Source organism: Myotis myotis, unplaced genomic scaffold, assembly GCF_014108235.1.
Source record: "Myotis myotis isolate mMyoMyo1 unplaced genomic scaffold, mMyoMyo1.p scaffold_m19_p_8, whole genome shotgun sequence".
Lineage (NCBI taxonomy): Eukaryota > Metazoa > Chordata > Mammalia > Chiroptera > Vespertilionidae > Myotis > Myotis myotis.
Genome location: NW_023416390.1, coordinates 8,017,576 through 8,305,933, shown reverse-complemented (window position 1 = coordinate 8,305,933; position 288,358 = coordinate 8,017,576). Strand labels below are relative to the sequence as shown.

General features: G+C 45.1%; 1 protein-coding gene across 1 annotated transcript; it reads left to right on the top strand.

Annotated features, from left to right (window-relative positions):
* Nucleotides 1–90,110: 90,110 nt before the first annotated feature.
* On the top strand, nt 90,111–262,612 carry SATB2 (SATB homeobox 2). The gene is made up of 11 exons (XM_036320855.1): nt 90,111–90,859; nt 92,111–92,338; nt 113,750–113,926; nt 164,895–165,021; nt 166,626–166,749; nt 178,603–178,705; nt 195,548–196,020; nt 214,834–215,046; nt 219,342–219,497; nt 231,937–232,134; nt 262,102–262,612. Exons 2-11 carry the CDS (start codon nt 92,170–92,172, stop codon nt 262,561–262,563), a joined length of 2,202 nt encoding a protein of 733 aa, XP_036176748.1. The 5' UTR covers nt 90,111–90,859; nt 92,111–92,169; the 3' UTR covers nt 262,564–262,612.
* The last annotated feature ends 25,746 nt before the right edge of the window (nt 262,613–288,358 follow it).

Below are 288,358 nucleotides of genomic sequence, written 5' to 3'. Positions count from 1 at the left end.
CAACAACCCTGAGAAGTCACTACTCTTATCATCCCCATTTTACAGATAAGAAATCAAGGCCCCATGATCACACGGGTAGGAGTACAGAGCTAGGAGTCTGGCAGGAGAGCCTTCACTTTTAATTGCTTTATGAGGCTAGAGATGAACAACTGTTGGCACTAAGAAAGAAGTTTGGTCTTCAGGCTAAGACAAGGGAAGCCATCAAAGCAAGTAGGAAATGAATGCTCCCTTTTCCTATTTATTTTTTTTAATATATTTTTTATTGATTTCAGAGAGGAAGGGAGAGGGAGAAAGAGAGAGAAACATCAATGATGAGAGAGAATCATTGATTGGCTGCCTCCTGCACACCCCCTACTGGGGATTGAGCTCGAAACCCAGGCATGTGCCCTGACTGGGAATCGAATCTGGGATCCTTCAGTCCACAGGCTGACGCTCTATCCACTGAGCCAAACCAGCCAGGGCAATCCCTTTTCCCTTTTAGATGGATCATTCTGACAGCAATGTGAAGAATGGACTGAAAAGGAACAAAGTAAAGGATTGGTTAGAGGCCTTGCAGTGGTCCAATGGAGAGATTCTAGAGGCCATGGAGGGATGGAGAGACATGAGCATTTCAAAAGATGTTTAGAAGATAGAACCAAGTGGCCTCTGTAATTAACCAGTGGGGACAAGGTGGGTAGAGTCTCAAGAAGAGCTCCTGTGTTTCTGGCCTGGACAAGTGGATGGATTTTGGTGTCCTAGACGAAGCAACACGGAAGGTGGAACAAGTTTGGGGGACATGTGCTTAGTACAGGGTGGAAGATTTTCAGTTTGAGTTTGCTTTGAGACATCTGAGTGGAAATGTTTAACATGTAGCTGAATCTCAGGAGAGCAGACTGGGATGGCGGTATAGTGTAACTATCTTTAGCACATAGAAATTGAAGGAGCCCAGCCTGTGTGGCTCAACAGTTGAGCATCAACCCAGGAACCAAGAGGTCACAGGTTTGAAGTCCAGTTCAGGGCACATGTCCTGGTGGCAGACTTGATTCCCCAGGAGGGGGTGTGCAGGAGGCAGCCGATGGATGATGTTTCCCTCCCATTGATGTTTCTATCTCGCTATCCCTCTCACTTCCTCTCTCTCTCAAAAAAGAAAAAAATCAATAAAAAAATGTTTTGAACAAAGAAACAGAAGACATTCACATGCAATGCCAGGAGGTTACACGCCTCGCCTTCTCTCTGCATTCCCTCACTGAGAGTTCTTGAGTTTGCTGTTGTCTACTTGTTTTCTTCTCACACAACCCACCCCCATTTGCCTTTTCTCACAAAGCAATAGAAGATGAGAGAAGGAGAATCAGTCCTTATCTGCTCCTTCAGATGTCCTGCTCCTGCCCTTCTTCCTTCCTTCCTCCTCCTCCTCCTCTTCCTCCTCAACTATTCCTGCACATTGACATTGAAGGGTACTTGGAGTTAGAATTCTTGGACTCCAGGGGTTCCATGCCTGGACATAGTAGCACAAGAAGGGTGGCCTCGGTCCCCAGCCCCATCTCCATTCCAGCCCTTGCCCCAGCTTTGGCCTGGCCTCTGGCCTGCCATTCACTTTTGTGACCTTCCAACCTACATGTAGACACTCATGTCCCTATGTCCAAGCTCCATCTCCTTTATCCCAAAGAGTTGCCCTGGGCCACCCCTGGGCCCTTGGCTTCCTAGAGGTCACACTGGAGGTGTGGCCCTGCGGGTGGGGGCTAAAGGCCTGCACAGTCCCTGGGAGTGGGCTCAGGCCTTGGTGACCAAGGGTCCCAACGTGGCCCAGAACAGGTGTATAGACCTTGAGGCCATAGGTACCTCCCTGTAACCCCAAACATTCCTCACTCCATGGCCAGGGAAGGGAGCTCACAACTGGAGGAGGCTACAGGGGGCTGCAAATTGCTCAAGTGCAGACCCAGGTGACGGCCCTTCTAGCTCTGGTCTAGAGGCCACGCTGTCTGCTCCCTTTCTGTCTCCGGTGACATCTCAGCCAGCGACTGTGTCCTGCCTGGCTGGCTCTAGCTTCACCCCCTCCTCTGTCCCTTCAACCTTGGAGAGGCCATGGCGTCTGGCTGCTGTTCATCTCTGGGCTTCCTAGCCATTCCTCGCTGGCTCAGTGCCCTCTTGCATCACCAGAGTAGCCAACGCCCTGTATTAAACTCCTTGCTTTCAATGCTCAGGCAGGTTTCGGCTTTACTGATTGAGCCTAACTGTTACAGCAGCAAGGAGTCGCCTGGCGCCATTTGGGAAGGAGGTCGAATTTTAGTGCAATTCCCCTCCCATGAATGGGCTTGAAAGGTTCCTTGACACTGAAGGGAAGCATCTCCCATGAGGCAAGGCACAATGTTACACCAGCAGTGCCAGCTCCCAAAGCTATTTCTCAGCAAAAGGGAGCACCCTGCCCTGCAGAAGCAGCCCCCCTAGCGCGCCCCCCCCCCCCCGAGTTCTCAGAGAGAGAACCATCCCTTTACGAGCCATGCCATTCCTCCCAGAGTGGCCTTGACCGCTATTTGCAGTGGAATGGGGTCCCTTCTATACGCACACTGCCCTTCTGCAAAACTTTATAAAAACCAGACTTCGTACCGTGTTCTAAGTTTTGCTGCATCAGAAAGAAGTTTAAATGTTTTCATTTAATGTGGAAATATTTTTAGATGATGAAGATGATTAAGTGTTGAAAATGTAGCGATCTGTTTGGCACCGAGAGAAAAGAAATATGAAGAATTTTTAATAAAAACCTGACCACAGTGGTGTTGGAACACAATCTGTCTGAAATACAAGACAGATACTTTATCCCACAGGCGAAGCTGACTTCACTAATAGTTTTGGACAGTTACAGGTGTAATTTTAGCTACCAAAGGGAACACAAATTGTGTTATAAGAATGCAATAGAAACAATGGGAAATGCAATTAAATTTTTAAAAGAAACACTGAATATGAAGTTAGCAGAGCTAATACAAAGCATATTTTCAGAGGCTTTCACCGATGATGTATGAGAATCTACGCTATTATGAAAATCAGCTTTACTTGCTGGCTTTCTTATGCAAAGAGCGGGAAGGTTGCTTTTGCTATGAGCCCCAGCTATAAACATTGCATGAACCTTGCACCTAATACAATTATTTGTTTGATGTGTTTGTTTTATAAAATTAAATCTATAAAGAAATTAAAAAATAATGGATACTTATCTGGAATGAGGCCTGTGCCCATCACCCTTGTCTCTGTATAGAAAGTGAGGATCTCTCTTATTTTTTATTTTTTATTTTTTTTGCCTATGTGGCTTCAATTTACCATTGTGAGATGCAGCGTGTGTGGGGAAAATATGTGAGGAGAAAGCTTTTATGTGTTTTTTCGATTAAAAAAAAAAATCAGTGCCACCAGTCCATGAGTGATCCTAAAATAACAAAGCAGTTATACGTGTGTGCGCACACACAGAAAGGAAAACCGTGGGGAAGGAAACAGAGTTAAGTTTCAAGTTTCCAAGGATCTATTTTAAATGACAGCAAGGAAAAAAATTCTGTAAAAGTGATGAAAAATATCCCAGCAGTATCCTTTCAGAAAGCCATTTAACTTCTGGTGGTTTCGGTTGTGCAATATAATTTCTACAGCCTTTGAAATATGTGGGCGCCCTCACTGCTATTTATGTTCCCAATACTCAGCATCCAATGCCCCATTAGGGCTCCGAGAAGAAAGGAGTTTCCAGAAGAGGTTGGTAATTGCCCATCTATGACTCAAAAACAGCAACGGATCCTCTTCTCTTTCCCGGAGTAGTGCCGGCATGTGGTCGGAGCCAGGCACAGGGAGAGGCAGGGTGGTGTCCGCTCAGAAGCGGCCCCTGGCCCGGTCCTCCTGGCACCTGAGCCCATGGAGGGAAGGCAGAGGTAGACCGTACAACTCGTCCGCCTGCCCGGTGGAGCCGGGAGCCAGCAGGCTGGGAGATAAAGCAAGCAGCCCCTGGCTTCTCCCTCCCCGGGGCCCCCAGACTAAGGCAGAAGCGATGGCAGCCCCCCACTGCTCAACTCTGTGCTGTTTGCCCCTCTTTTATCTGTTGCTGTTTCTGTGCTGTCTCCCCCATCTCTACATTTTTGTCAAATAGTCTACTCCCTCTCATTCCACTGCCTTCGGGGAGAAGGTGGAGGTGACAGAGATGTGGTGGCCAAAAAAAAGGGAGGCTTTGCAGCCCAGGGGTGAGATTGTAGGAGGACCGAGTCTTCCCCGAGGGTAGGGCCGTGCTCCCGTATGCACAGAGGGAAAAATTTCTCTCCAGTGGGACTGTGCTATGCACGCAGGCTCAGGCCGGCCCCGAGGATAAGAAGCTGCCCCTAACGGAGCAAGGAAAGAGGCAAGGACACACCTGTCCATCTCCCGCTGAGGTTGCCACAGGGAGCATCTTCGGCCCTTTGTCCGTCGGACAGTGTTATGGCCGGTCGGTGAGGACGCGCCCTCCCCCGGGTTGCCGGGTTGTTATCATTGCTCTGAGGTTGCCACGGGATCTGTGGACCCTGCTTCACGGGAACCCCCTTGCTGTCGCTTCCACTTTACGTCCCAGCTGTGTGCTGGGCCCCGTGGTGGGCAGTAGGTTAAGAGACTCTAACATTTTTAAGCACTTTTAGAGAAGCTCCTTAATGTTTGCATCTCTGTGAAGGACAGTGGTACCAGAACCCATTTCACAGATGGTGTGATTGCGGTCTTCCTTGGGAAACGAGCCAGGAGAGAGCCTCGATTTCTCAGCTCCCAGGTGACGGCACTGCTGTTTTTACGGGTTTGGCCTCTTGCCCCGTCTACCTCCTTGATTCGGACTCTGCATTACAGTAAAGCCACATCCCTGGTATCATGTAGGTTACTTTTTTCGTATTGCCTCTGATTTTGAAAAATGGAATTAAGGATTCACAATACAGAACCCTGTTTCTCCGCCACACTGCGGCCTGCTGCTTTCCTCCTGGCTTTACGCCTCAAACTAGGCAGACCTACGAAGTGACGGCAGCTGAAGGTGTTTTGTGGGAGTTGCACCTCTCCACCGACTTCTAGGTTGGACTGACTTCCTTTGAAGTAGAATAAGAGAAACGTATTTAAACACTATAATTAGTTTTGAAATATAAAAGGAACCAAAGGAATCATTGCTCTGAGGTTCTTTGAAAAGATTCCGAATCCTCCGTTCTTTGAAAAGATTCCCAATGAACGGCTTCTCCCACCTGGAGTTTAGGGTCAATGGGGGGACTGCCCCTCCCACAGCGGACCCTGGTGTGTGGGTGCGGAGGGAGCTGGGCCTCGCGGACTCGGGAGGCAGGCGGGGGCTCTCTGATGTCACTGTGCTGGGCACGAGTCCCTCCTGACATGTCACCAGAGCTCCAGCGCAGCTCGACATGAGGGTCAGTGGAGGCGGTTGTCCAGGTGACCCAGGCATCAGACACTCTTAGAGTTCAAAGCGTGAACAATGGCACCTCAAACACGCGGTAGCGTTTTCCGTGAATTGTGCTACCTTATACTCTCATCCTCCCAAAGGCAATGTCTCTTGAATAGATTTTAAAGACCAGACCCAGGATAATGTCTACAGATGATGCCAGAAGGCGGTGTCATGGAATAGCCTCATTTCTGAGTGCGCCTCGGTGCCCAGATGCGCACTGATGGCGGGTCAGATGGAGGCCTACCATCCCGAATCCTCCGGCTGGGGAACAGAGCGAGCCTCTGCGGGGAGTGAGTCAGGCTTGAAAACTTTCCCTTCTGCTTCCACATCCTTAATCGTGTGCTGCTGTGCAGCTTCGAATGTGGCTAAGTGCTCAACAAGAAAGGACACACGCCTGTGATTGGTTTGTCGTGGATGGTTCAGTGTCAGGGTTAAATGGTGACCGCTTCCTCGCGGGCCTTTGGTGGCTGTCCCCTCACGTTGACCTTGGAGCTGCATGGGCCCCCAGGGAACCGCTAGCTTCCCGCGGCCCCTGCGTTCATGTTTCTCGCCGGGAAGCCCCACTGCTCCCTGCCAACGGCTTTGTTACCTAGGCTTAATTTCTGTTTGGAATGAAAAGTATAGCTAACTTGTTTCTGTGGGTTTTCTCAGAGCGATATGCAAAACCAGAGTTAGAGCAACGGAAAACAAACATTTAAGAAGGCACATAATTAGGGGGATGCAGACTCTAACTGGGGGGCTGGCTTCATCCAGGGGAGAGGACTGTGTGTGGTCAGAGCTGAGGCAAGCGTGTGCGCTGGCTTCGTCGGCCCTGGGAGAGCTGCCTGCCTCCCTGAGAACCGGAGTCCCGGGAGCTGGAGAATTGAACAAAAACCTACAGACTGATAAATGTCACCAACCCAAACGGATCTGATCAATAATCAAAAGTGTGGCCTGGCAGGCATGGCTCAGTGGTTGAGTGTTGACCTATGAACCACGAGGTCACGGTTCGATTTCCCATCAGGGCACAGGCCTGGGTTGCGGGCTCCATCCCCAGTGCAGGAGGCAGCTGATCCATGATTCTCTCTCATCATTGATGTTTCTTCTATCTCTCTCCTTTTCCTTTCTGAAATCAATACAAATACACACACACACACACACTCTGAGTGGCCAGATTATTATGACCACCCTATCAGTACTTTGTTGGGCCACCTTTTGCCTTCACTACTGCGGCGATTCTTCCTGGCATTGACTCCACGAGATGTAGAAAGGTGATGCGAGGAATCTGACCCCATGCCTGATGAATAGCACTGTCCAGTTCTGTGAGATTTGATGGTTGTGGAACCAGCTGCCCGATGGCTCTTTTAACTTTGTCCCACAAATGCTCAATTGGATTGAGATCTGGTGATTGTGGGGGCCACCTAAGCAAGGTAAAGTCTCCCTCATGTTCTTGAAACCACTCCTGCACAATACGAGCACCGTGGCATGGCGCATTGTCTTGTTGGAAGAAGCCACCTCCATTGGGATACGCCATCAACATGATAGGATGAACCAGATCAGCAACGATACTTAGGTCTGTTGTGCTGTTCAGATGTTTATAATGATCTGGCCCTCTAGCAATTTCAGCGCGAAATTATAGCTAATTTGCCTACAAATGTCAGGTGGTCATAATAATCTGGCCACTCAGTGTGTGTGTGTGTGTGTGTGTGTGTGTGTATTTAAAAGTGTGATTATTTCTCAGTTGCAAAGTCCCTAGTTACCCGCAGGCCTCATGAGAGTGACCAAATGCGGAGCTGCCCAGCCATTCCCTCAGGAGTTCCCACCGCGGGTTTTGGGCCGTGTTCTTCCGTCAGGAGAGCCTTGTTACAGAACCGCAGGAGGGAGGGAGGGAATGGACATCAGCATCGTCCCTCGGATGAGATAACAAAATCTAATCAAACAAACTCCCCGCCCCCCAACACCCTGTTCTCCGGAGGAAAGGGAGAAGAAGTAGGATTCCTATAAAAACCAAGGCGGTGCTGAACTTGAGGGCACAGTGAGGACGGTTGCAGCTGCCATGTGGGGCGTCCTCTCTCTCCTTCCAGGAGGCAAGGGCAGCCGTCAGCGGCATGCCCTCCAACAGCTCTCCAGCGGACACAAAGGAGCAGACGGCTCCACTTATTGCTGAAATTAGCTGCAATCATATCCGTGAATCAGGCAGCAGCGAACCACCGCAATCTGCATCACAATGCAGCATCCCCGCTCCCTAACTGCGGGCCCGCAGCAACGGGGACACTTTGGGGTGACCTGCCCCGAGCCACGCGAAGGCGGGACAGCGACAAAGAGGAGCTGCTTTCTGCCGTGAGAAAAGAGCAAATTAGAGCCGAAGTCAAGCCTCAGCTAATGTGAGACTAGCATGCTCATGTTCTCCGTTTGCATAATTAGATCCCGTGAATAGGGTTTCTTATTGTTCTAAAAAGACTCCCGCTTTGTTTAAATCAGCGATTTCCTTAACAGCATGACTTTGCTACCAAAATTAGCCAGGCAGTTAGGGCAGCGGCAGAGATGAGGTACTTTTAGTTAACATTTAGGAAAAATAATCTCTTTATGGACTACCCCCAAGGCCCCCCAAATTGTCAAAAGAGCCTGGGTTTCCACAGCATAACCAAGAGGCAGCCACTGGAATGACCCTGTGAACTGGCCAAGGGTCGGAAGGACCGCAGTGTCCTTGTCCCGGTGAAACTGAGTTTTATAACAACTTTCCTAAACTGAGACAGTCAGAGCCCCTACCCGTAACTTCACAAATGAAACATCTTAATTCAGCAGTGCCCAGGGTAGGGGTGCCTGCGTCCCAAATGACAGCATCAGGAACCTCCGATCCAAGGCGAAAAGTGAAATTCCTCTTTGGTGAAGTGACACTCCCGGGCCCCCATGGGTGGTGGGGAAAGAAGACGCCTCACTCTACTTCCCCGCCTCCCACCGCTTTTCTGCGTCCTTCTCAGACTCAGGGTCTTCACGGCACAAAGGGCATCTCTCCCATGGGGAGAAGAGGCATCGGGCTCTTTTAGGAACTCCCCAAGTCATTTGAAAGTTCTCTCTTCCCCGTGTTTTACCTCCGCCTGTGAGCCTATTGAGCAGCTGCCGCTGCACAGCTACAGTGACAATGACCAGTGCTGGGCTCTATCTTGGTGTCACACGCCAACGGGACCTCAAGAAAGGGAGGTCACAGTCAAACCGGGACTGGCTGGGGGGCCCGGGGGCAGGTGAACCCCAGCAACACCGTCAGCCTCCCCCAGGGCAGTGCAGCAGCTGGGCACGCAGCCCTTTCCGAGACACTCACAGTCACTGTCTCCATCCTCTCTGGACAGGCCCAGAGGCCCCCTGACACCCTACCCTGAAGGGAATGCCAAGGGCAAGGCATATGTTATTCTTGGACGCACCTTACATTGCATTTTTAACCTTTGTTGGTTTTAATTCACACTGACCATCCATAGGTTTCCAGCGTCTAAGGCAAAGGAAATGGCACCAAAGCTTTTATTTTAGTTGGGTTTTATTTCTGCGTTAGAAAAATGCAATTTGTTACAATTCTTGCATTGATATAGAAGTTACTGCTAGCGAGATTTTTCTGACCTGGCCATCATTCCTTTCTGCAAGGGAAATAAGAGTAGCCATTGTAACAATACTTGATGCATGGCATATGGTGATCATTTCTATTTCTGCTAGAAAGGGTGAGCCCCTAACGCCTCCTGGCTGTGGTTTCTCTACTCCGTGAATATGAAGCTCGGTAGCCTGGAAGCTCAGTGGAATTCCACGGCTCCTCTTTCCTCCTCAGTCACAGGAATGAAGAGACAACCGCCCTGGGTCAGACCTTCCACACACATCTCCAGTAGACAGGTGTCAGGGGCTACTGTCATCTCATGAGGTCATATAAGAAAATTAAAGAGACATTCCCCAGGTAGCCCCATCTTCCCTTACAACCAATTTGAAATTGACATCTGTGATCCTATGAGAACTCTAAATAAATTGGTTTCTGAAATATTTGAGGTAATAAGGTTTTTAAGAATACTGTGAAAGTTGAACTTTTTGCTTGATCTAAAACTATTCTTTCCCAGATCTGGTTATTTGAGCTTAGATAAGTGGGTCTTGACACCTCTCTGATTTAACTTTGATCAGCTTTCATCTTGCCAGAGAGAAATGTGCTACTTTTACAGTCTAATCTCAGCAAAGAAACCTCTTAAAACCCAGGATCATTTTCCATATCCCTCCATGGATAAGCTTACCGTCTGCTTTGTATTTCTCGAGATGTCGTGACCAGAACTGCGTGTAGCGCCCCAGGTGGGAATGAGCCCTGTTGTTGTACATGAGTAACCTAACCCCTGCTGACAGCTCCCAGCTTCCGCCAGCGCTTGCTCTCTCAGAATCCAAGGAAGGTTGTCCTTCATGTTTCCAATAAAACACATTAAAAAAACACCCCCCCACAACCTCAGCTCTCTGCAGATAATAATCGGAGTGCTTGTGTCTCACCTGAATGTATACTCCATTGAAACAAGCAGCAATTAACCAGTAATATGAGCGTTAATCAGCAGTACAAGATACCGAGTAGGTCTGGCTATTGGGAGTTGTCACAAGGGATATTTTTTGAAATTTTAGTTATTAAAATCAAGAGACGGAATTTTCCAACGTGTTGGATTCTGTTGAAGCATGACTCCCGACTTGGCTTCATTTAATCCTCTGCGAGCTCCAGGATACGTTTCGAACATATTACAAAGTGCCCGATGAGCTCTGCGTTGTTACTCAAGGCCTGGCACATCTGGTGCTGATTCCCTGTGCCAGGAAAGGTGACAGCAATCCAAGTTGGAGGGGGGCAGGGGGCGCCTTGAGTGGGATAATTCTGTATTGATATGCTCAAGGGGGGAAATGAAAAGTTCCATCCGACAGGCACTGATGTGGCACAAGCTCCCCCTCCCTCCCTTCTCTAAAGCCACTGCCAACTAACTCACCCTTCATTTCTCATGTTGATTATAAGTGTAGCTTCGACAAGGGGGCATTCTGGGTATCAGACAACCGCATTATAATTCTACTGAAAAGTGTTCTTATTGTTCCTAAATTACTGGTTATAGCAAGCAGCCCTGGTGACTTCAGGGGAGGCGGCGTTTGGAACAAACACATTAAGCCTTCAAGCTGGTCCCTGTGGAGGGGAAGGGTGGCAGATGGAGATCACCTGTGCACCTCGATGTGCAAAGTGGCTTCTGCTCTGGTGGAAGTGGGACCCAGGAAGTGACTTACATGCAAACATTAAAGAACGTCTAGGGTACTTGTTGAGAATAACTGAGACCCCCAAACCGAGCTTTCACCTCCCAGAAACGCATTGCATAGTTTTACCATGGCCGGCAGAAGCCACCCTTTCCTTATTTTCCTATTGCATTTTCCTGACCTTAAGGTCGGGGTATAAACTACATGGTCCCATTTGCCAGGGCCTCCATTATGGTGAATTTCCTGAGAGTGGCCTACATTTTAAAGTGAAGGCCGGAAAAGAATTCTGGCCTTTCTAATATTCACCCTCTTCATGTTGTTTTCCCAGGGAGTGCTTGGTAACTGGAGGATGAGAGGATACTGATGCCTCCGTCCAGGGGATATTCCGAATGTTTTATGCATGCTGCCTAGCAGCCCCGGGTTCGGGATGTCTGTGTAATCAACACTTCACTTATTTCCTTCAATTTGCTTGCCTGGCCCCAAGACCTTCTTTGAGTCCTCAGAATCTCTGAATTCTGTTTATTGAAGTGTAGACGAAATCACAAAGGCCAGAGACACCTCTCAGAAACCAGATGTGTTATCTGGATGGCAGCAGGTTCTGAATAATAATGGGCGTCGGGAGCAAAACCAGAATGTTGTCGGTTCCCAGCAGGTCTGGCCCTGTCCCCCCGTAGAAGACCAAAATGTCAGTTTCACTGCACCAGTGTGGTTGCTGCTGTAACAAGAGAGGATAATAGCTAGGTTTTTTTGGTTTCAAGCAACTGATTTATGATGCAAAACTGCTGAATATTTCTGGTAAGGGAATGCATTGTTCTCTCTTTTTCCCTCTAAAGTCAAGGTCTGGCATATCTGAATAGAAATATTGAGGTCCGTCTTGCATTATTCTAGGTAGTATTGCTGCTTCCTTTACTCCAAAAAGAGGGCTCTTCGGCCTCCATTCCCCCTGCTCTATCCCCGTCTCTGTCCCACTGTAATCTGAGCCAGTCATGCAACTCATCTTTTTGTCAGTTTGGGCATCACAGATGAAAACAAAGAGCTATTTTTGTTTGTTCTGAACACGAAGAACCCTTAATCAGCTGGTTTGAATTAAAGGTTAAATTTCTTTCATGCGTTAGAGATCAGAGCATTGAGATTATATGTATATAAGCTTAAAGAACTAAGTACGATTTGCAAATGTTGCTGAGTGGTCATTATGTCACATACGCGGATACGCTGGGAGTGGGGCGGAAGGAAACGGGAAAGTGTAGAACTTGGGGATGGAGGGGATGATGCTAAGGAAAATAGAGGGGTGCTTGTGAGGGATGAATGAATAGAGTGTGAGCAGAGACTGTGTCATAAGCCACAGCCACACCTGCCTGTCCTGGGTGCCCAGCAAGGCCTTAAGTAAGCAGTTTGATCTACCCGTTTAAACAGGCCTCCACGGCTCTCTCTGCAGAGGGCTGATTGGACCGTTCAGTGAGGATGATTAGACCACCGTGGAGTCATGGGAATGGCACTGGGTCCCAAACAGGTTCCAGTCCCAGCTCTTCCACCAATCAGCTGGGCGAATTCTCAGGACTTTGGGGCTTTTGTTTCTCCTTCTGGAAAAAGGAGAGTCTGGGCCCAGATAATGTCAAAAACTCACCCAGCATTAAGAGTCCAAGAGCTTCTGGATGTCCGGGCTGCTTTGCAGAGGCCCCCAGCCGGACGTGAATGTGAACATCTCAGCACTGACTGGGGCTGAGGCACAGGGATGTGCCGCCGCCTCTCTCGGGACTGTCGTAGCCACGGGACAAGAATAAATGCACCTGTTCACACGCGAACGCCCACACAGAGACGCGCCCTCTCATGCCTGTCCATCTTTATAAATAACTTCCTCTTAAAGGAGCATCTCTCACGGAAATTAAAGTTAGGGAGCAGAGACAAACGTTGCCGAAAGAGGACCCAACTCCGTTGCAGAATGCCCCGGCACTCACCACTTCGGCCAAGTAACTGCATCTGGAGGATCTGTTTTCTTGTCTGTACAATGGAGACAATACCTATAGTCCAGATACTTTGTGAGAATTGAACAAGATTATCTATTCATAACTGCTTCATAAAATAGGCATTGTCATTTTCCAATCATTATAGCCATACATGTTGCAGAGACCCAAAGCATTCCCTATAGAGCTGAGGGGGTGGGGGGCCTGTGAAAGAAAGCCCCTCCCCAAACCATGGAAGTCATGGCTGTGTCAATTCCACAGGAAGTGTTTGCCAAATGTTACGAGGGAACTCTGAAACTCCGTCCCCTTTCCACCTAAAATGCAACGTCGTGCTGAGAGGAACCAAAACCTACCCTGTCAGCACTCACACTGTACAGCTGAGGCCACTGCCGTCTCCAGAGCTTGAATGACACGGCTAAGGTGACACAGGCGGTTGGCAGCAGGGCCCTGGTTCGGCCCAATCTTCGTTGTTTTTAAAACTTTCAGCTCTCACATTATTTTAATTAAATCTAGTAAACTTACGGAATTTGCTCTTGGGCTGAGTGACAAAGACCTAGGTCCTTGGTATTAATTACTTAAAATGTCTGGGGAGCCTGGCCAGTGTGGCTCAGTGGTTGAGCATCCATCTTGGAACCAGGAGGTCACAGTTCGATTCCCGGTCAGGGCACATGCCCGGGTTGTGGGCTCGAACCCCAGTGTGGGGCCTGCAGGAGGCAGCCGATCCATGATTCTCTCTCATCATGGATGTTTCTCTTTCTCCCTCTCCCTTCCTCTCTGAAATCAATAAGAATATATTTTTTAAAGTAATAATAATAACGTTAAAAAATAAAAAGTTTGGGGAAATAATAGGCAATGGAAAGCAAGGTCAGGTTAGAGTGGAGGGAAAATAAAGCACCTTTCCTCCACAGCCCATGTGTGTTAGTCTGTGTGTCTCTGAGTCGCTAACACCACCTAAGACTCCCCTGAGTGTGGGGAGCGGGAGGAGGGCAGTCATGTTGATTCAGCAGTTGCCAGTGGATAAGTGAGTTCTTTCTCAAATTTTACTTTGGGGCCAAGATTTATCTAAATATGTCACTGTTTAGACCACTAAAAAATGGTATAAAACTTCTGATTCTCATTTCATAATATGTTAATCTTTCTTTATTTATTCCTCCTGATGTTTTGCAAAACAATCTTTCCCTGGGACAATTGGATCTTGTTTATCCTGTCAGATTTTAGTAGAAAGCAAATTTTTATAAGCAAATTAGGAAGCTTTCAACACTGAGGCTTATTTATGATGGAAACACTGACAGAATGCTAACTGTCGTGGTTTCTGCGAGACATGCGCCCGCGAGGTAGGGTTTCCAACTTGAGCAAACGCTGACATTATTTCGTATCTATTTTAATGCCCTTCCCCGCACCGTGCCCCTCACCCTACCCCGAGCCCTTCAGGGGTGTCTCGTCTATTGCAGAATGAATTTTTAGGTTTAACATCAACTTCATACACCCCCTGAAAGTGAGGCTGTAACTTTGCAGAAATTTTTAAACTGTAAGATTTGTTCTTGTCTCCTCAGTAAATGGATTTTTAAAAGCAAGACAGAGCAGAGCGGTATCCTACCACCACTGGATGCTTGCTCTTAAGTTTAACTCTCACTCACTAGAATGAAGTCTCCCAGAAGGAAGTGACATTTTGCTCTGACCTCTGAACCACAGTTGGGAGGAGAAAGGAAATCTCGAATCCAACCTCCCTTTACAAGCCCCTATCTGAGTTCCCGTGAGTGTGAGTGGCACGGGAAGAGGCAGACCTGAGTGGCTATGAATAAAATCTCTCCAGGAGGCCAGACAAGTCTCCACCTATTTGAGTAAGAACAGAAATTCCTACCATCTCTCTTTCCAAGGTGTTCGGAACGGGCTTCCCAGGCCTAAAGGACGCTTCCTAATGACATCTTTAAAAGCGAACAGGTGCTTGAGAAACTGAGGCTCTGATGGAAACAGCGAACCCTCTGGGAAGGTGTTTGCAGCCCTGGCCCTGGGGGCGGGAATGGGGCCGAGTCCCCTCCCCATGGAAGCAGCTAATCCGCGAGGATTCCATGGGGTCTGGGGTTGTTCACACGCTTGTGGCAGCCACAAGCCCCCGATCTCGTGTGGAAGGAAGGAGAGTGACTATGACAGGGAAGAAGGAGCAACTCCAAAGAAGCAGAAAGCTCGTCCCACTGCGCACTCCATGCCTACGGGACCCAGGGAGGCCCGGGAGGAAGGTCCTGTCCTGTGTATGCAAGGGGTTCTGAGAGCGTTTTCTCTCAGGCTTTGAAAAGGATGTTGATACCAAAGGTAGAGGGAAAGGAGGGGAGAGAGAGACATTAAACACCCGCCTGTCAGGGGAAGGAGCGGCAACAGTAGCAGCCTTGCCTGCAAACAGCCTGGAAGGAGGGGAGAAAGTGAAACTGCCCAGTCCAGAGCCCCCTCCCAAGCTGACAGTCACCGAGGGCGGCCCCGGGGGGACATGGACAGAACTAGTGTGGACCCAGGAATTCCAGGGGATTTAGTGAGCCCAGAGGTGTGTTCCGATCCGTGGAGTAATAGTTTCTTTTTGCAAAGATAAGCCGTTGGCTAAGGCATGCTTTTTAAGACGTCGATTTCAGCTTCTTGTCTGTTACGTAAAACTACCCAACTGTCTCATTTATCAAATAATTTGCGAAACTGAAACAGATGAGAGCGGAGGGGGGAGGGGAACACACCTCTTTGATGTGCTCCTTTATCAGACATGGGTGGCAAAGGTCAAAAGAGCAGTGTTCCGGCGTCTCTTAAACATGTCATTGTCATAATAGAAAAACCGACTTACTAACTTAGATTATTTGGAGAGTTAAGTGCTCGTGTTATTGCAAATTAAACTAATTAGTATCATTTCCTGACAGCTGCAGCGAGTGTTAGCAATTCCACGATCTTCCTCCAGCCGTTCACGGGGGATGCACGGGAGGAGGCAGATTTGTGATTTAATGGGATGGGATCGGCTTATCATGCGAAGGGCACATCCTTGCCCCGCCAGCAGAGAACAGCTCCCCTCCCACCCCCGCCCCCGCCGCCCCCATCCTCCCGGCTCCTCCGTGATGGAGCTACTGTTAGCGGATGACCTAGGGAGAAGCATGCAGATGTGAGGTGTCGGTGGTTTCTCGAATAGTTATGAGATGGAAATGCATCGGAATTTGCCCGTGATATTTCCTTTTGGAATTGCCGAGATGATGCACTCCCTCCTTTGAACCAAAATTGTAGCTGCCCATAAAACATGCTGGAACTAATTTCCCCCCGCAGCCAGCCGAATTGCTACAAAGCAGCCTTCTAGGGACGCCCCGCCCCACCCAGAGCTCCCAGCATCTGTAAACCAGCAGCTACAGGAAGAGGTCACGGATTTCAGCGCTTTCCTCTGGAGCTGATGGGCTGCTAAGCATGAGTGGTTATCAAAGAACGGCCATAGGCTGCTCGCAACCTTAAGCACAGGAAAACGCACACAATGGCTCCACCCGATTGGACACAAAATTTCAGGCATTCTTTAGACTGGACACTGTCAGCCATCATCTGACCCTTACAGCGAGGAGCTACCATAGAGGTTAAAGAAATGACATGCAGAAGCGTGAAACAGAGAAGGGGGAGAGAGGGAGGGCAAGAAACAATGAAGGAAAAAAATACGCAGAAAGGGAGACATAACCAAAGATCTCTAACAACTTAGGTAGTCAGGAGTTCAGCTCAGAATGGACTCTTCTACCTCGTTCCTGAGTTGCTCCTGACTTCTGCTAGTCCTGGGTTTTCAGCCCGCATTTAATAAAGCAGCAAAGGACTCAGTCACGCCGCAGACGCTGAAGGTAAACTAGTTAAGAAGTGAGAGAGGGAGCTGGGAGAAGGAGCAAGATAGAGGAGCCTCTCTTCTGCCCCTGAAGGCATATACATGATTTATATGTTTATCTTATAAATAATTGACCCTCTTACAAATGATTCATCAGCTCTTCATTCAGATTTCAAGAACCATTTCTTGTGCTCTCCTCACTGTTTGGGCTACTGTGTGCCCAGGACAGACTGAAGGAGGCCCCAAGGAGGAGCAGTGGGCTGGGGAGCAGACCTGACCAGCCGCGCACTTGAAACAGTGACTCAGATAGAATCCGAGTTTGCATGGGTATTTTAAAAGCCCCGTGGTGATGGTGACTGGCAGCAGGGTGAAGAATTACTGGGATAAAGGAACTAGAATCAGCAAGCCTGGAGAGGAGCCAAATGAAACAGTGATAAATTCGATGGATCTTTTAAAATCGCTGAGTTGTCATTGAAAGGCAGGGAGAGCTCCAGAAATGGACACACCCTTGAGCTCAGCGTCTGTGCGTCCAGGAAGATACCCCCCAGGGGTATATGTGTACGGGGACTAGGTTACTGTCGCAGTGCTGTGTGCAATAGCAAGACAGGGGTACACGTATAGGGGTACCAGGATGCTGGTTGCAGTGCTGTGTGCAATAGCAAAGGGCTATAGAAAACCTTAAAAGGCAATTGGTTAACTAAATCATTTATAACCACACAATGAAATACTAAACAAGTGTTGAGAATGAGGCAAATCTGTAGGTGCTAATACAAACAATCCCTAAGATAAAATTATCAACTTACAAAAGCAAGGTAGAAAGCAGCATCTATGGTGCACTATTGGTTTTGTAAAAAGAAAAATAATGAGAATATATGTATTTGCATAATCATAGGGAAGATACACACAAATCCGGTAACCACTGTTGCCATAGTTATCTCTGGGGAGAGGGCCTGAGAAGCTGGGATTCAGAAGAAGGAGAGAGACTCTTCCCCATATGCTCTCTCGTCCTGCCTGCATCCTTTTCCATGTGTGGAGTACAGATATTGCCTTTCACATTCATAGACTTTGAAAAGTGAATCTCTTTAGTAAGACATGTGCTATTATTTTAATTCTCCTAGAATGCTACACTGCTATCACACATGTACAGTAGCATTTCTATAACTTGGACTTTATAAAAATCCTCTGTCATTTTTTTCACATTAGACAAGCTGATAATGCTATGGGCTTAATTTCCTCTTCGTGAAATCTTTGTTAAAATTATACCTTTCCTTGTGCTATCTATCTGGTTGTTTTCCGTGCAGTAGAACTATTGTTTATTGGACCCCAGTCCATGAGGAGCAGGTTGCTTCAATGGAGCTGTGCAGACACAGAGGGTGAATGTTGCGAGCAGGGCACCCGGTACATAGGCAGGGCCCCCTGGCTTTGCAGGATGATGGAGTGAGCATGCGCGAAGGACAAGGAGAAGGCACAGACGCTTCAAGGACTGAATAGTGGGCACTGCAAGTTCCTACCCAAATGTTCACTACTCAACAGCACCCTGAGATTAGCAAGGGCGTGCAGTGGGGTTTTGGGAAGCTAAGCCACTCATTTTAAAGGTCTGTCTTCGGAGATGAAGACCTCCCCTGTTTTGAATGTTACAAAGCCCTCCCTTTTAAGAAATAATGTGATAATAAATACTGTTGCTGGTTTTTCTTCTTATGCCCTTACTTGCTAAAAATAAAAGTGGCGAAACCTTTGCTGAGCCCCCAACTTCTGCTTCGCTTGGTAACAGCAAAAGCCAGAGGCTGCGGAGCTGCCAGAATCAAACGGACAGTGGGCTGCTGTCGCCGGCTCCTTTCTATCAGACTGCATTTTCCAACAATTGTTCTATGGAAGACATTGTTTCTGAAGGAATAGCTTAACCAAGCATTGATAGGAGTATAATCTTAACGTGTTTTGCACTTTAAAAGAATTATGTAAAACGTCCACCTTGTTAAAAAAAAAAAAAAAAAAAAGAATTTCACTTGGAAGTATTAATTCTTTTCTAAAACAATAATTTTAAGAAGATTGAAGCTAAACCCTACGATAGTAAACTAAAGCATGTGGAGAGAGTTCTTACATTTTATTAAAACCATAACTGGGCAATACCAGCTCTCTTAATTCCCAATGACCCGTTTTTACCCTCACTACCATGAAAGTCACTCATTATTAGCCCAAAGGGAAGCAATATTAGAGCTATGACATCAATTGCAATGTGTTGACACACTGTTGACCACAGTAATTTTTTTCCCTGAAGGATTCAATTTTTTTTTTTTTTTTTTGTCTCCCAGGCTTACTGGCCCATTGTAAATGTATATGGCTGCTGTGGAGGGAACCTGTAATCAAAGGGATGGTAGTAAAGGACTCATTGAAATTCAGTGCAATGTAGGCAGCACCTATTGAGCATCTAGGCCATGCCCAATGGTAGGCATCTGGAATACGGTTAAGTGATACCTGGCCCCTGTCCGATCTCAGATTGCTCACAGTCTACCCAGAATTCCTGTCTGTATATAGTTGTTCGTTATCCATGATGCTAGAAGGTCAGGTACTGTGGAGAGAAAAAGGGTGTGGGGATGAGTAATCTCACTTGTGTCAGGGAACTGTTTGAAGGGGTCTAAATGGCTGAAAAAGACAGTAAGCTCTGACGGCAGTGACCACTGGGTTAGACTTACCTATCAATGCAGCTGTTTTCCCATTAAAATGTGAGCACGTCAGCCAGGGTTCCGCCTGGTTCCTCCGAATCTCCCTGGCTGACACCAGGCCAGGGGTGGGCAAACTTTGTGACTCGAGGGCCACAATGGGTTCTTAAACTGGACCGAGGGCCGGAACAAAAGCATGGATGGAGTGTTTGTGTGAACTAATATAAATTCAAAGTAAACATCATTACATAAAAGGGTACGGTCTTTTTTTTTTTTAGTTTTATTCATTTCAAACGGGCCGGATCCGGCCCGCGGGCCGTAGTTTGCCCACGGCTGCACAAGGCTGTCACTCAGCACAGGCTCCGTCCAGGAATGAAAGAATTGGCCGAGCAGAAAAGTACATTTTAAAAGGCATCATTTAAAGTGACAGGCCCCCAGTCTCTAGCATCCAAGACCTAGAGGGACAGCTCTGAGAATCTCTAGTGCATAGCACATATGCGTGATTCCTCAGCTTCCGGAAACAGCTCTGGGTAAACAGTCTTAAAACATGTTTTCTACTCTGATTTTTGTCCAGAACTTTATTTGTCATCTTGTCCTTGGTGATGAGATGTCAAACTTTCCTGACATCCGGATTCTGGGGCCCGACAGAGTGTTTGGTCTTACCTGGGGCTGAGGACTTCGTGCAATGGATGTTTAGGAAACGTGGTTGACTGATGGCCGTGTTTCTGGCTTAGAGACTTTAAAGCACATTCTGTTTAAAAGAAAAAATTACATTAATTTAATTTATTTTAATCTTTATTGTTGAAATTATTATGTAGGCCCTCCTTTTCCCCCCATTAACCTCTTCGAGCCCGCTCCCGTCCTCCCCCCACCCCCCACCTGCCCCAGGCCCACACCACCCCATTGTCTGTGTCCATGAGTTCTGCAAAAAAGAAAAATGTTGTTTTACCTTTCCACTGGGAAAGAGAAAAAGATCTCCTTTTCTTCTCCGTCATCGTCATCCCCTTCCCCTCCCCATTCTCCTCCTCACCTTCATTTTCCATTGCATTCCGCCCACATATCCACCTTCCGTCCCCACCCAGCTGGGGTTTCCTTTCCCCATCATTTGCTTCCTTGGGCAGCACCCATGATCCCTAAGGGTTCAGGGTTGCTTGTTGCCTACCCTTAACTGAGCGACTAAACCAGGAAACAGGCCATCTCCTCAAGGCCCCGCGCCCACATCATGTGGGAGGGTCTCGGCAGGAGAATGCGCCGTCCAGGCTGGGAGGGAGCTCCCTGATCTGAGAGTGGGTAGCGCTTCAGAAGAGAGCCCCTCACCCAGAGACTATTTCATGTTGCTGATGAGGGTGACGACACTCTGATGTTGGACCAAAAGAAACGTCAAGGCTTCCAATGAGGTCAGGTTCGGTTATAGTTTTTGCGGCCACGGAGAGCCATCGCCTGGACGCGGTTTCCTGTCCTCCAGGCTCTGAATCCCACGTGGCCTGAGGCTTGGCTGCCCTATTGCGGTGCCACTGTCCATCGCTACACAATAGAACAGAAGAAGCATTGCTCTCTTTCAGACACCGGTCCATTTTTTAAACAGCCTGGGTAGAAATTTAAATGACACTCTGTAACAATTAAAATCTCACCGTGGGCCCAGCCAGTGTGGCTCACAGGTTGAGCACATACCTATGAGCCAGGAGGTCACGGTTCCATTCCCAGCCAGGGCACATGCCCCGGGGTTGTGGGCTCGATCCCCAGTGGGGGGCGTGCAGGAGGCAGGCGATCAATGATTCTCTCTCAACATTGATGTTTCTACCTCTCTCTCCCTCTCCCTTCTTCTCTGAAATCAATAAAAATATATTAAAAAATAGATAAATAAAAACTCACCGTGTTCTGTAAGAAACCACACAGGCTGGTGCAGCCTTCTGCCGAGCCACGGTGGCCTGGGTGGCCTGGGAGGAGCCCGCTGGGCCATTGGAGAAAGCAGGCACTTGTACTAGCTGCCTAGACAGGGCAGTGTCGCTTTCACTGCAGGCTTTGTCCTTCTTTCAGGCCCCAGACCGGCAGCCAATTCTTAATTCTTTCACAGAGTCATTTACCCAGGAAGGAACATGTTAAAAAACCATTCTTAGGCCAGCATTTCAGTCTTTTCTGAAGATGTTTCCCATTTAGACGAGTGGAAATTTGGCCTGAGTTATAGGAAGGCCCTGGACAGCAGCAGTATATAATCAGAAGGGTTGTCATTTATTAATTCTACAATTGTTATTCATGTAAAAGAGAAACGAGGTAAAACTTTGTACTTATAGAAATTTACTTCCCCGTTCTCGGCAGCAGTGCGATAGGTTAGCTAATAATACCACGCCGGGTCCCAGTAAGAGGCACGCAGAGAGGAGGCGGGTGCGGGGAAGCCTGAGTTCATGTCACTTCTCAGGGTCTTGCTTAAACAAACGAACAAAAACAGTTAATGAAGAGCTATTATATGCCATCATCTTGACAGATGCCTTCATTTGGTTAAAATATTCATTTTTTAAATTTAAGAAGTGTGTCTGTTTTTTATTATCACAAGGAAATATAGATTTCAAACCAATTAAAAAAAAAGAAAAGAAGCAAATAGGAGAAAACGTCTATAATCTCCCTCCTCAATGACAGCCACAGCAGCAAACCCTTCACTACATATCTTCTGGCCTCTTTTTTCTTCTCTCTCTTTTCCTCTCTCTCTTTGTAGTATGCCCTTCCATAATTTTACCTGAATGGGGTCACAATACACATACTATTCTGTAAACTGTTTCTTTTTTTCCATAATCTTATAATGTTAACTGTTTTTTCACTTAAAAACTCACGGACATAGTTCCATGTGAGTACATGTAGATTTTATTTTGTTGTTAAATGATTCTTACACATTACTGTCTTAATCTATTAATTGAATTATGGAAAAGGAGAAAGTTTTAAAAAATTGTACCACATAGAAATAACAAATGTTAATATTAAGCAAACAGAATTCTAAATAGTTCACATATATTCCCTATGTCGCCCTTAAATGATTGTGCTGTATAGTTTAGGTAACCAAAGCTATTTATGGGTAATTACTTTTGCCCCAGTCTTTTCTAGGAGTAAAATTCTGGATCAAATTTTAACACATACTGTCTGATTGACTTTAAGAAAGATAATTTTTTTTAACTCATGGTTGCCAGTCTACATTTTTCTAATTATCGACAAATATAAGCATCTTTTCATATATTTATAGATTATTTGTATTTTTTCTTTTGTGACTTGCCTGTTCATGTTCTTGTCTGTGTGTGTGTGTGTTCATCATTTTTTCTTTTTTTTTTGTTCGTTTGTTTTGGTTGATCTATAAGAGATCTTCATATATTTAGGTAAATATCTCTTTGTCAAATGTTGTTTGTTGGCCCTTTAGACTTGTTTATGGCACGTTTACCATAAAACAGTTTTAGAAATTTTATGTTCTCAAATGTTTTTCATCATTCCCTCCATGGCTTTTTGGCATTGGTCACACCATTCAATTCTTTTTTTAAAAATATATCTTACATACTCTCATTTTTTTACACTTAAAATAAATAAATATAATTATTTTTCATGATTTATTTTTATATATGGTTTGAGAAATATTTGGTTCCTATATTTTCATATATGGTCAAACATTTTTTCACCAAATTCTACCATTTGTCTCCAAACAATTTACTGATCTGATACACCATTTTTTCACAAACCCCTGCATATTTAGGGTGTGTTTCTAGATTGTCCTGTTTCAGCGAGCTCTCTCTCTATTCCTGTATTGGTGCCTCACGGAATTAACTGCTACAGCTTTACCATTTATTTTACTGAGTGAAAGGAGATTGTTTTACATCATTATTTTTCTTTTTCAGAAAACTTCTTGTTTACCATGTATTTGTTTTCTATATGAATTTTTGAATCAATTTATTAAGGAACCAAAAACATCTGTTGGCATTGTACAGTCATCTTAAGAAGCTCAAGGATTTGGCAATTTAGGCATTATTCTTATGGGTCAAATTCATATGAAATCTGGATACCATGTTTCAATGAAAGCCCAAGAATTCTGTAAGATTCTTGAGATGAAACTTATTCAACAAATATTTATATGTCTGGCATAGTATCTTCCTTAATTGTGAGTTTTCTACCATATATGAGTGTAAATAAGATTTGTGACATCAGCACGGACAAGTTTGTGTTGGGGCTTATAATGTTGCCTCTGAAATTAGAGTACAATAATTCATAAAGTTTCTGTCATTCTGTGACTTATCATCTAACCATATTGGTTTTCATGCTTTGGGGGATTGTCTGACTCAGAGAACACCCACTAAATGAGCATAGTGAATAGCTGTGAGAAGAATGCAGATAGGGTTCTGTTCTGTGTGCCTTTATATCATAACCAATGGCGGGGGAGGGGGATGGAAGCTCAGAATGTTTGCTCCACATCCCAGCAGCAGTGGGGGCTCTGGGGGCTCCTGGGTCTCCAAACAAGCTCCAGGATTCCGTTTATCAACTGTCAATAGACAGATGCCTGTTGTGCTTTTCCCAGGAGCTGATTAAAGTTGTGGTCTCTTGTAATTCGTGGCATTCCATTATATTTGTTTCTGCTGGAATTTCCAGGCTGAATTACTGTAACTAATATACCACTAAGTCTGTGCTGCAGAATCCCTGACCTTTTGAATCTTCCTTTTGAGCAGAAAATTGGCATAAGACATTTCAGCACCATAAACGCTTTAATTTGTGTCTTAATCTTGATCCAGAATCCAGATGGTTCGATTTAATTATGTCAGAAGCTCCTTGCCACCAGTATAGGTTTGGATTAAGGGGTTTTGGAGATTGTGGTGATAGAAGAAAATGAGAGATTAGATCCTTCTATTTGCAGTGGATTATTGGGGGCAGGAGGCAAAAATACGAAATGTGATATCCTTTGGCCTTTTCTAAAATAATTTATGCCCACAACTCAATTGTAGTACATAGGTTCGCTGGCCTCTCAAACCATGTAATTTGAGAATTTTTTTAAAAAAAAATCTTTTAGATGCAATTGAAGACCTTGATTTCTACTAAATAGACTGTTTGCATCCATGGCCCTTCAGTGTAGATTTGGGGGAGATTTTGAAGTAAAGCTTGAAATGAACCTGGCCAGTGTGGCTCAGTGGTTGAGCTTTGACCTATGAACCAGGAGGTCACGGTTTGATTCCTGGTCAGGGCTCATGCCCAGGTTGCGGGCTCGATCCCCAGTAGGGGGCGTGCAGGAGGCAGCCGATCAATGATTCTGTCTTATAGATGTTTTTACCTCTCTCGCCTTCCTTCTTCTCTCTCTAAAAATCAATAAAAACATTTTTTTTAAAGGATGAAATGAGGCAGCAGCAGAGGGTGGTAAGCTCACCATTTGGCGAGGACATTGTGGGTATAAACTGCAATTTCTACTATCTTTGCAAACTTTCGGTAAAGGGCCAGATAGTAAATTATTTCAGGTTTTGTGGATGACATATGGTCTCTATCGCAGCGGGTGCTTCTTTTGCTTGTTTGTCTTGTTTTTACAACTCTTTAAAGATGTAAAAACCATCCTCAGCTCACAGACTGTTCAAAAACAGGCCATGGGTTGGGGTTCACCCACTGGGCTTACTTTGCCAACCCCTCGATGGCATCCTGGGCAGATAACATCGCAGGTAAATCATTAGACTGTGAGCTGCTGCTGCTGATCATGGCGATCATACCCCACGGTCTTATTCCACTTTGTCGTTTATCCAGCGTATCCTTGAACATTGTCCCACTTGATCCTCAAAATAGCACTGATGGCAGATTTCATTATTCCCGTATTAGAGAAGGGAAAACAAGCTCAGAGTAGAGACTTGCCCAACACGACGCAGATGACAAGGGGGGAAAGCCAGGAACGGATGCATCTTGTGATTCAAGTTTGTTGCTCTTTCTGTTAAACTCAGATTGAATCAGAGAAAGCATCGGTAGGAAAAAAAATTCAGATTGAGAAAGCTGCTGGCTCACGAGCCACATGTCTGTCCTCAGGGACTCCCAGCTTTAACGCCAATAAAAACCCAAGCACATACATCCCCCACTTCTTCCACAGCGCAGTGGTCATAGGGCTTAGCCGAAGTGCCACAGCAACTCGCAGCCAGCTCAGGATGGGGGAGATCTCTAGTTCACTCGTAAATCCCACCTCCACTGATAAAAACGATGCGATCTGTGCTTTATTAATCCTTTAAAAGGCTGAGCAAGGACGCGACAGTTTAGTTCTCAGCGACACGCTCCAAGATCCTGGAGTGGATTCCTTGGATGGAGGACGTCGGGAGAACAGCAACTGTTCATTTCATCAGCCTGCCAACAGGAGCATGAGCAATGAAATATAACAGAATTGTTTGGAAAGACACGTGAACTCAACTTGTGTGGCCCGGAGGCTAATCAGAGTCTGCATCATAAAGAGTAGGCAAAGGTACATATGGGACTCATTCCTGCATTTTTATGGGTTAGAGACATGACTGCGTATCCCGTTACACAGCAGAATAACACTGGCCTGGGAGAGATAAGGTCCAAGAAACACAGGAACTTTATGGATTGTCTTGAGATATCTTTTTCACCAAACATCACAGGCCGCAATTGACCAGTGGTATTTCTTTCTCGATTTGGATTTTTATTCACTGTTTCCTGTGTTTAAAAGCGCATATCTTGAAGAAGCCTGCCACTCTGTTACACTTACTAGCTGAGTACTACCAGAACCCTGTGGCCACTTGTGGGTTCTGCAACTTGAAAATGTGGAAACGTTGGAGAAGTTTCAGAAAAGACTAGGAAAAACAAAAGTACTGGAAAAACAAAGCCTGAGAGGCGAGATTAAAGGGATTTATTTTTGCTAAGGTTTAAAAATACTTAGGAGTGACTGGTTCTGTGATTAGCGATCACATTACAGATTTTCATATAGAGCAGTGGTTCTCAACCTTCCTAACGCCGCGACCCTTTAATACAGTTCCTCATGTTGTGGCGACCCCCAATTTCATTGTTACAAATTGAACATAATTAAAGCATAGTGATTAATCACAAAAACAGCATGTAATTATATATGTGTTTTCCGATGGTCTTAGGTGACCCCTGTGAAAGGGTCGTTCGACCCCCAAAGGGGTCGCGACCCACAGGTTGAGAACCGCTGATATAGAGGATACAGGGCAATTATTTTCTCTTTCTCTTCAGGGCCAGGATGCAAGGACAGAATCTAGAACTTTGATCGCCAATTTGTGGATTCCAGACCTGGTGGGAAGGACAGGTAGGGATGTTGCCACTAAATTATTTAAAGGGATCCTCAAATTTATTTTATCAAGTACTAAATACAAAAAGGGTAATTTTCTTTTTCTGGTGTGAAATGTTTACCATTAAAAGTGAGCCTTTGTCTTTGAAAAGGTTAAGAATCGCTGATTTTGGCCCATGCACCAAGAGGTCACCAGTTCGATTCCTGGTCAGGGCACATGTACGGGTTGTGGTCTCATCAACGTTTCTATCTCTATCTCCTTCTCACTTCCTCTCTCAATAAAAATAGTTTTTAAAATTATTTTTTAAAGAGAACCATGGATTTTGAATATAAAATTGGGATGTGAGTGTGGTATAAACATGGATTTCCTAGCAATAAGAATTATCAACTGACAAGCATTAAAATGTATTTTGCTAGACCAGTTGAATAATTGAGACCATTACTGTTTCAAGGTGACACAGGATTTGTTTGTTTATTCCATGTTATTCCCTGAGCATCATCCATATATCAATGCATTAAGCACTCTGTACGCCGGGAGCTCCACTAGGGGCAATCTCTGGAATGATGTCACTCAGTCTCTCAGTGGCTGGTAGAACAATATGCTAACTCAGGCCCAGCCTGTGAGATCACTTCTATTCCTATAATTCTATTACCTTTATCTTAAAAACAAGGATAACATTGTGAAAAGGAAAGGTGAATATTTGCTTGTGAGGTTTATTTCTGTATTTCACATAAAATGACAACCAATAATAAATAAAGGAGCCTCCTTTAGAAACCCCAACTCTATTTCCCATCCGTGAACAGTAGGGAATATTCATTTTCCCTGCACAAATGTCACATGATGTTTCCTGTTGTCAGAAGTTGCCTCCTCCCGTCCCCTCTGGCTCTTCTCCAAGGTAAGGGTGAAGGCGGTTGTAGATTTTTAGTAGTAAATTGGCTTCATTCCATGAGATGATGATTTAATCTCCAATTACTCACTGAGCTTTCAATTCACTTAGAGGTTTTCATGATGATAAATTTTCTTTAAAGAACATCATAAATTTATGTCCTAATGGACTAACTATATAAAGTCTGCAATTACAATATAGATAAGAGATATTCATCTCCGCTATTTAAGGGCTGGACCCCAGTAATATAATCTATTTTGAAACTTACCCCTTTTCCGTTTTCTTTTTGGTCCATTTAGCACTATCTTTAATGCCTCAAGTGGTATAAGGAAGAAAGATTTGTCATCTCTTCTCCAGAAGTATTAGGGACAATGCTTTTCTCAGTAGCTCATTAACTGAAAATTCTTAGGACACCTTCTCATATACACTTAAATGTGCAGAAACATCTAGACTTCATTCCAAGCCTCTGTCTCGCAGTGGATAATGTTCAGGGAGCACTAGCATATGAGCCAGGCACTGTCTCAAACACTTTTTGTGTATTCGCTCATTTAATCATTTAACAACTGTGAGATAGGTACTATTGCTACCTCCATGATACAGGTGGAAAGACTGAGGTTCAGGTGGGTTACGTAACCAGTCCAAAGTGACGCCGGTAAAGCCAGGGTTTAAGCCACATTCTCTTCAGTTTCTCAAGAATGAAATGATTGTGGTTTTTCGAGGCATTCTAACTTGGACACAACACAAAAATATGAATCAATTTTAAAAAATTGTCTTTATTTCTAGAATAACTGGTGTGGTATATTCAAAAATGAAGTAGTCTACAGCAGTGGAAAAAAAAATGAATGAACTACGGCTAACTCTATCAGTGTAGGCAAATGTTACAAACTTAAAACAAATGCATAATGATTCAATTTATAGAAAGTCCAAAAACATGCGAACCAAGCAGTAGAATGTCCAGGGACATGCCCACATGATAAAACTTGAGGGAGCCCTATACACAATGTTCAGAATATCATGAGGATAGAGAAAGGGGAAATAATTTGGGAAAGCTACTAGTATACAGGACACTCAAATATTGATATTGGGTACACAGATGTTTTTGTTTATCGATATTTTAGCCATTCATCGATGTTATATATTTATATGTTTCATAATTATATATTTTAAGTAAATTGCATTGTACAAATGCAAGGAAATACTTTAATACAAAGTGGGTGGCAGCAAGCTTTCTATCTAGTATCCCGTAACTAGCAATATCTTTGAGTTTCTGTACACTCCAATGACGTTTAGCCATTGTTAAGACTTGGAAAATCTTTTAAATTGTAAAAGGATAAATTATGCTTACTATATCATAATGGGGTTACACTTTCTGGAATTCACATTCTTTGAAAGTTGTTTACAAGTAGAAGAAAAATCGGGTGACTATTAACAGATCTATGTGAATCGCCACCTCTCATCATTCCTCAGGGTGACGGGACACAGCGTTTACTGGGTGACATTAGACTGTCTGCCATCTTTCCCAAGAGGAGCAATGCTGTGTGATTCTTTGTGACACTTATTCTGAATCATGGCAGAGCTCATTCTTTTTCTTTTTCTTTTTTTAAAAATATATTTTATTGATTTTTTTACAGAGAGGAAGGGAGAGAGATAGAGAGTTAGAAACATCGATGAGAGAGAAGCATCGATCAGCCGCCTCCTGCACACCTCCCACTGGGGATGTGCCCGCAACCCAGGTACATGCCCTTGACCGGAACTGAACCTGGGACCCTTCAGTTCGCAGGCCGACGCTCTATCACTGAGCCAAACCGGTTATGCCTATTTTTCATTTAAATATTTTTCATTTATTGATTCAGAGGGAGAAGGGAGAGGAAGAGATAGAAACATCAATGTTGATGTTGAGAGAAAATCATTGATTGGCTGCCTCTTGCACGCCCCCCTACTAGGGATCAAGCCCACAACCCGGCATGTGCCCTGACCAGGAATCAAACCATGACTTCCTGGTTCATAGGTTGATGCTCAACCACTGAGCCACACCAGCCCAGCTAGCACTATTTTAACTGATAGGTTAGGGAGCATAGTAACTGACTGTGATGGTATTTTCTTTTGGAAAAATAATTGGAATATATATATACTATTCCTACTTTTTTGTCTACTATCTGTGAAAGGGGCAGTCCCTAAAGAGTTTCCAGGGCTCTGATACACACCATTGTCAAACAGAATCCCATCATTTGAGATGTCCGGCCTCATAAAATAATAACCAAGTAGCACTTCACCCAAATTAAGAACTTCTGTTTCAAAGATACTGTTAAAAGAATGAAAAGAAAAACCCTAGACTGAGAGAAAATACTTGCAAAGTATACATTTGCTAAAGGGCTTGTATCTAGAATATGTAATAAGGAACTATCTCAAAACTCAATAATAAGAACACAAACAACCCTTTTTTTAAAAAATGGTAAAAGTATTCAACAGCCACTTCACCAAAGAAAATATATGGATGTCAAATAATCACATGAAAAGCTGCTCAACATCTTAGCCATTAGGGAAATGCACATTAAAATCGGAATAAGGTATTGCTATACACAATTTAGACATATAGATGTTGCTATACATCTAAAATGTAAAAGACTGACCATACCAAGGGCTGGTGAGGATGAGGAGCAACGTGAACTCTCATAGACTGAGGTGGGAATGTAAGATGGTATCGCCACATTGAAAAGCAGTTTGCCTGTTTCTTAAAAATTTAAACACCCTCCTACCATATAAATCAACTATGACATTTCTAAGTATTTTCCCCTAAAAGAAAGAAAGGATATATCCGTACAATGATTTGCACATGAATGTCTGTAGCAGTTTTAGTTGTAATAGCCCCAAACTGGAAACAATCCAAATGTCCATCAATAGGTGAATGAACACACAAATTATAATATATTCATACAATGAAGCAGCTAAAAAGGAATAAGCTATTGACACATGACATGCAACAACACGAATGCATCTCAGAATAACTATGCTGAATGAATGAAGCCAGAAAGAGTATATACCGCATGGTTCCACTTAAGTAAAGCTGTAGAAAATGCAAGCTAATCCGTAATGACAGCTGATAAATTGTTACCTGGGGCAGAGAGCAGGAAAGGGTGTGAGGGAGGGATTATAAAGGCATAAGAAGAGTGTAGGGGGCATGACTATGTCCACTATCTTGTGACTATGGTAATGATTTCGCTAGTATTTATATATCACATCTATTCAAATATATCTCAAAACTTATAGAAGTGTGCAATGAAATATATGCAGTTGATGGGATGTCGATTATATAGCAATAAAACTGCTGAAAAAAATTTGTAGTTTCTATGACTCTGTGCCCTTAATCATGCGAGTTAACCAAAGTCTGCAACTATGTTTTTTAAAAATATATATATATATTTTTTTTCATTGATTTCAGAGAGGAAGGGAGAGAGAGAAAGATAGAAACATCAGTGATGAGAGAGAATCATTGATCAGCTGCCTCCCACACACCCCACACTGGGGATTGAGTCCGCAATCTGGCATGTGCCCTGACCAGGAATCAAACCGTGACTTCCTGGTTCATAGGTTGATGCTCAACCACTGAGCCACACCGGTTGGGCTGCAACTATGTTTATCCTGTTCACATTTTCATCCCAATGACACTAACCATAATTGGGAAATTGAAAATTAATTAACTGCATTATGAATTAAGTACAGAATGCAAAAGCAATTACTTACTTAAATTATGCCCTTTAAAAACAACTATGAGATGACATACAGTAGCAGCAGACTGTAAAAATCAAATGGGAATAGCATTCTGTGGAACGCAAACTGGAATACAAAATGAAAATGGTGTATCTGGCCACACACAAATGGACTTTGCAGCCCTGTATGAAATTCCAAAGAGGCTTTTCTCTTGTGCAGTTCTAACCCTATGATAAAAAATATCTTTTCCTAAAGTGTATAATTACCCTCTGTCACTCTTAAATCTCCTCTGATGTCTGAGCTCGCTTAATAATGGTGAACAGATGAGCAGAAATTAAAAATAAAGGCCCTCTACCAATTTAGCGCCCCGCACATAATGTACCTATAATGATGGTTTGATTGCCAGTGCCCATTATTTTGTTGCTGCTTCTTTTTTCTATTACTGCGCCCGAGCCCTGGGTTTCAAAAAGAATGCAGCCTCCTGTTCCATAAAACCAGAGCAATTTGTGTGAATACCCGCGTTAGCCTGTATTAGAGAGATGCTCGGAACAAAACAGACACCATAATGGAACGCCACGCGGACCATTTAACATCCGTGGCGCTCTGCACTTCCGTATCATATTACATTTTGGTTAATTTCTTTTCAAAAAAGAAAAAGTGAGAAGCATGGATTTTTTTTCCAGGAGAATAGGGAAGAAAATTGGAGTATTTATGGATATTAAAACGAATAAGAAAATATATTGAAATGAGGCTAGCAAGTCCCCTACCACAGGTTATATGGAGCAATGAACAAAAACAAAAAAAGATACTAGAGGTAAAAACCAAAAGAGATATAATGCAGCTCTGGCATAGAGGAAACACTGTTAAATGTTTTATTCTTCTTCTTTTTTTTTTAATCTGAGAAACCCTTGCTTTAAAACTGTTGCCTTTAATTACACGTCTCCAATCACATGTGATGCCTTATTCATACTTACCTTTCTCCCAGGTCCCTACACAGTCGTAATAGCAGCTGATAATCACTTAGGAGAGAAGCCTCCACAGATAACTAATTAGTGTAGCAAAAATTATAAGCTGGGTTTTTTATAAACAGTTGAGACGGCCTCCCTCACTTTTGAAAAGCTGACATCCTTAAATAGCAGCGCCTGGTCCCGTGGGAGGGCGTCCCCCTCGAGAGGCTGTGCGGCCAGCTGACGTGCGGGAAGAAGGCTGTCGGAGTAGCTTGCCTGGGGGTGTGGACAAGGGCGTGAGGGGCCAGGGACACACATAACTAACACTCAGCACATTCGAGTCCTGGGAGAAGGTCTGTTGTGTAAACCCCACTCTCCCCAGCACACAGTGTCTCAGTGCAGAGCCGGGGGCTCAGCTGGCACGGCTCTCGGGCCTGCCAGGTCCCGGTGGTAAACAGCTCCGGGGAACACCAGGCCCCGATCTAGTGCCTGCAAAAGATCTCCACTTCCCCGGTCCTATGAAGCTGCCCCGGAGAATTGTGGACGGTGTCCAGTTACCTTAAAAACATCCCGTCCAGGCCCTCCTTGTCCATGGACAAGCAGACTGTATGGATCATTTGTCTTTCCGTGTGAGCTTGTCCCCGCCCCGCACCACCTGTACAAGCAACCCCAGCCCTCAGTGCGAATATCTTCCATCGTCAGGACCTTCTCCTCAATCACTTCCTTCATTTTATAGTGAGTTTTGCTCCATTTTCCCCTTTAGATGTTCTGGGGCTCGGGTAGGAATTGGAATCAATTTTTTTTGGCTATTTGTGGAGACCAGTTCTGTGTGGGGCCCTTGAGCTTGTCGGGGTGTGAGGCGATTTGGCGGAAATGGAAGCCCTTTAGCCCTCCCGGCCCCTGGTCACATGGGACGGGGAGGCAGCCAGACAGCACTATTTTACCCAGATCAGCGCCTCTGTGCCCTGCGTCCTGCAGAAAGCCGGCCCCAGACTTCCGCACGAAACAAGGGCGCATAGACTGGCGCTGGTGGGGGGCTGAGGAGGGCGTTTATCTGGGGGGCCTAGCACAGGGGCAACCCTGTCTCGATGGCTCTGGAGAGACCACCTTTGGACGGCTACGTGCTGCTGCGGTCTCCCTAGGACAGGTTCCGTGTTAGCGAGCTGGAGGCCATGCAGAGGAAACCACAGAAAGGAAGGCGCTCAGGGGGAGGGCCTGGGCTCCCCAGCCCAGAGGGGACCGCCCTCCTCCTCGGCTGAGAAACCACCAGTGGGGCATGCAGGCCCCTGGCAAGGATCCGCTGAGCATCACTTCTGAGGGGCCCGTTCTTGCCCAAGGAAAAGCGATGAGGGCCGGATGCAACCCATCAGCGCCACCTTCCCAACCTTCACCATGGGCTTGCGCATCTGTCACAAGCAAACAGTCACGGAGCCTTCCAGGGGGGCTGGACGTCAACCTCTTGAGGCCAAACTGGACACGGTCCCATAGGAATAGCTGCTCGGTGGCCGGGAGGCAGGGTTGTGTTGCTGGATCACATCTTTTTTCCCCCTCTTTGGTCTTCATTGACCCAGCAAAGATCAAGGAGGGAGCAGTAACCTGTTTTTCAGGTGCTGGGAGACAGGGACATGGCAGGCTGTTGTCACGGCTCTGTCTCTCCAGCCCAGCAGGGAGCCGGCCTACATAGAAGGAAGGATGGTCGAGCTGACCTAATAAATATTTTCCATCCCTAACCTCAGTAATTATTTTCATGTGTCACAGCTCAGCAAGGAATGATGAAAAATAACATTTCCCTGATTAGACGAGACCCGCGGATCACAGGGAAGAGCATCTGAAACTGTCCTCTGGGTTGCTCCAGGGGTCCCCGCCCACACTCTCCAGCCAGTCAGGTCCCCACCGCACCTCCACCTGAGTCCAGACCGTAAGTGAATGTGTTTCTCCCCTGATGACACTGCCTCTGTCCTTTCCTGCCCACCCCACCCCCTCTCACATGTCTGTTCTGGAGTTTCTCTCTGTTCCTTTCTCCCTCCAAGATTTGAAAACATACCTATTTCAATGTGAGAATCTCAGATATATAATGCCGCTTGCAGCCACAAGACTTCTCTGTGGGGTGGGAAATGTGGTTAAATGAGTGGTAGGAAAATGCCATTGGAAAACTGTGATTTGCTATACACTCTATTGAGTCCTAGTGGGAAGTCAACCCCTCTTACTATTTTGGAAAATTCTCGGAAATGATAGGAAAAAAAAAAAAAATTCAGCAACATATTTTCCATCCGAATAACTTTTCTAGATTGTTCCAAGGTAAGAAGAGAGGGTCAGGGGCAAGGGGTCTAATGAGAAGGGGCTTGCCCTCTCCCCATGCAGGGGCAGGGGAAATGCCATCTCTAAACAACTATATCAATTTAGAGAAGCTTTTGGCCCAGTGAAGGGCATGGCTATGGCTAGCTTACTGAAGAAAGCCTCACATAAACGGACTGCATTTAATTTCAGTTCAGACCTCCACATTAGAATTCTGTTAGCAAGCCCGGCTGGTGTGGCTCAGTGGTTGGGCGTTGACCTGTGAACCAGGAGGTCACAGTTCAATTCCCCGTCAGGGCACAAGCCCAACTTGCAGGCTCAATCCCCGTGTGGGGTGTGTAGGAGGCAGCCGATAAATGATTCTCCCTCATCATTGATGTTTTTATCTCTCCCTTCCTCTCTGAAATCAATAAAAATAGTTTTTTAAAGAAGAATTCAGTTAGCAAAGGCTCACTGATAACCCCAGTTTATTAGGAGTTGGATGCGGTAGGCAATCAAAAAGCCAAATGCTGGCTGTGGCCACTCAAGAACATAACCCTCCTCAAAACAGCTGACTTAGGGTCTTTAGGTTGATGGCCTCAACCTCAGTTGTTGCTTTAACCCTTCCCACTTCTATTAGGATAAAAAATAAACTCTCTTGAGGGGGTTATTGCTTAATGAGACCCAGGATATAGTCTAACAGAAAAGAAAACTTTTTTCTAAAAGTTTGTTCTGGTGTAGTTTTCCACTAGACTGTCCAAGAGTCTGTCTGAGGAAGAAGCAGGCTTCACCTCTGGAAACTTCAGAGGCTGTGAACTGCCCGTGGTCCAGTCCGGGCAGACGACACGTTTGGTGGTTGCGTGTGTTGGTTCTGAGATGAATATGCTTATGTAAAAGCCAAAAGAACTCTTCGGGACCCTCGAGTGCAGCAGTTCTCAACCTGTGGGTCTCAACCCCTGAAAATACATCCTGCATATCAGATATTTACATTACGATTCATAACAGTAGCAACATTACAGTGATGTTAGTAGCAACAAAAATAATTAGCAACAAAAATAATTTTATGGTTGGGGGGTCACCACAACATGAGGAACTTTATTAAAGGGTCACGGTATTAGGAAGGTTAGAGTCTAGTGACTCCCCGTCTTTCAGAGGAAGAAAATGAGGCCAAGAGAGGAGCATCGATTTGTCCAAATGCTCCGAGAGGAACTCGGGTCTTCTGCCCTTGCTTTTGACCTTCTTCCTCAGACAAGTGGCAGAACCAGCACAGCCTCTGTCCAAACTGTAGTCTACTTTTGCCATCTTGGTACCAGAGGCTGTTTTGTCTCCTTGGGTAGATTTCATTGAAATATAGCATAGATGCACCTAAAAGTGCACAAATCGTAAGCATACACTCCATGCCTCTTCACAGAGGGGTTACAGCCATACAACCAGACACCCAGGTCAAGAAACAAAATGTTACCAAGCCCTCTTCCACTCTGTGCCTTTTCCCAATCACTCTCCCACTATGCGTAGCTGCTGTTCTGACTTCCAACACCGTAAGTCAGTTCGTCTGGCTTTGATCTTTAGATAAGATGGATCACATCGTGGATGCTCTTCGGTGTCTGACTCCTTTCACACAAAGTTATATTTATGGCATTCACCTACTGTGTTATGTGTAGCAGTACATTTTTTGGCAGCTGGTATTTCACTGTGTGAATACTGCCATTTTTCCATCCCACTGTTGATGGACATCTGAGACACTTGCAGTTTTTATCTATTACGCATAAAGGGAAAAGCATTTTTGTCCATGGTTTTGGTGGGCCTATGTGCGCCTTGCTGTTGCAGCGGAATTGCTGAGTCACAGGGTGTGTGCCGTTTAGCTTTAGTGGAAACCACCCCATGATTTTCTGAAGTGTTTGTACCAATTTTCATCTCCACCACCAGCATCTGAGTGCTCCAATGGCTCCGCCTCCCTGACAACCCTTGCCACTAATAATGCCTTTCTTCTTAAGAAATGAATGTAGTTGCTTTTCTTCCATGTGTAGAAGAGTTGGGGGAGAGGAAAGAAGAGGGGTTTTGTCCCAATTTCTTTTATATTTATAGCTGGTTGCGAGACTCCGTAGGCCCCACTCCCTATGGATTCCCCATTTGCCCCGTGACGCCAGCCTTCGGTAGATGACTATAGTAGTAGAATTATGGTCCGAAGAAGGCAGCCTCTGGAAGGCTCCCTAGCACATACTTAGCTAAAATGTTGCCGTTGGAGATGACTTTTATTGCCTCCCAAGCTCTTGGGCTCTTCAGGTGTGCTCTGTGGAGAAACAAAGAGTGACTGTCAGCTAACCCCATCATCGACAGTTCCGGGATGCCTTGACAGGTGAGCGCTTGGCCTGGATTCCAAAGAGAGATGCAGGAGGGATACGAGGAGCGGGGATGAGGAAGAACACATCCTCTCACTCTTGGGCCGAGTGCCACGCTGGAGCTTCAACGTTTACAGCTTATTTTTTTCCTAGAATGTTTACTTGGCCTGTAGAGGTATGATAAAACCGGAAAGAAGATAAACTGCGAGGGAACTTAACCTTGATATTGATATTTAACACCCAGAGTAGATTTCCTTGAAAACAAAATCTTTACAAGCTACTAGATTGTACCCCAAACAGAAACCAATCAACCCAGTGTTTTTATGCTATGCTGGTGAACTACATCCCTGAGCCCAAGAAAACCAGTAATATTTTGGGCCAGCACTCTATACAAATTTAACTTATATCTCCAATATCGAGGATAGATATAAACTCAACTAGCTTATGTTTAATAATATAAAATTATTTATTGGGACCTCCTGCTGTGTCAGCGTTCGTTGTAAAATAATCTCCTTACATGTATTACTTCATGGGTCCTGTAATCTCCCCCTGGGAGAGTGTGCTGTCCCCATTTTATGCGGGAAACTGCTGTGCATAGAAGTTCAAGGCCTTGCCCATCTATACGTAGCAGAACAGGGATTCAAGATACAATCTGTCAGGCTTCAGCTCTCTGATATCAACCACTACCCTTTACTGGCTTCTGCAGAGAACTAGGGCAGGACTTGGAGCGGGGAAGACCTTGACGTTGTAATACGAACCCTTTTTACCCTACCTCTCTCTGTCTCTACCCCTAGATCGATCTCTCTCTCTCTCTCTCTCTCTCCCCACGTACCTAGTTACTTGCCATGGGAGGTATGCCGAGTGCATTTGCTTCTTTTGATAAATGATAAATCTCTGATGGGGGAGGCCTCACAAATCCCCTCGGTGTGAGCAGACTCTGCCGCAGCACCATCTGCCAGCCGCTACAGGCAGCCCTTCTTAATTAGGAATGTGGAAACGTCGGAAATGCAGGCCAACTTGTAGCCTTACAGAGAAAACTAGCGTATGGAACCCTTCGAGGAGGAAACCAAGAGCTGGGCCCAGATTTTTAGGGAAAATACACTACTCGCTGAGTTCAGGAGAAAGGGGGCCTGTGCCCTGTCCTAGGGAGGCCTCCCCGCTCCCTCCCGGGTGCCTCCGTGGGCACAGCGCCAGGGGCCAGGGGCACTGGGGAAAGATTTCCGTTGTGTCCATGTGTTTCTAGCACGTTTCTTTCCTTACATATGTGTGGAGGTGGTTTTCTTAAGAGTTTAGTCAAGCCCTAACCAGTTTGGCTCAGTGGCTAGAGCGTCGGCCTGCGGACTAAAGGGTCCTGGGTTCGATTCCGGTCAAGGGCATGTACCTTGGTTGCAGGCACATCCCCAGTAGGAGGTGTGTAGGAGGCAGCTGATCGATGTTTCTCTCTCATCGATGTTTCTAACTCTCTATCCCTCTCCCTTCCTCTCTGTAAAAAATCCATAAAATATATTTTTTTAAAAAGAGTTAAGTCAAAATTAAGATCCTTCTTGTTGCGGTGCTAGTACTGGCAGATACTGGACGTTTCTCCAGCTCTCCCACCAAACCTGTCTGTTCCAGAATGCACCTCACCCCCAAGAAAGTTTTACTTTAGGCTTGAGACGGATTCTTCTTAAAATGGTAGAAATCAATATTGCTTATGCCTACAGTGTGTATTTATGATGTTTTAGTTTGGCAGCCATGCTGGAGAGAAGACATCATTTTCAATCATTACAAGAGAATGTTTCTTGAATGTAGTGTATTCTCTATAGCCAAATGGAGAATTTTTCCATTGTGTTCAAAAGGCGTCAATATATTCAGGCCTTCTTGAAGAGAAAATATGATTTGTTACAATGATAGATGTACTATTTCAGCTTTTAATACTTCTCAATGGTTAACTCTTTTGTTGTTGTTCCTAAAATTTAGGCATCTTTGATTAATTTAGGGAGTAATGTTATCTTTTATCATAACTATCTTATAGCTGAAGTGTCTACTTTTTTAAGTTTTTATAACATGATTTGATAGTAAATGTTACTCAGTCTAAAACAATGTCTTGGATTTTAAAGGTAGGTCCCTGCACAGCAGGATAATAACTAGAGGAGGAAATGCATGGTCAGTTTTACCTTCGTGAAATTATGTAAAATCTCAACCCCAGACAAAATTCTGTGAAAGAAAATCTGACAAGACCTAAACATCTCAGCACTGCCACATGCATCATTGCTTAATGCAAGCTATAGTCATCCGTGTCTCTTTAGCTAAAATCACCGAGGAGCTAGAAGAAATAAGTTGAACAAACATAATTCCACTTTGTCATGAATAGTGCCATGAACACACTCACACACTCCCTCCTAAACAGGCACAGGACCAGGAGGAATGAGGACATGTTCTCAGCAGATGGAGTACAGGCAGCAGGCAGTTTAACCAGCCAGAATGTTCAGGTAGAATTGCGTTGGTTTTTTTTATTTCCGCATGCCACAGACACCAGAACCAGTGCCACATCCCAATCTTAAAGGATTCAATCTCACGCTAGAAATGAACCACAGTAAAAGAAAGTTCCTACAATGGCATATCTCCTTAAATTTGAGTCAGGGCTGACACTTTTGTTTTTACAAAAAGTGCTACATTCTACATACGGATCAACCTTTGGCCCTAACTGCTTCTGATAGCAGTGTTATAGATCACTGATTTGTCAGGCTTTCCTGGGAAACACGTTAAGTCCCAAGGACAGCGTGGTCACCGGCATTGTACCTGCACGTGCCAATTCAATTTCCTTGTTATCAAAATCTGGCTTTTTAACAAATTACTTCATAGCTTCACGCGATAGCAACATAAAAAATTTGGCACGCAAATAAATCATAAACCCTAATTCACATGTCCTTCACAGCAGAGATGCTGGGGAAAACATCACACAGTTCACACCATAAATGCCAAGTTTTTCACATGTGTTTCTGGGTTGCCAGCCCAAATTATAAATTGTTTATAAGAATAGCATCGAATTTTTGCATACCTTGTCAAAAATCGGTCTTATTATAACTCCTACCTTTCCCTGCTTCGTCCTTTTTATCTCAGTCATCACTAACCCCTGTCATTTCTACCACCTACATGTCCGTTCTGAAATTGTTCCCTTCCATCTCCATTGCCTCTGCTTTATCACCAGCCTTTGTAACACTATCCAAGCCTGTCTTCTATACCCCTTCCTTATATGCCTCCTCTAAGCTACCACTCACTATTCCACACCCCAAGACTGGGTGTGTTAAACTCCTCTAACTACCCTTGGTCAAGCAGTAATGCTCACACGCTCCCCTTCAATTTTCTAAACACAAACTCTTAGTACCCGGTAGAAGAGTCAAGAGGGAGAGACATTACAACTTAAATACTGAAATACTGCAGGACTTCACTAAATGAGAGAACGTCCTGGAATCAAGAGGGAGATGGGAGATGTGTGTCTGTTTCCCCTTCAACAGGGAGTTTCTCCGTGCCTTTCATGGGGCGGAAATCTCACCACACTGAACAGGGTGTTTCAGCATCCGTACACATGAATTCAAGATGGAAGGCACATTTTTAATCTGGTACTCTACAGGAGAAGCACCCGCTCCATGAAGCTGGGGAGAAAGCCTGTCTAGAATGAAGTTATTGCCCAGTCTGCGTGGCTCAGTGGTTGAGCATCGACCTACGGACCTATGAACCAGAAGGTCACGGTTCGATTCCCGGTCAGGGCACGTGCTTGGGTTTCGGGCTCAATCCCAGTGTGGGGTGTGTAGGAGGCAGCCCATCAATGATTCTCTCTCATCTTGATGTTTCTATCTCTCTCTCCCTCTCCCTTCCTCTCTGAAATCAATAAAAATATTTTTAAAAGATAGAATGAAGTTATTGAGGGGTGACATGTGACACCTTCATAAAGACATCCAGGGTGACATTTTTGAGATTTTTGCCACGTCTCTGCCTCCCAGCCTCACCCACTGTGACTTGCGGGGAGATGGAGACACGAGTGCACGCCTCCGCTCCCTCCGCGTGTTAGCCCCTCCCCTCTAGCACCCACTGTCTGGCCTCTGGGAACTATTGTAGTGGCCCAGGTGCGTGAGCTTCCTACGTTTCTGTTTGAATCAATGCAAGTCCTGCCATGAAGTAGATGTTTAATGAACATGGCAAAGTGTAGAGAAGACCAACTTTAGCTCTATTGCTATGTCTATAATTTTTATTTAGCATTATGATCATTATATGCATGTGCAATTGGTTCTAAAAAAAAAATCACTCATTTGGCACCAAAGCATGACTAATATAATTTGGGGAAAACGCCCCTAATTCCGCCAAGTACCATGTGGAAGCCTCCTGGGCCCAGCATTCCTGACTAGTGGGACAGACAGTTGTTGGCCCAATCAAAGAGGTACCCATTCTGGAGGCCTGTGGGGTCCCTTTCCCAGGTACTGACGGGAATTCCTGGACTCTGCTTTGCAGTGAAGATTGCTGCTGCGACACTTACACGAGTAGAATCATCTCCATTTCAGAGACCTAAGTGCAAACAAACAATCAGTCTGTCTACATCACATTCCTTCAAAGTCAGACGCGTTTATTTAAAGCCTGGTCGCCCTGGGAGGGGTATGAGGGTTGGCCAACCACAGAGCCTGCAGGAGCCCAGCGGCCTGGCTAACTTCCCCGCAAGTCCGTGTCAAGGTTTGTTGGGGCGGGGTCATGTTTCCTACAAAATAACCCAGACAGAGGATTAAACACATTTCCATGCAACTGTGGCAGATTTGGGCTTTCTTTTTACCCTGCCGTCCTTAAATTACAAGACCCCTTTTGATGTGGCGTATGCCCATTGTGTATTCTTAACTGCTCATTTAGATACATTTGGGACTCGCAGAGCCTTTTTTTTTTTTTTCACTGTAGATGCCAATAAATATGTCTTTGGGGAGCATTGGATAAACTGTACTTTTATATTCCTGGTTTGGGGAGCCTAATAAGGTTTTTAAAATGTATAACCTAATAACAGGCCATGTCTACCACTGCATCCTAGCAAAGGATTTTTGTTCTCCCTAAGAGGAAAGATGCAAGGTTTTTTAGTCTAAAAATGACCTGCTATCATTTTCCATCTGGGAATTCTTACTACCTTTGTTGTCTGGTATCTCCCTATTGTCTCTGAAAATTAAATGTATGGACAGGCCTAATTGAATGGGAGCATGAGGTTCCTGGTGAACATTCTTTCCTTTTTCACTAAATGCTTAATCCTAACACTCCACACCCTTGTCCCTTCTGTCTCTGACTTACAGGTACAGTATTGTATTTTCTCTTTTTTAAAAAAGTATTTTTTTTTATTGAGTTCAGAGAGGAAGGAGAGGGAAAGAAAGCTAGAAACATCAATGATGAGAGAAAATCACTGATTGGCTGCCTCCTGAATGCCCCACCCTGGGGATTGAGCCCACAACCTGGGCATGTGCCCTTGACCAGGAATCGAACCATGACCTCCTGGTTCATAGGGCGATGTCCAACCACTGAGCCACTCCAGCCAAGCCAGTAGTGTATTTTCCAGTTGACGTCTAAGGCATTTGTAATACTCCTGCCGTCATAGTGATCCTGTAAATGTCTTATCATGAGGGGATGGGAAGCAAGAAGAGCTGGAAAGGATAAGGAAGCTGCCAAGGCAATACATGGGGCACAGCGCCTTAGGACAGGGGACTGGCCTGGCCTGGAGGTTAGGGAAGGACTGAGCTCACAGGAGACAGGAACCCAATAAACCCAAGCCAGGGGGCCGGACCTCCCTGGCTTTAGATTAGGATCCTCGTGCCCTGAGACCCTACATCTTAGTCGTGTTTGCATCCATAGAGACTATGAGAGAACACACACAAATGGGCAGGGGTGGTTGATGCTTCATGCTGGCCAGCGACCAAGGTCTCACCAGCTTTGGAGTTCAAAATCCTGACCTTGGAGTTCATTGCCTAGCGCTTCCCGTTCCTCATTCACTTGGGTTCCTACTGCTGCGGAGGCCATTGGCTCAGCGGTGACACTGATGACTTGGCCTATTTTAGCCTCTGGAGCCGTGTGTGAGGGCAGAGGGGGCATTGGGATTGTGGTTGGGCTTCCCTGCCAAGCATAGCATTGTGTGTTGCCCTGACCCTTTTCTGGAGTTCATGAGGGCCTAACTGAGTAATCCTATTAGTGGTGTATTTTAGGAGAAAATATAGTACAGGGAAGAACAAAGACTGCGCCGTAGTCATGTAGAGTGAACTTCATACTATAATAATGTATCATCAGTCATCATGCAAAAATGGTATATTTTATTGTCTTGGACAACAAATTACTTGGAAGCTTTATTCTTTTCAATTTTTGCTATATGGAATTTTCTACTTCATGCATTTTAGTCATCCTTTGGATCTGGTTAAATTTGAGCTGTCTTATTAAAGAAAGACTATTGTCTTTTTTTAAAAAACTGATTTTTGCTGTCTTTGACATTTCATAGGAATGATAGTAATAGGTGGGAAGATCTTCTTTCAGATCCTGCTCCATGCAGCTCCTCAGTAAGAGTAAATTTCTGTTGATAACTTTAGGAAAACATGTTGTTCTTTGTTCAAAACCCTCCCGCATTTTCAGACAAGTTACATATAAATATTAGAATAGGTAGAAATTTTCAGAAAAATAAAACAGGGGAATGTATGGGTTTATGGAGGCAGGAGAAATATAGTTTCTTAACATTCGAGTGCATCAAATTCCAGAGGGGAAGTCTCCTTTGAATATTATATGTGTAAACAGAATGATTATATGCAAATTGCTTAGTATATTTCTCTGTTTATAAGCATGTGTGTGTATGGAATCTGTGGGCTTTTTGTGTGTGGGTGGATATGTGGTCAAATTATGTGGATGGGTTTGTTTGTTGCGAAGTATAGGGTGTATACAGGAAATTAGGAATTAGAAGCACTTATGGTTTTACTTCAACAGAGGTAAGGATAGATTGGAGTGGCTTTCATTTTTCTCATATGAAATCATTTAAGCTGGCATTATTCTCATAATATACATCAAAACAGTTTTAAGAAATGATATTCTCACAAAGAAGTCAAGCTTACAAAATTAGTGGCATATTTTTTAATTGGAATTACCTGACCCAGCATGTAATAATTTTATTTCCATAAAACTGACTCCCAGGTCACTAAGAAGCAACTCCTCTACACCTTAGGTCCTTGAACATCCGTCTGAATAATTCCGCCTGTTTAATACCAGTAGTTGCCTAGCCATCTGCCTAGATACGCTCTAACCCTAAGCCAATGAGTGGGTAATGGGGCGCTCCCAGAAGAGTGCAGCCTTCACGTGGTGTAGAACTGAAAAAGGACACAGCATCCACAGATGGGTTTGCCGACGTGGCAAAGATGAGAGGAAATGAAAAGTGTTTATTTCCCCGGGAAATCTCATATATTCATGCTGATGGGAACACATCCATTCAACAAACATTTTGAGAGCCTACCTACTATGTGCCAGATCCTGTTCCGGGTGCCAGAGCAGATTCATAAGAGCCCCTCCTGGTCTGGAAGTGTCGTTGTACACATGGGGCGTGTCATAGCAGAGGCTGGGCATAGCCCGGGGACACCTCCTCAGCGAAGGTGAGCCCCACCACTCAGGTGAGATCTGGGCTGGGTCCTGAAGGATGCATAGGAGACTCCAAGTGGAGAAGGAGGGCATTTCTGGCAGCGAGATCGATGCTGGAGAGGGCTACACAATCCCCGGCATGTGCCTGAGGGGTGGCACCAAGCTAGGTAGATAGCAGACACTTTCTGGCTCTTACCAAAGAGGTCACAGTCTTAGCTGACAGACTTTTTTTTTTTTTTTTTTTTTTGGCCCATAGAGTGTTTTAAAAATATTTTGAATTAGTTGCCAAGATTTAAAAATTGGAAGATTTCTTATAAAATTCCAGATTTCTGGCTTCTCTTGAAAAAAAAAAAAAAAAAAAAAGGAAGATCTGGCAACACAGGGCCCACATTCTCACATGGTAACAGATATGGCTGAGTGCAGCTCCTATGCCTGCTCCTCTGAAAAGGCAAGTGCTTGCCCGTTCACCCCATACCCCCTGCCACCCGCCCCCCAACCCGCCCAATCTCCTTCATTCCTGAGGCCTGGTCACCTCGGAACATGCTGCTCACTAGCGGAGAATGGTGAGCAAAACAGCCATGATTCTGGTTTGCCTGGAGCACAGAGTAGAGGCAGGAATGGGAGGAGGGCCTTGTATATCTTCCTAAGGAATTAAGGCTCCGTCCTGTAGGCCCATTGGGGGGCAATAAATATTCTTAAGACAGCGGTGTGATCAAATCTGTCCTTCAGAACTCAGACAACAGATGGGAAATGACACAGAATGGGGGGCAAGGCAGCAAGAAGAACGCCATCACAGCGGCCAAGAGGAACTCGAACTAGGCAGTGCTCCCCTACCCACGACGCTGTCAACGCCACGACCAAACTTTGAACCATTAAAGCATTTTCCAGAGAGATCTCAGAAGACTTCAAATGCAGTCAAATGTCAGTGTATAGATTTTAAATGCTGGGATGCAGAAAGAAAGGAGAAACTCTGCAGGGTCACACGGTGAAGAAACGCCAGCCTAGGAAGTTTGGTAAACATGAAGCCTCGGGCCTTCAGCCTGGCCTCACTGCACAGCCGCGAGGCACCGCTGCCCCCACCCCCCCCACCCCCCCACCCCCGCCGGGTCTGTTCCTATCAGCTCTAATTCCCAACATGCCACAGCCCAGCCCTGCAAGGAGGAATTTACATGTTAGACCAAGTTGACCCAGTTGCCAACGGAAGTTTCAAAGCGATAGACACATTCCTTGTCCTTGCTCTAGATTTCCCTCAACGAGAGAATATATACTCATTAAATTAACTAGTTGCTTAGAGGCCAGAATAATTCTGTTCACCTCAGAAACTCTTTAGGACACAAGTAATGAAGTTTACATCCCAGCAAAATGTGATTAGTGACATTGAGCATCTCTTCGTATGTCTATTGGCCATCTGTATGTCCTCTTTAGGGAAGTGTCTGTTCAGGTCTTTAGTTCATTTTTAATTGGATTGCTTGGGGTTTTTCAGTGTTGAGTTGTGAGTTTTTTATAACTTTTGGATATTAAGTCCTTATCGGACGTATCATTGGCAAATAACTTTTCCCATTCAGCAAGTTGTTTTTTCCTTTTGTTGATGGTTCCCTTGCTGTGCAAAATGCTTTTAGTTTGATGTGGTCCCATTTGTTTATTTTTTCTTTTGTTTCTGTTCCCGAGGAGATATAGGAAAAAAATTTTGCTACGAGAAATGTCCAAGATTTTTCTGCCTGTGTTTTTTTTCTAGGTCTTTATGGTTTTAAGTCCTACATTTAAGTCTTTAAACCATTTTGAGTTTATTCTAGTATATGGTGAAAGAAGATGGTCTAGTTTAATTTTTTGCATGTATCTGTCCAGTGTTTCCAAAATCATTTTATTGACTAGATAAATGCCTTTACCCCATTTTATGTTCTTGATTCCTTTGTCAAATATTAATTGATCATATAGGTGTGGGTTTATTTCTCAGATCTCTATTTTGTTTTATTGGTCTACACATCTGTTTTTAATGCCCATATCTCACTGTTTTGATTAATAGAGCCTTATAATATAGTTTGATATCAGGTAGCATGACACCTCCAACTTTGTTACTCTTTCTCAAGCTTGCTGTGGCTATTCAGGGTCTTTTGTGATTCCGTATAAATTTTTGGATTATTTGTTATAGTTCTGTGATAAGAATTGTGTTGAATCTATAAATTGTTTTGGGCAGTATGGACTTTTTTTTTCTTACTGAGATTCAGGTGGTTATTTATTTATTTGTTTGTTTTTCACTATGTACTTGAGGCCCGGTGCACGAATTCGTGCATGGGTGAGGTCCCTCAGCCTGGCCGGTGATCAGGGCCGATGGGGGCCAGCTGGCTGCGGGGAGGGACCGTGGGAGGTTGGCCGGCCACAGGAGGTTGGCTGTGGGAGCACACTGTCCACCAGGGGGCAGCTCCTGCATCAAGCGTCTTTCCCCTGGTGGTCAGTGCACGTCATAGCGACTGGTCAACCAGTTGTTCGGTCAACCATCATAACGGTCACTTAGGCTTTTTTATATATATATATATATATATATATATATATATATATATATATACACACATATACATATACATACACACACAATATATATATATGTGTTTTATATATATATATATATATATATATATATATATACACACACACACATATAGAGAGAGAGAGAGATTGGTTTAAGGTGTTCAGCTTAGTGGTTAGACAATTATATACTTTACATAGGGTCCCCCTTAATATTTCCAGCACCCCCACTGGCACCATACATAGTTATCACAATATTACTGACTATATTTCCTATCGTTTACTTCCCTGTGACTATGTTGTAACTACCATTTGTGCTTCTTAGTTCCTTCACCTCTTTCACCCAGTGCCCAAGCCCTTACTCCCCTCTGGCACCCACCAGTTCTCTCTCTGTTTCTGTGAGTCTGTTTCAATGTTGTTTGTTTATTTTGTGCTTTAGATTCACATATAAGTGAAATCATATGGTACTTGTCCTTTTCTGATTGACATATTTCACTGAGCACAATATCCTCTAGGTCCATCTATGCTGTCAAAAATGGTAAGATTCCATTTTTGTTATGACCAAGTAATATTCCATTGTATGTATTACCACCACATTTTTATCTACTTGTCTGTTGTTAGGCACGTGGGTTGCTTCCATAGCTTGGCTATTGTAAATAATGCTGTGAGGAACGTAGGGGTGCATATATTCTTTTCAATTAGTGTTTGGGGGGTTTTCAGGTAAATCTTTAGAAATGGAATCACTGGGCTATAAGACAGTTCCATTTTTAATCTTTTGAGAAAAACTTCATAGTGTTTTTCATAGTGGCTGCACCAATCTGCATTCCCACCAACAATGCACCAGGGTTCCCTTTTCTCCGCATGCTTGCCAATACTTGTCATTTGTGGATTAATTGATGATAGCCATTCTGACAGGTGTGAGGTGATATCTCATTGTGGTTTTAATTGCATTTCTCTGACAAGTAGTAATGTTTAACTACTTTTCATATGTCCTTTGGCCTTCTGCATGTCCTCTTTGGAGCAGTGTCAATTTATGAATTGGATTGTTATCTTTGGTATTGAGTAGTATCAGTTCTTTATAAATTTTGGATATTAACTCCTTATGTTCTCCCTTTTATTAGGTTGTCTATTTTTTTTTATGGTTTCCTTTGCTGTGCAAAAACATTTTAGTTTGGTGTAATCTCATTTGTTTGTTTCCCTTGCCCAAGGAGGTATATCAGAGAAAATATTGCTACAAGAAATGTGTCTGGGATTTTTATAGTTTTGAGTCTTACATTTAAGTCTTTATTCCATTTTGAGTTTATTATTGTATAAGGTGTAAGGAGGTGATCTACTTTTATTTATTTATTTTTTGCACATATTTGTCCAATTTTCCCAGCACCATTTATGGAATAGACTGTCTTTACCACATTGTTTTTTCTTACTGCCTTTGTCAAATATCAATTGATTATATAGACGTGGGTTTATTTCTGGGCTCTCTATTCTGTGCCATTGATCTATATGTCTATTTTTATGCCAGTACCATGCCATTTTGATTAGTATGGCCTTGTAGTATAGTTTTATATTGGATTCTATCATACCCCCAACTTTATTCTTCTTCCTCAATATTGTTGAGGCTACTTGGGGTTTTATGTGGCTCCATATAAATTTTTAGGTTATTTGTACTAGTTCTGTGAAATATGCCATTGTTATTTTGATAGGGATTACACTGAATCTATAGATTTCTTTGGGTAGAATGGACATTTTTTTTTAAATCCTCACCTAGAGGATGTGTTTTTCACCAATTTCAGAGAGAGAGGAAAGAAGGAGGAGGGAGGCCCTGGCCGGTATGGCTCAGTGGTTGAGCATCATCACATGCACCAAAAAGTTGCCGGTTTAATTCCAAGTCAGGGCATATGCCCAGATAACAGACTCAGTCCCTGGTAGGGGACATGCAGGAGGCAGCCCATCTATATTCTGCTCTTGCACCAATGTTTCTCTCTCCGTCGCCCTTCCACTCTCTCTAAAAATCAATAATATATTTTTTTAAAGGGGAGGGAGGAAGGAGAGAAACATTGATCAGCTGCCTCACACGTGTGCCCTGACTAGGAATCAAACCCACAACCCTTCAGTGCAAGGGATGATGCTCTAACCAAATGAGCCACACCGGCCAGGGTGGTAGTATGGATATTGTAATGATGTGAATTCGTCCTATCCATGAGCACAGTATATGCTTCCATTTTTTTGTGTCTTCTTCAGTGTTTTTCTTCAGTGTCTTATAATTTTCTGATTAAACGTCTTTTATCTCTTGGTTAAATTCATTCTTAGGTATTTTATTTTTTTAAATGTAATTGTAAGTGAAATTGATTTCTTTTCCATTTCTGATCATTTATTATTGGTGTATAAAATACTACTTTTCTGAATTTATTTATCAGTTCTAATAGTTTTTTGGTGGGATATTTAGGGTTCTCTCTATATAACATCATGTCATCTGTACATAATGACAGTTTTACTTCTCCCTTCCCAATTTGAATGCCCTTTACTTCTTCTTGTCTGACTGCTGTGGCTAGGAATTTCAGTACTATGTTGAATAGGAGTGGTGAAGGTGAACATCCCTATCTTGTTGTCTTTTTCTCGATCTTAAGGGAAACAATTTTAGTTTTGCCCATTGAGTATGAGGTTGGGTATGGGTTTGTTATGGATGGTCTTTATTAAGTTGAAGTATGTTCTCTTTATTTCCTCTTTGCTGGAAGTTTTTATCATGAATGGGTGCTAAATCTTATCCAGTGCTTTTTCTGCAGCTATTGATATGATCATGTGATTTTTATCCTTCACTTTGTCTATGTGCTATATCACATTTATTGATTTGTGGGTATTGTACCAACCTTCCATCCCTGGAGAAGTCCCACTTGACCATCGTGTAGAATCTTTGTACAGTATTGCTGAATTTGGTTTGCTAGTATTTTGTTGAGAATTTTGACATCTGTGTTTATTAGGGATATTGGCATTTTTTTTTCTTTGTAGTATTTTTATCTTGTTATGGAATCGGGATAAGGCTGGCCTTGTAAAATGAGGTTGGGAGTATTCCCTCCTCTTGGATTTTTTGAAATAGTTTGAGAAGGATAGGTGTTAATTCTTCTTTGAATGTTCGGTAAAATTCACCTGTGAAGCCACCTGGTCCAGGACTTTTGTTTGTTGGAAGTTCTTTGATCACTGCTTTGATTTGTTAGTTGTAATCAGTCTATTTAGATTTTCTGTTTCTTTTTTTCTTTTTTAACTCTCACCCAAGGATATGCCATTATTGATTTTGAGAGAGAGAGAGAGAGAGAGAGAGAGAGAGAGAGAGAGAGAGAGAAAGACAGAGAGAGAGAGAGCAGCATTGCTGTGAGAGAGAAACGTCAATCAATTGCCACCTGCACTCACGGTTACTGGGAACTGAACCTGCAACCTTTGGTGTACGGAACAATGCTCCAACCAGCTGAGCCACCTGACCAGGGCTCTGTTTATTCTTGATTCATCTTTGAAAGATTATATCTTCCTAGGAATTTATCCATTTCTTCCAGATTGCCCAATTTTTTGTTCATAATATTTTATTATAATCCTTTGTATTTCTGTGGTGTCAGTTGTTACTTCAACTCTTTCATTTCAGATTTTATGTTGGCTGTCTCTCTATTTTTCTTGATTAGTCTGGTTAAAGGTTTATCCATCTTGTTTATCTTGTAAAAGAACCAACTCTTGGTTTCATGTATAGTTGCTGTGTCTCTTTGTGTGCTTCCTATCTTTTTGTGTAAGTTACCCTTGAGTTCATCCACTCTTCTCCTAAGTTACTTGGGCATCCATCCTTTCTTATAACCATTGTTTTGAACTCTGTCTGGAAGATTTCTTGCCTCCATTTCATTTAGTTCTTTTTCTGTGGATTTCTCCTGTTCTTTCATTTGGGGCACATTTGTCTCCCGTTTATGGCTGCCTCTCTGTATTTATTTCTGTGTATTAGGTATGTCTCCCAGCCTGGGTATGGTGACCTATGGAGTAGGTGTCTTGTGGGACTAAGTGGCACCGTTTCCCTGATCACCTGAGTCAGGGGCTCCAGAAATTTCTCTTGTGTGAATTACGTGAGCCCTCCTGTCGTAGTTGAGTCTTGATTGCTGTTGGCCCATCCGTGGGTGGGGTTGACCTTTAGGCTGGCTGACTGCAGTGTACGAATTGTTGAGTGGAGGCTGCCTTCATGAAGCAGAGTTTGCCCCGGCAGGGCCTGGTGCCTGCTGAGATTTCCCTTCGGGTGAGATTTCCCTTGTGGAGCTGCATGTGCTGTGCTCTGATGTGGTCTGAAGGCTGCCACCGGTGTGTTGGTTCTCGGCCTCTTGGGAGGGACTGTGGTGCAGGTGAGTATCAGGTGCTGCTTATGACTGGCCCTGGGCTACTTGTTTGGAGCTACTTAGCAATGCACAGTGCGTAGCTACCTCTGCTGGACCTGGGTGTACATGGCAGGGCCAAGCCGCATACCAAGGCTGGTTTCCACCAGCACTGAGCCTGGGAACAGGTCTTCAAAAGGCCCACGGCTCCTTGAGACCTGCCATTACCTGCCGCTGCCCTTTAGGCTCAGTCACTGAAAGAGCCTCTGGCTGTAGCGAGTTGCATGAGGTGGGCCTCTGAGTGGGTCGCCAGGTAGGGATGAACAGTGAGTGTCCCTGGGTTGATATGGATTTAAAGTTGGTACCTGTGCTGGGCCAGAGGCTGCTTAGCAAAAGTCTCAGGGTACACCAAGGCAGCCACACTTGCTGGGGGCCTGCAGAGCTTTGTGGTGGGGCCGGGTCTCAGGAGCTGTCAGGGTGAGACCAGCAGAGCTCATCAGGCAAGAACAGACCAAGATTTGGCTGCGTGGAGGGAGGGCTCCGCACAGGAACAATGGCGTTATCAGGCATGCCTGGGGAAGACGGCCCCCAACTTAGAGCCACACAGCTCAGTCTCGCCCTGTTCGCCTCTGCCTCCCAAATCTGCCTGGACATCTTGGAGAGCCTTCCAAAAAAGTGCACCACAGGCCCAGGCTGGCCGCAGCCAGCGGACTCCTCAGAGGGTGTGAGCCTGGCGGGGCGGGGCCATCCGGAGCCAGGAGGGTGGGGCTAGTGCATTCCCTCGGGCTAATGCCATATGGAAAAAAATGCTTGACCCAGGAAAGATATCATCTGTGGGTAGAGTGTGAGATGCACTCAGCGCAGGAACATTGGCAGCTGTTCCTCCAGCCCTCTCTCCAGAACCACGCCACCCGGTCTCCCCCTGTAGGACTCCAGTCTGCTCTGAGCCACCTTCCCTTCGCCAGCGACCAGGGTGAGTGACCAGGAATGAGATTTTGTGCGCTGGCCCTTTAAGAGGGCACCTAGGTTTCTAGCAGGTCCCTCATCTCTCCCTGGCAGAAAATCCCTGCTGGTTTTCAGTCGGATGTTACCTGGGCGCCTCTTCCTGGCTCTAGTGATCGGGCTGGAGAGCTTGGCTTGGGCTTGAGACCACTCACTCCCCAGGGGGGACTTTGCAGCTGAGATAATTCCTTTAGATTCTCAAAAGCTGCATGGGGCCGAGGAGCCGGCCCTTCTTGCACGTCTGCCCTTCTACTAGCCCCAGCGTGGCGTCTTCTGTAAATCCTTTATCACAGGACTTTGTTCTACTCGTCTTCAGTGGGTTATGCAGGTTGATTGTTCTATCACTTAATTGCAATTCCAATCTGGTAGTTTCACGTCTACCTACTCTGCTGCCAGCTTGGACCCTCTCACTGTGGTTTTTACTTGCATTTCCCTGGTGATTAGTCATGGGGAACATCCTTCGATATGTCCGTTGGCCATCTGTACGTCCTCTTTGGAGAAATGTCTATTCAGGTGTTCCGACCATTTTTTAATCAGATTGGGGTATGTTTTGTTTTGTTTTGTTTTTTTGGTGCAAAGTTGTATGAGTTTCTTATGTATTTTGAATATTGACCCCATAACACAGGGGTGGGGAATGTCCAGCCTGTGAGCCATGTGAGGCCCATGAAACCTTTTGGTCTGGCCCTGCCAAGGCACTAGGGTGAGTTAATTAAATGTTTGACTGAACATAGCAGGCTGATTTTTAAGCTGATAATTTTGCATGGCCCACAGATGATGTTGGGTAAATATCCAAATGGCCCTTGGCAGGAAAAGCGTTTCCCACCCCTGCTTTACAGATACATTGTTTGCAGATATCTTCTTTCATTCAGTAGGTTGTCTTTTGCTGTGTTTCCTTTGCTGCGCAAAAACTCTTTAGTTTGATGTAGGATCTAAAAACCCATCGACAGATAAATGGATAAAGAAGATGTGTATGTATATATACATTTAGTGTATGTATATATCTTGTGTGTGTGTGTGTGTGTGTGTGTATGTGTGTGTATATATAATATGCAATACTATGCGGTCAGGAGAAAGAAGGAAATGCTGCCACTTGTGATGACATGGATGGACCTTGAGGGCGTTGTGCCAAATGAAATAAGTTGGACCCAGAAAGACAACTACTGTATTATCTCACTTATATGTAGAATCTAAAAAAGCCAAACTCATAGAAACAAAATAGAGTGGTGGTTGCCAGGGGCTCATGGGTAGAGGAAATGGGAGATGTTGGTCAAAAAGTACAAACTTTCAGTTTCAAGATGAACTAAGTTCTGGAGAGCTAATGTAGTAACTATGGTTAACGACACTGTATTATAGACCCAAAAGTTGTTAAAAGAGTAAATTTTAAATGTTCCCACTACAAAGAAATGATAATAATTATGTGAGCTGATGGAGCTATTAACTAGCCCTATTGTGGTCATCATTTCTCTCTCTCTCTCTCTCTCTCTCTCTCTCTCTCTCTCTCTATATATATATATATATATATATATATATATATATATGAAATGTTCATGTTGTACATCTTAAATTTATATAATGCTACATGTCAATTATATCTCAATAAAGCTAGAAAAAAGAATAACTCCATAATAGACATGTTCGTATATCATCAGGCATTGAAACAAATATTTTAGTGACACTAGGACTTCCGGTTTAACATAATAATATCAACATAAGTAGCCTATGGTTCACAGTCTGTCCATTCCCATTTAAAATACCCATTGGGACATAGAAAATTATGAAAACTCACATTGCAAAGGGATATAATGGAAAAGGTGTGTCCCAGGCCAGAATCCTCATGAAATTTCCACAGGTAAGAGTGCAGTGGGGCTGAGTGGGCAGACACGGTGGCATTTACACTCCGTCCCACTTGAATCAGAATAGCACCTTTGGCTGATGAGCAGACAGAAGAATGCTCTTGCTCATCTTGCGTCAGTTGTGCAGAAGCGAGTCCAATTAGAAAGCGAGGCAGAAACTATTTCCCTTCAACCAAACTGGTTTCTTGAAAGGGCAGAGCTAAATTTACCTTCTTTTCCACATCAGCAACTCTCATTCCACTTCCGCTTAGAGACCATGAAGTGGCTTCACAAAGAAGAGCAGTGATTGAGTGCCTTGGTCTCTGAGAGGAATGTCCCTTTAGAGAATGTGTACATAGGACAGGGTCCGGGAGAGTTCCAGGTGCAAGATTCGTCCTCTCCCAGGGGAGTTGTACAACCATGTCTGTTTCTTCTAGTGACTACATGCGGCAGTGCACAGTGTTGTCACCCAGGGGAACGCGCCTGAGCTCTGCTGTCCAGAGGTTCTATTGGGCCTCAGTCACAGAGACATGATCGACTGGCTGCATCGCGGAGCTCAGCCTCCAGCCCCTCCAGAAGCCAGGCCGGTACTTCTGGCTACGGGCACTCACCATGAATTACACTGTTAGCTTGGATGTACGGTGTGGCCCACGGCACTGAGTAAACAAAACCACTCTTCAAGCAGGAAGTTCCAAGGGCTTACAGGTTGCCTCTCAGGAGCAGGAAACAAAGGCCAAACCTCTCTTAGGGCAAAGTTAGTTTTTTACTGCAAACTATTGATAATTGGACCTCTTTTGCACTATCCATAAATCACTAAAATAAGATTGCTAATCGGTTCATTGATTCTTCTGTCAAAATCATGTTTTGAGCACTTACTGAGACCCAGGCACCCCGACAGGCCATGGAGATGAAGAGCTCAATGAGCCAGTGCCTCCCTTAGTGAACTAATTATTAAACGTATAATTCCAGTACTATCCACCAAAATATTCTAGGGCCCCTATGAAGAAAATATGTAATTTTGCTTGGAATAGTGGGGGGAAATTATTTTTCTTTGGGAGAATTTTATTTTTCTCTTATTATCCTGAAAATTAGATCTTTTTCTCTTGAAAAATGGCATGACTCTGAATTACATTCTTAGCCTATAAATGAGGACGATAACAGCACTACTCCTGCCAGTGAGTGATATGGGTAGCCACAACTTTTCAAAGCTTTTCACTTTGTTGCTCCACCCATGTGAGGCTCTCTAACTAACTAACCCCTGAGCTTCCCTTCCCATGATTTTTATCAATTCCTTCAATGATTTCTGCAGCGGAGTTCTTTGCTTCTGCTGCTGGGCAGTGGCTCCGGGATAAAACAAGGGAAAAAAGTATTTCCCATGTGTTTAGAAAAGATTGATCCTCACACAATGCAAATAGTTGCTCATTTTTTGTATATTGACTCTGGATCAAGGATCAGCAAACTTTCTGTGAAGGCCACGGAGAAAATGTTTTAGGCTCTGCAGGCCCGGTGGTGTCTGTTGCACCAACTCCACAGTGCTCTGCTGATGTGAGAGCAGTCAGTGCCGCTCACAGAGAGAAACAGGTGCAGCCATGTTCTAAGAAAACTTTATTTTCAAAATGCAACCATCCCCAGCTGGCATGGCTCAGTGGTTGAGCACTGACCTGTAAACCAGGAGGTTACAGTTTGATTCCCGGTCAGGGCACATGCCTGGGTTGTGGGCTCGATCCCCAGTGTAAGGTGTGTAGGAGGCAGCAGATGAATAATTCTCCCTCATCATTGATCTTTCTAGCTCTCTCTCCCACTCCCTCCTCTCTGAAATCAGTAAAAGTATATTTTAAAAATAAACAAATAAAAAAGCAGCCAGCCAGATTTGACTGTGAGCTTCAGTTGGCAGACTCCTAATTTAGGTCAGTCATTATCACATGAGTATTGTGGACTTGCCTAATGTAGAAATATTGAGAAATGAAGAATTTTCTAATTTAATGCAGAAATGTAAGTAGGCCCGAAATTAGGAGTGTGTGGTCATCAGCTATAATTCCTTGTGCCTAAATGAAATAGGATTAGGTTTATATGAGTGAAAAGGACGATGAAGATAAATATGGCCAAACCATCCTTTGACCCCCTCTGCCATGCTCTGTCCTTACTGCTAACTCCTTGTGAAACACCTGGGAAGTCCCTGAGGGCCTTGCTAGGCCTGTGGGAGAGAACCGGGGATTTCAGAGGATTTGTGGTTGTGATATAAAATCTTTTTGGATCTTCTGATTACAAGAGGGCATATTTGAGGCTGTATCGCTACAACATAAAGTGGAAAATGGATCATTAATTTGGTCACCATAAGCCACATCAGGTGTTACAACCACTCCTACTTGTCTATCTACCCAATATCCGTTTTCCTTCTTTCTTCCTTTCCAATGGAGAGTTCGTTTTGCTGAGGGAAGCAAAGTACTCAGACAAAAAGGAATTTGATTTCCCAAGCTACCCTTTCAACTGGAAGTGACTCATGCGAGACGGTTTGGCCATGGGGATATAGCAGACTTCTACTGGCAGAGTATCTAGGAATGCGATTTTCCTTGTTGAAAAGAGACAGACTCAGGTTGCAGGCAGACTGGCCCTGTGCACTCCCCTCCTCCTGCTCAGAGCACAGATAGGATGGCTACCGAGGGAACCATGAAAATCAGACGCCACGGAAGATGGAGCGGTAAACTTTAGAAGGAACCTGAATCTTGGATGATTTCCTTCATGCTTGTGATGCCTTTTCCTGGACATCAAATTTATTTGAGAAACAAAATGTTATTGCTGATCCCCTGTTGGTGGGTTTTTGTTGAATTTAGCCAAACGTACCTTCATTGGATTAATTGGCTTCAAAAGTTTTGAGGCTGTGAAAATCAGCTCATTGTCAGTGTGGAGACGCTAACAAGAACCAAGTATAAAATCTTGACGTGGCTTTGTGTAGCGTGGACAGTGGAGATAAAAGCAAGGCTGCACTGGATTCATCAGCGCTCTGGTTCAGGTCCTGTGAGTGGCTACCGAGAGAGGCCTTTATGACGGTGGAGTGTGGGCCCATTAAGGAGTCTACACACATAATCAAGGCTCTACATGTTTAGTACAAGCAGTTTCACAAAAACGCAACAAAAGTGAAAGAAAACCTCAGCATTAATTAATACATGGCCCCCAAGAATGTTCCCACATTTTTTGTTATCTATCAAGTTTCTCAAGTGAACCATTTTATATAAAAGGAAAATTTTTTTTTTAAAGTTTAAATTATCCATCTCCGGTTCTCTATCCAGCTTTATAAATAAATTCTATTGAAACCACATTTATGATGAGCAATTCTTTAAAAATTTGCTCTTAAAAGACTTTTGCCATTAATATTTCAGTTAATTAAAAATGCATTATGCCTTAATCCTTTGTTAAATGCACAACAGAATAAAACAGCATATAATATTGAAGTTGGGAGTTTCTTTGGAATTGGATGGTTGGGCTTACAATTGATGGTTTATTAATGTAAACCTAGTGGGGGGTAAGCCCAAGAACACTTCATGTTCTGATGTTTGTAAAAGAGATCGAATTTACAAGGGCCTTATTTTTTTCCTACTGAATTCTTAAACGTTACTATTAAAAGACATAGAATATGTGTAATACAAACATGTGTACCCCAAGGGACAGTTCAAAACGATTGCTAAACATGGAAAGTTTATGGAGGAATCCAAAGTCAAATTAATATCCCAGTGTCTGGATACTTACTTGGATTTTGGAAATGTTTTTCTCAGATTTGAAAGGAGTTTTGGTGTGGGGCCGCATATGGAAAACATGCATAATTTATTTAAAAGACCAAAGCAAAAGGGAATTCACAGTTTGAAATAGGGATAATTATGCTATAATTAAAGGACTAGTTTGTTTTTGTTTTAAAATGATTGTCTTCAGAGTTTCCACTCCCACCCCCTAGTGCTATTCAGGGATTCAAAAGTTTAGGAAGTATTTTCTTTAGAATCCTGAAAGTTTTGATTATTTTTTTATATGCGACACAATTCAACGAAATATGTTATACCATCTTTTTAATACCATACAACGAAAAGCTTTCTATTCCTCCCCTCATTATGACTCTCTACGTTATAGATTATCCTATATAATAAAAGCCTAATACGCTAAGTGTCCGACCATTCAACCAATCACTATGACATGCACTGACCACCAGGGGGCAGATGCTCCGACTGGGAGGTTAGCTTGCTGCTGGGGTCCGGCCGATTGGGACTGGGCGAGATGGGCTAGACACGCCCTGGAGCCCTCCCGAGGTCCCTCCCTGGCCCCAGTCGTGCACCGGTGGGGTCCCTAGGTCTGGCCGGCACCCTCTAGCAATCTGGGACTCCTTGGGGGATATTGGAGAGCCGGTTTCTGCCCAATCCCTCAGACCAGGCTGAAGGACGCCACCAGTGCACGAATTCACATATTAGGTTTTTATTATATAGGATAAACAGTGAACTATATCAACCCTCTACATAGGCAGCTAAAGGAAGAACTTGATATTTTTATACTAAAAGGACTGAGAATGTCTCCCCTTTCCATTAGCAAATTCTATTAGATAAGGGAAGACAGATGTTATGAATGTTCATAATATGTGGTTCAAAATCCATGGGGCAATTTTGGGTTGCTTTAAGTTCCGTAGTCAAATGTTCGATGTTGCAGGGAAGGTTTGGGTAAGAATTTTGTAGTAAAAGAGCATTTTCCCATTGAACTCTAATTCCTTGCTGGCTTTTTATTTCTACCGGACACAAGCTATCCTTTTTCTAACTCTGCGGGGCACTCAATGGGCAGTATTTTATTGTCATAATGATCTGAACTACACAGTTGACTTGCTACTGGCCTGGCTACTTTTCCTTCTATCAAGACTGGCTTTGTGTTTGTTGTCAAAATGAGTCGCTAGAGCAAAAAGGGTGATGAGGAGGGTGGCTCGGAGGCAGAGTTAACAGGAGAGAAAGGGAGGAGGCGGCACATTCCACTGTCTCTCGTGCGCCTTCTGGTGCCCTCGTAGCCACAGAATGGAGCAAACGCACTGCTCATGGGCACAGCCAGCCTGGGCAAAGGCTGTCCTGTACTTGGACTTGGTTTTGGAAGCAGGACAGAGGTGTGTTTCTCATTATGCCACATCGGAGTTTTGCACTGGGGAGTATAATTACCCAGCCCGGCCCTCAGACCACTGCAAAAACATCACATGCCTCTTACACACTTTCTTTTCCTTCCAACTAGCACTCCAGTGCCCACCAAGGGCCCTGCCCACAGTAGGGTTAGCTTAAAATTCTTTTCAAACACAGTTGTAACTTGGCCCTCATCCACAAAACATGTATCATCAGCAGTTCAATCACAGGATTATTCTTACATGACAGATAAGTAGGCCCGTTTAATGTGCGGTAGTTATTATCTTAAGCCCCTGGGTCCGACTCTCCCTGTTCATAAGCTGCTCTCCGGAAGCCGGGCTGTCAGGAATGTGCCAGCATCTTTTTCAAGCTTGGAATGAGCCCGTGCTACCAACGCAAAGTGTAGAAGGTCGGTTCAGCGTGGAGCGTAACTTCTGTTTCGTTTCAAGTCTAGAATCAGTGCTGAGGAGAAATGAGTGGCAGACACTGTCTGCTGCTTCTCTGGCTGAGAGCCAGAGAACATTCTCTCCCAGCCCTCCTCCCTGCACGTGGCGAGCCCTCAGTTCCCCCTCCCAGCCCTGCAGCCGGGGGTGGCAGTTAGTATGGTTTTCTGAGTACTAGCAGCTTCTTATTGAATGAAGGGTTAGGGTTAGGGTTAGGGTTAGGGTTAGGGTTAGGGTTAGGCTTAGGCTTAGGCTTAGGCTTAGGGTTATGGTTAGGGTTAGGGTTAGGGTTAGGCTTAGGGTTAGGGTTAGGCTTAGGGTTAGGCTTAGGGTTAGGGTTACGGTTAGGGTTACGGTTAGGGTTAGGGTTAGGGTTAGGGTTAGGGTTAGGGTTAGCAGCATGTTGAAGAACCTCCATCAAGAGGACTAGCAGTAGGGGGAAGGGAGTCACTAATCCAGGTGGGTTAGTGAGCATATATTCCACTAAAATAATTTAAGGCGATTTTAGGTAGCACATTACCAAACATGTATCATTTTATTTTTATTTTTAAATATATTTTTATTTATTTCAGAGAGGAAGGGAAAGGGGGAGAGAGAGATAGAAACATCCAAGATGAGAGACTCATTGATCAGCTGCCTCCTGCACTGGGGATTGAGCCTGCAACCCAGGCATGTGCCCTTGACCAGAATCGAACCAAGGATCCTTCAGTCCACAGGCCGATGTCCTATCCACTGAGCAAAACCAGTCAGGGCCAAACATGTGTCATTTTAATAGTTAACGTGTTTACAGAAATAACACATTTAGATAACATTTACTATGTGCTGACCTTGTGCCTTATATATATTAACTCATTTCATCCTCCTAACTCAAAGAAGAGGGTAGGTAATATTCCTGTCCCCTTTTACGAATGAGGAAACTAAGGCACAGAGAGATCAGGTGGTTTGTCCCTGGTTGTTTGGGAAGTCACCGGAGGGGCCTGGATCTGAACCTCTCACAGTCGTCCCCTCTCACGCTTGGGAGACACGCTCCTAGACCCCAGCGGATGCCTGAAACCACTGATAGTACCAACCCCACATATGCCACAGTTTTTTTTCTATACACCCAACCTACGATAAAGTTTGATTGATCAATTAGGCACAGTAAATATTAACGACAACAATAATGGAACAGTTATAGCAACATGCTGTGATAAAAGTTACGTGAATATGGCTCTCTCTTGACCTCCACCTATTGTGTTGAACTGCACTCACCCTCTTGGATGAAGTGAGATGATATTGCCTCTGTGAGGAGAAGTGAGATGAATGGCAAGGCACTGGTGCCAGAGCATTAAGCTGCTACTGACTTTCTGATGGTACTGAAGTGACAAGCATTCGGATTGCCAGCGCCGCTACCCTTGGTAAGAAAAAGAGGGTGATGTGAACACAAGCACTGCGATACCACAACAGCTGACGTGGTCACCTGGATGGCTACCGAGTGACTAACGTGTTGGGTGCATAGACAGTTGGACACATTGGACAAACGGTCAGACGGGCCAGAGGCCTTGAGATTTCATCCTGCTCCTCAGAACGGTGTACAATTCAAAATTATGAGTTGTTTATTGTTGCATCTTTTCACTTGCTATTTTCAGACCATGGTGGACCACCGGTAACTGAAAGTACAAAAGCGAAACCTCGGATAAGCGGGGACTACTGCACAGTCTAGGTCTGGTGTCTATGAAGTTGACCCCCTCGAGTTCCAAGAGCATCAAACCCTGGTGTTCTAGAACATTCATTATGTGTAACGAATTCCCTTGTCACTTATGCAGTATAGTTGGATCTATGTACCATCTTGGGTACATGGTGTACATCCTAGTGACATCAGAAAAATTGTCAAATCATGTTTGGCTTAATTCTTACATAGAACCCCTGTTGATAAAAGCCATTTGGTTGTGCTATATAATGTCTAGTAGAGAAATATTTAACTTCATTGTTATGGACTGAATGTTCGTGCCCATCCCCATTCATCTGTTGGTATTTGGAGATGGGGCTTTGGGAGGCACTTAGGCTGAGGTCATAGGGGCGGAGCCCCCATGATGGTGTTGGTGCCTTTATGAGGGGAGGACGAGCCCAGCATGTGTGTGCAGACTCTTGCTCTCACTCTCTGTCATGTGAGTAGGAAGGTCAGCAGCTGACTTCTCCCAGAGTTTGTGGTGGAAACTCACAATGTCCCTATGATCTGACCTCAGACGTCTACAGACCCACTTCTGCTGTATTCTATTGGCCAAGCAAGTCACTAAGACAGCTCCGATTCGAGGAGAGGGAACTAGACTCTACTTTTCAATGGGAGGAAGAGCGAAAAATTTGTAACCATCTTTTATCTAACAAAAGTCCCTTTCATCCAAATAATTTGACTTTTTTAAGCTTACATTTCATATTTATTTAATTTTTATTAGGATTGTATCATGCTTTTTTAAAACACGCGAGTATATTCATTATATACTGTGCAAGGTGTTATTTATTTAGGTCGTATCCTAATTGTCAAGTTTCATAGATTTTGAGTGGTTTGCACCAACTATATTTTCTTCACAAACTTCGTTGGTTTGAGTGCAAGATTTATAGAACTCACAAACTTGGTTGGTTTGAGTGCCTGCCCAGATGTATGGAACTCCGTGTTTTCAGGAATCTATCACACACAGTTCCAGCAGAAACACTTGTGAATGTGTTTACTTCTCTAAGGATGCTCACTGAGGGGTCTTCACCAAGTGTTCCAGGACTCGGCTGACACCCAGGCTTTCTTAAGAACCCCAGCCTCTTATTTTACCCCTTGATCCCAATGCAGAAGTACGTTCTTACATCCACAACACTCATTCTTCAAGCAGAAGCTGCCACAAAGAGGCAGCAGTACAACGGGTCTTCTATGATGAAGATGGAGGTTGACTTCAAGGTGAAATTGGGGAAGTGTTTTCTCCAGATTATTGTTGTTTCTGTCTTAGTAATTTAGCACATTGTCACATATGTGGCATGACAGAGAATTGCATGTAAGGTGAGCTGAAGACATGTAAGGCATTTCAGCTGGCATAATGCCCAGAGGAATGTGTGTGTGTGTGTGTGTGTGGCCGGGGGGGGGGGGGGGGGGGGAACAGGCTGATCTGTCATTTAGAGGCTCTGCTAAATTTTTTCCATTCCTATTTGCACCCTCATCACCCCTTCCTTAAGTCCTTTTCAAAACACAGGATTACTGCAAAGAAACCAAATACTATTTATAACTGAGGCTAAAATATTGACTTTCCTTTTGGCCACATTTTCTGTGGAAATAAACACATAGACACAAAGCTTAATACTCAGGACTTGAGCACCACCCTGAAGGGTGGGTCGTAGAAACAGATTTCTGACTTCAAGTTCCATATCAAGATGAAAGCTTTCATAAAATTACTGTATAAGACTGACTCAACTAAGAAACTATTGACTCAATTAATACAACTATTGAGATGGAAGTAATGACACCTTAGCGTTATAGACCGGATTTAAACAGAAATGTCTTGACAACCTGCTGTATATTAAGCACCATAAGAAGGATGTATGGAATGGAATAGCAGCTCTGCCTTTTGGCTTGGTTGGAGCGTTGTCCTGTGCACAGAGGTTGCAGATTCGAGCCCTGGTGAGAATGTGTACAGGAGGCCACTGATGGATGTTTCTCTCACACATCGCTGTCTCTCTCTCTCTCTCTCTCTCTCTCTCTCTCTCTCTCTCTCTCTCTCAAATCAGTAAAACAAATCCTCAGGTGAGGATTGAAAAAAAAGAAATTAATTTCCTATCACTCAGTTGCTTGGGCCTAAACCTAAACTTCCCTTTGCCTTCTCTCTTTTCCAAGACCTCAGTCACTGCCGTAGAATCTACCATCCCCAGTGTGTCTACTCCAGACCCTCCTCCCCTCCTCCGGCCCAAGTCACCACCATCTCCCCCGTGGAATACAGCAGGAGCCTCCTGATTATTCTCCCTTGCTTCCAGGTTTCCAAGGCTGTGAGCAGTGCCACAGGGATATCAGTGGATACTTTCTTTTATAGACGTTTGGAAACCTGTCCCTAGGTGGGTTCCTGCAGGTAGAATTGGTGGACAGTCCTAAAGGAATTCGTTGTCATGTTGCTACAGGCTGCTGGGTTTCCTATTCTGTCTTATTAGCTGTTTCCAGCTGTTGGTACTGAAACAAGAAATTTATCCTGAGATTGTAACGTCAGTTATATCTTGATGGTCCGTACTACGGCTCACACCCATCCAGGGACACCCGGTCACTCGGATGGCTGTGCTGTGTCCCGGAGGCCAGGAGCGCTTGGCCACACACATGGTTCTCAGGGCTCATTGGCGTTTCTGGGGCCTACCGACAGGCTTGAGATCAGAAAAGAAATGTTTCCTTCGATATAGAAAAAGCAAACTAGAACACTGAAGTTGACACAAATTTATAAAATAATTTGAAATGTGGCACATGCTGGCTTCATTGGTTTTCGATTAGTATTTTCTAAGTATCTTGTTATTGAACAACCCCAAATTCTGGATTCTTTCCCTGACCTGCTCTACTCTTAGGCCGAGGGGCCAGCAGCAGCCTGTGGACTGGTCCCCACCACGTTCCGGGAAGAGATTCCTCAGGGCTTCGGGCTTCCTGTCCTGGGTGCTCCTTCTCAGAAGGGAGGCCAGCCTCCCTGGACAGCAGTCTGGCAGAAAGCGCCTTCTCCAGCAGGGGGCATGTTGGGGAGGAATGGCATTTGTCACAGGCAAACCCTGGGGAAGCTTTCCTTCCGCCATGGGGGAGGAGGGGTGAGAAAGGCAGTGGGAGCTTGGAGGGGACAGTCCAAGCCTCAGTGGTTTGGGGGGCAGGGTCTCTGGTCATCAGACCCTGTTATGAGGGTGGCAAGTGATAGATGGCATCTCCCTGTGACCTCGGCTTTTATTGTAACTCTCTAGCTCTTTCTCGATGCATTTATTTTCCTCTCGTGCTCACTCCTAATGTGGCGATGACATAGCACCTGCTATTCCTCAGGGTAAAAGTCTGCTATTTCACAGCGCTGGCGGGGGGCAGTCCTTGAGGGTAGGCAGGTCCTGATCAGCATGGCTGTTTCCGTGGGAAAATGCGTGTGGGCTTCCACGCGGAATCACAGAGGAACCTGTGGAGCACAATCTGTTCCTGACTGAGGCCCGTTCGCACGGACCGTGGCTGCGATGACCAGACGGTTCTGTTTCCCAGAGTTCCCGCGTGTGCTTCCCTGAGACACAGGAATCGGAGGCCGAGGAGGGTTTTGTCCCAGGTTCCTCTGTAATGAGCTACCAGCACTGTGAGGGGCATTTTACGGTGGGCCTGGCTATGTCCTATTGTTTCCTTCAGCCGGTGACTTTGTGGGATGCAGAATGACCCATGGGATTGGGCGGCTTGTGAGGACTGGAGCGTGAGGTGCATGACTAGGAATACAAGCATCTGCTTGGCCACTTGGGCTGCAAACCCAGTGGGTTCTCCTGTGGGCATTGCTGGGTCTGCCTTTGTCCTACTGTCGCTTCCCTGCAGCCCAGCCTGGGCCTTCAGAGATGGCATGGACTGTTAAAATTCCAGAAGCTTCCCTCCATGAAAATTGCCCCACTGTAAAAATCTCTGTGGTTGTATTGAAGATCTGGGGCCTCAATTCACACCTTATGAGACAATGAGGCTGAATTGTGGCCTTGGCAGTGGCGTTACCTCCCACACACACCCTCCTCCACACACCAGGAAAGCCCCAGGTGGATTCCATCTGAAATAAAGCTGCACAGGAAAATGAAAACATCACGCATCTTTTGCGTTGGACTGAAGTTGTAGGAACGGCCCAGGTGGGACGTCGGCCATGCAGAGATGAGGAAGCGGTAGTCCTATTTTCAGGGTTCTCTCTGTCTGGCAGGGTCCGTGGCAAGCACTCACCGTGCCTGTTGAAGGACACGGAGAGCCAGGGAACCCTGGAGGTGATTCCTTCACAAGCTCGCTGTCCTCGACTCACCAGGACCTTCTGTGTCCTTTCTTGGCCACCACACTGAATAGGTCTGTCCCTACCCAAAAGGAGGGAGGTACCATCCATACCTTTTGCTTGGAGGAGCCCTGCAAGGGTGTCCCCCACCCCTAGCACATCTGCTACCCTCTCCCCACAACTTGACCTGAAATCTCACCTTAATGACATTCCAGGGGTGGGGGTAGCTACTGTTCCCATTCAAATACCTAGGTTACTAGAAAGAGAGGGAGGGAGCTGCACGGTTCAAGTGTGCATGAATAGGTGTGCATGCACAGATGTGCGTTGCAGGTGTACATGTATAGGTGTGCATGTATAGGTGTGCATGCATAGTGTGCATGCACAGGTGTGCCTTTTCGTGACCTGGGGGATCATTAAGGGAGCAGGAAGAATGGAGCCTTGACGCCTCTAATTCCCTCCCAATCCCATTGAGCCCCAGACACTTCCCATCAGGCTCTCTCACTATTAGTTGGAAGCCCTGAAACCTGGCTTTGGGGCTAGAAAACCAAATGGCACTGGATGACGTGCTTCAGTGCCACACACTGTCCAATCCGGGAGCCACCAGCCACATGTGGCTCTTGAGCCTTTGGAATCCGGCTAGTCCCAATGGAAATGTAATGTGTAAAACACACACCAGTTTTCAAAGCCTCAGCATTCGGAGAAACCCATAAAATATCTTATTAGTAATTTTTAAATATTAATTACATGTGGAAATAAAAATGTGTTAAAATATTGGGCCAAATAAAGTCTATTATTAAAATTCATTCTACCTGTTTCTTTTAGTTTTTAAAAAGATAACTACTACAAAATTCTAAATGACATGTTTGGCATTATAGTTGCTACTGGATAGCACCTGCTAGTGGCTGAAACAGACCCTCCCGCCCCCCCCCCCCCCCCCCCCCCCCCATGAAGGGGGCTGAAACCCAGTGCATGGGCAGAGGTGCCACAGGAATGAGACTGCAAAGGCAGAGATGTCTGGAGGAGGGAAGGATGTAGTAACTGAAACTCCCCCGGGTGTCTGGTCGGCAGCCTGGCGAAGCACATAGGGACTCCCATCTTCCCTGCCCAATGCATGAATCTGTCCGCTGATTTCCTTCCTGCTGCCTGGAGAAGGGGGCAGGAGTATGGAGTCTGATGAGATGCAGATCCATCGGACTCGAAATAGATTTGGCTTGGGATTCGCTTCTGAGGTCATCCTTGCGCCTTTGGATCCCAGGTTCTACATGTGGAATCTGCATGGCAGGTCACTGCGGTGTTTGCTGTGAGCCCCATATCCCAGTCAGGCTCAGAAGGCTAATGATTCCATGGATTTTGTGGCCTTGCAGATCTCGGGTATTACCCATCATTTGTAAGAACTTGCTTTATTGTTTTCCTAAAGTGGCTTCGTGGATCGGTGCGTAGACATTGCTCTCAGACCAGGAAGAAGTGGGTTTTGCGTAGCAGTCCACAGTTTTCAATGTCCTTTTCAGCAAATTATCACTTTTTATTGTCACAACATCTTGTGAGGCAGGCAAGGCATGTATAGATTTTTATCCATATGTCATAGCTAAGAAACAACAACAAAAAAAGGTTGTCCTGACCAACATTTGAAAGCTGTGAAGTGACGGAATTAGGGGTGGATCGTGGACAGTCTCATTGGAAACCTTGGCTTCTGGTCTTCGGTGGCGGCTTCTGCTGGTGTAGGGAGGGTCACTGAGATGGGCCCCGGGAGGAGTGGCCCACAGCTTCCCAATCCAAGGCATTCTGCCCCCTCAAAACTAGGGAAAGTAACTCACCAGGCCTGGATGTCAGGACTTGGACAACTGCCATTTGGGGGTCCAGGGAAAGAGCCTAATTGGAGCACAGCCTTCCACTTGGCAGGAATGCCTTTGAAGTCGGGCCTGGTGCATTCCCCCAGGCGACCGCCCTGAGAGCTCTGGGGAAGCCCCACCACTTCCTCCTGGAGAGAGGCTCTGAGCTGCAGGCAGAGCCCAGCAGAGGGTGCTGAGAGCCCACGGCTGCCGGGTGGGCTGCCAGAGCTGTCAGCGCTGCAGAGCTGGACTATGGGAGAGGAGGAACCTAAGAGCTTTCCTCACAGTAGAGTGATGATGATGAAGAAGAAGATGATGATGATGACACTGCTGACTATTGTCGGAGCCAGGATTCACCTGGGGGGTATGGGGTGGTTTGGGAATGTTAGAGGGTCTGGAATAGGTCCTCAGTTTCCACCATGTGTTTGGGTTCAGGCAGTGAGTAGTGAGGTGGCAGCCAACCACTGAAGGAAATGTGAGGCAGGGAAGTTAGGGAACCCGGGGCCTGGGGACACAGTAGCCACCATCTCTGGTCAATGCCACGGGCTGTTTTGTTAGGCTTGACTGCACGACTGTGATTTATTTACACATCACTACGATCACTGGCATGATACATGCTGGAAAAATAGGTCCAACTCCTCGTCTGGATGCCAGCAAATCATTGCGCAGCCAAACTTAGAACTAGTCATTCAACAGAGTGATGGGATTAAAGGGAACCCCAGCAATAGTCCTGTCCAAAGCCTTCGTGTTACAGTTAAGGAAAACGCAACCCAGAGAGGGAAAACCTTGCCAAATGTCACCGAGCTAATGGTGACCTAGATAGGAACGAGAGCCGGTGGAGTCTCACGGGCACAGACACAGGCTACGGAGTCAGATCTGGCTTCGAACCTGGGCTCTCACAATCGTTTGTTTTGTGACTCTGGGCAGGTTATTTAACGTTTCTGATCTTAGTTTCCTCCTCTGTGCAACAAGGATTTAAAAAAGTATCTACCTCAACGGTATATAGTGGGACAATGAGGATGAAGCATTTACGTAGTACCTGCTCATTGTAAACATTCAATACGCGGAAACTGATACTGTTATTAGAATTCAGCTTTTCTGACTTCCTGGCCAGAAATCGTTCTGTTTGCCATGCAGCCTCCTTCAATCTTCCTCAGCTCTTTGTATGCCTCTGCAGTTCCCGATTTACTGGCATCTTCATGGGAAATTGAATGGATAACATAAGGAAGTTATTCACATGTTTCACTACACCCAAAGGTTAGCTGCATTGAATAACCCAAACATGAGCCATGACATGTTTCACTACATGTAAAAGAGATTAAAACTAGCTGGACTGCAGACCCGCTGATAGAAGCAAAGGACTGGTAAGTAGAGTGGTTGGAGCAGGGTAGGAGTTTGTTTCCCTTTTATGCATCTCCAGAGGTAACTGGTAGGACAGTCTGCCATCCTCAACATTTGAATCTCTTTTCGAGGCTCCAATTGTCTTTTCCAGTTCTTGTATTTTCTCATGCAGATAAATGGGGACAGGAAGTGCATGCCTGATCCTTTTAGAATTAAGACCAGAAGCAGCACCCACAGTTTATCTCATTTAGTTGGCCAAAAGCCGGTCACATGGTCACACCTAGCTGCGAGGTGAAATGTAGGCTTCAGCGGGGATGCCAGGTGCCTGGAAGAGAAGAACAAATGAGATGAAAAGCTAAAGCCCGTCTCAAGCTCCTCACTGGCAGAGCCTTAGGTGCTGCTGTTACTGTAAGCGCTGACATTTCTGAAGATCCATCCACCCCACGTTTCACAGAAAAGAAAAAATTAGTTCATGCCTAGAAAAGTCACTTCCCTTGAAACAGTTTGGTTCTTGGCTTGTGATTCAAAAGTAATGTGGAGGCAGCGAGGTGCTGGTGGTTCTGGGGAGAGTGGCGAAGGGCCACTGATGTAAACAGCTGGAAAGTGAGTGGGAGAGCCAGGAAGCACGGAGCAGAGAGGTCTGCTGATGGGAAGGAGAGGCGGAAGAGCAGGTGCTGAGCGGCACAGTGACCGTTGGGGGGTGACATTCCCTCCCGGAAGCAGATGCTGCTCCAGCCCAGGGCCACCCGGAGGTCCCTCCACACCTGCTCAGCCTGAGGAAGGCCCCGGAGGTCAGTCCAAAGGTCAAAATCCATGAAGAATACTTTAAAAAGCTGGGATGCCCAGCTGGTGTGCTCAGTGGTTGAGGGTGGACCTATGAACCAGGACGTCATGGTTCGATTCCAGGTCAGGGCACATGCCTGGATTGCAGACTCGATCCCCAGTAGGAGGCGTGCAGAAGGCAGCCTGTCAATGATTCTCTCTCACATTGATGTTTCTATCTCTCTCTCCCTCTGCCTTCCTCTCTGAAATCAATAAAAATATTTTTTTTAAGAAATCTTTAAAAAAATAAAATTTTTTAAAAGCTGGAAGACAGTTTCACTCTGGTGCACATAGCAATTTCTAGAACTTCAGCACCCTCTTAGCCTACTTTGGGGCCACTTAACTGGGGTCAGGCCAGTTTGTGAGACGCCAGGGGACCCAGGCTCTGGAGGAGAATGGCTGGAATGGGAAGATCCAGGGGAGGATCCCCGCGGCCATGCCCTGGGGTTGGAACTCCAGGGGCTGCGGGGACCCTGAGCCACATGGTTCTCAGGCTGGTGCCTGATGGTGGCTCCTCCAGGTCTCAGATTCAACCTTCCCTCCTGCTGCAGGCGTAGCCCTCAGGCTGCTGTGACCGGCTTGTCCTGCCACGCTTCTAACCAGCCCACTCACCTTCTCTCCTCACAGCCACCCTGCCTATTGTTGCCGTGATAACCCTTCAAAACCCTTTTCATTCTGAGCCTTCTTTACTTCAGAATTTGCCAAGAGGAGTTTTGGGAGTGGTTTTCTATTTCTTGTTGTTGTTGCTGGGGTTGGAGTTTTTCTTACTTTTAAATTCCACTCAAATGAGCAGGTATGATTTTTGTAATAATAAAAAGACTAAATGTGTCTAAAGTTGGGAGGGGACAGTTGGGAGCTGCTGTGGCTCTCGCTTCTTCATCGAGTCGGTATCTGTTGGGCAGTATTTGAGGCCTCTGTAAGTAGTGCTAGTCTAGCTACCAGGCATCCTCTCCCTGGATTCCTCCGTCCAGGCTGTTCTGGTTCCCTCATGGACCCGCTGCTACTCCTATCAAACCCTGTCCTCCTGCCCACTTCAGGCTGAGTCATCATTCTAGATGTAGTTTAAATTTCACCTCCTGTGACTATCTTACTTCTTAACTGTATATATCACTTCTTGGACATTTCATTCATGTCTGTCCCACACCCCTGTTGCTAACTATTTTCCCGAGTGACTCTGACCTCCCAAATGAAGTCCTGGCTCTTCAGGGATAAGGGCAAGCGCTTGTAAATTCCTTGCTTTCTCTGCGCGATCTAGCATAGTTCTGAACACATAATAGGTAAACATTGGTCAATATACTCTGAGAACTGTATTCGCATCTTAGCTGAAGGAATGAACATGTGTCAGACCACTGGTCACCCTTCCTACAAAATATTTGAAGGAGGATTTCATAGGGACAGTACTCATGAATACGAAGGAATGAAAAAGGTAACGGGGGTGGGGGTTGGAGGGGGGGGGGGCTTGGGTGTAGTAACAAGCTGACTGTGTGGCCTTGGAAAACGTCCCCTTTGTCCTGACTTGACAGCCAGCCTCCATGGGACTCCTGTTGGCTATTCTGACCCCTGCTGGTGAGACCCTCTTCTGTCCTCAGCAGATGGGGCACGTCAGTGTCTACACCAGCTTCCTCCCCACCATGGTGTCCATCTCACTCAGTTCCATCAGCATCAGAGAGAACTCTTTCTCCAGGAAGCAGGCCCCACATGCCCTCAGTGAGACAGTGATCGCACCTCCTCTAAGCCTGGGTTTCTAAAGAAGCGATGCCTCTGCAATGACCACTCCAAACGCTGGCTCATTGTACATTGGCTCTGAGAGCTGTTTGTTTACCCGTCGTCCGAGGGGTCAGGCAGGACGCAATAGCTGATCTTAGATGGTAAATTCTTAGAGGATGCATGTGATGTATTTTTAATGTGCCTGGGGCAGTTTCTGGTCTGAAAACACACTTCAAAGTGATTGCTAAAATGTGCCTTTACACAAGGTCACATGCGTAAAATCTCATCTTTGCCTTCCCATGGTTAGGTTGATGACAGAACCAGATAGAAAGTCTGAATTCTGCCCTAGCTGGTTTGGCTCAGTGGATAGAGCGTTGTCAGCCTACAGACTGAAGGGTCCCAGGTTCGGTTCTGTTCAAGGGCACATGCCTGGGTTGCAGACTCGATTCCCAGTAGGGGCCGTGCGGGAGGCAGCCAATCAATGATTCTCTCTCATCATTGATGTTTCTATCTCTTCCTTCCTCTCTGAAATCAATATATATATATATATATATATATATATATTTTTTTTTTTTAAAGGTCTGAATCCTCTGCTAGATCTGCTAGTTAAACTCACCTCCTAATTAGTGGTTATTATTTAACCTCTTAAACTCTCTTGGGAAAGTGAAATGTGCATGATAATAGTACCTAACTCACAGTATTGTTTGAAGGATTAAATGAGATAATGCACATAAAGGGCCTACTAACATTCATAGCGATTACTCGGTAGTTTTGATTGGTCCTTGAGATAGAAGGTAGCTGGACAATAGAAGCCATGAGCCAATAGCTTCTCAGTAGATTTGTTGAGTTGAAATGTTTGTGACCCGGGTTTGGAGGTCCAGGAAATCAGCAGAAAACCCAGCCTTTCAGGCAATCCAGTTTGGTGGCTAATATCTAGGTCCATCCCCTTTCTCTCCTCAGCACTGAAGACACCCACAGGGGCAGTAAAAAGAAATGGCTGCCTTGCAGGAGAGAAGGGAAAGAGGGAGAGAGTGGGTACCTCAGGCTACATTGTTCTGCTTTTGTTTATTATAAACAGGCCCACCCCAAAGAACCAGAGGATTTTCCTCCTGGGACAAGGGCTCCCAGCTGGCTGGCAGCGTCTCCCCTGAAGCTGCAGTTGAGCATTGATTGGTCAAAAGCAATCTGTGTGTGTTTGGTTTGTGGGCGTGAACATGGTCCGGAAGGTCATTGAGATTTTATTGTATGAACGTTTCTAACTGATGTAAACATCCCAGCAGAGCTCACAAAGGACAAGACATTGAGTCCGAGAGAGAACCAGACAGAACAGCTTCCCGGGCGTTTCCCTCCTGGCGTTCTCTCCCTGGGCCTCAGGGCCCTGCTCTCTGATACCCGCATCTCCATCCAGGGCAGCGGGGGGCCAGGTGTGTGGAGCCTGCTGGCCGGCTGAAAGCTGATTTGGCTTAGCATGTGGACTCCAAGAAATTCCCCGGGAAAGAGGCACACACAGAGCCGCAGGAGGGAGGAAGCGGGGCTCTGGTGGTCACCCCTACAGCCTGCTCTGTTTTGACTAAAAGGCAGCTCCAGCGAGGCCTCAAGGAGAGTCCCCGGCTTTGCCCGTGGTCTTCCCGGTAAGTGACTGGCGTGGCTGTGACTGCTGCCCCTGGACGCTCTGCCCGGTCGCTGCCCCTCCTGGGGCTGCTGGGCCTCTCCGTGCAGCTACGGGAGCACAGCCCAGAGGGGCTGCTGGCCATGGTGAGAACGGCACAGGGATTTATACACTCGACGGAGAATGTTGCCCAACCCAGCAAGGCGTAACCGTTCTCTCTCATAAAATCAAATAGCTGTACTAGAGAGGCAAAGAGCAATGTTTTATTGTTTTTGTCAACACCAAACAAAACAATATTGGTTCCTGGGCAAGTTGAGTGCAGAGGGTGAGAGAGGGGTTTCAGGGGGTAAGCCTACGGTTTTCTCACCGTTTGGTAGCAAGAATCAAAGCCTAGAGGATATAGCGTCTGGGTCTCTCTCTTTGTACCCCGAGCCAATATAATGTCCTGGGAAAAGATCCCCCCCCCCCCCCTGCCCGAGCGTAGCCCTCCATGGAGGATGCTGAGTGACCTCTTGGCAGACAGTCCTGGTAACCTCTGCCCATCTCACCAGCGAGGGAGCCTCTGGTATAGGGAAGAAAGTGCAGATGAGCTGAGGGACAGGTTCTGGAGAGATGCTTGATAAAATTCAGGCAGCCCAGCCAGCGTGGCTCAGTGGCTGAGCATCCATCTATGAAACAGGAGGTCTTTGGTTCGATTCTCGGTCAGGGCACATGCCTAGTTGCCGGCTCCATCCCCAGTGTGAGGTGTGCAGGAGGCAGCCAACCAATGATTCTCTCATCATTGATATTTCTATCTCTCTCTCCCTCCCTCTCCCTTCCTCTCTGAAATCAATAAAAAATACATATTAAAAAAAAAAATTCAGACAAACTTCATTGGTGATGAAGTGATACAAGATTCTTTACATTATTTTGTCTAAAAAAATGAATCTAGGAGAACAATGTGATCCAGCCTTTAAGTCCTTGTTCCCATTCAGTGATTTGCATAATGAATTAAAAAAAGAACCTAGCGGATTAGCAGCTCCCAAGGCATAATATGTAGCGAACATTTCCTAAGTTTTCATTATGTTCCAGGAACTGTTTTTCAGCAACTCACATGTAGTATCCCATTGCATCCTCGCAATTTTAGGAGCTGACTGTTGGTATTATGCCCATTTGACAAATATGAAAAACGAGGCTCAGAGAGGTAAGTCAGCCTCCCTCGGTTTACCCGGCTGGTAGGTAGTGAAGACAGAATGCAATCACCCTGGAGGCTTTTAATTCTGAAGCGCAAAGCTTCATTTCTCCTCAATATTTACAGAAATTTTAAGAATTTTTAATAGTCATTAAAGTTAGCGTTGCAAGAAGGTGGATGCTATTGTTTAAATAAATTATTTTTTTTTTAAAGAGAGTGTTTTTCCTTTTCCGGCACCAGCTCCAAACACACACTGACTACCTCCTTAAAGTGGCCAAATTCTCCTTTCCTCTCCATCATACTTCCCTGCCTAATGTCTTCTTCACTACTAGCCCTCCCTCGGGTGAGGGGAGGTTGCACACAATTTTCAGATCCTTATTCATGGGCATGCCCACCCAATCTCTCTTGGAGAAGAAAATGCCTACACGCCAGCCTCAACAGGGGGCCCATGACTAGGGTCAAATAACCCACAGGTTCTGGAAGGGCACCCCGGACAGAGAATAGACGTTCTCTCCGCCATGTCCTTCAGCCCACTTTTCACACAAGAGAAGTTGACTCATCTTAGTGAGTAGGGACTTCCTAGATGAAGGTGCTAAACCCCAAAGATTGAGCTGAATACATAGAAAGCTCTAGAAGTTCAGATGTTCAATTCTTCTCGGAGTAGGGAAGAAAGTCGCTAATATGCAGTTGTGCTGAGAATGCCTGAGAGTAAACCTTCCCTGTCATTCAATGCAGCTAACTCATACCGCGTGCCAAGGGAGAGGAAGTCTGAGGTTTGCTTTTATTCATATATTTTCAGCTTCGCTGTAGATACTGTTGTGTGTGGTAATTTCTAGGCAGATGTTACAATGTAGAGTTTCTCCAGGCGGTTTAGTTGGCATTTTTAACAGGACTCGGATTAAAAGTCTTTCTCCTCAAAAAAAAAAAAAAAACACGGTTCAGTGATTGAGGCTGAAAGGATCCTGGCTTTGAAATCCTCTCCTACAAAACCAAAGACAATCAGAGCAGCCTTATTATTTTATTTTCATTGCCACGAGTCTCTGAACCATCACAGGTTTAGGCTACAGGAAGCTCTGAGACCCCCCAGGTGGGCAGTCAGTCCGGCCCCGAGGACCACAGAGAACCCTTGTGAGACCCTTCGCAAGTGCCAGGGGTCAGTCACGCCGGCTGATGGGCTGTGAGCAGGACTCCTGAGGCTATGCATGTGAAAGCAAACATGCCTATTCTGTCTCCTGCCCCGTGAGCCTCCTCTTTTCTTCCTACGCCCATTGTCTGTAGGTTAACTGAAAACTTAGTGGGGTTTTTTTTTTACTTCTAAAAGGTTCAAGTTGGAAGGGCAAATAGGATGACAAGGTAGGGGAGAGGCAGGTTGATCAGTTGAGTGGCTTCAATGTCATTCCATTATGAATTTCTGTAAGTAATGCTTCTGAATTCTCAATTTGATCAGCCAAATATAATTCTTGCATGTGGATGATAGAGTAAGTATTGCATATCTCAGCCAACCTATGCTTTTCCTTCCTCTCCCCAACCCCCAAAGGACTTGAAGAAGGGAAATCAATAAATCAATTGGTACCTTGTCCAATACCCATTTCAATGACATCACAGCGCCATTTGCTAAAGATCAGACATTAGTTACGGAAAGAGTCAGACATGTCCATTTGATGATGTATCTCTTTGCCTTTGTGAACCAGATATAAAGAGGAATAGTGCAGTGCCCTTGTAAGGAATGTTTGTGTTGACCTTATAAAAAAGGAGGATAATTATGGAGAGGATGATAAAATACCATTTATATCTCAGGATTTATGACAAAGCCAGTGGGAAGTGTTTTCTTATCCCTTAATATTTAATTCAAAAATGTTTATATTCCTTCGCCTTGGTCCTTAAAAATAAACCAGAATTCAACACTTAAAAATCTATAAATGAACATTGACATACACCAAATTAGCTCTGGTTTTTTGAGAGAAATTACACAATGTGAAGAATGCTGTTATAAAACCACAATCCCAGGTATGTTCTGTTTTGTTCGTCCACTCATATATTTGCACATATCCGATGTTGTTAAGCTGGGGTAAAACGGTACGACTTTTTGTTTCATCTTTTCTCCAAATGCTTCCACGCTGTACCGTATCTTCAGTTCTAAAACTCATCCTCCCTTGAACCAACTATAATACTCTTTTCACACAGACCTTGCAGATTTGTTGGTACAATATTATTAACGGAGTACGCCTTACAAATAACCCCAAATAAGTGGAAACACAGTGGGAATTACAAGAATAATGACAACAGTAACGTTCATTTCTAATAGCCTGTCCTCAAAACTGCTGGACTGAGGTCCCAGGAAGAGAGTTCAGTTCAGGTGCTTTCTCACCTGGAGTGTGATTCTGTGCCTTGATCCAGCTCATGTTCCTCACCAGTGAACTACAACCGTTCGCCCCTAGATGGTCTTCAAGTTTCCTTCTAAGTGTGAAATTCTTTGCTTTTGTTCTCCTCTCTGGAGAGACTTGGAGGACTGGGCCTTAGGACAGCTCTGAAGAGCTGTGGGCCCCTAGGGATTTCTGTGGGAGAGCTGGCAGGCTGGTAGCTGTGGGAGTATTGGCCAGGCATCTCTGCTCCCGCAGCACAGGAGTGCAGCCCCACGGGGCGCGGTGTGTGTGTGTGTGTGTGGGGGGGGGTCCTGTGGGTCCCCCTTCGCCCTGGGTTAAGATTGTTCTCAACATCGGTCCTATCCTATCTGCGCTCTTGCTGAATGAAGCACATGGAGCCGGGAAGGAAGAAAACCTGCCGCAGGCCTCACCCTCGCCCCTGTTTTGTGCTGGGACCAGCTAATGCTCCTGGAAATACACCTCTTGGGAACACAGTGAGAAGGAATTAGACCACCGAAAATGTTAAGGCGCAAGATGTGTGGGAGGGAAGTTTATAGATGTGTATACATCACCGTATGTGTGTATATCACTATATACCGACCTATGTTTTGTCTTTCCTTCCCACTGGATGTGGGCAAAGGAGGTGACCTCACCTACACATTGTTTTACTGTATTTAGTCGTAAAGAGTATATACTCCTGTCTCCTCCATGTTCTTGGCTGTGAAACACCCGGGAATGAGGCTGGGCCCTGCGTGCCCTCCTCTGCTGGCGGGGAGCACCTGGCGGGCAGGTGAGGAGGCCCCAGGGCTGCGCATCCATTGCGGTGACGCGGGCACAGGGCCGGCCTAGGCCTGGGCCCGACTGGCCGGCGCCCGCGGCTGCTCCCCCTGCCGGGCGAGCTGAGCAGCGCCGAGCCCGGTCCCGGTGGCACAGCCTCCGGGCCGCCGTTCCTGTGGGCGGAATCCGTGAGCCGCGGTCGCGGCCGGAGCGGTGGCCGGCGCAGGGCGGAAGCTCGCGGTCCGGGGAACGAGCATTTTCCTGCATAAACAATTGGCTGCGAGTAAACATCTGAACGTCTGAACCGGCGGCTCTGTAAACCGATCGAGCCCTCCAGCAGGAGGGGGCGGGGGGGAGATGGGGGCAGGAGGTGGAGGAAAAGACGCGAGGCCCGAAAGCAAGGAGGTGCCCCACACGCACTCCCTGAGTTCAGAGGCGCTGAAGTTACCAGCAAAGTCAGGGCCGATCCTGATCCACACCGCGCCCCTTTCCCCGGCGGGGATCCGCCTTTCCCCGCCTTGGATCTGCGGTCAGCCGGGCCACACTGCACCCCCTTTCCCGGCCTGGGATCCCCCTTTCCCGGCCTGGGATCCGCACGCCCAGGTAGTCAGCACCGCCCACCCCGACCCCTGATGCCTGCTGACACCCGGACCCCCACACCGAGCGCCTCCGCGGGGCGCAGCCACTGCACACCCGCCAGCTCTGATGCAGCCACTAGTTAACTGGGGCCTTGGAGAGCCCCGAGCCCAGGTGAGGAGCGGGTCCCGCACCCCCAGTTCTTGTCTTCGGGACGTACCTCCTAGGACTTGGGTCTGAGTAGCGCCCCCAGAGCAAAGCCGTTTGGGAGGAAAGACGCGGGGCGAATGCGCTTCGGAGCGGGAGGATGCGCGCACGTGCCTGGGACGCCAGGCGTGCTGGGCGGGAGCTTCGGCGAGGGTGCGTTTTGGGGTGCACACGCTTGGGCGAGGCGCACCCCGTGCGCCGGAGCAGCCATCACTTTTGGCAAAGTGGGCGCTGCCCTTGGTGCCCTCGGCGGGGAGGTTGGGGGGGGGGGGTACAGAACACGGAAGAGCGGCCACAGGGAAGCCGCGTGCGCCGCCCTGCCCCGTCTTTGGGGCATTTTCTGTCGGGTAACCGCCGGAGTCCAGCGGCCATCCGTCTATCCAACCAAGACAGGGACGTGAGGAAATCACAGGAAATGAAGGGGGGAGCTTCGGCCTGCCCCTGGCCCCTTGTCCTCACCCCGTCCTCAGGCCTAGGGCCTTCCCGGAGGCAGCGCAGGGCGCCCCGAGGGTCACCGTACCGCTCCCGGCCCCGCCGAGGTCTCGACCCCCCCCCCACGCCCACCCTGACGCCCACAGAAACCCTGCGGCCTGGCGCAGCCTGGCGTCCGTCCCCCGCTTGGCATCCGCGGCCCAGGAGCGGCCTCCTCCGAGGGCCCGGACGGGTGTCCGCAAAGGGACTCAAACCGCAGACCAGGCTCGGGGAGCCCAGGACAGGAGCCGCGGCCCGGGCGGGCGATGCGGGCCACCCCTTAGGAAGGGAGCCCCGGGCAGAGGCTGCTGCTGGTGAGTGAGGTCTCCTCCGCTGCCTTTTCTGTTCTCCTGGGGCTCTCCTGGGTCACGGGCGCCCGGGAGGCTGGGAGGACCCTCGAGAGCCGCCTGAGCCGGAGCCAGGAGCGCGGCTGCGCTCCCAGCAGCAGCTCTGGGCTCCCCGCGGAGTGGCCGACTGGGGGCACTGGGAGAGGGTGAGGGGCAGGGGCAGGGGTTCCTTCCTGCCCGCTTCTCCCAGCTCGTCCTTTGCAGAATGCGCCAGTGGTTTGGCGTTTGGGCTGTAATGAAGGCAGACTTTCCAAACGCCCCCTCCAGCTCCCGCAGTTTTCCTTGGAGACGGTGCACTCCCGCACCCACCTTTCTCTAACCTGCCCCCCTCCGACGGAAGGTAATATGTGTGAAAATCAGCCAAGCCCAGCGTCTGAGCTGCAGGCTTCGTGCGGGGGCCGGGGCTTCGAAAGTGGCGGATACACTGTTGCAAAGAGGCTCCTCTACGGGTTGGAGACAGAGACACCGAGCGGGACGGGCGCGGGGGGGCGGGGGGGCCGGAAAGTGGGCCCCCGGGCTGTGTGCACCTCGCGCGGGCAGGGTCTGGCCTCCCCGTGCCTGGGCCCCAGGCGCCTCGGCCCAGCCAGGGGCCAGGAGCAAGCTCCCCAGGCCGCAGAAGAAGCAGACATTCCGGGTCTTGCACCCACCCTGTCCCCGCCTCCACTTTTCCCTTTGCTGATGGGCCGCGTCCTGGGCAGGTAGCCCGAGGCGGCGACGTGGGAGTTGAGCGATCGGAGGCCGGCCCGGCCCTCCCGGGTTTAGGAACCTTCTGGGGGCGGAGGAAGGTCAAAGGGACATCCGTTTATTTGGCAAGAGGACGCGGGTTACTTCCCGCAGACGGCGGGCAGGGCGCGCGGGGGCAGAGGGCTCTGCGGGATGGGGATGGTCCTTGAGCAGGTAATTCTGCGGCGGGTAGAGCAGGTGACTGACAGTGATGGCAACCAGGCCCGGCAGCGCCCTATCCGGTGATCAAGACGCTTAACCTCCAGGGTTGCCTCTGGTGGGCTTCCCCTCTCCCTGCAGCTCCCCCTCCCAGGGATTAGGGGGCACTCCTCTCCCAGGGGCACCCCGGGGTCGCCTTCTGGGCCCTTTCTGACCTCTCCGGGCTGTTCCTCTGCGCGGGGCTGGGGGAGGAGTGGGCAGCCCGCAGACGCGTCCTTCTCGTGGCCCACCGCGCCGAGTAGGGTTCACCCCGCGGTCCCCCGGGTCACCTCCCCCCGCAACCACTTGTCTGAAACTTACCAGATTCCAATCTTTAGGCAGGAAAAAAAGTGTTTCATATACAAACCGATCAGGGTATTTGCAGATAATTGCGAATGTCAAATACTCGGGCGTGATGACAAAGTGCAGGGATCGCCGGGCCCTGCTCCGCCTGCGGGGCGGGCGTGCTGGCGGGGCTCCCGGGCCACCTCGGCCTCGGAGGAGGGAGGGGGCGGCCGCGCAGCTGCACGCAGCCCTGCCCGCCCCAGGCCCCGCCGCCCCTCCATGGAGCTGATCCGTGGGCTCATGCACTGCGTCCACACTTGGGGCGAGGGTGGGTGCAGCACCAGGCCGGCCCCCCACTCGCAGGCACGAACACCCCAGGCAATTGGCACACGCACGCACGCAGGGCGCCCGGGCCTCTGGGAGACGCCTGGCCCAATGCTCGGCCAGGGCCAGGCCCCAATACCTCCCAGCGCTAAGCCAACCGCCACCGCCGCAGCCAGACACACGTGGGAGGGGCGAGTCCCAGGCAGCCGCCACTGCACCTTCTAGGGCTGGGCTGAGTCCTTCAAGGAAATAAACAACTTCTTTTAAAATGCAAAAAGCCCCCTGGAAGCGGCACTCTCCAACCCCATCTTCCTCTCCCCAGGTGCAGGGGGCCGTTTTATTGGGGGGGGGGTGCAGGAGCGGGAGCACACAAGGCCCACAAGCCAACCCTACCCAGGCCTTGGTGACTGCAGAGGTGGGCTGGCCGGTGTCCCAGCAGCTTTGAGGACAATTCCAAGACCCACCCTCCCGCAACTGCAGGCCCAGAATGTTTAACAGCCCAATTCCTTAAAAAAAAATAAGGCACTTTTGTTGGATCCCACGTCTACTGGAAACCGAGGGGGGCATCTAGATGGGTGATGAAGGCAGTGGCGTGCCTGCGACTTCCCAGGGTCAGGACCGAAGTGGGCAGGGTGGCCCCGGGGCTGGAGGCAGGGGCAGGAAGGAGTAGTAGGCGCCCACACACCACACAGCCAGGACTGCCAGACCCTGGGCTCAGGCCTCGGAGTCCTGGGTCCCAGGACAAGCCCAGGGGAGGGGAAGAACCTGGGAGACCCTGGCACTCTCTCCCGCTGCTCCTGGAGGGCAAAGAAGTGGAGGGGTTGCTTCTGAAGGTGGGAGGGGGCGGTGAGGGGAGGAAAGCCCAGGAGGGCACGTCAGAACCTCTGTCTCTATCCCCCCCCCCGACTCTCAGACCCCCTGCCCCCTCCACTGAGCGCCTGCTGTCAGCATATTCCTGGAAGCCCGGAAAGTGTTCCACTCAGATCTTCTGAGGTTTCCAACGTGACAAATTAGGCAAACGCGCCGCTGCAGCCCGGCACCTGAGCCTGCCTTGGGGGGAGGGGACGCTACTGGGGGCACAAGTGGGGAGGAGAGGCTGGCTCTCCCGCTTTCTCTGCCTTTGGGCCAGGTGGACGGGGACTAGGGCCTGGAGCTCTGCAGCGCGTGGGCCTTGGGGAAGCGGGATCCCAGGCCTGGCTCCTGGCTTAGGGGCACCGGGGGCTGGCCTTCAGCCTTTCACACCCTGCCCTGCAAGGACTGGGTCTTGCTGGAAGGCCGTCCGGAGGTCACCACGGGGCAAGCAGGGCGACCTGCTCCGCAGGGCGCTCTCCGGCCAGGGCCAGGCGGTGCAGGAGGACCACAGCGTCTGTCCCCAGCCCCGCCGGCCAACAGGGGCTGCACAAGTGTAAGATGTGATTCTATTTGACTTTCCAAATCAGATCGCATTGATTGGGGGCCCAAAGAGTTCACGGCACATAACTGTCTTAATTAAATCGGCTGTAAACAGACCAATCTCTGCTCCCCTTGCACACAGAGCTCTGGGGGAGGCAGGGGCCCTGGCAGAGGCTGGGCTTGGGGATATCTGTTTGTTTTTTTGCTTTTTAAAGGAGTGTGAAGGAGGCAAAGAGCGGAGTTTCCAAGACCTCAGAAAACAGCTTAGCCGAAACCAAAACAGGAGAGAGCAGGGGGTGCCTAGAAGCTGGGGCACAGCCTGGGTTCACAGGGCAGCTCCTTGGGGGACCACAGCTGGGATGGGACCTTCAGTGGAAGGTCAGGGAGGGACAGGCAGGTCCTGGTCGATTTGGGGAGGCTGAGGTATGCTTTGCAGAGACGCTGGGCTATCCCCAGCCCTGCCCTTTTCTTCCCAATCCTTTCATCTTCCTCAGCCACTGTATTCCACTTCCTGGCCCTGGGAGGGCAGCGCAGGAACACATGTCCTTGACATGGCCACTTTAGGGGACAAGGGGTTGCTACAGTGAGTGCCCAGCACGTGGCCACTGCGGTGGGTGCCAGGAGCCTGGCGAGGGCAGGAATGAGGACGGTGGGACAGGAGCCCTGGAGGAGCAGGTGGGAAGGAGGGTTGTTTGTAAGCCTTCGAGAAAGCAGGCGATGGGGAGTGTACACTCACAGTTCAGGAGTCCCCCCCTTTGGCAGCCAAATGCCAACACCCAGGCAAGCCGATCTCGGAGAAGGGAGAGGAGGGAAAGGCTGTCTGGTACCCTTAGCCCTCGATGCCGCCTGAGGCTGGGGAAGCGGCGGCGCCCAGGAGGAGGGCAGGACGCGGCTCTCCAGGGGCCTGGGCAAAGGGCTGGGTCTATCCGGGAATCACTGGGCCTCCGGAAGTTACCTGGCTGCAGGCAGCCCTCGGCTCCCTTTGGGGCTCGCAGGCTAAAACCAGGGGTGCTAACGAAAGCTCAGCAATGCTCTAGCTGAAAGCCTAAAGGACAAGCTCTCATGCCGTATGTGTAAACACCACATCTGAGCGCCCAGGTTCGGGTGTGCTCCTGGGAACTTCCGTGCGGCTGCCTTCCCACCCCCTTGGTTCACACGATTGCATTCTCATCGCTTTTCATCGACTAGCTGCTGACCCGAACAAGAACCGGATTTAGAAACACTCTGCATTTCGTTAGGTTGGTAATGGCAAACACTAGCTACATTGTATTCCGTATAGAATTTAAGTTCAAGGGAATTTTCGTATAACGCTTTTCGAAAAGTCCTTTGAAAGATTTGTTTACTTCCGTGTACAGCAGACATGAAAAAAAACAAAAACAATGTATAGCCCGCTCCGACTGAGGGAAGGATGCTCAGATTGTCTTTAGATCCCGGAGATTCTGCAGACACTAGCGAATGGGCTACTTGCAGGCATCATTCACGAATGGCCTTTTCTGTTTTTAAATTGAGGTATGGTTTCTCAGGTGGAAAAATTCTTTATGACTAAAAAAACGTGCTTTCAAAAGGGTTAGAAAATTAAAGCAAACATTTAGAATGCGTTACCGTATCGGGGTGTCTCCCGAGTCAAAGAACTATCACTACAATCTAGGATTGGAACTCCGAATGCAGTGAAAGGGAATTGCAATGCGAACTATGCGAGAGACGCTGCCTATGTCTTTATCACACCCACAGGGAACACTCCTCAGACCCCCCTATACGATACTTGTATGGTGAGACTGGAATTGTTGTCAGCGTTTTCCTCCACGGAAATAACAACAGTCCACCTTTCAGAACGCTTCCCTGGGAGTGACAAAGACGACTGCTCGGCAGCCAGAGGGCTTGTGAAACAAACTTCTTTCACACGCTCACACTTGCACGCGGCACACAGCCGCACACACCGGGGCCGGTTTTTCAAAAATGTTGCTTCTGAATGAGAGAGAGAGGGAGAGAGAGAAGAGGGGGCAAGAGAAAGACTGGGAAACTCGAGCTTAGGTAACCAACAAACCCAATTACTAGGCTTTATTGATACTAAAAGGTAAAGTTCCCCTCGTAAAATTTCTCCCAGCTTATTAGTTATTTAAATCAGCCCCGGGGCTGGCAGAGCGACGCCCTGGGCACCCGCTGGAGGCTCCTGGAGGTGCAGGCGCGCCCCATCGGGACTGGGCACCGGGGCAGAGGCGGGCGCAGCGGGCGGAGGTGAGCCACTGGGCAGGGCTGCCGGTCGGGCCCGCTGGGAGGAGGCTCGGTGGCCTGTGGATGTGAGAATTGGGAGACGAAGCGTCACCGCCACTGGCAAGGACGTGGGTGAGCAGGCCCGGGGCTGCGGAGCGCCCGACTCAGCGGGCTGGTGACAAGCCGGGCCGCCTGAGTGTGGCCGCCGGGCAGGGCAGGGGACCACTGAGGGCCCCAGGCTGCTGTTCGCGTGGGGCTGGACCCCGGTGAGCGTGCACCTTTCTGGGTGCTTGTCCCTTTCAATAGCTGACAGTGTGTGTGTGTGTGGGGGGGGGCGCCCGTGTGAACAGTTGAATTTATTTAAAATAAGCTCCCAATCGACCTACTGAGTCTTTGCAGCCCGACGGGGTGGCTCTGCAGCCCCGACAGCCCTGGCAGCGGGAGGTGATGCCCGGCGCAGCCTAGCGAGGCCGGCGCCCGGGCGGGGCGGGTCTGCGCCCCAGGACACGGCTGTCGCGCCGCCTGGGCCCGAGCCGGGGATCGGGCTTCCACCGACCGGGAGGGTGCGGCCCAGGGGGACCCAGGGCCCTGGCGAGCCGCCAGCCTCGGAAGCCCTTAGGCTCCCCGCCACCGCGTTCGGGTTCAGGCCGCCGGGCAGACCGACGGCGGCTCCGTCTGGCCCAGGGTCCCAGGAAGTGCCCGCGACCTGGGCTCCGGGGCGGGCTCCGCGGCGGGGCGAAGCCAGCGCGGGCCTCCCGGCTCGCCGGTCCCTGGAGGGTCGGCGCGGGTGCGTCCCGCAGGCTGGCCTGGCCGGAGTCTGGGGTGCGGGTGCGGTGCGGGCCTGGCGTTCCCAGGTGTCCTTTCCACTCCGAGGGGCCGGGGCGAGCGGAGGGCCCCGGCGTGGGGCCTGCCCCGCGAATCGCACTTTTGGGGGGACGGCCGGGCTGCGTCCGGGGCCCGGGGCCCGCCCAGGCCCCGCCGCATCCCCGTCGGGTCCAAGGTGTCCAGGCGGCAGCAGGCGCGGCTTCGGGCGCGGCGGCGGAGCGGAGCGCAGGGCTGGGCCGCAGCCCACGCGGTGGCGCTGTCGGGAGCGGACGCCTGGGCTGAGCCGGGGACCCCGGCGGTGACCCGCGCTCGGGGGTGAGGGGCCGCGACGACGAGTCCAGGCCTCGGGATCTTCGCCGCCATCTAGGGCCGGGGGATGGGCGAGGGGACCGGCCCCCTCCACCTGGCGCGGTGCTTCCCGACGGAAAACGCGGCGGGGCTGGAGCGTGACTCCCGTTCCCACCCCTCGCGCCCCGGTGGGGCGGGGGCCGCGGCCGCTCCTGCGGCGTCTCGTGTGCCGGCCCCTTTGCCTGGATCCCCAGGACGGTTAAAGCCGATTTCTGCTTTAGAAAAGCGAGGAGAGCGGGGCCGTCATTCTCTCGGGCGCCGCCGCTGCAGGAGGCCTCGCTATTCCACTCGGGTCCGTGGAGAGGCTGCAGGAGCCGGAGTCCCGCGGGCGCGGTCGGAGCCGCTGGAGCTGTGCTCGGAGCCCCGCGGGCACTCCGCCTCCCCGGCCTCCCAGCCCGCGGCCCGGCAGGCGCATCCCCACCGGAGGCCCGAGGCCTCCCCGGGCCCCGAAACCCGTCCCTTCCCTTCCTCCCTCGCGCGGGCATCGCTCATCCCGGACGCGCGCGCTCAGCCCCTCGGTCTGGGACCCCTGGGCGCCTGCGTCAGGCCTGTGCCCCCGGCCTCCCTGGGCCGCCGCCTCCCGGTGCTGGGCTCACTGGTCTGACTCGGACTAGTGGCCTTCCTCCCTTCCCAGTTAGCCGTCGCCCGGCGACTGGTGTCTGTCCGAGCGGCAGGGCTGGCTCCTTGGCGGATGGGAGGCCCTCCGCCGCCCCTGCCTAGGCGGCCCGACGGCTGCGCCCCGCTCCGCCCCCGCCCGGCCGCCGCGGGAGCCAGGAGTCATCTGTCTTGGCCGGGCGCGGGCTGGGGTTTGTCCCGCTCGGATGCCAAAGGGGGAAAGGGAACGGAAAGCACAGTAAGTGCCCCCCGCCCCCCGCGCTCGGGTCAGTCCCCAGACACCCCGGACCCGGCCGTCCAGGCTCCTTCCCCTGGGGGCGCGCTGGCCCCGGGCCCTCGTCCACTTGGCGTGCGCCCTGGCCCACCCCACCCCGGCGCAGGGAAGTGGTCCTCGAACATGTGGGGCGCCCGACTCTCCAGGACAGTTCGCGGCGGAAATTGGCCGCCGAGCTGGTGTTGGCTTCACGTGAATGAAGGCTTCCCTCCCGCCCCCTTCGGGCCCCCCAGGGCCAGGTGGTGGTGGTGGTATGTGCGTGGGGGTGGGAGGCTGGTAGAGGCAGGCCGCGTGGGTACCTAGGAACCGTCCAAGGGTTTGGATGTCTCAGTTTCCCCCCTGAGAGCGTGTGGGCGTCGGGGGTGGGGGGGGGGGGTGGGGACGCGGCCCAACTTGCCTGTGCTCTCAAGGGACAGCGCCTGGCCTGCAGGGCCTCTTGGCCTGGGGACCAGACTTGAAATCTAGGAGCCTTGGGACGGATGCTGGACCCTCGGAGGCCCGCGTGGCCCAGCGGGGAGCGGACTCCCGGGCTGGGCACTGGCGCCCTATTCCCGGGCAGCTGGGCCCATGCCGTCCCGCGTGGGCAGCGGGCCCGGGGAAGGAAGGTTGGCCCGAGTGAGTGGCGAGCTAGCGCGGCAAAGCCTCGGCGTCCGGAGACGGAAATCGGGTGTTGTCATTAAAATGCAGGCCCCTAGAAGGAAGGAGAAGGCCTGCGAAGAGCTAGAGAGAAAAGGGGGAGAACATGGACATAAGAAAAAACATGCATATTTAAGACCAGCAAAAAAGATCCGTTGATTTTTAAAATAATAAATCTCAGTGATTGTGAAAGACAGGCGACCTTTGACTAGAATGGCATGTGAAAAAAATTGGGAGTAGGGGGAAGAAGGGAAAATTTGAGTACATTCCCAAGGAAAAGTCAGTGAGAAGCAAGCGGAGAGATAACAATGCCCCCCACCCATGGGAACTCTAGGCTGTGAGTTCTGCAGCAAACTATCGGATAATGCACAGAAATGCATTTTGGGTCAAATTAATTTTTTTTAGAAAAGTAACTGAAACAAATTTTTTTCTTGAGTATGATTTTGTTTTTAAAATGTTAGGAAATAAACCACTTGAGGAATATGAAATGAAACCAAACAAAACTTGTAGAGTCATCATAATTTATTTACTGTTTTAAAAAAATAGAAAATCCTAATCAAAAGCAAAAATGTCATTTAAAATTTCTTATTGTCAAAATTAAACATGCTGGAATTAATTGCTTACTTCGATGATATAAGATCAATACAAAAACTGTTCAGTTTCAATATAAAAGCTTATGCAATTTGAAACATAAAAGCCTTTATTAAGGACAAAACTCTAGGGGGGAATAAAACACACAGCAGACATATATCACGAAACTTCTTAAAATTCTCATTTAAATCGAAAGATATTTGTAAAACGTGTTACTAAACATAAGTCTACATTCAAAACACATTTCTGGTAATCATTCATATTATTCGACATTTCCCTTTACGCTAAATGTAATTTTAAATAGTTGGAGTTCTTTTCCCCAAAATGATATAAAAAATGGACAACAGAAAGCAGTGAATTTTGCTTTCAATAAACAGAAAGCAATGAATTTAAAAGGGTGTGCGGAACCTGAAAACAAACCAGCCGCAATGTACATTTAATTGTACATAATTGTATACTTTATTTAAATCGCCCTTCTCGGGAGTTTAATAATTTAGAATCAATAGTTCCCCTTCAAAGCATAATAAAATATTTACACTGTATAAAATATTAACCGATTAACCACAGGGCTGTGTTGTTCATAAAAGTGTGACTGAAGTCCTGCAATCATGCTGTTGACACAAGCCTGTGAGGTTAGGGAAGTGATCCTTCGCAAAATGTAAATGACCCTCTGGCAGTGGCGTTCGTAAAATAGCTCATTAATGACTTAAGATTGAATCGCTCCAGCCATTCGCATCATCAGATATAATAATAGTGACGAATCAGACAGGAACGATCCTGGCTAACCCACTTGCATTTCCTTCCCTCCCCAGAAGTCCTGAAGACCTAATATCACCAATTCTTCCAAGTTCCTGGGCCCGGATCCCGAGGAGGATCCCGCAGTTCAGGACCCAGGTAAGGAAAGAAACAGCATTACTGTCGTCGTGGGGAAGTGAAATGGAAATGCGCCTTTCACCATTTTGAAAGCAGGCTCAAACTTGGACGGCAGTCTTGCTTTTTGCAACACCCCCTTCCCATTCCGGCGGGATAGGATATATAAAGAAGAAAGTCTGTCGATCAAACTTACAGTTTGCTTCTCTGCAGCCCCCAAACCCTTCCAGCTACCACCACGAGTAGATTTACTTGAGCCACTTTTTTTTTTTCTTCCTCGCCGACGTGAAGGGTGCGTTTTCTCTAACCGGTGCGTTTGGGGTGGGATTTAAGGAATAAAAAATGGGGAAAAGAAAACGCTGCCTAAAACTCCCAGGGTGGCTCCCCGCAGGTTTGCGGCTCCGCCGGCTTCCCTTCCCGGCAGGGCTCCGGCCGCCCCGGGAGTCGCCTCGGGCTTGGAAACTGGGTGGGCGGCGCCTGGGTGCGGGGCTCTCGGGGATCCGGGCGCCGAGACTCCGGCCGGGGGCAGGTTTCGCTTCGAAGGTCCTTTCTGCTCCAGAGGCTCCCCCTACTTTTTAGGGGATGGCCGTGCGCACGCCGTCCACCGGGTGGTGGGTGCGGCGAGGGGACCTCGGCCAGGCCCCGGACGAGGCTGGCAAGACTTCCCGCGGTGCGTGCGCGGGTGCAGAGAATTTCCAGGATCACTCCCGAGAGCGTTTCCCGAAACCGACTTTAGTTTGGCCCTCTGGCGCCGCCGTACAGTCAGCACTTCTTAAGGGGGACCGGTGGCTTGGGCAGCTGGGTGTGGGGAGTCCTCGGGTCCTGGGGATCAGGGGGAGCCAAGGTGTGCAGGAGGGATGAAAGGTGCGGACAGCTGAGGGGGTCTTCATTGGCCTCCAGGCCAGAGGGGTCGCGTCCACGCGTCCCGCCCCCGATCCGGCCCGCGAGTGTCAGCCGGCGCCCTAGGCACCTGGCGGGGGGCCCCGGCTCTTGCCCACGTGCTTTTCTTTAAGGAGGTTGCGCGCCCAAGCGGGACCTCAGGGACAAAAGCGCGGCCAGAGCCTGGCCGGCTCGGCGAATGCCCGCGCCACCTTAAATGAGCGCCGCGGCCGGAGCCGGAGCCGGGCTGCGGGCGGCTGCTGCCGCGGCAAGCGGCAAAAGTTTGGGGCTGAGCGACGCCTTCGCCGGACCCGCTGGAGACGCCCCCGCGCGGCCCCCCGGGAACCGAGAGGCTAGGTCCTCACCGCCCAGCTCGGCCGGCGCTCGCAGCCCGGGGCCCGCGCCGCTGGAGGTCCCCGGAGTTCCAGCCCCGCAGCCGGGGGTCGGGCGGCCCCGTCGCCCTCGCGGCCACCGCGGCACGGCCTCCGGGGGGCTCGGGTGGCACCGATCGAGATGTCGCCGGCGCTGCGAGCGCTCCAGGGACTTCGTCCAGGGATGCTCCCGGCTCTGCGCCCCGCACACAGCTCTCTCTCCTGTGCCACCCACGGCTCGGCGGGCAGTGCCAGCGCTCCTGCCATTTGGGACACCCGGGCCATTGTTCTGGACCCGCGATCGTGCCAGCTCTGAGGGCGCAGCGGCCTTCTCCGCGCGCGCGGCGGGCCCGGCCAGCCGGCTCCGCGCCGAGGGGGAGCTCGCAGGCACCGCGAAAAGTTGCTCGGAGGGGCGGAGGCGGTGGGTGGTGGGCGGAGGCGGGGGGTGGGGGAGGCGGTAGCCCTCCTATCTCCGAAGTCGAAAGTACTCGGCGCAGCGAGCGGGACCCGGAGCCCAGGCGGCCGTGGCCACCTCCCGCGCGCCGGTCTGCGCCTCCGCGGGGAGACCAGGCAACCAGCGCCAGCCTGGTCGCTGCCGCCTCCGCGCCGGGACGAGCGCGCCTCGGGGCTGGGAGAGGCAGCCGCACCCTGGACTCGCCGCGAGGAGGAGGAGGAGCAGACCCCGCGCCCCGGCGCCCGCTGCGCCCGGGAGCACCCGCCGCTCGCGCGGCACTCGGTCCTCGGTCCTCCGCCGCCCCGCGCGCGCGGTCCCTGCCACACGGCTTGCCCACCGCCGCCTCTCCGCTTCCTCCTCCTCCCTCTTCCCGGCCTCCCACCCGCCCCGCGCCAGTCCCTCTACCTCCGCCGCAGCCCCGCCGCCGTTGGGTCGCTCGGCTCCCAGCGATTGATTGATTGATGTTTAATTTCCTGCCAGGCGGGGCCCCCCTCCCCCGGCCACCTCCCCCGCCCTCCTCCCCGCCCCCCACTCCCCGCTCTCGCGGCGGTGGACCAGTCTGGCTTGGGTTTAGATCGTTCCCCCCCTACCCCCATCCCGAAATCATCCAGAGACGTCCCCCGCCCCCACCCCAAATTATTATTTTGAAGGCGCTAGATCTGGGGACGGGGAGGGGGAGGGGGAGAAATCGGAAACCGAGGACAACCCAAAAGGACTCACTTTGCCTGATGACTCAACGCAACTAATAATCATCTCCCTCTCAGTGCGTCTCTCTCTGCGGCTTGTCAGGGAGTCTGGCTCCGGCTGCTGGCGGCGGCGGCCCGGAGCGGAGAGGCTGGAGGTGACAGCTCGGGCGGCCACCGCGCTCTCTCCCGTGCGCGGCCCCGGCTCCCTGCGCCGCCTCGGCTCCCGGTGGCACCGGCCCTGGGGCTCCGGCCGCGCCTCCTCGCGAGCTAGCAGCCCGGTGGAGCGGCAGCCCGGCCCGCCTCCGGGTCCCCAGCCCTTGCTCTCCGGAACGGGTCTCCTGCGCGGAGGTGCGAAGGGCTCTCTCTGCCTCGTCTCTGCTCCCCTCCTCTGCGGCCCCCTCCCCCGCTCGCTCGGTGCCCCTTCGGAGGAGCCTCCTTTCCCTCCCTCCTCCCCTCCCCTTCCCCCCCAGTCATCCTCATCATAACTACCATCTCCGCGCTAGAAGGCACCCTGACCCGGGACCGTGCGCGGTGGGACCCGGGGCGGAGGCGAGGGGAAGCAGGGAGAGGAAGGCAGCCCCGGACCGCACTGCGAGGCGAAGCAGCAGAAACTTTCCACCCTGGAGTCTCTACTTTTGCTCCATGGACAGAGCCCCAGCCAGCCGAGCTACAGACAGACCGTGAGCAGTAAGTACGTGGCCGGGACTCCCGCGCCGCGTCTGGAGTTGGGGAAACCCGGCTCCGGCTCCATTCCCTGCCCGCCGCGCAGCCTCGGGCCGGGGAGCACTAGCCCCGGGAGTGCGGGCGAAGTCTGTGACCCCAGCCCTGGGGCTCCGTCCCTGCGGCGCGGGCAGGTCCCCTCTCCCCTCCCCGCGGCCGCCCCCGCCTTGTCTCGGGGAGCCGGGCGCAGTGGCTGCTCCCGCGGCCGGAGCGCCGGAGAGGATGCCCGGCGCACTCCGCGGTGCCCGGCTCCTGCTTCTCCGGGGTGTCGCGACAGTGTGGTGCCATTTCATCAGGTGTCTCCTCCTCCGCCGCCGCCGCCCCCCCCAAAAAAAATCCAGGGGTGCCGAGATCTGTGGGTTCCCCGAGGAGAGCGCTGCCAGTCAAGCGGCCCGGAGAAAAACTTTTTGGAGAGATTTAGACATGGGGTTGATCAAGGCTCGCCCTGGCTGCACTAATTTAAATGCTTTTATTTTTATTTATTTTTATTTTTTTGCTTTTGGATGTTATGCTGAAGAGCTTTTAAAAAAATCACATGGGATCGTTGGAAGATAAGAAAGTTCCACCATAACAATTGTAGCCCCGCCCTGGGGATGAAGGTTGTTGGGGGTTATTCCGAGGAACACCTCCAAATGTTTCTGGGTGCTTCTGTGAAATGAGGGTTGATTTTGTGCAAAGTGTGTGCACGCGCTTCGAGCCTCGGGGAAGGTAACACGCACGGGTTCAGGGCTCCTGTCGCCAGGCCTTCGGCTCCTGCCCAGGAACAGCGCCTTCACTGTGTGGTTCCTTGGTGTCTTATAGGCTGTGCGCACCCCCCCACCCCACAGTGAGTCGGTGGGATGCCTTTCTAGGAAGTTCACTTTGCCCACAACCCCGACCCCCGACGGCGGAGCTGTGGCACCCGGGACAGTGGAGGCCAACCCCTTCCAAGGGGCCGCTGCTTCGGGGCGCCCCTGGCGGGGGCCCCGACGGGGTCCGTGGGGGCCTCTTCCTGGGCAGCAGCGCCGGGTGGGGTGGCGTCGCAGCCCTCCGAGCCCCGGGGCTCCTTCGGGCGAGGGGCTGGGACTGGCTTCCCGGCCCGGCCCGGGCCGCGTGGGAGGAAGTTGGTGTGGCTGTGGCGCGTCGCCTTGCCACTGGCCTGAACGTCTATCACGTGTGTGAGCGGTTTTCCCTCTTTTTCTCTTCCCTCCCCCGTCCCTCCCCCCGCCCCCTCCCTAGGTCCCTGCGCGTTTTATTGCGACCTGCCCGTGGGAACTCTGTCTCCGAGCCGGAGCAGCATGGAGCGGCGGAGCGAGAGCCCGTGTCTGCGGGACAGCCCCGACCGGCGCAGCGGCAGCCCCGACGTCAAGGGGCCTCCCCCCGTGAAGGTGGCGCGGCTGGAGCAGAACGGCAGCCCCATGGGAGCCCGCGGGAGGCCCAACGGCGCCGTGGCCAAGGCCGTGGGAGGTAACAGCCCGCGCGCGGAGGGAGGCGGCGGCCCGCGGCGGCGGGCGCGGGGATGGGGGCCCGGGCCGGGCCGGGGTTCAGGTGCCCCGGGCTCCTGCCGGTGTAGGGTTACAGGAAGTGGCCGCAGGTCGCCAGATAAGGCCCCGCGGCCTCTCCTCTGCCACTGGTAGCTTCCTCTCCAGCTCAGCCCAGAAAGCGCTTTCCCCAGGGGGTGGCATTTTTTGGGCACGTTGCCACTCACTGTGCGCTGAGGTGTTGGCAGGTTTATGTCACAGCCAGCTAACTGTTTCTAGCTTTTCCTCGAGAGCTTTTTAGGGATTTCACTCTGTTGCCTGGCCTCCCAGTGTCGGTGGCAGGGATGAAGTTCAGGTATGTTCGCTCTTGGGGGGCTAGTGTTCCATGCTCCTTCCGGGGCCGGAGCATGAGGGTCAGGAGGGTTGTTACTTCACAGTTGGACTTGGAGACCAGTGAGTAACAACTGGGGGCCTTCCCTGCCACCTTTCCAGTGTGAAATAAAGAACCAGGATCCATCAGGCCCTTCGCGGCTTTAATGCTACTGTTTCCTATAGAGTCATATGCGTTCGTAACTTCGTTAGGAATTAGAGCACCATAGGTAAAATAGCATAGTAGCCTTATTTCCTTTCCAGGAATTCAATATTATTAAAAATAATCTTTTGTAGGTTTTTTTTGTTTTTACTACTTAGACAGCTACCTTCTTTTAAAGTGGTTAGGAAAAGTAATTTTATAAAATGAAGATGTGCAAGAAATTGATGCATTACTCAAATATTTTGAGGTTTATGTGCCATTTGCCAGTTGTTTTGTTAGAAATAAAATGCAGGTTTCTCCATGGTAAGCAGTTTTATTGTGTTTGGGATAAGTGACTTTTAACTTTTTTGCTTCTAAAGTTTTTCTTTGTCCTAAAATTTTCAGCAGTAGCCCATTTAATATAATTCTTTATATTAGCCTGTTGTAATGTTACAAAACCCTGGCAAAACTTAGTGATAAACTCCATCCCTAGGTTCAGAATAGCCATAGTATGTATTTTGAAGTAATTATTTAACATGTTCACTCCCCTTTAAAGAGTTAAATACAGGCATTTTATAAAGTAACAGGGTTTTATTTTTATTTTGCTATTACTGTCTTCATTGTAGACATTCAGGATGGTTTGCTTTAGATCCTTATATTAATCATCTCCTTTGAGAATCGCTCATTCTCACAATTTTTAAAGCTTTAAAAATTAATTGGCTATTATAGATTGTAGCTTACATATCTTCCATGTTAGGGGCTTGAAGACATACTTTCATGAAGCAAAAGAAAAGTTGATAGCTCTGTGACCCACTTTTAAAAGTGGTGTTTATTAATGTTCTGTCTTGAGCCTGGAGCAATAAGTTTTGACTTTTTTGTATCCTTTTTTAAATATATGCATGTAAGAAAGAAAAATATATAGTGACTATGTTGGATGATATGATATGCGCTGATAATGTTTGATTAAGAAACTCTTAGAAATCCTTGGAGGAGATTTGTTCTCAAAGTGGCCTTATGCATAGAGAAAAAACATAGACTTGAAATTTTGCTTTCTTTCTGAAGACCTAGAAAAAGTCACTAAATTGAGAGACGTTTCTAAATATTTTTGAATATAATTGTTAACAATTGTGCTTTTCTAAAACAAATTTTATTTATATCATATTGAACTGTGAAAGTCACAGCCTAATTTTGATAACCAGGGCTACCTTTAGTGTACAATAGTAGTTGCTTTTCATGTTTTTTGAGACTATAATTAACATTTGACTACTTATTATAAATTTGATATAAAGTAAAATTATTAAGTCTTGGTGATGCATAATGGATTTGTTTCAACAAACTACTTTTGTCACTTTATCTGAGCTTTAGCTTCATTTAGTAATAGCAAAAGTCTTACTGGCTGCTCCCAAACTGAAAATAAAGATGACATTATTTTGTCTCAACAATTACCATTTATAATACTTAATAGGAAAGTGGTTTAAATAGTTTACACATGGTGGATTTTTAAAGATTTTTAAAAAAGAAAAATTTTACTCTATATAGCATAATAGGGTGGAAAGATTTTAATTTAGAAAGCTTTAAAATGTAACAACTAGAACATAAAATTTCAATAATACAAAGTTTTCTTATTGAATGTTAATGATTATGTTAGGGATTTACATTTATATACAGTAGTTTCCAAATGTGCATTGAAATGTTAATAATTTCATTTTCTTGTAACTTTTAATCACGCACAGATTGGAGAAAAGCAAAGCTTTTAAAAATGCACATTCTAAATTTTAAAAAATGCTTAAAATATATTTCTATTTAGCAGGTTTTTATAGTTCAAAGACTTACATTTTGGAACATAGTGTAAATAAAAACCAGATTATATTTCTATCACGCTACGTCCTTTTGTTTAAATTTTCTTTTTGAAGCAATATGATAAGTATAGACAACTACAGAAATATACCTCTGCGTTGTTATTACAATTTTCAGGTATAGTGCAGTCTTGTAGATGTTGAAAAGGTTGCTATAATAATGACTATAATAATATGTTTTAAAAATAGAGCTCAGTTTGGGAGGTTGTATTTGTTAATCTTTAGTGATGTTAGGGGGAGCTCCCCCCTAAAAATAGCAGAAATTATTGTTAATTGTTAATTATTGTTAATTGTTTATTGATAAAATGGCAGTTTATCTTACTGCTTTGATAAACAGTGAGTGGATAAATGTTTCTGAGTGCATTGGTTGCAACAGTAAAATTTTTTTTATTTTTTTGTTATTCTACTTTTTGGGGGGGGTGTTTGCTTTATTTTAGTGTCTGGCTTTTAACTAGTTGAGGTGGTAGATACACTCTCACAGTTTTAATAGAGGACTTTAAGTTCGTGCATTATTTACAATGTGGTTAGCTTCAGAAGACTGTAAGAAAGGGGTCAGCTTTACTTTGTCTTTTCAACACTTTCTAGGGTGTTTTTGCTCTTATCTGAGCGGTGTTTTAAAGCACGTATGTAATAAAATCTACGTGCTCAGATGTGTATGACAGTCAGCTTTTATCGAAGGTCCTCAGGAAGGGAAAAAACAGGCTAATATCTCTTTAAAAAACATATGAAGGCCGGGAGAGAGTTTAGAGCAGGCAAGAGCACCGTGGTGTTGACAGCTTTATATCCCTGCTGGGTAACATTCACTTACCCGAATTGGCGTTCCTTGTCAGCTAGTAATTCACTCCATAAGGATTTTGAAAAAGGATGATTAATGGTGGGGAAATTTATATTTGTAAAATTGGTGATTAAAACTTACAGATCTGTTTGAAGATTTAGGAAAAGCAAAGGTTATTTAAAAGATGACAAAAATAAGAATCAGATGATCCTTTCTACCACCGTTAGCATAAGTACCTGCAGTGCTCTGCTACGTGTAACCCTTCAGCCACGCAGCCTACAGCATAAACTGAAAGTGATGCCCACCAAGTGCCAAGGCCAGCCAGGCGCTCTCTCCTCCTGGCCGGAGAGCCACTGGCCAGTCGGGCGGGAGTAGCACTAATTGACGGAGCTTCATTCATTGTCCACAGAAGCAGTTTCATTTTTTACTGTTTGGATTCAGGAAGAACTTCCAGACAGCTTTATTTAAACTGAATGAACAGTGCTGGAGTCGACCAGATGGTGTATTTGCTGATAGGAGGCGTGGAACATCAGACATCTTTTTGAGATTTTTTCATGTTCCTGTGACTTCTGATGCTTTCTTTGGGGTTCAATGTTCTAGATTTTAGGGGGAAATGTTTAAATACTGGGAATATCTTTTAGAGATATTTGCTTTTGTGGGGGGGGGGAGAGGGGAAGAGAACTCGTTTATAATATAATTTAATTTTGCTAAAGAATCATGTGTTGAAGCTATCTGAGGACTAGTTGACCGGAAGTAGACCTATTCTTCTTGCTGTCAGGCAGCCCCTTCAAGAATATAACTGTCTTGTTGCAAAGGAGACAAAAAGTGATTATTCACCACACACTGATGTCCACATGGGAGAGCAAATGTGATCAGTGTTGTTGGGCAGGGCCGCACCGAGAGCTGAACATTGTCTAACTGTCTACATGGGGACCATTCCCTTTTCCATTGGAAGTAAGAGACACGCAGCCCAGGTTGGGAGCAGTCAGCACATTACAGTGGTAGAGAGGCGCCTCCCTGTTTGAAGGGAGTGCAGACAGGAAAGGGTATAGATATTGACGGATTGAAATGCATTCAATACTTAGAAACTGAGAGACATATTGTCAACATGGGAAAAATAGAGCAAACGTTACATTCGTTTTAACCAAGGATAGATACCAGTGTGCTTGGAGGGAGGACTCACGGCTTCCAAAGAGAAAAGATGGTCTTTCCCTCTCCCACTCCACTTTTTTTTTTTTAAGGGTTTTATGTCTTTTAAATAGAATGAACTTAGGTGTTGGGGTCATCCAGCCACCGAGCGTGTCCTCTGTAGTTTTGCTGAGGTAGAAAAATAGCCCTTCTCGAAAGCGTTTTTAGTCCGTGGCCTGTTATTAAAATAAAGATATACTTGGTTAAAAAAAAAATCTATGCCGTGGAACATACACATTAAACAGAACATAGGGTATCCGCCCCTCAAAGTCCTGAGCGTAATTTGATGTTTCGAGTAATTTTGGAAGCCCTATGTTCCATCCGCAGAAACCCACTGACCAGTGTATATTCAAGATCATCTGCAGGGACATGTGTGCGTGCGTGCGTGCGTGCGTGCGCATGTGTGTGTGTGTGTGTGTGTGTGTGTGTGTGTGTGTTGGAACTGTGCAGAGGCCGGGAGGCATTCTGTTCTTTAACCCCCATAGAAGGCAAGCAGCATCACCCTTTCCCAGGGATGTGACCCAAGTCAGCCTCTACACCTGGGAGTCCTGGGCTAAGTCTTTGCTTTTTTTTGACTATATCTGTGGGGAAGGAAACAGACTGATCATCATTTATTAGCTCTTTAAGAATATGAATGAGTTATTTTAAGAATATGGAAATCAGTTATATTCCAGGTAATTAGTTGGTAGTTATTTGGTATATCTGGTAAACAGTCAGGTTTGGTGGTTACACTTTGACAATTAAAAACCCTTCTTCTCCCTTTTCTTCTTTCTTTCTTTTTTTTTCTTTCTTCTCCTTTTAAAGAATTCAGTGTAGGAACAGTTTATGTGTATATATCAGAAAGACATTAGATTACTTGGGCTAGATGAATTTCAAATTGTAGTATTTTCTTTGGTCTTTTTAGAGATTTTGGGTTTCTGTTGAGATGAAAATGGCCCATTTTTTCACTATTAAAAAAGTTTCTTATAGCTAATAATGTCACATTTGGGTGCATACAACATGCGTACAGTTTGTTATATTTCAGGAAATTTAAACTTTATCCTACATAGCATGTAAATAAATAAGAAGTCCTTTATATTCTTTTACCTAATAAGTAGTCTTTTTTTTAAACCTATATAACTAATGTATGATAACATAGTAGTTTTTACTCTCTTCCTTACATGAATGCTAAGATACAAAGGCATTTTGGAACACATTTAAAGATGAAGCATTTGACAAAAGTTGTATGTGTAACAGTTTGTCAGTGAAAAGTGACAAGTGGGAAATGACAAATGAAATGCTGGCATCGTCACTCTTTATTTTGATAAAAATGTCTCAATTTGCAGTGATATAATACTGTTTCGTATTATTTCATGAGTTGTGTGAGATGCATCAGGGAAATTTAGATTTTTGTGAACGGAAAATTAGCAGCAAAACTCTCTTTTCAGAAGCTTTGGCAGCAAGTTCCTCCTCCCCCAGCGCCCCAAGAATAAGAACAGCAGTGAAATGTTGGATCTAACCCATACATTTTAACTCGTTATTTTTTGAGAGAGAGAGAGAGAGAGATAGAGAGAGAGAGAGAGAGAGAGAGAGAGAGAGAGAGAAGGAAAACTGAAAAATGGTTTCAAGTAGGAGACCTTTCAGCCTAGCTGGAAAAAAATGAAGAAGAGAGTTTGTCTTTTAGTTTTCATTCTTCTCCTTAGAGCAGCTTAGAAATAAGTGATTTCCCTCTGCTGGCTTGGACTGTGTGGAGCCTTTCTCACTTCCAGTCCTCACTGCTCTTCACCATTCATTCAGGGCGCCAGGAAGGAGAGCGGTGCATTCCCTTGATCTTAAAAGTGCAATGGAGGCTTGAAAATCATCTATGTGCTAAAAGTGGGGTTTTTATATACAAAGGATTCATCACCCTACTGCTTACGGGCAAAGTGATAGATATTTCAAGCCAAAGGAGAGGGCCCTGAGTGGGACTGCGGTCTGAGTTAAAATGAAAGCCAGGTGAGGACTTACAGAACCCCCAAAGGCCGGCAGCCTCCACACTGCGCCGTTTCCGTTCTGAAGGCATGCCGCTGCCCTTACTGTCAGTGATCAGCCAAACATTGATTTTCTTCTTTTACATGAAACAAGCACCATAGCACTTCATGCTGCACGGTGTTTACGTAAACATGTTCCATGGTGGTTTTCAAAATCATGGAGCTCTGTAGGGTTCTTGTTTTGTTTTGAAGTAACAGAGCTGTTTTGCTGTTTAATAGCGAGGCACTTAAAAACGGTGACAAAATCACCGTAGCGAAGTGGCAGTGGAAGGCTGCATCAAAATGGTCTTCGACAACTGATGTCCTTTGCTCCTCATTTGCAAAGTTCTTCTTATTTCAGATTTTTAAAAAATTCTAGGTAAAAATGACTTTATGTGGAGTAAATTGTGCCTTAGACATATTAAGCCAGTTGGGTTTATGGCATTTATTTTTTCCATTTTATAAGTGACGTGTACACGTATAAACTAGTGAGCGTAATCATTACTAGTGTGACAAATAAAGTAAAGAAAAAAGCATGAATAGAAATTTCAAGAATTTGAACCTTGAAATAAAGTTATCCACAAAATATGCCAGTCTTATCCTGTAGTAAGAATAAGCTTTACGTGTGGTTCTGACACCGTAGGATAAGACAACTGCGGGAAGTACTGAATCTCAAGTACAGTTGCTTCCGATATTATTACTAGTTGCTGGTGTGTCAGGCAAATTTGGTTCTGCCCGTAACACGTTGCCTTATCTTTGGAATGGAGAACTGTCTTAGCACAGTGCGTTAGTGAACGGTAGCCCGACATGACAACCAAGATCAAAAAGTGAAGGGGAAGCACTGCCATTTATGAAAAATGCGCATTTCCCATCAGCCCGTGGGGCGTCCACGGAGGGTGGCGCGGTGACTGAAGCGTGCACAGCGCTCAGTGACTCCCTTGGTTTTGCGGAAGGTTTGCACAGGTGTGAGAAGTAGTGACAGAGACTCTGGTTAAAGCAAGTGTTTTCCAAAGAGGGGGTGTCTATTTTCTATAGAAACAGTTTGAATTTCATTATATGGAGCACAGATATCTCTTTTTCTTTCTTTTAAAAATGTCTGCAAGTTTTCTTTGTATTTGGCTGGAAAGTAAGTGTATCAGTGTATGTGTGTGGTTGTTTTTTTTTAATATAACTGAATAAGATTGATTTTCAAGTTTCCTTCTTCTTTCCCATATTAAAATTGGATACTTTTATTGCATGTGTTCCAATTATTTACACATGGAAGGGAAGGCAAAATTGCTAGCTTCATAGGGAAAGGCATTCATCTCAAAATTCTTCAAATAGCCGTGTTTTCAAAATATTTTTTTGGGGGGCGGGGTTCACAAAACAAGAACTTTTCTTTGTCATCATCCAAAGAAGCTAAGAGAGCAGCATGATAAATGCCTCTGTAAGTGTCGTAGTAAAAGAAAATGACTTGCCTTGTGAGGCAGGGGAGAGTTTATGTTGTTTTGGACCCATTTCCCGAGCAGTGATCGAAAACAGATTACAATAACAATTATACAGTGGGAAGATGCAATATCCATTTCTGTTTTAATTGAGTGAAAGAATAATAAAAACATCATTAAGAAGAATGAGGTGGACCTGTCACACAGTGTACACATTCTGAGTCCTGAGGAAGATGCAGAATAACCGGAGTGCTTCGCACGGACTTCGCTGGGCTTTTGCCCTAAAAGCTGTTTGGGGGAGGACCCCTTGGTTCTTGCTCCTCCCTGGGAAGTTGGGAGAGGAGGGAGCCCGGGGGAGGCGGTTGCTTGGGAGATATTAAAAGTGCTCCTTGATTGCCCAGCGTGGCTCAGTAGTTGAGTGCCAGCCTATGAACCAGGAGGTCACGGTTCGATTCCTGGCCAGGGCACAGGCCCAGCCTGCAGGCTCGGTCCCCAGTGTGGGGCGTGCAGGAGGCAGCCAGTTGATGATTCTCTCTCATCATTGATGTTTCTGTTCTCTTTCACTCTCCCTTCCTCTCTGAAATCAATCATTATCTATATATACACAGTGCTCATTGATGTTTGTTTTCATATACATTGCGTTTTCTTATATTCTGCCTGAGGTGTAACTCTCCTCTTTTTTTTTTTTTTTTTTTAACCTTTGTCAATGGAAGTTAGAAGTAATGACGGTCCCTCTTGTTATAGAGCCCTGCCCAGGAAAGGTGAGGTGTGGTCCCTGGGCCTGTTGCTCCTCCTCTGGACGCCATCACCAGGCTGACGGGGAGGGAGAGAGTGAAGGCGAATAATGAGCACCCTTATTACTTCTCGGCACACTAGGGGCTGTGGGGGACCTGGAGTTTCCACGTGCACTATCCCCTGACACTCACTCAGGCACACAGACTCTCGCAGGGCCTCTGGCTTCCATCTGCACTCGCCGGGACCGGGGCGTTAAACCCAGGATCCTCCACGTCGCTGAGCCTCCAGCCTCCTTGCCCGAGTGGGAGGGGAGCTTTCAGCAACGTGGAGGCGGCCCTGCGGCCCCAGCCAGCACCAGTGGCCGGTGCCCTTTCCCTCGAGCCTGTGTGTCTGACTCTGTCCATAGACACTGTGAGCGGCCGCAGCTTGGGGATGACAGTGGTGAGCCCAGACAGTGGAGTTCACCTCTGCTCCTTGTGGAGTTACTGAAACCGCAGCTAATGCTGGCGACCCAGGCAGCAGGAGCCCTGGGTTGGAGTCTGTGGACAGTTATTGGAGAAGCGGGCTGTGCTCTGTGGTAAGAGTTGTCTCGGGGTCTGTATTTAAAGCTTTCTGAGCGTGGCAGGAGGAAAGGGGTGAGATAGGCAGTGAGCCCTTCCCGGCGGCGTCCCGAGCATCGTCCGCCTCGCCTCCGAGTGGAACTGCTCAAAAGGCTTAAAACATGCAGTTCCGAGAGCCTAGTTAATAGTGCTTTCATTAAAAACTTTTGTCCGCAAAGGGTTTTTTCAGTTTTAACATTTACATAACCTAACAGCGTTGACGAATGCCATGAGCTTTAAGGGTCTTTTAGTGGTTCTGTTTTTTCTGGACCTTACAATTTAAACCTAAACATTAATTCTGGGTGGAACTTGGCATCGTGTCTTCTTGCCTTGGAGGGAATTTTTGTTCTACAATAAAAAAAAAGGTTTTTTTTTTCATACAGTCACCTTCTCCATGTCTCCCCTCCTCCAAGTAAATAGCAGCTAAATAGTCAAAGGTTTTAAAAGGGCTTATTTAGTTCAAAAGAGGGAGTCATTATTTTAGGTGAATTTAACAATTTTCCATTAGTTCACATTGCAAACTAGTGTTTTTGATATGAACAAGAAAGATCGGTGAGCTGATAATGCAATGAAAATATTTTTCCTCTCTCTCTCTCTGTCTCATATACTAAAGTCATGTGGTAAAATTTTTTTATAAAATTATATTTCATGACCCTTGAAACTTATAAATCAGTTGCTTGTCTTCATTAGAAGCTGAGAGACATACAAAATTAGTTTACATCAACTGGAATTATAACGCTGACTGGAAGGAAAGGAGTTGGAATCTCACTTTTAAGTAATAAAATGACTATTTCCCAGTATTAGTTATTTTGGAAAACATACTTACATTAGGATTCTTCAGATGATCTTTTCTAGATGTCAGTGTTATGTTAAAGTTAAATTACTATAGTAATCTGATGACAAGGTCATTGTGAAATTAAGAAACCAGTGCAGAAGCCCAGCAGTGATAAATTACCATCACTTGATAACCAGAAAGTGTTGGGAATGCTGGTGAGGGGTACGTTCCTGGAGAAAGGCGTCCACGGAGGATGGGGCTAAGCGTGGGTTCCCCCCCCCCCCAAGCTTTGCCTGCTTTCAGCTGACAACGCTCCATTCAGACCAGGTTTTGCCCTATAGGCTTGGCAGATATGGTCTTAGAAGACTAAACCCCCGTTACTGTTATTGAGGACGTATGAGAGGAGCAGATTGTTCTCTGAAAGGGAAGTTATTACACATTTAAGACCCAAGTAAATGTACTTGACGGGTAAATAAGGTGATCCTGGTTTCTTTTTTCTTTTCAAATGAATCGCCAGGTAACATTCAGAGAAACTGACTCTATTTACAGGCCCATTCATATCGTCAGTTTGAGCCTTAAGCACATTTTTACGGCTAACTTATAAATCTCCCTAAACTGGAGCTCACCACTGAAAGCCTGCCAATCCCGTCACAAATGGCCATTAGTTCCCCAGGGAGTTCCAGGAGGAAAAAGAACTGCAGGCAAACTCTGCGACTCCAGGAAGAGCCATTCTGCCGCACGTGTATTTTTTTTTTTTTTTTTCTGTTGTGGCCCGACTGTCTGGGGACCCACCTGCGCGCTCAGGGTGGATACTGTGCCTTCTCCCGTGGAAACCCACAGAATCCCAATTAGCACAGGGTCAGAGTATAAATGTACCTCTTCTCACACTGTTCCAAGTGGTTAGTGGAATACAAGCTGCAAAGTAATTCCCCTTGGCCCCCCAATAAAAAGATTTATAGCAGAATAATTCTCAGCTTCATAATGGGGCTGTTGTAAGGTTGTGTTTGATATTTATAAGACTGAAATACGGCCCATGTACCCAAACGAAGCATTTATTGTAAACAAGTTCACTGCCAAGAGCTTATATTCTGTCAAACATAATTATATGGGAGATGGATGTAGAGCTGGGAAGCACGTCTGAGGGCGACGGTTCTTTCTGAGCAAGGAGCGCCCCTGAGATGCACCCTCTTCCTGCCCTAGGACCCCTCCAGGCTGTCTGGCTCGCAGGCTGCCTCTCGTATATCCAATACACACAGGCTCGCTCTTTGAAAACATATCCGTTTGTGATCCTACTTCTGTTACCAAACTAAAGAAATGAATGTATATGCCTGGAAACTGTTAGGTATAGTTGCTTTTACCATCTTTATGGGGATCTGGGCTGAGATGGTGCTGAGATAGAATAGCCCCTCTCTCCTGGACATGAGAGGGAGGCTTGTGCCACACCAGTCCTTGAGTTCACACCCAAGCCCAGGTTACACCCACAGAGGCACCGCCGCCTCCTTTAATGCGGGGCTGGAAAGGAGTCTTTGACCTGTCTCTCTGCTATTTTGTGTGGAGCTTGGGAGATTAGATCTATTCTGAAACTGTTGCCTTTGGGGGGAAGGGGAGAAATGACACTCAGGCTTCATTTTGTGGCTCAGAAATTATTATAGAAAAGAATTTATGAATCCAGGGGATCTGCGGGGAGTGAAATCTTTTTCAAATTGAGATGCATTATATCTGGGATTACCCACAATTTAAAATGATGGGGTGCTTTTCCAGGCCTTTTTTCTTTTTTTTCTTTAAGGAAAGTCGAAAGTTATTTTTTTCTTAATATTTAGATTAAAAAAAATTTTTTTTTTAGGAGACAGGTCACTTTGGGCTTTGGTGACACTTCTCAAAGAGAGTTAAACGTGGAATAGCACTCCTGTGGCTGGTGGTTCCTTTGGATAATATCAAGGATGAATATAAGATTTTCACTGGATTTATATGCAGTGGCTTAAGAGGTTTCTTGGGTTATTTTAATACTAAATTTAGTATTTCCTTTTGGAAACTATAGACATAAAGTGGGTGTCTTCAAATGAAAAAAGGAATACACTCACTTTCTCTGCTCTGTTTTTCTTAGTTAAGTAATTGCTACAGATTACACAGGTACACGTTTACTAAAGTATCTTGGAGTCCATCGGTGGGCACCCGAGTTTCCCCAGCCTGTGAGCGGGTTTATTAACTTCATCTCAGTCACAGCAGTAATATCCTCCATGTTGCCATCCTAGGTCCCGTGTGCCCTGAGGGAACTGCAGGACACCCTGCTCCTCACTTTCTTGCTCTCTTCTCTTTTTCTCCTTCCGTGTCAGCCCGTTCAGGGGCTCTGGCTGCTGTTGCATCTCGGTGGAGGCATTGGTGAGGGGCTCGGGGGAGAGTGGCTTCTGGTGGCTGGGGAAGGGTGGCGATGGCTGCCTGCCTGCGGGGCTCAGCTCAGCCTTGTGCAATCTGCATTCCGCTCCCAGGGATGAAATTGACATCTGTTAAATACCCCGGCCTGTTTTTCTGTTTGAACCCTAAGCACAGCCAGTAAGATTTCCTTTTGTAAGGGAGAAATCCTTTTATTTTTCATGATAAAAACTTTACCTTTTCAGGGTTTTATTTGATAAAAAAAAAAAAAAAAATCTCTCCACTCTCGTATGATTTCCTTTGGGACTTTGCACCAGTGTTTGAGCTCAATTTTTTAATAATTTTGGTGAGTTAACCTCCCCAAAGAAAACACGCTTGTGCTATGAACCATCCCCACTAGGAACCTGGGTAGTCTTGACTTATTGGCAGTGAGTGCTTGGTTCTTTTATTAATTCCTGGCTGCAGAACCTCAGCGCAGCCAGCCTTTCCTTAACACCACACTCGAGAAGCTAATCAAGAGTTTTTCCTTTTAATTGTTAAATGAAATAAAATAACATTTAGGTGGAGTTCAGAACCTGAGGTGATGAAGCAAATGATTGCATAAAGACAATTTTATCGACTCCTTTTTGACTTACGGGGCTCTGATTTGCAAATTGCTTTCCAGAGAGGATAATGAGAACGAGGCAAGTGGCAAATGCATCTTCACTTAAATATTATTTTTTTAAAAAATTATCCTCTGAGAAAGCTCCAGAGTAAAATTCTACTGCATGGAGGACAGAGGGCAGAACCCTGAGGTTGATGAGTTAGGGTACAGTCTGCTTACCGATCCATTGAGTCTTGACACTTATTAACATCTGCTTCTGTAACCCACTGTGAAAGGAACCCCCAAAATTTAGCAAAACAATATGCCACATGTGTGAACCCTTCTGTGAAGCGCAAACTTGCATATTCTACTTTTTTCCTTAGAAACATTTTTTTTTTTTTTAAAATCTGGGATCAGTAAACATTTTGTCTCTCTCTTTGGTTATTAAACTTAGAATAGATGCTGCTGTCCTTCCAAGTCAGTCTTGGGTGGGCCTGCAGGTAAGCCCCCCGGGTCCCAGGTGTGCACAGGCACCGGGTACAGAGCTGCTGGGCGCTGGAGTCTCACAACAGTGACTGCCTGCCTGGCCTTCTGGGCGATGGATAAGCCAACAGGTTCCGTCACCAGTGCTCACACACAGCCCGGGGTCTGGTGTGCTTCCCCGGGAACGTGGGGCGAGCTCCTGAGCCCACTGTGCGGCCATTTCTGGGACATTTCCTGTCTGCTGCTGCTTGATGCAGTGCTGCCGGGCCGACGTGATGTGGGCAAGCTCAGCCGCTGGGGAGTCACGGGGATCAGACAGCGCCGGCACCACCGATGAATGATGCGATGAACGTCCCCCTGGATGAGCCTTGGGTTACGGAGCCAGCTTTACTGTGGGCCTGCTGTAGGTCGGCTCAGGGGTGCGGGGAGAGGAGGGGACTGAGGAGACTTATCTGAGTCCAGCCATGTTGGAGGAGGGGAGGCGGCCCTGTCATTGGCTAACGGGGCATGTCTGTCATCAGGGACTTAGTGCCTTGGGTCAGGCTTGCTACGGCCCAGCTCCCAGGGGTGGCCCAGGTACACGCTGTGCCTCCCGTGCGCCTGTGGAATCCCATTTTGCAGATTGCCAGGCCCCCGGGATCCTGCCACCACGGAGAGGATGGCCAGGCCTGGGGCTGACCCTCAGCCTTCAGAGCTGGCTTCGGGCGGAATGGTGATCTCAGCCCGAATGGGCCTGGAGTCCTGGTTCTGGAACCCCAAACCCATCTTCCTTCTCTGCCACCCTTACCCCAGTTTGAGACTTCAGGGTAACAAGTGAGAAGAGGACCGGACTTCACCCGCCAACCCCAGTCCTCGGTCTGTTTTTGTTCTCATCTTCCAAAGTTAGGGTCCACCTTGGGGTCTGAAAGGCAGCTTCTGGTGTCGGTAGAGGGAACTCTGAGAGTAAAATATTCCTTGATCACATCCCCTCTGCCCCCTGCCCCCCAGCACCACCAAGGAGCCTTCTTGTTGAAGCTCTGGTTGGAGGCCTGCTCTTGAGATATGAGCCACCAGGGTGTGGAGGAGCAGGAAGGCTAATTTCTGCACATCCAGCTCCTCTTGTCCCTTCGAGGGATCGTTAGGCAGAAAGCTCCTTCTCCATCATCGTAGGATGGCCTGTTGCTCCACCTGGGAACCACCCAGGCCTTCAGCTGTCCCACCTCTGCCTCGGCTGCTGCTCCCTCCTCAGTAAGAGTGAAAAACAAGACCACAGCACAAACAAGTGAACGCATCCTCCATTGAATCCGTAGTTCCCAAGCAGAGGATGCAGAGGAACCTTGGGAAGTGGACGTCTGGTCCGCCTGTGGTTGGCTCCCTTGTCCCCTAAAGTGGTTGCTCTCCCCCATCCCAAGACTGGCTATAGCATGTCTTTATTTCATGACCTGAAATCCTTTCCGTCGGCGGTTAATGTGGGATGCAGTGTGATTCTTTTACAATGGCGATATATCTAAGGAGATTAAGGACCGACTTGGGCCAGACAGTGAGGTTCAGCATTTTTTGTCTCTGGAACTTTTGAGCTCAGCCCCTGGGGGAACCATGGACTGTGGCGCCTCTGGCTGCCCTGGCTCCGGAGGGCGGGTGCCTGGGAGAGGACAGATCCATTGGATCCATTTGGAAATGTTGGCTGGGACCCCAGGGGGGAGGTGAGGGACACCAACCGTATTCTCTCTTTCTGTCTTTGGTTGCAGTTCTTGGTGCTCAAACTTGCTTTCGTTGTTGGAAGGAAGTGTGTAGAGGTTAATATTGGCAAGTTATTGCTCTTGACTGTGTGAATATGATCGTGTGTGTGTGTGTGTGTGTGTGTGTGTGTGTGTGTGTGAGAGAGAGAGAGAGAGAGAGAGAGAGAGAGAGAGAGAGAGAGGTTATATAGCAAGTAAGTGGTTGTTTTGTTTTTCCAGTAAATTTGCAGTAAGAAATGATAGCTGCCACCCTCACTCGCTCCTCCGCCAGTCCCTGGAAGACCCTGTGCGACACATTCGATTTACTTGGTGGAATTGGCTAGTGTTTCAGGGGTTCTGTGATTTATTGATGGTGGGGGTTGCTGAGTGGGGTGCTTTTCTCTGGGTTCAGTTTTGTGCAAAGAGCAGGCATGGGAAGCTCCGCCCTGAAGCCTTTGCAATCCTCACTTAGCCCTGGGACCTTCTCAGGTGATAGAACCAGATATCCTGGCAGCCACGTGGAAGGGACGGGCTCCGTTGTTGCCTGCCTTCTTCGAACAGGTGGTGGCAGGAGCCCTTGGAAAGGGGAGGAGAAGGGCTAGCCTCCTGTCATCTCAGATCGGCTCCTGTCATGCCGGCGGCAGGTCCAAGCCTGCGGGTGGACCCAGGACCTAAGGGGCTGGGCAGGAGGCTGGAGACCATGCTTACCCACATCAGAGTGTGGCCCTTGATTGGAGCCTTTCTTTGTCTGTGAGGGACTGAAGGTTGGCGACCGTGTTTGGTTCCTCCTCTGCGCCCAGCACAGTGCCTGACCTGCGGTAGGCCCTACGGTGAATTCACTTACAAGCAACGCAGGTCACCCCCTGGACACAGCAAGTGGTGAAGGGTCCTCTCCTGAAAGGCCACGCCTGTAGCTTTCTGTGGGGGTGGGTTTGGGAGTGTTGTTTTGACCCCCAAGAAAGCAGAATGCTTGGGCTTTAGAGGAGGCTAACCTGAACTGCTCTTCTTTTGTCCTCCTGGGTTTCTTTGGGCATGTTATTTAGTTTCTCATTTCAAAGAGGAAGGGAGAGGGAGAGAGAGAGAGAAACATCAGTGATGAGGGGAGAATCAGTGATTGGCCCCCCACTGAGGATCGAGCCCACAACCCCTGCATGTGCCCTGACTGGGAATCTAACCGTGACCTCCTGGTTCATAGGAGGTTGACACTCAACCACTGGGCCACACTAGCCGGGCAGTTTTTCACCGTTTCAGTTGCCTCATTTACTAAAGGAGATTAAGAATAACCCCTCTCGGGGTAAATGTGGGGAGGGAATATGATAGAGTGCTTGATGAGTTAGGAGCTGCTATGCGAGGAGCGGTGGTTTTGTACCCTAACTGGCGTGGAAGGCGTGGAACCCTGTCGTCTGCTGGACCCTGCATCTTTCCCAGTGAGCGCTGCAGGATGCTTGCTCCTCAGGCCCTTTCGTGGCAGTGCTGTGGTGTTTCTGGAACGCTGTCGTTGTTCTTTAAAATGAAGGAAGGGGAAAAAAGCCTTTTTCTGATTAAAGAAGCTGGATTAATAGAGTTAGGAACACCATAGCCTACAGTTTGCTTGCTGATATGGAGAAGACATCATGCTCGATTATGGCATTTCACCGACAGGACACCTGCCCTCAGGTCTCCTGCGACCTGGAACACAGAGGCATGATGACAGAGGAGCATTCAGAAATGCTCATGGCAGTCGTTCAGTTTCCTGGTTACCGCTTCTCATGAATGTACCGTGTGTCAGAAAGCCATTGTATGTGCTGGTGTTCGGCAGATCGCTTAGAGCAGCTCTGTCTGATAGAAAACAAATACGAGACGCACATGTAACTTTAAATATTCTAGTAGCTTTACTTACTTATTTTTAATATATTTTTATGGATTTCAGAGAGGAAGGGAGAGGGAGAGAGAGATGGAAACATCGATGATGAGAGAGAATCGTAGATCGGCTGCCTCCTGGACACCCCACAGTGGGAATCGAGCTCACCACCCAGGCATGTGTCCTGACCGGGAATCGAACCGTGACCTTCTGGTTCATAGATTGAAGCTCAACCACTGAGCCACGCTGGCCAGGCTCTAGTAGCTTTATTTTAAAAAAGTTAAAGAAACAAGTGCAAATAATTTAATGATGTTTTACTCAGAATATTATTTCTATTTCAGTTAATTTTGATTATTCGTGGTGTATTTATTTTTTGCTACGACATCATTGAAATTGAGTGTGTGTTTTATACTTACCGCGCACTTCAGTTCAGGACGAGCCACAGTGCAGGTGCTCGGCAGCCACACGTGGCCAGCGGCTGCTGTTGGAGAGGTGCTCTTGCCGCCGTTACCATTTGGCTATTGGGCACATTGAACCTTTTAGGCCATTATTATTTGCATCTTATAAAATCTGGCCACTCAGTGATTATCAGTAATAGTTTTATTACGAAGAAATGCTTCTTAGTAAGTATCCTGAGTATTGATTATGGGACCCTGAAAAAGAATTATTGGTCGGTCTCTCTCTCTCTCTCGCTCTCTCTCTCTCTCTCTCTTTTTTTCTCCATAAAATGTATGAGTGCTGATTTTGGAAAAAAGAAAAGCAGATAGCTTCCACCGTTTGAGGGCTGTCAGACCATTTAACTAGGCTGCATAGCTCTGGGATGCGGATATTATCATTTGCATTTTGCTAAGCGGAATTTGAGGTCAAATACATGATTCCAGGCCATTCTCTCAGGGAAGGAGGGACAGTGCCAGGATGAGATTCCAGGCCGCCTGCTCCTGCCTCCGAGCTTAGTCTCCACCACCATCTCCCCCCACCTCCCCCCAGGCCTCTGTGCCCATGGCCGGGCGGCCAAGCGCAGGTGGCTCTTTCTAGTTACACACCCTCAGAAGTCACGCCGCGATGACCATGGCACCTTGAGCAGGGCCACTCCTGAGAGTGGGGAAAGCGTTTTTCTAGGAGAGAGAGAGGCTCATGCTTATCTTGCCTCTATGACAACAGGTTCACCATTTCGCCCACTCGGCAGAACCAGGTGTCATTTTTTCGAATGGCGGTGGCTCTGTGCCTGTCCCCGGCATTAAACTCCCGGCTCCCCTCCCACGATTGTAAAAGGCTTAGGGAGGCTTCCGATCCAAAGGCTCAAAGGTCTCCACTTGATCTTCTGGAAATGGGTCTGTGCCACAGTCAGAAAAACAAGGCCAGGAGCGCTCGATGCAGGGCTGGGGCAAGGGAGGCTTGTTTCTTCTTGGTTATTTCTAAATTTTGTTGTCAGAGCATCTTAGTTCTACGTGGCTGTTCTTCTGTTGGACTTCTCTTTTAATTTTTCCCATTCTTAATTTATTTTTTGAAGTGCTTTCCAAACAGTCTCTATGTTTTCATCTGTTGCCACTTTTTCCTTCTCTTTCTTTTTTCTCATTTTGCCTGGAGAGAGTGGGGGGACCAAACGGATAAATACCTTTTTATGGAATATATTTCTCCACATTCTTTTGTCATCTTCACCCCCCCCCCCGCTCCCCCCCCCCCCCCCACGGAGTTGCTATTAAAGGCTTTAAGAACCTGGACGTTAATTTTCTTCTTCCCCACAATAGACCTCAATTGTACTATTTTTCATCTCTCTTGTCATTGTCACTAGAAATTGAGCCTGTTTTTCCTGTCGTCCCCTTCTTTTGTAACGATTGTATGTCACTGTAAAAAATTCATAACTGTTTAGAACGATGAAATCCTAGGGAAGAGGTACATTTTTCTAGGGATTAAATATAACCGGTTTATGGTTTTCTTTGGGATCTCATACATATGGGCTTCAGAACAAGCTTATTATCACCCTCTCCTGGTTAATATTGTTTTATTTTACAAATTACCTCAAATCCCTTTATTTTTTCTTTCTGACAAAGTAGGTGATTCGTGTGAGGGATGGGTGTTTGCCCTCTGACTGGGAGGGGTTATGGTTATCATGTCCGATAGCAATTACTTCCTTCAGTCACTGAACTAAAATGTTTAGGTAGGATTTCGGTCGTTGACACTTCCAAAATGTAAGGCCCTACATGGAGTAGACCCTGTGCTATCATGCTGTATTTCATAGTGAGCTCATTGAACTATTCATATCATTTTTAAGAATTAATAGGGTCTTAAGTTTTCTCAGTCGACCCTACACTTGAGGAGGATTTATGATTCCTAAGTAATGGATACGTAATAGCTCCTGGAGCCCCTGGATTCATGGGAAGGTCTTATCTGTGATTCCCAGGTGCGTGACACTCAGGTGTTGGCATTAGGAACTGCACATGGGCTGTCAGCATCGAGACTCACGTACACACAGGTATTCGTGGTGAGGAGGCTTATGGCTCCCCTGACGACATGGCCCCATGTGTGCGTACATTGAAATCTTTAGAAATAGAAATCCACCTGCTTCCTCAGACAGAGATGTGAGAGCTAAAAGGTCTGAAAGGGGGTGTTCCCTGCCGGGAGGGCCTCTCAGGAGTGGGTCCTATAAAATGTTATTCGTGCTTCAGAAGATTTTACAGCCCCTGCAACAGCATTGAGGGCAGCAGCCAATCAGACTTGCTCTCACTTGTATCGCTGGTGCCACTGGGGATACCTGGCACACAGTAGGTGTTCAGGGGATACAAATTGGATACATGAATGAGATAATTTGAAGGACATCTAGTTTTTACTATTCATTACATGTCTTACTTACGTTTGGGAATACACTGGGCATAAATAAATAAGCATTTCTTTAAAAAGGTATTTTTGCAAGGCACCCTGTGGCCAGGCTGCATTCTCTTCTTTGTCTAGAACAGTCAGTCTGCTCCATCCTCATTTCTTGTTTCCCATAAATCCGCCCCGTCGATGGTGCACTTGCTCTAAGCAGTACTGCTGCTTTGCTGTTCTCCAGAGTGAACACTGAGTCAGTCGTCGTCCCAGGGATGATATGGTGTGACTTGTTAGAGTGTTGTGCCGGCTTAATAACAATTACCCCGATCTCTAATGATAACAGTTCCTAATGAGTGTTATTATTGTTAATAAGGCTCACACTTAATAATGACACCCAATACTTAGTATCTTTAATAATAATAATTAGCACCTGGGAACCAGTTGTGCCTTTGTATTATCTTCAGAACAAAAATCGGCGAGCTGGTCGTTGGCGGAGTGTCTGCTGCCACCCTCTCTGTCCAGATCAGTGAGTCAGGCTGCCAGGGTCCGGCCACAGGGAGGGGCTTCGCACGCAGCTCCGGCGCCCTCCGCACGGCACTGCCCAGAGGTGTCACCTTCAGCGTGAGGGGCCTTCACAGCGACACTAACCCTCCATCTCCCCCTCTCTCCTTCCGCCTGCCCCCCATCCTTCACAACTTTCGATTTTTCTTGCACAAAGAGAAGATCCAGAGCCGATTGTTAGTCCATAACACGCTCATTTGTGTAGGTCGCATGGGACAGAGTCCATGTTTATTACTTGTATGTTGGTGAAACTTTGATCTTCTTATGCCTTGACTATGTTTAGATTTAAACTCCTGTACAACTTTTTTTTTTTTAAATAAAAAACAGTTTATAAAAATCTTTGGCAAATTAAGCATTTTTTAGCTTTTCACACTTTGATACAAAGCAGAGAAATATTTCAGTGACAACAGATTTCAACAGATTTTCAATGAGACTAATTTGCTTTATTCTTTGGGGGAGTTTACTTCTTTTCTCTGAAAACACAAGAGACAGCCCCCTTCCAGTGGTCACGGGTGCTGATGGATAAAAATCATAATTTTAAAGAGGACAAAGTCTTTTTATTTTGATGTATATTGTGACCTAAGCTCACTGTCAGTTAGGACGTTCATGGACGGGTTATTTCAGGCTCATGGATGACCTATTTATCAGGATTTAGAAACATAAAATACAGAGGAGAAACGTCTCTTACATGCCTTTTGACGTTCCGGTACATAGTCACACAATGGCACAGGCCCTGACGTCGAACCTACCATCCTACTGGGTAATTTACAGCACTTTCCGACCACAGCAGCTCTGACCTGAAAATAGTCCTCCTGGCTGATAGTTAATGATAAAACCGTAGACTTGAAGGGGAAGGGTGCCAGGGGCCCGCAGGTCGACTGGACCTCACCTCTGTGCCACCGGGGAGCTCAGGTCGCAGGGCAGGCAGGACTCCGCCGATTGACTGGTGCGGCCCCCCTTTTAATGACTGGAGTCGGAGGCCTTCCCCCCATGGCCCAGGGCAGTCCGGCCGCGGCCTGAGAGTAATGAAGGAGGGGGGACCCACAGCTTTCCCATTAGGCCCATCTGACTGAGAGGCTTGTTTAATCTAAACCATCACGGATCACAGATGAGTGACTTTTACGACTGTCCCTTCCCTTCTCGTCGTGGTGACGGAGATGCGCTGGGTAATGTTTGCGTTTTGCTCTCGCCTCGTGTCCCCCAGGGCTGATGATTCCTGTCTTCTGCGTGGTGGAGCAGTTGGACGGCTCTCTCGAATATGACAACAGAGAAGAACACGCCGAGTTCGTGCTGGTTCGGAAGGACGTGCTCTTCAGCCAGCTGGTGGAGACGGCGCTGCTGGCCCTGGGCTACTCCCACAGCTCGGCCGCCCAGGCCCAAGGTATCATCCCCTCCCCTTCCCTCCGCCTCCTGTCTTTTGTCTGTCGTGATGTGGGGAAGAATGTGTTCCCTGAAGTGATTCTCCGAACACGGGTTGGAGGAGAATGGTCAAATTGAGCATCTTTCTCAAACAGTGAACAGCAGAATACTTTGTGCAGAGTCTTTTCTAAAAAATAAAATAAAATGTGTTTTTATTGATTTTGGAGAGGGAGGGAGAGATAGAAACATCAGTGATGAGAGAGAATCGTTGATCGGCTGCCTCCTGCACACCCAACACTGGGGATCTAGCCTGTAACCCGGGCATGTGCCCTGACCGGGAGTCGAACCGTGGCCTCCTGGTTTCATAGGTCGACGCCTAACCCCTGAGCCACGCTTGGCAGGGTGGAGTCTTATTTTCTGGTTGTTTTAGGAAAGATTGGACCAGCACCTCTAGAGTCACCCAAACCACCTTGCATTTCAAAGTGATCATCCCACGGTGTGTTTGATGGTTTGTTTTTCATTGATAACCCTGGCATTTTCTCTGAGTCCCCCGATGTTGTGTTTTTGAGCTGGTGCTGAGGTGTTTCATTCCTAACTTGCCAAACTTTAGTACATGATTTATAAGCGCTCAGTTTTAAAAATGTATTTACTGCAACTTCCACACTTTACAATTGGCTTTTAATTAAATAGAAAAAAAATGGATGCATCTGACTTTTGTGTCTTTGAATACTGCGCTGTAGTTTTGATGTAATCCATTCATTAAAAAAAAGAAAAGAAAATCTCAGTGTCATTGTGATCAATCCCTTTTACCTATTTAATTGAATATTAAAGTTGCATCAGTATTTCAGCGTGATTGTGCGGCTGGGAGCCCATTGTGAGCCTGGGCGGCAGCCTTCTAGGCAGAGCCCATTGTTCTTCCTGCCAAAGGACTGACAAAACAAATAACAACACAAACAGCCCCAAACCTTGAAGAATAGAAAATTTTTTTGACTCAATGGAATGATTATCCTTGTTTTCCAGCTGAAATGATTGAATTGCATAGTTTATGATAATAGTTATAACTGGAGGAGAGAAACCTGTGACTTCTGGGTTTTGTGTTTTATCCCAATTTCCTACATATATTCCTATAAATTACCATCTTCACACGTGTGGCTGTGCCAAGGATCTTTGCTATTTTGTGTATGAGTTCGTTCCTCTTCCAAAAATGCCTAGGAGCTATCAGTCAGAACATCTATTTATTCAGATAAGGAAACCAGGAGAGATTAAGCTATTTATGCAAACTAACAAATATGGTGACCAAGGACATGGGATTTCAGTGATCAAGCTTTGGGCTCTGATTTTGTGAGCAGATCAGTACCTTAAAAAAATGCTGTTGTGAAGTATCTAAATTCTATCTTAGTTCTCCCAAAATAACAGCCCATCCGAAACCAGGGGTCCCGAATGTTGGCTTCTGGTGAGCCCAAGTGCATTCGGAACCCCACCCGGAGCGCTGATAGGTCCCGCGCCGCCTACAGCGAATCCTGGCGTCCGTCCGCAGCAGCTCAGTAAAGGATGATTCCCTTCCTTTCTCCCAGGACTTTCCTTCTGGTACGAAGGATTCAAGATGTGATCTGGAGCAAATTGCACGCTGGCAGCATGCTTTTATTCCACGCTATGAAATAAAAGGGTCGCCCCCCGCCCCCCCCCCCCTTTTCATGCCATTTTAGGGATATTCCTCCCTGAATGTAAAGGTCATTGTATCCCACTGCTTGCATCCTGGCGTGCCGGCTTCCTGCTTGACAGGCTATCCATCTCCGTTAGCACGCTGCTCAGCGCGCCGTGAGCTCACATGTGGAGCGCACAGCGCCAAGTGGCCAAGATTTGATTCTTGGCACGGGCTCCGGGAAGGGGCGCGCAGGAAATGGGCACCAGGGAGCCACACTGTGCCATTCAGTGATGTGAACTGAGAGCCCTGCCCCCCCCCCGCGTGCGACGCACTAGTAGGAAATGCCCTCTGCAGCGGGGAGTTAAACCGTGGGCAAGTCAAAAGTGAATCTCCGCCTCCCCAAAGTGGGTGAAAACCCTGGTTTAAAAAACACGAACTATTACACTATTAACAAAGCCGAATCGCTGTTCTGAAGGAGCCCTAGATCACAGGTATACTTTATTTTGTAGGTAGGCAGAGGTTTCATCCCTGGGCCCTGTACTGTAACCTCACAGAGGGAAAGAGAAATCACGGTGTGTTTACTTGGTTTTAAATTAGGCTCCTTGGTCTCTGCTGTGGGTAAATAGGAAAACTTAGAATTGTTTGCCTTGAGATGAATGTGTTAGGTCTTTGTTGTCATTTAGATCCTCGAGGGTCTGCAGTTTGCTGCTTGTTGGTTATGGAGCAAGCAGAGAGCATGATGGGACAGGTGGTCCCTGTGCGCGGGCAGCAGAGTGGGAGGAAGCTGGGGGAGGCAGCAGGACAAAGTATGGCCTCCTGTTCGAGGCCTGAGGTTTCCTGTCTCTCCTTTTCTGGTTTGTTTTGTGTTGGTTTGGGTTGTGAGTGTTTAGGTAACGCCCCCCAGGGGTGGGGGAGGCACCAGCAAGTCATCTGCAGCCTATGAACTGCCTGTACCAAGCCCAGCCCTTCTTCCTGGGGGCAGAGCTAAGCTGCGTGGAGAGCGGACTCCTTGCACCTGCTGTAAAACTCGAGGCTCCTGAAGTGTGATTTTCATGTGGACGTGACCAGAAAAGAGTTTCAGAAATCGGTTGGGCCAGTATCCCGAGGGCCTTAAAAGAGTGTGTGTCTCCGCAGGGTCCTTATTTTGGAGGGAGGCTCAGGTCCCAGCAAAAGGGCCTGGACCCATGGTCCCGGGGCGTGGGATAGTCCATGTCTTTTTCTTGTTTTCAGGTTGTGATTAAGCTATATCTATATATAGTCCAAGTTTGTGGCACTGCTGTTGGGGACAATAAAAGGAGCCTGATAGTAGATTTTCTTTTTCTTATTTTCCATTTTTCTAGTTTTATTGATTTATTTAAGATGTTATTTTTATGTTGACACGATTACAGATGTCCCTCTGCCCACCGCCACCTCCACCAGCACTCCCACCCCTTCCGGGATAGTCACTTTCCTTTTCTGAGAGGGCCCTCCCTCTCAGAGGTTGTATTCATAAAGAATATTTACTTCTAAAGGATGAGAGAAGGCCCACTAAAATGGAATTCAGAGATTTCCAATTACTACCCCTTCCCCTTTTTAATAGTAACCTTCTTTATTTCAGACCAGATAGTGGTACCCAAGAGAGAGAAAGACACAGGATACCGTCATAAATCACAGGCGCTATGCTCCTAACTTACCCAAACCCGCACTTCCCAGCACACATGCCAGTAGCTGTGAGTCTCAAGGATGGGAGCTACAGGATGCATCTGATCTGCTGTTTTGCATATGCAAAACGCTGCCGCTGGCAGGCTCTTTGCTTTTCCCAGAAGAGGTGGGCTGAGGTGTAGTGAGCAGCAAGGACATTTTATATGGCACAGTAGGCTATGAGTCCCAGTCTCAATCCAAGTCTCTTGGAAGAGGAATGTGAACATAGGGGACTGCTATGCAGACACCCCCATCCTCTTTCCCCACTTAACTCTTCACTCCATTTATTCTTCTCCCTCCCCCTCCCATTCCCTCTCCTCCTCTCCCCTCTCCTCCCCTCCCGCCCCCACTACAGTCTTAATTATATACAATTTCACATATATGCATAGAAAAAAAAGGACAGGAAATACATTATGTCAACAGGGTGGATTAAGTGGGATTTTATCTTTTTTTTTCTAATCAGAAAACAATGTATAAGTATGAAATTCTACTTCATGAATTCTTCTCTGAAAAAGTAGGAAGTTTCTACCTTATTCCCCAATTTTGATAATCAGTTCACGTTATCCCTAATTTATCTGTAAACCTGAAAACTTGTACACGGTACAGATGCATTTCTCTAGTTTTATTCTGTTTAAGATTTTAAAAGTCAGTAGGTCATGAGTATGCTCCTATGATGTATAAACCAAGGCATTTCTTAGAGTCTTCACAGTGCTAGATCACACTAATTGAGCAATTACTATATGTCAGACACTATTCTAGAGATTTACATTTACTAAGTAATTTAATTTTCACAACAGCTCTTTTAGGTAAATTATGTTTCCCATTCCACAGATGAGGAAACTGAGGCAAACGAACAGGGGCAGTAACATTCCCTGTGGTACAGGACTAGGGGGTGGGAGACCCAGGTCCAGACTCAGGATCCTTCCCCACAGGCTGTCCTGTGACAGACATGGTCACTGGGAGTTTAGTTTAGTTTATATTTCTTAGATAATGATAAATTATGCATATTTCATTCCTATGGTGCAATACATAGAGACACTTTTTCAAGGTAAGCAAAACATACCTCCTTAAAAGCAAATAAGTAAATAAAAAGAACGAACCTCACAGAATTAATGTCTATTGAAGGTTGTGTGATTAATCCACAAGTCTTGCTTATGAGGCCAGGATGATTCCTGATATGAAAAGAAAGCATATTGCTTATTGATTCTGATCTTCAAAAGTCATTAATTCAGTAATATTGAGTGCCTACCATGTGCCAGTCACTTTTCTAGGTTCTGGGGGTAAAAAACTGGAAAAAAAAATCTTGCATTCATGGAACTTACATTTGGTAGTTTACTTACACACGAAGAGTGTAGAGTGTAGGTTATTAGTTGATTTTTGACCCTCTGAGCTCAGAAATATCAACTACTGAGGTTCAGAGAATAGAAATACATATAAAATTTGTTTAGAATTTTGGTGCTAATTTATAATTAAATAAATAGCCCTGGCCAGTGTGGCTCAATTGGTTGGAGTGTCCCCCCATGCACTGAAAGGTGGCAGGTTTGATTAAGGGTCAGGACACATCCCTAGGTTGTAGGTTTGATCCCCCATCCGGGTGTGTGCGGGATGAAGTTAATCAATGCTTCTCTCTCACACTGATGTCTCCCTCTCCCTCTCCCTCCCTCTCCCTCTCCCTCTCCCTCTCCCTCTCCCTCCCTCTCCCTCTCCCTCTCCCTCTCCCTCTCCCTCTCCCTCTCCCTCTCCCTCTCCCTCTCCCTCTCCCTCTCCCTCTCCCTCTCCCTCTCCCTCTCCCTCTCCCTCTCCCTCTCCCTCTCCCTCTCTCTCTCTCCTTTCCTCTCTTTGAAAGATCAATAAACAAAGACAAAACAAAAACAATAAGTAAATAGAATAAGACTTAAAACAAAAATAGTAAGGATATTTATATAAAAAAGGAATGGCTTAATTTTATAATATTTATTAGTATAGACTTTCCAGTGGACTAGCTATGTACAACATTTTATTGGGAAGAACTTTACCAGAAGTTACTTTCTAAGTAAATTTTGCCATTAGAAATGAATACACTTTCAGTTTAGATTGTTCAGCGCTTGAAATGCTCTGTTCTTAAATTAATTCTCTAAGATGTTTTATTACGGAAACATGCAAAATATGCCAAGTAGAGGGACTAGTGCATTAAATGCTCATGAACTCATTATCTAGGATTCACAATTCACACTTTATGGTCAACCTTGCTTATTGCTGCCACCAATCTTTTCTCACCGCTCCCCCACTGGAATATTTTAAAGCTCATTCTAGACCTCATATTTTAACTACAAATATTTTACTAAGTATTTCTTGAAGATGAAGCTTATTTTTATTTATTTATTTATTTATTTATTTATTTATTTATTTATTTATTTATTTATTTATTTATGTTTATCCTCACCCGTGGATGTTTTTATTGATATTTTTAGAGAGAAAAGATGGGGGAGAGAGGGAGGGAGGGCTACATTGATGTGAAAGAGAAACATTGATCAGTTACCTCCTGTATTTGCCCCAGCCTTGGATCGAACCCACCACCTGGGAGTGTGTCCTGAGCTGGAATCGAACCTACAACCTTTTTGGTATATGGTATGGTGCTTTAAACAGCAGAGTGACCTGGCCAGGGCAAGATAAAGCTTATTTTAAAAACATAACCACAATACCAGCATGATTCTTAAAAGCAAAGATAATTTTTTTTAAAAAATATATTTTATTGATTTTTCACAGAGAGGAAGGGAGAGAGAGATAGAGAGTTAGAAACATCGATGAGAGAGAGAAACATCGATCAGCCGTCTCCTGCACATTTCCCACTGGGGATGTGCCCGCAACCCAGGTACATGCCCTTGACCGGAATCGAACCTGGGACCTTTTAGTCCGCAGGCCGACGCTCTATCCACTGAGCCAAACCGGTTTCGGCAAAGATAATTTTTTAAAATCTTGAAATATTCAGTCAAAGTTCAAATTTCCACACAATTGTTTCATAAACTTTTTAAAGTGTTTGCTACGTCGGGAGCCACACAAACCGATGTATTTATTGTGCTTGGTTGATGTGTCTATGAAGTCTTTGAATCGCTCATAAAAAGTTTTTTAAAACTTAGGTTTGCTGCAAGTGAATGCAAAATAATTTTTGTTTTGCTAAACTTAATGGCAGTTCTTACCCTAGAAATACTGCAAATGCTATGGCCTCAAATAAACAATCAATAAGTTCAGTCATAACCTTGGAATTCAGAGAATCAGTCACTCTTTTTGAGGGCGGATGGCTGACCGTCCTCTGTTGTCTGGAGCCGAGGTCTCCTCTCTCAAAGGTTGCCACTCCCCCGTTGAACATGTGTAAAATGCTCTCTCCCCTTGCCTTGCTTCTTTGGGTTCTTTCTTTGGCGCTCTCTCTTTTTCTCTACGTTTCCTTCTTTAATTAAATGCTCATGTTTGGGACACTCTCGGCAGTTTTCTCTTTATAAGGGCAATGTTGGAAAAAGGTGCATATTTAGAAAATTTAGGCCTTGGAGCAAACTTTTAACAAACAAGCTGCATTAAAAAAAAAAAAAATTCTGTGGCTCTCAAAAGAGAGCTAAAAAAGCGACCCCCAAATTGCTCCCAACCAGGCTTCAGTGAACCTCATTAGAGCTGGACGGGCCAAAAGGTGAAACACTGGCTGGGCCAACACAAACCTCTAACAAGCCCTATACTCTTCCCTCCTTCACCACATACAATGAAATACTCATGTATGTGTGTGAGCACATATGTTTGTTCATTCACACGGCAAAACCCGAAACACTGCTCCTGCCAAGGGCGGAAAATAATGCTTATCTTACTTCCCTGTCTAATAGATACTTAAGAAAATATCTAATACAAATGTTTATAGTCCTGTATTTCTTGTATTTGTTTATATTCTTTTTAAAAAATATTTTTCTTGATTTTAGAGAGGAAGAGAGAGAGAGAAACATCAATGATGAGAGAGAATCATTGATGGGCTGCCTTCTGCACGCCCCACACTGGGGATTGAGCCTGCAACCCGGGCATGTGTCCTGAGTGGGAATCGAAGCATGACCTCCTGGTTCATAGGTTGATGCTCAACCACTGAGCCACGCTGGCCAGGCCAGGCTGTTTATATTTTTACACATATATAGATATATAATTATGGCTCACATGAGGGTCAGCTTACGGTATTTTTGTCTGTGTAACTTTGCAGAAGGGACGACCCTATCTGACTTGATATGTTGGATGCCTAGTGGTTGAGTAGGAAGTATTTGATAAAAACTGCTAAAGCCAGTGTGTGTGTGTGTGGGGGGGGTGGGGGGCTGTAAGGGGGGGTGTCATCTCATTTTACCTCTGGTCTTGTGATTTCTACCTGCCCATTTAAAAAAAATATCACACCATTAGAAATAATTCATTTAAAAAATCTAGCTCCTTATTTCTTCCATGATGAGAGAAGTGAATAGCAATGTTTTCAGTTAGCTGTTTCGTTTGGGGCAAATGGCCATGATGGTAACTAGCTTTGGAGTACTTTTTTAACTGCTTAAAATCCTTCTCAGAGTTTAGGCATTCATGCCTATGACTTGGAGGGGACTTATCATTTAAGTTCTGTGTTTTGTCATGCCTGTGAAATGATCCAGGTGAAACCGATTGACTCACAATGATATGCAGCTTTTATTTACTATTTAGAGTATGTCCCATTACACATATATAGCTTTGTAGAGTTTTGAGTAGGAAACTGACAACCTAAAATTGGCGATACTCCGATACAGTTTATATTGTGATTAATTTTTTTTTTTAAATCTCATTCCCTTCCAAACTGCCTTTCATATTTTAAATGCAGGGTAGAGTCAGTCAAATGCTGCAGACCCTGGTCTTTCTGTGTTTTGAGAAGATGTAGCACAGATTCCGTTCAGGGAACTAATTTGGTGAAAAGTTCGTTCATTAAGAGAGCTGGTATCTTCCAGGTAAATCCTTCATATGAAAGCACTCCATTGATACACCCTCAGTCTGGGTGCTGCCCCACCTATTCCAACTCGAAATAAAGTCTCTTTTGACATTCATGATAGACAGTAAAAAATTCTTGGCCATGGAGCACTTTGTAATAATGAAAATGCTTTTTAAAAACTCCCTGCTTAAAAAAAAAATAGGGATAAGAGCTCTGTCATCTAAATCTTACAATTTGAGTCACTTCTTTGTGAAGTTTCACAATTGCAGTGCTTTCACTTTTTTATTTTAGTGCACATCGTACATTTATACTTCGTCCAACTTTTCTCAGGTACAGGATTATTGAATTTTAAAATTCTTATGGGAGCTCAATGCCATAATAACCCACTCCTCTGCCTCCTATCCCTACGTGGGGGGTTTATTACTCATTTAGGGAGCTGGGCACAGGCGGGAACCCTGAGATGCCAGGGACCACTTCTATCTGTGTGTGACAGGGCGCGTGCAGGGGAGGTGGCGGGAGGCAGGGGAAAGGCCAGCTCTCGGTGGCCAGTTGGCCACTCATGGGCACCTTGGTTTGGTCTCTGAGGTGTCAGGTGGCTTTCTCACGGCTGTGAATGAGCATCTCCAGAGCCCGGGCTTTGAAAAGCAGTGTTTTGTTGTTTTTGGATGGCAGCTTTGAGAGCTCTGAGGAGTGAGCACATACCGTTCGCTTGCTCGAAAGCAGTGGCTGGCAACGTTATTTGTGTGTCAATGAGAAAAACACACAAAGGTTTTCCCCTGTCTGCTTCTCTTGAGTTTGGAGAAATACGTTATCTATCGCCCAGGACAGAGCAGCAAATCTGCCCTCCTGTTTTACCAGCTTGTGACTCAGGGTGGGAAGATTGCTGCGGGCTACACGCAAACATGCAGCACCCTAGGTCCCTCCTGCTCCCAGCCAGCTAGCGGGGGATCCGTCACACATAGGCCTTCTGTCAGTGTTACAAATCCAAGGATGACAAGCGGGAAGGCTCCGGCACAGTCAAACCTTTGCCCTCAATGACTGGGCTCCGCAAAGCCCAATGGTCTCCCAGATAAAGGCTGCCCCCTCCAACTCCTCCTCCCCACCCCCCATGTTGGGAGGAGTCTGTTCTGGATCAAAAGCTCTGACAGTTTCACCAACTTCTGATGGGGGATTTTTTTTAAAAAAAATATATGCTGCAGAGCCATAGTCATAAAGGACAATTCTAAATGTCATGTGTTATTATTATGAATACCGTGATTCCTTGGGATGGGAGGGAGGATTCTTAGGAAGGGGGCCTGGTGTAGACACTGCAATAGAAGATATATCAACGTTATTTGGAAAGAAAGCACTTTATTTAGCCTGTGGAGCGCCACCAGAGGAAATGCGGTCGAGTTTTATTGTCCCCGTTTTCTGGAGAAGAAAGCTGCAGAGAAAGATTTAAAGATTGCACCTTAATTCTCTGGTTCTGCCACATAGAATCGTTCTATGTACTCACTTAGCAAAGTATTTATGGAGGGCCTAGTGTGTGCCAGGCATTGTGCCAGGTGTTGGGGACACAGCAGAGGACCAAGGACCTAGTGCCACTGCCCTCAGGACCCTGACATGCGGGGGGCGGGGGCATGGAAAATAAACCATGAGCACGTGACAAGTGGTGGGTGGGGCCTGGCATCATCTTATGCAGATGCTGGCCCTGTTCTCTCCATCGTGTTGAAGTTTGGCAACTTGAGGCTTCTATAAAGTAGCTGCTTAGCCAGAACAACATGGAAGGTTTCAAATGGGTTTTGAGGATTAAAAACACATGATATAGGCTCTTAAAAGGTTAAACCTTCGTTTTCAGAAAAATTTACCGATGTGGGCTCAGTCCTGTTTGGGATAGGGTAAATGTAACGTTGTCAGAATTAGCTTGTATTAAGCCATGGTTTCGATTTTGAAAGGGACACTGAAATTTTTGTATGATAGACAAGCTATGGCTGTATTTAAGAAAATTAATATGATGAATAGGTTTATTCTATTAAGAACTAATATTTAGTGCTTTTGGCACAGCAGGCCCTGTTCTAGGTGGTTAACATTCAGTCCCCATATTATCCCCCTGAAGAAGATAAATTTATTGTCCACATTGTACCAGTGAGTAAGCTGAGCCTGAGAGAGGTAAACAGCCGTCTGACACCAAACACTGGCTCCGGAGACTGTGTCCTCAGCCAGGGCCCCGCGTAGTGGCATCATAGTTCCAGTCTGTCAATTCAGTCCACCGTTCCAGCCGACAGTAACGAGATCTTATAGGCACAAAGCAAAGGCTGACATTGTGGAATTGGTAGCTGACCATATAGATTTTTAAACTGAGTGGGAGCTTGTTTTAAGTTTAACTAACAAAATTGAACTTGCTGGTTTGAGATGGCATTTTATAAGAACTTATTTTATTAGACCCCATTTTTATTTATCTCACTCCTTATAAACTTACATATTAAAAAATCTATTTCTAATAAAAATCAATTGCTTTTAGTTATAGAAAACTAAAAATATACAGAAAAGGTGGAAAGGAGACACCCTCCTGCCCCCATGGTCCAACCACCCAGAGATAACAGCCGGCAGCCTTATCAGTCATTCTTTTCTAGTTAGAGCTCTGGAGATAGATATATATATATAAAATTTTGTTAATGTTATAATGTGTAATTTACATAGTTTTTATTATCATTTTTTAAATACTACACAGTAGTGAAGCTTTGGGGGTTTTTTTTTCCTACATTTTTATTGATTTCAGAGAGGAGGGGAGAGAGGTAGAGAGATAGAAACATCAGTGATGAGAGAGAATCACTGATTGGCTGCCTCCTGCATGCCCTACACTGGGGATGGAGCCTGCAACCTGCACATGTGCCCTGACTAGGAATCGAACTGTGACCTCCTGGTTCAGAGGTCGACGCTCAACCACTGAGCCATGCCAGCCCGGCAAGCTTTTGTTGTTCAAATCCAATGTGAAGCATTAGCTTTCTGTCTAGAAGATTTAGGCGGGTCAGTAAATGAGGGGGTAAGTACTGCGGCTGTGCCTAGCCCGTGCTGCACCACCAGAGTGACTTCCTCCAACGTGTATGTGAGACCACTTTTTTCCCATTTGGTTTATTGCAGGTGAAAGGCCAGTTACTGTTATTATTATTTTTAATTTGGCGTTGACCTGCTTTCTTTCTCACTCGGCCTTGTGGCACAGAGTTAAGTTCTTTAATGTGGGAGAAGAGTAGAAGGACATTGTGTCATTCAGGAAGCTTTAGTTAATTGATTTCATATTTTGTTTTTACAATAGTTATGTTCTTGCCCACATTTTGGTCTTTCTCCTCTTTTAAAGAACACACACAGCATTGTGCGGGTGCGTGACTGAGTGCTGGCTAGTTTCTCAACCAGGGCCCTGAGTTAAAGATGTCCTGGGGGTTAACAGCTGATGACAGCACTGTAGCCTCTGGTTTCTGCTCTGTGCAGTAGGATAGAGATTTTATGAAAGAGTCATTGGGGGAAACTCTTAGGGAAGGTTTTTTTCTGTGTTTAAATGGATGGAGGACAGCCCACTAATGGGTAGGGAATTTGTCAAAACAAGTCAGGAAGGCTCCCAGCTTGAAGGAGGAACGAGTTGTAATCCCTTTTGGTGGTTGGTTTGTACCTCACCTTGGATCCCCTGGGCCTGGACAGAGATGAGCCATCGCTCTCTCTGTCTCTCTCCTGCATTTTAGAATTCTAAGATTGACCCCACAGCTTCGCAGGTGTGAGGTGGGCCTGCTGGAATTCAGGTGTGTTTGCCGCTCACCCTGCACCCTTTCCCAGGAGTGTCCGGGCACCAGTCCTCTTGTCTCCCTTCTGGGTGCCTTCGGGAGGCCCTCCGCGCACACCGAGCCTGTGCTCCCAGGCAGGGAGCTTCCTTTTCCTCTGTGATGGTGTTGGTGTCCCTTGGATAGAGAGGAGTATCCGCTTTCAATACCTACTTAGGTGGGTTTCGTAACAGACATAGCACGGATCGGTCAGGATTTATGTAACTCAGGTTATCTATTAAAATGTATTCATGTCACCAAAAATATCCATTTATAATGAAAGATGAGCTTAAATGATGAAACCAGTGGTTTCTCAAGTGTACAAACCAGAGCTGTCTCATGTACCATTTTAAGTTATAATTTGCTACTGTGTTCCTTTTCTATTTGTTGCCCCCCCTGCCCCCCCCCCCCCCCCCCCCTGCCCCGTGGATATTAAAACGTTCCCCTTAGCAGTTTAAATGAATGCAATTAGGATCAGCAATTGCTCTTCTGGCTTACCAAGGGGGAGTGTCCTGTTGTGACTAATGGTAAGATTATGAATTGGTTGTAGTCTCCAGGCAGGTATGCGTTTAACCAGGTAAATTAAAAGGAACAGACCCAACTCTGTTGTAAATCAGGGGGATTGAAACACTCGTAGGAACGGCCCCTCCTCCCAGGGGACTGAGTGTCACTGAGTACTTCGTAAGGGATCTTGGTTGCGTGGCCTTGAAGTTTACTACAGTTTCCCATTTACCACTCAATCAAGGACCCATCGGTCGTGTATCTCTGTTGGAATGCCTCGGTATTAGTCAATAAGATACAGTGTTGTTTTCATGTCTGTTTACACCTTAGAAAAAGAGTGGTGTATCTATTGTTGCCAATTATGCTGGCGCGCACAGAGCTTTCCGCGTGCCCGGCGCCCGGCGCTGTCCTAACTGGTTACAGATGTTAACTCATTTATTGCTCACAAACCATGTGAGGCATAGGTACCATAATCCACATTGTATAGCTGAGGAGACCCAGGCACAGAGAGGTTAAATAAGTTCCCTAAGGACACACAGCAAGGAAAGGATGGAGCCAGGATGCAGATGTTCAAACCCAGTTATTCTGCTTCTTTGAAGCAGTGGCTTGTCACTACCCTTTGCCCCTCGGTGGCATGATTAGGTATTTTCATGTCTGTGGCATGGTTAGGGATCATAGTGGGTTATTATTAAGAATATAAATAAAAGCCTCTATAAGGCCTGGCCCAATAGAACTAGACCAGCTCGTTAAAATGCTACACAATCCCCCCTCCCTTTCCTTTATTTTCTTCTGGTAGTAGATTGGGGGATGAGGACTTCAAAGACATTGCAGGTGCCTTTTTAATCTGAAGTATGTTGATGCTTGTGGAAAAGTGAGATGATTTAATTTCCTCTATAATTGCATGAGGAATTATAAATTATGCTTTCTAAAGTACCTATGACACTAAACCACAAAATGAACAGATAAAACTGATTTGTTCTCTGACAAATCAAGATGGACGGCGGTGTTTTCATTACCAGCGCCGGGGCGGGCGGGAGGAGCAGCTGAGTGGCTCCAGCCCCACGCGGGCTCCCACGCCCGCTCCCAGGGTGCCCCCAGGTGAGTTACAACCGCACTGACACTCTCAAAACACGCTGTCACGCCAAGCTCCGCTCCCGTGGAACTTCTGAAGCCGGGGGATGCAGCTGTAGCTTCTAATACAGTGATGGCGAGCCTTTGGAGCTCGGCGTGTCAGCATTTTGAAAAACCCTAATTTAACTCTGGGGCCGTATCACATATAGAAATTTTTTGATACTTGCAACCATAGTAGAACAAAGACTTAGATTTGTGATATTTATTTTATATATTTAAATGCCATTTAACAAAGAAAAATCAACCAAAACAATGAGTTCGCGTGTCACCTCTAACATGCGCGTCATAGGTTCGCCATCACTGTTAATAGGACTTCTTTCCCAGGCAGGTCCTTTTCCGAAATCAGCGGTTCAATCCCATGGGGAGGAGGACACTTCCAGGGCATGGCGGAGGGGGCGGGGGCGGGGGTAGCATTTAGAAATTCTCTCTTCAGGGCATTGCATGGTCTCCTGGAAGGCTTGTGCTGGCTTTTGCTGGAGGGAACCTGATTCATGGTAAGACTGAGCTAGTTCTTCCCGCGGGACTAGAAACCAGCTGCAGGACTGTGGGGCGGGAGGCTGCACGCAGCACTGGGACCCGGTGAGGGGAAGCCCTTCTGAAAGGACCTGTGTCCCACGCTGCCACAGTCATGTGCTTGTCCTGAGTTTTAAAACGGCTTTGGAATATGTGGAACCAAAGTAGTTCTGTTTGCAGCCCTGGGGATTCTGGGGAAGCGAGAGTGCCGTCCTGTGTGAGGGATGATTGGTGATGGGTTGGTAGTTGGCGGCCTTGGTTTTTCTGGGCAGTGGCTGATTTTTCACCGAATTTGCCAGAATCCCTCCCCGGGTCCCCTGGGTGACCCTCCACAGCTGATGTGTGCCGGGTGGGGAGGGACAGGGGTGAAGACCAGGTCTCTTTGGGTCAAGTTGAAAAGCAGAACTCCATTAGGCAGGTAGTGGTCTGTTCGCCTCAGACTCCAGCCTGATCCGTTCAGACCACAGGAGGGGCCATCCTCGAGAGCAGGACATGCACTCGATGCTTTAGGTGATGTTTTCTTCTCAGGTCCATTCCCCATCCTGTACAGCAGCGAGTTGGTTGAAAACGATTATCCAGTTTGAAAGTTAGAATTTATTAATTCTAACAACAAGTAGTATTGTCAACATTGAGGATGTAGAAGGAAACCAAGCTAAAATTTGGAAGTAAAGGTCACTGATAGACAGTTGCACATTAGTATTTTAAAAACATATATATTTAATTCCCAACATAACAAAAATAAATGGTTGAAAGTGTGTTGATTTGCTGGTTTCTTTTCTCTAAGGCACTGTTGGGAGTGACTCCTGGTGAACGGTTGATTGTCTTGGCTTAGCTCATCTGTCAGATCAGCTGAGAGCTGTTTAATGGGGCGTAATGGCTCGATCTCCAATTCTGTGTCTTCTAGAATTTTCTTCTCATTGAGGACAGGAGAGTAGAGTGCGGTGGTTAGGTGTGTGGACTTAGGAGTCTGTCTGCTGGGCTTCTAAAAAAAATTATTGATTGATTTTAGAGAGAGAGAGGGAGAAGGGAGAGAGAGAAAAACACTGATTTGTTGTTCCACCTGCTTATGCATCCACTGATTGATTCTTATATGTGCCCTGACCCAGGATTGGACCCACAACCTTGGTGTACCGGGATGGTGCTCTAACCGATTGAACTACCTGGCCAGGGCTGAATGCTGGGCTTTTAATTTGGTGCTATGACTTTCCAGCTCTGTGACTCTCTGCCTCAGTTTCCTCAATATACAATAGGGGTAACAATAATACCTTCCAGGATTGTTAGAAAGAGTCAATAAAACAAGCCATAGAAAGTGTAGTATACAGGGTAAAGGCTGGGTACACCTTGGTTACTATTATAATTACTAGTGTTATTACTTTGCAATGCAGAAGCCAGATAGGTTAATTTCTTTTGTTTTCTGTAGCTTTCAATAAAAAACAATCCTTCATTCTGAAACACTGGATGAGAATTGCCAGTATTGTTTCCTTAATCTCTTTAATTTCTTATGTAATAAGAACAGATCCTCTGACATTCATGTCTTTTGATCAACAAAATCCTATTCCATGGCAAAGAAAAGAGTCAACTCCCTTTTTGTGGACAAAGTATTCTGTGTAATACATCGCCTTTTACCCTGCCCCCCCCCCCAAGCAGTTCATGCATATTTATATATTTTATTTATTTATAAAGTTACTATAATGCAACTTTCCTCCCAAATTATCTGATTGAAATTGTGTATTTTAAAAAAAATGCCATCGTTTTTATTAATGACAAATGGAAATGTTTGCCGCCGGCTTTGCAATCAAATGAGCAGCTAGTGTTTTAGTCAGATGACAGCTATTTTGCATCAGTTCCATCCTCTCCTCTCGTGGGTTCTCAGTACCCAGTTACTTTCGTACAAGCGGGACTGGACGGCAGCGAAGCCGTCTGAGTTAGCACACCTTCTTTCACAGCTGGGCTGAAACCCAGGCGTGTTCCCTCCCATTCCCCCTCCGACATAGTTGCTTCTGTCTTTTCTCTTCTGAGTGATCCCTCTGTGGACCTGTCTCACCAAGAGTGGGGGACTGTGGAGTGGCAGGGATGTAAATGTTTTCCCTCGGGGAACACGTTGCCAGTAGGTATTTGTGTCCTGGAAAATTTGAATGTAATGTCTATCACCTTTGAATCCTGGCCCCTCCTTTTCCCTCTCCTTCCTGGTGCATCTCACAGGAGACAGGTTTGCCATGAGATCCTGTTGCTTTGCACACTTTTACCTGGGCTCAATGATCGTGGCCTACAAGAGGGTAAAATAGTGGCATTTGTGTGACTAAAGAGTCTGATAGATAAAGACATTAGGTTATGTTATGTTATGTTATGTTATGTTATGTTATGTTATGTTATGTTATGTTATGTTATATTCAGTTACATTGTCGCATCATGCAGTCAGCTTGTGACCAGGGCAATAAGAAAGGAAAAAGTAGAAACTCCAAAGTGACAGTTTTAATTTATCCTGATTTATCCACTTCTTTTCCTTCACCCTGCACTCTTTTCCATCCTCACTCTTTCTCTCCCTGCCCTGAAACAGTTCTGTCTCCCGATCCCTGCCCTTTATTGAGCAATATTCTATCCATAAAAAAAGAAAACTAGGCCTGGATTACCTGTGGGAAAACATAGCTTTGGAAGATCTGGTTCTTGCCTGCTAGTACCTGTGTGGTCCCACTGTGTTTTTGTGTGTTTATTTTAATATTAGAATTCCCAACTGAAAGCTAATAATACTCTAAGGAAAGTATAATTACGAAGGTAAATCGGTATCAAAAATTGCATGGTGTACCTCGAAGTCAAATATAATTATTAGTGGACAGTCTATTTGATAATTACCCATTCATAGACTTGTACATAAAGGAGTGTTTTTAAAATTGTGTATTTTTAAAATTTATTTATTTCCCTACAAATGGTCATCCAGGAGATCATAGGCAAAACAACCCAGTTTGGTGTAAAAGAATAATGGCACCTATATGAAAGTAACTGAAACCCACTGAAATAGAAATAGAATGTTCCTTCTGCCAAATATTATAGTGTGACGGCTGCCAGGTCGCAGTGCCCACTCCCTTCTGGGTCCAGTTGTCCTATTTTTAACCTTCCCAAGGACTCACCCTGCCCAGGCCAGGCCATCTGACAGCCACCTCTACGCTGTGACCATTCACAGTGCAGGGGCAGTGGGGATGGTACCTGTTGGCAGGTGGGGCTGGAGCAGGGAGTGTGCTGGGCCTGGAGGCTCCCTCAGAGGCCTGGTGGAGTAGGATGAAGCATCGTGGTAAGAGGAAGAGCTAGCCTGTCTGACTCAGTGGTTGAGTGTCGACCTAGGAACCAGGAGGTCGTGATTCGATTCCAGGTCAGGGCATATGCCTGGGTTGTGGGCTTGATCCCAGTGTGGGGTGTGCAGGAGGCAGCCAATCAATGATTCTCTCTCATCACTGACTAGAGGCCTGGTGCATGAATTCGTGGATGGGTGGGGTCCAGCTAGCCTGCCCTGATGGGGGCTGATTGGGCCAGGCCAGCTGGGGGAGGGGACATGGGAGGTTGGCCACCTGCCCCGCCCCCAATTAGGGCCTGATTGGGGCCAGGCTGGCTGGGGGGTGAGGCGTTGGAGGTCAGCCGGCCCTGCCTCCAATGGGGGGGCAGTCGGGGGCAGAACTTGCTGGGGCTGGGCCACGGGAGGTTGGCTGCTGTAGTGCACGTCACAGTGACCAGTTGTTCTGGCCGTTCCAGTCACTTGCTTGGCATATATATATGTTTATATCTCTCTCCCTACCTCTCTGAAATTGTTAAAAATATATTTTAAAAAAAGAAAGAAAAAGAAGAATAGCTGGACCAGCTCAGAGCGCAGTGCAAGCACCACAGGTCTGGTCTCCAATCACCAAGGTTTGCAAGGCCACAGAGGGTGCAGAGCCGCTGGGCACCAGCAGACACAGTCTTGTTGGTGGGTGTGAGGGATTCATTCACTTAATCAAAATCCTCATGAATGAAGTATTCACCTTCCTATCAAATTAAATAGCTTATTTATGGGATTTTAATGCAACTTTGATATCCATATATATTCTCTTATTAACTTTCACTCATTCATTTTTTAACCAGCCCACATCATTAGTATCAAATGCTTGTAAAGCAATATTATTTTTAATTATAGTAGCTACTAAGTTAAAACAATACTATATAGCACGTTCAGTGATTCAGATGGCTAGTGATTAGCACTCTTCTCCGAGACTTATAGTCATATTGATGATTTAGTCTCCATTTCAATTAATGACACATGTTACCGTTGCTTTGTTTGAGCTCATTTTGAGCAGTTATCTACTTGAACCCTTGGCCAGTGGACTGGTGGCAGACTTAGAACTATTCTGTTACTGAAGATAGCATTTCCTTGTGGACTTGTAGTCATGGGGCATCTACTTGCCACAGGCCTGCTCTGGGATGAAGGACAGCCTGTATTTTAATATGCAAATGGTATGGCTCTCATTCCCATTTGAGTTATTTTGTTTTTTAGATTGTATTCAAATTGCACCTCCTCTCATCCTGTGGATTTTTCCTCCTTTTATTATCCCCAGCCTTTTGCAATCTGAACTGAATGTGAATTGCATGCTCCCTCAGTATTGCTGTGCTGGGGTGGTGGTGATTGGGCAGTGCCCCTACTTAACCAGAGGACTGCAGTCTGCCTGGTCACTGCTTCCCAGCCACAGCATCCTGCGTCTCCCCTGCACCCCCCCTCTCCCCCCGCCACATGGATCACTTCTGGAGGGACAGGTGTGTGCCCTGCACCCCAGGCAGACCCCTGGACTCCCTTGGTTTTATTTGGGACCCCCTGGGAGAGGAGTGACCAGCCACAGGAGTTCCTTAGCAGAAGGCATATGGTGCTGGATGGAGAGGCTGTTGCAGACTGGGCTGTGACAGGCAGGGGAGGCTGGCAGGCGGCTTGAGTGAGCGCTTTGACACCCAAGTAACAGCCCATTATCACTTGTGCTGGTGTCAAAACAATACAGCAGGAGAGCTGTGCTCAGCGATCCTGCTGTCACACAGGCTCCCTGTATGTCTCTGTTGGTGGGACTCTCTCCGGACCTTGGAGACGCATTAGGAGAGGGGGCTCGTCTGTTAATCAGCTGCTGTGTGCGGGCCCTGGGCACCGGGTGGGGGCGAGACTCCCACCACAGAATGACAGGGTGCCCCTCAGGTGCCCCTCGCCTGGGAGCACATGCCCATCATGGAGAGAGCACAGGAGAGGGGCAGATAAAATTGCCTTGAGATTTCAAAAGAGGAAGAAATCTCATCTGGTTGGAGGGACCCATTCAGACCAGAGCGGGAGGCGGAGTGTGAGCGGGGCCTTGACAAGACTAGTTCATGGAGGGCAGAGAGGAGGCGAGAGGCCGCTGCGGGCGGGTGGGCGGGCGTTCTATGTGGCTGGTGTGCAGGGGGAGCTGAGGCGGTATCCGCCTCAGGAATCTGTGTAAAGCGCCCTGGACGGCAGGCTGAGGCCCTGGATGTTTACTCTGCAGCCTCCCGTGTCCGGCCTCCCCTGAAGGTTCGAGTCCGGGGAGGGATATGTTGAAAATATGTCAGAGTTCGATGTGAGCTTAGATATTAATCAGTTAAGATTGCAAGTGACTACACATGGCAGACACTCTACAATGGTTTAGACAAGTAGGGGTTTTATTTGTCTCATGCAGGCGGCCAACCCAGGCTCATCCAGTGTTTGTCTGCCTCCTGGCTTCTCTCCTGAGGGTGGCAGAGTGGCTGCTGCCCCTACAGACCTTTAGCTCAGATCCCAGGCAGGACGGGGTGGAGAGAGAGGCCAAGGGCCCGATGCCTCTTCTCATGAAGCTTTGTCTTTAAAAAAAAAAAAAAAAAAAAATATATATATATATATATATATATATATATATATATATATATATTTATTGATTTAAGAGAGGAAGGGAGAGGAAGAGAAAGAAACATCCATGATGAGAGAGAATCACTGATCGGCTGCCTCCCGCACGCCCCACACTGAGGATGGAGCCCACAACCCAGGCATGGGTCCTGGTTCGTAGGTGGACGCTCAACCACTGAGCTACACTGGCTGGGCTAGCTCTGTCTTTATTATCCTGGAAGGGACACCTTCCCCCAAGACTTTGTCTTAGTCTTGGGTCTAGAGAGCCTGGAAATCAAGTGTTTTATGACACAGTGCTGCTCAGAAAAAGACCGGGATTCTGTAGGAAGAAAGAGGGCAGAGTGAACACTGCTAGGCAAGCAGCAGCGCTGGCCACAGCCCATTTGTGAAGCTGTCGTGGGAAATCAGGGAAGACAGAGGGCTGGCCTTGCCAGCAAGGCTCCTGATTAGATCCAGGGAGAACGACCGAAGATCCCGTGTCCATTGTGGGCTTGCTGAATGAAAGGCCGTGGGACAATGAGTTAGGAAAGCTGGGCTTTCCATCTGGCATGGTCGTGAGGCACGCATGCATTTGAAGAAGTCACGTCTGCACCTCACGTTTCTCCTCTGTAACACGGGGGCCCTGGAGACACAGGAGCTCAAATCCAGGAGTGATGGCCTAGGTCAGTGGTTCCCAACCTTCCTAATGCTGCGACCCTTTAATACAGTTCCTCATGTTGTGGTGACCCCCAATTTCATTGTTACAAATTGAACATAATTAAAGCATAGTGATTAACCACAAAAACAATATGTAATTATATATGTGTTTGCTGATGGTCTTAGGCGACCCCTGTGAAAGGGTCGTTCGACCCCCAAAGGGGTCTCGACCCACAGGTTGAGAACCGCTGGCCTAGGTGCTTTTGAGTGCTGTGTTCAGATAAACCATGGAGTTATAAGACCCAACATACAGATTCTGAGAAGATAGAAATGTTATTTGAAACTGTTTTCTCATAATTTGAGGAACTAGAGGGCTAGCAAAGGTATTTCATATATTAATTTTAAAAAGTATTTAAAAAGCAGCACTGTAGTCCTTGGTGCTGGTGTGTTCTGTTATCAACTCTACTTGCATTTAGTTACTGTGAGGGAAATGGGAGATAACAGATTCACTCCGCAACCCCTGCTCTAACAGGATCATTTATAATGTGACAATTTATTACACGTGTTTTTTGTTTGTTTTTTTTTTCCTGATAAATAGCTCAATTACGCTCTCCATGCATTTTACAATTCCATCTGGGGCACCTCCCACCATATAAAGCGAAGATGCGTTTCTGTTTCTTATCCCTGACTCGTCCCCATTAGGGGAGGTGTTGCCTCTTTGGCTCTGTCTCTGATTTCTCCCTCCAACTGCCAGGATAAGGCACGTGTCCCTCACTCACATGTGGTCACACGGTTTTAAGGATGGAGGGAGATACAAAGAAATACAGAATTTGGCCCGTCCCCTCTGGGGATCTGTTACCTAGTTGGGAAGAGAAGAGAACGGCACAGAAGACAAGATAATGGCTGGAGCGGCCTCACCTCTGTGCTGCTCACGTTGGCGGGCGGGCACCTAGGCGAGGGGTCCTTTGGCCTGTCCAGGGCTGTCCTCTCTCCTTGCTCACTCAGCACTGACTCACCTATTTGGGGACCTTGCTTCATCCTTTGTGCCCAGAGTTCTGGTGTCTTCCATTTCTCCTTCCTCCATTGGCTCTTCCTTTTTGGTCTACAGAAATGCTCAGTCGAGCCTAGCCGACACTAAAACAGAGATTCTCAATATGTATTCCCTGATCCAGGCCACCACCGTGCCTTATTTTTTCCCTTGTTTAAATGTATTCAGCCCTGGCCAGGTAGCTCAGTTGATTAGAGCAAGGTTGTGGTTTCCATCCCTGGTCAGGCCACATACAAGAATCAACCAATGAATGCATGAATAAGTGGAACAACAAATTGAGGTACCTCTCTCTCTCTAAAAATTAATAAGTAAAAATTTTAAAAATATATTCTAAGTTTGCATCACTCCATCCTCACAGTCTAGCTCCCATCCATCTCAAGTCGCCTCTTCTCTCTGAGATCAACATTGGTTTCCTAGTGACCACATGCAGGCCCCACAATATGGCTAAGTCTTCCCTTCCATCCCCTTCCGACCATGGGACTGCTTGCATCTTCTACCCTCATTCAGAGGGGCCTTTCTCGTTGTTCCTAGATGCGCCATATTCTTCCCTGGGTTCTGTCTTTACGCGTTTGCTGAAGTGCTTGTCCCTCTCCAGTCCTCCAACACGAAGACCCAGTTGTAACTGGAGTTACCATCCAGGAGTGTCCTCCCCCCACCCCCTGCCCTTTCACCATCAGCCTTAGTGGTTTTTCCTCTGTGCTCCCACAGTGCTGATTTTTGTAACAACATTTAACACAATGGATTGTAGTCTGCCTGTTTACTTATCCTCCCCCCCAACCCCACCCCAGTATCTGAGTTACTCAGTCCAGGCCCATGTCCTGTCTGCACCCACTGCTTGTATAACAACTCTCATGGCTACCGTACTGGCTTCGCGCCCATGACAGGAGGCCATAGGTTGACTCTGCCACTGGCTGGCTTTGTGATAGCGGATACGTGTGTAAACCTCCTGGAACCTCAGTTTCTCTGTCTACAAAAAAAGGGTTTTTTTTTGCCTCAGAAGGAAGTCTCTCCCAGGTGCAAGGAAGCTGTGTGAGAGAATGAAAGCGCATGTGTGGAGCCCAGTAGAGCAAGGCATTCAGTGGGATTTGAATTTGGTACTTAGTTAATATGGCCCAAATGAGATCTGTAACCTAAGTAGAGAGAAACCACCCAAGATCAATAAATGTCACTTATTAGCAATTGCTATTTGGGCTTTTAAAAACATATTTTTATTGATTTCAGGAAGGAAAGGAGAGGGAGAGATAGAAACATCAATGATAAGAATCATTGATTGGCTGCCTCCCAACACGCCCCCTACTGGGGATTGAGCCCCAAACCTGGACATTTGCTCTGACTGGAATCTAACTGTGACCTCCTGGTTCATAGGTTATTGCTTGACCACTGAGCCACACCAGCCAGGCTGGGCTTTTTAATTAGAAAAAAAGTCTCCAGGCATTAGGATCACTAATAGAGCTTTAGAAGTAAGCGGCAAAAGGACTTTTATAGCTTTTAAAAGAACTTTTTATTTTTGTGTTTGTTTTACCAGATCATAAGTGTATGTTTTGATCTACTTTTACACTTATTAACTGCTTAGTTATAGTAGGAAAATTCATCACAGGTTTTAACACTTGCTTTTATGGAAGCCTTATGATGTCATTCCTGTGTAGGACGTTGCATTAAAAACTAGAGTGACCACCCTGAGCAGTCGGTTAAAATAACGGAGCATTCATTCTTCTTGAACTGCAGCCCAAAATATTCCCCATTTAAAGTTCCACCAACTTGCGCTGGGAAATCAGTGTTTCAGAGTCTAATCTCACTGCAGGACTGGAGATTGGTAACAGTGACAATTCCCAGCATTCTTCACCCAGTTCTTTGGGGAGATGTTAAAATACAGATGATACAGGGACGTGTGGAGTTCTAAGGCATTAATACCTCCCTGTGCTGCTTGGCAAGTTATCTGCCCCGAGGAATGGTGATGGGTGATAGCAGCTTCCCTCAAATGCCATTGAGATGAGAGTACCTGCCCCAGGAACAATGACTTGTTTTTTACAATGTGGCGGCCACATGCGGCACGGTGGGTCTCAGCTGCCTTAGTATCATTAAGCTAATCTCAGAGCCCGGGATTAGGTCTGGCCGACCCAGCGTCCTTTCAGGTCAGAGTTCAGGGAGTCCTAGCTTAGTTTCAGGGAGCCAGGAAGAAAATGCTCTTGATATATATATATTTTTTTGTACAAAGGCTTTGTTCTATAGTGTTTTAAAAATCTCTCAAATAGCCTTAACTGCTAAGTTAACACACATGGGGGAGGGCAGCCTTATCATCTCTAGAATAGTCTGTTTGCACAGCTTATTAATGACTCTGGCCTAAGCATGTCAAAATCGCGGCCGACGGGCCACACGCCTCATTTAGGCATGTGGCCTGCCGGCCGCGATTTTGACATGCTTGCGTCTGGCCCATAGAGTGTGTACAAAAAAAAGTCAGTAATAGGGGAGGTGGCAGCGATGGAGACGGGGGCAGTGGGGCAGAAGGGAATGGCATGCTGGCAAACTCCCTCCCTCCCTCATTCTTTGCACACTTGTAATTAAATCCAGACTGAGCAGAAGTATCATTACACTGTGAAGATGAGCTAGGGGCTCTTTTGAAGTTGAATTTCTTAACATTACCCCCTGCAGGAGAAAGGGCATTTGCACTGTGACCAATCTTTAAAGACAAAACAATGCTAAACAGCATGCATATTCCGGGCAAAATCCCTCCTTCCTGAACACTTGACATTTGTTGCAGGTGGTGTTATGACACCATGGCATAGAAAAATCTAGTCTTGGTTTTTAAAGTCAGGTTTTGAAAATGTAAAGTAGGCACAGTTGTAGGGCACAGATTAATTTAGCCATGATGAATGTGTTAATGCACCATCTTGTCCATGGAAAAAGCGATTCCTCCGGGAGATGACATTAACTATGCAATGTCTTATAGCCAGCTATTGCTCTGTAAAATGTTGGAAGTTTGCACATGATCTAAATTCCGCTTCCTAAGTATTATTTTAATTAATGCCTTTTGTATATCAATAAATCTAATGTAAATTCACTCCTCTGCAGTGCCGTGGAGATCACCATTGAATAACAGGCTGTAAAAAGAAAAATGGGAATGGGCTATGGGGATTATAGTTGAGTCATAAAACATAATTAGAGATCACCTCTTTCTGCTCCCCACCATAATCAGGAATCTCCATGAATTCTTGGGTATTATCTAGCCTGCACTTGGCTTCTTCCAGGATGGGGAGCTCATTCATTTCTCTGTGAGGCTGTAGATGTCTGTCACCCGTAGGTCTAGTTTTACCGTTCCTGAGGATTGTAAAGGAAATAGTCTTCAGACACAGTGTATTTGGAAAGAGCACTCAGGTATCTGGAAGGTAAGGACCATGTTCTCTGCAAGACTTTTTGGAGACTAACCAACCACAGAAGGCCATTTGCACCTTTGGTCCTTGTCCATCCTTTTACGCTGTCTTGCCCTTGAACCTGGATGCTCATGGCTGTTCATGGCCCCCTGAGACTAACGTATCTCACTACCTCACATGTGATCTCCATTCTCTAAACGCAGTAATTATTTTTAGCAGATATTCACAATACTGACTCAGGATCTCACCTTATAATCAAGTTTGGGTTTTTTGTTTGTTTGTTTGTTTGTTTGTTTTCCCTCCACATGAATTTAGATAAGGTGTAAAAACTTATATATATTAGAGACCTGGTGCATGGATTTGTGCACCGGTGGGGTTCCTTGGCCTGGTCTGCAGCTCTCCCACATCCCCCCAGGGATCCTGGATTGTGAGAGGGTGCAGTCCAGACCGAGGGACCCAACCGGTGCACAGTTGGGGCCAGGGAGGGTTCCACGGCGTGTCCAGCCTGTCTCACCCAGTCCTGATCGGCCAGACCCCAGCAGCAAGGTAACCTACTGGTTGGAGTGTCTGTCCCCTGGTGGTCAATGTGTGTCATAGCGACTGGTCAAATGGTGGAACGGTCGCTTAGGCTTTTATATATATATTTGACTTTAATGTATTCATTCTTGTTAAATTTAATTTTGTTTGATCTAGTTAAGTGTTAATAGCCCTCTGAGATAATTTTGAATCTAAATTATGTTATCAATTACATTGGCTTTTGTGAACTCTATAGATCCTACAAGTATCTTCATCTAAATCAATGGCAAAATGTTAACTGGGCAGAGAGAATGCTGGTAACAGCCTGGAACCCCACCTGGAAGGCTGCTCGCTTGCTTGGAGACGAGTTATGACTCAGCAAGGCGCAGACTACCTGTCTGTCAGGTTCGCTAGGGCATCCTGAATGGTTTCCTCAAACATTTCTGCCTCTCCTGCTCCCAGGGTCAGAGGACATGACTTTGGTTTGGTGTCACACTTTCTTTGTGGACTGCGTTTTTTTGCTTTTAATATTTTGAACCTTGAGTTAAAATTGGGCTTGTTCTGGAATTCTTTTGTTTCTTCATGAATACACACACACACACACACACACACACACACACACACACACACGGTGGGGCAAAAGTAGGTTTACAGTTGTTCATATGGAAGAGAATGCAATAATTAATAAGCAGTAACGCAAGAATAAACTCTGTGTTTCATGTACTCACAACTATAAACCTACTTTTGCCCCACGGTGTGTGTGTGTGTGTGTGTGTGTGTGTGTATTTTACCATCACATGTCACTTCTACACATTTCTGAAGGCCCCAGGATGTGAATTCCTGGGCCAGGTGACTCACACTCACTCACCACAAGTTGATGCAGCCTGATGGTCTTCCATTGCTTTCTTGGCTTTGAGGGCTTTCTTAGCCATTGTTCTAGCATTTGCAGTTTGAAGCTTCATTTGCTTTAGCAGATGACATGGAGACAGGTGGGCAGTTGGGTAGTTGGCCTTTCATCTTTTTATCTTGTTAACAGGATACCATCGCCCTGAAACAGGCGTCCTGTCTTTCCCTAGATCATCATTTGGTCCCTGACTTCCCTGAAAAATGTGGTTGAAATGGAACTGTGACCCCTTTGTTAAATAAGATTCTTAGCGGTCCCTGCTATTTCTCTGCTCGCTTTCCATGGTTTTTATGAAATCCTAAAAACACAAGCTCCTGGGAGAACTTGGTCAGCAGCCACCAGGAGGCTTTTCGTATGGTGTTCAGATCCTGGCCTCGTTCCTTACTAGGGCGTCTGACCTTCGTGTCCACATTTCATCTGTGAGATGGGGTATGAGCCCTCCCCCTACTTGAGGGCTGGTCTATGGATTAGGTGAGATGCTATGTCAATGACCGAAATGTGCCATTGCACTCAATGGATGTTAATCTTATTACGACTGTTTCTCATAGTGAAGTCCACTCGTATTCTTTCACCTGTTTGTGGTCATCCAACTCTTTTCACAGCCTCCCAACTCTTGTAGACCGTCTCCTCCGAAACAACTTATTCATAGAACTACACCCATATCTTCTTCCATCTTTTTGATGGCTGCTTTTCTAAACGATGGAGCACCTGTCTCTTCTACACGTCAGGAGAAGCGGGCTTCTGTGCCTGCGAGACTCCTATGGCTTCATTCCTCTCGAGCCTGTTCCTCCCAGGTAGGCTCAGCATAGTTCACCTTCAGAAAGGTGCTCACCGTGTCTCCCACGGTGAGTGCCAGAAGCCGGTGACTGAGGGGCCTGCCCACGCCTCTCAGGACCCTGAGCTCTCAGAGCCTCTGTGGAGACCTCAGTTCTTGGGGGCCGGGGGCCCAGTCTCCGCTGGAGGCATTGGTATTTCCCTGGGTTTTCTCACAAAGAACCGCACATTGTGAAAGCTAAACATGTTATTAGCATATAGAGCCAGGGATTTAATGGGCTTAGGGAAAAATAGGTGAGGATTGTGGAAACCTAATCACGAAAATAAAGGGTTTCACTGTGTTTACATGCTAACTTCCTACCTCGGCGTTAGTGTGTTAGTGTTAAAGACACTGCCTGGTTTTCATAAGCAGCCTGCAGAGGGTAAGTCATGGTGCTGGCCAGGACTGTGCAGGGTTCGTCTAATGAAGCATTCCTGAATTTCTGGAATTCCTAAGTAAGAATGGATTTGAGAGCATCGGGCCCTGAGAGCTTTTTTATTCATTTTTGCCTTTTTAAGAATAACTAGAAATAAGCATGTGGAGTTTGATTTCTTTACCATGAATAGTTGTACTAAAATATTTCTAGGCCATGTTCTAAGTTTGCAGTTATATGTGTGAACATTCAGAGAAGACTTTTGAGGAAATTCCTTTTCTTTTCCCTGAAAAAATGCTGATGGTAGAGTATTCCTCCCCCAAATGTGGATCCCCTCTTCCCACCCCCATCCCTAATTCATATTATTTTCCCTCTGGCTTTCCTGCACTTCCCTCAGGGGGACACACCCTATTCTAATATCCCCCATTCCCAAGCCTGGCTGGTTGTGGGGTGCTGGGGTGCTCACATAAGTGCAGATTCCTGACCCAGTGCATCGGGTCCTTTGGTGGCAGATGCCAGAATCTTCACTTTCATAAGTTCTTTATGGGTGCGGGCCTCAGGTCCCCAGGTTCTGAGAACCCCTGTCCAGTCCCGTTGTCACTGGCATGTTATGTCAGATAACCCAACATTAAGCCATGTTTCCCCTGCAGTGTTTTGTGGTTGGAGAGCAGGCTGCCGCCAGGCCAGAACAGACTGTCGCCATGTCAGTGGGAGTCAGGGGACACGATTTTATGGGCTCACACCTACCTCCCAGCCAAAGACATTTCAGGTTCGTTGGGTGCCTGCCCTGGTAAAGGAATATGGGCTCATTTGAACTGGGACAACCCTGGTTCTGGGTACATTCTGTGGTATTATATTTGCCAACTCACATTCAGCCCATGCATTTATAATTACTCAACTGTTCCCATGCATTGAGTCATTGCAGGAAAGCCGCTCCTTTGTAGAACCTCATTAAGATTTCAGCTGCTAACAGATTTTATTTTACAGCTCCAGCTTTCATGATATTAAGATATGGAGATTTGGGCTTCTGGGAGGGGTTATTTACACATTGAAAGCTCTGAGCTCTGGGAGCATCACCGTTATTTCCAGGGCATACCCAAAAGGAAAGAGAGAAGGTCCGTGCAGCATTTAATCGATGAAATAGAATACTGTGGAGGCCAGAAAGGAAGAATGCCAAATGACTTTAAAAGAATTATTTGTTTGGAATTTGCATGATTTTATTTAAAATGTCATTTACTTTAAAGCAATGGTTCTTTTATACATGTTATTTATTTAGGGGGGCCTGAAGTGACTCACACAGCATTAAACCGATCTTCACAGTGTTCATATTTTTACAATGAATATACCTTCTTTAATGCTAAGTACACGTGGTAAATGCATACTCTCTGGGTTCAAGGACATATTTTTCTTTTGTGGTTGTACCCAAAATTATACTGAGCCACTTTATATCCTGTATTGCTCTTTCCGATGGAATGTTAAAACTTTCTTTTACCTAATGTGCACTATTTTAATGAAGTTAAGCAACCGTTAACTGAGAGTTATTGGTTATGTCAGTTAGCGCTGCCACTTACATTTTGTCTGCTATCTGTTAACGTGATAATCGTGCCTTTGGCAGGCCGGAAAGGGCGGGGGGAGCCCGGGGAGATAGCTTTGGGGATAGTTTCTGTGTGAAAGTTCTTACTCCTCTTTTGTCCTGGTGCCAGTGTCGCGTTCATTGAGTAGCATTGGCCACTGGTCCGGTTTGGCAGGCGGTCCTCTGTAGTATTTGGGATGGGGAAGTCTTACCCATCCAGCTCTGCTCTGGGCACAGCATTCCAGGTGGTTCTCTCCCTCCCTCTGCCTTCCCTGTTGATGTGTCCTGGGTGTCCTCACCTTACCTGCTCTTGCTCTAGCCAGGTGATAAGGAATCCCTTGTGGACAGACTGTGTCTCCCTGGGGTTCGGTATCCTGCCCTCCCAGAAGGCACTTGGTAGATGTTGGCTGAATAAATGGTGAAGAATAGGAGATTGCTGCTAATTGATCAGATGGCATTGATTTGTTGGTGTTCCTATCATCCAGTCACTTGGAATTCTAAGGCTTTCTTGGTTCATCTTTCAGGCAACGTTGTAACCGTTTGTGTTTCTAGCTAAAGGTTTCTAAATGGAAGGGTTTCTCATCTGAAAATAGTCAAGAATTGATCAAAGAATGGAGATTTCTAAATGTAGGTAGCTTCCTTTTTGTGTGTGGTTGCTTTGCTTAATCATTTGCAAGGAAAGCACAGCAATTGTCCAGAAATAAATGCACCCCTTGTAGAAAATACAAAGCAGTGGGAAGGATAAAGTAACAGTCCCCTTAGGCATCAACTGTGGTCCAAGGTATTTCTTGTCTTAAAAAATTTACTGATAAAGTCTTTTCCACATCTCTCATAATCTCTTTTTCCTTCTCTCCTCATAGGCAATGGATATATAACATTTTAAAGCTTAATATAATAAACATTTTCCATGGCATTAATTTTTAATGACTTCCTAATGGTTGATAGTATGAGTATACCATCATTTATTTAACCATACCAATGGTTTTGGACATTTAGGTTGTTTAGAGTTTTTTACTTTTGCAGACAACTTTTCCATGAATATCTTTGTATTTGGATATCATTCTGTATTTATGGTTAATTGGGATTATGGCCAATCATTTTTAAAATTTTGGATATATTCCCAGTTGACTAACTCATGATTTATTTTTACTGATATCTAAGATGTTACGTTGACAAAGTTCAGATTTTAAGTTTAACTTATAGTTTTCTTGTTATTACAATTAATCTGGAACTAGGAAATAACCTGTTTCGTTAGAATTTGAGCCGACTGTCTTGATTATGGGTCAAATTGAGAAAGTTCACCCTGAAATCACAAAAAGGCTATTCCTGGGTATTCTAAAATATAGCAGTCATTTAAAACCCATAGCATTGATCCTCTAAATGTTTTCTTATGAAATATGCCATGTTTACACACAACTATCAACAATATGTATATTTAACACTAAAACACACGCGCGCGCACACACACACACACACACACACACACACACAACAAAACCAGATCCTGCTACTGCCTACTCTGCTTAGAAAATAGAACATTCCCAAAACCTTTGAAACTCCTTAATGCTTTCCTCTGGTGGATTTTATTTTTCCCTAAAGAGCTCAGCGGTGCTCCATGGAGGAAGATTTGCAAATACCTCGCTGTTTCCATTTCCCCTGCTTGCTTCCCCCTGTTCAGTCTGCAGTCCCTTCTACCCTGACTCACTGAACAGCCCCTGAAGGGCCTCTCTGCTTTTCATGTCTGGTCCACCTTAGCTCAGACCCCCTGAGGCCAGAGCGATGGCTTCAGTACGTAAACTGAGTAACGCCGTTCCTCTGTTCCTCTGCCTAAACCCTTGCCCAGTTTTCTGTTTCATTTGGAGGAAAGTCCACATGCTCGCCGTGCCCTGCGGAGCTCTGTCCAATCTGTCCTGGTCCTCATCCTTAACCACTCACCCCCATTCCTGTCCCAGCCACGCTGCCTCTCAGTCTGGGCCCGGCCTCTCCCTCATCATGACCAGCATACATTCTTTCCCCCAATTTTGCTCATCAGGGCGTCCCTTGGGCCATTTTCCCTGACCACCTGATTATTCTTGCTGATAGCATCCTATCACTTCTGTGCTAGCGTCTGTTCCATTTTTATTTTTGTTTTGCTCATGGGTTAGACCTAGTGGACTCTAAGCGTCAGGAGTGTAGGCGCCATGCCTATCTGGTTCATCACCCTGGACTTCCAGTACTTGGGTAAACAACTCCGTCAATGTCGAAACAAATGAATGAGCGGAAAAAAATGCATTCGGAAGAGAATAGTAATATTCCAACTTTTTATATTCAAAAGCAATTTATGGTCTTCTGGGTCTGACAAAATACAACTGATGCAGTTAGCTGTATCAGACCTTCATTCCCCCTTTGACCTGCCTATCTGTTATTTTTAATTCTGCCTGACCCAGTTATGAAATGTGACCAATTCAGGTTAAATAGTCCATTAGAGATTTATTATCTCTAGTGCTTATCTCAGGTATTTAAAATAGAAAGATTTAGGCACCATGACATAGCAGAAGGGATCTTGATATAGTGGAAAGAATGTGGGCTTTGGAGTCATAAAAACCAGAGTTTAAAGAGCAGTTATGTTGCCTGTTAACTGTGTAATCTTGGGAAACGTCTTAACCTTTTTGTCCCCTGATGTTCTCATCTGCTAAAAGGTGATAAAATCTATCTCATAGGTTTGTTGTGGCGATCAAAGGGGATCATATATATATATATATATATATATATATATATATATATTACATATAAATACATATATATTTAATATATATATATATAAAATCCAAACACTGTGCTTGCCACAAAATCGGCATTTAAATTATATTATTATCATTATCATTAGAAGCCATGTGCTTGTAGTAAGTTGCTTAATCTTCTTTTGCTACTCTTAATCTGTAAAATGAGGATAATTTTTATTAACAGGAATAATTTGAGGATTAAATTATATAATGTAATTTATATGTATTATAAATTATGACACTTTCATAATCAATTTGCACATGATTGTTATACATAATATAATAATACAAAGTAAACTGATATAGGATACCTACAGCTACACTACCTGGCTCATAGTTGACATTCAAAAAATGAATAAGGGTGGCTAATAAAAATAACAGCAGGAAAGAATTGAGATCAAGTTACTTTGTGGCAATTTGGAGCCTTTAAATTCCATTGATTCATTCAGTACCTGTTAGTCGGGTACCAAGTCTATGCCGGGTGCTCAGCTCAGTGCTGGTGCTACCAGGAGGACAGAGAAGGAGCTATACTGAGGACCCTACAGGTTAGTGGGAAAGGGAACTTCACGTGAATGGTGTAGTCATTTACCTCATGAATACATACAAGTGCAGTGAGATTCATTTTATTGGGGGAAACAGAAAAAGTGCTATTTTCTCGGAAGTGTTGTGTGAGTTGGACCATGAAGGCCAAGCTGGAGTTGCCCAGGGGGTGGGAGGTGCCATGATGGGAGAGGGTATGAACTCTGAGGTCAGGAAATCTGCCTCCAGCCTCTGCTGGTGAGTATCTGGTGGCCTTGGGGAGTTACCTAGCCAGATCTAAAGTGGAGACATGCATATCTGTGCCAAAGGGTTTTTGTGAAAAGAATACTCGAGAAAGTGTTCGGCTCATAGAGACGTATCAATGCGTTATTTTGCAATCACCTGGAATTCTGTCCTCTTCTCTGTATACAGGAAATTACAAAATAGCCGCCACTCCAAGGATCCGTAGTTCTTTTACTTGTTCCGATCTTATCTGTATCTTTGTCTTTAAGAGTTCCAAGTTTGGCAGTTCATCGGCACTTCAGACTCAGCCTGTTGGAACACTTACTCAGCTCTTCAGGACTGTCCCTCTCACCCACTGGCCGAGAAAGTAACGTCTCCTCTTTCTCAAATTCAAAACCAGAAATGAATCATGTTAAGCTCTTTGTCATTATGTTTACTCTTTATAACAGCAACAACAAAGCATTTGGTTGGCAGTTTCAACTTTCCAGAGAACCTGAATTCCTAGGGCCACACTCAATGCTCTCAGCAAGCCTGGCAATGGAGGCCACTGTGATCTGCTCACGGGGGGAGGTGGAGAGGCACTGAGAACGGGGTGGATGGTCTCCTGACTCCCATCCAGTACTTGTCACTTCCTATCGCGCATGTCTTTCTCTTTCCCTGTCTTCAGATTCTGGTTTTCTTCGCAGGGTTGCCCGCGTTCATCCTTTCACCTTCTTTCTCTCTCTAGACCACAGCCGTCTTTGCTTCGCTTCTGTGTGGCCGTCTTATGCAGCAGTCTCTTCTGACCGAACTCTGTGGCTCGGGAAGGCTTGCGCTGCCTTGAGTTGAGATGGTAGCTTGGCATTTCTCAGTCACCCCTCCATGCTCTACACTGGCTTCTCATTGCCTGTGAAGCAACTTCAAGGTCCTCCTCCATTCTCTTTCAAAACCACAAGGTGTTCCCGATTTCTTGGCCCTAATTTCACCTTCTTGCCGAGGTATGGAATGGGCTTAAGATATGGCCTCTTTGAGGTGAAACCATTTTCCGTGTAAGTCCTACCCCCCCCCCCCCCCCGCCGGGACCCTGCTGACTCGGCACCCCCTGTCCTTCTAAAGCAGCAGCAACCAGGTTTTTTCATCACGGCCGTCTTGAGACTGTCATGTCTCTGTGACCTCCATTAAAAAATGATCTCTGTGTTTATTCTTTTTCAGGTTTTGTGTTTCTTTCTTGACGCACATTTATTTTTGCTGAGTTATTTTGCAGACATACCCAGGCTTGAATCGAATGATTGAGATCAGTGGTGGGCAAACTCATTAGTCAACAGAGCCAAATATCAACAGTACAACGATTGAAATTTCTTTTGAGAGCCAAATTTTTTAAACTTAAACTATATAGGTAGGTACAATGTTATTAACTTAATTAGGGTACTTCTAATGCTTAGGAAGAGCCACACTCAAGGGGCCAAAGAGCCTCATGGGCTCGAGAGCCGCAGTTTGCCGACCACGGATTTATATGATCAATTCCTAGGATCTAAAAGAGTTCTGTCACTTTAAATTATTCTGTGAGCAGCATCAGCCAGGATTGAGATGATAAGGGTGACACTTGTTAGAATATTTCTCTCTATGAGACAGGTCATCGTTTACAAATAGTTATTGGTCTTGGGATCTCTGCTAGCTGCAGCCTGTTTTCCAAATTTGGGGAATATTTTGTCTTCATCAAATGATATAAGAACACTAAAGTCAAATGAAAACGGATTTAAAATGATACTGTAGAGGATTGTACAGCTCGATTAGGAGAGATAAGACGTTGCTTTCTCGTTTGTGGCCTCTGCCTGCTCCTTTTCCTTCCTTCTGTTCTCCTTGCTTCAGTCAGTAGTCATTCGGGAAGGTGGTTTGTACAAAAAGAATGACAGTAAAAGGCATGATGGGAAATGTATGCACTACTGCCTCTTTGTCTCCCTCAGATTTCACGTATGCTCGGCTTCAAAAACCAGTTTAAAAATAAGAACGATGAGGGCGGCTGCAATCTGCTTCCCTTCATGCAGATTAGGTGTGGCCCTCAGGCACCTGCAGTGCTAATGTGGCCTCGTGTTGGGTCTGATTGGTGTGAACCCAGATCCTCTTTTCCATTAAAACAGGCATGTGTTTGCTGGGAACGAGTTAACAACAGAGGTGATATGTTCACGAATAGCCATGGGTCAGGCCACACTCGGGCAGCTCCTCAGCGTGGCCGACACACGCCTCCTGATTTCCTCTGCTCTCATGCGGCTTCTCCCCGAGGACTTTGGGGTTTCCAGAAATTAGGGGGATTGTGACTTCCCTTTGTGCTGGGGCGACTTTGAAAGGTCATTTTCCTCTGCATCCCAAATGCAAATGTTATTGTCATTTTTGTCAAACTCATCTGTAGGCCTTACATTTGCAAGAGCAAATCCCTTGACTTGTCCAGAATGAATGTTTGAATAAGGATACCCACTCTGGGCAATTTTACTGCAACAGTTATTTTGAATGCCCTGGGGTGAAGCATTAATGATGTTCCAAAAAGAGAATAGAGACAGCAGGTATGGAATTCCCAAGCATCTCTTATGACTCTATTAGACCAGGTTTTAAGAAAATATGTTGATACTAATAATTGCACTTTATGGGAAAAGAGTAAAAAGTTTGTATGAACCCAGCAGGGGCTGTATGTTCCGGAGACAAAATTGGGTCCCTTTCTCCAGGTTTGGGTGCATAAACAGCTAACGTCTATGTCCAGCTCATCTTGAAAATGGCTGGCTATTTAATATGAGCCATATCTCATGTGAAGTCCTTTTGTAACCCAAATTAGCTCCTGCCCATGGGGGAGCCAGAACATTAAACAATTAACATAGTCTATGTCGTCATGAATAGAGCAGAGAGAGACGTTCCTGTGTGACAAATATCATAGTTAGTCCTTTACATGGGTTTGCTTCATGTGGAGTGGTTTACGGAAGAATAAAAGGTTTGTGTTTTAATAAGACTCATAATAAACGCTTATTCTGGCTTATTATGAGCATTATTTATATGCACCACCTGACCCAATATTTTGTGTCATCAAATAACTAGGTAGGTAGCAGGGGCAAGAATGGATAAGCTCTTGCTTCTTATTTACTTTACTTGGCAAAATAAACAAAATGCTAAAGTTATAAGTTACAGGGATGTGATTGGGAAAGACATTTGCAGCCATTTTTGGGCTCATAGTTCTTAGAACATAATCATGTTTCAGTATTTTTCAAACATTATTTTGAGGCCTTGACTAAGTGTCAATCACTAGGCTAGGACACTAAGATGAATAGTTCCTGTTTGATTACAACTGGTTTTGAGATGTTTTAAGTTTCGAAGAACCACAAATTGATACATAAATATCCATGGACATTTTTTTAAACTATGTTTTTTCTAATTGACTTTTAGAGAGAGAGGAAGAGAGAGAGGTCGAGAGATAGAAACATTGATGAGATAGGAGCATCATCGATCAGCTGCATCCTGCACGCCCCACACTGGGAATCCAGCCCGCAGCCTGGGCATGTGCCTTGACCGGGAATCGAACCTGTGACCTCTTGGTTCCTGGGTCGATGGTCAACCATTGAGCCACATTGGGCTCCATGGGCATTTTAACATAAATAAGTTTAACTTACTGTGAATCAGACTAGAAAGTATTACATCAGAATTTAAAAATTAGTAACTTATTCTTTGTTTCTGGTGTGAGCTATTTTTAATGTGATACTCGATAATTTGGTTAACTATTTGCTTCTAGTGTAGTAACATAGCAATACCATGAGAAGCATCAAAGTAACGCCCAGTTTCTTGATGGATCATTAGAAAGTGAATATGATGCTACACATACTGATGAGTGAGTCTGAGAGGAAAAGTTGGGCCTATTACGGCCCATGCAGCTCATCGTGCTATGAAAGACACGAAGAAAGCCAGTCTTGTTGTAGTGACTTTTTTCTGTGCCACTCCCATGTATTGTAGAACATATATGTTAAAGCAGCAAATAACAAAAAGTGAAATAAACTGTTCTCCCCCCCCCCCATTTGACTTAGTGACCAGAGAACCAAATCAGTTTTTGAGATTTGTCTTTTTTCCTCTCTTTAGAGGTGGGAAGTTGATGGTGGCTTGATATTAGAATCAAAATAAAACACCACTCAAGTTATTTTATTTTTATTGACTTCAGAGAGGAAGGGAGAGGGAGAGAGAGATAGAAACATCAATGATGAGAGAGAATCATTGATCAGCTGCCTCCTGCACGCCTCCCACTGGGGATCGAGCCCACAACCCGGGCATGTGCCCTTGACAGGAATCAAACCAGGGACTCTTCAGTCTACAGGCCGACGTTCTAGCCACTAAGCCAAACCAGCTAGGGCAAGTTATTTTAAGGATGGTTGAATTAAAAATAAAATCATCCTGAGGCTATAGCCCTCAGAGCTTCTTTCCAGTCTTTTTTCTAAATGGACACAATAGGAATGTATAGTATTAGCTCTCATATAGCTCCTGTCTTCTCATCTTCCTAGCCAGTCTTTATTTTTTAAAGCCCTGAATAAAAGTAAGTCTCGCTTACATTTCCAGGGTTTCATATGTCCATGATTCCTAGGGAATTTCTTAGTATTTATAATCAGATAATTTTGAGATTTCAGTGCCTTGATCTTAATTTTCAGCATCATACTTCCTGAGTGAATTAGATTTATTTACTTATGTGGGCTATGTTAGGGACTTTATTTGGTTATATACAAATACATCTTTAAGGACAGGAAATTACTTATTTGGGAAGGCATATAAACAATTTATGTCTTCTGTTTGGTATGATGGAAATGCAAAATTGATCTGTGCGTATCTTACCTGTTTTAATAATTGTGTTATCATGTTTCATTAACATGAAAGAATCCCAGGGACAGTCACTTCTGGCTAATGATTTGAATGTGAGGAGTGATGAACACAATTGCATTTGCTCAGGTAGTGGTCCATTCAGTAGTCTGCGGGCAGCAGCTTTTGCTCTTTTAGAAAAAGTGCAGTTGGCAGAAGGATATTCAGTTAATAAAATCCTGATTGAGCCGCGTTTCCTCTTGTGGTTGATTCCAAAGCCATTGTTTTATTCACCAACTGGCAGACCTTCAGTGACCCTGAATTTAGAAGTTGTTTACTTTACTTGGAAAGTTTAAAAATGAGCTCGCCCTGAGAAGCAAAATGCTGAGTTCTTGACTTTTCCTCCCTCTCTCCCTTCCTTCCTCAGTCTACCAATTCAATGTTGAGTTTATTTTCACAGTTTTGAAGGCTTAAGTGTTTTTTAAAATGACAGTAATCAACACCTCCGTGGCTGGGTCCCAGAGCATTCAGACAGGGCTTTGCGTTAGAGCGTCAGAGCGTCCAGGGGTAGGTGATCCGGACATCTCTGCGCAGCGTGGTTCCATGAGAAGATTGGGTGTGAGGGTTTCATCTCTTCAGGCCTAGAGTTCTCTGTGCCTTCAGCAGCGTCTAGAGCAGTGATGGCGAACCTTTTGAGCTCAGTGTGTCAGCATTTTGAAAAACCCTAACTTAGCTCTGGTGCCGTGTCACATATAGAAATTTTTTGATATTTGCAACCATAGTAAAACAAAGACTTATATTTTTGATATTTATTTTATATATTTAAATGCCATTTAACAAAAATCAACCAAAAAAATGAGTTTGCGTGTCACCTCTGACACGGGTGTGTCATAGGTTCGCCATCACTGGTCTAGAATATGTCTTATGCTAGGTGTCCAGGGTGCCAAGATGTGGGAGCTCAATTTTCTACTTATTGGGGGGTAGCAGGAGGCTGGGGACAGAGTCTGGGGAGAGAGCATCAAGTGAACCTGCAAAGTGAGCCAGTGATGCCCATGGATCAAGGCAAAGTGGCCCTCCCTCCCTCTCTCCCTCCCTCCTTCCCTCCCTCCCCCCATTTCCTTTCCTTCCTCCCTCCCATCCACCCATCCATCCATCCATCCATCTATCCATCCATCCATCCATCCACCCATCCATCCATCCACCCACCCACCCACCCATCCATCCATCCATCCACCCACCCATCCATCCACCCATCCATCCATCCACCCATCCATCCATCCATCCACACATCCATCCATCCATCCATCCATCCATCCATCCATCCATCCATCCACCCATCCACCCATCCACCCATCCATCCATCCATCCATCCACCCATCCATCCATCCATCCATCCATCCATCCACCCATCCATCCATCCATCCATCCATCCATCCATCCATCCATCCATCCATCCACCCATCCACCCATCCATCCACCCACCCACCCATCCATCCACCCATCCATCCATCCATCCATCCATCCACCCACCCACCCATCCACCCACCCACCCACCCATCCATCCACCCATCCACCCACCCATCCATCCATCCATCCATCCATCCATCCATCCATCCATCCATCCATCCATCCATCCATCCATCCATCCATCCATCCATCCATCCATCCATCCACCCACCCATCCATCCATCTATCCATCCATCCATCCATCCATCCACCCATCCATCCATCCATCCACCCATCCATCCATCCACCCATCCATCCATCTCTGTGCCTCTGCCATCTGCCAGGCACTGTGCTCCTGTGCAGCTTGGCTCTAGTGAGGAATGGACCCCGTGAGCACTGCAGCCGCAGTGGGTCTGGGATGCAGTGCAGCAGGTGGTGAAATGCCGTTGTTGATGCTGCGTCTCAGGTTTCAGCTCCTAAGGATGATGACGTGGGGGCCCGAGAGAGGAAGGGGCTTGCCCCAGTTATGAGATGGAAGGCACTCCGGGCCCAGGTTCTCTGACTACATCAGCCATGACATGTTAGAAGATTCCCATTTTTGTTTAAGGAAACTTTCCCTCAGAAACATTCTAAAAAATGCTATGCTTCCCTTTTTCATGTTAACTTAGAATTCATGGAAGCCAGTATGTGTTTATGCTGCACCTTCAGTTTTCAGTGCAGTTTAGCTTATGTATTTTATTGTAATTCCATTATTTGAGTCAGACAGGAGGGTTTTTTTGTTTTGTTTTGCTTTTTGGTGTTGCTTTTATTGTTTTTGCTTTTATTATTTTTTATTTAAAAGTTTATTTTTCAACTACCATTTACATTTAATATTATTCTCTATTATTTCAGGAGTACAGCTTAGTGGTTAGACAGTCATATACTTCACAAGTGTCCCCCCGATGTTTCAAGTGCTCACTTGGCACTGTATTCAGTTATCACAACATTAATGACAGGACTTCCCACATTGTACTTTACACCCCTGGGACTGTTTCATGACGACACATTTGTTGTCTTAATCCTTTCACTTTTTTCATCCAGTCCCCCAACCCCCGCCCCCCCCCCCCCCCCCGGCAGCTACCAGTCTGTTCTCTGTATCTATGAGTCTGTTTCTATTTTGTTTGTTCATTCATTTTGCTCTTCAGATTCCACATGTAAGTGAAATCATGTGGTATGTGAATTTTTCTGCCTGACTTACTTCACTTAGCATAGGACCCCCTAGGTCCATCCATGATGAAACGAATGGTAAGATTTCAGTCTTTTTTTTATGGCCTAGTAATATGCTATTGTATATATGTACCAACTCCTTTTTATCCACTCGCCTAGTGATGGGCACTGGGGTTGCTTCCATATCTTGGCTATTGTAGATGACACTGCAGTGAGCATTGATTTGCTTTCCAATACCCATTTTGTAGAAGGGAAGATAGGGGCCCCGGGAGATTGAGTTGCCATAAGTGCAGAGCGACAGCATCCGAGACCAGAGCTAGACATCATGATGCCAGGTTGCTGCTGCTGCTTCCAAGTGGCTTTCCTGAGATGGGGCCGTCGCATGCCCACTGTGTCCGAGGCATCCTCAGGCTTACGGGCTGTGACAAGGTTGTATAAACAGTGAGCTGACTGACCCTGCCCTCTGGCAGTTTGTAGTTGGGATAAGGGAAGTTTATGTATCTACAGGAAACCTGTTTCCCTTGGCCTTCACCTCTTTAGCTCATGTCAAATCCTGAAAACTTAAAAAGAAATGTAACTCAGTGATGATGCACTCCTAACCCCATTTTCCTTCTCACATGCCCTGACTCTCTCTCTTCTCTTTTCCTACTTGACAGTAATGAGAATAGTAGCAGGCCACCTGGACAGTGCTTCTCCACCTGGCTCACCCTCAGTGTCTCCTGGGACCTACCTTTTGCACTTTGGTTTCCGAAGCTGGGGTGGGGCTGGGGCAGAGCATGGCCACAGATATGACTGGGGATGAGCTTGGAACTCGATCACTCCATGTGACAGTTCTCGGCAGCACAGCCCTTACTAAAAGGGAGGTTCCTGGGGGTGGGGGGAAGAATTAACTTCTGACCTTGCTCTGCCCTACAGATCATTCCAAACTTCTCAGCTACCAAGGATAGCCTGGCATCTTTTCAGGAGGAATTGCTAAGTATCACAGTTCAGTAGCCCATTGATTCTATATGGCATTTTCCTGACATGGCTGAATATTTTATTGGACTCAAGTAGACCATTGTCATTGTTCATAAACAGTTATGTAATGGCTACAGATCTATCTTAGATTCAAGCCAAGAAACATTTGCCAATGGAGAGCCCCACCTATGTATTGGGCCTCTTAATTATAGCCATTAACATGGTAAGGTAGGGGAGATCAACCCAAGGACTTGTACGCATGCATATAAGCATAACCAATGGACACAGACACCAGCGGGGTGAGGGCATGAGCAAGGGGTGGGGAGGGCAATGAGGGGATAAGGACACATATGTAATACCTTAATAAAGAAAATCTAAAAAACAAAACAAAACAAAAACAAACCAGAAATGGTAGTACCATATTTAAAGGTTGAGTTTGCTGTATTTAATATAACACTTTCCAAAAATGGAAATTAAACAACTTTCAAAATTATTTTGAATGTAAAACATCTGATAGGAAGATGTGCTGCAAGTGAAAATTATTAAAATGTTCTTAAAGGAGCCCCAAAATTATCAAATCGAATAAACGAAAAGCCAAACAAAACTCTAAGCCAAAAGCAGTTACCATTTTGTAATAGTTACACCATATTTGCTTCCATGTCTCATAGTTTCTTAACAAATTACTGTGAAATCAGGTTAGTGGGAACATGAGTAAAAATGTACAACATAAGTAAGTCTACTTTTTCCCTTCCTATTATATGGCAGCATTTTCTTTGATTTTCAGCATGCCAATATTGTGTGGCCCTTGAGGTCACATGTTGCGCAACCTTAAATTATCGGGAGCAGAAGATGCCCAGGGGGCAGTTCTGGAATATGTAATTGGGATCTCGCAGGTGTTGGGCCTGAGATGAGCACCTGGAAGGCTAGGTCCTTCCAGCCCCATCTTCAAAGAATACATGTCACTAATTAGGATGGCAACCGTGTGCGGCAACTGTATTTTTAGATCATCAGTGGGTACTGCTTACCCCAGAGGATGCAGAAACTCGGGCTAGAACAGCATCTGCTAGAATATAGCAAAGTCTGTTTAAAAGAGTATACTTTCCCCTTGTGTCTTGGATTATTGAAGATATTTTAGGGGGACAAATGCTAGAGGGAAATCTCTTTATGCAAATTTATTTCTGAATGGAAAGGAGGAAAAGAAAAGAGAGGTTTGTTTGGGTTACCTGCCAAAACTGATCCTTGAATTCCAAACCCTTTTAGATAGTGATTAAGCTGTTAAACTGAGGACAATAACACAATATGTACCAGATGAAATCGTTTCTTAACCCGTGACCGGAGCTTAGAACGGATCCCAAATAATTTCTCGTAACCCTTTTTTTTCTCATTTGTCCCATTCCTCCATTGTAACGATTTTCAATGGCATGCTTACGAAACAAATAGCTAAACAGCAACCATATTTTTTTCATATCCTGACCAATATTTTGGCTGTTTTTCAGAAGAATCGGAATTTTCAAAATTAAATAAAGGTTTCTAAAATGCCAACTTCAGAAAGTTTTATTTAATTTGTGGAATAATTTTGTGTGTTTTTTTCAATAGGGTCTTTATTAATTTAGTCTAGTTACTTAGTGCTTATATTAAATAATCTAATAAAAGTCAGGGTTATAACATAACGTTTCCCAAATGTGAAGCTGCATCTATTACATGAGACAAAAATCTTTTTGCTGCAAAATGTAAAAACCATGTATAGAATTACAAGGCACCAAATCGTACTGTAAATATTTTTTAAGTAGAACATTTCTGTAGCGTAAGGGAGTAGTCAACTCAAGGAAAGATTGACAGACGGCTGTACATCCCTAGAGTTTATTCAGAAAGCTCTCTAACGTCATAGTTCAGTGTCTTACTACTAACAGTGTTCCTGAGGATAATTTTCCCTGAAAGATACAGATATGCTTTAAGATAAAAGCTAGGATTCTTAAAGAGTACAAAACTACCTTGTTTGTGTTTGTCAATAATACCCAAGTTGATACAGATAGAGGAGCTGTCTGGAGACAGGAAATAGTACATCCTGTGTGTGTATGTTGATTTTTAGACAATTTATCTAACAATATAGCGTCAACATTTATTGGGAATCACTGAATTATTTATTTGTGCCTGGTGCTTTCTTTTGTATTGTTATAAAGACAAGATTAAATGTATCGCAGGTTCCCAGACAAGTGTGTTGTGAGTTTCATTAACTTGTGGAAGTTATCATGGCCCTTGGATAATGTAAATGCCAGAAGAATGCTATTTCATTTTCCATGTCCTTTTACCCCAATGCAAGACATGTGAAACGTACTAGTAGTCCTTAAAATCAAAGCAGCAGGTGAAGAAGAGCTATAGAAAGTTGTATCGGGTCCGGCTAGGCTATGCATTACAAAGGGAAATGTATGCACTCCAAGAATCACTTTTGTCCGGCATTTTTCCTCTTTTCTCATGGAAAAGTCTTTCCCACCACAGGTTTAACAATAATGACTACAATTTATGACTTTGTGTTGCTACAGTTTGCTGATATACCACAGTCGGCACAGGTTAGAAACAAGCTGAGTTATGACACACTGCCGGGCAGGCATTTCCCATGAACTGACTTACAGATAAATCATCCTCTGGCATTGTTACACAGGACAGACAGTTTTTCATTTCTTTAACAAAGCGTAGCTGAACAACAGAAAATTATATGCTGCCGCATAGAGCCACGGCCACTCTGAGGTGCGATCGATGCCAGGAGTTCTGTTTTTACAAGGGGCCTCATCACCAGTGGGTATGGAAATAATACCAGGAGCCAGAAGCCCCAGGCTTAGTTACTCTGAGGCTGGCTTTTTTATTGATACTCCTTTGCTGAAATCTTTTTCAGGGAGTAATGAGATATATAAGCCCCAGCCTTTGGATATGAAAGCAAATGTCTCATTTTCCCCCCAGGCTGAGTTTTCACTTTGCTTTGAAAATTCATGTTAAAACATAACTGGAATAAAAGAACATTATTCACTGAATTGCATGATCAGAACACTGCTGATATCTTGGCGGGTTCCTATATCTGTCTCACAATTTGGTTGGTGGGTTTTATTCTACAGTACACCCAATCGATACCTATTTTATTGGTGTACATATGCTGCTGTAAACAGTGAGAATTATTTCTGTGTGTGTACTTCACAAGGTGTCTGATGCCGGCCTTCGTGAAGTAAATGTTTCTCATAGTTGAAGTACAGGGGATAAAACCTATCGTGTGGTTTATTTTAGGAGTGGTTTCACTTAGCTACATGCTTAGCAATAATAAGCTCCTCTACCCCATGGTGTAGGGAGAGCGTGTACCGGATTATCTCTGCATCTTTGCGATTTGTGCTGGAGACACAAAAGAAAAACTTGTTGAATGAATAAAGGAATGATTACTGCTTAATACAAACCCTTCTGATGCCCTATTGATTATGTTGTATTAGACATATAATTTTATTTAATTCTCAGAAGTGGTCAACTTTCTAAAAAGCTAAACATTGATGAACTATAATGTATATTATTATCACTCTTGTTTTTGCATAATTTGAGGTAAATAATAGTAATAATGAATTACGCATCTACTGAGAAGAGTATTTGATTTCTCTGAGATAGATTATAAACTAAAAAAATAACGAAAACATGAACACACACGCACAACTTGGCATTTCTTTTTATGAAATGTCAGCTCTGTGACTATGACAGAAGACTGCATCGAGAGAGTGGAAACCGGTCTCCATTATTGCATCTTTTTAATTTTAGACAAAGATTGCCAACCTAATTTTATGGCACTAATGGGAAATTTACCTACAATTGCATTTTGTTATTTGGTCTAAAGGCTCTGCACAAAGAGTGGATTGGTCCTCTGTATTTTAGTGAACAGATTTGTCTGGGTGTAAACAATTTTATTTATATAAAGCTCCATTCAATCATGTTAACATTTGTATGAATTTCATCCCCCAAATAAAGGTCCATAATTTGTGACTCAAAGACCTTGAAACTGCATCTGTAATAGTCAGGCCTTTTCTCAACACCAGGCCTTTTCTAAATGCTTGCAGATGAAAAATTCCTTAGAAATAGGAATGATGATTTTGGAAACAATGTTTATTTCTGAAATGGCACTGTTGTGGGAGACAGTGTTTTCCAGAGAAGTTCCAAGTATAGCTGGCTTTTCTGGGCCCATCACTTCTTTCCTCATTGGTCTCATCTGCTTTGTATAACATTAAACGTCAAGACCTGTCTGGTAGGTGACCTCGATGCGCATGGCCCAGCCTTCCCAGGGCCCATCATGTGTTTGGGCATTGGTATGTGGGCGGAGCTAAGTGGGAAGGGTGTTGTTGGCCCTGTAGTTAGGAAACTTGTGAGATGAAGCCCAGGGTCTCACCCTGACTATTCCCCACTGGTGTCCTTGAAAATGGCTCTTCTGTGACCTTCAGCTGGCTTCCAGTTAGAACGCTGCCCCATCACTCTTCTCATGAGAATGAACTAATGGGCTGAAAAAAACACTTGCAAACTGTAAGGTAACACAAGGGGATAGTGTGACAAAGTTAGTCTCTTATAAGATACCCAAACCAACCAAAAATTTTTATTGTGCCGCTGTGTAGGGAAAGGATTACTTTAGGCTGGGTTGATCAGTGTTAGAATTATCCTCGGGGCAGAATTGGAAAGAATGTGTCTGATTTCTAGCAGTGAATATTGGGGATCAATACTCCAGACAGAATGAGGGTGTGATATGTATTCCGGGAAGAAACAGGAATTGGCATCCATTGAGCATTCCCCGTGTGCCTGGCTGGGCTCAAGGTGTGGTGTGTGTGTATGTGTACACCTATGTGAACATAATATAATCTAATTTAATCATAATTCATTTTTCTCATTTTCCAGATTGGGGTTTCAAAACCTATTCATAGAATGTGAGCACTGGACATGTGTCTGTATATTTATAGTTATGCCATTTTTATTGGGATTTTTCCAGGGATGTGAGCCAGTATCTACAGGGGATCCTTTCTTCTTTGTCCTCCGCTGGTGGGCAGTAGATTTGCTGGGGTTGGTCTCCCTCCTTAGAGAGAGCCAGGGAGAGGCTATAATTAGACACACCTATCTATATTACTGCAGCTCTTTTTTTCTTCCTTCAAAATGCATCCCTCTTTCGATCCATCTGCATTCCAGTATAGGTTCATTTTCCTAAATTACACCCAAACCCCAGGCTTCCAAGGATCCATTTCCCCTGAGGTTGACTGAGCACTTGTTGTGTGCCAGCCCCAGCCCTAAATTCTAATTCTCGTTCAAAGCCTCCTGGCAGCCCTGAGGGGTAGATGTCGTTATGATCCCATTTTACAGATGAGGGAGACTGAGACTCAATGAGATGAACAGCCTGTTCAGAGTCTCACAGCTGAAAGCAGACGAGGTGGGACCTACCCGCGCCTCTGACTCCAGGCTCTGCTCCTGACCTCTGACCCATGCAGCGTGCTGCTGAGCTGGGCATTCAAGGCCTGGCAGGCCCGGAACACGCTCTCTCCCCGTCTTCTCTTCCGATGTGCCTCACCCATGAGCCTCTGTGATGCAGAGGATACTGAGGAGAGCAAGCATGTGGTGATCGAAGGGAATCTGGGCTTTGTTCCTTCAGATTTCCCAGTTCCCCAGGAAAGTGTTGAAACTAGATGCCTAGTGGCGAAGGTCTGAGGGAGAAGTTGGAGGTGCACTTTCAGTAAACGTGGTGGTGCAGCACTGAGGGGAAAGGGAGTGTGGAAGTGCAATTGTTAGAGAAGGGAGAGCTGAGTCTACTCGGGTGAAAGGAAAGGAGACCTTGAGGGGTAAGGATGGAGGCATTGAAGAGGGTGGGGGTAGAGGAGGGACATGGTTGGTGTCCAGTCCTCCTGTGGGACTTATAATAACGAGGCCTTTTACAGGCACATGACCAGATTAAAAAGGGAAAGGTAACGAAGATGGAAAAATATCCTCGAGTCAATATCTTTTTAAATAAGTGAACTCTATCTCCTTTTTAAGAAGTATTAAAATCATATGAATAATGACTGTAAACAATGGTTGAGATTAATTACATCCAGGCTCTGTGCTAAAGGCTTTCCGTTTACTATGCATTAGAATCCTAGGAGGTCCGTACTTTTATTGTTCCGTTTTACAGGTGAGAAGGTTGAGGCATGGAGGAATGAAGTAACTCGCTGAGCCCACAGATTTAGTAGGTGGAGGGGCCTGGATGTGAACGGAGGCAGTTAGACTTGGCCGCTTGTGTTCTTAGTCATTGTGCTCTCCTGCTTCCCAACTTGATTTTTGAACTTACCCTGCAGAGTTCAGTGTACAACTGAACAATAGAAGAGATGCATCTATTAAGAAATTTTGATACTTCTTAAAAAGTAGAGTCCATTTATCTAAAAAAATATTGACACAGGGATATTTTTACGTCCTCATTATTATAAGTCACAGAGGAGGACTGGACTTATATAAAATCCCAATTTGATTTCCTCAATTAACACTTGACTCCTAGTCCAAATCATATTTTTGTCTATTTTATCTCAGAGAAGCAAGACTGTAGCTAAGGCACGTATTTCAGAGGGTTGCGTTGGTCTGAGTGCCTAGCACCGGCTGTGGGAACAGCCTCCTGGACACAGCTGTCCTAGCAGATCCGCCACCTGCAGAACCTGGGACACAGTGGAGCACAGGACAGGCTCCCAGGACTGGGGAGTTAGTCAGCAGGGCGCACACTCCCCATTGCCTGAAAATAGCTCTTCCGTCAGCAGCTCTCGTCTAAGGCAGAGACCAACCTGTAGCAGCTGCTCTCGGCGGAGGCATTGCGTGTTGTGAGGACACCTGTGTGTGTCTAATTCCAGCCCAAACAAGTCTCCTTCTGGCTCCCAATGTGGGGAGAGAATTTACCTAAATGGAGGCTGCTATTTTCAGTAGAGGGATTTGTCTATCATTTCCTCCCCCTTCACCTTTTTTTTTGAGGTATAATTTACATACAATAAAATGTATGCATATTGTTGGGTTTTATGAAATTTGACAACTTTTATACCCATGCAACCACCAACCAAAAGAAGAGAATTCTCTTCTGTCCCTTCCCAGTCAATTGCCCCTGCCACCCAGGCAACCACTTTCTGAGGTTGAGCTCTTAGATGAGTCTAGCCTGTTTTGCATTTTATGTAAATGAAATCATACAGAAATAGTGTGTTGTTTCTAGCTGCATTGTTGTTTAATCTTTTTAAAAAAGATATATTTTTGTTGATTTCAGAAAGGAATGGAGAGGGAGAGGGAGAGAGAGAGAGAGAGAGAGAGAGAGAGAGAGAGAGAGAGAGAGAAACATCCATGATGAGAGAGAACCATTGATCGGCTGCCTCCTCACACCCCACACTGGGGATTGAGTCCACAACCCGGGCATGTGTCCTGATCAGGAATGGAACCATGACCTCCTGGTTCATAGGTCGATGCTCAACCACTGAGCCTGCTGGCTGGGCGTGGTTTATTCTTACAGTGGAACCCTCTTCAGTAAAAAGGAGTGGACAAGGGCACACACAACAGCATAGACGCATCTCTTCTAGGCTTGTACATTGCACTCCGCAGGATTCATTCACCTCGTATTGTCTTTGCGTCCGTAGTAAACAAAGTGACCCACAGAATCAGCTTCTGCTACTTGCCTTTCATCGTGCATGACTGCCAGCTTCGTTTTCATCCCTCTGTCACCTCTGACAATGAAACGTCGTGTCATTAGAACGTGGCCAGTTTATACTCAACCAATGGGCTACCACGGTCATGACTCTTAAAGGAATTTAAAACAGTGGAGTGGTTCTTTTTTAAAAGGAAATACATTAGACATGTGACATGGTATCTCCTTAGTATGTTCACGTGTCAGGAGTAGAAGAAGCACGGAGGCAGCCCCCGCCCCTCGTGGGTGGCTGTCCGGCGGGCCCGGATGCGCATTTCATGGCTACTGTGTGCTGCGTGCTGTGCACTTTTCATTGTCATGAGAGCGAATGTTAGCACAACCGTCCCCACAAGAAAACAGCTTTTCTTGGCAAGTGGAACATGACTGAAGGAGCCAGCACTGGAGACATACGGTACCATGAATGAGAGCTGTGTTCCTTTATTGGAACCGAGTCCAGGCACTATTTATACTGCAGCATATTCAGCACCAGATTGTTCAAGCTTAATACTGAAACAGTGCATCATTTTAATATTTTTGTTCTGTTTACCCCCTGTTTTCAAGCATTATGTCAAGCATTGCGCACTCATTTACTTCATCTTGGACAGGACATGGCCTGACCAGGGAGTTCGCCTCCAATTATTGGGATTTCACCCCATAGCTAGAACGCGTTATTTTGTGAAGCTTTTAAACATTCACTTGAGTATGTAGGTGTTCTCTCTCTCTGATGATAACAAAAATATTTTTTAAAAGAACAGTGTAGTTGGACTTACCTGTATTGTCAAAACTAAAAATAAAAACGCTGTGTTAATGAGAGAGAGAGAGAGAGAGAGAGAGAGAGAGAGAGAGAATTTCCAACAGCCTGGGACGATTTGATTTTTCATAGCACACAAATAAAATTTTCATTACTCTGTGTTTGTGAAATGAGTTTTTCTTTATTTTTTCCTCTTTAATGTTATGTGTGCCCAGAGAAGATGGGTCCAGCTTAAGAGGAAGTTAGCATTTTCAGGACATGCTGCCGAAGCTGTCTCGTGAACCCTCCTGTGGCAAGGGTATCCCTAACATCGCTGCTCTATGAAGCCTGAGCTTGACCAGGATTTTATTCTCTCTCCGTTGTTCTGTGTGTGCCATCTGTCATGGGAACCCACAGGGAAAGGGGACCATTGTCACTCTAGAAAGAGCTGAGGAGCCTGGCCGGCTGGCTCAGTGGTTGAGCGTCGACCTATGAACCAGGAGGTCATGGTTCCATTCCCGGTCAGGGCACATGTCTGGGTTGTAGGCTCGATCCCCAGTGGGGGGCATGCAGGAGGCAGCGGATCAATGATCCTCTCTCATCATTGATATTTCTCTCTCTCTCACCTTCTCCCTTCCTCTCTGAAATCAATAAAAATATATTTTAAAAAATATTTTTTAAAAAAGATAAAAAGTGCTGAGGAATTAGAAAAGAAGGAAGTTGAAGGCACGGCTGCTATTTGCGATCTGTGGTCAGCCCCTGTGCCATTGGCGACACCCCCTCTGCCCGGTGCAATGCAACCTGGGCATGAACTCAAACTGCTCCGTCAGCTCCGAGCGCCGCTCACCGTGGGCTCGCACCACAGTCAGGATGTGACGGTGTCTGCCGAGCCCACACGCAGGAATTTTCTTGTACAATTCCAGGCCAGATCTCCTATTTACTTAAGGCTTGCTTGCTTTTTTTTTTTCTTCTCTCTTCTGGTCTATGAAATCAGCAGTCTGGTATATTTAGCATCCGGCTTAAGTTAGAGTGTGAATCGAGACTTTGGGGGAAGGAAGTGTCCTTATGGTTTGCTAAGTAATTTAAGAAACAGGAAAGCATGAAATAACCGATTGTCCGTGATTGAACCTCATCCCTTTCTTCCCCCCTTCCCCAGAGCGCTAGCTCACTCCACCGTGGGCCAGAACGAACGGGTTATTGGCCTGGGTTGTAAAATGTCTCCGAGTGGGGCCTTGCCTGTTGACTCTGGAGTGACCTTCTTAACCGCGAACAAACAGCGGCAGGTTTAATAAATGGCAGAGAGGTGTTTATGATGTTTCTCTTCCCCGCTCAGGAATAATCAAGCTGGGCAGGTGGAACCCGCTCCCGCTCAGCTACGTGACCGAGGCCCCCGATGCCACGGTGGCCGACATGCTGCAGGACGTCTATCACGTCGTGACGCTGAAGATCCAGCTGCAGAGGTGGGTCCGCACGTCTGCCCTCGCGTCCCGTCCGTCCGTCCGTCCGTCCGTCCGGCAAGGCGTCACCCCGGAGCCCAGCGCGTCTGTCTGTGCGAGTGTCTAGACACTGGGTGAAATGGGAAAGAAAAAAAGAGAGAGAGAGTGAGCAGGCGCGGAGGGGCCTTCCCCAGGCATCTTTGTCCTCCACATTCCAGCCGGGCTAGGGTTTGTTTTCAGAAGCAGCGGAGTGGTAACCGGGGGAAGGGAAGCTGACAAATCATTACAGATCTGCGGCCCATAAGGGGAGGTCCCCGCCGCCCTGCTCCCATGGGTCCTCCTGGGAAAAGCTCAGCACGGAGGCTTGGAGGATGAAATACCTCCTCGGTCTCAGGTTTGTGTGCTGAGGGCTGAGTGTTCTGCCGTGGGAGAGACTTACTAAAAATCACCGCACTGGACGCCTCTTCCCCTCTTCTCTCTGACCGGCCGCCGAGATTCTGGGAATGGCGACTGTCTCCCCCTCCCCCCACCCCCGCCCCCCATACAGCGTCCAGAACAAATGGTGCCTCTTTCAAAGACTCTAGAGCAGTGGTTCTCAACCTTGGCTGCACGTGAGAATCACCTGGGAATCTTTTTAAAATCCTGATTTCTGGGCCTCATCCTCCGGAAATTCTGTTTCTTTGTTACTACGTTGTGGCCCCAACATTAGTAACAAAGAAACAGAATTTCCGGAGGATGAGGCCCAGAAATCAGGATTTTAAAAAGATTCCCAGGTGATTCTCACGTGCAGCCAAGGGTGAGAACCACTGCTCTAGAGGCACTCTGCAGAGCCTGCTCCTGTGCATGCCTGCGAGTCACGTGATTTCAACCATGTCCTATAGTGTGAAGGCTTTGGATTTGCCGCTTTCGGAGAACTTGTGCTCTGACGGGAGCACGGATAGCTTTGGTGTCTTCTCTTAAAAGTTCTGTTTCGGGGAGGAAAGCCACATCTCTGCATCATTCTGTGAGAGTGAAGGTTGGGCCTTTAAACTTCAAGTCTGACGGAGCATTGCTTGACATTTAGCCTTAGGGAGGCCCAGTAATTCCATTTGTATCCTGGAAGTTTATACTCCCACGGCCACACCACTTCCTTCAGCAGATGAGGGAAATCTTATTTTTAAAAATTAGCAAAAGTCCGAAGGGGCTTTTTTTCTCAGGCTGGTGTGAGCAACTGCTGGGCTCTGTCAGGGGCCTAGAGAAGCCGTTTTCTGCTCCCCTTCCCTATTTGGGGCCCACACTGGGTTGCGTTCTTTAGCAGTTTTACTTTTAAATATATATATATTTTTATTGATTTCAAAGAGGAAGGGAGAGGGAGAGAGACATAGAGACATCAATGATGCGAGAGAATCATTGACTGGCTATCTCCTGCACACCCCCTACTGAGAATCCAGCCTGCACCCCGGGTTGTGCCCTGACCAGGCAGCAAACCATGACTTCCTAATTCATAGGTGGACGCTCAACCACTGAGCCACGCAGGACGGGCCTTTAGCAGTTTTTTCTAGTGCTGCCGTGGGGCCGGGAGGAACCCACACCTCTGCAGTCAGGCCCTTCATTAAGGTTTGCCTGTTGCTTCTCGCTGTGTTTTCCAGTTGCTCCAAGTTGGAAGACCTGCCCGCAGAGCAGTGGAACCACGCCACCGTCCGCAATGCCTTAAAGGAACTGCTCAAAGAGATGAACCAGAGCACACTAGCCAAAGAATGCCCTCTCTCCCAGGTCAGTATCTCGGTCGGGGGGGGGGGGGTCCGGGGAACGGGAAATGCCACAAGGGACCATCCCGCGGGAGGGCACACCGGCTTCGACAGCTGTGTTTTATTTATAGAGCCGCACTGCATTTTGGTTGGAAAACTATGGAGATGGTGATGCTTTTTGTTGTAGCATAGAAGGTACCAGTTACTGAAAGCTTTGATGTAGTGGGAGTGTATTAAAACCTTCTACATCTACAATCTTTATCTTTTCATTTGTATTCTAGAAGGTAGGTATCAGTGTCTCCATTTTATAGATGAAGAAATCCAGGGAGAAGCACTCGACCTGCCTGAGCTTGGTCGGCTGGTTAAGTGACACACTGAGCATCACCTGCCAAAGCTGAGGCTCCAAATCACTGCATTACCTGCTCAGTGGAATGAGTTAGCCACGCCTGACTCACCTTTATTTATTTCTGTTTATTTATTGTCCAGCAGAGAGAGGTGATCTGTGCATCGTACACATTTGTCGGGATTTTGTAGTGAATTCACCAGGTGGAAGTTCACTGGGAGAAAAAGTGATGCTGCACTTCTAGTGACCAAAACAAGAGACTGAGAGGATCGAAGGGGGAAGCAGCAGACAGAAGGGCTGCTTGTCCATTTGTGTCCATGGGCAGGACCCCACTCTTCTGAACGATGAGATAACATGTTGGTGGCCAGAGGCAGTGGCTTAGAACTGTGGCGACATGAACTCAGGTTGACATGAGTTAAAGCCACTCCTGGAAGTCCACTTCCTGGTGTGAGTTGCTACACTTGGTGTAAGACAACAGGTTACTTACCTGCCTGTGAAGCTCACGGGAAGGTGATGCGAACCGTAGAACCGGAGCTGGTTCTCGGATGATGGAGCCTTGGGGAGAAGCAGGGAGCCTGGTGGTTCAGAGCGCGCCTTCTGGAGGCAGGTGGATCTAGATGCATGTCTTGGCTTATGGCCTCTATGACCTCACCTTTGTGAGCCTATTTCTTTGTAAGCGAAACCAGGATGGAAATAGTTCTAAGTCATAGAGGGAGAGCTATTTTGGCCTGCTACATGGTGTGCGGCGATGTTCTGTGAACAGTATCAGCTGTTATGATGGAGACATCATATTGTTGGAGTGAACAATTTTTTTTGTGTGTGTCCTGGGGTGTGTTTTAGTATTTAGACCCTCTGAGACAAATCATACTATTCATGTTTTTGCTCCCAAAATATCAGGGAGGCATGCATCTGAGTAGTAGGCAGCTAGACAGAAAGGGAGGGGCACTAGTCTTCTTGATCTGCTCTGGAAACCATTGCACAGGTTGGTGAATGAAGTGAGTCAACCATGTCAGACCCATCTTTATTTATATGTATTTATTGAGCCCTTCCCATGTCTCGCAGAGAGAGAGGTGGTCTTTGCATCATACACATTTGTAGGGATTTCGTAGTGAATACTCCAGGTAGAAGTGCATCTGGAGAAAGAGCGATACTGCATGTTAAGTGAACTGATCATAAACTGGTTCTGTGCCTGCATTGGTGCTTACAGTGCACACCCAGGCCATTTCAGTGCCTACCTGTAGGGATGTATGCAGGTGCTAAGGCTGTTGCTAGAAATTTGATTTATTCCAATGTGATAGCTCATGAAGTTATAAAAAATAATTATTTTTGAATTATTCTGATCATACGCAGGGACTAAATAAAGAGCAGTTTAGGAAAAGAACTTTCAATCATTTGTCCTGATTTCACAATTAGTCACAATGAATTGCCTCTTGGATTTACGTACATGGAAGTCAGAATGGGCTTTGCCTGGAGGAGGACAAGTTCCTAACTTAATATCACCAACTCAGAGTTTTATCCAGGGCTTTTAAGGCCGATGGAAATTTGGCCCAAACTGATCTATCATGATGATCAGGCCTGATTATAACTAAGACATGTGACTGGAGAGAGGGCAAGAGTGGAAAGAACCCAGATCAGAGGCTGAGAGCCCTGAGCCCCAAGGCCTGTTCTTTGATGCCGGATGCGTGATCCTGGCGAGGCCTGCGCTCCCCGAGCTCCATCAGACGCTTCTGTCAATGCGACATGATCGTGTCAACACATCTTCCGTCATTCACAGGGCTGCCTGGAGGTTCACATGACATCATCTCTACTCCTGCTGTAAACAGAGCTCTCTCTCCATTTTCCATGCCCATTGCTCGCCCACCTAGTTGCCTGACCTGAAAAGTTTCTTCTCTCATGTTTGAGCCTGTGGGTCCCACTGCCTCCACGTCGAAAACCGTCCTCCTTTGTGCCAGGGCCTTGTGGAGACTTCCCTCACCTCTCATCTGAGATTCTTTAAGTTGTCATGTGTCATGACTTTTCCCCTGCCCCCTGCTGCTCCAGCCCTACTGCAGGCCATCTCCTGCCATGTAACCCTCCCATCATCTCCGCCCCCTTCCCACACCCGGTCTGTCGGTAGCACAGACTCTGTAGCATGGCCTCTGAGAGCCATCGGAAGACTGTCCACCTGACCTCCCACCAGAGCCATCTGCCCCCTCTACCTGCACCTGCTCTGTGCTCCAAACACATGGCATTAATTACTTGGAACATTTGCCATTGTTCAAACTTCACCAAAATATTCCTGAAGTGGGAGAAAGCTACCTAGTACCCTTGTACTTTGTAAGGTTACCAAAGTATCTTGTGTTATTTTTAAAAAAATGTTTTCATTGATTTTTTTTTTTAGGGAGAGGGGCAAGTGGAGGGATAGACAGATAGAAACATCATTTGGTTGCCTCCTGCATGCCCCCTACTGGAGATCAAGCCCGCAACCCGGGCATGTGCCCTGACCTCTTGGTTCATGGATTGACGCTAACCGCTTAGAACACCAGCTGGGCTTCTTGTATATTTAAAAAAAATGTTATTATTGATTTTAGAGAGAGAGGAAGGGAGATGGAGAGAGAGAAAGAGAAACATTGATGTGAGAGAGAAACATTGATGGGCTGCCTCCTGCATACCCCTTATTGGGGATCGAGCCCACAACCCTGGACACACCCCAGCAGGGAATCGAACCTGTTACCTTTTGGTGCATGAGACAACATTCAACCGAATGAGCCACACCGCCCGGGGCAGGTTATTGTGTTATTTTAAAAATTCACACCAAGTTTATATTCTGCTCAATATACCGGTGTTTTTGATATTTAAAAAAAGCCTTGGAAATCACTACCTGTAAAATTGCTAACCGTCTCCCATGCTCGTGGGACTGGCCCTTTAGGGAGATGCACCGGGTTGGCCTCTGGCTCTGGCAGCCCTTGCACACCTGCCGATGGCCCGGAGTCACCGCTCGCTCTCGCACGTGCTTTCTCCAGCATGCACTGCTCTCTCCTACTGATGAAATCTTTCAAATATCTGCAGAAAGTCAGCGCTGGGGCAGGACTCTGACCTCCGCTTGAAGTATGGCTTCTGCTCTCGGCAGCCTCTGCACACCCCTCTGTCCCAGCGCTGATCCCGGCCCACTGTCCTGGGGTCTGCCTGTCCCATCACGGATGAACTGCCCACAGTCGCAGACGCCAATGGGAACATGTTTATCGTCATGTCCCCATTCAGCACAACGTGTCTCTTCCCCGTAGCTGAGGCTCTAAGGCTGGAGTTCTCCATCTCAGTCCTATTGACCTTCTGGGCTGGACCCGTCTTGGCGGTGGGGTTGTCCGTGTGTTGTAGGATGTCTAGAGCATCCCTGGCCTCCATCCCCTAGATCAGTAGTTCTCAACCTTCTGGCCCTTTAAATACAGTTCCTCATGTTGTGAACCAACCATATAATTATTTTTGTTGCTACTTCGTAACTGTAATGTTGCTACTGTTATGAATCATAATGTAAATATCTGCTATGCAGGATGGTCTTAGGCGACCCCTGTGAAAGGGTTGTTCAACCGCCAAAGGGGTCGCGACCCACAGGTTGAGAACCACTGCACTAGATGTAAGTAGCATCCCCCTCCCTCCCCCACCCCCGTTGTGACAACCGTAATGTCTCCAGACATTGCTGGGTGCCCCGTGAGGGAGCACTGTCACTCTCTCGTGAGAACCACTGCTCTAACGGGTGTAAAGAGTTCAGGATGGTCCAGCGGGCGTGGCTCAGTGGTTGAGTGTCGACCTATGAACCAGGAAGTCATGGTTCAATTCCCAGTCAGGGCACATCCCCAGGAAGTCATGGTTCAATTCCCAGTCGGGGCACATGCCCAGGTTGTGGGCTCCATCCCCAGTGTGGACCGTGTAGGAGGCAACAGACTAGTGATTCTCTCTCATCATTGATGTTTCTCTCTCTCTTTCCCACTCCCTTCCTCTCTAAAATAAATAAACAAGTAAATAAATAAATGAAGAGCTGAGTAGGAAAGTGTTGTGGAAAGTGCTGTGCGATGTGAAGGTTTAGTAATGTGACAGTGTCCTTGGCAGCCCTGCAATGTCTTGAACTAGTGACAGTGACTGCAGTCAGCTGATAGGTGATACCCAGCACAGTTTTAGTCAAGCGGGCTGGGACTGCTGTTTAGATTTGGGGGGGATTTGACTTGGGCTTCTGGGGTGCTGTGTGATTTTGATCTCAAAGGAGGAGTCCTCAGCCAGCATGGGCACGGAATGTGGACCCCTCCCTAGTCCTGCAGGTATTACCCTCAAATGTCCCAGATTGTTCACCTGCATCGCATGGCTGGACTGCATTTAGACAACCTCACTTATTCTGTTGGAGGTTGCAGTAGAAGAGGTGCAGTGGATTAATTTCTTGAAGTTCAACCTATGGAACGTGAAAAAGAACGCATTTCTGTTCTAAGAAGGTGAAAGGGTAATTGAGCAGTGCAATCCACCAGCATATGGAGCCCTGAGTAAGCGCCTGGCACTTTGCAGTGGTCTGGGGATATGGTGGTGACAATGGGGACCAAGCCTTCTATCTAGGAAGAGGAGAGCGAAGCACACAGCATTGCTTGCTTCAAAGGAGAAAGGTTGGCTATTGGGATATTTAAAATAGACTCCACTCATGAGTAAAAGATGTCTAGCTTTATTTTTTTTAAATATATTTTTATTGATTTCAGAGGGGAAGGGGGGGAGAGAGAGGGGGAGAGAGAGAGAGAGAGAGAGAGAGAGAGAGAGAGAGAGAGAGAGAGAAACATCAATGATTGATTGGCTGCCTCCTGCACGCCCTACATTGGGGATTGAGCTCCCAACCTGGGCATGTGCCCTGACTGGGAATCAAACCGTGATCTCCTGTTTTTAAATAATTCTTCCTTATTACCCCCAAACTAAACCATTTTAGATCTTTCTTTCCTCACTCAAATTTGGCAGTTGCATAAAGGAATGACTCAGTGGCTAATACAGCCTTTCCTGAACTTCCCAGTGGGCTGCAGTTCAGAAGAGCACCCCGGACATGGAAGAGTGGGAAGTCCATGCAAGGGCAGATGAACACATCTCTGTGGCTTATTTATAATTAATTGAGGGAGAGTTAAATGATAAAACCCCAGGCCTCAGGGTTTTGATCCATTGAAATAAGGAGAGCTCACAGTCCCTGCCTTGTCGGCCTCATAGGTTAGGATGGCCAAAGGGAATGGCTGAAAAGACCATCTTGTTGATGAAAATTGCATTGAAAGAACAAACAATCTGTGAATGAATGCACCTTCCAATGTCCCTTTGCCCGCCCCCTCTCCCCAACCATGCTCTCTGTGACTCTAGATATGCTTAAATTTTTTTGTGTGATAAAATACATATAACATGAAGTTTATATTTTAAACCATTTTTAAATTTACAATTGAGTGTCATTAATTAATTCAGTGTTGTGCAACCATCACTCCCATCTGTTTCCACACTTTTCATCATCCCACAGAGAAAGTCTATGTCCATGAAGTTATAATCCCCCGTCCCCTCTCCTCCTCAGCCCCTGGGACCCCTCTTCTAGCTCCTGTCTCTGTGAATGTGCTTATTTTGGCACCTCATAAAAGTAAGGTCATAGAATAATTGTCCTTGTGTGTTGGCTTATTTCAAGCATGCAGATATGTTTTCAAAGCTCTGTCCCATGTCCCTAGTTGCGGTTTTACTGTCAAGTATTCATGGAATAAAATGACTGACCAAAGTTACTGAACTGCGAACACTAGATTTCCAGTATGATGGTGGAATAGCATTGCTAGTCTTCTTTAGAAAGAGGCTGTAAGATAATTATTTCTGTTACCCCTGGCAAACAGAGTCCATTTGGGGATCATTAAAGGACTAACTTACATGTACCATATGCCAACATAATCGGGCGGTGAAATCAGGCAGCCAGTTGGGTCAGGAGAAGAAAACCAGTTGATCGTGTCTCACCTACAGACAAGCAGATGATAACTTCTGGGCCAGTCTTGTGCTAACCAGTTGCCAATTGTCTGTTTAATTGAATCTTAAATTCGCGTATGAAGTGAGGATGCACCCTGTCTTGTAACCAGCTCTCAGTTGTTATTTTCATGTGAAGTTGTTTTAGTTCGAGGCCCAACCTCATGAGCTCAGGTTGACGGAGGCTCTGGCAGCTTGAAAGAACGCCTGAGTGGGTGATGGAGGGTCCATGTGAAGTGATTGCACGGAGGGGAGAGAGCCGGCATCCATTGATCCCACATCTTGTGTTAGCACTTTTTCACGCATCATCTCCCCGAATCCTGACACCCTTCCAAGGCAGGTGTCCGCACCCCAGGCCCCCAGAGGAGGGGCCACCATTCGATACTCAAGTGTCTCCGCGGTTATTTCGGAGGGAAACTCTCCCATGGAGGCTTCTTATGCCCCAAAGCCTGGAGTAAGTGGTTCTTTCAGCGCCGATGGTAACAGTTTTCCACTCGGATCACGGATCACGTAGCTCAGAAAGGGCTGGAAAGCCATGGTGGGAGGCTGCCGAATGGCAGCACGAAAAAGTCAAAAATGAGCAAGGAATGCATGCATTAGTTATTGCCTGCGTCATGCTGTCCTCCAGGTTAGCGTGGGCCAAGAGGCCGGAGATGCCGGCTTCTCCCTTACTCTCACACTCTTTTTGCTAAACAGGACATTTGCACTGGCAGAACGTCTAACCATCCACTTTGCTTTTAAAATGTTCTTTTTTAGAGCAACCGTATTATGTGTCTGCAAGTTGGCTACTCTTATTATAACGTTCCTGTTCAAACAAATCTCACCGAGCCACGGGGAAGGTAGTGAAGAATAGACTATTCTTGTATCTTTCTCTTTTGGGGGAGGGAGAGGGGATCCTCAGATTTTTCTAAGTGTCTTGTACAGATCATCTTAGTTCATGGTTATTGTTTTGCTTTTCCTATTAAGTTTGATTCCTTAGTTTTCTCTGACTCAAAACTTAATCCGCTCATAGAAGGGGCCTGAGGTCACACCGTTGTTTTACTTTCTGTCACCTTGTTCCCTGCTTTGTCTAAAGAATTGATTGCAGTGTCCAGTGTTGAGTGTGTGCTGGCAGATGGAGGTGATGGGGAATACGTCCTTCCTTTCATTCATTCGCTTCCCTTCTTAAGAGACCCATGACACAGTGGGGCCTGGTAGTGGTGTCTCTTTGTGGGGTTACCCATTGTTTTTTGACTTTGGACAAGATGCTACATTCTGAGGTTCGTGTCCTCAATTTGAAAATTGGAACCTTAGTTCTAATCACAGGTGACATCTGTTCTCTGACTAGTCAAAAACACACATGAATGTAGTTAACATTTGTCTGAGGAACCTAAAACAAAATTTCTTTTTAGATAAGGCAGTCTACTTAGCTCTTGTAAGTACTATTAGCAGTATTATGATATGCTTTTGCAATTTGGCGTGGAGCAAATTCAAATGAGCTAGTAAACTTTGGAGTAGCTAGCTCTGGTATATTTCAATTTCTCAAATACCTCCTTTTATATAAAAACCCCTTAAAACTTGCAAATATTAGTGGCAAATGATGTGTCAGAGTGACTGCAAATGAGGACACTTTGATTATATGCCCCATCTACAGTCTTCATATTTATAATCTCATGATTAATTACAAAGAAGTCTGGAACTTCCAGAACATTTCTGTAGTTGGCAGGACATATTAAGCCTTCCTATTTATTTTAACACATAATATTTTCCCATAAAGTAGCTGTGGTGTATCCCTGTCCATGTGATGTTCCTGGCTGTGACCAAGTGTCTGAGGGGCTGCCTTGATTTCCCATTGTATGTGTGTCCTCCCATTCTTTCTTATAGCCTGCTCCATGCAACATGAAATGAGCTCAGCCCTAGCCAGTATGGCTCAGTGGGAGGAGCGTAGTCTTGCGAACTAAAAGGTCCCAGGTTTGATTCCAGGCAAGGGTGCAGGCTCAGCCCCTGGTGTGGGGTGCAGTGGGCATCCAATCAATGATTTTCTCTCATCATTGATGTTTCTATCTCTGTCTCCACCTCCCTTCCTCTCTGAAATCAATAAAAACATATTTTTTTTAAAAAAGAAGAAATGAGCTCAGTATATGCACAGTTACTTTAATATAACCCTCCATAAAGCACAGCCCTTTGGTTAGCCAACACATAACAGTGCACTTATCTTTTTGACGTGTATCAGCATGGCGTTATATTGACTTGGACACTCAGGGTTTGGTTGCATTCTGGATTGGAAGAGATCTTTCCTGTTCATTTATCAGGAAGGTGTGGGGATGCTAAAAGTTCTATGGTTGCTCGAGAATGACTGGAAAACATAAAAGAGCAACGGAAACTGCAGAATTATATACGTCTTTGAAAAAGCAGTAAATGGAAATTAGATCTTTTTGGCAGGGTAGTAGGTGGGGGAGCTTTTAATCATTACTCATTCCATTTTGCAGCAACTATCTCATCAGGTCTAACATGCTCCTGATGTAAGATGCGTCTCAGCTTCAGGGACGGTAAAGGTGTAAAACATGTGGTGGAGAACGGTGACACGTGGCAAACCCAGGTTCGCTGTGCCCACCCTCTGGAGAGCGTGCTTCCCTGTCAAGGCCGCATGTGCTGCGTCTGCCTTAGCCCCTTGCAGTGTTGTTTATAAGGAGTCAAGTTTTGATTTTTAAAAACTAAGTTGACATTAGCATGAAGTTGACCTTGTAGTATGCATCCAGAATATTCTAGTGAGGCCTAGTAATTCAGACTCGGGCTATGAGAATGTAACAGTCTAATGTAGGGTTAGGGCATGTCCATGTTTGAAACTGAAGTAATAGGGCATAACATGACCTTGCATCTAACACATCCCCAAGATGTACCTCTTCTGTCTTTAAAGCTCTCTGGGGGATTATACAACCTTATATCAGTAAGACTTCTCCGAGTGTCAACTATGTGTAAAGACCTGTAGAGAACTAGTAGGAATAAAATTTGCCACAAATTGGAAGAGATCTTTCCAGTGACTAAATATTCCCATTAGCTAGGAAGCTCTCTTCACTTACTACCCATAGTTCCTTGGCTCAGTTTATTTTTTGTTCTTCGATCAGTAAAGATGAAAACCAATGTATAGTGCTCTGGGGAAGAGAACAGATCTGGCTGAGTCTCGGTAGCCACCTCCTTTTTAATTGAGTGTGAATGTGCCCCCAGCAGAGGACCTGGTGACAGAGCCATAGAAAGCCAGGTGTTCATCTCCTTTCCACCTGGGTTGACGCTGGCGTTGGGCTGTGTCAGGGAAGGTGCCTGTGGAGCAAAGACAAAGCATGAAAGGCAGGGAATGTGGACACGTGGACATGTGGACGGTGTGAGGCCCGAGTGATCGGGGTTGTGGCCTGTCCTAGGGCGGAGGAGTTGAGCTCCGGGCAGGGCCTGAGGCACTCCCCACCTCAGTCTTTCTATTGCAGCAGGAAAGGGGACCCATCTGAAAGGCATTTTTGAGAAGACAGGTGCTGGTGCTTCTGAGCTCACCTTCGCTCTGGATGTGAAATCATTTGCAGCAAAGGCTTAGTGCTGACTCCTGCGTGGCTGTGTAGCCGGGGCCTTTCGGGGGGATAGCATCCCTACAGACAGCCTCCGAGATGACCAGTCCACTTGCCATGGCTCACAGCCACCAAGGTGGCGGTGCCTCTACTCCTAGGCAGCTTTCACGTTAAATCTTCCGTTATTATGACATTTCACTTTGGCATTTTAAAATTTCATCGCTGTCCCTTTTCATCTCTTATATTCCAGTGACTCAGCTACCCCACATCAGCACTGTGGTAGACATGAGGGAGGAAGAGAAAATGGAAACAGATACAGTCACTTCATCCCAGGTCCGGGTATCTCAGACCAGGACACAGAGAACAGCTCAGCCAGAGGGCACTGGCCCAGCTAGGACGAGACTCCTCCCCGCTTTGTTAATAGTATACACAGCAGGCCCCCCTCAGAAGGTTCGGGTCCCACAGATGTTCCAGGGCAGCGGGCGAGGCCCGAACGTTCGGCAACACACTCAGGCGCTCCTGGCTCTTGGCGCTCCGAGGGCTGCGCTCAGATCCTGAGTTGAGAGTTCTCCTTATTTCCCCTTGGAGAGCAGAGCTGTCACTTAGAGATCAGCGACCGGGGGAGGGTGGCCATCTGCTCTGGCGAAAGGGCCAAAGGGGTTTCTGGGAATTGAGTTAGGGCACACTGATTGGAGAGAGGGAGCTTGTGGGCTAGCAGAGGGCGTGGTTTCCAATGGGCGGCTGTGCAGGACGCTGCTGGCGCTGGAGCCTCCTGGTGAAGAAGGTGCCGTGCTCCCTCTCATCAGCTCCTCTGCAGCAGCGCCACGAGACGCGCTAAGGTTTCGCTCAGCTGCTTTGTATCTGGGGGGCCCGTTTTAGAGAAAGATGAGTCCAAGGCAGGATATAAAACCTTCAGAGCTCCTGCATTGTTTATGTCCATTCGTTTTTAGACAGAAGCAGCAATAAAACCTATTTATAAAACACACGCCTGTCCTATCACACTCATTGAGGTGTAAGTTACTGTTTGCCACCAACGCTAGCCCGGACATGGTATATTGCCTGAAAACATAGCTGTAGAAAATTTAAGGTGTGTGATCACCATTTTCGTTTCTCAGTGGTAAATGGGTTATGTTCCCCTTCTCTTGCTACCACAGTCGCGGAGGAGGAGGAGGAGGAGGAGAGGAATCCAGTGGGAGGGACTCAGAAAGGCTTAGCTTGGATTCATTTTTGGTTGACACATAGTACAAGTGTTAGGCTTAGTTTCCCTGGCTCCAAAATAGCACTGTTAATTTTTTCATTGGGTGAATTTTCACACCAGTGCTAATCACACGTTTCTATAAATTATATTAATTTAACTTATTTCCCTAAACGTTGTTCTGCAGCGTGCAGCACGGATGTTCCCTGGCTCTTGGCTCTCTGCGCTCGCTGCAGTTGGAGAGGGAACAGGCGCATCTGAAAGGCATTATTGGGTGACGGAGGCTGCGGCTTCGGGTCTCACCTGGTGCTCTGGTTCCTAAATCACAACTGTTCTCTCCCTGGGCATCTGCCGTGTGTGGCCTGCCCATCCATCTTTGACGTTGTCCCTTATACTTTAACACGTATTCGTTAAAGGGGTAGTACATTTAGGTAATCATGCCTTTTTTGTTGGTTAATATATTTTTACTAATTTCAGAAAGGAAGGGAGAGGGAGAGAGAGACAGAAACATCAATGATGATAGAGAATCATTGATCGGCTGCCTCCTGCATGCCCCCTATTGGGGATCGAGCCCACAACCCAGGCATGTCCCCTTGACAGAATCGAACCTAGGACCCTTCAGTCCACAGGCCAACACTCTATCCACTGAGCCACACCAGCTAGGGCTAGGTAATCATATTTAGTGTTTAATAGTTTAGTTTGCAGGAGGGTGAGCCCTTCCAATTTAAAAGACAAAGGAGATTGGTGAGGGCGATCATGTGCCCTTTTTTGTCCCTAAAAGGGAGTCCTCACATTTATGAAAAATAACTGTGTGTTTTTTTTTCTTTACAGAGTATGATTTCATCCATTGTAAATAGCACATATTATGCCAACGTGTCAGCAACCAAGTGCCAGGAGTTTGGGCGATGGTATAAGAAGTACAAGAAGATTAAAGGTAAGCTTTTTATTTTTGAAGCTTATCTTTAGTTTCTTAGGCTAATGAGTTGTTGAGTCTTTGGAATTTATACTAATTTTAGGTATACTTTTAAAATAAAATTTTATGTAATTTTTAATAAAGATAATATTCTTAATATTTCCATCTAGAGATCCAAATTGACTTCCTTAAAACTAAGATGGTATTAGAACTAAAAGTAAAATTCTTTTTTGTTGTTGTTCTGTTTTGTTAATTCTCACCCAAAGATAGATTTTTTCCATTGGTTTTTAGACAGAGTGGAAGGGAGGGGGAGAGACAGAGAGAGAAACATTGATGTGAGAGAGATACATTGATTGGTTTTCTCCCATATGCTCCCCCATCGGGGCCTGAAACCAAGGTATATGCCCTTGACCAGAATCAAACCCAGGACCCTTCAGTTCGCAGGCCAGTGGTCTATCCACTGAGCCAAACCCACTAGAGCTAAAAGTAAAATTCTTAGCATAATATATGAGGTTTATAGTTTTCACAAGAGATGCTTGTGGGGGTTGAGATCTTTCAAAATATTTCGAAATGGTTTCACATAGGCATGCTTATTTAAAAGCTAATCAATGAATCATTTCCACTTATATAGTAATGAAAGTTTAAAAGCAGTCATTCTAGGTTAAATCAGCACTTGTAGTTGAAGTAGCAATTACATATTAGAAGGATTGTTGTGGTCCCAGGAATTTTGGAGTCAGAAATGGAGTTTTGCTGTTGTGTGTATTCAGAGACAATTCTAGAGCCATCCATGGTTAAAGCAAAGGGACTTGTGTTCAAATCATTATCTTCCATTTGCTAGCTGTGTGAGCTCAAACACATTTCTTAACTTCACCAAGACTCAGTTTCCTTATCTGAAAGTTGCAGTGATAAAAGTATCTAAGTTGCTGGCTAGCTAGTATTAATAAGTTAATACTAGCACAAAGCAATCTCTTAATTATTAGCTCTCCTACTATAACAATAATTAATAGCAGTAGTTGTACTACTAGTAATGTCTTACATGTGAAATTATGTCTGGTCCTGAATATACAGCTCTCTTATATAATAAATGTCGTGCGATTTAGACCATCCAGTCCTTTAACTATATCTGTGATATTTGGCCTTTGCACATATGTCAATGTTGGAAAAATTACGTTGTTCTCACCCCAGTTCAAATGCTGTTCAATTCAAATGCTGCTGGCCACTGAGGGCACTTGGGGAATTTTTGGTAACATAATAGGTTGATGTTCACAGGTATTTCAGCCCATATTTTGCATAGTTATGATCTCATCCATCACATTTCATTGTAGGTTCTCGTAGCCTTGTTGTCAGTTCACTGCCCCATTGAGGGCCAATGGCATGGTGGTGGGTAGTAGGTGACAGTGAAGGATGGATTTACTCGTTGTACTACAGCTGGTTCCTCTCGGGGTTCAGAGTGTGGAAGGGGTGCTTGCTGGTTGTTGAACATTTGGGAGTTAGTTTACTAGGTTGCCTTTGGAGGCACATTTTTTATTACAAAGGAATGAGAGCATTTTATGCTAAATATACAACTTATAAAAATGTCAAATGTTGAACTCCCAAAAGAAACGAAATCCACTGGAGATTGAGTTCAGATCTCTTTCTTTTCAACCTATTCTCAAATTCCTAGGACCTTCTAGATTCTGGCTCAGGCACTTGCTTTAGAATATTATTAGTATTAACTCTTGTACAGGATGCGATGAACAACTCCTCGCCGCAAGACATGATTGCATGGTTCAGAAGGGTTTCTTTTCTGTAAGTGCTGTCTCCAAGTTTTTCTTTTAGCATAAGATGGTTCAAGTGCTTGAACATACCCTCTTCGGTTAAAAATCAACAGAATCTCGCAGCTCCAAGGTCACTTGTGGAATCCCATTTGCTCGCTGTTACGAGAGAACGGAAGAGCGTGTCCTCCTTTAGTCGTCTGGAGTGTAAGCCCAGATTCAGAAAGACTGGAAACCCTTCAGTCTAGTGTTTCAGGATGGCCACTACAGAGAGTGCGTGTGTCTGTGTGAATCTGTGCACACACACCTTAACCCTTACGGCTTCTACTTTTCTCTTGCTTTCCTTAGCAATCCAGGTTTTTTTTTCCTCTTTCTTTTCAAGATAGTAAATGCACAGTTAAATTGTTTAAGTGCCGTAAAAGCAGACTGAGACCTTGATTTCAATCAGGGGTCAAGGATCCACATACCTGAAGAGGCTGCCAGACGCTGTGTACACATGCTGTTCAGGGAGATGGAGCTAGTCATTCCTGCGGAAAGCGTGTGTATGCGAGCGTGTGTGTCGGTAGGAGGAGAACAGGGAAGGTTAAGGTATGTGTGAAGTAAACACAAGCTGCCGTAAAACAGTTCAAGTGGTGTTGATGCATCAGCCCAGGGGGTGGGAGGGAAAACAAAGCATTCTCGGCAGGTAGGAGGGTGCGCAGAAAATCCACACCCGAGAAGAGTGTTTTATTAACTCTCGACCCCCAGAGAAAAGCACGTGTTGGACCTATACAGACACGGTTCATTGGCTAGGAGCTTTATGCTCCGAATAGATGTTGCTGTGGGGGATCCTCTCTCATAGAATCCAGTTCTCACGAGAAAGTAATGATTTTGTGTGTAAGATTTCTGTTTGTGTCCATCCATTTTCAAAATGAAAAAAAATAAATAAATAAAAAGAAGGAAATGAGTAGTAGCAAACCCAGAATTCCACCTTGGGGCTCTTCCTGAGAGCTGAGAAGTCAGTTCTCCCTCCTTCTGGGCTTCCTCCCCACCACCCCTCCCTCCTCGCTTTCAGCCCACAGTTACCTAGTTACGTGTCCCATGGCTGATAGCGTGGAAGGAAATCTCACGCTAACTCACTGATGTCCCAAACTGAAGGTTGGCTGCATTGTCAAATATGTTTCCTATTATCTGCTAATGTCTGTTTTAATAAAACAGTGGGAACTAAATGGTTGCTTCTTAATCAAAACCATGATTTCCTAAACATAAGCCATGTGATTCTGTTACAAATTGCCACATATAGATCTCCTAGGTCAAATTTTTTTTTTCTCTTCTCATAGAAATAAATAAACAGTAAAATAATTATATACTCGGAAAGATCAAAGTAAATATGACTAAAACCTGGCAAAAATAAAAGTCTACTGGTAGGATTAAAAAAAAAGATCAGATTGCAAGTTCTATAGTTAATGCTTAAATAAATATGAGAAAAATGAACAATCAATAACTTGATATCATTAAAAACAGATGTAAAAACTATATACAAATGGAATTGTCTAGATTTTGAAGTAAACATTTTAATGTGCATTTTTTGAATTTGTTGTTCTTAAAGCTAAACTATTTACACTTATTTTTTAAAAAGACCTAAGTTGGTTTGGGTTAGCCTGTTAACTTTATTTTCCCCAGAGATCATAGCAGAGCACATTCTGTTTACCTTTTTCCTTTAATTTCAAAGACGATCATGGTTGACACAGACATATTTGAGTTAACGTTAGTGTTCATTCATGGTGGATGGGAAGACAGTGTGTATACTCTGGTTTTAAGGTCCAGAACTATGAGCCTACATCCCATGAAGAAATGAAGTGGGTGAATGGGGTAGTAGATTGTTTAGACGGCATTTTTTTTTATTGCTGTTCATCTCATACTATAATTGCTTCTGGCCTACATTTTACAATGTAGAGCAGTAAGCTTCAAAGTATAAGGAAAGAAGCGTGCATGTTGTGTAAAAGAACAAAAAAGGGCAATATTAACAGTTGTTTAATGTGGAGGAGTTTTAGTGTTAGATACAAGGATAGTCCACAAAGACCTAAAGATGTTCATGCCATCACATTATTTTCAAGAATTCGTGGGATTATGTAGGATTTACTCTGTCAATTTTTCTTTCATAGGTTCTATACATTTTATTTTTGGTTAATCCTCACCTGAGGATATTTTTCCATTGATTTTTAGAGAGAGTGAAAGGGAGGGGGAGAGACAAAAACATCGAAAGAGACCCATCGATTGGTTACCTCCTGCATCCGCCCTGACAAAGGCCAGGGATTGATCCCACAACAGATCCCTTGACCAGAATCGAACCCAGGACCCTTCAGTCCTCAGGCCAATGCTCTATCCACTGAGCCAAACCAGCTAGGGCTGTTCTATACATTTTAATAAAAAACTTATTTTTAACCTAATTCTTCTTTTGTGTTACTTACTTTTAGGCAGAAACTTTCCCCACCATTTTTATGAAACTAAGTGGAATTATGAGGGCCATACCATTAGCAACGATACTTTTATGGCAGTCTACTCATGCAGGGGATTTTATAAGAATAAGATAGTGACAACAAAGAAGGACTCTTGTATTTTAAATCTTTCCTAATTAAAAATTAACAAGTTAAAAAATAATTTTATATCTAAAGTGTTTTGCACTTGGCACCAAACACCAAGTGAACTATTGTCTCTGGTGAGGTCGAGCTCAAGTATTTAATATGTCACAGAATTAAGGGGTCATCGCAAGTTCACATGGATACTAGTGCATATCGTGAAATTATTTGTGTCATAAATAATACCACTAGAATGCATGGACCTAACCAAACCCCATAGTTTGTTCAAAAAGCAAAATTATGCCCATCACTTTCTTCTTCTCAGTCATTGCTCAAGAACCCTCTGATTGCTAGTTGTCTTAATTCTATTTGTTTATTTGAGTTTATTTAGCAAAATATTAAAAAGCTGGGAGCAACGAGGATGTTAAAAATCAGAGTTCCTTCCCCAAGCCTGGTTTATTCTAGTAATCAGTATTTTATCTGACGCTGTCTGATCTAGTCCTGCAAGATCAAACGTCCAGGCCAGCGCGCAGACAGTAAACAAAGCCCGGGAAGGGTTTCAGTAAACACAAAGATTAGATGTTGAATGGAAATTAAACTCCTTGAACTAGTCCTCTGTACTAAAGTGGTTAAGTGGGTTGTGATTAAAAGAAATAAGTAATTATGATCATTATAGCTGAAATGATATAATGTTACCACATTTAAAGCACCTCTTGTACCCCAAAATGATTGTGTCATTTACAAAGTGGTGCCTTCAAGTTGCATAGAGGAATCAGTGTCCTCTGACCTGGCCCCGTGAGGCGGCCCTCGCTTCGCCACGGTGGTGTCGGTGGTCAGGACAGTGCCTTTAATCAGCGGCCGGGACTGCTGCCCCTGCTGGTGTGGGCTCTCGGGAGGTACAAGCCACTTACTGTTGTCTACCTTGTTCTTCCTCCTCGTTGTGAAAGAAACGTGCTTTCGGCTTTGGCTCTAAATCCAGGTGTTGGCAAGGAAGTTTGTTCCCTGCTTATACTGTACCTTGCTGACAGTAATGCCAGCATCAGGCCCTTGAGTTTCATACCAACATTGGATTCCTGGAAATAGAAACATCACTTTCACAGTCAACCACTTTTTATCTTACTGGTTTTCCAACACTTGGAAGAGCTTGCACAGTTTCACTGTGACAATCCCCGCTGAGCACGGGCGACTGTTCACTAGTCCCCGTACCCTCCCTGGCCTCCCTACTAGAAGCTTCTTGGGAGGGTCGGCATGTGGAAGAATGGCGCACGGAAAATGCCGTGGACCCTAGCTCAGATGTGGGCTCATTCCTTACTTATTCCAGGTAGCTGCTTCTTTAGCCTGAATATGTTTATTCATAAATATTTAAGAAGTAAAATAATTGTTTGTCAACAAGTCGTTTGTAGATTAAAAGAAACAAATTTGCTATCTGCTTATATTTATACTATTTATAAGCCATTTAAAATACATGCTTAAAAAGGATAGAATATCTGCTTTCCTGGCTTCCTCCTTCCATCCATCCATCCATCCATCCATCCATCCATCCATCCACTCACCCATCCATCCATCCATCCATCCATCCATCCATCCATCCATCCATCCACTCACGCATCCATCCATCATGTATGCTTCCTATCTGAAAGGAGTATAAGACACAAGGCCTGGTTTCAGAAACTCAGTGTTATATATGAAATAATGACTATAGAATGTAGACTTTTTGTTGCATGTTTTGTCATTTAAAAATAAATTTAAGCATCTGCTTTATATACCTGACAGGATGCATAGTAGAACAGGTCTTTTTAATTCTTAGCATTTATCAGTATTTCCAGCATGCTTTTGATTTCCCATAGTTTCAGATTTCCATTTGTCCTGCCCTGAACCAAAATTAAAAACTCAGAAACAAAGATATATCTGGTGGTGACTGATGAAGAATCTACAGAGTTGTGAAAGAGAATTTTGGTGTTTAGACCAGAAAAGTCTAGTTTATTTAAAATCTGGCATGATTATAGTGATGTCCTCTAATTTGGCAGGGGGAGGGGTGGGGGGGAGGGAGGGGGGGACCAGTTAGTTAAAATCAGAGAATTCTCTTGGTTTCTTGATCAAAAATCATTTGTTTTTCTTCAGACAATTTGCCAGGTTGAAAGCTGAAAAACACTTAAGTTTGCAAGGTGCTCAAAGCTCTTAAGTACAAATGCTGTGTAAGATGCTGGGACTAGCATGACAGTTGCCCGTGGTAGACAGTTTAACCAGCTGTTTGCCTGACTGATGATGGGCCATCATTTTAACTTTTGTAAGACTTGGAGGTTATCTGATCTTAGAGTCCTGAAGTCCCAAGAGCATGAGCATTAATCTAGAATCATCTGGAATACCAGTGAGGCTATGAGTGCTAATGCTGGCCCTTTCAACTCTCACCTTTCTACGTCCTGTGTTCCCCAGTAGTCTCGATTCTTGAATAACCCCCACTAGACTAGTAGTTCCTTTCAGAAACATCTGGCGACTCATCCACTGTGTGACTTCCTCAGAGCCCTGTGAGTGTAGGACCTTGAACATTGTAGGTACTTAGTAAATAGTAATAGAATTAAATTACTATGTAGATGAGCGTATTTGAACATATGTGCACTTAGAACAGTTTTATTTTTGCACATATTATATCGTGACTGATCTTATTTATTATCTGATTTTTCAATTGAGATAAAAAAGAAAATACTGGGTTGTTTGAATCATTTTACAAATGTCCTTTGCCAATTAGTAATCAGAGTCATTCTCTTTTTCTGCTAATTAGTTACTGAGCTGAAGATTTAGTAATAGTCACTTCCACTGAAAGAGACACCTATATGGAGTAAAAATTGACCATTTATATAGCCTGAGAAATACATACCTGTGAGGTTTTTCTAGCTAGTTTATTGAGTATTTTCCTTAAAAAATGGCCTAAGACATTTAAGTTTTATAAAATCAGAGTAAAAAAGAATGAATCATGGGTTGATTGTTTCCTTGATTGATTTTTCTTTAATAGGTTTGAACTAAGGAATTAATACACATAGAAAGCTAACTGGCAAAAGTAGAATGCTCCCAAACAATGATGCTAAGTTCCTGAAGTGTGTTTTTCTCTCTCACGTGTGAATTCACCTCTGAAATGATAGCTTCAGATTAAAAGAAAGAAGAAAAATAAAGACGTTATTACATATAAGTAACTGTATCCTATACGTAAAGTTATGGGAATACTTGAAGTGATCAATGATTATCCAAAATAAAGCATTGTTTGAAACCAAAGGGACAGTAATGTTCAGAGGCAGTATGGGTAAAGGTGGATGGATAATGCTCACTTTTTCCATGGAACATAATGGGGTCCTGTGAGCTTTTACTGCCAAAAATCAGAGGTGTCCAGATTCAAGTTGCTTTATGTTAGACATATATGTTTTTTGTGTGCATCTTAATATGACGGAAAAAGGAAGTTGATAATAAGGGAAAATACACCTAAGACCAGTCATACAGAATTATCAATGCCGGCAGGTCCACCTCACTTATGGGCCCGGAGGCGTTTTCCTTCCAAGCCTTGTTTTATTAGGAGTTAACAAGTTGGCTCTGAATGGCTTGCTCTAGGCAGAGATTTGCAAGCAAGTTCTCAACCCAGAGACAGATTCTCTTGAACGAATGTAGAGAAAAACATCTTTAGGTTTTGTGGTCCTCAAAGACTTAGCTTTTCTTTTTTTGCCCCCAGCCCTTTCAGATGCCTAATATTTTCTTTAATTATATTTAGTGAACTCTCTGGTAATAGTTGTTTTTTTTTCCCCCCATCTAGTGCTGTGGGATTTATATCTGTTATATATGGGATATTAGCTTTAGCTCTTTGAAATCATGTCTGTCTCTGATCGTGTTAACAGAAATTGGTTTTCATATAACAAATTGCCTTTGTACCTGCAGTCATTGAATAGGAGAGATTAAATTAGAAGTGTTTTCTGTGATTGGACATAATGGGTATTGGCAGATGGGATGCCATTCTGGGTTTGGGGGGAAATTAGTGTTATATTTACACTTTAAAAAGAATTTAACTCAGTGATAGATTTTGCCTGAATGGTAGGGTTGCTTAATGTCAATATGTAGTACAGTTCAGAGAGAGGGTCAACATAAATATCAGGTAGGACCATATGAAATTGCCATTTTTTGCAGGTCAGACTGTTGCATATCAGCCATTCCATGTAATGGAGATTCCGGGGTTATTACCATGTGATGTGAGTGTGCATACCCACTTTACTTTGTGTTGGCTACGTGGTTCTAATAAGCACTTCATATTTACAGCGTTTATGATGAATACTTGCTGAAGGTCTTCATTGTGTGAGTCATGTCATTCATCAGTCAGCTGGGACCCATGTTGATCACACTCATTTTGGGACAAAACTTTTTTTGGCCACAAGAAAAATAAAAGAAAGAGGGATTCGTGAAAATAAATGTAACGAGTGTGAATTTGTTTTAGATGACTGGAATGAATTGATAATAAAAAACGAGATAGGGATCCAAAGGAGTTATGTTTGATTAAATAGAAAAGCATTTTAAATCATAGGCAGATGTTGCATCTACGTGTACTAAACAGTTCAGTTATCAGATACAAATCCATAGGTGGAGATTTTTTATAAAGCTGATATTATTCAGTACTGTATCTCCAGGAGCTGACATCATTCACAGCACATAACAGTTGATTAATAAACATTTATTATATGCATTAACACAATAAACAAAAGTGAATGACCTTGTTTTATGGATTAGCTAAATCAGTGACTTCATCACTTTTTAGAATTGACCATCTGCTTCAGTCCGTCATCTCAAGAAGGTGACAGAATGTTAGTGGAGGCATGAGGTTGAGCTCTCACCATTCAGCTAACTCATCCATACATGATATCACCTATGCATGTACATGCCACATGCATGCATGCATGCACACACGCATATACAAACAGGAAGTAGGACTTATCCGTAGAAACGTTGATTAGTCCTGACTCACACCCTAAAATTAATGATTATCACATGCCCCAAGTTGGCAGTTTAGCATAATCAGTGGCACAAAGGCGCTACTGTCCTGAAGACATGGGTTTGAATTCTGATTCTTCCTCTGATAAGTGTGTGACAGTACTTTCTGAGCTTCTTCTTTAATAAATTGGGCAGCATCATATCTCTGTTATACAATTGTTGTGAGAATTAATTGACAATAATGTGTAAAGGGGTTAGTTCAGTGCCTGATGTTACCTGCAGTGCCAACATGTTTTAAAAGAGGCATATTAGCATGCTATGACAATTTCAGCACTTAAAATAAGAACATTTTTCTCTAAGGGAAATCCATTAAAAAGTACTTGTGAAATATTTAGGCTCTAAGAATTTGACTTTGAGTTATTCAGAGAAAGAGAAAAGAAGTGGTTTTCCCTGGCCTTGTGCTTTGTTTATTATGCTTATGAAGCTAGAGCCAGCCCTAATCCTTTGACTATTCCTAAATATTTATCTACATTTGGACAGATATTTGACCGTGAACAAGTTATCTGACTTCACTGGGTATTAGGTAGGATCACTGTGGACACCAGGTTTTGGGGCTAATGAGGGGGGAGCAAGGATCTTGGAATGGAAGTTTGGAAATCCAGGGCAATGGTGTGATCATGTATCATTTCTATGTGCTCAAGGTTTGGATATCCATTTGAAATTTTCATTTTCATTGGCAACCTTTTTACCAAGAGTGCCAAAGGCAAGCCTATGTCTTACCTTGCCGAATCACTTCCAGAGAGCTTCCTGAGATTAAAAGAGTCAGTCTTTCTTTCTTTCTTTCTTTCTTTCTTTCTTTCTTTCTTTCTTTCTTTCTTTCTTTCTTTCTTCTTTTTTTTTTTTTAACTTGGCTTATATTCTTCCATTCAGGATTTTAGGAGATATTGTGTGGGGAATACTCGAGGGTTTTTGTAGCAGTCATTCATGCTAGTGAATGCTTTTGCATGAGCATCTTAATAGTTTAAGGAAAAATCCATAGATCAGAAATTCTAGAAATTTCTCAGTGTAAAAATCTTTTACTCAGTTCATTGCTTTTCACTTACTATAATTATGGACAGACCCCAGGGGTTATTTTCCAAAAGAACTGTGTTAAAGTTTGCATTGAAATACTAGGTTCATTGTTCTGGAAAAATTATCAGTTTTTTAATGCAGTATTGGTAGATAAGCTTCCAAGAGCAATACTACAGCTACCACTATTACCACTACATAAGCTACTAATATTCTTGTTGCTGCGTGGAGTTTCACAAAGAGAGATGTCTTAGCAGAGTCCTAACTTCTTGCCAGAATGAAAAAACAGAAGCATGTAGTCTGAGAGAGGGAATCGTTTAACAATCCTATCAGGACTCTAAGATGCTATTAGGTAAGTAACCTGGAAGCTTGATTCAAACCCAGTTTACAGGTAATCCTCCCCAGTTTACAGGTAATCCCCAAACACTCAACAAGTTATAACTCAGGCCTTAAAAGTCCCCGTTTGCTCTTCTTTCCACCTATCCAATAACATCTTGCTCTGATTGGCAGGCACCTGTGCCTGTCAGATGCTGCTTATAAATGCTCAGAAAATACATTATGGGGCACTTAGTCCCTGGAGTATGTGTTTTTTAAAAATTATTTTTTAAAAGTTAGAACATGTTGATATTTATCTATTTTCTGGAAGATAAAAACAAGCCACTAAGCATTTGCCTTTTAAAAGTACTGTGGGACACTTTCCTTTCTTTCGGTTCAGGTAAATGTAACAGGTGCACAGGCACACCTCAGATGCTGCGGGTTCGGCTCCAGACACCGCAGATCACGGTCAAGCAAGTCACATGCACGTTTTGTTTTCCAGTGCATACCAAAGTTATGCTTACACCCTACTGTAGCTTACTAAGTGTGCGATAGCATTATGTCTCAAAAAATGTACATGTCTTTAAAAATATTTCATTGATAAAAATTTCATTGCTCACCATCCTCTGAGACTTCAGCAAGATCTTTTGCTGGTAGAGGGCCTTGCCTTGATGTTGGTGGCTACAGATGGATTACAGATCACCATAGCAAATATAGTAATACTGAAAAAGTTTAAAATTTTGTGCGAATGACCAAAATGTGATGCGGAGTAAGCAAATGCTGGTAGAAACATGATGCTGATCAACTTGCTTGTCACAGGGTGCCGCAAACCTAAAGTTTGTAAAGAAGTGCAATAAAGCCAAGCGCAATAAAGCGAGGTATGCCCATACATTTAAAGCATATTCTATTCATTGTGTTTCCCTATTTTTTATTTATAATAATTTTTGACACTTAAAGCTGGATTTGTATAATGCTCCTGTGACTTTAATGTCAAGAGTTGTGATGTGAGATTAAGTCATTTTCTTTTCCATCAATTCTGCCTCCTGATTCATAGGTCAGAGTATGGACTCTAAAGCCTCATTGGCAGAAAGGGAATAGCAACATATTCCTGCACATACCATGAAGTCTGCTATTCTGTATTGATAATGAATTCTTTTAAACGGTGGGGATGTGTCTTTAAGTTTGGTATGATGTAACATGGCATAGTTACTTGAAACCAAAGAAAAGATTGCAATTCTTTAGGTGCCCTTTAGGAAATAGCAGACATTGGCCAGGACATCCTATCAGGAAATTTTGCAATGAGTAGCCTTATCTGTCAGTCATATTTATACGAATAGCTTTCTGAAATTTACAACGGCACTTTCACAAGAAGCTTTTATGTAGATACTGATCATGTAAATTTTACAATTCTGAGATAATAATAAGCATCTGGCATAATCTCTAAAGATACTAAGTAAAAGCAAAGGCAATGTAAACATTGATCCTCCAGCTTCAGTATATATAACAAATCTTACGTGGAATCTTAGTGCACATAGAACACTAAGAGATTCTGATTCTGGGCCCATGCATTTATGTTTCTAACAGTCTTTCAGGGGAGATGGGTATAAATGGTTAAAGGACCATATTTTGAGTATTTCTGAAACAACTGAAATATACAGTGCGCATTCATTCATCTCTGTCTACACACACACACACACACACACACACACACACGACAAGATGAATGTGATAGTAATGGTAAACATTGCATAGTGCCAGGTATTGTTCTAAGTGTCACCAAATATTAGCTCATTTAATCCACACAGTAATCGTTCGTCATAGGCATGGTTATTAGCCCACAATAAATATATTGGAAACTAAGCACAGGGAAGTTAAGTAACCTGCCCAAGGTTACACATCTACCAAGTGGTAGAACTGAGATTTAAATCCCAGCAGTCTGGCTTAGGAGTCTCTGCTTATAATCATCATATCATACATCTTTCCCAACAGATGAAAAGATATTTACCCAAAATTGCAATAAAGAAATTACCAAAAAGTGTCAGATAGGAATATAAGACAAGTTATGTGTGTGTGTGGATATATATTGTGTGTGTGTGTGTGTGTGTGTGTGTGTGTGTGTATAGCAGGGATTTGCAATAATTAAAAGAAAGACTTGGCTTCCTGGATGTACTGTAAAATTGCTTGAAGTAACATGGTATTTTTGAACCAAATATCTTCTAATTGTAATGAGCCTTCCGAGGTATGAACAGCCTGCCATCCCCAAATCATGGCATTTAATAGCTAGTGGTCAGCAGGTGCTCTTGGTTAGAACATCAACTGTGAACTTGAGAAGACTTTGGGGTCCTGGAGCATTGGATTTTTAGGCATTAGTAAAGTTGGGGTGATTATTTCCCCCACGTCATTCTTAGGAGTAAAGAACTTGGCTTTTATTAGTAGAGCTGCCAGGGACTGAAAAACATTGACTAAGATTCTTTGCTTGACCAACCTGTCGACAGGCTCCTGGCCTTCTCCTAGGCCCATCCTTGCACTTCCTTGTAAATTCCAGTTTTAACAATAACCCTGCTAAGTCAGTTTACCCAGAATCCCCTCCCCTTGGTATCTGATCACCCTCCATATCTCATCCTCCAGGATCCCCCAGGTGATGTCTGATGACCTGGCCTGTCTTCAGCAAAGAATCTTGTTAGGTTGGTTGAGCCAGAATCCTCCTTACTGCTGCTAGTGCCTCTTGGTCATTTTCCATCCACTGACCCTCACCATCCTCCTCGGCTCTGAATTCCTACTGGCCCCTGCTGTATTTGGAGTTGAGCCCAAACTCTCTCCGCTCTGTGCAACCCAGTTGTAGGGTCCCCTCTGTCTGTCGCAGTGGTCCTGATAAGGTCTGCATTACCATCTTTGACAAGTGTTGATGGATACTTTTATCTTTAACAACATAGGGGGTGTCTTGAGTCTTCTAAGCACAAATTTAAGGCTGGCTGTCCAAGGGCAGCATCTGGTTTCCAGAAATGGTTTTTTTTTTTGTTTTTTTTTAATATGTTTTTTATTGATTTTTAGAGACAGGAAGGGAGAAGGAGGAGGAAGAGAGAGCAACATCGATGATGAGAGAAACATCACTCCTGCATGCCCCCTACTGGGGATTGAGCCAGCAACCTGGAATCAAACTGTGACCTCTTGGTGCATTGGTTGACACTCAACCACTGAGCCACACTGGCTGGGCTCAGAAATATTTCATTTGGCTTTTATTACATTTTGTAAATGGAATTGGTTGCCAACACTTAAAAAATTAGGAGTGATCATCTAAAAATCCAGATTTAATATTTTCTTGAAAAAAAATCTGAAGAAATGACAATAGGAGGAAGACAAGAACTGGCTGATGCAGGAGAGGGGCTGAAACAACAGAGATCTGAAATATGCCATGTGCATTCATTCTAGGCTTTCCCTCGCTCCACGCTCCACTCGTGCCTCTGCAGCTGGCTTTGCTGGCTGCTCTGTGCCCGGAAGTGTTTGCAATTCGCGCCGTATGGCTCACCACTAGGTAGTTAGGACTTCATGGTGGCACCACATGTTTCTAAGGATGCTTCTGCAGGCACTGCTCTTAACTATATGAACTTAGAAGGATCTGCGAACTCATAAGGAAAGTGAGAATCATTATGCATCATCTTAAAGGAATATGGGCTGACATTATTCTGATTCTTTTTACCAATTCATACAGGCTACATAGAACTCTGATGTTCATGCTTAATTGTGTGCATGCTCTGACTAGATCTGTGAATTTTTTTTAATTGATGATGTCATTTAAATATATCTCAAGAAAGTAACTCACTCAATGAAAACTGAAAATGCTGAAATTTTGGAAAATTAGCATTTGGTCAAAGAATGCATACTATGAGAGAATGGGTCTGTTTTTTTAAGTAGAAAAAGAAATGGATAAAACGTTTGCTTAAGTACCTGAAATATAATTTAATATTTGAATTTGTTTTTACTTTGGCTGAATTAAAAAGCAAACAAACAAATAAAAGTGAATAAAATGTCTACTGAGGCCAAGTATTTCCGCCTCTAAAGTACAACTTGATTCTGGAAGGGCCTATGGCCTCCACTTCTCTTTTCAGTAAGGAAATCATAATAGTGATTTTTGTTTTACAGACACTGTGTTAGATTACCTTACTCGAAGACTCCTAACTATTTGCTTGGTTTGATTTTAAGACTGTATGCCTTACAGTTTAATTAATACAGTGATTGAAAAGGATTTTCCTTTAAGAGGATAAGATTAAAATAATTTGTTCACCTTGACCTTATGAGGAAAAGGTGAATGCAAACTAAATGAATTACATTGAAAGGATTAAGTTAAAAATTGAACACTTACAGAAGTTTGAGGTGAACTTTTGACTTATTTGGGGTTCATAGGAAAGTTAGGCAATCATTCAGTGTGTTTTTTTTAAAGCAGAAATAATGCTGTATATGTCTGAATATAATGTGAACCTGAGATATCAGTATTTATCTATTTTCCCAATGAAAAGTTTTGAATATATAAAACCTCTAGACATGCAGATGAAATGGTCAGATGTCTGCTTACATTTTTTATGTATTAATTTATCTCCTCATATATTTTAAAATCACATATTACGTAAAATATTAATTTAGAAATGTTACTTTCCCCCACCCTTACAGTTCATTAATTAATTATTATAATTCTTCACATGTGATCGGTCACGAGCATCTTCCATCAAAGTAAAGACAAACTCATCACTGTTTTTTGAGTCATCTCACCCAGTGTTGCAGCACATTTCACTTCTGCCTAAACTTTTTTGAGACTCAGTGCTTTTTAAAAATTTTTAAAATTTTTTATTGATTTCAGAGAGGAAGGGAGAGGGAGAGAGAGAGATAGGAACATCAATGATGAGAGAGAATCACTGGTCAGTTGCCTCTTGCACGCCTCACACTGGGGATGGAGCCCGCAACCTGGGCATATGCCTTGACTGGGACTCGAACCATGACCTCCTGGTTCATAGGTCAATGCTCAACTACTGAGCCACACCGGCTGGGCAAGACTTAGTGCTTTTTGTGATTCAGATATGATTCAGTCCCTGTAAACTGTATGCCAATTGCATACACATAATAACGGATCAAAATAGGGGGTGCTTAACGTTTTTTCCTCTGGGTGAGTACTTTCGATCTCCAGCATGCAACACCCACAGTAGTGCTCTTTACAGTTTTCTTAATAGGCTTTTGCAGATCATAGCCAACATGTGCAATTTTATGAAATAGGTATTACATCTGTTTGGAATTGTTGTTTAAGAAACAGATTTTGTAGATTATTTCTATCGACATTTAAAGCTAGTAATGATGGAGGGGTTTTTTAGCCAAATGTGTTTTCTCCAAGCAAACCTCTGTTTTACATAATAAAGTAATACAGAGATTTAGATAAGGATTTGACTATGAGGTGACTCACTCTTTCTTGAGAAATATTCTAGGGGGAAGAAAAAAAATCTGCCTCATGTTTGAGCATATATGTATCTTCTCCCTTTCAAGGTTGGTCCTTAAAGTTTCACTTAAGTGCAATAGAATGTAAAAAACTGGGTAACCCAGAGGGGGGGAGCATCTTACTTAACGGCAAGTCAAGGTGGTATTATTAATTTTATGAGGCTTCTTATCCTACTGTATATTACCATCATTAAAATATCAACTTCTTAAATATTTCTATAGTAAAGATAACGAGTGAGTAGATAACAGGATAATACTGTGTGTTAGACATTTCTATGATGGTTTTCGTAGTTAGGTGGATTTTTATTAGGAGGTTGTAGTCCATTTGGCAGAAGATGTTGTGCTCATCATTTCCTGATGACCATGAACTACAGAAGATGAGGACAGCTGGTGTATTTATAATGAAGAGTGAGAAAGGATATGACAGAGCTTGGATATATGAGAGGATTTAGAAGTATAATGGTTAGTGTTTTCTGTCTTACTATTCAATAAAATGCCTACTTTTAAGAATTTAAGAAAATTAAAGTGTCAAATATTATCACTTTCATATCACCTATGAAAAACTCTATTATTCTAACATTTTGCAGGAAAGGGTAACTTACTTTTACTTCAGGGTTTCCAGTTTCGTATTGAAAGTTGTTTATGTCATTAATTTACCAAAAAAAGGGATATATTAGCAATAAATTATACCAATGAAAATCATGATCATTATCACTTTTATCTCTTAACAGTGGAAAGAGTGGAACGAGAAAACCTTTCAGACTATTGTGTTCTGGGCCAGCGTCCAATGCATTTACCAAATATGAATCAGCTGGCATCCTTGGGGAAAACCAACGAACAGTCTCCTCATAGCCAAATCCACCACAGCACTCCAGTCCGAAACCAAGTGCCCGCGTTACAGCCCATCATGAGCCCGGGGCTTCTCTCTCCCCAGCTTAGTCCACAGCTTGTCAGGCAGCAAATAGCCATGGCCCATCTGATAAACCAACAGATTGCTGTGAGCCGCCTCCTGGCTCACCAGCACCCTCAAGCCATCAACCAGCAGTTCCTGAACCATCCGCCCATTCCCAGAGCAGTTAAGCCAGAGCCAACCAACTCTTCTGTGGAAGTCTCTCCCGATATCTACCAGCAAGTCAGAGATGAGCTGAAGAGGGCCAGCGTGTCCCAAGCTGTCTTTGCAAGAGTGGCATTCAACCGCACACAGGTACAATTAGCACTGAGCAGGGTAACTGGTGGTGGTTAAGAATAATACTAGGGATAACGTTGTGACACATTTTCTTTTTTATCTCTTAAAAACCTTTTCTGGCCCTCAGAGCACATAGAATTAGATTAATGAATACTGCTTAGTTTATGAACCACTATCGCGATTTGTCCATGCATAGTTATAACTAATGAGTCAATTTCAGCAACACAGTGGACATAACTGAACTCACCAACTCATGACCCCAAATATGACCAGTGACTTGGTCTGTGTGCTCCTTTCCTCCCTCATCTTCTCATCTACTTTTCCTCAGATGTAACCCTGACCTTGAGTTTTGTGGTTGTCATTACTTTGTCTTCTTAAAAAGTAATTTTAAAACTACTAATGCATGCCCAATCTATTACTTTGGTTTTGAACTTTATAAAAAGTATCATTATATGTTATAATTTCTTTAATTAATTTATAAACTCTTCAAAACATGCAAGTTAGATTTAAGATATGGATAAAGTGACAGTGGCTAATTTATTCATTTTATAATGTTCTAAGGTAACTATAAAGGGTAAAAAGTTTATTTTTACCCTTTTTTATTTATTTATATGTGTCTTCTTTTATGGAACAGTTTATTTATATGTGTCTTCTTTACAGAGGGGTGCTTTTAAGTAAGACATTTTTTTCCATCAGTGTGTGCAGATGCTTCAGCATTGCCTGGAAGGCTTTTAAAACACAGATTGTGTGGCCTCCTAGTTGCTGATTCAATAGGTCTGGGCGTGGGACCCAGACATTTGCGTTTCTAGTAAGGTGATGCTGATGCTGCTGTCTGAGGACCATACTTTGAGAGCCACTAATCTACCCCTTGTTTGAGTAACAAAGTAAAAAGTGTTAATCTCAAGGAACTAAGGACCTTGTAGTGAGAAATAATTGAGCCCAAATAACAAAAGTAAAACACGAAGTGCGGTGAATAGCATAGGAGAGAGGAAGCAGTGGTTGCAGCGGGTGTTCGCGGGGAGGTGGGAGTAAGGAATACTTACAGTAGAATGAACATGCTAAGTCTTTACGAGGACAGTGGGTTTAAGTTAGGCAGGAATCTAAGCTCTGTGCAAATAAAAAAGATCATGGGCCAGCACATGTGCAAATAACTGACTTGAGTATGTTGGGGAGTTAGACCTTGAAGGACAGGTAAAATTTAACAGGCAAAGAAGTAGAAGTAGGATATTCCAAGCTAAAGGAATTCATGAGAAAAGTGTTGTGTCAAAAATATAAGAATAGTTGGTACTTGATAGCAAAGCTAGATAGTAAGACTTTGATCTGGAGGGAACTGATCAAAAAAGGTCTTTGGGCCATGCTAAGAACTTTGAACTTTATTTCATAGGCACATGGTAAGTCTTTACGAGGCACATGGTAAGTCATAGGCACATGGAAGCCATTGACAATTTTATGTAGGAATGTGCTATGATCCAATAATTAGAATTGGAAGATTTCTTTTTCCCTCATGATAGCAAGAGGGTAGGACTATCATATAGAAGGCTGCCATAGTGTCTAGCTGAAATGAGTAGAAGTTTTCAACTAGGTTGATGGTGATGGAGTGGTCAAGAAGCATTGCAGAAGTAACATTGACAGAAAAATGCAGCTACTTGACTGGGTAAAGAGGAAAGAACTAAAGATAATGCCAAGGGGTGAGCCTGGTGATTGAGAATAAAGCTGTCATTAGAGAATCAAGGAGGATATTGAAAGAGATGTTTTGGATTGGGCTGTTTTGACTTGGAGGTGCAGGCAGGTTTCCTAAGTGAAGATGTGTTGCCGTCGTTAAAAATAGGAGGTTGATGCTAAAAAGAGTGGTCAGGGTTAGAGAACGAGATTTGAAATTTATTTACAGAGCCTGGGATTTAGAGAGTCAGGGGAATGAGGGGAAGAAACCATCACCACCGCTCCTACGAGGAAGAGACAGAAGAAATGCCAGGAGAGCTGGGGTTAGGTGGAAATGAAAGAATGGGGAAATGGTAGTGAGATGGATGGAAGACGTGAGTCAAGCTTCCAGGAGACTTCATTGTGGATGGAAACCAAAGAAGTCTGGGAGGAAGAAGCTTGAAACCATGCCATGAAATTGGGTGATTGGTTGGTAGAGATCTTTGCAAACTTTAAAGTATAATTTTATTAGAATGGTGAAGGCAGGAGCCAGAATTTAGGAGTTAAGGAGTGATGGACTGTTTAGGATACAGAAGCAGGGGCTGCAAATTACTGTTTCCAAAATTTGGTGTTGAAAGGGAGGCCAGAAGTAGGTTGACAGTTTGAATGGGATCGGGAGTCAGTTTGAGATAGAAGGGTTTATGAGGGAGTTGGAGGCCTCGGCTGAAGTTCATCAGCACGCACGAGTGCTAGAAGCAACCACTGTGGCTTGCTCAGTCTTCAGCAATGCCGGCCTCCAGGAGTGGGAGCAGGGAAGAGACATGTGGGGCTGCTTGAGGTTGGGTGCTGACGGATTAAGTATGGCAGGAGACCCAGGGAGGTGAAGTTTCTTGCTCCCTTTACTCTTAACAAATTTATACATTCTGTTATTGATGGAGTCTGTTTACATCATTTGAAAGTGAGTCTTGACGTTCACAGAGATCTGCGCACGTTCCAAGCATCACTCCATCACGTTTCTCTTGTGACTCCAGGTCCTCAGGCAGCCTTTGTGATTATGAAAAGCTCTGGTCCTTTGAGTGAGGCTGTTGGGCGCTGCTGCAAAATACAAAGTGGAAAGATGCATCTTTCAGTCTGCATGTGCAGCTCTGTGTGTGTGCGCGTGTGTGCGCGTGAGTTCTTTCATGTATCATTCATGCCCATGAATAGGCATTTCATGGTTAGCCAACATTTTATTGCCTGGTTCTATATACAGCTCCTTTGGCAAAGGACACAATTGAAAGCATGGTTGTATTACTTTGGATTTAAAACCAAATACAGTATACCTTTTGTCCAAGTAGCATGAAGCCCGAGAGAAGACGCACAATGAGGCTAGACAAAAGCCAGGCCGGCCGGTTTGAGGGAACCCCCGGCCAGGGCCGAGACTCCGGGAGGTCTGTCTTCGGCGGCACAGTCCTTTTTGTCTATTTTTATGGATTAATGATTTTTCTTTGGCATTGCCATCTTTCAAGTGCCAAGTTATAAAAGGTCTAATTGAAGCATGGAACACATTTTCTTTTTTTCCTCCTGCCATTAAATTTGTGAGATGGCTACACCCAGAAAGGAACATTCACTTTCAATCAACATGAGCTGGGGTTCATGGGCCAGCCTTGAGGATATCAAGTGGAAACTGCCTAGGAATGTATGAGTATTTCCTTTTAAAATTCTGCTTTTAATTTGGGAAAGCTTTTCATCCCTCTGGGATCATAACCTGTTGTGTATAAAGCCCAACCTAATCAAGGTAGATGGTATTGACAGAATGACATAGTCTGAACTCAAGCCGGAGGTCAGCAGGCAGATTGTTTTTGCTGTTTGCACGCAGTCACCAGCAGCGAGGCTGGACAGCTGGGCTTCCCCAGCAGCCTTGTTATGTGGAAAATAGGGGGTACGATGCCCTATGAAACCAACCATGCACTTTCCAAGTGGGAGGCTTTTTTTGAGTGGAATCAGGCATTTATGGGTGATATAATAATTTGCCAGCTATAATAAGCAAATAAAATTAACTTTTATAGATGATGACATAAAAGAATTGTTACTCTTTGGACAGAAAAGAATCCCAACCCCCCCCTCCCCCAAAGCAAACAGAATCAGAACCGTTGGTTTTGATGGACACCTAGGGCCGTATCAGTCTTGCACTCAGTTGCTTTACTGATATGTAGCATATCCTCAGTCCACTGAGTATTTTCCAGAAATAGTTGGTGATGTCCATTCTTCATTTATTATCAAATTTAACGAAAAGCAATTTTTCAGCCTACATTTTATGTATCTGGACTTGTGCCTGACGATTAGACCAAGAACAAATCTAGTGTGTGTGTGTGTGTGTGTGTGTGTGTGTGTGTGTGTGTGTGTAACAAAATCACATGCACAGCATTTATAAATGATGCTGGACTTGTGAATATACATCAGAATAGCTTTTCATGTTTAAGACTCTCAGATGAAAAACTCAAAGGATCCTGCTCAGGCCACTGCATTTTGCCTGCTCCCACCAGCAAGGCTCTGGCAATGCCCACCCGAGGCCTGCCAGGTGGAGGAGGACGAAGCGCAGCTCCCCTGCCTGCTGTCGCAGGGACCCTCTGAGGAGTGACTCCCACCCAGAGCTCTTCCTCTCTGCAGGATCGGCTGAGGCTGGGACCTTGCTTGGGTTTCTCCCCTCCCATGTCCTGCTGCTCCTCCTTGTCCCTCACCAGTTTCCCTCAGAATCACTTCCTTAGCAAGTCCCAGGTGATAGATCAATGCCATTGCCAGCCTAGTGGACATTTGGTTATGCCATGGGTTAGAAGTTTGAATGAAACCTACCTTCCGTTTTAGCCTACTACCTTCCCAAATCTAACGCAAGATGTTGTTATTATTTTAAACTGAGTCCCCTGAACTCAGTGGACTGATATTGATGTCAGTTTTACTTATGGATTAGATATTAGGGGTTGAGAGAGAGAGAATGTGAGTCAGATACACATTAGTTTTGAGTTCCTATGAGATCTTCCAAATTTGACTTAAATGGAAGCCATTCTTCCTGAGTCTGCATGGTGAGTTATGTGATTTCTGTGAGTTTCAGAGTCACTCTGCTCCTTGGCCCGTCCCTTCTCCAGGGCTCTGTCGGGGATGCAGGACCAAAAATTTCGAGAAGCAGTAGGACCAGTTATCTGTCAGGTGTTTTTTCCATATGTATTTCCCCTTGCCTATATTCTGATCTTACTTTAGTGCTGGCAGACCTTTGCTTTCTGGAGCTATGGACATGGAATAAGTTGCTTAGCTGCTTACTGTGTTTACATCTTTCCCTTTTGACAGTTTGATTATGAATCCTAACCTCACGTATTCTTTTGCCCCTTGTCACTTTATGGACTTAAAACATTAGTCAGAGGCTTATGACAGTATTTTAAAAGACTTAATATTTTTAAAGAATGCTTGTGGGATGTCCACTGTCCTGTGAGTAGCACAGTTTCATAAAATATGTACAGTGAGTCTTCCTTAACAGATAAATTATTCTCTAATTTAGTTAAAAATCCAATGACCTACTTATTCATATGTCTAGAAACCCCCCACTTACTAACATTGCTTCTCCTCTGAGACCGTCCATCTGAGCAAATCTGTTAAATGAAGGAGAGGACGCTTTAACCCAAACTAGGCTGAGTCCATTGGCACGGATGCCCGCATGTGCGGATAGGAGCATTAGAATGCCCGGAAAGGGCAGTTAGCTGTGGTCCTCAGCCCCTCTCTGCACCACTGGCCCCTTTATCTGACATCCTTCTGCAGAGAATCGGCAATGAGGCGTTTGTATCATTTTTAAACAAGACTTTTGCTGAGTCTCAGAAAGTTCAGGCTCATTTTGTGTCTCAGGTGGCTCTCCTGAGCCAGCTCTTAAAAACACGTCTTCAGTAGAGGCACAGGTCTGTTCTGCAGGCGGTGTGGTTCTTCTGTAACCGTAAGGCCCCTGATTTGGTAGCTGGCTCCTTTGGATCCATGAAAAAGTCACTGAGTGGCCAGGTTCTCAACTTTTTGTCCAAGGCCTGGCTGGAGAAAGCTGTCCTGGTCTGATCTGATAGAGAAGAGGATTTAAAAAATCCTCAGGGAACTCACTTCGTTGACCCGTCCTTATTTGACTACTTGTTATTTTTTATGAGACTTTGCCAAAAATCTGCTGTTTACGCATCAGAGCCACATCATTTGAAGGAACTGAAGGCCAGAGCTATAAATATAATTTCTGAAGTCACTCAGCAACCGGAGAATGTTTCAGCAGATTGGAAAATTAGATTGAATGATGTATCAGGAAAGTTGGCAGTGAGGTCAGTGGCTGGAAATACAAATGTCTTCGTGCGAAGTGACATGGATTTTGCTCTCATGCTTTCTTGGCACCATGTTTGTGGTATATGCACACTCAGGTTATTAAGGTTAAAATGCCTCAGGACTTGCTGACCAGTATATTTTGAAGGGGCACCATTAGGTAGAGATGTGTAATAACAAGATGAAAATTTTAGCATTAGGAATAGATGTGTAGTAACAAGATGAAAATTTTAGCGACCAAAATATTTGGAAGTCCTTTTGTTTCTTAAAATATATACTTTTATTGATTTCAGAGAGGAAGAGAGAGGGAGAGAGAGAGAGAAACATCAATGATAAGAGAATCATTGATTGGCTGCCTCCTGCACGCCCCACACTGGGGATCAAGCCCGCATGCAATCTGGGCATGTGCCCTGACCTGGTCATAGGTTGATGCTTAATCACTGAGCCATGCTGGCGAGGCTGTTTGGAAGTCTTGGCTTCAGTCTTTGCCAGTCACTTTTTTTTTTGGGGGGGGGGGGTGACGAGAAGCTCTTTTTTAAGTCTTGTGTTTAATTTATATATATTGTTTGCCAAAGATAGGCATGATTTAGTTACACATCCAGTTTATATGGGTAGAAAATTTGACCTCTGAGATATTCAGAATTCATCCTCAGCAGACCTCTGGTCTCAGTCATCAGCCTTTCTTGTCTCTAGTAAAGATAGGGCCCTCCGCAAGCCATACAGGAATATCACACAATGCAAACCCGGGGGTCTGGGCACCATGGTCCAGTGAGCTGGTTATAAAACGACAGAGGGACCTGCCAGGAGAGGAAGTCCACCCTCTGAACGATGGGCTGTCAATATGAAATGCCACAGATCAGGCACGGACATGTTATTGGCTTGGGAAGCAAATAATATACCTTCTTTTGATTTCAACATTAAATTAATAAAGTAGGAGAAGATGGCCCTGCTTGCTTCATCAAACAGGCAATCTTTCATTTCAGAACCACTGGCGTGACTTCATAGATTTAAAGATTTTAATAATATTAATATCTTGCAGAATAGCAGTGTCTCCAAGTTATTAGATGGCTTGAGGATGGCCCTGTAGATAGTGGTCTTCCTGTAGTGCCTCGTGTGTACATAGAAAGAGTATCATTAATTAGCACTTTCTAGGCAATTTCAACCAAAAAGCCTGGGCAAGATGCTGGCTTTGTTAGTGCTCTGGGTAACGAGAAGGTTGAGGCAAAGCTGTCGAACATACACAACTCTCTCCTCAGTCCCTAGTACACTTGAAATAGAAACATTTATATAAAGGAAAATTGGAAGACTCTTCCCCACCCACTGTCCCCCTCACCGCCCCTCCTCCCCTGTCCCTCACAGAACTCGTACCAAAGGAAACACAAGATAGCCCATGGTCTATCTGTTCACCAACTAGTGTGAGAAGTTCTTAAAATTAGTTAGGAGCCCTAGCCAGTTTGGCTCAGTGGATAGAGCATTGGCCCGCGGACTGAAGGGTCCTGGGTTTGATTCTGGTCAAGGGCACGTACCTCAGTTGCAGACTCAATCCCAGGCCCTAGTCAGGGTGTGTGTGGGAGGCAACCAATTGATGTGTCTCTCTTATATCAGTGCTTCTCTCTGTGTCTCTCCCTCTCCCTTCTACTCTCTCTAAAAATGTCAATGGAAAAATATCCTTGGGTGAGGATTAAAATAAAATAAAATTAGTTATGAGCTAATTACAGAAAATGCAGGTTTCACCATTTTTACCAAAAAAGACTGCCTTTTGGCGATGGTTTTATAAACTTTTGTCACTATTCCCTAACAAGGAAGGATAGACTCATTTCACACAAATAAGGCGTCTTTGTCCTCAATCAGGACTTTCTTTCACCCCCAGTGAGTGTCTCAGTGGAGACCTGCACGTTCAGTGTGAAGGCCTCTTGTTTTATTATGGAACTGCTCTCCCCAAATTCAGGGTGATGTTTATAATTAAAGTAGAATTTTTGTAGAAGACACACCAGGAAACACTAGCTTTAGATCCCACTATTTATGTACTTTTCGCCATTGCTTATTTAAAGTAATAAAATAAATACACAAGTGTTCTTGCCCTGGCCATTGAGTGAAAGGGTGACCATTTGGCCTGTGGTTAAGTGCATGTTTTTTCAAATAAAGTGAATTAAATTTAAAGACCAGAAATGCTGTGAGAAAAATATAACTGAATCAATTCAAAGTCAGGTGGAAATTTCAAGGTTGCTTAAATTTTATCTACAAGTTTTGTGCCTCAGTGCAGACTACAGCATTGACTTCCTTTTCTTTTTAAATATATTTTTATTGATTTCAGAGAGGAAGGGAGAGGAAAAGAGAGATAGAATAGAAATATCAATGATGAGAGAGAATCATTGATCGGCTGCCTTCTGCATGCCCCCTACGGGGGATTGAGCATGCAACCCAGGCATGTGCCCTGACTGGGAATCGAATCGTGACCTGGTTCACAGGTCAATGCTCAACCAGTGAGTCACGCTGGCTGGGCAAGCATTTGCTTTCAAACTGCTCTGACTGCAACACCCTGTATGATAGTTTTTATCACGGGAGCTGGTACACACATGCACACACGTGGCCGCACCTGCGTATTGTATGTCTATCTTGAACTCGATCTCATTTCCACTTATATCTTTATGTGTATATTTCTAAAGCAACGCCTTCATGAAAGATAAAAAATAAAAAACCTTCATGAAGCAATACTGTACCATGTACGGAGCACTTTCTAACCTAATTGCATTTCAGTATAAGGATGTTAGTTATGATGTGCTAAATTAATTTTATCACTCACTAATAATTATAGTCCCTGTTTAAGCAGTGATGCAGACTACGGCTCATTTTAAATGATACAAAGTTACTTAGGGAGGAAACGTTGTTTTTACTTTTCTGAAGTATAAAGTGAATATCTTAGTTTAAGTGCTATCCTGAATGTTCATTTCACTTAGTATAATTTATTAAACTTTCCTTTACATTTTCCTTTACCCCCCAATAATTTTAATTACCCTACTTCCTAAAATTTATTCTTCATATTTTCTTTTGACTGTATTTGTAAAACACTTAGCAAAATATAACTGGAAGGCCTTGACTGTAAGAACTGTACTTCGATGTTAAGTCTGTATTTATCTATTCATTCACTTAACAGATATTTATTAAGTGCTCAGAGACTATGCTAGGCATTATAATGATAGCTGATACTTATTGCACATTTAACATGTATTGGGTACAGCTATAAGCTCTCTAGGGATCCCAATGGGGGAAGTGCGTTATTATCTTAATTTGACACGTGAGGAAACTGGGCCGCAGGAAGAGTCATTAATCCACGTGCAACCGGAGCCCAGTTTGAAACCCAGCAGTTCGGAGTGCGGAACTCACACTCAGAACCACTTTGTTTTCGCTCATTTCTGCTGTCGTGGAGCGGAAGAGGATGGACAGCCGCTCCTTCAGGGAGTGAACTGCAAGGAGTAGAGAGACTTTCAAAGCAGTGCTCCCACGGTGGTAGGATAAGTTCTGTGGCGTGGCACATGGGCTCGTGGGAACAGATGCTCTTGACCCTGGAGGTGGTGGAGGTTCATGCAGACATATTTCAGCAGGAAAAACTAATGTTTTATAACTGTTTCAGGACAGAGTCAGCTCCTTTATTAACAGACTGCTTTACTTCTGTTTTTTAAAAAAATATATTTTATTGATTTTTTACAGAGAGGAAGGGAGAGGGATAGAGAGTTAGAAACATCGATGAGAGAGAAACATCGATCAGCTGCCTCCTGCACACCTCCTACTGGGGATGTGCCCGCAACCAAGGCACATGCCCTTGACCGGAATCAAACCCAGGACCCTTCAGTCCGCAGGCTGACGCTCTATCCACTGAGCCAAACCGGTGGGCAACTACTTTACTTCTTATATCTGAATGCATCTGATACATTTGAGATAAAAATATTCAATAAATGAATGTTTTGGGTTTATTTTTATTTTTGGAAAGTTCTATCTTTGCCAATGATTTTAAAAAGTAGGAAAAACTAGTTAATTTGGGGCATTTTGCCAGCAGTTGTTTCGGAGAATGCTCATGGAATAACGAGGGGCCCAGGCCGTTGGGAATGCAATGCTCCTGACCCCGGAACTCGAGTGTTAGCAGAAGCCAGGGGTGCCCGGAGCCCATAGCACCGCTGTGAAGTGCTTCCAAGGGCAACCTCTTCAGTTCTCCATTTGCTTTTGCTTTTTGGTGCCAATGCGCTTAGAAAATTTAGACTTAGGTTGTGTGTAGCCTCCCATTCCAGTACCTAAGACTTCCTAAGCCCAGGAGAGAAGGAGTAGGGAGGAAAGTGAGATGGAACTGCTCATCTAATGGCATCTGTTAACACACAGAGTAGGTCGGTACATGTGAGCCACGTTGCCAGGAATCTGTTTTAGGCCCGGTTCCTCCATTGTGCCTGCTCAGGTGTGGCTCGGACGGGGAGGACGTTTAAGACGTGCAGGCTGTTGGGCTGCAGGCACTCACATTGTGTTGCATGCTTTCTGTGTTTTGATGTATCACGTGGCATGAGCGAAGTTTTATTGTATTTTGGGGTACATGGCATATTTGTTCCAAAGTGGAGTTTGCATTGCCCGAAATTTCGGTTTCCATCATCTTCCTGTTTTCAATAGATTGAACGAAAAGATCTTGCGTATAATGGGAATGTTTGAACATGTGGTCTGTCAGGGCCGGCTGCGGGCTGTTCAGCAAAAATAGGACTCAGCTCTCAGGACAATGAAAAAATATGCATTAAGTGTCTTCTTGGTGCCCTAAGTTTCTGTATATCCCCCAACTGACCACTAAGCACAAAATGTGTAGATTGTGCTCCCAAGGAGATTCCTGTTTCATGGGAAGACGTTTTATAGCAGCACAGTATAAAAGATGCAAGTGTCGTCCTGGTCGGTTTGTCTCAGTGGCTAGAGAGTCAGCCCACTGGAGGATCACGGGTTTGAGTCCCGGTCAAGGACATGTACCTGGGTTGCGTTTCAATCCTTGGCCCTGGCCGGGGCACATGCAGGAGGCAACCACTTGATGTGTCTCCCACTGATGTTTCTCTCTCTCTCTCTCTCTCTCTCTCTCTCTCTCTCTCTCTCTCTCTCTCTCTCTCTCTCTCTCTCTCCTCCCTTCCAATCACTTTCTAAAAAATCAATGGAAAAAATATCCTTTGGTGAGGATTTAAAAAAAAGATAAAAGTGTCCTAAATGGGAGAGAACTAGAGCCATTTCCGTTCAAAGGAGGGAGAAAGTATCACCAACTGCAGTGTGTATGTGAACACACAGTACATAGTCTTTCAGTTCACTGTAGGATGCGGCTCTGCAGCAGAATCTATCTGCAGATGTTATTCTTGAATGTGCATTTATACTTGCAGAGACGTCAATTCCCTTCAGATGCTCAATTCTATCCACCCCCATCCTGCAAAAATGCTGCATGCATAGGCTGTCTTTCCCAATAAAGAAATATTATAAGAAAAGAGAGGTTTTATTAAACTAATGCAATAACGACATTTTCTTTGAGGATTTAACACATCATTTTTAATAATAAAAATCAAATTGTCATTGTTGTGCTCTATAAACCTTTTATTCAAATCAGACTACACACTCTGGCTTTATGGCTAAGCGGTGCTCTGGGGGGAGGGGTTGGGGAGGGGGGTGTTTCTGGCAACACACAATGAATTTCAGCGGGCAAGTTCGTAGTGGGCGTGTAGATTATGAATATGGGGCTCAGGGAAACCTGTTTATGCTCATGAGCAGAGGGGAAAATGCCCTCTCGAAGCACCTAGAACAGTGGTTCTCAACCTGTGGGTCGCGACCTCTTTGGGGGTCAAATGACCTTTTCACAGGGGTCGCCTAAATACATCCTGCATATCAGATATTTACATTATGATTCATAACAGTAGCAAAATTACAGTTATGAAGTAGCAACGAAAATAATTTCATGGTTGGGGGTCACCACAACATGGGGAACTGTATTAAAGGGTCACGGCATCAGGAAGGTTGAGAACCACTGACCTAGAAGGAAATGAGCCTGGAGAGTGGGAGAGAGCCGACTCTGTGGGCAGCTTGCAGGATGCAGGATGCCAGTGCTTTCGGCAGCCATGCCGCTGACTCCTCAGCTGCAGGGACCTGTGCGTGGACTGCTGAAATGTAGGAGTTCACTTTGTAGGATTTGGCCCAGAATTTGGGGTTACCTGGTCTTCTTAGGAGGAGACCAGCTTTGGCTCTCGTGTCAGCTGGAACCAGACATCTCAGACATGTGTGAAAATTAAGGCTAACAAATAAGCATGCAAAAGGGGCACTGAAAGGTGAGGAGTGCCTCTGAAGGGAGTGTGAGTGTGAGTGTGTGAGTGTGTGTGTGTGTGTGTGTGTGTGTGTGTGTTTCAAGGGACGTGTGTGGTAGGTCATTTTAGAGGTGGATGCAGGCAGGGTTGCCCATGTGAGCGCCAAGGCCCTTCCACCCTTGGCCTGATGCAATTCTAATCTGTGAATTGGGGATCTGTGTGCCTTTTGACCTTGCTTAGCTGTGATGACATCATTTGCTAAAAAATAAAAATTAGAACTAAAACAGTGTATTTTCAGCTTACCGCTACAGAAGACTGCCAGATAAATGTTTCAACTCATACATTTTTAAAGAGATGTGACTTGATTCTGGAGAGGACCATCATGAAAAAGCTTATATGCTTTGTTCATACATCTAACAGTTAATAATTAAGATATATTATGAGGGCTAGGGCCTATTATCTCTAAACGTTCTGAAGGAAGTGTCCAGCACACAGCCTTGCTTTTAGCATAGCAATCACATCAGCTATCTTTGGGGTTTATATTTTTTTATTTTATTTTTACCCTCACCATTTATCCCCTCTATGCCCTCTTCCACCCCACTCCCCACACTCTGCAATAATATCTCCCTTTGTTTAGATTGGAACCCAACACTTTCAAACCAGTTGCTTTATATAAGTGAGTATTTTGGGGGTGGGGGTTGAGTTACCTTAAAGGTGTATGTTATAATAAATATGTGAACACCGCAACACAAGTTATCCTGTATCTCTCCGACTTCAACCGCCACAAACAGACATACAGTTTACAGAAATGAAAACAGTCTCTGCTAGTTGGAAGTGTTTTTTCTAAAGAAAAGCACTGGGGTTTGGCTGGGCCAGTTTCCTCAGTACACACCTGGTGTATATCACTTTAAAAAATAAATTATGCCTCATTAAATTACAATTAAATGGAATCATGATCATTTGTTTTTCTGGAAGGAAGATGTTTTGCATATTGAAAGCCTAATTTGTTGCAGGTGACAAAAAGGCTGAACAGATTATCTAATATCACTTCATTTCGGGGGTAATGTTTGCTGGTTAGTCTGTGTATATACTCCAGTAGTTCAGAATGATACTGACACGGGCAGTATTATTTTCACTTCAAAAAGTCTCCTACGACTTTATCAGTTTTTGTACCTTTTAATGAATAGGAACTTCTTTTGGTATCCTGGGTTAGTCATGCTTTTTATTTTTCTTTAAATGTTTTAAATTTTTTTTACTGACTTTAGTGAGAAAGGGAGAGTGAGAGAGAGATAGAAACATCAATGATGAGAGAGAATCATTGATCAGTTTCCTCCTGTACACACCACACTGAGGATCAAGCCCACAACCCAGGCATTGAATTATGCCCTGACCAGGAATTGAATTATGACCTCCTGGTTCACAGGTCGACACTCAACCACTGAGCCACACTGGCCGGGCTCTTCAAATGTTCTGATACCGTCTTGTCCCTCACTGATCTCTGTGGCCTGGTCTCACATTATCTCTATAACCAGGGACTCTGCATATTTCAAATCCCAGCCGAGTGCTGTCCCACCTCTTCCAAGACCCTTTCCCTGAGTCCTGTAGTTGGCAATGCTTTCACCCTCGCTTGCACCAAAATGGCAGTAGTTCTATCTGGAAAGTATGTCCCTTGTCGTCTTTAGCATTGCGCTTCTGTAAACCATCACATAGTAAACTGCTTGGCCTCAGAATCTGTGTCTTAATGAATCTGTTTATTCCTTTCTGAGCCTTGTGTCAAGTCACAAATAAGAAATAATTAATGGATTGGTCTGTCATTCTTTGGTACTAGGTATATTGAATTTGGGGGTTCTCCAGATAGTCTATGGGGGATATAGCTCAATCCTGAAGAATTACCAAAGATGTGAGAGCTAAGAAGAACGCTGTCTGTTAACATTGAGTCAGTAATGACCTTGACTGTTGGTGGTGGTCCCGGAGTGCCTGGGGGGGTGGGTGTCTGAGGGGCTCAAGCTCAGTGTTCCTAAGGCCTGGCCCAGGTATGGGGCCCCTTGTTGTTTTCTTAAAGGGGTAAGGCCCATAAGGCAGTTTCTCACCTGCCCAGACAGGTCTTCAAGGGCTAGTGCAGAAACTTACAAGTACATCCTATAGAGCCATTCACGGCAATGTTTCCCAGACATTTCTGAGTAGTAGCATGTGTTTTGCACGCTAGAAGTCTGGGGCAAACTATGGAATTATTGAAGAAATATGGAAATCATAATCATTTAAATAAAAAAGCCATCGACAGAAACTGCAAATTCAGAAACATTAAAGTCATTTAATTTGTTAGAAATAAATATTATTTAACATACTAGACATAATAAGTACACCATTTTTTTAAAAATTTTAAAAGTCAGCCTGAATGTTTTGTCTGCAAAGATAACCTCTATTAGCAATCAGGCTAGGTGGCATTGTATTAGCTCCTAGTTGGGGTTTTGAAGTGTTTTGCTCTGTTTGAATCGTCTGCCAACCTCATCTGTTCGTTGCTGGTGCTGGAAAGACTAGGAAGCTCGCAAAGTCCCCGGTTAAAGGCTAAGGAAAAGCCAATTGAGGTTCCTTTTTCCCCAACCCCCTTCATTTTTCAGCGACTTGTCGCCCAAGAGGTATTTGTGCTGGTGCCTCTCCACCCCGCGCAGGTGTTCCTCCTCCTCCTCCCCGTCCACACGTTTCCTGGTCGCGTGTAACCTCGCTCACTCCGAGGGGGAGCCGTTCCGACCTCTCCCAGGAGAAAGCTCTGTCGCCTACGATGAGGAAACTACTTAATGGCCACTTTGCGCAATGCTCGCAGTATGTTTTAATGTGATTACTGATATGAAAGTTTAATAAGCAATATCCTGGGTAATTTATTAATGCCCCTCAACTTTCACATTTTCAATATTCATGACCCTTCTATTCATAAAAGTACATCTTTTTTTTTTTTCCTTCCCGGTGCCCAGATGCCATGCTGCACTCTCTATATCTCAGGCTGCATAATGGGAATGTCCAAGTGGCACCTTTGCTGGGCTGGCTGATAATTAAAATGCCAGACAATCTAGTGACAAGGGCCTTGGAAATATTTATGTATGATAAATTATTAATTTATGTTCTATTCAAGACGGTTTCCGTGTGGTCAACATTTACTTATCTTGATTATTATTTTTTTTAATATATTTTATTGATTTTTTACAGAGAGGAAGGGAGAGAGATAGAGAGTTAGAAACATCGATGAGAGAGAAACATCGATCAGCTGCCTCTTGCACATCTCCTACTGGGGATGTGCCCGCAACCCAGGCACATGCCCTTGACTGGAATCGAACCCGGGACCCTTCAGTCCGCAGGCCGACGCTCTATCCACTGAGCCAAACCGGTTTTGGCCTTATCTTGACAATTAGATGGGGCAATGTGTGGTGTATCTAAGTTATGCCATACATCTTCTTCTAATTTTCCTCCCCAGTGATGATTTTCAGCTACCCAGATAAGCTCCTTTTGCATTTATGAGCCTACAGAATTTGGACTCTATTTTTAAAAATCCCAGTTTAAGTAGTTAAAAGCGCATAAGTAACCAAAATGGAAAAGACTCAAGAAAACACGCAAGACTCTTCCCAGGCCCACCCACTAGCCACTTGTTACTGCAAAGGTCTGGGGGAGAAGAATCTGCTTCGGGACCCTGGTTACACGGATGAGACCTTGAGTAAATAGCTTGGAACAGGCTGCTCATTCTCCAGGGCCGTGCGTGGAGACGGCGCCGGCGACCTTGTTGGCTTGAGACTTTCCCTGCAGTTAGGCGAGTGAAACAGGCCACTGTGTGTGCCACCAGCCCTTCAAACACGGACACTGGGTCTCGTGTCGGAAATGATGCGGATGAACAGTCATTTACAAGAATGCGTGGGCCTGATTTTTCTTAAAGATGGATTCGCTTCCCTGTGAGGCTGTCCAATTGGTGGGAAATGCAGAGGAAAGAGCTCTACAGGTTCAATGTGGAAAAGAAAGTAAAACAAGAAAACAAACAAAAACCACTCTATGCTTTGGAGTGTTTTCTTTATGATGGATGGAGAGTGAGCAGTTTTTAACCTGGTCTATTAGAAGACTAGTTTTTGTTATTTCACTATCATGTGTGCAAATTCTGAGCCACGCTGTACAGCATGTGAAAATAATTTCATAGACGTTTACAAACCATTTCTTATGGTTCTAGGGGCCTCAAATACAGTATATAAATATACATTGTGACGTATTTATGCATTTCGTTCTCTGTGATACGTTTTGAAACTTTATTTGCTATTTCTTTCATATCACTTCGTATTATTATTATTATTTTAAAACAATTTCTTAGTGATTTCTTCCTCAGTACTTCATTTGTCCTTTTGTTCTTTTATTTTACTCTTTCATGGACGCCATGTTCTTTGGAAGCTTGTTTAGACCAAGTTAATGGCCTTTTGGGCTTCCTCCACGTGAATAGGAGTTCATTTTTTGAATAAGAAGAATTATATGTCATGCGGTGGAGGGGGGCATCAGGATTTTAGAGATGCTTAGGTGAGGCATGGCCAAAAAAGGTTGAGAACCACTGGTATAGACCCTGAAACTCCTCCTTCAATTTGGTAGTCTGAAATATAATAAAATGTTAAAATCACTTATGAGAGAAGAGGAGGAAGGGGGAGGAGTAAGAGAAGAAGCAGGAGGAGGAGAAAGAGACCGACTTATCCTTTATGAATGCTCAGAAAGGTCAATCTTAGCGTCTTATTGGTATTGGAGATTAGTATTGATTTTAAATTCACTTCTTTTTTGGAGATATTTTATCTCAGAAACAAATTTATTATTAATATTTTAGGTTGCTTAGCACAAGTGGAAGTAGAATAACTTAAGGCACAACTGACTCAGTTTTAGAAAGAGAATCAGTACTTAGATTGTGTAACATTTTCTGGAAGACAAATGTGTCACTTGTTGCTTCTAAAAGCATGACAAGAAATCTGGATTTTCTTAGAGCCATTTCCCAGTAGGGTATTTTCCATCCTATCCTACCTTGTTCTTGATCACCCATGACCACAGACCCGCACTGGGTAACATTTCTCCTGGCTTCATTGCATGGCATATTCCATTCTCATTCGTAAAGACATCTCCAATCAAAGTAACATGACACCCAAGTTGCAGAACTGTGTGATGGCATGTATAGTGCTTGTAGGTTCCTTGTAGTGAAATTGCCTTCCTGGTCTCCTGAACGGTGATTACTCTCTTGGAGAACTGATAACAGTGGGATGCACCTTCCTGTGACATGTATGTCGTTGTTTTATAATGCATTACTTTATTTGCCAAGATCGCCTAACTTATCCTAAAGATTTCTGGCCAACCAGGAGATGGCATATTCCTCTTGCATCATTGTATAGTTAAGCCACAGGGTGCAGATCTGACCACGTTTTCTTTGCATGGATATTCCCCTCAGTGGAAATGTCCTTGGCATCTGCTTCTCATGACTTGGGGTTGCCCCATCTGGTCTGAGCTACAGAGGTTAGCACCTCTGCTCTTCCTGGGGGCTGGTCCTAGGCCCTGATCTCACAGTGTCCTGAGTGCGGAGGTAGCTGGGAGTGTAAGGGAGGCCTGTGTGATAATCTAACAGGCGTGCAGAGTGTAAGTGGCTCTGCTGGTGCCCACGGTCCTGCAGTGTCCCAGCTCGGTCCCCGCCCTTTTCTTACACCCATGCTGCTTGTCTCCACTCTTGTCAACCTTTTCCTTTTGTGTGTGTGTGTGTGTGTGTGTGTGTGTGTGTGTGTGTGTGAATTCTGTCATCAGAGCACGTAAAGCACTAATGTCCTTTCAAAGCTGTCTATTTGGATGTCACACATTCAGAAAATCTCTGAGCCTACCATGGCGATCTCCAGTTGTGCTCCGGCCCCTCACCGGATGTGACCACACTTCATCCCTTTGATGATGGGCTTAGAGCTCCCCCTGGGAGGGTGCCTCATAGAAATGTGTGGGTGCTCTCTGGTACATACATAAGGATACCTATTATGTGTGTGCATTGAGAAGCTGGGGTTAACACAAGTTATAGCCATTTGCTTTTTTTTTTTCTAGAAGAAACATCTATATTGAAAGCAGTGGCCGGTCACATAGAAATTCAGCCAAACTTTTTTTTAAGTCGATGTAAATCTCCCATGCTGTTTAAATGTCGGAACTAAATTTACCAAACTTGGCAGATTTTTAAAGCGGAGCAGGACTGCCAAGTGTTCCCAATTTCAAGCAGAGAGTTCTAACACTTCCTGCAATCCTCGCAGGAGGCACCTGCTGGTAATTGCCACTTCACAATCCCTTCCCCGGCGCCTACCTGGCGAGCTGGCATCTCTGCACCCCAACGATGGTTACAGTGATGATAAAGTGTCAGGACAGAACGGTCCAAAATAAGCCACAGCGCCCGCAAGGCAAGCGCCTTCCCACCACATCTTCCTGCCGGAGAAGCCGTGGGATTAGACTGCGGCTCTTGACATCACAGCCAACTGGTTTCCCCAAATAATAAAGGGGGTGGGTATGGGAGACAGAAACACGCCCCCCAGATCTGACTCGGCCTCTTTTCCCATCTAATCAGGGCCTGCTGTCCGAGATCCTCCGGAAGGAGGAAGACCCGCGGACGGCCTCGCAGTCCCTCCTGGTGAACCTGCGGGCCATGCAGAATTTCCTCAACCTCCCCGAGGTGGAGCGGGATCGCATCTACCAGGACGAGCGGGAGCGGAGCATGAACCCCAACGTGAGCATGGTGTCCTCGGCCTCTAGCAGCCCCAGCTCCTCCCGGACCCCTCAGGTGAGATGTGCGCCCCGCGGACATTTCTCTCTTTGCCCTGGAAGCAGCTGGCCAGCACTGCGGGTTTTCCCTGGAAACAGATGTAATTCAGGGTTCTGAGTCCACTGGGCGTGTTGCTGAGAGGACAGGGAACCGACCCTATGCAGTGGGCTGTCCTTTGCTATGTCCTGTGCCGTTGGTGTCCCTTTAGGAGCAGAAGTACCATCCTTCCCCCCGCGGCAGGAGAGCAGGGGATGGAGGAGGGAGAGGAGGGAGGCTGTGTCCACCTAGAGCTGCTTCATTATCAAGGAAGGAGCGAGGGGTTTGTGTGAGCTGAGTGTGCGTGGCCAGCGCCCTGCTTTTCCTTACATCATGTTTACTCCAGTGGGGGGAGGTAGCAGGGGCAGGGGCCACAGGAGGATCCAAACCCTGCTTTGTGTGATCTGAGGAAGACAGATTGGGGAGGGACCTGGCATGATGCGAGCTCCCATGTGCAGGGACCCCTCACAATGGCTGGATCATTCACGCAGCCTTTAGAACACGGTCATGGGAAGGTAGGCCTTCATTATCCTGCTTCCCAGGTGACCCCCGGGACTCCAGGGCGCAGCTTCCCGTCCTCCTCTCTCCACAACTGTAAGGCATTCTGTTCTCAGTTCCTCTGGCCGATGCGGGCAGCTAGTCGCTCCGTGGGCTGCAGAGATCCTCACTGATGGGTCAAGCCAGTCACGACTCATTTTCCATTCAGATCTGAACCCCTCATTTCTCGCCTATTACCTCCGATCCTTAAGCTGCACTACTCTCTGGGAGGTTGAGGACACAGCCATCTCCTTCCACTGTTGCCAGGATGGTTGCAAATTCCCTCTCAGTGGTAGTTCTCAAGATAATCAACAGATACACGTTTGTACAAATCAGAAAAATGGGTACTTTGAAATCAAAGGACTTTGTGCTTAGATGCTATAGTGTGTGCGTGTGCGTGTGCGTGTGCGTGTGTGTGTGTGTTTAATGAGTTTGTCTTCTGGTAAGTTCCAAAGAACGGATTAAGCATACAAGCAGAATTGTATTCTAGTAGAAATATTTGAGCTTTTTCATATACATCCATTTTCTTTCACATTTTCTAACTTTCATAATTTTGTACTCCACAATAAATTTTTAACTGAAGATCATTTTCTATCGTGCAGTCAAACTGCGATGCTTACACTTTAGTCTTTAGCGAATGAGGAGCTGTAATGACTGTTAAACCAAAAATAAGTCTCTTAACTGCTTCCTTTGGACGAGTATAGCCAAGCTTTTGTAGGGGATTTTTTCCCCCCATTTTGGGACATACGTATTAGGCTATTGAGTTGGGTGAGCTGTTGATTTGCACTAATTTTTACTTTTATTAAATCTGCCAATATTTTTGCTGCTTCTGAAGTCCGTTAAAGCATGATGGGAGAGTCCAGCCATGCTTCCTGGCTGTGCACCCGCACACCTCTCCTGAGAAAGTCACTCCCACTTGTTAGAAAATCCCGCAGGTCTGTGTGCTCCTTCGTGATATTTTTCCGGCACCGTTGTCCTAGGCGTCTTCTCAAACACCTGAGAGCTGTCAGAGCCAGACCAGCTTACAAGGCCGCACAGAGCCAGGAGTTTGCTTTTTTCAATAGCACAGAATCCCACCCAGAAAATTCCTACGCAAAGGTGCCCTTCGGGACAAGTATAACAGGGAAATGAATCGTTTAATGTCACAGTTTTGAGATTTATGAAAATAACTATAAAATGTTTTTCTCAGAATATTTTTGAGACCACAGCTATGGCACCAGCATTTCACATTCTCTGGGTCATTCTTGTTTTCCTAATGGTTAAACATTGAGAAAGGGGAAGTTGTTAAAACATTTCATGATTATGTATGTACTCAGAATTCTTACTGACATGCTTCAGCAGTGAAGGTCCGTGGAGAGTAAAGCTTCTACATGAGAAAACATGTTAGATACCCCCTGAGGCAGCCTTTTGGTGGGAGTCAGCCTTACAGAGGTTCATGGAGATTATTTTCCGAACCCCAATTAGTTTAAAACAAATTGAAGAATTTTAAATTTATTTTATTATTATTATTATTTTTTAAATCCTTACCCAAGGATATGTTTATTGATTTTTAGAGAGAGGGAGGGAGAGAGAGAGAAACATCAACTGGTTGCCTCTCATATGCACCCTTACTGGGGATCCAACCCACAACCTGGGTATGTGCCCTGACTGGGAATTGAACCCGTGACCTTTTGGTGTATGGGATGACGCTCCAACCAACTAAGCCAGGGCAAGACATTTTAGATTTGAAATTAAACTCCAGAGTCTTCTCATAAGGCTTCATTTGGCCAGTAACCCTTGATGTACTTAATAATAACAAAACAATACAAGGATAAGGGCGATCATTTATTGAGCACTTACTGTGTATCAGGTATTGTGAGCATTTTGCATGAATTGGATCTTCACTGTTTTGCATTGTTATCCCCATTTTACAGATGAGAAAACTGAGGTCACATGGCTGAGTGGTAGAGCTAGGATTTGAACTCAGGTTGCTCTAAGTCCAAGTCCTGGGCTCCTAACAACATAGTTTAGTGCTTCGAGGGCTTTCATTGTAGCCCCCAGGGTTTTACAGAGGATTTGATCCGTCAAGTGAGAGAGTCAGTGAGGCTAATAAGAAACCCGAGTTGAGAAAGGCGGAAATAATGTGCTAAAACATGCACTCGACAGGGAGAGTACTAGAAATTTTGAGAAGGAAAAGGAATTTCTTGCAAAAAGTGACAGGCAATTGGATTGTTATAGGCAGACTCCCAACTGGAGGGCAAGCAGATTCCTGTGAAACTAGCATTGGTGTAACCTGGAGATTTGGGAGGCAGATTCGCACCGTGGCCCTGAGCCCACGCTTTGGCACCTGAAAGGGTTGTATTAAGAATATGGTTGTCTCACTTGCTTTTGCCTGTCTTCCAGGAGGTCCAATAGCATCTTTCATTATCACTTGTCTTCATCTGTAAAATGAAAATAAAGTCTAACTCATTGAGTTTTTAGAAGAATTAAATGAGATAACAGAAATAAAATGCTTTCTTGAGGGCCTGCCACATAAAAAGCACAGCATCAGTTCTTCTTATTTTTTGGTAATAATTAGAAAATCATGAGACAGGGGAGTCAAAGAGGAATGGCAATAGTCACCGATGGCTCTTAGGAATCCAAGCCGTCAGGGGAACTTGGGACATTCGCTCTGGCTTCGAGGTCATTGAGAATGATCCCAAGTTGTCCAGACTACCTGCCCTGGCTTCCCCCAAACCTGTGATGCTCAGCCCAGTGGGGACAGCTCAGGGCACCCATAGAGGGACAGTGGTGATTTGGGGGCTACTCTCTTGGTTTGGGATTAAGGGTGAATGGGGACAAAAGGAAAAACAACCCACTTTAGACCAAATCAGCTGGTTATGCTCATGAAGCCAAGGATTAGGGCGGATGCCTGCTGCCAGGGCTTCTGACGAAGCCACCCAGCCCCCTGGCATCACACACTAGGGCAAGCGCTGACCGTCTTTTCGATCAAGTAGCACCAAATGTTCCAGGGTTCTCCCAACCCCAAGAAGTACAGACACCTTCTCTATTGTCCTTCATTTGTCTCTGAAGCTGATGGGAAATCATTCAATTAAAATGAGCGCTGCAGAATACATAAAACCACAATATGAGTTTAAGAAAATGAAAACGCCACATCAAAGGCATTCCGAAGCCTCGTTTCATGAAATGAAATTTTATTTCATTCCCACTGATTTCCTAGGTGAAATTAGGTGACGGTCTGGGTCGCATAATGATGATAACGATGGGGAACCACACATACTCGGATGACATACGTGAAGCTTTAATAAAGAATGAGAGCGACTCTGGGGAGTGCATTCAATTGAGTAATAATTTATTATTTAGAGACCGCTACCCATTTACTCATTTTCTTTTTTCTGGGAGAATTGGCCCTCCCTGCGAGGTATACCATTTTTAGAAAGCAAGAGGTAGCTGTGTGTGTCCTGCGTGCGTGGCCGGCAGCTAAGTGATGGCTTCCAGTTCCCCGGGCGCGGCCTACCTGTGAGCCGCCTGGGGTTCCGTGAGGGAAGGAGCAGGCTGTGCAGGGCTCCGCCTGTCCTATAGGAATGCACCGCAATTATTTCCAATCACAATTAACCCGATTAGAATAATGGACAGGAAGTGTCCCTCTGTAGCTAATGCTGTTTGGCATCAGCTGACTGAAATCCTTGGGTAATTTCTGCACAGATGGCTGGGCTGAATGCGGCACTTTTTGAATGATTGTTTTCACGGTCTCTTGGTAGGCCAAAACCTCCACACCGACAGCAGACCTCCCCATCAAGGTGGACGGCGCCAACGTCAACATCACAGCTGCCATTTATGACGAGATCCAGCAGGAGATGAAAAGGGCCAAGGTGTCCCAAGCCCTGTTCGCCAAGGTGGCTGCAAATAAAAGTCAGGTGAGCGGTGCTTAAAGAAGCAGAGGCAAGCACCGGGGTTCCACTGTGCTCCTCCTCCCTCCCATAAAAATACATCTGTTCCCAAAGTAATAACAACAGCAGGAATCCCGAGGGGACCTGTCGTGTTCCGAGTTTGGCGCCACAGTTTGCTTTTATTCCCATTGGAGTTCAATATAGAGACTTAAGTCAAAACCCAGACTTGTGTCTGTTAAAGAATCGTTGAAAAAAGAATTGGCCTCGAATGATTTCTCTTCTAATTCTAAACACTGCTATGTATTCTTTCTTTCTTCTGTTCTTCCCCCCCCTCTCTTTTTGTGTATATGAGCCAAACTTGATATGTACAAAACAGCATCTTTCTGAGACAGCATCTTTCTGAGACCGCATCTCAGCCACGTCTCATCGCCTCTCACTCCCAGCAGAGGCCTGGCTGACATTGGTGTAATAACTGCTTTCCAAGCCCCAGAGACACCTTGTGAGTCAGGTGTTCCTTTTATGTGTAGAATACAGTTGTTTCTCCGGGAGAAAACACACATGAGGGCCCAGGGTGTGTGCTAAAAGCTCTAACAGGAACACACGGCAGCGTCTCCAGTGCAGATCTGTGCAGAGCGGGGGTGGTGGGGCGGAATGCTCCGGGGACCAGCGTAGACAGATGCTTAGGGTTTTGGAAATTTATTTCTGAAAGCAGCAACCATGGATGGGATCCACTGTCTGTTTCCATTCCTTTAAAGGGACAACCACCACCCTGTCCAAGAATGGACTAGGTCAGTGGTCGGCAAACTGCGGCTCACGAGCCACATGCGGCTCTTTGGCCCCTTGAGTGTGGCTCTTCCACAAAATAGCACGTGCGGGCGCGCATGTACAGTGTGACTGAAACTTTGTGGCCCATGTGCAGAAGTCGGTATTTTGTGGAAGAGCCACACTCAAGAGGCCAAAGAGCCGCATGTGGCTCTCGAGCCGCAGTTTGCCGACCACTGGGCTAGGTGGATGTGCCTGCTTATTTCTCCCCGAGATGAACAATGACCTAATGCACGGAGGAGGGAACGAAGTTGGCTGCAGCATCGTTCTGAGAGCCCTTTGATTCTGAGCTTGATTTCCTCTGTGGCCTTTCATGACTAATGTTCCCATCCCTGCGATGTAAGTGGTAAAAAGATCCGTCATCTCCCCAACAGATCTTCCGTTGTGTGCTATGAAGAAAGGAAGTTACTGAATATTGTGTTTCTATTAAGCAAGAAGGTTTTCAATAAAAATCAAGTTTCAAAAAAGATTTTATATATAATTTAAGAGAGAGAGAGTGAGAGAGTTAGGTGCTATATTTAGGCTAATTATGGGGCTTAGCCATTTTTACCTGCCGCTTGGCAGTTACCTGACTTAAGTTATTTTTCAGATGTTGATAAAGGGAAAGGAGTAGAAGATCAAGGAACTTTGACGAGAATGGAAATATTTGTTTCCCTTTCCAATGTTAATGCAGAAATGTTTCCAGATTATTCCTATTATCGCTCATCAGTGAAACCGTTGACAGGCAGTTTGCTAAGATTTGATGTCCAACCATAGAATGAAATACAGGAAAAGAAACTACCATGGAGCCTTCCTGAACTGTTCGATGCATAAAATCCCATGGACCACATGGCAAAATATAATGAGAGTTGGAGCTGTTAAACGAATAAAGCTGTTAAATGCATAATGCCACTTGGCAAAACTACTGTGCATTTAATGGTTTTCCACTGTGTAATAAAGGACATATGTGGTAGATGTGCAGCGGGTATAAAAGCTACACAATTGATTTTGCAAACCTGCCCCTTAGTCGTGACTTGACGTAAATATAAAAGTTTCACTCAGTCCTTTTTTTTTTTTTTTTTAATAAGAAGCTTTCAAGAAAAAATGAAGACCACAGTCTGAGAACTTGATTCAAAATGCCTGTGATCTTCCTATTGGCTTGGCACCGTGGCTTCTGGAAAGAGTGATGCCCTCAGCCTCCAGAAATAACTCAGGTGGCTGAGTGAAAGCCGCGGGTGCCAGCGGCCCACAGTTAGTGCTCCAAATGCGCGGTGCCTCCGAAGAACGCGGTAGCCCCGGTTCTGTGAATCTGGAGGAAAATGTAGTCCCGGGAACTCATATGCTGAAGGATGAGACTGAGCCTGAGTGGGAATCTGGCGCTTTGAAGTTTTTCTGTTTTTCTTTGGGACCATGGTCTCATGCTCATTTGTGAATGGGGAACCTTGCTGGAAATAGCTGACGAGATGGGCACATCAAATGCTGAGCTTTTTGAAATGGTGATTTAACAGACGACATTCACTCCGTTTTGTGAGCACCAGCTTTGGCTTTATAAAAAGCATCTTTAGTGAAATCAGTTGCATGATTTGGTACTTTGCACGTGTCTTTGGTGCCTACCCACAGGGTGCATGCACAGGACTAATCGTGGGACTTCGGCCACGGTACTTAACCCCTCCAGGCTGCAGTGGGACATGGCCACGCTCTCTTCCTTGCACTGAAGGATGGAGAGCAAAGGTTCCCCCCTTCCTCCCTTCACTGTGTTTCTTTGGAGAGGTCAGGAGTCCTTGCAGGGCCGGAGGAGGCTGCTGGGTAGCGAGGCTTCCTCATTCTCTCGGATGTGAAATCAGGGGAACCTTTCATGAGGAGCTTGGGGAAAGGGAGTGGGCGTGGAACCTTGAAGGCCCAGTTCAAATAGACACCGTGGCCCCTCCCCTTCCATATTAACTATCTTTTAAAATAGAAATAAACCCTCCAGTAAACCACATTCACTCTTTGGTGTCAGTCACTGTCCTCAGCTATTAAGAATAATACCTAACACTGTGTGTGAGGCAAGCTTTGAATGAGAAGTAGGAAAAAGAAAGGAAAATTTTAGAGAGATTGCAGGTTCTGGGCCCAGATAGTCCCTGAGGGCTTAAGTGTTGAGGGACACAATGGGAAGAGGGATTCAGAAAAGGAGCTGAAAGTGTGACAAGCTTTTGAGGTTTTGCTTAAGGTCCTGCTGGTGGAATATATTCCTGGGAAGTGTGTGTGATTCCGTAGTGTGTGGGTTATGTCAGGATGCATTTGCGTACAGGTCTCAGTGGCAGGTCCTTTTAAAATAAGGCAAAAAATGAAGGAGAAACAGATAACTTTACATAAAGAAAAATACTGGATATGTTATTTGGTTTGTTTTCCTTTTATTGTTCTTTGCTATTGGAGTTTAAAACACATTCAGTATATGTGCTAACATAATCTTTTCATTTCAGTTCTGGGTTACCATATTAATCTTCGCTTTTGTATCTCTTTAAAAAATGTCCCAGGCACAATTTAGTTGCATATATATTTTAAAAATACCTCTATTATATGTTAAAGTAATAATATTCTCACTTTAGAAAATTTAGAAAATGAAGAAATGTATAAATGAGGAAATACGAGTCCCTCATGATTCTACTACTCAGAGATAGTGTCTGTTCACATTTTAGAGTCTTTCCTTCTAATGTACATATATGTATGGGTGTGCACAGGGATGTTTATAATCATACTGTATGACACATAATTATAAGACAAGTCAAAAGTACAATTTTTAAGGCCAACTTTTTATGTTGGGGCATAAAAATATTATCTTTAGTCTCATTAGTTAATTTCTTTTCCTTTAGAAAATATTATACAAGGATCAGAGGTTTGCCTCTTTGCACAATTTATCTTATATTATGAATTTTCCTTTTGGGAGATGGCTTTATAGGGGCAGAGTTAGCTCAGGATAATGGACACAGATCTTTACCCCATCTTTTTGGTATAAACCATGACAGGAGGTACAGACCATATGATGCCCCATGTAAAATGAGTTGGCGATCTTAGTCTTACTCCTGATGATTTTGCTTTTGCCATCTTGGATTCAGCGTGGAAGGCAGACTAAAATGAGGCAGGCAGCCTCACCTGAGCAGCTGCCGCCCTGTTGCTGGCCAGTAATTTTTATAGCCTACCAAGGAGGGCTTTCTACTCTTGTCAACTGGGGTATGGATGCCTTAATTTCAGGGCTGTCCACCAACTTCAAATAAAGAACTAAGCCGTTTACACTATAAGTACCATTTGAAAAAATTATGATGCCACATAGTAAAGAAATTAGATTTCTCAACATTCCTGTTTCATTGTTGGGTTGAACCTGTCTTTGATACTCTGCCTTTTCTCTCAGCATAATCTTAGAGGATTAGATTCTAGTGAGATTTTGTAAGCAGAATTCCCTCAAGATCTGTATCCACCTTATAGTGAGGAGTTGGGATCTTTTTACTGTGCCCACCATTAGTTATGTTAAGGTTTCATGCCCTAAAACTAGCTTTTATGGGAGCCCTTAATTAGTTATCAACAGAGATTAATCACAGAGTTCATATGCAGATCTTAAAATGTCAGATGCATTTACCCACTACTAATGTTTATGTACTGGTTTTAAGCGCAACTTGACTGCAGAAACCTTGAGTTGCATGATTTTGCCTGTTTATGACACAGCGCCTTTGGACACTTGCATGCAACTTTGAAACAAGTCAGGTTGGCATATTAAAGCCACGTCTCTGAACACTCCCAGCAATCTTTTCAAGAGGACATTGAGTTAAAGCAGGGTTCTTACAGTTGGAGAATGTTGGTGCCTATGAATGATTCCTACCACTTTCCTGTAGACATGGTTTATCTTCTCCTTTTCACAGGTTCAAGAGTAGGGTGAGGCAAGCTAGGTCCTAGGATGTACAATATAAGGAGGCCTGCACTTTCAGGGCCACACCCCTTACATTTTGTGCGCTAGTCGTTTGCCTGCCTCACCCTAGAGCCAGCCCCGATCTTTAAAAACAACTACCATTCCCAGTTTTCTGATGTGTTTGGTTTTTTTCCTCTTGCACTTACAAGTTTTTGAGGCACTTTGCACAATATATAGTCTTGTATCATAGGTATGCTAGAATTTGGACCTGAAGTCAGGGCCTGGAAATATTTTTGTTGTTTTCTGCTTCATATTTTAATACATTTTAGTGGTAAGACCTTTCTACTACTTAAGTGGAGAAGAACACAATTCCAATTCATTCATCTTTTTGACAGATATGGACAACTTTTTTCAGATGCATGTTCCCATGTACACATGTATGTGTGTGTACATTTTTATATAAACTCATACCGAATTTTCACACTGTTAGGTAGCAATGTGTATCCTATGTATCTAGGGTAAGGAGAGCAGAATGATTTTATAAAATCCCCTCTTGACTTGAGCCCTCTCTAACAGAGGTGAAGGAATTGGTCTGAAATAAAATTTTCATTACTCCCAATTACAGACTCAATCTTTACAAGCACATCCATAGACATGTGAGGGACATGCCTGGAGAGAGCTGAAAATTGGTCCCCATGAAAATACAGTTTGGAACTTAGCGTACCATTTTGAAAAATAAAGACAGAAGCGGTCCATTTTTACTTCACACATGCAAGGCCTAAAATAATTAACCATGAACTATAACCAAATGCCCAGCACCCACCTTTGTTCGGGCTGAGGTGACCCCCTGTCAGGCATTCGCTGGAGCCCTTGATGAGTCTCCCTTGCCATTAGCCTTTTACCCATTTCAGCTTCCTGATTAGGTTATCTTGAATCATTAGGGGGTTTATTTATTTTAATAGACACTTATTGGATTCATGAAAAGAGAATTCGGTGACTAAGAAACAAGAGCTGAATATTATCTGGCTCATTTCACACTTCACAAGAGTCTCAACCAGATGAAGAGAAATCCTTTCACAGCTACAAAAGTTTGTTTTGGGACTTCGTGTGCTTCCATTTAGAAAGCGAACTGTCTGTGGTTAATAATCTGAATTTCCTTCTGAGACGCTCAGAAAACATTTCCTTTTGGGTGCATATGCTGACATTTTCTGTATTGGAAATGTGGGTGAGTAAATGGCCTTTTACATGGCTGGTGTAGGAATCCTTGAGTCATCCTCCCAGAGCTGTTCATTTGCCCACTTATTTATTGGCGTTCCCAGCGGGGCAAAGGTGGTGGGGGCCATTGACTAAAGATTGAATTCACCCATCAGCTCTGTGCTAGACACATCAGGGGGAACAGGAATAGCTGTGACAAGGCCCTGCCTTCAAGGCTCATAATACCTTACTTAACAGGAACGGCCATTTATGTTTTCTTTTGTTGGAGATCAAAGCCTGCTGTGAACCTGTGTGTGTTGCTGAGCAAACCCTGGTTTGTATTTGTTCTAAAATATTATAAAAACTAGGAAATTTGTCACCAACATGGAATTTATTTATTTATTTGTTTATTTATTTATTTATTTTTAAGGAGAAAACATGGGGAAGTTGGAATCATTACCAGTGTCCTGGCGGTAGGAAAACAAGTACCTTAGTAGGCGATGACATTTCAGTACCACGGACAGGAACCTTACTCTTCCCACTTGCATCCCCTCCCCCATCACGTAACCTTAAGTTTTGGAGCTAGGATTCAAGCTTACATCTGATGGACTTCAAACTCAGACACTGGCCTATGTTAAAAGACCTCACTGGTCACTGGAAAATTCTCAGCCTTTGACATGTCATTTGGAGAATATGTCATCACTCACTTATTGGCTACCTGAAAATTTTAAGATTGTTTTCTTAGTGAAATAGATATTGCCTTTCCTCATTCATTTTAGCCCAGGAAAGCTTTAAAATGCTTCATCTGAACAACAACAGCAACACACACAGAAAAAAATGATTAAAAGGATGAGAATGGATTTTTAAAAATGATTGATATAATGTGGCATTTAGGTCATTATTTTTTTAAATGAAACTCCTAGAGAATGAAGCTGATGAAGTATGTATTTTACTACAGCCAGGCCATTGCGAGTCCATGGTGTTCTCAACTTTATCCCAGTGTTTTCTCGAAGGACTTGTTAGGAAAGGAAGTAGGAAGGAGGGGAGTTAGGAAGGGAGGGAGGAAGGTACTCCTCGCCAACTGTAACTCCGAGTTTGAGGCTGAGAAATTCTACACTCATTTCTATACACTCTAATAATTTCAGCTCAGTCCTATGAGCACTTACTGAGCAGTTTTTATGTGCAAGGATTCAGAGTCTCTGCTGAAAGGCTGGATTGAGGAAGAAGCCGTCCCTTTCCCTCCAGCCCCATCAGGAAGCTGATGGTTGCGATGGGAACGCAGACGTGCTCACCCATCACAATAATCATCATCAAGTTGTGAAAGAGTATAAGCAAAATGCCTTGCGGTCAAGCGAGGCTGAGCAACCAGTTTTCAGGAGATCAGTTGAGACCATGTTGGCTGAGTCTTGAAGCGCAACTTCTCATGGGGGACGAGGGTTGAGTCTGAGACATTTCAGCCAAGGGAGTAACTCAAGGAACATGAGCTGTATCTAACACTTGTAATTCACTTAGCCTCAGTTTTAGCTAAAGAAAGCTTAATTGACTATGGAAACATTCAGCCCACCTTTGGTTAAAACTTACAACCATCCTCAAAGAGAAATCACACAGGGGTACCGACCCCACAGTTCATGCATGGGGATAGGATTTACCAAGCAGATCTGGGGACTGAAAGTAACTCACAGCGGGAGCACAAGGTCAATAGAGAAATGGGTGGGAGATGAGCCCATGAAGGAAAACCAGGAGCCAGTTGTGGTTCTTACTGCTTCCTTTTTTAATGCTTTTGAATTGTGAATGAGAGATGTCTCATTAAAGTAACTCACCAGTGACTACCACTTTGCTAACGGACAAACTATGGGGTTATTATTCATCTTCCAGAAAGAAATAATGGCACATGTCTTCAAGTAGTAAGCATTGCTAATACATTGACAACATAATTTGCTTTGTAAATTTAGATTGATGTACAACTTTATAGGAACACGTGGACTTGTAAATAAACTATATTTTGACGGGTGTGCGTGCCGCATCCCCTTCATAGTGGAAAAGGAGGATCAGACTTGTTTTTTTCTATTGAGGGGAATATATTTGGTTAAGAGGCTGACAACATGGCTAAACTGAGATGTTAATAGATATTATTTGCATATGCACTGAATGTGTGAGAATGCTTTAACCATCGATTACAAGGATGCAGCCTTTAAACCTATATTCCCTCTCTGGAGTCCCTATGTTTAATTTTTTTTTTAACAAATTTTAGACTCACAGAAATGTTGCAAAAGAGTAGTTTCCATATATCCCTCACGTAACTTTCTCTAATGTTAACACGTTACATCAAAAAAATTACTATAGTGCAATATTTAAAACCAGGACATCAACATTTTTAATATAATTAACTAAACTTAAAAAATATACTCTAATTCCAATAGTTTTCCTCTAAGTCCATTTCCTGTTCAAGAAACCACACAGCATTTTTTATTATTTCTCCTTAGTTTTCTGTAGTCGGCGACTGCTCCTTAGACTTTCCTGTTTTTTGTGTTTTTTTTTGGCCTTGCCATTTTCGCAGAATGCTTTTTTGTTGGCCATCTCTCACTGTGGGTTTGTCATGATTCGATTGAGGTTACGCATTTTGGGCTAGACTACCGCAGATTTTATGTGTGTCCTTCGTGGTGCATCACATCACAGGATTCATGGTGTCCACATGTCATCGCTGGTGATGTTGACCTTGATCACCTTGGTCAAGGTGATTTCTTCTTTGTCCTTTAATCCTAATAGTCAACCATTATCTGCTATTTCTGGCAAATAAGGTAACAAATCATGGAATGTACCATATTAATTTCCCAGAAGCTCCAAGAGGGTAACCACTTGCCTGAAAGTCACTCAGTTACTTAACGTTGGAGCAGGAACTTAGCAGTTAGGTCTCTGGGATCCAAGTTGAATGCTCTCTGTGCTTCTCAGCTGTGCTCAAACACTTAGCCTTAGTTTTACCATACTAAAAAAGCTCAACTGACTATAGGAATATTTAGCCAACATTTGGTCAAAACTTACAACCAGATTAAAAGCTCATGGTGCCTCTCACGGAACTGGCCAGGGCTGAGAATCAGATGAACGTCTGTATCAGTATTTCCAAAATGGAACTCATTCTCCTGGAATGCACCACATACCACACAGGGAACAACAACAAAAAACCTACTTGAGATTTTTAACAGAAAAAGGAGATTTGTTTATTAATAATTCATGAGTTCCCATTGAACATGCACGGCAGAAACAGTGCTATTCAATAGAGAATACTGTCATCTGTCACTGTTTTATTTGACATTTACACTTTTTTTTTTTTTTTGCCTGATACTGCAAAACTTTCTTGGATGGCATGCAAAATTTATATAGATGAAAAAAATCCCAAAGTGGGGACTCTGTCTCTCCTGAGATGGGTTCACTCACAGTTACATACATGTGTGTTCAGGCAAGAGCGTGGTACTTTCTCACACATTCATTAGCCACCAAACAAGCGCATGAGACATCACACTGAGAAAACAAAGATAAGCTTCCTGAATGGCCTGGTGGAAGGATAGTGTGAATAAAAAGATGGAGGGTGAGATGGGAAGTGAGGTGGGAGAATAGATTTCTGGAAGGTGAGCATAAAATAGGGAGAGTGAGGAGAAAGCAAATCATGGCTGCCGTGAAGCAAACGGACAAGGACACATTGCCACTTCAGATGCAAAATAAATAACTTATAAATGACACCACGGGAGCTCCGTGAGTGGGGAATCCCGGCATTCAGTAGAACCAGTGACAGCGAGAGCTCCTTGCCGTTTTGTGCTGCTGTAAGGCTCCTGACAATCTTTCTGCTCCGTAGGTTAGTTATTATTTATAAAAATCGCAGAACCAGCTGATACATTCATAAGCTAATTATTGAAGCAGCTGGGTACACATGGTGCAATATGTCCAAGGCTGTGAAGTATCACAGATTTCTCGGGGCCTGCTGCGGAGGGGGCGCGCTGCGGAAGGCTCCAGCCCTTAATCTGATCAGCCAAGCAAACACTTGGTGGGGAAACTAGATTAATAACCCTCTAAATACCATGAATGTGCTTCATCTTCAAAACCGGGTTCCCTTAAACACGCGATTAGCTCAGCTCCACCAGGGATGGGGGCGGGGGGAGTGCTCTGGTGCCCCGGGAACAGGGTCCTGTTGGCTCCCTCCCTGTGCCAGAAATTAATTTGGTTTGCTTATGTCTGCACACATGATCACACTTGTGTCTAATCCGCTCCCTAATAGCTTCAAGGTCGGGACCTCGCATGTCAGTGGGCAAATTGAGCACCACACTCCTTAAAGACTGATGGCAGACAGCAGGGCCCGCGACGAGGCCGTAGTTGGTTCTAAGTGATTGTAATGAGCGCCGATTACAACAGCGCCTATAAATCAAACTCGGCGGTGACTGTGGTGCGAGACATTCCGAGTGTCCTAAGTGGAGGTACCACTCAGCTGTCACCTGTCCCCTTTCAAGCGCTGGCTTCCCACAATGCAGTTCACGCCTCTGGCGGAACGGCAGGTGCCGTCCCCCTGAAGGTCTGGGCATCTCAGAACTTCATCCTTTAACAGATGTAGGTTTTTGTTTCTATTTTCTGTTAAATGATCGGTCTCCAGGCTGTGGCTTCCCCTGGGAGAGGTTAAGCATACCTGTTTGAAAGATCTGAAAGAGTTCAGTTGGAGACGCATTCAGATCTGTGAAACGACAGGGAAATAGCTTATTTTTTCCACAGATGGTTTCGTTTCCATTTCAAGAATCCTTTCCTTTGTACCAAGAAACCCTTGAGGAAACACGTTGGGACTGGGAGATTTAAAAAAAAAAAATATCATGGATTTTCTGATAAACGTTTTGTCTCCGATGTTCCTAGATGTTGCACCTTGAAAATCAACTAGTACCTACCTATCTCTCTGTTGAGTTGAAAAAAGAAAAATCTATGAAAATGCTTGGGAAAACATTTCCAAAGAAATGATTAGATGCCTTGTTTTCATTCTTCCTAGCCCTCTAACTCTCCCCAGCTTCCAGTTTATTGCAAGAAAAGATCAGGTCTGCGCAAATGTGGCCTCTCACTTGTAAAAACAAGGCAGTGTTGTGTTACAGATTAGTTTATAAATCCCCGGTGGCTTCACAGTTCAGTGCCTACAGCTGCTGCAGATGGGCCTGGGTTTTTGTCTCCTCGCGGTGCCACAGCCAGCAGTTGAAGGAGAAAATGGAATGATCAGGTTATTAACATGGAGGCCGCGAGGAAGAGGCTGCACAATGCGAACAGCTGGTGTTGCTGTCTTGGCCGATGCAGCGGAGATAATCAAATCTTGCCTTTTTTGGGGGGGGTGGGGGCAGTAAAGGCAGAAGACACAGTGGAGTGTCAGACGAACAACGGCTCATGATGTGATCTGGAGGCTTTAGGATGCGTGTCGGGAACGCCCATTGGCTTACAAGTTGTGATATAGAGATTTGTGGAGGTGTGGGGTTGATTTTTCACGAAGTCATTTGTGTTTACTTATGCACCTTGCTGGAAAAATTCTGATTCTTTTACAAGAGGCGCGATGTGGGACAGTTCTTGCTTTTAAAATTAGCGACGTAGCTCGGAAATGATGAGTTAGAAAGCGACTGGGGAAAATATTTTGACACGAGTCAGCGAGCGATGTTGACAGCATCCTCTGTATTATTTTCATATACTCCATCATTATTTGCATTGCATTTTCTTCCTCGTGCCATTGTGAGAACATTCGGATACCAGAGATGGGAGGCACACATTTGCAGGTGTGACCTGGCCCACTGCCTACCTTCCTGCAGGTGTGGCTGTGGAGGGAAGGTGATGGGGACAGGGCCTGGAGCCGCAGGCATTCAGAGATGGAGCACATATACACTTCTTTTTTCTTTCTAGCTAAGGTGCTTGCTTCTGTTAGGTGGAATTATTGATGATTGTAAGGCTGTTTTCTCCCTAGGGAATTCAGTGCTCTTCACACTTAGACATTGTTTTTCTTTAGAATTTTCCATCTTGTAATACATATTTGTTCATCTTCACTCTTTTCATAGGGTGGGATACCATCCAATTGGCTAATTTTAGGAAGGGAGAGGGTGAGAGAGATAGAGACATCAATGATGAGAGAGAATCATTGATGGGCTGCCTCCTGCACACCCCCTATTGGGGATTGAGCCCACCATCTGGGCATGTGCCCTTGACTGGAATCCAACCGGGGACCCTTCAGTCCGCAGGCAATTGGCTAATTTTAAAAATTGTAGTAGACCAACACAAATTGCTTTTTTCTGAGGATTGGCTAATTAATCTTGCTTGAGCATCTTTTACAAAGGAACTGAGAATTAACTGAGAATGTCTGTGATAGGAAAGGTGCTAAGTGATGAACACGAGTGAAGATTCTCAGGCATTGATTGGTGTGACCCGCCCAGTTGGTGACTAGTTGGGTGTAGAGGTGCCGGCTGCCCCTTTTCCTCCCCAGGTTGGTGGGAGCAGTGTGGGCAGGAGAGTGTGATCACGGGGGAGGCGCTGCCTGCAGCCAGCAGCCTCTGTTCTGTGCTCCTCAGGTGACCTCTAGTGACCTTCTCTCCCCAGGGCTGGCTGTGCGAGCTGCTCCGCTGGAAGGAGAACCCCAGCCCAGAGAACCGCACGCTCTGGGAGAACCTGTGCACCATCCGCCGCTTCCTGAACCTCCCCCAGCACGAGCGGGACGTGATCTACGAGGAGGAGTCACGGCACCACCACAGCGAGCGCATGCAGCACGTGGTCCAGCTGCCGCCCGAGCCAGTGCAGGTCAGCGCCCCCTTCCAGCGCCCTCCTTCCACTCTGAGCAGCGCTGGCGGTGCTGGCGGCTGTGGGGGTCTCGGGCTGTGTCCCTAGGACAAGGACCCCCTTCTCTCAGGGGGAACAGTGTCCGCACACATGCACACACCTGCTCACACAGAGAAACGTGACTGAGCATCAGCGCTAGAGGCAGCCCCTGTCTGTCCTAAGGGCGTGTTACCTGTGGGATCGGGAAGCAGAGGCTCGTGCGGAATTACATCTCCCCGTCAGAAAACATAACTCACAGTTCTCATCAGTCCATTTTCTAAAGAGGAAACACTGAAGTGGCCGTGAATTGAGTCAAAATTCCTCCAGGAGCGTGTGATGAGGCTGAGGGAAAGAAATATCCCCATGAGCTAGGAAATACCCGGACTCAACCGAAGCCTGGGAAGGAATTATTGAGAGAGTCTTGGAATTTTAAGATGCATTTTTGCCACCTTTGGTTTCCTCTGTTTTAGAAATCTACCTTCACTTGGGCTGCATGCTTTGTTGCTTCGCTTTTGCTACCATTGAACTATTTCTAAGAGTAATTGAGTTTACTGACTCTTGCTGAACTCTAAAATCAGTTAGCTTCTGGGAGAAACCTTAACTAGGGGTTCCAAGGTTACACCCCTCGGAGTTTTGCCCACAGATTATTTTGGTAGGTGATGAGATTTGTCCTGCTGCCCATACCACCAACCCAGCTGCCACCAAAGAGGACCCTCCACAGTCTCCCTCTGAGTCTCCCTTTGTGTAGCAAGAAGAGGAAGGTTGAGGCAGGAGTGCACGTCGCTGGGTATGTGTGTGTAGAGAATGAAAGAGATGAGGAGAGAGAGAAAATGGTTTCTTGATCAAGACTCACAGGAGAGGTGGTGCAGGATGGAGTGAGATGCTCTACCCTGACGCTTCCTATCTTCTTTCCCCTTGGTCCACCGTTACATGCCCGAGGGAGAAGTCAGAAGTGACTTCTGGCTTACATCACTTTTCATCCAAATATTGACATCTCAGTCAATGCTTTCCTGTTCTCATTGGTCAATTTCCAAAGTCACAGGTTAAACTCAATGACTTCATAGAGCTAGAAGCGCCTAGAGGCCGTCTCATACCATCCACAGCACACTCAGTCAGTGGGTGATACGGGCGGGCTAATAAGTGGCTGAGTCCTCACTCCTGGCTCTGGGGTGGTGCTTGGGCGTCATTCCTCAGAGGTGAACCCCTGGGCTTGCCCTTCAGGATCCACCCTACCCTCTTTCCTCCCCTTGACCTTTCCTGGCTGGGGCCTCATTCACACACCAGAGCACCTCCCTATTAAATCAACACACTGACTCACATAGAGCAGGGTTTTCCTATTTTGAGATTTAGTAGAAATTAAAATTTTGTTTTGTTTAGGAAAATAAATTTATACAAAAATATTAAGGGAACCTGCATTCAGGTTCATCTTAGTTCAGTCCAGCAGTGAAAAGCTGTTTTATTCTAGACACTGGCAGCATCCCATTTTAAACCCCATTTTTATGTTAAGGTTGGAAATTTAGAGAAGTTTGAGATAAAAAGACTAAAAACCTCGTCTCCATTATAATTAAGAACTTTGCCTTATTTGAATGGTGGCTCCTGTACATTTCAGTCTCCATTTTTTGTCCAGAAGTTTTCATTTCTATGAGGTCCTAATGTTTATGGAGCTAAAGGATATTCAGTGTGATATTTTTTTCTTTTAACTAACCAGTTTGAGAAAAGTAAATATTAGAATTGGACAGCCAATTGATTTATGAGTTTTATTATCTTTTATGATAGTATGTCAAAACTGGAGTGTGCTAACAATACTTAATGGCTAAGAATCTGTCTGTAATTTTTTATATTCAGTTTTAAACACTTTGTGGCTATTAACATTAACTTCTGGTATCACTGAGAGCATTTTTTATTGTATTAGAGGTTACTCTCATCACTCAGATCTTAGCTAAAGAGTTTACAAATTGGGTAATTTTCTCTACATTGACTTAACCTTAGCCATTGACTTTGAACCCATAACTACTCTGAAACTCTTCAAATATATCACCTTTTCTTTTACATTGTGCCTGTCTCTGAGTTGCACCGATTTGAATGCTGCATCTTTTTTATCAGCAAAATACAAAGTTTTGCATCAAGTATTCATTAGAGTCTTGATATGAAAAATAACTGGAACTCCTGAGCCTGGAGAATGCGCTTGGCACAGCCTCTCTGACTTGGGAGGGACTGGATTCAGAAAGACCCCAAACTGCTAAACAATGTCTGTAATTGTCCAGAAGGGAAGCCATTGAACTCAGGACTGGAATTCACTTGTATCCTTATACCAAGTAAAAGTTTAAGGAGCTAGGATTGCTTACATATTTTGGGAATTTTAAAATTCATGTGTAGCATAATATTGGTTGGACGATGTTACATATTGTCTCATTAGGCAGAAAAGGCACCATTATTAAATTGTTAGCTCCGGTGAAATCAGTGATGATTAGAGCCTCTGGTATATGTAGCGGATTGAAATGCAGGAAGTCTGCCTCACAGTGGTCACAGGAGGATGCCACTGACACTTTAAGCAGTCAGGGCACACCTTCCCAGTGTTTCTTCAGTAGTGAGGTATGAAGCAGGGACGTCCTGCATAATTCCCCACCTCACTGCTTTGTAGGCGCGTCCCCTCCCCTCGCCCGTCAGCACCCTCTGCGACGCTGGGAAGCACCTTGGGTCAGGGCCTCTCTCCTCTGGGACGAGGGGACATTTTTCCTGCTGTTGGTTTGCAAATAGCTTACAGATCGATAGGCTATGTTGCCTACAGCTGTGTTTCCTTTTTAAAGTCCACAAAGGGTTTTAAAATTTAAAACCCGCATTTAAAAACCAGGAGATTTCACGTCAAATCCAGATTTCACATAAAAGCCACGAAATCAGGAGATCCACCTCTGGGCTGCTTGGCTAGAGCTGGTCCTTCTCCGCAGGGCACGCACGCACCTCGCCGCTGCATGGCCCTCGCCACCCACACGTGTCCATGCGTGATCATGACTTCTTCCGTAGTCAGTTTTGCAGTTTATTTTTATAATCCTAACACTTGACAGAATCCTTTGAAAGCTTCCCAAGAAATTCCCGTTGGTGGGATCTCCCCTCAAAGATGAGGCTAGGCCATGGTTGGGGTCTAGCTGGGCTTGGTCACCGAGAGGTGCTGTGGGCCCCAGAGACTGGGGGGTGGCCTGGGAGAGGGAGGTGGCTCTGCCCCAGGAATGCCGACCTCTGGGGTGGTGAGTAGCCTTGAGGTCAAATGGGACTGTCTGGCTTCTCCCGTTTGCTTTCTGGTGTTCTGGGTCCCCCCGGAAACCCCCATTGAAGGCCCCGCCGAGGAGAAGGGGACTTTCCCGCCTCTGGGCTCACATTGCAAGGTAGATGCCTCTATACTGGGGGCCCTGGGTCGGGGCAGTGTTGCCCCAGGGGGTGAAAATGGGTTTGTGGGGAGCACGAAGAGTCTTCCATTTACAATGGCTCGTGGCCTCCAAAGGGAGCTGTTCAGTAGACCTCTGGTATTAAAATGTCACGAAGCAGGAGAGATGATTAGGGAAACATCCCTCAGTAGGCGCCTTCTGGGATGAGAGGAAAGTGGGGGGCGAGTGCTACTAACATGCAGAATGCTCTGGCCCATGCAGCTGTGGCTCAAAGGAGGCCAGCACAGTGAGACGGCGTGGAAGGCAGGTTACGGCATTCCGTGGCAAAGATGAAACAAGTTCTCTTTTTCAGCCGAAAGTTGGAGGCACAATTGCTTCTTGTGGCTGTAGTGATTTTCTCCCTACTGGTTATTATGACCTGAGGCCCTGTAGTGAATGGAGGATCAGAAACCAGTCAGGTCAGAGTGTCCGTGATTATCAACTGCATTTTTTTTACATTTAAAAAAACACCTCTTTATTGTTGAAAGTATTACATATGTTCCCTCCCCCCCCCACTTACCCCCCTTCTAGCCTGCCCCTGCCCCCCACGCCCAGCCTTCACCCCCTATTGTCTGTGTCCATGGGCTATGCATATATTCATACAAGGTCTTTGGTTGATCTCTTCCCACCCCCCCTCCCCGCCTTCCCGCGGAGATTGGACAGTCTGTGTATTTTTCAATTGGAAAAACTGGAGCAGAGACGTGAGCCTCGCCCGAAGGCCCAGTCGCCCGCTGAATGAAAAGGCAGGCGCTGGCATCCTGATTCCTCTGACCACACTCTCCGCGCACCGGAGAGGCAGGGACGGTGCTCACGGAGGACTAGGTCACTGCGTGGGCCTGGCTGGGGAGCCGTGGCCGAACGGCTCGTGTGTGTGAAGTGCGTGCTTTATGGCTTTATTATATTTCCACCACAGTGTTTCCATGGCTTATTTTGTAAGCTCAGGAATTCTGGGCTTGCTGCTGTGTGGTTTCCTGACAAGTCCTTGTTTTAAAATTCCATGCCGTACACCGGGGAGGAATGCGATTCCTGGTGGGGACAGCCCCGGCGTGTGCCCTGCTCGGCCCGTGGCAGCCCCTGGGGGGATTCGCAGCATTTCCTAACCCCCAGGCCCTGCCACTGCTGTCAACCAGGGTCCTCAGCCAGGGTGACTTGGACCCCCATGGATATTGACAGAGTCTGAAGACATTTTGGGGTTATCATCACTTGGAGATGCTACTGGTGCCTACTGGGTGGAGGCCAGGAATGAGGCCAAATATCCCTCAATACACAGGGCAGCCTCCCTACCCCCAAACCGAGACTTCTCTGTCCACCAGTGCCAGGTGCTGGGGCCAGACCCTGGGAGGGACACACTGTTACTTGCCAACACGGTAAGAGAAAAAGCATAGTGACCGCTGCGGCCTCTTCCTAGCTTTTCCCGTACAAACCCCAGAACTAAAAATAGTGGTGGTGACGACGATGGGTCTTCAGTCCCACAGCAGCTCGCCTTTTGGGGAACCAGGCTTCCAAAGTGTGAGACTTCTACGTCTTATTTTCCTCAAACCTTGTGAAAAACCAAGGGGGAGGGGGAGAAACTGACGCTTAGAGAAGCAAAGTAACTTGCTCAAAGGGAGACCTCCCTCCACATCAGTCTGCCTCCGTGTCTGACTTCTGTCTGGGTGCTGGGCAGAATGTCTGCGTGCAGCACCGGCAGCCAGGAGCACTTGCTTGCTGTCAGCTGCCTGTGTTATGCAAAGCTGTTGAGGTATGTAAGTCAGTTTTATATTTTTACTGATTTCAGAGAGGAAGGGAGAAGGAGAGAGAAAAACACCAGTGATGAGAGAGAATCATTGATCGGCTGCCTCCTGCACACCCTACACTGGGGACCGAGCCCGCAACCCGGGCATGTGCCCTGACCGGGAATCCAACTGTGACCTCCTGGTTCATAGGTCGACACTCAACCACTGACCCAAACCGGCCGGGCCTTGGTCAGTTTTTAGTCATTCTTTCAGATCTAGTTTTGTGAGCTTCCTTTTTCACAGGATACTTAATGCGGTGAAACCTATAGCCTCGGTGTGATGTCAGAGAACAGAGGTGACATTTTTTATTTTGCATCACACATTTTTGAGATGGCTTTAGAATATGACTCCCGTTGCTAATATTTAAGGGTACTTTACATCTCTCTTTGAGCCCTGAGAGTTCATTCATGCCTCTGTACTCCAGCTGTAGCTATATCTTGATTAGTGAATTTGCTTCCTTTTAGAAGGATTTCTAAGAAAAGAAATGTGTAAGCTAATTAATAGTCAGTTATGGATGTTTGCAAATTCTCTAACCAGGTTACTAGAATTTCCCCCACCTTGGATTCATCCCAAGCTCCTCCTTGCAAAGCCTTCTGTCTGAATGGGGCAAGGCTGAGTCCTGGGGAGAGATGCAAAAGGACACTTGTCATTTCTAATGATATATTCCAGCAATTAGGGACAAGTAGGTCCTCACCTGGGAAAACTTGGGGAGCCCCTGACCTTCAAGGAGGAGCCACACTAGCTTCTTTCACATTACTATTATGTTAACCACATGCATTTATTCTTCACTTCTATGTTATGATTTAGCTTTTCGACATGTCCAAACTTACATTTGTGACTTGGGAGTATAGAACAGATTTGGAGTTCATTCGCAGCCAATTTGTTTTTTTCTAGGAAATGGATGCTTCCGTCTTGGGTTGACCTTCTTCCAAAGTGTGGTGGATGTGTTCTCTCAGTAATGATGCCAGAAAGTTGAAGAACCTCTTTAGAGTCGGTAGCCAATAGATTAGACATTAGCGAAAGTTAAAGTTTTTTAAAGGTGCTCTTTTACCAGATATTCTGACAAAGACTGTTCAGCTTAAGGCTCTTCAGCTTAATTATTGGAGATAAAGTCAAAGAAATTGAGGGTGATAGACCTTCATGAAAATCCGGGTGTGGGACTGTGAACAGGGTTAGGGTTCAATTACACAGCCGTAGGCCATGGGTTCACCCTCTTGTTTGCTGTCTTAGACATAACATGCCTCCAACTCATGACAGCTTCTTTCTACTCCAGCTTTTCTTCTCACTGCCATCGGATTTCCCGTTTACTCTGAACCCTTGTCTACCTTGTACCTTCTGCTTATACTCATAGTTTCTCTGAATTATAATACTGCCTCCTCAAAACCTTGGGCTACCCATGACCTTTGCTCTACCTCATAACTTACCTCTGTGTCTTTGTCAAGTCCAGCGTCTGTTGCCCAAACTATATTTACTACTTTAAATTCTTATACTCAGAGGGAAATTGACTGGTCCACCTTAACCCACAAAGGGAAACTTTCTTGACCTTTAATTTCCAACCAGTCAGGTGAATGCTTCCTTTGAAAAGCACTGCCTTTTAAAGGTGGAATTCTGTTGGGAAGAATGTTGGAACAATATCATGAGAAGCAGAAAGCTAAGTGGCTGTAGACCACCTGTAGGTAACATGTTAATGGGCGGCCCTTGGGCCGGAAATTAGGGCCATATCGTTGAACATGGCTTCTAGGACCCTGCACTTACCATGGTGGATGATTGTGGGTATGAATGAGAAGTCTAATATAAAATTCTCATATTAAGGGAGATTTATATGATTTTTCTATGTAAAGTGCTGTGGACATGCGAGCAGAAGGAAACCAATGCCCAGGGCGATTTTAAGTTTCACGTGTATCTAAAGTTTTATGCCTTTTTATTTTATTGCATTTTTAGAGAAAAACATTTATTGTGTACTTCCACGTGTTCAGGCATTGTGCTGTAGGTACTGTGAGGAAGTAAGCTTAGAATTTTATAGTAATGTTCTGGGTCTGCTTGTTTATTTCTTCAAAGTGGGGGTCAACATTTTACTAGGCTTATCATGTCGGTAATTGGAATTAGCTCTCTGCTTCTCATTCTTGGTGGATTTGTTCCAGTGTTTTTGCCAAGCTGAGCTCTCCCGCCTGCACTTTCACAACATACCACCCTCCAAACTAAACATCAGGGCTGGCTGGGAGCAGGAGATGGAATGTCAGTCAGCCAGGCTCCCCTTCCCCCCATCTGTCCTGCCCTGTGGGGACACAAAGAACCTTGCTCTTCCATTATTGCTGTGTTGCTTTAAAAAATAGTCTGACTTTGATATTTTGCATTTCTGAGGTGCAGCATGATCCCTTTCTCTCACACTGTGGGTTACTGATATATTCGTTGGCTTTTAGAACCAATGAATGGAAGGTGTTTTAGCCAATGCTGCTCTCCAGGCAAAGGCGAGACTCAGGATTGGCTGTGTCATTGACATCGTTCAAATACTCCTCAGTGGTACAGGTTCCTTCACTGCCCAGGGCTCAGGAATCACTAAAATCATCCAAAGAAATTATCAGTCTTATGTCTGGTTTAAAAAATTTTGGGACAGCAGGGTACTCTTCAGACACATTTTTTTGTCTTTTTTCCTCCTGACATCAAATGAAGCCACAGATAAACTTTAGCACGTTGGCCTTTTCTGGATGTTCTGATAGGAAAATAATATCAAACATGTACACATAATACTTTCGAACATAAAGCTTTGTTGTCCTCCTTTCTTCCTTCCCTCCTTCTTTCCCTCCTTCCTCCCCCTTCCCTTCCTTCTTTTGTCCTTTCTTCCTTCTCTACCTCACTCCTGCCCTTTTTTTCTTTCTTTTCAATAATCTGAAACACTTAAAAAAAAAACCCAAAACCTGAATAAACAGAGGGTAATGGCTAATAAATTTTGTGAGGGGCAAACTGATTAAATTCGAGCACTAGGGAGCAAGTTGGGAAAGAGAGAGGCAGAATGAATAGAGAAATTAAGATACGCATTTGAACGCGTCCTTTCTTCCCCCCACTCACAGAAACAACAAAATAAGCTTGAACTTAAATTAAGGCAATTGTGGGGCCCTGTCACATTTCATCTGTGAGAACCAAAATACACCCCTTTGAGTACATGTATAGATGTCTAGCAAAGTCTGGCTTTTGGCAACGATGATTAATATTGATGGAAAAACTGTTTTCAGGCCTCAAGTTACAGACGTGATTGAGAAGACTGGCCATTTTTATTCTCACATCTCTACTTATTTATTTAACAAATATTTGTTGAGCTCCTTCAGTGTGCCACCTATTATTCTGGGCACCATGTGTGTAGCAGTGAATAAAACAGGTAGAATTTCACACATATTTTGAGCAGTTTTCCCCTTTACTCACTTAGAATTATATTTTAAAACAAGCTTCTATTTTCCCTCTTACTACCTTGCCTTAATCTAGAATTCCACTGTGAGTTAGTGGAATCCATAGGTTCTATTTCTTTCTCCGATTCTGACTTTGTGTGGAATCTCTTTGCTTCAGCTTTCTAGCTGTTTCCAGAAGGTACTGGGTAATATTTTTAAAACACACTGAGCCTCTCAGAGATGATATTATCTAAAAAAAAAAAAAAAAAGAAAGAAAGAAAGAAAGTATGGCTATTTGAAGCAAACAGACATTCTGAGGCGATACTAAAGAATCCCAGGGGATTCACATAGTTCTACAAAAAATTGCATATGCAGATTAGTGATTGAGTGGCACTTGAAACGTTGGTTTTGATGGGAAACAGTAAGTATGTCTGTTTCACCCCTAATTGCTCCCTGGCCACACAGACAAACGCTGCTTTCCAAATCCTGTTCATGTTCATTCTCTCCACCCAGGTGACTTCTTTAAGTAGCTACCTTATGACTTGGCCCTGGGTTTATGGGTTAATTTATTGTTAGTACTTGACCAAACCCTTGAACCAAACTACCTGGCTCCTGGAGCGGGTGCCGGTAAAGCCGTGTGTGGCCTGTGGAGGGTCAGGTGTGTGAACTGGTCCGTCTCCAAGGGAGCAGTCGTGGCAGAAACACACACACTGTCCTGGGACCATGGGAGCCTGCTTCACGTTTCCTCCTCACATTTCCTCCCGGAGCGCTTCGCTGTCATCGGTGGTTGTGGATTTGGGAGGTATTCATTGTCTCTGTGGAAGGAACAGCTGCCCGTCCGCACAGAAGGGTTTCCCCACGTGGATGAAGTTCTCATCACTGGACTGTTGAGAGCAGGGGTGCTAACTTCACAGACTTTAGTTCGGGCTTGGTCACCCAAGTCCGTAAACCTGGGAGAAGGCTGCAGCTGAAACACGGCTTGAGGCTAGCTCTGGACTCTCAGTCCTCGTTGCTTTTCTGAGATTTATGGGGCTGCGTGCTGGGAATGATGCAACTGACAGAACTGGCCCACAAATCCCTATGAGTACAGCCATTTTTATAAAATTTTGAAGTGCCAGATTTAAAAAAAAATTAATATTATTATTGATTTCACAGAGGAAGGGAGAGGGAAAGAGAGAGAGAAACATCAATGATGAGAGAGAATCATCAATAGGTTGCCTCCTGCAGGCCCTACTCCAGGATTGAACCTGTAACCCTGGCCTGTGCCCTGACTGGGAATCAAGCCTTGATCTCCTGGTTCATAGGTTGACGCTCAACCACTGAGCCACACCGGCCAGGCAAAAATATCTTAATAGAAAGTACGATATCCAAATGAAGATTAGATCTCTTTGCCCTCCCCTCCTCCTTCCTTTTTAACACAAGTGATTAAATGATCAAAGTGCTGATCCAAGTAGATAGGCACCGTAGCCGGCCAGAAGCCCGAAGAGGAGTCTGGGTAATGAGGAGTGAGTGCTGGGCCTTCAGAAGACCTGGGTTTGGGTCGGCACTGGAGTGGGAGCTCTGTGGTCTTGCTGAGGCCACTTCCACTTTCTGGAAATAGTGACAGTAACCCCAGCTCTCCAGGGCTGAGGCTCACACAAGAAGGTGGTTGCACAGAAGGCGCTGAGAAAGGGTAGCAGGATCCTGGTGAGATGTGAGGGCGCCTCGCCTCCAGCGGCTGTATGTTGTGCAGCTGTTTGGAGTCAGATTTGAAAAATTCAGAGCTGTCTGGTTTCATCTGATCTTTCTACATTTCCAAGCTCTTTTAAAAGGCCTTATATGTTATTTAAAAGTGAAAACTTTTCTTCTGAGCTCTGAATAAAATCCCTGTTAGGCATAATAAAATGCATTGGATATGACAAAAGTGGGTTGGTACTTTTAAAAAAAATGATTTTAGCTTGAAAAAGCGAAAAGACCACGTAGCTTCTGGATCATCCCTAGAGCTTCTGCTGACCCTCTCAACACATTCCAATCCACAGGGTTGTCCAAACGTCACTCACTCATGCCAGTATTTGAATCGCATTGGTCCAGCATTAGACAAGCACCCACCCACCAGCAGCTCTGCACTGGCCTCCGATGGGCGCAGACGGGGAAGGAAAGCCTCTGGCTGGTGTTGCTGCCAGAGGAGTGAATACAGACTTTTGCACAGTAGGCTTGGTCGTGTAGGTTGAGCAAAGATGCAGAATCCACTGCGATCCTAGGACACTCACACAGTCCTCCGTACTGAAATAACGGGGTGGTTATCATGCACGTGACTCAATTTCTGGCATCACCACCTGGAATTCTACCCCCTTTCCTATCATCAGTGCAAGTCAGGAGGAGTGCAGGCATGCATGAATAGTGTCATTATAGAAGGAGTATAGAAGCAGCTCTAACCCACCAACAACAAAAGAAAAAAGCCAAACATTTGCAAGTTTTGCGATTGATGGTAACCTATCATTTGAAGTGCAGTTCACAGTAAATGTATAAGTCATGGCTCCGTGAGTGGGCGCCGTAGGATTACGAGCCTGGTGATAAATATAGCCATTTGATTTTAATTTTGAAAAAATTGTGATGCCCTACAGAATGGCAGACACTGACATAAATGTGTGTTTTAAATGCAGATCTTTCCGATTATAATTATTTAAAACACATTCAATATAGATGACTAGGATTTTCTTAAATATGAGTGTAGTATGACATTGCTCCTGAGAGGTTAAATGCATTTTGGAAAAAGAAATTGACAGCAAAAGAATAACTAATGAACACCTCATATGGGCTCAGAGAGATCCAGTGGATTGTCTTATGACTGAGAGTTATGACAATTGCAGGAGAAAGGCAGGCACTGAGTTTTAAACGCTCGTAGCCCAACCTACCTACGGTGGCTTCTTCAGCTGTTTCTGTTTAGTGTGGAAATCTAATGTAGCTGAAAACTGCCACTGACTTTTATTAAGCTCAAGTCTGGAACTTCCCCTGGTAATGATAGAAAAGCACACTTTCGATTAAAGGAAGACTGCCAAAGTCCTATTACTCGGTTTAACCCTAGAAATGGGGGATGAAGCAAAGTAGATAGGTTTGACAGTTCCAAGGTCACAAGTTCAATTTCTTCACAGGTTGTTTTCTAGATCTAATTCAAAGCAAATCATATAACCCTTCACCTTTGATATAGACTCTTCTGGAATTATATATCACATCAGGGTCGTCCTCATCACTGTGGGGCTGGGGAAATGACAGGTAAATCAGGCCAAGCTAAGGGCTCCCAGGGAGCAAGGCTGGAAGCAGAGGAGGAACGGGTCTCCCTCTGCACAGCAGATTATGTGTGAGCTGGAGTCGGTTTACACAGGCTCCTGGCACCCCTGGTTGCAGGTCAGGAATCTGGGGAGGCGGTGCTACACCGTCAGTAGAATTCAGCTGGCCACGCTGGGATTATTCTCAGGACAGAAACTGGCAAATGATCGAATTGGGGCTTTTTTTCTCCAGAGAGCCAGTTGTTAGACATTTCCAGCACAACACTGAATAGACTCCATTTAACTTTTTTTGAAGGTCTGTGCATATCCATTTATTTATTTTTTATAAAGAAAATATGCTGAAAACTACTGAATGAGAGAAAGGTCAGGTGTTCCCAGAACTGAATGGCCAAATGGTATTACAGCTCACATGATCACCTGGGTATCAAAATGGTTTATTTAGACAGTTGTTTCTCCTCTTCCCCCTGCCATGCTTTCCCTTCCTTTACATTTATTTCTTCATGTTCAAGGAAGCCTGTCTCTGTGTGTCTTTCCATATGTGATGTACACGTCTGACTTGAGTGTCTGGTTAGATTCATTTTGCAGAATCAGAACCATGTAGCATCATGAGTCCCTAGTCTGTGATTTCCTAGCGCCAAACACCCAAGAGATTCGAGGACTCTAGGTAGAAAATGGGAAACAAGTTATTTTAGCAGAACTTTTAAAAATATGGTAAACTGAACCCAGACAGTGCACTTCAGAAGGGAAAGTCAATTATTTTTTAAGAAGTACTCTAAGCTTAGGGAGCTAATATCCATGATGTGACCTCTTAAAGATAAATATATGTAGACATGGGAAGGTCTTCCTGTTTCTCTTGTGATCTAAGTGAACAGAATGTGCTAACATGAGCCTATACTGTAGACGTGCACTATCCACATGCCAGTACTTTTCAAGTATCATTTTTCTCATTTCAGTTTTATGACCATTCACGTCAAAGAGTGTGGTAACAGAAGAGTGGGAAGGAATAATGGTGGACCAGTGCCAAATATTTGTATGTCGGTATAATTTAGGGGTAGACGTTTGAGAGAAATCCTTATTTGAGTTTACGCTTCACGTGAAACAAAAGCCTCCCAAAGAGATAGAGCTAGAGTGGTTAAACAGTCTGTGCTGGGAGTTAATATAGTCACTGCCTTGGTAATGAAAGGAGAGGAGCAAATTGACAGATTCTTTGGCTTGTAAAACATAATCTGGATCAGATGCACCGGTATGTTCTAGCAACTGACGATTCTTTGATCCATCTTCATAGTAGAGCTACTGACGTACCAGGGGAGATGTTTCCTTAACGTGCTATTTGCAAGAAACCAACCACTTACCCTTGAGCCCCTCGGTCAGGTCAGATAGCTGGACTTCCATGATCTCTACATATGTGCATGCATGGAGCTGAGTTATAGAGGACCCCTATGAACATGCAATGTCATCTGTGTCCTGTGTTGCCATCTGTGCCCTGTGTCCTATGTGCATGGAATCAGTTCCTATTTTATGTCATATTCATCTGCATTTGCAGCGTTTCAAAGACTGGTCTGAAACATCTTAGCACAGATGGGGAGTTGCTTGTAAATCCCAGAACTACAAAGACACAGATCAGACATCTGATACTAATAAATAGCTGGGAGGGGGGGGTATTAAAAATGAGATTATTTATTTAGGACGTTGAAAGTCTCCATTGGCGATCACTACCCTGCTCTCGAAAGGAAATAGGTGCCCGGCTTTGTGTGTTGCGCTTTTCCTCCATCCTCACATTTCCCTCCTTCCCCTTCCTCATGTTTTGAATTAAAATCTAAAGACAGACCAAAGAAGTGTATCTATGTTTATATATAACTGCGAGAAGGATGTGGTAAATCATGGCGTGGTTTGTGATCGCACAGACATGGTGGAGGCAGGGACGTGAGACCCCGGCTCGCGGTGGCTTCACTTGAAATCCCTCGCCCTTGCAGCATATCGTGGATAATAGCATATCATGGATAATTACATTTTTACAAACGGTAGAGAAAATCATTTTGACACACACGTAGGATTTTCCAGCCAGACCAGCTTTTCAATCCTTTACAGCTTTCATGCATTAAGGCTCATATTTTCTTTGTTTATTTTTTTAAAATATGAGCGTTAATAATAGGCTTGTTCTGTGGTCTCCCTCTGACTAGAAGGTACTGAAGAAGACCTCTCTTCTTTTCCCGTTTGCCCCGAGTCAAACACCCCGTGCCTTTTCCTTTGTCGAAGTTTGCGCTGCTCGTGTTTTCCATTAAGAAAGTTATGGCAGCCAAATTTTCATGGAGATTTTTAGGAGCTTTGGTCATTTTTCAGCTTATTGCTATGTGTAATAGAATGAATTATGTCTAGTGGCAAATCACTGGGAAAGAAAAACACCAGGAGAAAAAGTCTTAGAAGAAATACTGTCATCGATTGTTTTGCCACTGCTATGCAGCAAAGTGCATGCCGACTGGCTGACCCTGGGCAGGGTCCTCCCCAGTAGCCACTCAGGGCACGGAAAAATTGGGGGCCAATACTCTCTCTCTCCTTAACCCTTTCGGATCAGACGCGGAGTTTCATTTTGAAAATGAAATTAATTCCCCTGAGGCCTTTGAGGCTTTAATAATACACAATAAATAAAATCATATCTAATAACTCAACGCTTTTATTTGGCACCACCATCATCTTCTAGATGTACTGCAACTGCGGAAACATAAATACTCGCAGGCTTTGAAAGCCCCGTTCCTCTTTGCTAAATAAACTTGGCCCGCTCGAAATTCCTCTGTGTGCAGTCATTAATACAATCCGCTTTGACAGCATTTAATTAAAGTGCTTTTCTCTATTAAATTCATTAAAAGCCCCCCCTCCACCCTGCCCCAACGTATAACTGCTTTCCAGATGCTGATTGGCAGGGACCTATGAGCCTCCCTTTAAATAACTTCTCATTTCTCTTCGTAAAGTGTTTATTACATTCAATTTAGAAACTGTTAAATATGGCTTAGAAAGAAAGCCCGATTCCATGACAAAGTCCCCATCCCTTCCGCAGTTTCTTAAGAAAACAAATGTTAGTTTAACTCCCCTGAATACGCATTTATTATCTGCATATTTTTGTCCTATTTTGTCAACACTCCTAGGCATTTAATCTGGGAGCTCATAAAGAGATGTTTTCCATATTGGGGAATTTGCATGAGCCAAGCAGGTACTTGGCTTGAAGAACTTTGCCTGCGGATTTGGGGAGAGTGAGTGTAACAGTCCAGTATTAATAGATTATTGACAGTTTAATGTCTTGGCACCTCCTTAGCCCATGAAATATAATAAGCAGGAAGCTGTGTGATATAAAAGCAGTCAATAGCATTTTTAATCAAAACCTTTCAGTTAATTGAGAGTTGACCTTAGAGATTTCCTTTAGGCAATGCCACCTTTGGCAACCCGTGGTCGGCAAACTGCGGCTCGCGAGCCACATGCGGTTCTTTGGCCCCTTGAGTGTGGCTCTTCCTAAGCCTTAGGAGTACCCTAATTAAGTTAATAACAATGTACCTACCTGTATAAGTTTAAAAAATTTGGCTCTCAAAAGAAATTTCAATCATTGTACTGTTGATATTTGGCTCTGTTGACTAATGAGTTTGCCGTCCACTGGTGTAGACCATCCAGGCCCCGTGGATGTGTAGAGTTTATTCGGAGATGACTATTTAATACCCACCGCTCCAGCGTCTGTGGTAAATTTTGCCTTATCTGTGTCTACCCAGTGAATTGTCTTTTTGGCAGTGCCTCTTCACAAATATTCCCTTCACCAGCTCCACTTTGAAAAATATCTCATTAAATCTGTTCTCTTTTCAGAAATAGAAAGTTGGGAATCTTGAGGGAACACATGACGGAGTGTTTTAATGCGATAATTGAGTTTTGATAGAATTCTTTGCTCAGTCTGGAATTATTATTCCAACAGAGACCCTGACCAAGCTGACTATCCTGTCAGCGAGGGGAATGATAAAACACCTTAGAAGCCCCGCACCATGGAGCAAAAACGTTCTCTGGGACCAAAATGCTTTTTGGTCTCCGCCAGTATGAAGGAGATGGCTTCTATTTAGCATCTAGATTTTCCATACTTCCACGGTTTATTTGGTTTTAGTGGAATACTTCTAAAAACACGTTTTGATAAGATCTAACTGTGTTGCAAAGGCGGCAGGAAGCGCCGACGGCAGGTTCTGGCCCCGACTTGGAACCGTTCGCCTCACTCACTTTGGATTGTGTGGTGTAGGAACTACAGAGGTTGATTCAAAGTGGGGGCAAACATACGTGCTTTGAAGTCACTCCGTTACTTTTCTTCCTCCACACACGGGCGCACGCCATTCATTCGACTCCAAGAATAACCATTTGGCATTTCGGATGTGTTTTGGAGAAAACCTGAGTGCTTCCCAAGGCGTGTAGATAGGCAGCCTTCTGCGTGCAGCTGAGAAGTGCTGTGTCTCAGGCTCTTACTGTGATCCACGCGACCCACGTTTAAGCAAATACGTCTGGCTCTTGTACCTTTTTAAAAGGTCTCCTTTCTCTGTCTTCTGTAGATTCTCTCATTGTTCTTTGTTGCCTTGCTGTCTTGCCTCCAGCGGTTTCCTCATCATAGTAGCTGTCTGCTGAGGGCCTTGTGAGTTCTGCCGGAGGTAGAAATAGCCCTGCAGACCGGGGAGAGGGAGTGAGGCAAACCGATAAACATGTCAGCTTTTAGCCCTGAGGACAGTCACACCCTGCACGTATGTCTCTGAGTGCCGGTGATTTTCAGTGAGATAATTTTGGGGGATAGAACTGCGTGAATCACTGTGTGATGTTACTAGCCTATTCAAAGCGTATGTCTGCATTTCATAACTGTCACAAACGACCGTCACTCAGCTCTTTTTGGTGATGAGTGTATTTTTCAATGAGCGGCCATCTACCTTGTCTCTGCTTTCCTCCCCTTGGAGCTGAAGACATGCTCTAAATTTTAGGAAGACTTTGGTCTGCATGGCACTTCTGTCGCCAGTGCAGACGATTCTGGACCTTGGAGGACAAGTGTTGAGTTTCAGTCACTCAGACACAGAGCCTGACCTGTGCGCAGTGCCAAGCGTGTGGAGGTGGATGTCACACAGCATCCACTCCCCAGGAGCTCACAGATTTGTGGCGAGACAGGTGCAGGACAGATGACTACAACCCCCAGCTTGGAAGTGGGACAGAGGAGGAAAAGCCCAAAGCAGGGGCACATGTACCCGAGAGCCAGCGGGAGGAGGCCCGCCCAGGGCGCTTACAGAATCCTCATAGAGGAGCTGTCCAGGTGCAGGGGCGGCAGAGGCCCGAGGTGGAGGGGCACCGCAGCATAGGGTCGCGGCCGAAGCTGTGGGGTCCAAGGGCAGCCCGAGAGGCAGGGGTGGAGGAGCAAGGCCGGGGCCGGGGCCGGGGGCCGGGGCCCAGGTCAGGAGCCTTCTCGGAAGCCCCAAGGCCTTGCCTATCTTAGGGCCGTGGAAGGCCTTTGGGAAGATGCTCTCTGTTGGCCCTGGCAGGAGGCCAGTTGGGAGGAAGTCATAGTCATTGAGGCCATCAATGGTCAAAGCCTGAGCAACAGCAATGGAGTAAGTGCGCAGAGGGAGACACTACCCAGACGTGTTTAAGATTTAGGGTTGGTCAGCAGCCAGGGATTGACTACATGTGGGGATTCGGGTGAGGGGCACCTCGGGGGCGGCGTCTGGAGCACCAGCCAGCGTTCCTGATGACCTCCCGGCCCCTGGCATCTGTAAGTAGCTTTGTTTTGTGCAGCATTTTCAGCTCTTCCATTAAATCCACCCAGAAGCACATTCCCATCTGAAAGTATAATGCCTGGCAGTTCTGGTCCCTGAGGACGGCCACACAGGTGGGCAGCAGGGGGCTTGCAGCCGTGAGCTGGAGAAGCAGAATGTATTCTCGTATTATTATTGATTAACGGTGGCATTCTCTTCCATACGGACAACTGTGAGCCTTCTGTTGGCCCACCCTGTGTGCTCAGGAAGCTGAGGCTCAGAGACGCCAGGGGACTTGCTCTGTGCGTCTGAGCCGATAAGGATGCCGCTGGGCTGGCCGCGCCCGCGGGCACATGGCTCACCTGCAGGTGCAGACCCCGGGCTTCCTGTGGGGAAAGGAATCACCAGGGAACGAGGAGCTGAGCATTGCCCTTCCCAGTAGCCATCTTGGTGCACTGGGAGGGAGACAGACATTCATTTTCTTGAGGAAACCACCCCCTGGCCCGTCTGCTTTCCATCTCACCTGGTGCGCTTGCCACCGAGTTTAGAAGCCACAGTTTCCCCCATCCCTGGTTCCGCTCACGTGGTAGGGTTATTCCTGTGGAGGGTGTGAAGCCACCATCCTCGCACATTAATTAAAAGTGGCTTAGACTTTAAAAGAATGATGCAGAATTAGCCTTTGGGAAGTTCTACCTCCTGTCGTTTCATCTTTCCATATTCCTTTTCTCTTGAGAGACAGTCATGCCAAGGGAGCCGGTTTCTGATGAAATGACGTGAGTTTGATAAGCTCTCCTCTGACACCTTTTCATGGCTAAGCCTCCGGGAATCTTCGCTGCCACGCCCTGGGGATCAGTGGCTTCCGCTTTATGGCTGGCCAAGGAGAAAGCCCTTCTTTGATCATTTGACTCTGTTTACCCAGTTTGGACGTGAGGTTATAATACACCACAATGTCAGCGTGTGGTGGTGCTGGCTACTCCGTCTTCCACCAGAGGGGTTGGTTATAATGCACTGCCTAAGGCTCGCTTTCTATAAAAGGAATATTTGTGCTTTTATGTGTTTGATCCACACAGCGCAGTTTTCTTAAGTCCTGTCATTAAGTGGTTACATCCAGAAAGCAAGAAATATGCTGAGGTAGTATTTTATTGGCGAACGTCTAATATTTTCACTAACCATAGCTGTCAGATGGTTCTGACTTCTGCGTGCCCCGACTGTAAAAATTATGCAGGAAATGCGGCCCATCCCGGGATTCCCAGGAGCCTCCTTGAGGCCTCGGACACATGGGTTACCTTCTTTCTTCTTTTTCTGCCCCAAGTAAACAATCTAATCCAAACTTTCTCCTTAAGTAATTTAATAAATCCTCCTCTTTAAGAAGCTGGGAGAGGACAGAACTACAGTGTCACTAGGGTCATCACAGTTAGGGGATAGTTAGGCCTCGCCCGAGTCCTGGCTGGGCTTCGTCAGGACTTCTCTCTCTCTTTGGTGCTAGGATAGCTTGATGAAATGGGGTCTGTGCTTATTTTTTTTAAAGTGGGTAGCATGTGGGAGGGAAACTTCTCCATCATGTATTCCAATTTTTCTGACTTCTTTGTCTTCACTTGTAATTCCTAACTTGACACACTGAATAGTACCCTCTGTGGTTTCCAGGGTTATTTTTATATTTTAATTGGAAGACCAAAATGAAATTCACACCAAAATGAAATTGTCCTCAAAACTAAATTGAAATGGAGCATACTTTTGTGTTTTTCTTCATTTCCTAGCCCTAAGCAGCAGCAAGAGTATGTTTGTTGTAGGTTAGACACTGGGGTTTGTGACTTGGGGCCGGAGCTCAATTTCATGTATTCATTTCCTCCTTTGAAGAATAAATGCAACAGTACCCACTTACATTTTGAAATACAGTAAATGCTTTGATAATATCCTAATTCTATGATTAAATAGTTATAGGAACTTGACCCCCGAGTCACATTGTATAGCGAGTGTGTAAATCAAGAAGAGTAATGCTTTCTTTCAGTGATGCTCACATAATTTATTGAGATTCTGTGACTTAAAGTATATATAATTACTTTTCCCCATGCTATCCTCATTTTTAGGTCATTCTTTACCAAAGAGGCATTTTCAAGTTACTATTTTTGTCACTGGATTTATAAATACTAGGAGATTTGGAAGTGGTTTGAGTTCTGACTCTAGCTTTATCTTCAGAATCATTTTTAAATCTTCATTGACACAGTTCTTGGATTGACTACATGATATCTGTATGTAGGAAAATGCATGTTTCTCTGCCTCCATTTAATGTAACATGTTTTCATATAACAGGAACCAAAATCCTGCTCTGGTTAAACTTACTGGATGCAATGTATTGATCTGAAGTAGTGTCTGCATTCTATCTTTTAAATCGTACTTTGAATCTGTTTTAAAAATTCACAATTTGGAGCTCACTGAGTCACGTATCACTGGCGTTGGCTGTTGTTTTCATTCGGGTCACGCCTTTTCTGACCTTGAGAATTATTTTCACCAGCTGGATCCATGGTCTAAGAATTCTAATGGGTCATCCTTATCCCAAACCCCTCCCACATCTTCCTCTCTTGGCCTTTGCTATTGATGTGGTATTATGCATTTTCAGATTGGATTTTTTAATACATGATGAATTCCTGGTATTCAAGTGATCCCAACCTTTTACCCTCTTTGTTTAGTCACCCGGGTTACCTTTAACTTGAACTAGAACCTTTTTTTCATTCATGATGGTGCAACAGCCACTTTTTTCTTGGTTATACCTAGGAAGCAAGTCATGCATTTGTTTTCAAATCATTATTCCAGAGGTAACTGCCAGTCCTCGCCATGTCCATGTTAGTCCTTAATCATTTTAACACAAATATAAAGTCTTTAAAGACACTTTAGTGGTACCTGTACCTTCAGTCTGGCCTTAAAGAGATGGGTCTTCTCTGTTCATGCTTCTGTTTTGAGAAGGAGGTGGGGGTGCATGGGAGCAGGGAGGATATGAATGCCCATGGGTGCCAAGCAAGTAGAACTGGGGTGGGTGGGATGGGAGATGGTTTCTCCTGGGCAGAAGGATACATGGCCGTGGCCTGGACCATTCTGAAGAGCCTGTTCCTCCTGAGTCATCGCACGGATTCTGTCTGTCCTGTTGGTAGAATGTTGGTCATGCTATCAGTGATGCTGATGAAGGGAAAGGTATCATTGCCTTTAGATTCCAGACATGTCCATGCTTGGACTCTTTACATTCTAACAGGAGAAATGGTTGTTTGTTAAGCTGCATGATGTCTATTTGATTGAGACATAGTTGCTCATCTTGACTCTGCTTAATTTCCTGTCTGTCAGCTCATCTCTTAGGGTGCGGGAGCCGCTACCCAGCTGCTACCTCTTCTGTGTTTGCACACTCTGGCCACTCCCTATCGACGGATCAGTTATTGCACTCCACCCTATTTTTATTTTTTTTTTTCTTTACCCAAACCATCCCACAGTCGTTAGCATAAGTTGTTCTCAGTTTGTTACCAAAGAGGAAATGATATAAGCCAAAGGCTGTTTTAAGAACTAGGCTTTTTCCAACACCCAAGTTTATTCTAACAGATTATTGTGTCACAGTGCTTTTATCTTTGTCCAAAGTGTTTATTTTGAGAAGCAATTATTAAACTGCATTAAAAACATACATGATGTCCCAATATCATCTTGGTTACAATATTAGAGGAAACTCAGACTAAGGCTGGATGAAATTGAACACATATTTCCATGTCAGACGTCTCACCATTTTGCTTGTTTGTATTGATTTCTCTTGACATGATCTTCTTTTATTGAGCACTGCTCTTTTTTTTCCTTATTCTCTCTCTCTCCTTTTTTAATTTTTTAAAACAATCCCCTTCCTATAGCTGTATGTGCTAAGAGCAATTGTAAAAGGAGACTGACTTATATTAAACCTGCCTGGAGTAAAAATGTAATCTAACACCTGTAGTCTGCAATTTGTCATCACTTCATGGATACTTTTTTTTTTTTTTTTTTTAATAACAGATTTCCTGAGTTTTGACCTTAGGATACTGTATAATCCAAAAAAAGCAACAAAAACTAAAGCATGGTTTTTAATAAGTCTTATAATGTTAGGATGTGAAATTACAACCAGAAGAGCCAACTCAAGTAAGATCACTTGGACTTAGAAATAGTCTGAATTGTGTTTCTTGGAGAATGGTTTGCCTGTGAAAATGTCTTTGAGTGATAAAGTCAAGAGACCAGTCGTAATGCATGTGTAATTTCTTTTACATTCATTCCATAAGATGTTCCCGGGAACTTGGCTCAGATAAGGATGTCTTACACTGTGGGGTCCATTTTGAATGTTATAGTGAAGTGCTTGATTTTCATTAGGAAAACGACAGGCCTATATGTTGAGTGTGATTCATGTATTTCAGAAATTTTCAAACTTTTTGGTATCCAGATCCCTTTTTACTTTTTTTTTTTGAGAACTCCAATAATATGTTTTAACTGTGAGTATTTACCATAGTAGAAATTAATTCTGAGAAATTTTAAAAAATGTTTAATTTTAAAATAAGTATAAGAATATGTGATATGTATAAATAATATATTTTTATGAAAAAAATAACTATTTCTAAAACAAAGAAATGAGAAGAGTGCCATAGGTTTATATATTTTTTGTAAATATTTTTAAATATCTGGCTTAACTGGATCCTCATAATTGCTTTTTCATTCATTCTGACACAATATATGGTTTTGGTTCAAGTAAATGAAGAAAAGCAAGCCTCCCACAGACATGCAGTTAGAAAGGGAAGGAATATATTCATAGCCTCCCCAGGTAATGTTTTCTTTGATACTATAGCAAAACTCTACAAGTGGTTTTCTTACAGGATATTTGCCAGTTAGAATCTAAAATCATATTGATGAACTTTTCATATATTTTTTTTTAACTTTGTAACTCATTCATTTGCCTTGCACTTTGAATCTTCCTTTTACCTATTTATGATGTTGCAATACCATGAATTGGTCATTTGGAAAATATTGAGTTATGTAGATCTAAATTTTGACATATTCCATTCTAGGACATCTTAAAGAATTGTTAAATCACCATCAATATCATTAGGAAAGTTTTAAGATTGTGGGGAGCTGTTAATTTTATAATGGCAGCTACAAGTTTTCCAAAATTTGAATTTTTGCTTGCAAGATCCATTTTTATCATTGGCCACAAATACTCTCAGATATTTTCCTTGAAGTAACAGGCTTACTTCACTTTTAAGGAAATGTCTGCCAAATACCCAACTCTGAATAACCATAGTTTGTCTGTTAGTTGTTCCTTCCAATAAAAATGATGCTCTTTCTCGTGACCACCATCGTCCATCTTCCTTCTCGCACCTTCAGAGGTGCGTCCCATTTCTTCCTGCAGAGTATTTTGAAAAGGTATGCTTGAGGATTGGGACTTAATATAATTCATCATATGTTACTACATCATCAAGGGCCTTCTTACATGAAAGTGGCATTTCTACTGTGCGTGTGTCTGTGAAGAATATAGCTAGATGCAGCTTGATGCCGCTGACCTGATTTATGCCAACAGGCCAGCAGTGTTCCCACCACTGCTTTTGCACCTTCAGTATAAATTTCAGCATGATCAGAAGGCAAATACTGTCTTAGTTCTGCCATGAAAATAGTTTTGAGGTCATGGACGTCTTCATGGGGTATTGGGATCCTCCTGGGTGTCTCTGGACCACATTTTGAGAACCATTGACAAAGGATGTCTCCCTAAGGGGGGGAGCCGAGGCGGTGTATATAGAAGGTGTCACCTCCAACAGGACTGTGACTGTGAAGTATAATTTAATATAACAGCTGCTTAAGAGGCAACGCCCATGTGCTAGGTGGCATGTTAAAGATCAAAGACAGAGGTAGTGTATGAGCAAAAGAAATAAGAGCGCTTATTGGTTGACACCTCTATTTGCAGATCTGTTGATTTTTTGGTGTGAAAGGAAAGAAATCTCTGAATTTGTTGATGACTCACAATTGATAGAAAAATACACGAGGCAATATACTACTGATTCTTAAATCCTCTTTTCATTCATAATGGCAGTAACTACTTATGAAAACCTTATGACAAGAACTCTGCTAAGAACTTAACATGCACTGTCTCACGTATTCCTCATATCTCTACATGAAAGATGTTACAGAATAGCAAAGTGGCTTTCTCAGACTCACCAGGCTAGTAAACAGAGGTGCATTTGGGAGTAAGGCTGGATTCAAAACCAGAACTTTGTGACCCCCAAACTCTTGCTCACAACTTCTATAGCAATCGTCTTATGGGTTATACCATGCCCCGGAATGTTTTGTTGTGTTGTGTTTTTTTTAAAATACAAGAAATGGTAAATATATATATATATTTATGCCAACAGGCCAGCAGTGTTCCCACCACTGCTTTTGCACCTTCAGTATAAATATATATATATATATATACACTCTCCTATACACACTAAATGTAAGTTTCTATGATGAGTAAAGTTTCTTTACTTTTAAAACATAGTTTGTAAAAAATAAATAGTAAGATGCATAGAACAAGAATAATAACTGGTCTGAAAGTAGAGAGGATATGGAGTTAATTTAGTGCCACGGAGCACAGAGGACCTGAGCACTCAGCGTGCCAGGCATATGGCATGCCCATGTGTAGGTCACAGTCCAATCGTTGAGATAGATATACGGTACTTACATTCATCATTAATCATTAATGCTAAGTTCTCCCCATTGAATTTTTGAGCCAAAATTAATAGTCTTAAATGATGCTTTAGAAAAAAAGGGTAATATTAGGGTGTAGCACTGGGTTGTTGAAATTTAAGACAAATATCTCAAGTTATATGGTATTTTTTATATATGGTATTTTTTTAAATAACAGAATTTATTCATTCATTCATTTAACAAAGTCTAATTGAGTTATGCACAGGGTCTTTCAACCAGTTGTTATCATCTGTTAAATATATTCCTCTCGGAACTCTTAGTGGAAGAATGCTTTCCTCTTTTGGGTCAACTATTTTACATTCTGTCATCATAGAATGCGGTAAGAGTAAACCAGTCCAAGTAATTCTGATACTAACTCAAAATAAATGCAACAAAGCCATCTTGTTTGTGTCCTCATCTCATGTGGACGTGCATCAGCCCTGAGGACCCGAAGCTCGGGGAGGTTCACCTCTCTGGGTGGGACTTGTCCTAGAGAGGTGGCAGCGACCACCTGGGCAAGTTTGTTTCAACCTATTGCCACCCTGGATCAGCCACCCTCTGCAGTCACCTCCTTAATCATTTCTCATTTTCTCTCTATAAAAAGACCACAAAGTCTTGGCTTATTATAAGTAATCCATTTCACCCCATAATGATACAGTGAATTATATACTTTCCTCAACTTAATCATTCAAGATCTCACTTCCTTCCCTGCAGGCAAAAACCATTATATTTTACACATGACTCCCAGCTGGTTTTCATTGAAGCCCTCAAAATGTATTTGAACACTGAGAGGTTTAAGAAGCACTGCTTTATCTTCCTCAGATTTTGTCATGGTACCATTTTGTCGCTGTGTTTTCAAGATGTTCAGTTTTGAGGGCAGACAACGGCGTGTCCGTATTCTGACTGCACTTCATCACTGGGCAAGGAGGCTTGGGTTTCATTCTGCAGCTGATGTCTCTTTTGAATATATTTACAACATTGTTTGTTTGTTTTTTGTCACATCTTCATGTCCTTTTATGTACATGTATGTCATATTTAGACCAGGGAGATTTCAGCAAATAAATTAGAAGGAACTTAGACTTTTAACTTTCTATTTGTTTATGTCCTACCCATAACCTATTCATAAACACCTAATTGTTGAAGATAGGACTCCTTATTAGAAAGCTTTGTAAGTTAATAGGTTCAATTATTATAGACATTCCATAAATATTTGATGAATGGACCCTTTTTTACTCTTTTGACCCAAGGTTGATTGTTTTAAAACTAATTTCTTTTAGAAATGCTAAGCATGTCTGATGAAGAGGGTAGCCGTCAGCTAAGTGTAAATTGACCATTCTCTTGAGGAGAGAATGCCCATGCATCTTCCTGGTTGTGTTTATGATAGCGTAGCTATTTGTGGAAGGCCCTTGAAAGTCCAGTAATATCTTACAAACTGAGCTTTTCTTACTTCATATGTGAATAGATGAATATTTCTCTTCTCTCTAGTAATAGTGGCAGTTTCACATCCCACTATATTTTGGGCTGATTATGATTGCAGTTCATTGTGAGGATGTTCATCACCCTGACCGTAGATGCCAAGGTCCTTTGCTCTGGCCAAGGCCACCTCTGCACCGTCTGGTGTAGGCTGCCCACCACCACTTCCTGTGAGGAGGGCAGTGAGCCCTGTCTGTGCTGCCCAAGACGGCGCTGCACAGTGTGGTCATCAGGCACTGAGAAGTGGCTAATGTGACTGAGGAACTGGGCTTTTTCTCTTTTAGTTTCAATTAATTTAACTCTAAATGTGACAGACAGTGTGGCTAGTAGTTGCTCTGTTGGATGGCAGAGCTCTAACGTGGTATCCTCCTTGATGTTTCAAATACACCGAGTGTCTTCCTGCCTCCGGCCCTTCTGCTGGCTGTTTCCTGTGTCCGATGCTCTTCTTCTTGGCTTGGTCCTCACTCCCTCAGGCCTCTGCTCAAATGCTTCCTCCTCAGGGAGGCTTCCTTGAGTCACTGCTTCTAAAATAACGTCCCCTCCTCTCACTTCTCATCTATTGCTCTATTTTTGCTTATAGTAGTTATTGCTACCTGATGTTTTGTTTATGGTCTGCCACCTTTGCTCAAAACTTTGTTCAGTTTTCCAATGCAGTCTTGCTCACAGAAGGCAGGAGCACATACGTTTAAGGGCATTGGATTTAAAAGCAGACAGACAAGTTTTAGAATCCCAGTTCTGCTACTTACAAGCTCCGTGGCCCCAGACAAATTATCTGAACTCTCTGAACTCCAGGTTCCTCATCATAAAATGGGGTAAAAAAACACCTACCTCCAGCATTACTGCGAAAATAAAATATATTTACAGCATTTAAGCTAGTTTTTAACTCATAATACTCTTTCTACGAATGCTACCACCTACTAATGCCATCATCATTATTATTTTTTTATTATTGAAGCTAATTAGAAATTTCAGTGCTATTAACCCTAATTGTCGTATTGAAAAGTCAACTATAGAGTTATGGCAGCCAATTGATGTTTTGCTCTCACATCAGTGTTTCTCTCTTCCTCTCCCTTCTTCTGTCTCTCTCTTTAAAAAAACAAAATCAATAATAATAAAACCCCCCAAACCTCAGGTAGGCCCTTTTGGTGATTTATAAGACAGTCTAACCTTAGAGCTACTCGTTTTGTCAATCTCTATTTTTCCTTATCACTTCAAAGATGCTATAAATACCACTTAACCTTGTTCATGGAACAGTGCCATGCTGCCCAACTAGAGAACATTGACCGGAAACAAGAGAGTCCACTTTGTAGATCATGTCTACTGCTGTTACTTCTCTGAGAAACATCTTTCTCTCCTGTGATGGGCTGGCATTGCTCCTTGGACACCTGCTTTCTCAGACCCACAGCACCTGGTGGTCTTCATTTCCAATGGAAAGGGTTTCCCGAGATGCTCTGTGTTTTCAGGTTGTTCTTGATCCAAATAGCACTTCCCTGCTGCACCAGGAGGGTGATAAACATCGTCCACATGCAGTTCTCAGCAATGCCTGGCACAGAGGACACAGTCAGCAAGGGCAGCTGTGATCCCCGCTGTTTCTGTTTCATGTGTGGCTTCCCATGTGCATGTGTTGCCACTGCTGTGTCCTAATGAAGCAGGGCGGTGGTGCGGGCCCGCTGGGTGGACAGACCCTGTCATGCGGAAAGATTACAGTAACTTCCAAGTAGAGTTTTGGAAAAATCTCTTTAAATCTAACCAGTGTACAATGGAAAACCCCTAAAGAACCAATCTGATGATTTAATTAAATGGAACCGTTGTGCTGACTTTTACTACAGAAGGCAAGCATAATTTAGAAAATGGGGCATTTTAATTCTCTTTTGTTTTCCAATTAATGCAATTGCTCTAATAGGGGGTACTCGTGCCTGAGCGTCTGATCTTCGAGTATGTATATATTCCATACATAATTCCAATCTCCCTCGCTCACCGGAAAGCCCACCCCTCACCTGTTGACTTGGGGGTTCATTTATTGCAGGGCCCGGCCGCCCACATTTTGACCTCAGAGGCAGGGTCTTCCTGCCATCAAGGCTGCCATGGGCAGTGCGGCCCACCACGCCACTCCGCATCTCCTGCTGCTGTAATTAGGGTGTTGAAGTAATGGGGCTCACTTTTTTGCTGATGCCAGCTTCCCATGGCAGACCACATGAGTTTGCTCTTAGTTGAAAGCGATAAAGCAAAACGCCAGGAACATTCATTTTAATTGGCCAACATCACAGGGACCTCCTGAGCCACTGTTTCCTGGTCTCTGTTTCAGATTCCTTTTTACTCCCGGCAGTCAGCTTAGAATGAGATCTTCTTATTTGCATTAGATTTGATTGTTGTCTTGATTGTCGCTTGATTATCAATTACTATTTGAAAAGTTTCATTCTCTTTTATCGTTATCGTAGGTAACAATTTCATCTGCCCCAATATTTGTTAAATTCTGTGTAAAAGACTGGCATTTTCCCATTGCTGAGAAGTTATTTTCTCATCAGATGGTCCCTAAGACAAGGATAAATGTCAGAGATTTTTTTTTTCTTAAACACTTGCTTTGATGGTGATGTTTTATAGCTAAAAAGGAAAACAGGTCACGTGGGTAGTGTGTGGTGGTGACAGTGATGGTGGTGAGGGTGGTGGGACCAGTGATTCCTTAATGCAACTAGACATGTTTTCTTCAGCACTGATTAGACGGACTTCCCCCTGAACTCTGCAAAGTATTGAACGTGTTACTTTAACATGAAAAAGATGGTATAAAATAGGAGAGAATGGTGAGAGGAGAAACGTGTGTTTACTTTTTAGAAAGTACACTCACTGTTCTTAAAGGGCGTGGCAAGATCCGGGAAGTTAGGCAGGATCTGGGTAGGAGAAATGTGGTCTTTGCCTTTACAATAGTGGGGCCACCATGTGTGCCTCTTCGTTCCACAACATCGCTGCTGCCCTTGCGAGGTGTGAGCAGAGCTGAGCTTCCTTCTCGGGATCCATGCCCTGCCCCCTCTACCGGAAGCCCTCCCCCCATATGACCCTTCTCACATGGGCTGAAAATACAGAAAAGTTCCCAGTTTTATGAAGGATTGGTTTTCTGACTCCAATGTCCACGCTTCCTCTAAGAGTGATCGTGAGGCTGATGATAGCACTGACTGTCATTTACTGGAAGTCGGCCCGAAGCCAGAGTGGATAAACTATGGCCCATGGGCCATGTTCAGTTTGCCACCTGTTTCTGTAAATAAAATGGTATTGACACGTAGCCATGTTTGTTTGTGTGTATATTACTTATGGCTGATTTCATGCTGTAAAGATAGAGTTGAGCCATTCAACAGAGACTAAAATATTTGTTCTCTGGCCCTTCAGTGGATACGTTTGTCAGCCTCTGATTTCCGGTAGGCACTGTTCCTACGTACATTGTGCCATTTACTCCTTGTTGTCACGCCCCTGGGAAGGTAGTCTCATCCTTCTGTGATAGGGGATGAGATTGGGCTTAACGATGGTCAGTGTCTTACATGAAGACACCCCGCTAAGTGGAAGCATCTGGACCTGAACCCATGGGTTGTCATTGCAGAGCCCACATGTTCCTCTGGGTCCGGTTTCTTTGCCATTGGCTTTCAGGGAGGCAGCAGGCACATCATGCTGGCTAACTGCAAGGAGGACTCTGGAGCCAGGTTGCCTGAATTCAAATGACCTTGGCCACCATGACCAACGTCTTTGTGCCTCAGAATGTAAATATCTGCCAACATCACTACGACTAACCTCTTTTTAAAAAACATTTTTAGGGATTTCAGAGAGAAAGGGAGAAGGAGAGAGAGAGAGAAACATCAATGATGAGAGAGAACTTTTGATCGGCTGCTTCCTGCACGCCCCACGCTGGAGATGGAGCCCGAATGCCCGGCATGTGCGCCGACCGGAATTCGCACCATGACCTCCGTCCCGGTTCATAGGTTGATGTTCAACCACTGAGCCACCAGGGCCGGGCTCTTACTAACCTCTTGTAGATGTGAGTCTACATCCCCAGCAGTGTTTTTGGTTTTCTGGAGGCCTGAGTGCCCAGGCGAGCACAGCCTCGCGCCCCTGCTGCACGGACAGCCCATCGTGCAGAGGATGATGCCTCGGCGAAGGTCTCCTGGCGAGTCCCATGTTAACTTCCTTTTCCTTTGAACCAGCAGGTCCTTCACAGGCAGCAGGCCCAGGCTACCAAGGAGAGCTCCCCTCCCCGCGAGGAGGCCCCGCCCCCGCCGCCGCCCGCAGAAGACAGTTGTGCCAAAAAGCCCCGGTCTCGCACCAAGATCTCCTTGGAAGCCCTGGGGATCCTGCAGAGCTTCATCCATGACGTGGGCCTGTACCCCGACCAGGAGGCCATCCACACGCTCTCGGCGCAGCTGGACCTGCCCAAGCACACCATCATCAAGTTCTTCCAGAACCAGCGGTACCACGTGAAGCACCACGGCAAGCTCAAGGAGCACCTGGGCGCCGCGGTGGACGTGGCCGAGTACAAGGACGAGGAGCTGCTGACCGAGTCGGAGGAGAACGACAGCGAGGAGGGCTCGGAGGAGATGTTCAAGGTGGAGGCCGAGGAGGAGGGCGCGGACAAGGGCAAGGCCGCGCCCGCGGACAGCGACCAGAGATAATGTGAACCCCACCAGGCACAGCAATACATCGGTCCAAGGATTTTCTGTTCTCGTTGCTTTTTTTAAAAAAAAAAAATTTTTTGGCTTTATTTTATTTTTGCCTTTTTTTTTTTTTTTTTTTTTTTTGGTCTGTTTGGTTTTTCTTACCTTTTTTTTTTTTTTTTTTTTTTTTGACATTTCTTTGTTGCACAGGATACACCTGTAGAGTGAATACGTTCAGTATTTCCCAACCAGAGGTCGCCTTGGCAAAGACACTCGAGTGTTACACTTCGACCATGGACTGGAGCACAGTCATGCCGGCCCCGGGAGACTCTGTCTTCGCTGTTCTTGCACTTCATCGAAGAGCCAGGGGGCCAGTCCCGGGAGGAAGAGATGGACGAGACACATGAAGGAAGCGACACGTGTGTGTATATGTATATGTACATATCTATATATTTACATATATATATAAAAATTGCATGGGACAGAGAACCTTACAACCGGAAAGAAGAGACTGTGAAATGAGTTCTTGGAGAAGAGACTTGTTTATGTATTAAAAACAAAAAACCACTTCCCAGTGAGTCGCTTTGGCTTTTTGATAAACTTCGGCCTGCTCTCAGGGTGGGGTGACTATTTTTGAATTCCTATTTATTTTCTGTGTTTATCCCTGATTTTTTTTGAATTCTAAGGCTTCCTATCTGGCAGCTTGATGGGTAATTTTTGAGGTATGTATTTAACAAAATAAATCAACACTGCCAAAAAAAAAACAAAAATAAAAAAAAGTGAGAGAGAGAAAGAAGAAGAAGGTAAAGGGAAAAAAAAAATCAGGGCACCTTAAATGATACAAGTCCAATTACTCTTAAAGACACAATGCACACTTAAACTGACTCGATATGTTCCGTTATTCAACCTGTCGTTGCTTTAGTGATCAGATGTATTTCTGTGGAATTCCAGACGAGTAAACCTGAAATTCGGTGCAGAGAAAACTTGGACATTAGCGTGGTCTTGATGAAACGCCATTTTGACGTTGGACATATGGAATTCATAGTATGAGCCACATTCTGTTGTGAAATTTATTTACCTACTCGTGGCTTCAAATCTTAAAATGAATAAGCCTGCTCATTTAAAAGTTGTTTGTTGCTGTTTTCTTTTGTCTTTCTTTGTTTTTGTTTTTAAATAGAAAATAGTTCAATGTAACGTTAAGTTAGAAAAGAAGTTGCTGCCCAGTTCAAGGGGCTCCCTCTCAAATAAATCTCCATCCGTCTCCCAAAAGGCATTTCCCACTCCTGTTTCACTCTGGGCTTCCTCTCCCTCCTGCACATTCGTCCCCCCGACCAAACACTCTCATTCCTGCTCTCGCAGCCCCCGCGTGGCAGCCCTCACCAGAGCCCCGGGTTGAGTCATTGTGCAGCTCCAGGCAATAGAGCAGGTGACACAATTGCAGTGGCGTCACCTGCTTGTCACCATCGGAAACGTTTTCCCAGTTCCCTACACAGCAGTGACTTGTCCTAATGCAGAATGAATGCCTACAAGCTGCTGAGTGGAATGAGCAGGAGAGCTGCATTCTGCCACAGCTCCCCAACCTTTAGCTTCTTCTCAGAAACACTCGTAGCATTGCTGCCCACTTCCATTAGCGTCATTGCAAGAGGAGACCTCACCTTCAGGACCGGCCTGGTGAGCCTGACCCGGCTTCATCGTGGCCAGCGGACAGCCCCACACCGTTGGATTTTTTTTATTTTTTATTATTGAGTTGTGTTCTCATGCAACCTTGTCAAAGACCTCATGCAATATCACTTTGAAAGTTATTTTCTGTTTACTACACAACCATTGTAATATAACTGTTAATACTATTTATATATTTGAAAGGTATAAGAGGTAGGAGTTAAAAAAAAACAAACCTCTATGTGTAGATATTAACTCAGAACTTACACTATACAGGGAGAAGACGTTGCAATACAAGCTAATTCTAGCTGCTCAGTAACCTCTGGAGTTTTTAAAGGGACATGTTCCTGTACTTTTCCCAATACCGATGTTGAAAAGATGATCTCCACACGAGCATCACATACCTTTGCGAAGGGATGGTTGTTTGCGGTTAAAGCCTGGGCCCAGCCCCCCTCCTCCTGTAGCGCGCTGCGGCTTTCATCAGAAAGGCCGCGGCTGCCCCCTGATCTCCGAGTTACTCTCTCTAAATTGTCTTCTTACACTGTCGCTGAAGGTCACTCTGTCCACGTAACGGAAACTGATTTGCCAAGCTCTTACAAGGTGGTTCATCGATGGATGGCATCCGCATTTGGTATCTTTTACACTTCAACCAAAAATTTATTAGGTATTTTTCAATGCTAAGTCTTGCCTTTTATTTTTTAATTTCACTGCCAAGTTTGCAGTGGTTCTAAGTGAATCTGTGGGCATTTTAGCCTGTGGTCTTGCCAGATCTTTGCGAATTACAATGCATATATGTCTATTTATTCAATATCTGTCATATAATATCTATTTGGAAGAAGAAACTTTCTCTTGTAGTGCCTCTTGACAAAGCACAATTTCCCGCCTTTTTGTGTGTGTGAAATGAAAAACAAATTGTGTTTTATTGCGGTATCAACAATGTGAATAAGGATTAACATATTGTAAATGTTCTTTTTTCCATGTAAATCAACTATCTTTGTTATCACTAAGTGATAATTAATTTTTAACTTATGTGCATTGTTAGGCTGTTAGAATTTTTTGGTTGTTAAAATAAAACGCATTCAATAAATATGACGTTGTTTGTCAAGTATTTTACTGGGCGTTGCCTTTGCCAATTCACCTTCATGTAGAGTGAGAGCTGGTGAGGAAAACCCGTTTCTTTATTTTAGAAAGAAGACAGTGGGTCCAGCCAGCATGGCTCAGTGGTTCAGCATCGACTTATGAACCAGGAGGTCACGATTGGATTTCCGGTCAGGGCACATGCCCGGGTTGTGGTCTTGGTCCCCAGTAGAGGGTGTGCAGGAGGCAGCCGATCAGTGATTCTCTCTCATCATGGATGTTTCTGTCTCTCTCTCCCTCTCCCTTCCTCTCTGAAATTAAAAGGAAAAACCGACAGCAGTACTCTAAATTAAAGATGCCAGAGTCCAGTACGATGCATGGACTTGAATGTGCATGTGAGTGTATGTTCCTCTCTGTGTGTTTCTAAACGCACACGTGCTCGCATCCTGGAGCTGGCAGCTGGGAGAGCCGTGTATCCAAATGCTCTGTCGTCCGCGAGCAAATGCATAAAGATGTATTTATGGGCTTGCTGCTTTATTTTTCTAGTGAATATTTTCTGTTTATAATTAAAAACCACAAATGACTGCGTGTCAGGAAACTTTTGGAGCACACATGTCCATGGTTAATGGACATAATAAAAGTCTTTTCTATTTAGAGCTGGGGTCCCAGAATGTGTGCATGGAGGAATGCTGAAAGGAATCATGTATCGGAGAAATGTGTGAAAACGATTTTTTAGAAAGTGCTTACAGTGGAAAAAATTACTCAAAAGGCAAATGTTAACAAGGAGGAAGCAAGTGCCTCGCTTCAGAGCTGGCGAAGAGGAAGCCCATTAGAAAGTGATTTTTGTTTTCTTTTGATACTGTACATCATCTTGCCTGTGTTTTTTTCTTTTTCATGTCTTGTATTTGGTGGATATACAGATGGGATGGCCTGCCCCCCCTTCCTCAGTTTCCCTGGCCTTGTCCCACGGGCTGTGTGGGTAAGTGCTAAGGACAGTCTGCAGACACAGTGCTTGCAGGGAGGTAGGCAGCCCCAGAGTGCAGCCCTGAGGCTTCCAAAGGCAAACCAGCGGCTCTGTACAGAGGGAAGCACAGCGTTTGTGCAAGTGGCACTGAAGGCTGCGTTTGGGAGAAAGACGTGGAGGGCGAGCATGTGTGGGGCCATCTGACTTCCAGCACCAACAGCTCCCTTGTGCATGAGGCTGTGTTTCCAGGGTCAGACATCTCAGCAGTGACAAACTCAGAAGGCGAGGCTCTGCTCACAGGGGGGCTGGCTTCTGTCTGGAAGGGGGTCTCTGTGCTACCAACGCCTATTTCTTTTTATTTTTTAAAAAAATATTTTTATTGATTTCAGAGAGGAAGGGTGGGAGAGAGAGAGAGAACCATCAATGATGCGAGAATCATTGATCAGCTGCCTCTTGCACGCCCCACACGGGATCGAGCCCACAACCCGGGCATGTGCCCTGGAGAATCAAACCCTGGGCCTTCAGTCCGCAGGTTGACGCTCTATCCACTGAGCCAAATAGGCGAGGGCTACCAACGCCTATTTCCAAGGAAGCAACACGAGTGGTTTCTTGGCTACGCCTTGTCATATTATGGCATCGCAGAGCCATTTCTCTGGGGGTTGAGTTTTTGTCTTTTTTTTTCCTTAGAGGGGATAGTTTCCTTTACAGTGTTATTGCCCTTCCTGAAGAGTTTGAAACAAAGATTTAAAAGCCCCACGTTTTTTCTGAAGGGCAATCGTGGCATAATCCGACAGTGAACAGCTATTAAGCATGCACGCGCTGCCAGGGAATTGGCTAGGAACTGAGTGACAGGCACAGATATATGGCCTGATGCTCTTCCTCCAGAAGCTTGTTCCTGGTTGGGGAGGTTTATATAAATCCAGGAAAAGTGAAATAGCCCCGCAACCGGTGTCTCCGGGCGGAGATTTATTTGTCCGGTGAGTGGTGCAAACAAGCGCTATGAATCTAGAGAAGGAAACGCTCATTATTTGTGAGCCAGGCTGGTCTTGAGAGGTGGATAACTTAGGGATGGCTGCATATAATAGAAAGAACGCTAACTGGTAATGACCCAGACGAGGTGATGGTTTACCTGATTCTTACATAAAAGAAGTTGCTGAGGCAAGTGGCTTCATGACGTTGCCCAGGAGCTCCCAGCCTCTGCCTCCACTTCCCCCGTGTTCCCTCTGCCTCTGTCACAGAGGATTGCTAGCGCTCTGGCCCTCACACGCACCTTCCAGACCCCAGGAAGGAGAGAGGAGGGAAGAACGGCGTACTTCCTTTCTCTTGGGGAGACGTCTCCAAGCCCCCCACCTGGATGCGGGGAGACTGGCAACTGTTTCCCTTTCCCATTCATTCCAGAGAGAAGTGGGTATTGGGTAGGCAACACACAACTGCTGCCAGAGAAGGTAGCAAGAAGGATGTTGAAAATGATAGAGACCAAGAGGATAAGTGAAAAGGCACATTCACCCTGTGGCTACTCTCAGAGCTTGCAGCTCTTCTTCCTCCCACCCCGAGTCCTTTTCCTGGCTAAGTGTAAGGGTTAATCCAAGGACCACTTCTTCCAGGAAGCCCTCCCTGGTCTGCTCTGCCGTGTGGTTACAAATCCTCCTATGCTCGCATAGTTATAGCCTACGGTCACAGGACTAACCGGCACAGTGTGGTTGCTGTGGATGCTCAGTGACAAGGTATGAAGTCTTTCTTTGCATTTGCCCGCCCAGAGGACAGGGCAGGCAGGTGGAGGGGATGTGGGCTCTGTGGGGACAGGTGTGGCAGTGTTTCCTCTGGGTGAGTATGGCCAACACCATGAGCATATCAAATCAGAGACAGGAGTGAAGCATGGAAGGTGCGATGAGGGGCAGGAGATTTGGAACCCTGCTCATTAAATGTTGTCAGGAAATAGGAGAGCCAGGATCCAAGGCAGGTCTACATGACTCTCTTTTCATGTCCTAGAGTGTTCTAGAAAGGTTGTATGAACCAAACTGAACATCAATTTATTGGCCAACTTATTTTATATGGGGTGACCTTAGGACTTGTCTTAACACACTTTTTTATAATCTTGTCTGAGACTGACATTTCTCATGGAGTTTAGTTCTGACAGAAAAACATATTTTTAAAAACACATGCTCTGCTAGCAAAACTATCCCAGAAGCATCCACAAGTCGCTTCTTTGGTGACATTTTAAAAGGTTTAAAGTGTTACCTCCACATATGGAGAAATAATTACACAAATATTCCATTAGCACTGCGATAAATAGTGCAGAGCAATGATTAATTAAAGGGAGAGCTATAATTTATTCACTACCCATTAACAAGCACAATTCCATTTTAACACAAAACAGTACAGACTGAGGGAGTCCCTGGAGGCAACTGTGCAGCCCTGGGAGCAGCCTCCACCTTCAGGGAAAGGAGGGGAGGGAGCCTGGCAGAGCCCGCATCTGCCTCAAGTCAACGGGGAGGAGGCAGTGAGCTATCCTAGGATCTATGTCTCATCATGTTTGCAATTTATGTTATTTTTTAAAAATATATTTTTATTGATTTCAGAGAGGAAGGTAGCATCAGAGAGAAGCATCAATGATGAGAGAGAATTACTGATCTGCCTCCTGCATGACCCACACTGGGGATCGAGCCTGCAACCAGGGCATGTGCCCTGACCGGGAATCAAACCGTGACCTCCTGGTTCATAGGTCTATCCTTCAACCATTGATCCATGCCACCCAGGCACAATTTACATTATTTTACAGGTCCCCAACTTCCCCATCCACAAGAGGGGTAATAATTCATATATCTCAGAATTGTTATGATTAAATAACTAGGTAGATGCATCTAGAACAACCCTTTCTGTCTTCCTTCCTTCCAAGAGAAAAAGGAAAGCAGGCTAATAACATGTTACAAATGACCCTACACAGTTCAGATGAGTTTTAAAGTAGGATTGAGTCTGACGTTTGCGAAAGTTGTTTCGGACAATTGGAAGTGTTTGTGCCTGAAGGGCTACTGTGCTGTGTTTCCTGCTTTGTCCTTCTGCCTCCCTCTCTTTTTTGCCTTCTCTTTTTTACCATCTCTTTCCTTCCCTCCCCCCTCCCTCATTCCCTCCTGTCAAGAGCTATAAGATCATTTTCTTTCTTAACCAGAAAGAAAATGAATGGGATGTTTTAGCAGCCTTCTGATGTCTTCAAAATTAGAAGTTTAAACACAAATGGTACCACATTCTTGTTTTTCTCCTACATTTTTCCTGCTCCTTTTCAGTGTGTTTTGCTGATTCTTTCTTTTCTCTCTAACACCTTGGTGCCCAAGGTGCTGCAGGGCCCTTCCTTGGTCCTCTTTTCCCTGGATATGAACCCCTTCCTCGACCTCCATCATGGCACCAAATGTACCCATGTGTGGACAACACTCCAGTTTCCATCTGCAGCCTGGACCTTTTCCGCAGCTCCAAACGGTTAAGCTCTAGGCCTGTTAACACCTCACTTGAATGTCCCAAATGACCTCCTTATCTTCTTCCCAGGTTTGTTCAGCCAAGCTATGACAACTACAACCCTCCAGTTGCCCAGGCCTAAAACTTGAGATTTATCTCTTATTCTTTTTCAATCTGTCAGCAAAGTCCTTTTAGCTCTACCTTGGAGATATGTTCACAAGCTTCCAACCTCTCACCTTTGATATGCTACAGCATGGTCAGAGCCATCATGATCATCCCTGACCCAATTTGAGCTTCCCTCACCTCCTTCCCTCTCACGCCCCCCAGGATTCCTGGAGTAAATAGGCCCACTCTTTTTCTCCCTGGCCCCTATAATGAGTCTGTTTATTTAGTGGAATCCAGCAAATGCTGCTTCTAATTGCATGCTCTGTCTACTTTTTTTTTAAGCATCAGAGTTGACCATTCCTTATGTCACTTTTTTATTTACTCAAACTTTTTGGTGGCCCTGGCCAGGTGGCTCAGTTGGTTAGAGAGTCATGCTGATTCTCATGTGTGCGATATAAAGCTGAAAGTAACAAATGAACAAACAAGAAAACAAACACACAAAACCTCATTGACACAGATTGTAGGATGGTGGTTACCAGAGGGAAGCAGTGGGTGGAAGTCCTGGGGAAAGGGTGTCAAACATATGGTGATGGAAGATGACCTGACTTTGGGTGGTGGGCACACAGTACAATGTACAGGTGATGTGTCACAGACAGGCCCACTCTTGCCTGCGGGCCCCTGCTCTTCTATCTCTTTGCTAAGTCGGGAAAGTTCTTCCCTGCGAGAGCCACATGGATCACGCCTCAGTTCCCTGTAGGCTGCTCAAAGGTCACCTCCTCAGTGGGAGCTGCTCAGACTACCTTATTCAAAGTTGCAAGGAGACCTCACCCTGCCTTCTGGGTCCCTTTTATTCTACCCCACTTCCATTTTTTTTTCTTAGCTTACAACATAACCTATAATTTCCTTATATGTTATGTTTTTGCTTATTTGTCAGTTTTCTAGCTCCAAATGAAAAATACCTGGAGGGTCCAAAGCCTATATTTTTAATCTATAAACATGTAAGTGGGGTACACTTCACAGCAAGTTTTCAGGTGGACTAAAAAACATTAGAGTGCTCAGAGAATTTCTGGGACAGTCAGAAAATCTGGTGTAGCGTTTGGGGTCCATGTCCACGTGTAGACCACTCTAGTGTAGACCACCCTGCTGTCCATGGGGCACCGGCATCACAACTTGGCCCCTTCATCCCGGGTGTGGATACCGCCTGGAGAACCTCTACCTCTGCTGCCTCCAAAGGCTGGATGGCTCTGCTGTTGCCCTTCACAGACTGGAATCCCCAGGGCAGTTTTTCCTCATTCCACTCTCTTCCAAAGGAAAGTGTCAAGCAGGTGCCACGGACTGAAGGAGCCTAAGTCACAGGTCAGTTAGGGTTAGGGTTAGGTTAGGGGTTAGGGGTTAGGTTAGGGGTTAGGGGTTAGGGGTTAGGGTTAGGGGTTAGGGTTAGGGTTAGGGTTAGGTTTAAGGGTTAGGGTTAGGGGTTAGGTTTAGGGCTAGGTTTAGGGTTAGCGGTTAGGGTTAGGGGTTAGGGGCTGGGGTTAGGGTTAGCGGTTAGGGTTAGGGGCTAGAGGCTAGGGTTAGGGTTAGGGTTAGGGTTAGGGTTAGGGTTAGGGTTAGGGTTAGGGTTAGGTTAGGGGGTATGGGTTAGGGGGTAGGGGTTAGGGTTAGGGTTAGGGTTAGGGTTAGGGTTAGGTTTAAGGGTTAGGGTTAGGGTTAGGGGTTAGGGTTAGGGGCTGGGGTTAGGGTTAGGGGTTAAGGTTAGGGTTAGGACCTGACCTCTTATTCTGTGAGTGGGACTCAGGGTGGACTTGGTCAAGGGTAGATCTCCACAGTCACTCTTTTGTATTCGGCTGTACCGCATTAACATTTCCTGACGGCAGGCCCACACATGGATCAGAAAATTCATGATTCATGAGTTTCTGCCTTCTGTCTCGGGAAATACGGACTCCTAGGTGGGAAGTTCCCTGAGCATCAGAGACCGGCAGGGGTGCTCGGGGCCTGACCGCCAACAGCAACAGGATTACCTGACTGAGCTCTTTGCAGAAAGGTGCCGCGTCCCCTTCAAACAACATGGGGCCTGGTGTGAAATCAGAAGGGGCCGGTCTGAATCCTGACTACTCGGCTGCTCAGCCTTCTGTGACTCCGGGCTACAGTTTCACCTGCATCACAGTGTCCACATCTGTAAAAGGAGAAAAGCAATGCCTATCTTGCAGTTTTTTTCGTGTGTGAGGATCAGGATTCAAGCACCTGGAGCACAGAGCCTGCCTGCAAACAACACTGCTTCCCTCATTATAGTTACAACCCCTTCCCAAGGATGGTGCCTGCCGCCAAGCATCCAATTATTTGTTATTGTTTGTTCCCATCCCTCTACCCCCTGCCCTTTGGCAAACATCAACTTTTCCTTGTATCTAGAAGTCTGGTTTGTTTGTTTGTTTTGTGTTTTTTTGTGTTGTTGTTGTTTTTTTTAGATTCCACATATAAGTGAAATCAAAGAGTATTTGTCTTTCTCTGTCTGACTTATTTTTCTTAGCATAATGCCCTTTAGGGCCACCATGTTGCTGCAAATGGCAAAGTGTTCACTTTTTTAAACTGTGGGAACGTTTGGGGGAGTCGTGGTGTTTGCCTTCAAGAAAAGTATGACAGTGGGTAGGTGACCTGTGAAACCTGAGGTGGGACAACTTTGATCCCCTGGAGACGGGAAGGGAAGGTCAGTGAGCGCTAAGGTACGGCTGCCTCCTTGTATCAGCAGAAACAAGGGGTGACCTCACCCTGTACTGTGTCCTGACCTCTTATCCTGTGAGCGGGACTCAGGGTGGACTTGGTCAAGGGTAGATCTCCACACGCACTCATTTGTATTCAGCTGCACAGCATTAACCTTTCCTGATGGCAGGCCCACTTCCATGCATTAGATGATCTGGGATCACGTTTTACAACTAACTCTACGGTGGGCAAGCATTGCTTTGTGGTGACGAACATCAGAAGAATGGTCAAAACAGGAGAACCTTCTCTACATCCAAAGCAGGTGACAGATAACACTGCTTGGAGAGCCTCCAGTCTCAAACAGGGGAACAATGGGGTTTCAACCAGGTGTGTGTTAAACTTCTACCCCAGGCTGCTTCCTGCAGGCGGTCTCGAGGCCCCACTCTGGGGCAGTGGGGAGCCTGTTGCACCAGGCACAGTGGGGAGACTGCAATCCTCAGCCTGGGCATGGAGCAGGCGCACTCGGGCCGAGCTCTCAGCGCCAAGTGCAACTTTCAGCTGGCTGCTACTCTCAGCAGTTCCATTGGGGACAGAGTCCATCGGGCTTCATGAACCAGTTGTAGCCACCCCTCGGACTTGGGGTGAATGTAGTTGTTAAGTTCATGTTGGCTAATAGATACATTCAACAAACAACACAAAATACAAAACTACCATCTGCTCCACCATCATTACGTCAAAGAGAGAACCTTTAACCCTTCCAAAGGTGGGAGGACAGAATCTTAGAATAAGGTCCTACCCAGGTGAGGAGCGTTAACTGATTTGCAATGACATGTGCATGTCTTGCTCTTCTTTTCCGCCTTTCCCTGACGGGCAGCGAAAAATCTCTCACTCACGAGCCAGAAGTTAACTGCAGATGACATTTGAGAATCGCTGCTCTGAGGACCAGGCTGGGGACTTCCTATCCCAGATACGATATTTTTAAATTAAATCAAGCACCAAAGTTGCACAGTTAAGTAGCTGAGCTTTCTCAGCATTGACTCAACTGGGCTTTGCTGGTATCCAGGTTTGTTAGGAGAAACCACAGCCCAAGGGGCCTTGCCACAGAGTCTGCTGTTGACTGTTGATGCTGTTGTGGCCTGTAATCCCTCAGTGGCTCCCAAGTGAAATTCCACTAGAGAAATTCTTCTAGAGTGGAAAGTACAAAAGATCTCTCCAGTGGAATGGGTATGTTACCATCTTTTCCCAATCATGAGGACAGTTAAACTTCCTTTTTGCCCTGGCTTCTAGGAAGCTCAGAGTCAACTCTAATGGGTATGCCTAGCTACTGAATTAACCCTGTACTCCTAAATGGAAAAGAGGAGCACTGAAGCCTGGGGATACCCAGAAAGCTGAGTTTGGAGAGCACAGGGCTTTTAGGAGCAAGTCATCAAAACATGAAAGTTAATCGCATGTCTTCACACAGACAAATTCATCCTTCTGAAGAGACCAAAGACCTCTCTCAAGTTCATATTCGGGCCCCTGATGCAACTGACTGTTCAGCTGTTCACGGCACAGGTGCACTGTGTCCAGGTGAAGAAGGCAGAGGCCACCAAGTCACCTCCCGTGGCGTGTGGTCTGCTCCTGTCCAGGGCTGGAGGCTCCTTTCCTAACCAGCAGCAAGGGGCAGAGTGGCTGGCCGCCTCTGCCTCACTCTGCAAACTCATCTGCATGTCTGCACCCCATCTCAGCGCTCTCCTCCCATCACCTCCGCATGACTGCCGAGCAGGGCCCTCTCGGGGCTCCTGGGCTCCCCACGGGGCGGAGGCCGGCTACCTCTGCTGCCGTGGAGTTGGGACAACGCAGAGCTTTGCCTGAGGAAAATCTCCACCTTTCTTCCCCACCCCCTCAGCCCCGAGGCTTCAGTGCCGAGGCCAAGACTGGAAATAAGAGAGCTATCAAAAGCAGGGAAGACGTGTTAGTCAGAACTTTTGACTGACTGGTCCCTGCAATTTCCCCCTCCATGCCAGATGTACAGCTTTTTGCTGAATGTAGTTACATATGTGTCCTTTGCATAAAGCCTCTCTGGCTAAACCTCAATCCCTGACTATTATATATTCTGAATCGAAGTGAAACATCTCAGCATTTGCAAAAACTCAAGATTTATCAACATATTGAGCTTTTACTAAGTCATGAATGCTTGATTTGTATTCACAGTGCTTTTACATATTCATGGCCCTCTTTAGCCAAAGATCTTCAATATTCATTTACTACCGAGTGGTAAGTATATATTATTCAACTCCACTTACTGACGGGTAAACTGATGCCCATCCGCAGGCCTGATCAGAGAAGCCGCATAAAGAGAAAGATGCTCTTAGTCGCGCTGAGAGCAACCCAGCTGCCTCCCTCCAGAAACAAGGCCCACATCCTCCTGGGGGTTCTCACCTCTCTGGCATCGGGGCTTCGGGGCTTTTCCTGCCGTGTTTATTGGAATGTCTTGGGTAGAGTTTTCTCTCAGAGTCCATGGGGCAGGAGAATAGCCCCGGGGAATGAAAAATAGTCTTTTTCCAAATTGCTTCGGATTCATGATGCCAAAGGTTAATTGACCATATTAGCTCCTCCTAAATTTGGAGAACAGGTAAAGAGAATCATTCATTTGCTTCAATAACTAATTAATGGCATTGATTGGGCTGGAAGGATCCTGTCTCTCCCAATTTTATTAGAAAGACAGAGGTCAATCTCCTTCATGCCTCCCTTTAACACAATCTATTCCTTTAGTTTCTAAATAATGTATCGAGGATTCTAACAACATATTTATCAGGTGCTGATGGAAGGGGAGTTTAAAACATAAAAAAGCTATTTCTGGCCAGATTTAGAGAACTATATGGGAAGAAATCAGAATGATACCATGAGAGTAGCCAGTCTCTACCACATATCATGAAGGAATGTCAAGACTTCTGACTATTTTTGAAACTAAACAAGTAATGGATTAAACACATTTCTGTATGGAGATTTTATTTTTTTACAGAATTTTAAAAAGATGTGATATTGACAAGAAGGCTGTCTCACAAGGTTAATTATTGGGGAAAGTGACCTTCAACTCCCCAATGTGTTAACTTCAAGTCTGGTGGTCAAAAGGTTCATTCTATATTTACTTCAGCCCAAACAAATACAGTCAGTATAAGTGTTCAGGATTTCAATGACACAAATGTCTGTTTTTATAAAAATGTGTTGCCCTTCAGGGGGCGAGAGGATGATGCAGAGCACTTTGTTGGTTTTTATGCACGGGAAGCTCATGATGTGAATGGAGCTCACAAGCATCTGGAAGAGAACTCTGCAGTAGCAGTAGCGTTTTCTGCAATGATGGCAACGTTCTACGGCTTTGTTGCCCAGGATGCTAGCCCCTCACACATGTGTGGAGTTTCCAGATTTAGCAAAACCAAACCACAACAAAATTTAAGAAAGCAGGACACCTAGTTAAACTTGAATTTCAGAGAATCAGCACATGTCCCATGCAATATTTGGCTTCATAAATGTTATCAAGTATTATTGTTATGGACAAGGATTATTAGTTCACTTTATTTGTGTGTGACTGAAAAGGAATCTGTATACATAAAAGGCTAATATGCAAAGTGTCCCCTCGGGAGTTCAACCGGGAGAGCGGGAGTTCCATTGCTCACCATGACATGGGCTGATCACCAGGGGGCGGCGCGGAATGAAGAAAGGACCCGGCCGGCAGCCAGCAGCCAGGGTAGGGAGGCCCCTGAAGGCAGCCAGAAGGCCCCAATCAGCCCTGATCACCAACCAGGCCTAGGGACCTTACCTGTGCATGAATTTCATGCACCAGGCCTCTAGTCTATAGATCAAAAGTGAAAAAGGCAGCAAAATAAAGTTCTTCAAGGTGATAATGAAAAACTGTAAAAGCCAGTTGTACAATGTGGGATAGAATGGGTCTTATTTTTTTCCGGACTCTGTTGGCTTTCACTATTTAAGTAGCCAAAACCATGGCCAGAGACCAAGATGCATCTTTACTTTCTTTTCTTCGGCACTCAGCTACACCTTGCATTTCCAGGATGCCTCCATGTATGCGACAGGTACATCTCCTGAAAAGCGGCTTTTAAGTCAGGTTTACCTGAACCAAATAGCTCAGGATTTACTCTTTGTTCGAAGGAACATTGAGAAGAGAAAATATGTATCTATGTGCACACAAACATACACATACAATGACAAGTTATCACATAGAACAAATCATCCACCTCATCATTTAAAATATTTCCGATATGCATATTTCATTTCTTTGAAGCATGGTGTTTCCATGAATGGCTGGACAAGGGGCATGCACAGTGTTTAACTATATGAGGGTAATGAAGGGCCTGCTTAAGGAGGTGTGGCTAGTGGGAAAGGAACCCAGAAGGGGTGTTGGGCACCTGAGGGGTTAGCAACAGTAGAAGCTGTTACCCCGTGAAGGTCTGAAGGGACCAGGAGGTGGAAGGGTAAGGGGGGCTGTGTGACAGGATCTGTGGCCTCAGAATATTGAAGTCCTTCAGAACCACAGCAAGGCAGGGGCATAAAACTCTCACCCCATCTCTTTCCAACATGTTTCAATATCCTGTCAATTCCTCCCATTGTCCCAAACCAATCGGAAGCCAGAGGGCACAGGGGTCGAGGCGATGAGAGAGGTCAGCCCCCCTGGCACAGAGCAGAGAAGGGGGGGGCAGGATTGAGGGGCACCCGGAGAATGACCAGCGCAGAGAGTGCACATGTTATCTTTCTTTAAAAACTCAAGTCACCTGGTCATGCACATTATGGAAATAAATAAACGAACTCCCTCTTCTTGTGTATGAGTTTTCATCACTGAGTTAGTTTGGAAAATTTTATGCAAAATTTATTCAGTCTTTGACTATTTAGTCAGTTGTGTGCATATTGAGGAGAGTTGAATGTAGGAGTCAAACTATTCTATGGAACACAGACAAGAATTTTGCCCTGAAGTTGTGTTGTGTGTGATATGAGTATTAGCCACACTAAAAGCAATTATTTTCACATGTTGTAATGTTTCAAGATAACAACAGTTCCCAGTCTTGTTCTCAGGCTCATGGGCACACACTCTCTCTATTCAGAAGAACCAGATGGTGAAAATGAAGGTAATTATCATAGTAATCAGTGCTATCTTATGTGATTTTATTGGGGGGGGGGGCAGTAAGGGACTATCTCATTTGTTTGTATCTAATAAGTTTGTATTACTATATGCTGCCATCTTGCTCATTGCATAGTAAAGCAGTATTTTTTTTTTAAATTAATGAAGAATTCTTTCCTATGTCAGGACCTACTATAGGATATTACATTTTTTTAAGAGAAAGGAGCCTTTTTATTTTATTTTATTATTTCTTCTTTTTTGTTGTTTTGTTAATCCTCACTCAAGGATATTTTTCTTTTTCCTTCCCTCCCTCCCTCCCTCCCCCCTTCCTTCCTTCCTTCCTTCCTTCCTTCCTTCCTTCCTTCCTTCCTTCCTTCCTTCCTTCCTGCCTGCCTGCCTGCCTGCCTGCCTGCAAAAAGCTTTATTGTTGCATTTGGTTCAGTGCCTGGGAGAGGCTCCAGGTGGTAAAAGGACGCCTAGTGGTTTTGGGGAGACCCCAGGGGGACACAGACGGGCCCCAAAAGGCCTCCGGGCCCCAGGCTCCTGGCGGTGCTGGAGGGGGAGCCTTTGGGAGAGACACTCGCCAGCCCTGCCCGGGGGCCGCCACCTGCGGCGGGGCCAGGTGTGGCCCATCTTCCTGATGAGCCGCCCTCCTCACCAGGAGGTGGTTCTGCAGGGGTCACGGCTGAGGGTCTGCTGGCAGCACCAGGGCCTGCGGCTCCGAAAGGGCCTGGGCCAGGCTCCTCTCCAAGGCCATGGCCTCCTTGGGGTCCCAGTGTCACCCCCTCCCCTGGGGAGGCTCCCGCTCGTCCTGGAGAGAAGCGGCCCCCGCGCTGGGTTTGTGCCTTAAGAGGCTCAGCGCCCTCGGCTTCTCCAACTCAAGGAAGACGCAACCCTCCCGCCCTCCAGGGCCTCACTGTCAGGTGGAAAGAGACGCCCAGAGACAGGTAGGCGGGGTGGCCCGCGGGGCAGGTGGCCGGCGGTGACCGCAGCCTCCTCCTGGGGGGGAGGGGGGCGGGGGGGGGGTAATGCTGAGGAATCTGGAGCCCGTGGTTGTTGGGCCATGAGGAGTGAAGGCAGGAAGCGACAGCGGGGTGTTGGCTGGCCCCCGAGGTGGCTCTGAAGGTGGGGACTGGATAAGACCGGGAGCCTGACCGAGGCTGGAAGAAGGGGCGTCCTTGGGGCTGTTCCCTCCAAACACTGGAAGCAGGAGACAGGTCCAACGCAGAGGGCACTGCCCGAAGGTGTTTTTCCATTGATTCTTAGGGAAAGCAGAGAGAGAAGGAAAGACAGAGAGAAACATGGATGTGAGAGAAACACATCCATTGGTCGCCTCCTGCACAAGCCCCAACCACAGCGGGAGCTGGGGAGGAGCCTGCAACCAAGGTACGTGCCCCTGACTGGAATCGAACTCAGGACCCTTTGGTCTGCAGGCTGATGCTCTATCCACTGAGCCAAACCGGCTAGGGCTACTTTTTCTTCTTTTTATTGATTTTAGAGAGGAAAGGCGAGGGATAGAGAGATAGAAACACTGATGAGAGAAACATCCATAGGCTGCCTACTACACCCCGCCCATTGGGGATCAAGTCCTCAACCCTGAGAATCGAACTGGTGACCTCTTGCTTCATGGGCCTATGCTAAACCACTGAGAACACGAGCCGGCAGGGGGAGCCTTTTTATTATTTATTTATTTATTTATTTATTTATTTATTTATTTATTTATTTATTTATTTAAATATATTTTTATTGATTTCAGAGAGGAAGGGAGAGGGAGATAGAAACATCAATAATGAAAACATTGATTGGCTGCCTCCTGCACACCCTCTACTGGGAATCGAGCCCGCAACCCAGGCATGTGCCCTTGACCAGAATCAAACCCCGGACCCTTCAGTCTACAGGCTGATGCTCTATCCACTGACCCAAACCGGCTAGGGCAGAAAGAGCCTTTTAAAAATGTAAGCCATCAAAAAATATTGACCTTGGTAAAATAGGGTATTTCTTCCGTGTATCTGCTCCCACAAACACACTTGCTGTTTTATCAGGTTTCCCTTTGAAATATCACAACGCTGAGTAGTCCTAAAAATGACCCCTTCATAGTAGAATGTTCTTATTTATTTACTTAGATTGCAATGATTAAGTGAAAGAGGCCATGGTAGCAATTTGTTAATCCTCTTCGTGTATTTATTACTCATCTTTGAAATGGTCATAATCAAAGTATCTGTCTCATTGGGTTGTGGGGGATTAATAAGTTATTAATATATTCCTGCCACATAGTATATGTTCAATAAATGTTAGCAATTATTATGAAAAATGCTTATTCATGTTGTAAATGTGTTTGGGTGGAAAGGAATCTACATGTGTAAAGTGGGAAGGGCAGCAGAATAGAGTATTTTGGCGTGGCAATGGAAAGCTGGAAATCAGGGCCCTGTGGCTTGAATAGGATGTATTTTGAGAGCCACTAAAGCCAGAGAAGTTACGCAGGTCACCCACAGTCTCTGAGCTAAAATCCAGGGCCCTTCTTCTCATTACGATGCTTGCTGCATCCTTTCACTACAGTGCCGTTTGAGAGCATGTGAGAGCCCCTCAAACCAGCGTGTCGACCGGTGTGTTTCTAGGAACACTGTGAGCTAATTGCTAAATGCAGACATTATTAAAATTTAAATTATATAAGCTTACAATAAAATTAATTATAGTAAAAGAAATATACATACTCAAAACTTATCACTACAAAATTACTTTCCATCAACTTACTATTATTGATGCTCCTGAGGTTATTTCCATTGCCCACCGTGGGAGTACGACATGATCCTGTGCTACAGTGTCTGTCTCTTTCCAACTCCACGTCGGGTGAGGTCCTGTGGAGAGCTTGAATTTGGCCACAGGGCAGAACCAGGCTGTTTTGAGTACGGTGGTTTTGTGGTATAACTGATATCTGGTATTGTGATCCCTCCAGCTTTGTTCTTCTTTCTCAATATTGCTGCAGTTATTTGTTGTTGTTGTTGTTTTTTATTATTTCATATAAATTTTTGGAGAGTTTGTTCTAGTTCTGTGAAATATGCTATTGGTATTTTAATAGGGATTGCATTGAAACTGTAGATTGCTTTGGGTAGTATGGACATTTTAATGATGTTGATTTTACCAACCCATGAACACGGTATATTCTTCCACTTGTGTATCTCTTCCTCTATCTCTTTTTTCAACATCCTGTAGTTTTCTCAGTACAGGTCTTTTATCTCCTTGGTTAAGTTTATTTCTAAGTATCTTAATTTTTAGACCAATGGAATAGAATAGAGAACTCAGAAATCAACCCAAGCCATCATGCTCAATTAATATTTGACAAAGGAGGCAAGAGCATACAATGGAGTCAAGACAGTCTCTTCAATAAATGGTGTTGGGAAAATTGGACAGATACAGGCAAAACAAAAAAAAAAAAAAAGAAAAGAAAAGAAAAAAAGAAACTAGACCATCAACTTATGCCATACACAAAAATAAAATCAAAATGGATTAAAGACTTAAATGTAAGAAATGCAATCATTGGCAGCAAAATCTCAGACATCTCTCATAGCAATATGTTTACTGATGCATCTCCTAGGGGTTGCCAGTGCAATCCCCAGTAGGGGGCATGTAGGAGGCAGCCGATCGATGATTCTCTTTCATCATTGATGTTTCCATCTCTCTCTCCCCTTGCCCTTCCTCTCTGAAATCAATAAAAATATATTTAAAAAAAGAAGGCCATGAGGTACCACGTTAAACCTGTCAGAATGGCTAGCATCAACAATTCAACAAAAGACAAGTGCTAGCAAGGATGTAGAGAAAAGGGAACCCTTGTTCACTGCTGGTGGGAATGCAGACTGATGCAGCCACTGTGGAAAACAGTATGGCGTTTCCTCAAAAAATTAAAAATGGAACTCCCATTTGACCCAGTGATCCCACTTCTAGGAATATATCCTAAGAAACCCAAAACACCAATCTGGAAAGAATGTATGCACCCCTATGATCATAGCAGCACAATTTACCATAGCTAAGATTTGGAAACAGCCTAAGTGCCCATCAGCAGATGAATGGATGAAAACCAGTGATACATCTACACAATGGCATGCTACACAGCTGTATCAAAGAAAGAAGTCTTACCATTTGCAACAGCCTGGATGGACCTGGAGAGCATTATGCTAAGCAAAATAAGCCAGTCAGAGAAAGATAAATATCACATGATCTCACTCATAAGTGGAATCTAATGAACAGCATAAACTGATGAACAAAAATAGACCCAGAGACACAGAAGCATCCGACAGACTGTCAAACCTCAGAGGGAAGGCAGGGGATGGTGGGTGGATGAGAAGAGATCAACCAATGAACTGGTATGCATATTTGCATAACCCATGGACACAGACAATAGGGTGGTGAAGGGGGGCTGGGAGAGGTCAATGAGGGGAAAAGGGGACATATGTAATACCTTCAGCAACAAAGATAAAAAAAGAAAAGGAATTGGCCAGAGTGGCAGTGTGTATACCCCACAGAGCTGAATTCTAGAAATCACTCTGCTTCTGTGTATTTTTATTATATTTTTTGGAAGCTGGCTGTGAAATATTTAGCAGGACATTGCTGGTTGGATGTTGACCCTTTTTGTTAGTGGAGAAAGTGGGATAGTAGGTATTAAACGGAACCAAACTTGTTAGAAAGATATGCTGGGAAGAGGATTTCAGGGCAGTAAAATGAGCAGAATGGGAAATTGATTTTAGCTGTTAATGAATTCTAATGAACAGCAATGCTAGAATACTGAGCTCCTGGTGTATATTGATCCCTCATAAAGGACTTTTAGATCAATGGGTAAGACACTGATGCGAAATCAAGGGATTGTTGTTTATTTATTTACTTTTGGCCAAAACTTTCCTGAAGATATCTATTCGTTCAAAGTAGTAACAGCAACAATGTACTGAGTGGTTATAGCTTGTGGATAAATGAAATGAATGATAGTGATGCTACAAGAATGGTGGGGAGGAATTGGGAATAATCTTGTAAGGTGCTTCTGCGAAGGCATACAGTTTTACTTGAACATAAGTTAAGATTAGTTGTAAATGTATATTGCAAATTTTAGGGCAGCAACTAAACTTTTAAAAAAGAAATATAATTGTTATGCTAAAAGGGAATTATATAAAATGCTCCCATAAAAACAGAGGAGACAAAAAGAGAGTAAGATAAAAGATACAAACAAGGACAACAAATAGAAAACAGTTAATCCAAGTATATCAGTAATCCCATTAAATGTGCATGAGCTAAATAAGTGAATTAAAAACACTATAGAAATGATCAATAAAATTGAGCAAAGGAAACGATTAACAAAATGATAAAGGCAACCTACAGAATGGGAGAAAATATTTGCAAATCATATATTTGATAAAGGATTAATATGCAAAAAAACATACAAAACTCCTTCAACTTGATAAAAAAATAACCCAACTTAAAAAAACGGGTAAGGAAACTGAGACAACATTTCTCCAAAGAATACATACAAATGGCCAACAGGGAAATGAAAAGGTGCAAATTAAAAACATATAAGATGCCACCTCACATTTGTTAGGGTGGCTATTATTAAAAAAGATAACAAATGTTAGCAAGGATGTGGAAAAAAGGGAATCCTTGTACACTGTTATGGGAAAGTAAATTGGTGCAGATATTATGGATAACAATATGGGATTTCTTTAAAAATGAAAAATAGAACTACCATATGATTCATCAATCCCACTTCTGGGTATATAACCAAAGGAATTAAAATTATCTCAAAGAGATATCTGTATTTGTAGGTTCATTGCAGCATTATTCACAATAGCTAAAACAGAGAGGAAGGGAGAGGGAAGAGAGAGAGAAACATCAAGGATGAGAGAGGATCACCGATTGGCTGCCTCCTGCACACCCCCCCACTGGGGATCAAGCCTGCAACCCAGGCATGTGCCCTTGAACAGAATCGAACCTGGGACCCTTCAGTCCGCAGGCCGGCGCTCTATCCACGGAGCCAAACCAGCCAGGGCTATTATTTACTTATTTAATTTTTAAAATCTTTATTGTTGAAAGTATTACGTATGTCCCCCATTTTCCCCATTGGTCCCCTTCGGTCCTCTCCTCCACCCCAGGTCCTCACCACCCCACTGTCTGCGTCCATAGGTTATGCATACAAGGTTGGAGAGTTTATTTTCAAGGAGACAAACAGACAAATAGTAGGTAGGTTTTTAAGGCGGCATTTACAGGTCCTTTTCCTCTAATAAAGCTGTGTGTGTGCTTCTCTCCTGAAGCGTGTGCTGCGGGGAGCCGCCGGGGACCCCCTCCTCTGCTGCTTTGCCGTGTCAGGTACCGGGTCGCTCTGCGGTCGGGGTGAGCAGATGTCCAGAAGCGCCTCCCATGCAGAGAAGAATTACGTGCTTGAGTTGTTGCTGAATTCACTCTCCATGTGAGGAGGGAGGTGCATTTCACGTTGTTTTGAATATTGAATGACAAAAAGGGAGAGAAAATAAATCCTACAAAAATAACCGCCTGAGATTAGTGCTAAGGATTTTAATTCACCAAAACAAGGAAATTCCAAATTAGGGCCAACTATTTAAGACCACACCGCCTCTTCCACCGCACTGATGTGGGCGCTACCCGCCCGGGTTCTTTCTTCACCTGGTGATTTCTTGGCTTGTCATTCTGACACTCGGCAACTGAGTCGCTACTCAGGGAGGAATGATCCCCAGCCTCTTAGGTTGGCCTCTCTGTTTTCTTTGCTGGGATTGGTATTTAGAAGAATTTTTACCAAGCAGCTTCAAACAGACGGGTTTGTTTGTCTCAACGTGGTCTGAAAGTTGATCTTCTCTATTAAAAGCTGTGGCGCTGCAAAGCAAAGAGCAGAATTGATTTCAATAGCATTTTAAAAAATATCTTCATTCTACGTAAAAATCAAAGAAAGCCAAGGAGTGAACTCCCAAAGAAAGGAGGCCATTAGGGGAATTGCAGAGGCAGCGTAGCCAAGCCCCTGAACGTTGCCCCAGTGTGCGCTGGGGCAGGTTAGGAGTTGCCAGTTCACGTCTGTGCTCTACCAAAGGAAAATCAACATAGCTTCATCCCTGTTATCATAATGTTTCTCCCTGACTTGCTAAATCTACCCAAACTGGCCTTCTCCAAGTTTGAAATCAGCAGCTTTGACACTTGACTGCGCTCAGAATCACTGGGGGAACCTAAAAAATCCCAATGCCCACGCCACAATCCAGAGCAGTTATATCAATATTTCTGAGATCTGGGCATCAGCATTTTTACTTGTTTTATTTTTATTTTTAAAAATATATATTTATTGATTTTAGAGAGGAAGGGAGAGGAAGAGAGAGATAGAAACATCAATGATGAGAGAGAATCATTGACCGCTGCCTTCTGCACGCCCCCTCCTGGGGATCAAGCCCGCAACCCGGGCATATGACCTGACCAGAAATCAAGCCATGCCCTCCTAGTTCATAGGTTGGTGCTCAATCACTGAGCCATGCCAGCCAGGCAGCATTTTTAAAGTTCCTCCAGTGAGGCCAATGGGCAGCTAAGTTAGAACCAGTGCTCTGAGTACCTAGTTAATAAGCCTCCTCCAAGCCTTATTGTGCCCATACCCAAGTCCCTGGTCTTTGTCAGAGAAGGATGAGTGAATGAATGTCATTGATCAGGCTTTTCTCACCTTTCCATCTGAAAGGCAAAAGAAAGTTAAAGAAGGCTCAAGAGAGACTTGACACTATCCGTTAAAATCAAACAAACTTTAACATACAACCTAGTCCACATAAAGCTGAAAGTGTGCCAACTGGGTTTTTCTTTTTGGTAAGAATGTACACCCATCATACTAGATGAGAGAAATTGAGAGGCTGTGGAGATGAGGGGTTAAAATACCACCCTGTAACGTCACTGAGCAAGCCGAGAAGGACAGTGTTTGGACTCGCCTTCATGGGGGGTCTGATTCATCACAGGCGGACAGGCAGCGTGGGAGTCAGAAGGCACATGGGGAGCTCTGTACTGGCTGTTAACAAGTTCAGGGTGAAGGTCCAGGAAAAAAATTGCCAACTTTTTCTGACTGAGGTGGGAATGAAAGCAAATGAGAGAATATTTGCACAAATAGTACTTTCCTACTATTTAGTGGTGGACGACTGGGGGTATGTTACTGTTAATGATGATAGAGGGAAAAGGAAGTGGTGGAGTATTAGCACCTCGAATTCATGTGGCACTTGGTATTGATAGCACTTGTGTAGGATGGGCAGATACTGTTTTCACCACATCCACAGTTGGCAAACCGGGCACAGAGGCAAACAGGGCCTTTTTCAGGGTGACGTGGCTAATAGGAGAATAACTGAGTCTGACTCTAAGTTCGTTGTGTTTACAGAATAATTGGTGAGCACTGGTCACACTGAGGACCATTTGGAGTAAATGTGTTTCTGACTAATAAACATATGACTTTTGATACCTCCGTCTGAGAGATGAGTGCCAATCTCAAAGCGATCTTTTGGTTTTGTGCTTGGAGAAGATGAGGAATAAGGAGACCTGGGTGCTTCTCTGGTCTTTTTGGATAACCTGCATTTAAAACCCACAGACTCTCCAGAAGCAAGATTATCTAATCAGAATTACAGGTGTAACTGATGATAACTCTTCTCTTCATTATGTTTCCAGATAAAAATGTCTCCAGACAGATAAAAATGGAATTTAAATGGAGTTGGAGGCAGGATGCAGACTCTGTCCAAGTCGCTCGATTACTCTTTGATCTGTCCCCCAGGTCAACGCCCGCACGATGTGGCTAGACCAGTGGTTCTCAACCTTCTGGCCCTTTAAATACAGTTCCTCATGTTGTGACCCAACCATAAAATTATTTTTGTTGCTACTTCATAACTGTAATGTTGCTACTGTGATGAATCGTAATGTAAATATCTGATATGCAGGATGGTCTTAGGCGACCCCTGTGAAAGGGTCGTTCGACCCCCAAAGGGGTCGTGACCCACAGGTTGAGAACCGCTGGGCTAGAGGATCAGGGTAGTGAAACAGTAAAGAGTTAGAGATGGTCACCTGTTGGAAATCTAGTGCTGCCTTCTCCTGGCTGTGAGGCCACCAGCAAATTCTGACATCTTTGAGCATCACTGTCCCCATCTGTGACATGAAGAACTTACCATCAGTTTTGGGCTTAGTGTTACCAGTATTGTGTCTGGCACGTTGGTGGAATAGGCACTCAACCAATGGCAGTTGTTGCTGAATTGTTGGTTCTTATTTAAAGAAGCTCCCATCAAATTGTCCTACCAATAGATGTAATATTTCTATGCGACGGCTCCATAGGCCCAGATTTGGCCTGGTATCTTGAATCACCAGAGACCTAGAAATGTCAGATATCTGTTGCGCAACTGCACATTTGTTGTAAAGTTCATTTTGAGTCCTTTATCATACAGGAAAATGGTGGTTTGATGAATGTCTATAGCTGGCTTGGAGTCAAAATCAACTCTCTGGGTGCTCTTAAGTCTATATAAATTATCAAATGATGTTGAAAATAACCTCTGACTGGCTCACTAAGAGTTTAAAAATGAAGAACTTCAAATCAATAGAGAGAGTACGAACACAACAAATAATCATTGGGATTTTGTTGGATTTATATGTATGCAGGCGGACGGGTCACCCCACAGAGCTCAAGGTTGACTGGTTGAGAATGAGAGCTGTCAGTCTAGACAGGAAGCATCCAGGCATCTTGGTCACTGCATCCAGCCTCATCTAAAGAACCCCCCAGGTGGGATGTCTAGCAGAGGAGGGGTCATGCCGTGCCTAAGAGTGTGGGGTTTGGGGACCAACAACACGGTGCTCAAGCTCTGCCCCTGCTGCGCACTCCCATCTTCTCTTGAGCAAGTTACTTATATTTCCTGATTTTGTTTCTTCATCTGCAAAAGCAATAAGCACCTACTTCAAAAGACCATGATGAGGCTTAAATGAAATAAAGCACATAAAAGATTTGGCACAGTGGGTGGCAAATGACACATATTAGCTATTATCATCATTATCATCATCATTATTATTATATCCTGGGACTCTTCCCAGGGAAGAGGAGGTTCAGGGAAAAGAACATGTAAAAGTTACCCCCCAAAAAGAAAACTGAGTTGCACGTGTACTCAAATGCAATCCAACTGATTGCCACGACATATCAATTTGACGTAGGTTGTAATGTGGATAAGGAGTCTGTGTACACTAGACCATGTTCTCCATGTGCCCTTTTTTAAAATCTAAAACTACCATCATCTTAGAAAATTGTTTCATCATCACAGAAAGATTGAAGACCTACCTCTTGATAACTTATAACCCTGTCACTAAGATGAACATATAACAGAAGGTTGTTGCCTCCTTTCCTTGCTTTGTTTTTGGAAATAGTAATGCACAAAAACATATTCATGAGATGTCTGTTTCTCCTCATGTACACACCGCATCTAAAGGGACCCCAACAACATTGCAGAAAAATGTCATTCAAGTTTCGGAAGCCAGGTTGGTCGCCTGGAATTCTTACCAGCTGCCTCGTGTCTAAGGGGAGAGATCTTTTGGGGAGTAAGACCCAGGGGCAAGAGGCCACGAGGGCCGGCCCAGAAGGCCTCCCGGGCTCAGGTGTCTTGGTTTCCGAGTGCTGCCGAACAAAGTACCACAAACTGGGGGGCTCAGGACAACAGATTGGCTCATGGTTCTGGAGGCTGGAAATATCAAATCAAGATGTCGCAAGGGCCATATTCCCTCTGAAATTGATAGGG

Coding starts and splice junctions, on each gene's coding strand:
- SATB2 (XM_036320855.1), top strand. CDS start 92,170: ATGGAGCGGCGGAGCGAGAGCCCGTGTCTGCGGGACAGCCCCGACCGG. Junction 165,022..166,625: donor CTGAAGATCCAGCTGCAGAG/GTGGGTCCGCAC, acceptor TGTGTTTTCCAG/TTGCTCCAAGTTGGAAGACC. Junction 232,135..262,101: donor TGCCGCCCGAGCCAGTGCAG/GTCAGCGCCCCC, acceptor TTGAACCAGCAG/GTCCTTCACAGGCAGCAGGC.